The sequence below is a fragment of the Drosophila pseudoobscura genome, chromosome 2 (genome assembly GCF_009870125.1).
Source record: "Drosophila pseudoobscura strain MV-25-SWS-2005 chromosome 2, UCI_Dpse_MV25, whole genome shotgun sequence".
NCBI classification, from domain to species: Eukaryota; Metazoa; Arthropoda; class Insecta; order Diptera; family Drosophilidae; genus Drosophila; species Drosophila pseudoobscura.
In genome coordinates, this window is record NC_046679.1 from 6194263 (window position 1) to 6470891 (window position 276629).

At 46.3% G+C, this 276629-nt stretch overlaps 29 protein-coding genes and 2 long non-coding RNA genes across 89 annotated transcripts in view; 12 read left to right on the forward strand and 19 right to left on the reverse strand.

Moving 5' to 3' along the window:
* Oamb (Octopamine receptor in mushroom bodies) overlaps window positions 1-340 on the reverse strand; it is a 26725-nt gene extending 26385 nt beyond the window's left edge. For both annotated transcript variants that reach the window (XM_033384850.1, XM_033384856.1), the window contains exon 1: window positions 233-340. The gene's annotated coding sequence lies outside the window, so the exon portion shown is untranslated. The remainder of the gene's footprint in view (window positions 1-232) is intronic.
* Window positions 341-22381: 22041 nt separating this feature from the next.
* LOC13036546 (venom peptide isomerase heavy chain) lies at window positions 22382-23417 on the forward strand. The gene is made up of 2 exons (XM_033376534.1): window positions 22382-22501; window positions 22560-23417. Exons 1-2 carry the CDS (start codon window positions 22387-22389, stop codon window positions 23330-23332), a joined length of 888 nt encoding a protein of 295 aa, XP_033232425.1. The 5' UTR covers window positions 22382-22386; the 3' UTR covers window positions 23333-23417.
* Window positions 23418-25158: 1741 nt separating this feature from the next.
* Window positions 25159-27034, forward strand: Cdk2 (Cyclin-dependent kinase 2). 2 transcript variants are annotated; one of them, XR_001451602.2, is made up of 7 exons: window positions 25159-25372; window positions 25744-25939; window positions 26009-26119; window positions 26171-26332; window positions 26388-26585; window positions 26649-26852; window positions 26936-27034. XR_001451602.2 is itself a non-coding variant. In XM_001358048.5 (7 exons), exons 1-6 carry the CDS (start codon window positions 25245-25247, stop codon window positions 26796-26798), a joined length of 945 nt encoding a protein of 314 aa, XP_001358085.1. In that variant the 5' UTR covers window positions 25159-25244; the 3' UTR covers window positions 26799-26843; window positions 26936-27021. The 2 variants fall into 2 exon arrangements, 1 of the variants encoding a protein (XP_001358085.1); XM_001358048.5 differs by having other exon boundaries at window positions 26649-26843; window positions 26936-27021.
* LOC4800890 (uncharacterized) lies at window positions 27032-28987 on the reverse strand. The gene is made up of 2 exons (XM_001358049.4): window positions 28037-28987; window positions 27032-27967 (listed from the first exon to the last, which is right to left on the reverse strand). Exons 1-2 carry the CDS (start codon window positions 28174-28176, stop codon window positions 27055-27057), a joined length of 1053 nt encoding a protein of 350 aa, XP_001358086.4. The 5' UTR covers window positions 28177-28987; the 3' UTR covers window positions 27032-27054.
* A 497-nt stretch (window positions 28988-29484) lies between these two features.
* LOC4800895 (putative thiamine transporter SLC35F3) lies at window positions 29485-44115 on the forward strand. Of its 12 annotated transcripts, none has more exons than XR_004470361.1 (11): window positions 29485-29806; window positions 35228-35819; window positions 35884-36292; window positions 36360-36538; window positions 36599-36727; window positions 36805-36994; window positions 37085-37174; window positions 37442-37571; window positions 37915-37984; window positions 39635-41136; window positions 42422-42537. XR_004470361.1 is itself a non-coding variant. In XM_033383999.1 (11 exons), the coding sequence occupies exons 2-11, from the start codon at window positions 35283-35285 to the stop codon at window positions 42887-42889; spliced, it is 2232 nt and encodes a 743-aa protein (XP_033239890.1). In that variant the 5' UTR covers window positions 29488-29806; window positions 35228-35282; the 3' UTR covers window positions 42890-44115. The 12 variants fall into 12 exon arrangements, 9 of the variants coding, with proteins under 9 accessions (XP_033239890.1, XP_033239915.1, XP_033239908.1 ...); XR_004470357.1 differs by having other exon boundaries at window positions 39635-41684; window positions 42422-42522; XR_004470356.1 differs by lacking the exon at window positions 42422-42537 and adding an exon at window positions 41383-42397.
* On the reverse strand, window positions 31765-32858 carry LOC4800893 (phenoloxidase-activating factor 3-like). Its single transcript, XM_001358050.3, has 2 exons — window positions 32562-32858; window positions 31765-32502 (listed from the first exon to the last, which is right to left on the reverse strand). The coding sequence occupies exons 1-2, from the start codon at window positions 32734-32736 to the stop codon at window positions 31802-31804; spliced, it is 876 nt and encodes a 291-aa protein (XP_001358087.2). The 5' UTR covers window positions 32737-32858; the 3' UTR covers window positions 31765-31801.
* Window positions 32975-34104, reverse strand: LOC4800894 (phenoloxidase-activating factor 1-like). The gene is made up of 3 exons (XM_001358051.4): window positions 33982-34104; window positions 33812-33928; window positions 32975-33759 (listed from the first exon to the last, which is right to left on the reverse strand). The coding sequence occupies exons 1-3, from the start codon at window positions 34031-34033 to the stop codon at window positions 33068-33070; spliced, it is 861 nt and encodes a 286-aa protein (XP_001358088.3). The 5' UTR covers window positions 34034-34104; the 3' UTR covers window positions 32975-33067.
* Window positions 44116-44263: 148 nt separating the features above from the next.
* On the forward strand, window positions 44264-94702 carry Syp (synaptotagmin binding cytoplasmic RNA interacting protein). 28 transcript variants are annotated; one of them, XM_033383941.1, is made up of 15 exons: window positions 44264-44746; window positions 60858-60941; window positions 79756-79874; window positions 79938-80259; window positions 80316-80557; window positions 81834-81969; window positions 85595-85728; window positions 85789-85917; window positions 85979-86119; window positions 86177-86283; window positions 86603-86724; window positions 88374-88678; window positions 90788-91055; window positions 91129-91276; window positions 93117-94127. In XM_033383941.1, the coding sequence occupies exons 1-15, from the start codon at window positions 44734-44736 to the stop codon at window positions 93364-93366; spliced, it is 2520 nt and encodes an 839-aa protein (XP_033239832.1). In that variant the 5' UTR covers window positions 44264-44733; the 3' UTR covers window positions 93367-94127. The 28 variants fall into 28 exon arrangements, 27 of the variants coding, with proteins under 27 accessions (XP_033239832.1, XP_015038880.2, XP_015038881.2 ...); XM_015183394.2 differs by lacking the exons at window positions 44264-44746; window positions 60858-60941 and adding an exon at window positions 67166-69478; XM_015183395.2 differs by lacking the exons at window positions 44264-44746; window positions 60858-60941 and adding an exon at window positions 72125-72409.
* LOC4800897 (uncharacterized) lies at window positions 44785-50267 on the reverse strand. Its single transcript, XM_001358054.4, has 7 exons — window positions 49140-50267; window positions 48787-49082; window positions 48549-48729; window positions 48371-48488; window positions 47138-47667; window positions 46681-46798; window positions 44785-46611 (listed from the first exon to the last, which is right to left on the reverse strand). Exons 1-7 carry the CDS (start codon window positions 50051-50053, stop codon window positions 46345-46347), a joined length of 2424 nt encoding a protein of 807 aa, XP_001358091.1. The 5' UTR covers window positions 50054-50267; the 3' UTR covers window positions 44785-46344.
* Takl1 (Tak1-like 1) lies at window positions 58693-60725 on the reverse strand. Its single transcript, XM_001358055.4, has 6 exons — window positions 60576-60725; window positions 60222-60518; window positions 59983-60162; window positions 59789-59930; window positions 59504-59715; window positions 58693-59437 (listed from the first exon to the last, which is right to left on the reverse strand). The coding sequence occupies exons 1-6, from the start codon at window positions 60615-60617 to the stop codon at window positions 58790-58792; spliced, it is 1521 nt and encodes a 506-aa protein (XP_001358092.3). The 5' UTR covers window positions 60618-60725; the 3' UTR covers window positions 58693-58789.
* On the reverse strand, window positions 63635-77255 carry LOC26533438 (uncharacterized). The gene is made up of 3 exons (XR_004470370.1): window positions 76952-77255; window positions 65441-65634; window positions 63635-65382 (listed from the first exon to the last, which is right to left on the reverse strand). It is a non-coding gene; the product is annotated as an uncharacterized lncRNA (long non-coding RNA).
* Window positions 94703-99988: 5286 nt separating the features above from the next.
* On the reverse strand, window positions 99989-105350 carry Fancd2. Its single transcript, XM_002137105.3, has 14 exons — window positions 105183-105350; window positions 104361-105127; window positions 104164-104305; window positions 104039-104107; window positions 103785-103978; window positions 103653-103725; window positions 103417-103586; window positions 102864-103363; window positions 102611-102806; window positions 102435-102557; window positions 101344-102374; window positions 101048-101284; window positions 100773-100992; window positions 99989-100715 (listed from the first exon to the last, which is right to left on the reverse strand). The coding sequence occupies exons 1-14, from the start codon at window positions 105255-105257 to the stop codon at window positions 100037-100039; spliced, it is 4476 nt and encodes a 1491-aa protein (XP_002137141.2). The 5' UTR covers window positions 105258-105350; the 3' UTR covers window positions 99989-100036.
* A 500-nt stretch (window positions 105351-105850) lies between these two features.
* LOC4800902 (uncharacterized) lies at window positions 105851-107799 on the reverse strand. Its single transcript, XM_003736301.3, has 5 exons — window positions 107572-107799; window positions 106874-107034; window positions 106714-106804; window positions 106533-106651; window positions 105851-106469 (listed from the first exon to the last, which is right to left on the reverse strand). Coding segments are annotated over exons 1-5 (510 nt in total). The 5' UTR covers window positions 107574-107799; the 3' UTR covers window positions 105851-106332.
* A 533-nt stretch (window positions 107800-108332) lies between these two features.
* Window positions 108333-110824, reverse strand: LOC6896958 (putative mediator of RNA polymerase II transcription subunit 26). Of its 4 annotated transcripts, none has more exons than XM_015183443.2 (6): window positions 110742-110803; window positions 110527-110635; window positions 110358-110459; window positions 110088-110296; window positions 109874-110022; window positions 108333-108653 (listed from the first exon to the last, which is right to left on the reverse strand). In XM_015183443.2, the coding sequence occupies exons 1-6, from the start codon at window positions 110786-110788 to the stop codon at window positions 108460-108462; spliced, it is 810 nt and encodes a 269-aa protein (XP_015038929.1). In that variant the 5' UTR covers window positions 110789-110803; the 3' UTR covers window positions 108333-108459. The 4 variants fall into 4 exon arrangements, with proteins under 4 accessions (XP_015038929.1, XP_003736350.1, XP_002137143.3 ...); XM_002137107.3 differs by lacking the exon at window positions 108333-108653 and adding an exon at window positions 108780-109628; XM_033385936.1 differs by lacking the exon at window positions 108333-108653 and adding an exon at window positions 109381-109628 and having other exon boundaries at window positions 110722-110824.
* A 651-nt stretch (window positions 110825-111475) lies between these two features.
* On the forward strand, window positions 111476-114240 carry sav (scaffold protein salvador). Its single transcript, XM_002137108.4, has 3 exons — window positions 111476-112740; window positions 112806-113735; window positions 113814-114240. Exons 1-3 carry the CDS (start codon window positions 111956-111958, stop codon window positions 113866-113868), a joined length of 1770 nt encoding a protein of 589 aa, XP_002137144.3. The 5' UTR covers window positions 111476-111955; the 3' UTR covers window positions 113869-114240.
* On the forward strand, window positions 113876-119039 carry Ctns (lysosomal cystine transporter cystinosin). Of its 4 annotated transcripts, none has more exons than XM_033376567.1 (9): window positions 113876-114303; window positions 116941-117082; window positions 117140-117239; window positions 117300-117476; window positions 117535-117895; window positions 117956-118164; window positions 118226-118305; window positions 118359-118461; window positions 118910-119039. In XM_033376567.1, the coding sequence occupies exons 2-9, from the start codon at window positions 117043-117045 to the stop codon at window positions 119019-119021; spliced, it is 1182 nt and encodes a 393-aa protein (XP_033232458.1). In that variant the 5' UTR covers window positions 113876-114303; window positions 116941-117042; the 3' UTR covers window positions 119022-119039. The 4 variants fall into 4 exon arrangements, with proteins under 4 accessions (XP_033232458.1, XP_033232477.1, XP_033232426.1 ...); XM_033376586.1 differs by lacking the exon at window positions 113876-114303 and adding an exon at window positions 114606-114626; XM_033376535.1 differs by lacking the exon at window positions 113876-114303 and adding an exon at window positions 115531-115666.
* Window positions 119040-119155: 116 nt separating this feature from the next.
* On the forward strand, window positions 119156-124307 carry p53. 4 transcript variants are annotated; one of them, XM_015183406.2, is made up of 9 exons: window positions 119156-119310; window positions 119365-120075; window positions 120829-120942; window positions 121019-121055; window positions 121127-121153; window positions 122900-123209; window positions 123269-123518; window positions 123574-123989; window positions 124050-124307. In XM_015183406.2, exons 1-9 carry the CDS (start codon window positions 119219-119221, stop codon window positions 124070-124072), a joined length of 1980 nt encoding a protein of 659 aa, XP_015038892.2. In that variant the 5' UTR covers window positions 119156-119218; the 3' UTR covers window positions 124073-124307. The 4 variants fall into 4 exon arrangements, with proteins under 4 accessions (XP_015038892.2, XP_002137147.4, XP_033232324.1 ...); XM_002137111.3 differs by lacking the exons at window positions 119156-119310; window positions 119365-120075 and adding an exon at window positions 120410-120744; XM_033376433.1 differs by lacking the exons at window positions 119156-119310; window positions 119365-120075 and adding an exon at window positions 120598-120739.
* On the reverse strand, window positions 121082-122397 carry Gr94a (Gustatory receptor 94a). The gene has a single exon (XM_001358059.4). The coding sequence runs from the start codon at window positions 122376-122378 to the stop codon at window positions 121164-121166; it is 1215 nt and encodes a 404-aa protein (XP_001358096.3). The 5' UTR covers window positions 122379-122397; the 3' UTR covers window positions 121082-121163.
* A 1801-nt stretch (window positions 124308-126108) lies between the features above and the next one.
* On the forward strand, window positions 126109-130135 carry LOC4800908 (short-chain dehydrogenase/reductase family 16C member 6). Of its 2 annotated transcripts, none has more exons than XM_001358060.5 (7): window positions 126109-126755; window positions 128874-129029; window positions 129095-129271; window positions 129338-129410; window positions 129477-129654; window positions 129717-129842; window positions 129930-130135. In XM_001358060.5, exons 1-7 carry the CDS (start codon window positions 126462-126464, stop codon window positions 130015-130017), a joined length of 1092 nt encoding a protein of 363 aa, XP_001358097.2. In that variant the 5' UTR covers window positions 126109-126461; the 3' UTR covers window positions 130018-130135. The 2 variants fall into 2 exon arrangements, with proteins under 2 accessions (XP_001358097.2, XP_015038570.2); XM_015183084.2 differs by lacking the exon at window positions 126109-126755 and adding an exon at window positions 128689-128721.
* LOC4800910 (uncharacterized) lies at window positions 130037-131432 on the reverse strand. Its single transcript, XM_001358062.4, has one exon. It carries the CDS (start codon window positions 130901-130903, stop codon window positions 130181-130183), a length of 723 nt encoding a protein of 240 aa, XP_001358099.3. The 5' UTR covers window positions 130904-131432; the 3' UTR covers window positions 130037-130180.
* Window positions 131433-132281: 849 nt separating this feature from the next.
* Window positions 132282-132837, reverse strand: LOC117183297 (uncharacterized). Its single transcript, XM_033376722.1, has one exon. It carries the CDS (start codon window positions 132687-132689, stop codon window positions 132396-132398), a length of 294 nt encoding a protein of 97 aa, XP_033232613.1. The 5' UTR covers window positions 132690-132837; the 3' UTR covers window positions 132282-132395.
* Window positions 132838-139449: 6612 nt separating this feature from the next.
* Window positions 139450-142342, forward strand: LOC4800909 (epidermal retinol dehydrogenase 2). Of its 2 annotated transcripts, XM_015183031.2 has the most exons (6): window positions 139450-139685; window positions 139754-139909; window positions 139991-140167; window positions 140229-140301; window positions 140354-140745; window positions 142130-142342. In XM_015183031.2, exons 1-5 carry the CDS (start codon window positions 139524-139526, stop codon window positions 140743-140745), a joined length of 960 nt encoding a protein of 319 aa, XP_015038517.2. In that variant the 5' UTR covers window positions 139450-139523; the 3' UTR covers window positions 142130-142342. The 2 variants fall into 2 exon arrangements, with proteins under 2 accessions (XP_015038517.2, XP_001358098.3); XM_001358061.4 differs by lacking the exon at window positions 142130-142342 and having other exon boundaries at window positions 140354-140864.
* Window positions 142343-147816: 5474 nt separating this feature from the next.
* On the forward strand, window positions 147817-153922 carry lmd (lame duck). The gene is made up of 3 exons (XM_001358064.5): window positions 147817-149759; window positions 150991-151152; window positions 152408-153922. Exons 1-3 carry the CDS (start codon window positions 148197-148199, stop codon window positions 153434-153436), a joined length of 2754 nt encoding a protein of 917 aa, XP_001358101.4. The 5' UTR covers window positions 147817-148196; the 3' UTR covers window positions 153437-153922.
* A 6553-nt stretch (window positions 153923-160475) lies between these two features.
* LOC4800913 (uncharacterized) lies at window positions 160476-163319 on the reverse strand. 2 transcript variants are annotated; one of them, XM_001358065.4, is made up of 4 exons: window positions 162739-163319; window positions 162599-162667; window positions 161831-161953; window positions 160476-161773 (listed from the first exon to the last, which is right to left on the reverse strand). In XM_001358065.4, the coding sequence occupies exons 1-4, from the start codon at window positions 162904-162906 to the stop codon at window positions 160640-160642; spliced, it is 1494 nt and encodes a 497-aa protein (XP_001358102.3). In that variant the 5' UTR covers window positions 162907-163319; the 3' UTR covers window positions 160476-160639. The 2 variants fall into 2 exon arrangements, with proteins under 2 accessions (XP_001358102.3, XP_033241626.1); XM_033385735.1 differs by lacking the exons at window positions 162599-162667; window positions 162739-163319 and having other exon boundaries at window positions 161827-161904.
* A 1513-nt stretch (window positions 163320-164832) lies between these two features.
* On the forward strand, window positions 164833-178279 carry LOC13036479 (uncharacterized). Of its 5 annotated transcripts, none has more exons than XM_015183453.2 (5): window positions 164833-165147; window positions 168519-168853; window positions 169924-170013; window positions 175114-175285; window positions 176702-178279. In XM_015183453.2, the coding sequence occupies exons 2-5, from the start codon at window positions 168539-168541 to the stop codon at window positions 178117-178119; spliced, it is 1995 nt and encodes a 664-aa protein (XP_015038939.2). In that variant the 5' UTR covers window positions 164833-165147; window positions 168519-168538; the 3' UTR covers window positions 178120-178279. The 5 variants fall into 5 exon arrangements, with proteins under 5 accessions (XP_015038939.2, XP_015038938.2, XP_033241624.1 ...); XM_015183452.2 differs by lacking the exon at window positions 164833-165147 and adding an exon at window positions 166473-166577; XM_033385733.1 differs by lacking the exon at window positions 164833-165147 and adding an exon at window positions 167890-167985.
* LOC117185598 (uncharacterized) lies at window positions 169452-170639 on the reverse strand. Its single transcript, XR_004471100.1, has 2 exons — window positions 170201-170639; window positions 169452-170141 (listed from the first exon to the last, which is right to left on the reverse strand). It is a non-coding gene; the product is annotated as an uncharacterized lncRNA (long non-coding RNA).
* A 2698-nt stretch (window positions 178280-180977) lies between the features above and the next one.
* Nha2 (Na[+]/H[+] hydrogen antiporter 2) lies at window positions 180978-200200 on the forward strand. 2 transcript variants are annotated; one of them, XM_015183131.2, is made up of 11 exons: window positions 180978-181424; window positions 181804-182115; window positions 189304-189679; window positions 194671-194958; window positions 195032-195214; window positions 195286-195461; window positions 195548-195654; window positions 197548-197736; window positions 198329-198472; window positions 198881-198982; window positions 199729-200200. In XM_015183131.2, exons 1-11 carry the CDS (start codon window positions 181403-181405, stop codon window positions 199972-199974), a joined length of 2145 nt encoding a protein of 714 aa, XP_015038617.2. In that variant the 5' UTR covers window positions 180978-181402; the 3' UTR covers window positions 199975-200200. The 2 variants fall into 2 exon arrangements, with proteins under 2 accessions (XP_015038617.2, XP_001358105.3); XM_001358068.4 differs by lacking the exons at window positions 180978-181424; window positions 181804-182115 and adding an exon at window positions 186963-187136.
* Or94b (Odorant receptor 94b) lies at window positions 190266-191484 on the reverse strand. Its single transcript, XM_001358069.4, has 2 exons — window positions 190387-191484; window positions 190266-190319 (listed from the first exon to the last, which is right to left on the reverse strand). Exons 1-2 carry the CDS (start codon window positions 191482-191484, stop codon window positions 190266-190268), a joined length of 1152 nt encoding a protein of 383 aa, XP_001358106.2.
* On the reverse strand, window positions 192507-193802 carry Or94a (Odorant receptor 94a). Its single transcript, XM_033385901.1, has 2 exons — window positions 193045-193802; window positions 192507-192988 (listed from the first exon to the last, which is right to left on the reverse strand). The coding sequence occupies exons 1-2, from the start codon at window positions 193785-193787 to the stop codon at window positions 192607-192609; spliced, it is 1125 nt and encodes a 374-aa protein (XP_033241792.1). The 5' UTR covers window positions 193788-193802; the 3' UTR covers window positions 192507-192606.
* A 24838-nt stretch (window positions 200201-225038) lies between the features above and the next one.
* Window positions 225039-276256, reverse strand: klg (klingon). Of its 2 annotated transcripts, none has more exons than XM_033384447.1 (11): window positions 275885-276256; window positions 258281-258740; window positions 233561-233713; window positions 230986-231186; window positions 230806-230927; window positions 229254-229404; window positions 228925-229022; window positions 228470-228591; window positions 227676-227856; window positions 226697-226870; window positions 225039-226545 (listed from the first exon to the last, which is right to left on the reverse strand). In XM_033384447.1, the coding sequence occupies exons 2-11, from the start codon at window positions 258453-258455 to the stop codon at window positions 226321-226323; spliced, it is 1602 nt and encodes a 533-aa protein (XP_033240338.1). In that variant the 5' UTR covers window positions 258456-258740; window positions 275885-276256; the 3' UTR covers window positions 225039-226320. The 2 variants fall into 2 exon arrangements, with proteins under 2 accessions (XP_033240338.1, XP_033240340.1); XM_033384449.1 differs by having other exon boundaries at window positions 258281-258746.
* On the reverse strand, window positions 250901-252000 carry LOC117185018 (elongation of very long chain fatty acids protein F). Its single transcript, XM_033384453.1, has 2 exons — window positions 251509-252000; window positions 250901-251443 (listed from the first exon to the last, which is right to left on the reverse strand). Exons 1-2 carry the CDS (start codon window positions 251905-251907, stop codon window positions 250991-250993), a joined length of 852 nt encoding a protein of 283 aa, XP_033240344.1. The 5' UTR covers window positions 251908-252000; the 3' UTR covers window positions 250901-250990.
* Window positions 276257-276629: the final 373 nt, after the last annotated feature.

Here is a 276629-nt window from a genome sequence, read left to right on the forward strand (position 1 = left end):
AGGGAGTCGAGAGTCGACCGGAACTGAAATTGCAATCGGAAAATGGAAACTTCTTCAGTTGCTGCTGCTGCTGCCGCTGCTGCCGCTGCCTGCGATCACGACCATCCATTCATAGCGACGACGAGCACAGCGCACTTCACTTCGGCTACACGCACACGCACAGGCACACACACACCCACACACACATGGAGAGACGCATGGACGCCCACGCTCACGTAGGATTGAAAGGTACCGTTATGCTCAACCGACGCCGTCGGCAAATGTCGGCCTGGAAAAGTGCTGTTCGTGCGCCTGGGCACACAACCGACGCGGCAGAATTTTCACAACTGAATGCCAGAACGCCAGACAGCGCCAACAGTTGGCCCCCACGTTGGCTGCCTGTGTACGTGTGGAATGGAACGTCATGGGAATGGAACAGAGCACACGATAGAACACGATACAGCACGAGTTTCCTATAGGCCAAAGCAGCAACAGCAGCAGCCGCTTGAAGAGTTGCTTGGAGTTGTTTTGCGGGGTTCTAAGACAGAAATCGCATGCGATATTCCCTGGTCCAAGACGAACTGATTAATTATAAGCTTTTGATTCCATTCCATCTGCATTCGCCTGCAGCGACAGAGACAGAGGCTCGAGTCAGAGAATTTCCTTTGATTTGTGTCGTTTTTGGCTTGTTAACCTTTCTTTCAGGCGGACAGAGAGGAGAGACCAGAATAAGAGAAACCACGCATAATAAATTGGCAAATTCGAAGTCAAAAGAGGGACGGCATAAAAAGGACACACAGACCGACAGAGAGACAGAGCGTCTGCCTGCCCCTTTTTGATGGCCCATCGGGCGGATGGATGGCGATGCCCCGTCCTTATTCTGATTATCCCATTCGTTGATTTTTCTTGCAATTTCATTTTATGACAAAGTTGCTCGAGTTCAATTTGGCGAATTTTCCCTCGAATTTCCACCGACTTCAGTCCCACTTCAGCCAATTTTCCATTAGTCGGGAGATGCGTTGATTGCTTTTGCCCAGTTTTTCTGCCTTTTTTTCTTTCTTTTTTTTAAGTTTTTGGCAGCAGCAGCAAAGGGATAAGCCAATACTCGATTGCCAAGTCATTATGAACATCTATGTATATCTATGTATAGAAATTGGTGCTGCTGCTGGTGCGCTGATTAAGAGAATTTGCCATGCAGGAGCCGTTCCAGCCATTACTCACTTGATTTCGGCTCGTTTTAGCCCTCTTTCATCTCTCTGCTGACCCAAGGGTTTGTTTTTGGGGCCAGAATTCTAATAATGATAAATGAAAAGAAAACGCCTCGGGCCACACCCACACCCATACGCCACTCCAGCCCTGCATATGTACCCGCTGCACGGGGCGTTCATCTCTAATTAGGATAAACAGATGTTGCCGAAAATTAATTACACATCACGAGCACATGAAAACGCTCCACAAACTTGCCAGCCCCCCAACCCGCCAGCCACCCAACCCACAGAGATTCCTCTCATTAACTGTCAGTGGCAAACCGTTACGTTACGGCTTCTAATCAGAATGACCAACCAGCACCAGCAGCCTGGTCATGGCCATGATGGGAATGGAAATGATGCTCCTCCTTTTTGGTTACCGTCTGCATTTACATTTATGTAAGTACGAGTACGAGAGGACGAAAGGACGAGAGTATCTGGCGCTGCCAATCCCCGCGGGCGGTAATAAATCTCAGCTGCCTGGCAAAAGATACTTTGGCTTCCATTGTCTTGCAGCAAGTTTCACGTAGATTTGCATACCTAACCAGGTAAATCCACTTGGTCGACAGCAGGGGGTGCGAAGCGAGTGCCGCGAATTGTCTTCTCCTCGCTGTCACTGAGGTCCTGCCAAGGTGCTTTGAAATGTTTAAAAGTGCAATTCTGCATATTTTCCCCTTCGCTGTGAAGTGGCTGCGCGGGGTCCTTGCTCTGCTTTAAATTCCACCTTCCACGGGCATGGCTACCTCGTGAAATGCTGTGGTTTTTGTGCGGTTATTCTGTGATTATTTTGTAAAAATTCTTTATTCTACAGTTGGTGGCAGCTTTTCCTGGAATTCTTGTTCGGGTTTCAATACCGACCCAAATCGGATTTGAAGGCGAATTGCCTTCGTCTGTGTGGCTGGCCGGGCACGGAGTACGATTTGATGATGCCAAATCAATTTGCGGGCACAATCGAACAAAAGAATCTGCCCGATGTGCTTCAATCTTAAAGTTGAGTTCTTATTCGAGTGCCCAGAACTAAGTCCTCCCTACCCGTACCCGTCCCCGGGGCTGGCTCCCTGCTGTCAGTCAAAGGCAAACACCTGTAATAAATATTCGTTTGTCGTCTTTCGTTTTGGGCTCTTGCTCCGCTTGGTTATCCTGGATTTCTTGGCTGCCGCTGTCACAGATACATTTTGTCTGCTTTTCCGTGTGAGCGCACAAGACAACAGCAGCGGCAGCGGCATCAGGAGCAGGAAGACGCAGCCGCCAGGAAGGAAAAGAATGCCTAGCTGGCACAATTTTATACATTTCAGTGAAGCTTTTTTGCTGCTTTCCTGCTTTCCTGCCCCAGTCCCTTGCACCGCTACGGCACAATTTTCATGCGGGTAGTGAGAAGAGGGCCATAAAGAAAAGCACTTTCAGAGATGCCAAGAGGCGGAGAGAAGTGCAGGCGCTTGCCCACGTACTTGATTCCTTGATGGTGGTGCCGCAACCATCCAGTGGGACGGGTTCAGTGGCCACTTTTGTGAATCCACTCGCACTCCAGAAGCAATTCATTCAGCCATTTATGGCTGCACAAGTTGCGTTTCCATGCGGCTATAAATTTACGGTACGCAGCTTCACTGACTTCCCGAGCAGATGCTGTTGCTGCTGATGCTGATGCTGTTGCTGCTGCTGCATGAGGCTCTTAATTTAGCACGGGGCCTCGGCAAGGATGCAGCTGCCTGTTGGGGAACACTCCGCACCAAGTGTTACATTTTGCGCCCAGCTGAGCACCCAGCGTGTGTTATTAATTGCGTAATATGTGTATTAATACACAACTGGAGGTGGATGGCGCCAAGGATTCCCTGGTCCAAGGATGCTCACATTACCGCCACCCATTGAAGCCACATCTAGCTTATGCCCTCCTCATTGCTTATTCAGGCAATCAGAAGATGTTTGCCCTGCTCTCCCATGCCAATGTAATCAAATTAAATCTCAACTGCATCAACATCAAGAGTGCCGGGAACTGTATGACTTACCATTGAATTGCCTCTCTGCTCCCCTCTCTTGCTCCCCCTCCACTCCTTAGCTTATATACGGTCCTGGAAGACCGGGGCATAAATCAGTTTTTATATGTCAGTACTGGCTACCCGGCTCCTGCTCCTGCTCCTGCCGCTGCCGTAATTGCACACGGAGAAAAATCTAATGGCCAACACGAGCGGGTATCCACTTTACCCAGACTGTGAGTGTGTGTGTGTAAGAGCGCGCTTCCAAGTAATTCAATTATAATTACCAGCGCCTTATTAGCACCATTAAAGTGAAGCCACAACCGCGAACCAGCGTATCCTGCACGTGCTCCACGGTCTGGCTTCTTGACATTTCTCAGGGGCGGTTTATTGCACGTTGGCAGACACGCTGGCGGCTGAGAGCCATACAGGAAGGTGGCGAAGAAGTAAAAAATCAATCGAGATATTCCAACCGAATTGTCATTAGAAGATTCCCATCTAACAGTTATCAAAAATCAAATTACGCGTTTTGCATACTGCACAACGTAATCAAAGTCAATGCATAAATTGAATGCGTAAACAGGTAAGCAGCAGCAGCAGCAGCAAATAAAACCAGGTCCCAATGAAGCGTTCCAATATTGCGCATACGCCACGTGCGGCACCGAGCTGCATGCGTGATTCGACGAAACAGAAAGGGCCGCAGCCAGACCCAGACATATGGCAGGGTATGAGTGCTGCACGGACATGGACCCTGCACTACCGATGGCATATCAATGATTTCAATACTAAGTTGAATGCTCCAAACAGACAGCAGCAACATCCCCACGGTACCCCCACGCACAAGCCCGGACCCGGACGAGCAGTCATGTGCAGGTAGCAACACTCACTTAGCACACACACACAGGCACCCAGAGTGGACGGACATCCGCATCATCAGCGGGGGGGAGATGGGCTTCAGATGCAGCAGCTGCCAGATGCTGGAAACAACAGCAGCAGCAACGAAGAGTTGGCCAAGAAAAATGAAGCTAATACACAATGTCTGTGGGCGGAAGGGAATCGCGTCTGCCATTCTTCGACACCCTGTTGCGTCCAAGGGAGCTTGTAAGTCAGTCGGAATCTGGCCAGTCCTGGTCGAGTATACCCGTGATGGCCTGCAGTTTGCTAACACAACACGTCGAGTGCATTAGATGAATATTAAAAGCACTCACCCGCTGCCCGAGCAGTGTTTGGTAGGACGACGGTCCTCGTTCTGAAGGGCCTGCACTGGCCATCATCAGCAGTCTGTTGCGTTGCATAATTTACGGTTATGCAATCAATCGCACAAATAGCGTTGAGTGTGCAACAAATACGAGTAGACCAGACCACGTCCTGACAGTAGAGTGCCGCTGCTGATAAACTCCATCGAATGGGCAATAAATTATGTTTGTTTGCATGTAATCAGATTACATTTACTACTACCTACGGGCATTTGCACACGCATTCGTGGTCTCGGCTCGCTGTGTGGGATTAGACCAAATGTCAGACCGTACCCTAATTTCTGCTGCGTAATTTGGGAACAACAGCCGCAGGCAAACAGAGCGCCAATGTGGCGGCGGGCGCATTAAGTGGCAGTGTCACTGCCAGAGTCAGCAAAAATGGCTGACAGCCTGGCTGCCACGCAGCGGTGACGCCTCGAGTGCACCTGTATGGTGGCATGGAGATTTTCGCCAGCATCTGGTCGTGATTGCCTGTTTATACTCGTACATCTGTGTGAATAAATTTATCGCATGCCACAATACACCAAGCTGATGTCATACTTGAAGTCTGTTTACACTTTTCCAGACTTTTCATGAGTTTTATTTTGTTTTGTGGGCCACCTGTTGGCGCTGCTTCCGTGCCACGGTGGCCACGGTGGCTCCCTTGACTAATCAAGCCATGCGAAAAACTCAATTTATTAAAACGCACAAACAGGACCAAGGACACGCGCAAACCTGATACACAGACTAAAGGCCCTTGCAGACGACAGACCAAAAGCCATTCTCGTGACTGATCCCACTTCCGGTTCTCCTAATGGCGGAAGGATGAAATTAATCCGGTTAAGGTTGAATTAGAAATGTCACCTGTTGGAGAAGAAACGTGACCGTAAGTGAAATCAGTAATGGTTCTTAGCTTTAAGAACGGCTTCATCCCTTCTGTGCTTGTGTGTGTTCGCGTCTTTAATTGCTACACGGAGCAACATGTTGCCTGCCCGTTCATCATCCGTGTCAGGATGGGCAGAGATTTGCAGACATATTGTTTGAATAATTGCTCACCAGCTGCATCTACTCAGGACTCAGCAGGCCAGAAAAAGCCATTGCCTCGAGAATGAGATATCCAGGGATATTTATAGACTGTGAATGGATTAAAGAATATCTTTGGAATCTTCAAAATGGTTTTGAAAAGCAGAAATGTGAGGGGGAAGAGTGAGAGAAGATCCTACCTCTTAGGATTCCTCTGGCTGTTGATTACATTTCCCAGAATACAATATACCCTTGCTATCCACGATTGCCGGGTATGAAAATACAACTCGAGAAGCCGGGCGAATTAAAAGTCGTAACAACAAATGCGAAAACTCACAATGTTTGTTGGGCAAATAAATTCAACACTTTCCGCATATTTTCATAAACTCCTAGCACGAGCACGGGTGTGTGTGTGTGTCTGAGTGAGTGAGTGTTTGAAACCATGGACATTTGCTGGGAATGGGACTTGGACTGGGACTGGGGCGAGTGTGTTTTAATCCAACCACAAGACAAACACCAACTGAAGTGTGGCCCAGGCCCCCAAGGCAGTACACGGACACTTAAAGCAAACTAACAAGTTGAGGGGACGAAACAGGGACACAGGGACACGGGGACACGTGACTGGGGAGAGACAATGGGGGGGATGTGGATAAGGATGTGGAAGTGCCTAGTAAGTCAAGGCTCCTCAAATTCCTTGGCTTATCAACGAGACGCCGGAAGCTGTGGAAACATTCATACATATTTACATGCCTCGCCGGGCTGGCTGTGGCGGGGCATTGTGTGTTGTGTCTGTCTGCCTCTCATCAAATTACATATTCAACAGCAACAGCAGGAGGGATGACTTCCACATGCGGTGGGGCACGGGAACACAAGCAAACAGACAAGTAATACACATTCCATTGGCTGACTGGTAGCTTCCCTCGTCTGCGTAAATGTCAAAATTTGTCAATTTCGCAAAAAAATTGTCCCCAAGTAGTTTTCGTTTTGGTAAAAGTTTATTTTGGCTTAGAGATATTCAATGAAAGCAGGTTGCACCAAGAGGGGCACGGAGCTGCCAATCTACGTGTCTCCGCAGAGATTGTCGATGTAAATTCAATTGCTGCGAAAAATGTCCATTAAAATTCGTAATTAAAACGTTAATAATTTAATGCAATTGGCCGCCATTTCTCCAGTCGCCTTTCTCGCAGGCATTCACGTAGCGGCGACGTTGTGTCAATTCAGGGCAAAAATCGATCATAATTCGATAAACGCCTTGCCAAGGAACGCAAAAAGTTTTCACTTCGATTCAGAGGGTCTTCGACTTGGCAAGGACCTCTGAATAGAGGATGTAGAATGGAGAATGCAGAGTGTGTCCATCTGTGTAATTGAAGTTTCACTTCCGAATTTTCAACTGAAAAGGCTAAATAAAGTGAGTTCCAGGAAAATGAAAGTACTTTTTCAAGTTGAGGACTACCAACCCGTTCGCTGTTAGCTAAGGGAATGTTGGAAAGACTGCTCCATCAGCAATACGAGTATTTTGCAAATTGCCAAACAGGATTCGGGGAAATCTGCCATAATAGGGACATCAGTTGCCAGCTCTCTTTATCTCTTCCGCTCTCTCTCTCTCTCTCTTGGTAACCGAATCACGCTTGAGATTCCCGCTACAATGGCAGACATCTATCAAGCAAATTGAACACGCCCATGTCACATACATTATGGCCAGAGAGACGCCCAGCCCATCATCTCTTTACCCTTTTATCAGAGGACAAAGCAATTGCAAATCCCACCAGCCAGCCAGCCAGCCAGCCAACCAACCAACCAGCCAGCCACCACCATCAACCATGTGCATGGACTGACAGCACGCACTGTACGACGCCTCTAATATCGCTCCATAAATAAAGTCAAACAATAAGTGCGTCAACCTGGCTTCCGTGGGATGGATGCTGTATCAGTCATGGTGACAGCTCCAACGGCGCATGGGGCGAAAAGTGATGATGGGACCGCTGCCTGCTCCTCGGTGACACGCGTTGAAATGTCAGTTAGGCAAATGAGGGTAGACAGCAGCGTCCCGGCTCAGGTTCAGGTTCAGCTTCAGGTTCAGGCTCAGACTCGAAGCGGAGTTTGACAGAAGTCGTGGGTCGACGGAATGACACCGTCAAACTAAGCCACAGACGAGGAGTCATTAGCTGGATCCGATTGGGGCAGAGCAAACAAATGGTCCCACTCTCCCATAATAAATGTCGACCATTTACTGAACAATTGTACTCGGCAGCTGGAGACCATTCCGAATCTGCGCTTAAAGACTCAGATTAATCAGTATTTGTCTGGGTATTATCCAGGGGAAGCAGAAGGCAAGGGAAGGTCCTAGGCTGGCTTAGATTTTGTGGTGGATTTAACGACCCGCTGGCATCCGGCGTCCACCCGGTCACCTTGATCCGACCACAATGCTAAGCGACAAACCGACAAACCGACGAATCGAATGCTAAAAAAAGGATGGATGGAAAACCAATACTCGCATGGACTTCCTCTCTGGTGGTGCTGTGGGGTACACGGGGGTGAAAAATAAATGCAAAATAATAAAAATCGATTTGAAACAGGCTCCAATTGAAATTGAATAGACTCGAGCAGCACAGAGCATCCTTTGGCAGGATGTGGCAGTGCTGCTGAGCACTTTGCACGTTGTCATTTGATAACCCATTGTGGCAGACGAAAATTGAAAAAAAGTTCCGTCCAAAGAGAGGGGTCGTACGGGGGCGGGGGGGAAACGGGAACAAAGTTTCATCTTGACAGAGGACTATGGATGGAATATGTGGAGGACATCTGTCTGGTATGTGTGAAAGTAAAGTCCAATCGGGCTCGTATCCATACCAGCAGATCTGCTTCACACTCTCATACGAAACAGAAACAGAATTTGTCCAAAAAAGGGTTTTAGCCCGAGCAGAGTTTATCCATTCTTTTACCAATCATTTGCCCTAAGAACTTTGAACTTTGGGGCACAAGCACAAGCTCCACAAAAACCGCAACAGCCAAGCAATTAACATGGAATGACACTTTGATCGAAGTGTCTTCTGTGTGGGTGTGTGTGGGACGGTCAATCAACTGCCGGTCAAATGAGTTCGAGCGGACTCGTGCCTCCGAGCCAACGAAGGTCGATGAAACAAAGCAAATCCGAATACATTCATTCTGGGGCCAAGTCAACACCATTTGGTTCCAAATGCAATTTACATCCAGAGCCAGTCAGGCGGATAGATAAGGCGAGCCCAACTTTCTTCTGGCCTACCTCTACCTCTGGCCAAATCCAACTTTGCGCAGTCCGCACATTTGCCCTGGCTCTGGCCATGCACAAGTCGAAACTGATACGTGCCTGTGCATCGTCTGTCCATGGCCCAGAGTCAAATGCTTATCATCTGAACGGACAGAGTGCATCGTTGAGCCCTTCGTTGGGCCACGCTGCGTATGCGTACTCGGGCAGCTGTGGGCAGTGAAGAGCAAACAGAATCCATACTCTCACAATGGAGTCAAAGAGGAGATGAGACCTTAAAGCTGTTTAAGCCAAGCCAAGTGGACACGTGTTAACCATTTTATGGGTCTCGTAAATGGGGAAAGACGGAAACCAGACCATGATCAACACGAATTAAATTGTTCTCCCCTAATCAAACGACTATCTAATACTCCCAGCATCTTCCCAAAAAGTAGGCAAGCAAATGGGGCACAGCATCCCCAAAGTACGAGTACTTGGCGGCTGCCCTGCCGGATGCCAAATCTGGGCGATTAAACTTCAAGTGTAATTCGAGTCGGAGGCTGGTGGCTCGGGTTCTGCTTTGATTCCGCAATCTACACAATATTAAAGATTTAATTTAAATATATCTACGTAGGAGTATATGTACGTAGGAGGATGTTCTAGGAGGAAACCCAGAGCACGGTCTCGCTCTCGGGCCCAGAAATAAACAGAAAAGCAAACCCTTGCCCGAGACTTTGGGCCGAGTTGAGGACTTTTGTTTGTGCATAAAATTAAAGCAAGTCGACTGAGGCCGAGGCTGAGGGGCAACTTTTATGATTGGGTTGGTTATCCAATGGCTGCGCCACAGCGCAGAGCGCCGTGTGCCGTCTGTTTGGGTTAATAAAATATGCAAAAATTCGGCACGAAAATTAAGTTTCCTCTACGTTGTGGAGACCTTTTGCACTCGCCCCGAACCGCACTTTCGCCTGCTGTTCGCCGAGTGGAAAGCGAAAGGCGACATATGCCCACAGAAACAGAATGGAGGCATCACACATACGCACTGTAGCCCGTTGCCATCCTCCTGTGTCCTGTTTCCTGCTTCTTCGTCGTTAACTACTAATCAAATTATTAATATAACTAGAAACTTTTCAGGGCCTGTCACGTTTCTGCCATGTTTCTCTGGTAATGGGCGAACTGTGTTGCCAGCCCACACATTCAAAGCATAGCTATCTGATGTCGTTATAATTATCATGTTATTGAGCAAATTATACATTTAGTGTGTTGGTGGAAAGTGTAGTTAAAAGCAAAGAGCAGTAGAGTTTTAGCCAGGCTTTAGATTTAAGCCTCACACAATTGCGGAGCGAAGCCCCTCGGCGGTTGAAATTTGTAACACAACTCCCGACATCATTAGCTGTAACCACAAATTCGGGGGGCCCACACTTAAGCTGTGCTGGCATTGAATGGGGAAATTCATTTAACACACAAATAACGCAATTCTATTACATAAATTGAATATGGCCACGGGTATTGGAAGCCTTTTAAACTAATGCCATCTCTTCCTGTCCTGCCCGTCTGCCACTCACCGTCTGCTACTCACTGAGGTGATTGCAGACACAAAATGCCGGTGATCGAATGTATGTACACGTACACACAAACAGAATAAGCCCAACCAGAAAGTCAAATGCTTTTTCATTTCGTTTCGATTGTGGCACACACACAAAACAGGCATTAATGTTCCCCAATGTCAATACCAATGCCAATACCGATACCTGATGCCCCCACACACACACACACACAGACTCGCATCCGTGTGGCACAAAGAATGCTATATATATTATTTATGAGAGTGTGTGTTTTAACTAAACAGAAATTCAATTGTTGTTTTGGGGGGCTGCTGTTTGTCGTTTCTCAGCCTGCACGTGGCTTTGCCCCGAGAGTCAACAATATTTTTCCGCATACTCGTATTCACCATTTTTCTGGTTTATTTATAAGTGAGTAAAATAAAAGTCGAACGTGTTTATGGGACAAATGAGATACTTTAGATTCAATTATGCATTCGTCAACAGAGCTCATAATGGAATCCCAAATTGTGCCATCTGTGTGTGGGTGTAATTTTGCGTTTTATTTGCGCTGCTTAAATTCTGGCCAGACATGGCGGAAAGGAGTCTTCTTAAAGCGCCACGGCCAGGTCCGGGCCTCAGATTTGTGTCTGGCGGCCATAAATCTGATTTGTGGTTTATGCTGCTGGGTACTTAATAAGAGAAAGTGATGCCTTGCCTAGCCACAGTGTCTGCCAAAAGGATTTGTAACTCCGAGTGGAGTGTAAAAAGCTGACCTTTGTTTGCACTTGACAGCGGCCGGACTTCAAGTCCAAACCAAGCAAAGTGTTTATTAATGTACAGAAAATATGTATTCATTGTTCATTCCAGATCACGGCTCTGGGACATTGCCTATACGCACTGTGGCCGGCCGAAAATCAATACTAGGGCAATCCGTTCAGCCGGCTTACAAGTGTAATCACTGCATGAAGAGTTGACCCCCCAAGAGGCGTCCAAGAGGATATGCCTGCTAATAGAACACTGCAATGCAATGACCTGGCAACCCCACTTGGCCTGGCCCACTTGACAACTTCGTAATCGAGAGGGACAGGGAGACGGAGACCTTGGGTCTTGTGGCACATGCCGCAACAAAGAACAACTAAGTGAAGCCGAAATCCTTTGAGAAATTAGTTGGCTAGTCCGAGGCGACTTTTCCACTTCACGCCTGGCCCGGGCTTTGGACTGTTTCCAGCTGGGGGACAGAGCAAAGGAGTCGGGGAGAAGCCGCGTGGCAAACAAATCTAAGGAATTCCACTGGCCCCTGCCATTAAAAAGCAATGCACGCACAGATGTCGGGTGGAATGCGTCAGAGATTGTTCCTGGGAATCAATCGGGAGTGACGTCAAGAACAACTTTGCTCTTTGCCTCTTGCGGTTGGACTGAAGTCAAGGTCCAGGCTTTTTGGCAGCCTTTCTGCAAATGTCATTAGCCGGAGAGTGCTGTGTGGTTTGCTGCATTTGGCTTTGGCCGGCAGCCATTTGCTACTGCATTTGGGAGTATCTGAATGAAAGCAGTCAGAGAACAGCAGGGAATCAAGTTAACAAGCAAACGCAATTACAAGCGACTAAATAGACTAAAGTTGCATTCTTAATTCCATTCAATGCCAGTGCCAGATCCAGAGCCAGAAGACACTTGCCACTCGGCCACGACGCGACAGCCTGCCCTAGAGCCGTCGCCCATTGAATGCAGGAAATTAGCGAGAGCCTCGGCCTGGCCCAGACACTGACGAGATTGTGCCCCATGCACAATCAGGCCAATTCCAAGAAGCCTGCTGACTCAATTAGAGACCGACTGGCAAGGGCACAGCTCGCACACAAATCAGATCAGATCAAGACACTGGCAGTGCGATGGCCTAGCCTTTATTAAGCCATTAAATTATTAAAGACTTAAGAGACCCCAAAATGGAAAATTTGGCGAAAAGTCAACACCTGTTGGCCTCATCCCGTTCCCGTTGCCGTTGCCGTGGCTGTTACTGTTGGCTTTAATTTGTGACGCACCTCGTCTGCTCATTCATTTCACCCCGCAGACCCTGTTACCTTGTCGTCGGCATCCCTAATTCAATTATCGGCAAGAGGAGCACGCCCTCACCAGTCGGCCCCCACCAGTCTCAGTCCCAGTCTGTCTCCCATCTGCAGGGTAAACATTTGCTTAAACTTTACAATGAAATTATCTGAGCGTGCCATGGAAGTGCACCCCGGGACTTCCGCTTTGGCCCAGCATCTATTGTGGTAGATGGTAAATTGGCAACGTAATTGGAGTGTGTTGTGGCCAACAGTGGACCATGACGTAATGAAAGGGAAGGAGTGTGACTCACTGGGGAGCGTAGTCAGTAATCAGTCATTCAATGATTAAGGGAACTCGAACTGTACCGCTTCCAACAACTCAACTCAACTGCCGACTAAATCTGGACAAATTTTGTGTCCTGAAAGTAGCGATCCATATTCCCTAACCATATTCCTCTCCTAGAAATTTTAACCTTGATCGTATGAAACTTCTGAGTGGCTAATGAAAGCTCTTTCTATGAGCAAAAGCAGTACACTCTTGTTTGATTAAATTGTAAGCAACTCCTCTAGTGGATTAACTACGAGTTTCAGTTCTCTGCACTCCCTGGCGAAATTCTGTCGCATTTAATTAAAGTCTTGCGCACAATACCCCAAGCTAAAATGTCACGGCAGTCAAGTGGTCCTTTTGGCCCTTTAAAAAATTTAAAAGTGCGCCACGTTCTTAAATATTCAATATGTCTTGTGCTACGGGATGTTGGTTGCTGGATTCTGCCTGCTGGCTCTAGTAGTGTGTGCCGCATTGTCACTGTTTCCCTCTGTGCTCGCACCGTACATAATTTAATTTGCTGGCATAATACGCTGAGCATTAACAAAGTAATTACGGGCATTATGGCAACCGCATCGGCGTAGCAGAGCAGCCTCTACCTCACCCTCAATCTGCAGTCCCGCTGCGATTGCCATGGTTGCCATGGTTGGCAGATGAAATGAGGAACGACCATTGTGGCTGCCATCACTCACCAACCCACACCCACCCACACACACACACACAAGAGCGCACACAGGGGCACACAGATGACAGATTTCCGCGTTTCCTAATTAACGAAACACTTTCAGCTGGATGGCACTACCGAGTGGAAAATTATTCAGCGCAAAAACTCAACATTTTAGATAAGTAGAAAAAAGTCAGAATGACTAAAAGGGCGCCCCATCAATCAGCATGAAAACGGGCGATTTACTGCATCAAGCGAAAGATATGAAGGTACAAAAAAAAACTAGTCCCATAACCACTCTTCCAGGGGAAAAAAAATACATTTTGGAGGGTCCCATTCAATTGAATTCATGAATTAAATAAAGACCAAACCGAGCCGCTGCAAGACAGTCATCTCACAGTCCTTTAAGTCAGTTTCACTGATTTAATTAGCCTCCATCAAGCTGACATTTGTCGGGTTGAATTTTAAATAAATTCCGAGCTGTATTTGTGCTGGCTGTCGCTTATCTCTTAGCCGTTTGTCTTTTGGAAAATCTAAATGTAAATAAATAAAACAAGAAAGGTCGCCACAATATCTCCCAACGCTAAGCGATGTCGGGAATTGCGAAGGGGAAGACAAAAACCCCAGAGAAGGGGGGAAAAAAATGCAGCTTTAAATACGGAGACAGCAAATGAATTTCGTGAAAATGTCAGCCCCGATGGGAGGCGAAAATGAGCGGATCGGATTGTCCATGAAATAAAGTGAATTAAAATGAAGGAGAAATACGTGTACAGTGTACACAGGGCCCCTCCACTGGAGGCATAGCCCCGTTGTCAGTGGCGACTTTTGATTGTTGCCAGCAGAGTTTTTCCTTGCCTCTTCTGTTTGTCTGGCGTTTCTCGTCATTCTGCTGTGCAAACGGGAATAATCAAATGCACGCTGCTGCCACGCAGCGGCTTCAAGTAAAGTGAAAGTTAAATAAATTCCCGACTGCCTTTCGGCAATATTCACGTACGCACACAAGCGAAACAGGAGCCCCATACTTTCATACACTCCATTGAGTTTACCGCGTAATGCGTATACGACGTGTGTGCTGCACCAAGAGTGCATTTTCCTCACGTTATTAATATGCCATTTTCATTTTTGTTCCCTGTAAATTTTAATTCCACTCAATGCAGTGAACTTTAACGTTAAAACTGCCAGCGAGGACTAAATAAATATTTTCGTAAGAGAGAACAAAAAATTAATGCCAAGAAAAATACGCATAATGTCTCTTGTGGCACTCGACAGCGCGTGGGCGTGGTACAGGCGAAGTTGCCCTTTGGCAACTGTGCGAAAATCCAAAGTCAAAGCCAGTGGCAAGACGATGGCACGATGGAAGTGTGGCTTTGGGCACACCGGAATGGAACACAATAACGTTACGACAATAAAGCTGCCTAAATGCTCCCTGGCCTGCATAATGCGCTAAATCTCGTTGTTTACTCGTATCTGTATCTCCAACCGGTCGTGAACTTTTGAAATGGAGATTTATGGGCAAAGTTAAAGTTTCCAAGGGATCCAGGACTGCCTGTAAGGATCGTCGGGCAGGCCCGAAGTCAGTCTCTGAGCCATTAATTGGCAAAGTGTGTGCCACAAGCCGCCTGTCAACGTCCAGGGCCAGGGCCTGGCCCAGGAATCACCTGTTGATTTCACTTGCCGTCTGACCGGGCCTTAATTAAAGCCCTCCAGCCAGGCCCCGTCAAGCCAGGCCAGGTCAGGACCGGCCAACTTTTCTTATCTCTGGCGAAAAGTTCGACTCTGTTCGTCTGTGGCTCTAATGAGCGGACAGCAATAGGTACAGAATAAAACAAATTAATCCACTTTGCTGAAATTTGTCAAAGTCAACTAACCAGCGATGGGATTGAGGGAGAGCGGGAGGGGGAGGAGAGAGATGTAAGATCCAACTGCAGAGACATAGCAAATAAACTTGTTTGATTCAATGTGACGGGCATGTCTAAAGCAGGACAAAAGTTTGCCAATAAAAGATGACTGAAGTCAAAGCGAAACCAAATCGAAAAACTAAGTAGTGATGGAAATAAAATTGAAGATATGTACCTTAATCGAAGAATGGAAAGCTCTGAGAGAGCATGTCTTATATACGATTAATATTTAGAAAAGAAATAACAAAGACAATTGCAATCTGTCAAAGCCATGAAGTTCGATTAAACCTGATGTCGTTGTTCGGTCCATTTTTGTGTTAAATTATGCATGAAACAACACAATAAGGCAAATCAACGAGTGATAAAAAGCACATGATAGGCATAGATGGCAAACAGACCGGTACTCAACACTCTCGCACAGACAGACTTCTCAAATTGTACACGGAAAACCTTTTACTTTAGCCATTTAGTTAGTTAGTAGTGACACTCGTATGAATTATTATTGTTCGGGGAGTGACAAAGGAGGTCACTGCCAATGCAAAGCGGAGAAAAAGTTGACAACAACAAGTTTACAGGACAGGGATTATGACAAGGCTTTAGCGATGTAACAACGCGCTAAGGTCCCGATGCTGACGGCATGCCTATTGTTGGCGCTAATGACACTTTTATAACTTTTTATAGATTTTCCACCCACACATAAACACACACATAATGTGAACTCTAGGGCCATTTATCGTGGCAGCAGCGACAACAATCCTTTTTGTAATACAGCATAATACACATACATATATGTAGGAGTATAAACGCTGTCGACGTTTATTTCGCCTTCCTTTTCAAAACTTATTTACTAGAATGTGCGGAAGATGCTGCCGGATTTGTAGAGTCCCCTCCCCTCCCACCACCCCCCTCAGATACATCTATCTAGATGCTCGTGTGTGGGTGTGTATCTAGTGGTTGTTGCTATAGTATTTTTCTGTTTGGTTTTCTCTGTGTGTGCGAATGGTGAGAAGGCCTGCCCTGGGGGCGCACGGCGCGTATACGCAACGTGACGCATACGAAGCAGCAGCAGCAGGGAATCAGGAGTAGGAGCGAAACAAACAAGCCGCAATATAATTTCGCAACAAATTTCAAATGCTAGGCATGAACAACTTTTAAACTTAACCCCCAATGCACATGTGTGTATGTATGTACCTAAAGCCGTAGTATGTATTCCCTGGGCAACACTGATGCGTGGCAAGTTCAATTTGGAGTTAGATAAATTCAAATGGGGATGGGTAAATGGGTAAAATCAGAAGTAATCATCTTCAGCACCCACGAGTTTCCTCCCTTCGGTTCGCGTTTCGGGATCGCTTAGTTTGATTTTATGGAACTTAAAACGCTTATCAGTCAAAGTTATCACTCTCAGAACAGAGATAACCATATGACATTGTATGCATAATTATAGAAAACACAAGCAGACAATATCTTCTACCTTGGAAGTGTACAATTGACAATTTCGGAGGCAAATAGTCTTGAGCCGTACAGTACACAAGATCTGGAGCCCTGAGGATGAGATCTCCCTTTTCGGAAGACCTTTCAATAGGCGAAATAATATTTCAGAAGATGCAGCGTCATCCCAAGGATATAGTGCAAGTTGGTTCAAAAGGTTGCCCAATATGGAAATTCTTACTAATCAATATACCTCTCCAGATATCAGACTATGAGAAGACATTCCATTGGACAGTATCAGACGGATATCGTGGCCATCATAGCAAGAAAAACCGCCTATCTCTCGGCTGTCACAGAGGCCTGCTTCTTCAAGGGAATCTCACCTCACTCCCTGAACATTACGTATCTGAAAAAAATCAACGAAAAGCTATTTGACATCACCAAACAACTTATTAACTTCTGCGACAGATACAAGTACGAAATAGTTCGAGAAGACTCAGCCAAGTCGGATGTTAAGAGTGTGGCAATAAGTAACCATCCGACGGTCTCCATCAGTATCCATCAGTATTCAGGAAGTGCTCCAGACTCATGTGCAGGAAGGTTTCCAGCCAACTCGTCTCAAATTGGGATATAAATAAACAACAAACCACGGGCCCTCCCAAGGCAATCACATTGTCCAACAGCCGCAAAATTCTCAACGAAAACATGTAAGTATTACACAAAAAAGTCAAATACTGTCAAATGCTTTACGGATTTGCTTAAAACATGCATCACCACTGCTGATGTTCAGTACGCATCCAAATCGCTGGAATCACCACAATCAGCAAGGGCATCTTCAGTACGAGTTGTCCGATAGGCCCTTCGGTGCGCATAATCGAGGAGGACAAGGTCACACGGCGATTGGCAGCAGTCAGGCCTTTGTGCATGGGTAGGCGCTGCACTTTACAAACTCAGCAAGAACTTCGCCGTCGCTTCGGCTGTGGTTTTTCAGAGTTAGGCTGTTTCTGCTGTTTCATCTTCGACGAGAAGCCCAATACTGTTGGGTTGAAACTGAAGATTGTCGGCGAATTTGTTGACACTATGGGACCCAACGAGGTAGGAGAGTTTTACTTTGACGGTGGAGAGTTCTGGCCCGGCTACTATGGCGACCCGGAGGCAACGAGGCTATGGGTTGCTTGGGCTATGTGAATGACGATAGGTACGTGTATACGTGTGAAACTTAAGAAGGATCTTCTGAAGTACCGGAGCAATAAATATTATCCACACGAGCTCGAGTACATAATCTCCCAAATGCCGGTCGTTTTAGAGGTCTTGACTGAGGCAAATGGGGACAAAGACGCTGCCGCTGTCGTCAAGAAGCCGAGTGTCCAATTGAATGAACAGGAAGTCTTGGACTGCGTATCTCGGCGGTGACCTGATCATTAAGGACTTACCGCGAAATGGCAATGGTAAAACCAATCGAATGGCCACCACGTAAACTTCCTTCAGGCCAAGGGTATTTCATAAGGTGGTTATTTTACATTCTGTTATCGCCTTGGAAAAGGCTCACAAATGCTCTCTTATCCCTGGACTAGTCATCGAAGGAAATATATTTAGCTTGTCGGTGAGGCTATGGCAATTGTTCTTCCGTTTCTGTCCACGTGTTCCCCTAAGTTTTGTTTCTGTTTATAGTCCTCCTCCTCCTTTCACATGGATACATATACGTGTACTATAGAAAAGAAATATAGTACACGTGCGGACGTACCAACAATACCAATACACAAAGGTTCATCTACGAGTAGTCGCATGAGCGGCATTTGTAACTGGTTTGCTTTTGTTCGAATTACAAGTTGCATTTTTGCCCGCCATTTGCTCTTATTGTCGACAATGGCAGGACCTGCGACCAGCACATGGGTATGGTTGTTGCTATTGCCGCTGTGTCAATATCCTGGCAGCATTGTTATTATTGCAGATGGAACATGCGCCTGCTCGTTAGCTGAAAAGTCGGTAGTTCCAGGGAGCATTGTCTACCCGGTCGATGTCCTTGTTTTCATCACCAACTTTGACATTTGATCAACACCATTCAAGGCAGAGGAGCCTTCTGAACGGGGGGTTGGGTTGGGGTTCAGATTAAAGCTGTTAGCTAGCAATTGGCCTCATTTATTCCATTCTGTCTGTCAGGGGGGGGCCCGCAACATGCTTTCACTTTAACGAGTGCAATTTCCATTACCAATGTCCTGCCTACGGGAGAAAATTCGGGGAAAATTCTGTCAGTTAGCCACTTTAAATGGACCACAAATCGTTTGCTAACAACGCTCGAATTAATGAATTAATTAATTTGATTTACGCTCAATTAAGTAATGTCGATTTCGCGCTGCACCGAATCGGAATATACTCATAAATAAATGAGCAGCGGCGGCAGTCGCCAATCAAATGAATCTTTTATTCATATTTGTTCGAGTTCATTCAATTGAAATGTACATATACTGAACACACTTTTTTGTCGTTTCGGAGGGATTATTATGCAATAATTATGAGCAAACAAGAATCAGCATTAATTTGTTGTATACAACATACTTTACATTCGATTCAATGAAGATGGATTGTCAGGAAGTTGAGCGGAATTTCCCAGCGTTTGAATAATCGAAGCAGTACAACCACTCAATAACTGGATTAACTAGCTAAGTACATATATACTAAATAGCAGCCACTGGGCTTATAAATGATACGGCTTGGCTGGGATGCACCTCAATGCTTGCTGAAGTGCCGAACAGAAGCCCTAACAAGCAGCAGTGCGGCCAACTGAACGAATCGCAGGTTAGGTTTCGAATCACGAAACTGGACGAACACCCTTGGATCGCCCGGATCGAGTTCACTGACTCCCTGGGAGACCGAGACTATGAGTGTGTGGGTGCACTCATAGGTCCCCGTCATGTCGTCACAGCTGCTCATTGCCTGACTGGTTTCGGTAGAGAGGTCTCGGCAGTTGTCCTCGGCGACTGGGACAACGACATTACCGAGCGGGACTGCAATTCCCATCGAGTTGGCCAGGAACGTGGAAATCTCTAACCATGTTCAGCCCATATGCCTGCCCACAGCCGAAGAACTTTCAAGTGGTACCGACGACACAACTCTCCAAGTGTCGGGCTTCTTGAGACCTAAAAAACGGGCAATACCTAAGAGAATTAAGATGCCGTTCCAGAAAGTCAGCACCGAAGAGTGCCGGAAAAAGGATGGACACAATGTAATAGCTACTTCGAACATTTGCGGGATCACCGACTTTCAGCCCCTTTCAGGGACTCCCCTCATCGAGGCCCATGGAGGGGATCCACGTAGGTTCCATCTAGTTGGATACTAACTAGTTTGCATACTAACGTTCGTTTGCATCGCGATTGGATTCTGCAGAACTCAAAAATCTAGCCACTGTTTAAATATCCCTTATAGCGGCCTTGCTGGGTTTTTCGACAGGTTGATTTATGAATAAAGCTGAAATCGCTTGACGACTCCTGAATTTTGGGATTTCTTTCCACCACTAATAGATTGAAAATTCTTTGAGGTTATTTACACAAAAGTTACCCCATTTCTGACCCGAACCCGAACGCATAAATCACAAGGAGACCCAAAACACAGTTGGGGACCGCACCTTTGGGCTGTCGCCTGCCCCGAAATTGGATTCTTTTAGCCACCCATCGCTTTCGGTGCTTCATGCTGCTTTCTGTTTTTTCGGGCAATGCAGTTTTCGGCACTTGGTTGGCGCCAAAAACCGTAAGTACATATCAGCATGGCATAATTTATATTTCTCACTCCCCTGCCCCACCCCCAACCAGCAAGTCGGGCGAACTCCTTCGTTATCGAGAGCAAGCAACCGAGCAGCAGTCGTAGGAATATGGAAATGTGGAAACAGCTGCAGCCATAAATTCCGGTCTGTGCCAGGTCGGGCAGGGGAAGAAACGAAACGAAGCACTTGAACAAGTGGAGTAATAGATTTGGTTTGCCATTCGAATCACTGCTAATTGTCGACACCCGCTCCGCAGCGGGCAGGGGGACTCCATGAAGTCATCACGAAGGGTCCTGTCAAACAGCGTGATTCAGCGTTTCCAATGATTAATGAGCCATAAAATGCAAAGTTCGGTTGCGTTGCGCGCCAGAACACGAAAAAAAAACAAAATCTCTTGCTCTCACTCTCTCTCTCTCTCTCTACAGAAGCCCAGCAGGCAAAACACATGCTCCGCAGATCAGAATGAACAGGACCAGCCCGCAAATGTTCATGGCATTTTTATTGCAACTCGTAAAACACAAATTGAGACAGCATGAAGTGCGTGCGGCAATTACAGGCAATTAAATTTGTAAATGCATGAAATGTCTTTTTAAACGCTTGTAGCATTTCTGCGGAGTGGATTATCGGACTTCATTTCTCAAGAAAATTATGCCAACGCCTTTGTAGGGCTACGCAGCTCAATAATCAATAGATTACAGCCAGTGGTGCAGCAGTAAAGTAAAACCGTATTATTGTTTGTTGTTTGCACATTGTAAGCTGCATTCACATGTATACATACATATGTGCTCTCGCACTGCAGCTGCCTATGCAGCCGTTCTCTCGCGTCTTTCGGCTTTTCTTTCGCTCTCTCGATCTGTCGCGCTCTCGCTGCAGCGCGCTGATCAATTCGACCAGCCTGCCTGCGAATTTAGTCGGCACCTAGCAGCTCGTGAGCCGAGCTAATCATTCAACAGCCTCGTCGTGCTCTCTTCGTTAACCTAACTCGTGCCTTTCGCTGTCCCTTCGACTCTGTATCGCACTACATACATACCTACATATATATACGCAGCTGACAAAGCCCAGCAGCTCAACAGCCTTCTCATCGTCAATTCAGTTTTTATCCAACCACGAGAGAGCAGAGCGGATCGGAGCAGACCAGTTCAATATGTATTCATCCAGATCAGTGCCTATTTTCTTGGTATTATCTTTTATTACGCTGAGATGTATGTTTTGATTACGCGGTTGAGGCTTCTTTAATATATGTACATGCATATACGTTTTTTTTTACAGATGCAGCATTGGCCACCAAAGTATTTGATTGTGTGAATGCATTAACCAATGATACGGAATCGATTGGAAAGATTATGTATTACAGTCCAAATTTCGACCACCTGTATCACTGCTCTGGCGTTGCTATCACCATTCGCCACATCCTGACGCCGGCGCACTGTGTGATTTGGAAGGCCCAACGGGACTACAGGTTCAGGACTAAAAATAAAATACACCCCATCAGCCAGATTTTCATTCATCCGAAATACACTTTGGACCGCTCTGACAACAATATCGCAATACTACAGCTGGAAGGCGATCTTAACATGGCATCCGGCCTGTCTCTTGCCGAGGACGTAGACCCCGGTTCCCTGATCGCCCGGCGCTTCGATGTGGTGACCCTAGGTCAGGGCAAAAGTGGAACACGGAGCCATCGAACAACTAAAATTACGAGTCAGGCCTACTGCCAGCGCAAATTCGAGGGTCTGGCCATAACGGAGCTTGAGGTGTGCGCACACATCCCGACAGACAGGCCCGTGTTGGCAGGTTCGCCCTTGGTGGGCATCAAAATGGAGAACGGCACTGGGGCATGCAACCTTTTGGGGATTTCCCTGCATGGATTGGCTAAGAACAATCCGCAAATGCCGACCCTATTCGCACTCATTTCAACGCACAGGCAGTGGATTGAAGAGATAACTAGTTATAATTACACCAAGTCGAGCATACAGAGAGAGAGTTAAAAGTATGTATATGAAATTATATGTAAAGCCCTGCGGCTCGATAAACTTTAATCAGCGGTTCAGAGACGGCGAATGATTCAATCAATTCAGTCTTTGTTGGTTCGACGTCCTATTCACAGCTCACACAACGAGATGCCGGGATCTAGGGTATTTGTATTTGTGAACTCTATTGTTCTATCCGTGCTAGGTAAGATGACCAAGGTTCTTGAGGCGACACCAATTAAATTCCTCCTTCCTGAACTCAGCCATTGCGGTAGTGTGTGAAGAGGAAGCATGTGGCAGACTGGATGAGAGACAGCTCTACACGAACAAGGTGTACGCCGAGCAGGATGAGCAGCCATGGCTGGGACGTCTTGTCTATAAGAACAGTAGTGAGGCATTCATATTTCATTGCGTAGCCGTGCTCCTCAATGCCCGGCATGCCCTGAACCCCGCCAGCTGTTTCTATCGAAACAAAAAACCACACACGCCCTATGCGGTTCTGTTCGACACCTCCGACTGTGAGTCCAGCACACACACAAAAATGTTCTCGATTGACAAGTTTATTGTGCATCCCGACTACAATATCAACACACTTGGGGATGACCTGGCTGTTATCAGACTGGATCGCGGTGTGCCCTTCTCTATCTTTGCTCAGCCCATTTGCATGCCACAGCCCTGGGAGGGTCCAACTACTTTTGTTGCAACTAACGTGGACCTGATTGGTTACGATGGGCAGGACGGCAAGAAAATGCATAGCCTCCGCATCAAGACTTATGCGAACATCCGCGATAAGCAGTTTTGTAAGAAAAGCTACGAGCTGATCACGGAGCATCAGATGTGCGGACATGTTGAAGGAGCGGATCTGCAGTATGGGTCGGCTTTGGTAGGCGTTCGTGTGGAGAACGGCGTGCCCAAAAACTACTATCTTATCGGCAATTTGATGGGCAGATTTGAATCGTACCTCGAAGCGCCATACCTGTTTATGTTTATTGCCCCATACAGTGATTGGATTTTGGATAATATTCAGGCAATTTGATTTTATATATATTTTTTTTAATTTATATTGTTATTTGAAAAACTTTTTGAATGTAAAGAGGAATCGATATATAGAGGACATATATTTTGAAACACTCACATAAATTTCAAATAAAACTAACATTTCCATCGAAAATTGTTCGATATATGTACATATGGAGCTATGCATATAGACCATTATAAAACGGGTTCAATTTATTTTGAACCAGCAAATTCCATTTAAAAATAACCATGCCCGACCATGTTTGTGAGCTTGTGCATCTCCCCGTTCCGAACCCCCTTAGAACATCCTTAGATTTTAAGCTGCTCAGCAAAATTTTCAATCAGCTTAATACACGCTTGGGCTGCCATAAATGCATTCACCACAATATGACCATACCCTTTGTTTCCATGCGTCTTTCACCTGAGAAAATTATATCTGCAGGAGGTGCACCCATCCGCTGCCCAGCCCACCTATTAGTTCGACTCCTCCTCACCTCGTCGCTGAAATTATTGTGTTATCGCACGGTGGCAGCATTCAGAGCTCCAAACAACTAATAAGCTTATTAATCGCTGGGGCATACATAAATGCATCAATCCCTAAATGGTCAACGTGCATGGAGCAGAAACACACAAATGGGCCTGTTGCCAACAAAAGGACATCTGAAGATGTTGCAGGAGCCAATCTAGGCCAAGATGTTCCTTGGACAAACATTCCTAAACAATATATTTTTTGCGGCCTCTCCGAAGTGAGGCGTGAGGTGTTCGTCGAGGCTTGTAGCTGCTGTGAGGTGGCCTAGGATTTTTCGGGTCCGCCGAAAATTAGGCACCGTCTAACGAGCGGCAAGACAGAAATTCTCTTTAATAGTTGGCAGAGAGGGCCAGGGATCAGTGGGTCAGAGCCAGGTCAAACTTCCTCATCGAAGAAGATCGGGTTCGTAGTAGAAACCAGTAGTAGTACCAGGGACCGGGGCTCCTCCACCTCCTTCCACAAGAGCACGCGCCGACTGCTGCCATCCAGGCGGGCGACCTCGATGAGACGAACCTGCGCATCGGACCATCGGATGCCGTCCGGCCCAATCAGACCCGAGTCCACGATCCGCTGCACATAGGAGCCATTGAGAAAGGCCCGGAAGATGCACTTGGTCTTCTAGTCAGTCCAGTAGATGCGCCTCTCCGCCACCGACACGTCCAGGGCGTGCGCATCGCCCACATCCTTGAAGGGTATCGTTCGTCGTCGTGGTTCCGTTCCCGTCGCTGTACTCGGTCGAGAGAACAGCAGGAAGGCGGCAGGCACAGGTACAGGCGGTGGAGCAGGCCCCATTCCCCACGGCTCCCGCACGTTCTCCACGGACTTTCCATCGCACCAGACGCCAGAATCCCGAAGACGCCGGTGTCCAGATGCCGTTGAAATACCTTTAAAACAGAAACTAACTAGTTTTGGCCTATATTGGTGCATTAGATAACAAACATTTCCTCCATTCTAGATCATCCATTTCCCAGGGTATGCAAAATGTTGCTCAATCCGCGCCATGTTGGGGAACAATGCTGCTCGATTTCACGGCACATGAGTCTGGCCCATACAAATTGAATGTTGCCAGCAACATAAGACGTAAGAAAACGTAAGTGAGAATGGAATGCAAGGGACATTGTTGAGGGGAAAAAGACATTGTGGCGAGGAAAAATCCCAGAGAAAATCCCAAAAAAGTCCCATGTAATTTTGACACTTTCATGTAATTTTTACACCTTCATGTAATTTTGACACTTTCAAAAATGAGCTGCCACATCTCTTAAAAAAGGTTTCAACATTCCGGTATCGATAGCACTATCGATATATCGATATTTTCTAGCCTCGCTTCTGCCATCCCTGTATGGGCTGCATTCCCTCCAATTTTTTGATTACTAATGATTGAACGATTGATTGATTTAACCCGATGACAACTGTTTTAGACAACTTCCTACGAGCCGAGAAAATCGGCGAAGGCACATACGGCATTGTCTACAAGGCGCGCAGCAATTTAACTGGTCAGGATGTGGCTCTCAAGAAAATCCGTCTGGAAGGGTACGTAAATCAACATCGATGTCCTGGAATTCGCATCTAGAGTCCCAGCATCAAAGCGTTGTGCGGCCAACAAACGGCAGTCGGCATATGGCGTGTAGTGCAGATATACACAACCTGGGATATGATATGCATCCTGGCTGCTGACGCCGCGTCCTTGACGAATGTCAAACACCTCGCAGGCTCTGTAGCAGACCCTGCTGCACAACGCAGCCCGGATTCTGTGTGTGCTGCGCTGTGTTCTTAGAAGCCGTAGCACCACATGATTCGGCTGCGTGGTCAGCCACACCTTCAGTCTCCAAGTCGCATTCATTAATACTGACATTATGTATACACATGTGTTGAGTTTACTGACTTTTCCCTCGTTATTGCAGTGAGGATGAAGGCGTCCCTTCCACAGCCATACGTGAGATATCCCTGCTGAAGAATCTCAAGCACCAGAATGTGGTGCAGCTGTTTGACGTGGTTATTTCTGGTAATAATCTATACATGATATTCGAGTATCTCAACATGGATCTGAAGAAACTGATGGACAAGAAGAAGGATGTCTTTACGCCACAGTTGATCAAAGTAAGTTCATCTAAGTAAGCCTCCATACATATGTATGTATGTATATACAAACGCGTTCACTCTTTTCAGAGCTATATGCACCAGATATTCGACGCCCTCTGCTTTTGTCACACCAATCGTGTACTGCACCGCGATCTCAAGCCGCAGAATCTACTCGTAGACACGGCGGGCAGAATAAAGGTAGGCATCAAGCTGTAATCCCGTTAGTTGCTTGCTAATTCATCGCTGTAGTTGGCAGATTTCGGGCTGGCACGAGCCTTTAATGTACCCATGCGACCGTACACCCACGAGGTGGTCACGCTCTGGTACCGAGCACCGGAAATATTGCTGGGAACTAAGTTCTACTCGACTGGAGTGGACATCTGGAGCCTGGGCTGCATTTTCGCCGAGATGGTAGGTTATGCGGATTGTGTTTATGGTGATTACCTCATTCAAGATTATTTTTCAGATAATGCGACGATCATTGTTTCCCGGGGACAGCGAAATCGATCAACTGTTTCGGATCTTTCGCACTTTGAGCACGCCCGACGAAACCACATGGCCTGGTGTGACACAGCTGCCGGATTTTAAGGCTAAGTTCCCAAAATTTCAGCCCTCCAATGTGCCTGCACCCATCCGCGAGCACGAGGCACATGATCTTATAATGGTGAGCGATCAAATCCCAAACAAATCCATCAGCGTATATCTATAATGTTACTTTGCTGTACAGTCGATGCTGTGCTATAACCCCAACATGCGCATCTCCGCCAAGGACGCCCTTCAGCATGCATATTTTCAAAACGTTGAGCATGTGGATCATGTTGCACTGCCAGTGGATCCCAATGCTGGCAGTGCATCTCGTCTCACGAAGCTCGTCTAATCGTCGCATATCCCCGGATCAACCCTAGCTAATTTCTTGTGATCTGTTAGTATAGTAAGTCAACTGACTACCTCATTACCGCTTAACAAATAATATATAACTAGAGAAATTACATGTGACTGTTATCTTCATTACAGCTGCCATCTCCATATCATCCTTTTAAAACACACACTCACACGCATACAAACAAATCCTTTAAATACATGCTCATGTCCATCAGGTATTCGATAAGTTTATTAAGATATTTTGGTTTATTTCACCAGGCGCGCAGCGAATAGTAGCGGTTCTGGTTCCGAGGAGAAACCTTGGCACCTGAGTCTGAAATTGCAGTGACGCCACCATTGCGCCCTGACTGGCGTTGGCGCTGGCGATTGGGTTGATCGTCACGCATATACGTGCCTAGAGCATTGCGCATGCTCTCGGAGAGCGGTGACTGACTCGCGGCGTCATCGTCTTCTTCGCCAATGCCGTAAGACGTTGCATCGGTCAGTGCTGTACTATCGTTCGAATCAATTTCATCGTCTGTGTCTTCGTTTTGATTGGCCGAGTCGCTGGCGTCGACTGTGCCCACTGCGGACAACGGCAGTGGCCGCAGAAGAGCAATCTTTTTGGTGTTGATTTTACCCAAAACTGTCGGCTCCTGTGGCTCCCCCTCCGATGCGGGATCAAAGTGATTGTAGTAGTTTGCCTGAAAGTCTTGCGGGCTGAAGCGCTGCACTCCGTAATAGCTGCCGGAGTTAGTGTCGTAGAAGAACATAGGCTCGGCTGGAGGCAACGGAGGTGCATAGTAATCGTACGGATCATACTCCTGCGCGTCAAAGGCGGGCCTACGTTTCTGCTGCTTGCGGCGCTTTCGTTTGCGTTTCTTGGAGCTCTGCGACTCTGGAGTCGGACTCTCTGGCTGTGGGTCCAGGTCCTCGTCCAGAGACTGAAGGAACACGGGCGATGTCTCAATGATATTGGCGCTGCCATCGTTAAAGAAGTTGGCCAATGGATTGGTCAAGTTTCGCCAACTTAACGAGGGCTGAACACTTCGAATGAAACTATTCCATACGCGGACTAGTGGACGCTCTGTGGTTGTCGTTGGCGCAGCCTTGCCTTGGATGTCATGGATGCGACGCCTCCGGTACCCACCGCTATTATTCGGCAACAGGACATACTGGTAGTTACTGGAACAAAAGAAGTAGTACATAAGTATATCTCTCCATAGACTAATTACAAGTTTGTATATTTCGCACTCTTTATTGGCTGGCTGCCGTGCCTGTGGCCGCCCTGGCCCTTGCTGCACCTCCAAAGCCGGCATCCTGGCTGATTGAGTCTGAATGGGATAATTCCATGCTACAAAGAGCAACAAAGCTGTCACCAATTGCCAATGCATGGCTGTTAAGTGTAATGTCTGTGGGTGAAGGCTAAGCTCTGGCTGCGTGCGCTGCCCTTTCTGGTCTCTAGCACACTGAGACGAATCCGAGATGCGAACCTAGTGGTCAACAACACTAGCTGGTAGCATGGCCATTGTTTTGTCTTCGAGCGCATCTCATTAGAATTTTGTATTTTAGCGAAACTCTCAATAACCAATTTGATATAAAATGGCATTGTTCCAAGTCCCAGCTAACCCAATTCTGAGGGTGTCGACAAGAACGTCTTTCCCCCGCGGCTCGGTGACAGATGCCAATCTCGCCCATACATATGCTAATGGACTTTTAGAGATTACACAATTAATATGCCATTCAAGGTATCGTCTGTGATTAAGAAACTCGTTTGCTTCGCCTTGCTCTGATCTGGGAATGCGTCAGTTTTCTGATTTCCAAAAATTTTGCCAACCTGGCCGTGCTGAATGGACGGTTGGCGAAATGCTTTCTCCTGATGAATTTGTGTTTATGGGATCATCTCCTTATCGCGAATACTATTCGATGGCCAGTCTTAATATGACTGTTTTTATTGGAGCATTTTCGCGGCCCTCTTACTTTTTTATGGCCTGCTTCTTTTTGCCATCCTAAAGTGGTAATAACTATTGAATGTCTCCATTTGGGCGGGCTTTATTTGCTTCGACATGTGGAACAATTTAGAAATTTAATTTAAATTAAGAACATGTCCAGGTCTCAATTATATATGTAGCTCAAAAAGAAAGGAAAGCTGGCCTAATGGGACGTAACGATCGTATTTCTGAATGAAATTAAAACTAATTTCAAAATTCTCGAACATTTAAAGTCAATGTAAACACATTTCCATATAGTTCTGTCCCTATATTATCTTATGAATTTATTCAAAGTGGACTAATTTAAACAACAGTCGAACTTCCATATAGCGAAACTCAAGAGGAATTCGTAATATAGAGTTCATTTTTGCAGAATATAATGGGAAAATTATTAATAAGATCAAATTAACTTTGATGATTCTACATTATCTACCACTATCGGAAAAAAGTCCCAGAAAATTGGCCCAATCGCGGGCTATTAAAGATTGGACTTTTACATTATTTTTTAGTACGAACTTAACGTAAGGCCTGAATGGAAATGCCCATTTTCCAAGTTTTTCTGTCCAATTTTTAAGTTCTCAAATCAGCGGCTTTGTGCCACAAGCCAAGCAGAGCAAAAACAACTGTAAAAGCAAAGAAAATTCCTAACAAGTGTTTTTCTTTTCATTGTAGGGAGAGAGAGAGATGGTGAAAGAATAAAAGCGAGAGCGAGAGAGAGCTGTCAGCCGTGGAGAGGGCTTTCGACACATGCTGGAAAAGCTTTGGCTCTGGCTTTGGCCAGGAAACGGTTCAGTCTACTTTGAGATTCCTGGCCAGCAACGACACGACAACCGACAGTGGCCGCGTCGCGTGCTCCAAAAAACAAAAAGGAAGGCTGGAAAAACGCCAGCAGCAAGGAGCTGTAGCTGTGGCTGTAACAGTTTCCACCAAAGTCTAGGAAAACAAGTCCGAAGGAGGCGCATTTAAGTGGCAGCTTGCTTTTTTGGGCTAAGCAAGCGATTCGTGCGATTCTATCCATGTGCTGCGAGTATATGTACGTGTCTCCTGGCTGTGTGCGTGCGCGAGTGCCAGTTTCTACGTTTGTGTGTGTGCGAGTGTGTGTGTGTGTATCCATGCTTGTGTGCCTTTTGTGTATCCGGGAAGCGTTCTGTTTTTGAGCTGCTGCTCCAAATTTATACAGAGCATATTTGTGTCCATTTAATTGAATTAAGTAAAGGGCTCCGCCACCGAGCCAAGCGTCGCCATTCCGCACCATCTTTACATAAGAGCAAGCGTGAGATACAGATACTGCGACAGAGAATGTCGAGAATTGCGTAAAGTTTTGTGGCCCTTGGGCTCGTGGGCCCGTGTGTGCCGTGGGAAAATGACATTAAGTGCTTAAGTAAATTATATAAAATCATTAAACGCCCCGCCGAGCATCCATAACACACGGCAAATGTGAAACGACAGCTGCAGCCTGGAAAACACACACAGTTTCCATCGCTACAAGATAAACCGATTCCTTGCCCAAGCAGTTTTCCCTTCCCTTCTTTCTTCTTCTTGTGGCCAAATGAAAAATTCAAAGCCGTCACAACGGGGCTGGCGCTGGGGGCGGGACTAGATTTTCGACATAGGCGGGCTACTGTCAAGGTGGGCGCTACCTCAAGGCCTAGTAGCTAACCCTAAGCCCAACCACAGACACGCACACAGCCAACCACACACCCACCCACGTGTCCACACACACACACTCTCCCAATGGATATTCGTCTTGGCGGGCGTTTTGTTTTCCCCATTTTCAAGTGCGCGTTTTTGGGGGTGCCTGCCAGGTGTCTGACTGAAACAGTTTTTTGGCGTCACTTTCGGTTTCGCCGTGCCCTCGCTCAAGTGCTGTGCTTGACCATAACCACTAAAACTGTCACATTGCGTATACGCCGCGTGTTGTCCTCGAGCGCGCGGTGTATTTGTTTTGTGGCCGTGTGCTTGCGCTCGCTCGTAAGCTCGTTTACTTTTCAACACACAACTGGCACCCACGCCTGCACTGAGAGCTGCTGCTCTCTGTAGTCTCTCTCTCTACGCTCTCTCTCTCCATGGCGCGTTCTCTCGCCGAACCAGCTGTTTGTGTTGTTTTGAATCGCATTCCGGCATTCCGCCATTCCGCCATCCGTAAAACAACAAAGGAAAAGATTCCGTTCATCCGTGTCTGTCTGTCGGTCATCTGGTCACGTTTTCCGGCTCCTGCTCCCCTTCGCCATGCCTTTGCTTGGCAATTTAAATTTTATTGTGATTTTTATTCTTGGCGCAAATAAACAGCACGAAGAGCGTCTTTGCTCTCCCTCCCCGCCTGGTTTATAGAGCAATTTGACGACTAAAAGTATGCATCAAAATGATGGGCCTGCCATTAGCCTGACAAGGCTTTGGGGATGGCCAGAGATGAATGGTTTGGGCGGTGCTGGTGCTGGTGCATGGGAAAATGACATCGAAGCCACCTGTCGAGCAGCTAAATATTTAATACCTGCCTGAAAATTGATGGAACACCCCAGTCCTTTGTAGCCAACAGCTTGTGCTGGCCATATATCACACTGAGCAGAGCATTGCTTAGTCCACCATGTGGTTTCCATTTCTTTGTTTGGCCAATGTCGTCTTGGCATTCGGCCAATTGCAGGGCAGTCTCCACATCCCACCCAACATTACTGCCCCCTTTTTGGGTTTCCGTTTCCGTTTTTGCTTGGGAATTGCAACTTTTGGCTGTCTGTCTGTCTGTCAGAGGCAGCATTGTCACAGTGATTCGGGGTCTGCTCGGAAAAGCGATGAAATTTCCATATTTCTCGCATTAGCCAACAGCCAACTAGCAATGGCCATGGCGTTGGGCGGGGATGGGGTAGAGGGAGGGGGAGGGCTGAGTGACTGCTCATTAAAATGCTATAAGTGTACGAACAATTTGCATGTTGCACGAGCAGCGCCGCCGAGCTTCAAACTGAATAATTAACACCCCCAGTCCCCAGGTATGTAATATACGAGTATACCTGTGGCTTCAGCCTTTATTCGGTGCTCAGGAGCGTACAATTAGCGAATTGGCATTTTGGTAGATAAAATCGAGGTAGTGCCGTATGGCCAGGAAGCTGGAGAGGATGCGATTGTTCTCCCAGCGCCAGTCGATCATCAGACCCACAAGATAGAAGTTCTGGGTGACATCGCCCTTCACCTGCATACCCACCAGGGGAGCTCCGATATAGTAGCCTTCGGGCTTGGCCTGGTAGCCGCAGACGGTGGTGCTGCTGGTGACAATGGAGCTGACCTTCGACTGGCAGAAGCCACGGCTCAGAGTGTTCACCCAGGTCTTGAGCTTGAGATCCTCCTTGACTCGCAGCCCGGCCACTATGAACGTCTGGCCCACCAGTGTCTCATTGACCAGCTGTGGCGGGGGCATGCAAACGGGCATCACGTTCGGATTGAGCTTGGCATCCCGCTGCAGGGTGAGCACGGCCAGGCTGTTCTTCAGCGTGAGCGGATCGTACTCCGGATGAATGGCGATCTCGGCCAGCTTTATCTCCTGAGCCGGCACCACACAGAACCCATCCCTGTCGCAAGACGGCTGGCTGATGGCCGAGCTCTTGTTCCACACTCCCAGGTGGACGGAGAATGCCTCCGCCTCGCCATTGTACTGCACGAAGCAGTGGGCGGGGGCCAGCACATTGCGCTTGGATATCAAGGCGCCCAGGCATCCATCGTTTTGGATCTTGCCCTCGAAACCTAAAGGTCATACACATCTAGGGTCATTCGTTCTAGTCTGTTATGCCAGAGACACTCACCTTTCCCGAAGACGATGCGGGCCACCCACTGGTGCTCCGTGGGTATGGCAAAGGAACCCTGCTTGAGAAACTGGTGCTCGTCGAAGTAGCCGCACTCGGTGTCCTCCAGCTGGGCGGATAGGACGCCCGTCCAAGTAGCCAGCAGCAAAGTGATAAAAGCGGTTCCCCAATGCATTCCAAAGTGCGACTCAGAGTCAACTGATCGATCGATGAGAACTGCAACAGTATCCCGCGACGATTGTCGATGCGATCCACCAGTGGGTTTCTCCAGTAGTTGATCATCTACTTGATTGGGTTTCTAATAAACTATTCGTGCTATCTGTGTTAAGGCAACTACAAACCAGTTGCCGATACGGAACTCTGGGCGGCTCCCAGCACGATGCATCAGTGTTTCCCCTTCATAAACCTATTACTTCCATCAATGCAATGCATATTTATTGAAAACATATAGTAAATACGCCTAAACAGGTTCTGTAAGCCCAACTGTAGTGCGGGGATGGAGGGTACTACTTGGTGGCAGTATTCTCCATTATCCAGGGACGAGCGCGCCGCAGATCCTGGTAGATATGGGTGGTCACCACACCCACGTTCATCACCCTGGCCAGCAGGGCCACAACATAGAAGCTGTGCGGCACATTCCGCTCCACGCTGATGTCCATCAGGGCCGCGCCCTCGTAGAACCTTGTGCGCTTCACGGGAAAGGCGCAGAGCTGGTTCTCCGGCGGCAGGGTCGAGGCGGAGGTCAGTTGCTTGCACTTCTGACGGGAGACCGTCATGGCCAGACCCTTGCCCTTGATGTTGTCGGTGTGTGTGAAGCCCGAGAAGTGCAGGTTGCGATTGATCAGCGACTCTGGCTCCGCGTTGCCCTCCATGCAAATGGGCTGGATGTAGTTTGTCCACTCGATGGGCTCCACAAGACGCAGGATGGCCATGTCATTGTCGCCCGTGTCCTTGTCCGCATCGGGATGCACCTTGATCTCGGCCACGTTGTACAGCTTGGGCCCGGGCACACAGAAGCCCCTGTTGTTGCAGGCGAACTCCTCGTCGGGTGAGTGGCTCTCATTCCACACGCCCAGCATCACGACGGCGCTCACATTGCCCGTCCGATGCTTAAATCGCTTCACGCACGTGGCGGTTGTCAGGACATGCTGCTGATTCACTATGACCACAGAGCATCGTGTGTTTGTATAGCCATTACCTGGGATACAAGTCCATTAGGAACCTCAAGAGCCACAGATCAAGGGACTTACCCTGACTCTGCAGCAGCACCCCTATCCAAGGGTACTCCGAAGGCTCTGTTCTTTCGTCCATGGTGTAGAGCACTCGCTCCTCCAGGCGGCCGCATGGGGTGTCGCCCATTGCCAGCGCTACGGGGACCATCAATACATCAATACAATCTACATGGAATATGTGCACTCACCGCTCAGACAAGCCACAACTAGAAGCAGAACAAGTTTTCCGGCCACAACCATTTCTAAGTAACTATCTAATCCGCTGCTGTCTCTCGTCTGTCCAAGTGCTCGGATCAAACTGAGAAACCGATTTTGAGACGACTTTGGCTGAAGCTTGCTGAGAATAAACTCTCCATGAATTATGCAATCGAAATCGATGCGATCACGAATGCACTTGTATGCTAGGCTTCTGATAGATATTCTCTTTTGGAATATAAAATATTAAGCAAATTCGAGTCTAGAAGTAAAGTGTTTCAATTTTAAGAGCCATCTAAGCTTATTCAATCCAAAAGACAAAGACCAGTCAATTACTCGTACAAGAAAAGAACAGGACACTCATTATATACCGATTAGATTGTTAGAATCCGTCGACCCGCTGTCCCATTGGGCTCCTCGGATATGCATGTGCACAGGCCCGCCCACGACAACGACTTGGGCTGAATAATTAATGTTTCAATTAGAATGCTATTATCGGGGGCAAACAAACACACAGGGCACAGGCTGGCTGGCTGGCTGCTCAGCAGGCACCGAAGGTGAAGGACACAGAAGGACACAGACACACTGTAATGGATCGCGGCAGCGGGGGGTTTGGTTGGATTGGCTGGATTTAACACTCTACTAAATATGCTTACAAATTGCCCGACCAGATCCGGCTGCCAGTTTATTGTCCACTCCCGACAGACGGGCTCAACTTGACCTGCTTGAGCCGGGGCGTTCATAACTCGCATTGTTATGAATCCCACCCCAAAAAAATTCTACACCCCCCCCTACATCCTGGCCTGGACCGGACCGGACTCTAATGAACAAGCCGCCCGTTGGTCAGACGGCCATAAAACTTGGCTTGGCTTGGCTGTGGCTCTGGCTCTGGCCTTGGTTTTGGCCTAGAGGGAACACGATTACGGTCCGTGCTGAAGGAGAACCAAGAACAGAGGGGGGGGATGAGAATGGGAATGCAAATTGCTCGGACCAGACCCTGACGTGGCCTGCGTGGGCTTTGGGTGCGCCTTTTGCTTGTAAAGGGTCGAGAAATGAGCCTCGCTTCCCACTTGCGTGTCCCTCAATCTTTAATCGGTGCCAGCACGTGAGCAACTCTGCCTCAAGAATGGCAGCTAATGGCGGCTGTAATCGAATGGAATCATTGATTGGACTCCCCCTGGAGAAGCCTCCTTTAAACTTAAAGTTAAGCCCGCAAATTGTTCTCAATCTATCTTCAAGCTGGCACGGACCCCTATGAACACTATGAACGAGATCTGGCAATGATGATAGTAGCATGACGCGCGACGGCGAAATTCCAGCCATTTTCAATCCGAAACGGGTCCGCACACCTGCCGTGGTAGTCACCGGAGACTCATCGACAAATGTCCCCTACAGCAACAATAACAATAACAACAACAACAACAGTGGAACTGGGACGGGCACGGGGACGGGGCCGGGGGCCAGCAGCAGCAGCTCGGGAGGCACAGCTGTCGCAGCAGGAGGAGGAGGTGGCACTGGGGCAGGAGCGACAGGCGGATGTGGCTTCAGCAATGTGCTCACATCGAGCAATCCGCAAATAACCCACCAAGACTCGATCTCGTCGAGCCAGCAGGATCCCAATGAGGTAATCATCATACCAGCGGACACCCCCACGGGGCCCCCCGGCAGCCACAATGCACAACACCACTTCGGAGGCGACTCGAGTGACACGCAAACCGGACTCGACTCCCAGCAGCAGCAGCAGCCGAATGGCCATGGAGAGGAGCCGGAGCTGCGCTTCAGAAAGCTGCAGGCCTGCAAGGAGTCCTGCTGCTCGGAGCTGGCCCGCAAGGTATGCCCAAGGCCCCTACCATGCCACTTCACCTTTAACTTTACTGGCACTTTGCTCGTTGCAGATGTACTTCGGGGTGTGCGTGACCATCCTGATGACCGCCTCGTGGGTGGGGGCCACGCACTGCATCAAGTACATGTACAAGTACCGGGCGCCCTACGATGACGTGCTCAACGATGACCAGGACACGTCATCGAGTCGGGCCGAGCTGAGCGCCGAGCTGGAGGAGATAATGGCCATCAGCGACTCGTCGCTGCATCACGTCGAGGACGCCACCGAGATGTTCAATATACCACCGCGCCAACCCGTCTATTTCAGTGCACCGTTTTTTGCCGCCTGGTTTTTTACCAACTTTTCACTGCTCTTCTTCCCGATCTACATCCTGGGCCTCGTTTCCACGCGCAAGTGCGACAAGCTGAGCGAGGTCCTCGGCGATGTGCTGAGAGGATTCCGGGAGCGCGGCTTCACCGTGGGTGAGTGTCTGCCGGGCCGGACCGGGCCCTGAGCTGCCATTTCTGAGTTTTCCCCACCCACCCACAGGTCGCTTCCTGAATCGCTGCCTCTCGTTTTGCATTTTGTGGCTGGTCACCACCTACCTGTATACGCTCTCCCTGAACGTGCTCTATGCCACGGATGCCCTGGCCCTGTTCGCCACCAATGTGGCCTGCGTCTATCTGCTCTCCTGGGTGATCCTGCACGAGCAGTTCGTGGGCGTTCGCGTAAGTATATATCCCCATATCTGTCTCGTCTTTGCATAAAGCCCGATGCGATCCGTCTAGATTGTCGCCATCATTCTGTGCGATACGGGAATCGCACTGCTCGCCTACATGGACGGCATCACCGAGAGTCGGACTCTGAGCGGCGTCGTTCTGGCCACACTGGCCGGCGCCGGCTATGCCGTGTTCCGGGTAAGTCCTTGCCTCCGTGTCCTGACTGATTGTGTCGTGCCGTGTGCTCATGTCGGGCTGTCGCTGTCGCTTTCTAGGTTATGTTCCGCAAGGTGATGGGCGATCCGCCGGTGGGCCAAATCGCCTTCATTTTCACCGCCCTGGGCTTCCTGAACGCCCTCCTGCTCTGGCCAGTGGTGCTGGCGCTCTACCTGACTGGCACGGAAAGCCTCACATCGGAGAGCATACCCTGGAACCTGCTGCTCGCAGCGAGCGTCCTGCTCTTGGGTATGACCCCCGAACCCCGAACCCCGACCCCCCGCTACCCCTTTTGTTGTGTTCGAAACTTTTATCGTTTGTAATTAATTCCGATTGCAGTTTTCCACGTTCTGATGCAGTTCAGCGCCGCCGTAACGTACAACATGTTTGTGACATTGGGTCTGATTACCGCTGTGCCCGTTTCTGGTGGTATGTACACAGGCGGGGGCACCCCCCTTGGGTCTTGGGTTGGTTCCTTCGGCTGGCGGGATTCCGTGACTGCAAATTGTTTTAAATTGTAATATAAAAAGCGGGCACTCATGTGGGGCACACGGCAACATTTGATCTTTGGAGTTCAAGAAACGCCACAAAGTTGGGAAATTGATCGAAAGAGGGGCTGAAAATTCCCCATATTAGAGATGGGAACCTACTCTTCAAGTCCTGATCCAATCCGTTTGTAATTCCACCATCCCATAGCCCTCGATGTCATACTGTACAGTGCCAACTTTGCGGGCATGAAGCTGGCCGGGGTCATACTGATTGGCATCGGGTTCTTCCTGGTGATGTTCCCCGAGAACTGGCCCGACTACATAACGCGACTGCTGCGGTAAGTACAGTACTCACTGCAGTACGCTACAATTACAATTGTTGTGCCAATTAATATGCTAATTTTCTTTGTCAGAGTAAAGAATCGTGCGTGTTTGGTTCAAATATAATTTATAGTTTGTTCTTTTTGTTTTCCATTTTATTTGCTTTGTTGTTGTTTGTTTTATGTTTATTGCCAAAAGAGTCGACTAAAGCCAATATTAAAATAATTAAAAAGAAATATCATCATCGCATTAATTAATTTATGATTTGAATAAAGAATAAAAACAAAAACCAAGTTGATTTACCTGCTGTGTACTCACATAAACTATATATTTAATTTTATATAAACAAACATCTTGCAGAAAGAGCGTTCGAGCCATACTCCGTTACCAATGTTGTTGTGAATTAGCCGAAATTCGCTATGCTCATTCGGTAGGCCAAAAACACAAGCTAAGCCAAAAACCCAAAAACCAAAAACCAAAACCCACCTTTGATTTAACATACAATTAGATATATAATTAATAACTAGACTAGTAGGCATCCTAAGATCTGTTTTGAATAGTACAATATTTAACGAACCTTCCAACCTCAACCGAACTATACTGATAATTGATAAGTAACCAGATACTTGGCAGATTTTTTACTGAATACCACCCAACAACAACAACTACTTCTATGCTATCTATCATATATAATAGGTACAAAACTATGATAATCCCACAGACATAAAAAACAATACCAAGACAACACATTTTGGCTTCCAACTTTGCGCTCACCCTTGTTGAAAGATATGTTAGCTATATAGACATGTGTATCTACATAATTGTAATTCTCTATTTAATGTACACACAAAGAACTACCTACATCAAAACATACAATCTATATATGCCTTGTAACACATACTATACTCGTTATATACCAAATACATACAAGTACCATGTATATCTCTACATACTATACTATATATCGTTATCGTTATAATCCGTTAAACCGACACTTCTTCGGCTGTTGTGCAATTGGTTGACAATCCCGTCTCGTTGTTGTTCTAAACGTTTCTTTGGCGGAGCTGTTACTCTTTATACGTATACTATTTACCACAAACCATACATACTATACTCGTACCTATATATTTATTGTCGTTGATAGTTAAGTTTTCTTTCGGCATATACCAACCAACCAACCAGACCACTCCAAACCAATCTTTTGTTTTACTCATCTATGTGTAAGATGTACATACCTTTCTAACCGATGCCAAGGATCGGTTATTCGGTTATTCGGTATCTCGTAGTAGTTCGTACACCCACCTACACACCTATTCCACACTCATACACACACTCACACACACCTCTCTACGTACTATATAGATTGCCTTTCGCTGGTGTTGCGATTACGAGACCGAGACCCACCCAGAGAATCCTCAAAGAGATGGTTGCTGTATGGCTGATTGTTGTGTGATCTCTTACCTGAATCGCTTTTTGTAATTGAGTTCAGTTTTGACTTGGCCCCCCCATCATACATATATGTATGTATGTATGGATCTGTAAATACATTCCGATTTTCGGTTCGTTTCGTTCTTTTGTTACTGAAATTGTCTGCACCCACTAGTGAGGCCATATAGATGTTAACCAGATGTTATAGTATCGCAGCATGAAGGAATGTACTCGAGACGCCCTCTCGGTCCTACCCTCGTGTAGAGTCTTAAGTTCATAGTTTCCTTATCGTTTCTCCTACAAATAATTCAGATTAAGAATGTGCCTCAGAAGGAGATCCCCCGACCAACCTTAAATTACTAAAAGCGGAATCCTAAATAAAGATAACCATAAAAAATGCATTCGAAATGTTACTGATTGGCATGTTAAAACCGACCTTCGTTTTGTCATCGTTTCGTATCCGGATTGGATGTTGTTTTTCGTTTTTTTCCAAAATTTCAACTTCTCTTGAGTTCTGTTCCTCTTTGTTTTCTGTGTGATCTGTCTACAAGCTGAACGAATTCTACTCTATGCTACTATAACTACACTACCTCTACTACCTACTTCTTATATATATAAAAACCGTGTCGATATTTCAATTGTATTTTTGCAGAAGCATCATAATGCTGGGTCACAACGCGAGGTGAGTTTCGTGATTAGGCTGAGAGGAGAATTGCGTATGTTATTGAGTTTTGTTATTTTTGTTTGGTTTTGGTTTTTGTTTTTGTACAACCTACGCTTAAACAACACGGTGGCCAAATCTAATAGAAAAGTTGCTCGTAATAATAAAAGAATACGGCATTTAGGAATACCATACTCTAAGCAACCCGAAACCTATACCCATACCCGAGATTCTACCTGTCCTGATACTAATATATGTATTTATCCAAATCCAAAACTGTAAGCGAAGTACATACATATGTTTTCAATTCGATTTCGATTTCGTTTCTTGCCTAGAACTTTTGGTATTTCGGGTTTAATTTGGTTTGTGGAGGGTTTTGTGGATGATTGCAACTTTATCGATTCTTCTTATGTACTTTACTCTCTTACTCGCATCCCAGTATGATTTCCATATCCTCTCCATAAGCTACATATTCCGTAATCAGAGTAAAGTATTGGTAATCTAATCCATGATAGCTCATTTGATAATCCAATATATACGTACATTAGAGCCAGTAGAGTCCCCAACTATTGGCTGATTTCGATTTGCTATTCCTTCAGAACTTCTTTTCGATTCGATAAGTACTCATACCAAGGTAAGTCAAGGCAAGGTAGGGTTCTGCCAGCTACAACATGCATATGTATTTTGAAGTAACTTCACTCTCACCTCATCCAAAACGTATGTCATTCGTGAGCCCAGACCAGATCCGATCTGAATCCGAGAGAATGAATGACAGACACACTCGATCTCTCTCTCTCTCTCTCTCACACACCGAAGTACTGTATGTAGATCATGAATCTTCTTTTGATCAGTTTCTTGTATAATTATTTTGGAGATCAACTGAAATTCTGTACCAGCAGCTCTCTCTATAGTAGATAACTATTCTGATTTCTGATTTGTATATAGTAAAAACACCGCTAATCTGTACTATTGCTTCTTTTCTTCTTGTTTTTCTACTTCACCTATGCCACAACCTGCCTATCTCTCTCTCTCTCTCTCTCTGTGTCTTTCTCTCTCTCTCTTCTCTATTTCTCGACTATCTCCTCTCTTCGAACTGTTCTCTCTCTCTCTCCCCCTAACTCTGCAAAACACTGAACACACTGAATACAACGAACCGACCCGGCTAAATTGATCAAAATATACACTGCGAACAAAAAAATACACATGTTGAACATACCCATGAATACACTCGAAACAACACCCATGTAGCGGTAGGCCAGCGCTTTGTAAACGAGATGCTATAGTCCCCGGACCGTCCACGAGATATGCGCAGCGGCACATCACGCGCACGCACCACATAAGCTAAGAGTTGGACAAGTCACTCAATATTGTACAGAACAAAAAGACCGCAACCAGAACATATATATATTTTGTAAAAAGATTTTCCAAAAAAACCAAAAGAAAAGCCAAAGAAAACCCAGTACTCAATTGCACACCACTTGCCAGACCTTGGGGTAAGTACAAACCGTCATACCTTCCTTTTGCTACATATATCGATAAGTGACAGGTACAGTTGCCACCCGTAGAGTTATCGGGAGGGATCGCAATCGCAATCGGATGGATCATCGTGAATGCCTTGTTTTCGTTGTACTGTTATGTTTTTGTCCTGTTTTTTGCTTTGATATCCTCTTCAAATTATGCGTTCTTTTTCTCTCTCTCCTCTCTCTCTCTCTCTCTTTCTCTACGGTCTCATTCCACAGATCGCAGCATATTTATGCATCCCATTATAAACATAAGCGAAAGTATTATGCGGTCAATACAAACCCATATGTTGTTTGAGCCAATCGCATGAATGAAACCAGATCTCGTGGCGGCCGATCGTGGTGGGGGGCCTGGTGGGCATTTTTGCTTTGATCCCACGGCCAAGGCCGCCCCCGCATCGCCCCCGAGCCAACAATGTTTTTATAGCCGTTGTTGTCTGACTGTTGAGAACAATTTTTGTACCAATTACATTTAGTAAAGTAATAGTTTCCAATATAGAGAAACTCAAAACGAACGAACGGTGAGAGCCCTAGATATGTTCCTTTTTTTGTGTTTTTTTTGTATCCACTTCTATACTCTGTAGCCCACACTCGATTGCCCTCACTCTCATGTACAGTCCAGCATCTCTCACTTCTCACTTTTTGACATCTATGAAATTGTAGTACAAATTTGTTACCTCCTTTATTGCTTTGCACTTTGCCTATGTTGTTGGATCTATAATTCGTGTATCTGGAAGAGCACAGCTTTACGTTAAATTCATACAAGTATATGTATATTTTTGTGGCACTCGTAAATCGAACCACCCCGCTTAAACCCACACCAACACACTCAAACCCACACCTACACACACACATACAAAACACAATACACGAGAATTTTGTAAATAACTTTAACAGAACATCAGTAAAAAATCAGTAAAAAGTCTTAGATCTTAGGCTATTTGTGCGAGCATCAAGCAGTGCACTGCAGACAGAAGGCCTCCCATTGGGTCCTTGGTCTGTGCTGCAGTGCAGTATCCGATGCCAAATTGAAATTTAATAGTCTTGCAAATGAACAATAATCTATGTAAATGTGAGTGTATTTAGAGCATTAGAATTGAACATGAAAAGAAATGCATAGAAACTAAATGCCATACAAAAAACAACTTGCCTTCATAGACCTGAACAAACCGATACTAACATGTACACTTCTTTCTATGCCCCCAAAAAACAAAAACAAATCTTCCGAAAAAAAACAAAAAAAAAAATTATTGTGTAGATGGGGTCGCGGCCCTCGGAGCGGTACTTCAACAGGTCAGCATCCCACCACTATCGATTATCGGACGGGATACATAAGGTCCCATCTTCGTTCACCCTCTGGCCGTGTGAGATGACTGATCTATCGCCAACAACCAGCGGGTACCTGCATGGCAGCGTCAACGCACAGCATCACCAGCAACTTTTACAGCAACAGCAACAACAGTCCCATCAGCAGCACCACCGACAGCACCACCAGCAGCACCTGCAGCGCCAGCACTCGCACACATCGCTCACCAAGATCCATCGCCAGAGCAGCAGTCATAGTGTCCATGGCGGTGGTCGGTCGGTGGCTGCCGGCACCACGGGTCGACTATTCTCCTATTTTGGCAACGAGCACGAGCATGAGCGAAAGAAGTCCGAGACGTCGTTCTTCAATCTGGGATTCCGGCGGAAGTCCACGGTGGTCTATTATGCCCCAACCGATTAGGGGGACGCAGACGGGGACTCTTAGCTCAGGCATATCAAACAGTACGAGAAAATACAATCATTCCGTGTTTAAGGAATTAATAGATGTTTGCACCTTTAGGAGATACAATATCCATGTCGATGTCGTATCCGATTATACCATATTATTGTCGTTGTTGTTGATGTAAAAGTTTATTCGGAACACATGCAGTTACAATTTTGCTCAAATATAACACATTTAAATGCTACAGTTACAGCTACAGATACAGATACAGATACATATTCTGCACCCATATGCAGTTCAAATCCGGTCAAAAGAATCCAGGCTATGGCCCACAATCACGCCTCAGCCCATGCCATGCCATGCCACGCCACGCCTTCAGTCTCAAACCCAAACTAAATGAGAATGAAACCAAACCCATGAATCGAGCACCAAAACCAAACCAAAACGAGCTCAAAAGTGCCCCAAATGTTAACTATACTCGTAAATGGTTCTAATTTAATACTCATAATTATTACGAAATTGTGTAAGGAATCGAAGCCAATTGTTTTTAGCAATTATATACATATACATACGTACGTTAACTGTATCGGAGATGAATAGTCATGGATAATGTTTTAAAGTGGATCCACTCAATGGCACACCACACCTTAAGAAGGAAACGACAACGCTAGCCTCGATCGAACAAGAGAGACCCCAAGTAACTTAAGGCAATTAGTTTATAGACTTTCACCAACCAAATTGAGATTCACTTGGCTAAGGAAAACCCATTAAACTGTAAGCTCGTATACCCAAGAGGTTTTTCATTTTAGACTCCGACTGTGTGCATTTTGGATTGGATGTTTTGTTAGCGAGTCAAGAACAAATTGAAGTATTAGTATTTTTTAAACGTTTATGTGTTGTTCGTAATTTGTAATTCGAAGTGTTGTAGAGTCGAAATGAATCAACGAGGAAACTGTTGTATTAACGTGGCCGGCTCTCGTATGACCCCCCCATTCGAGGATCCAGTCTCTACACCTCTTCTGGGGCATACAGACCTGAGCTATATTGTACTTTGTTGTGTAGCCACATCCAATAATTGATTTGTGATAGTTTTTAAAAATGTTTGATAACCAACTGCATACACATACTGTAGCCCCCGACTTTTACCTGCCCGCCCACACACAGAGAGGCAACGGTGTAGCTGGGATGTATTTAGAACACACACAAAACTGAACACGAAATAAATACATAGTTGAAAACAAGGATTACTAGATTACTTCTTTTGTGCGGCTTCTATCGGTTGCCCGGGCAGGCCCTCAGTTGGCTCTGAGTTTGTTGGGAAATTTCAAGCCTAGGGGCAACTGGGAAATGTATCAGTAATAAAACATCAACCATTCAAATTACATCTCCCCTTCCAAAAATTATTTTAAAATTCTAAAAGGATCGAAAAATTGAAATCATAGTCCAAAATAGAAATTTTTCTTGATACTTCGTGGGCGGAAATACCGATTTTGGCCGGATATAGTGCGCGTTTCATTTCAAGAAATCGAGGCAGTGCCGTCGGGTGATCACGGATATAGTATATATAAGATAAAGAAATCGGAAGAGAACTGGCGACGCTCGGCCCATACGGCGAGCGGCGTGAAATTATTTTGGTGTTCCGACTAATTTTGTTTTTTGTTTGTCTTTTGTTTTGTCAAAATCCACTTCGTGTGATTTTGCATTCTTAAAAATTATATTTATTTTTGTTTTGGAAACTCGATTTGTTCAGATTTTAATGCCTGACGTATAATTCACTCCCGCAAGACTTCAACAACAACGAATTCTAAACCAGCCGCAGAAGCGGTGTTATTCGACTAACCTTAGGGAAACAAGAATTCAAGATGAACAAATTTGGTAAGTGAGAGCCCCTCGAGGAGATTTCAAATGCATTCTTTTACTACAAAATCATATATTTAAACATTGTGTATATGGATTCGTTTTGAGTTATAAGACACTTAAGATTCTATACATTAAACTATGGAAAAGTGATACTTTTGTAAAAATTCTCTGCTGTTTGCTCTCAAGGCACTTAACATTAAGGTACATAAAACAAAAACAGACTTTGTTCTTGGACGGACATTCGATATAGTCTCTGGTATTACAATTATTCGAGCATAAACAGTTACAGTTACATTTACTGACTGACAGATACATGTACGTTTTTCTTTAAGGCACAATTTACACTTTTGACAGCTTCGTATTTGTATTTTTCTACAAATTGATAGTGGAATGGAATATTATGGGGACAGCCCTCTGAGGACTGAATGTGACACCCAGAAACAAAACCAAAAGCGGACACATAGCCAGCCGCCTCGGTCGCAGCGGCACATTTGGAAATGGAGGAGTTGCCCAAATGCTGCGACAGTCACTGCCCTGCCCACCGATCGGAGACTGCTGCTGCTGCCACTGCTGCTTCTGCCCTGAGATGACTATGAAAAATGTGTGAAAAAGATTTTTTGTGCCCATGTCCAGCTACCTATGGCTATAAAGTTTTTAATGAAAAAAGCTGGAGATTTCTTTTTTGCCCTGGTAGGAGACCAAGTGGCTGATAAACTGGTTCCTGCGGCGCATAGAAAAAGTTCTCAGGGTACAGATAATAAAATTCAAGCGCATATGATAATCAAGGAGCAAAAAACAAAAAAGCGAACGGAAAAAACGGCGCTGCGGCAGCGGCAGCGGCATATATATTTAATTCAGGCAAAAAAAAAAAAGAAAAAAGCAGCCAGCAGACCATCGGACGCAATGTCGACGATTTAATATAAGAAAAACACGACGGCAGGCGTTGGATATTTTGTGCCATCCGTTGGACCAGGCAGAGGCCAGGCAGAGGAAAAAAGGTGTGCGTGCGGCACAAACAACCCTCAGGCTGGACCTGGACCTCCCCGATGGGTGTAGGTACGGGGCCTAACTGGGTTTGGATGTTAACAGGTTTGCGATCGGCGCTCTGAGCGAGCGAGCACACACGCATACAGCTGGGCGACTTCACGGACATTAGAGAGGGCCACAGAAGGAGCAGCGACAGCGACAGCGACAGCGACAACGAAAGCGAAAACCCGGAGGACGACGCTTCCGTAATCTGAGCGCAGTAGGCGCGGCTGTTTGCGCTTTTCTGCTGCCGTTTCTGCCGTGGATGCTCCTGCTGCCGCTGCTGCTTTTGATAGAAATGACAAATAACCAGATTCATTGTAATAGATTATGTCTACAACTTAATCGCCTTGCAGATAAATGATGACAATGTTCAAAAGGAGCAGAAGAGCAAACGGATTGCAGAGCGGATTGCGGAGAACTGGGCTGGCAGCTCGTTTTGTTTTTGGGTGTCAATTTTTGTGTCTTTGAGATTGCTGTTGCTTTGTAGTTTATGTCTTTTGTGGAGAGATTTGATGTGAGTTTTTCGATTGGACGAAAGTTGGCTGAAAAGGCTAGAGAGTTAGTTATTTGGCGTGCGGGGATCCCTAACTAAATCTATAAAGCATGGTGAGCGTCAGGCCAATCAGTGCGATGACCAGCCCCAGGGCCGACTGCAGGCCCGAGGCGCCGGCCAGTCGACACTTAAACATATCGTAGCGCGTCTCCTTGTCGGCGACAATATTCTGATACTCGGCCTCCACCAGCTGTCCATCGTAGTAGGTGATTAGATCCTCGAACGGATACTCGTAGCCCTGCAGGCACTCGCACTTGTAGCCGCCGGTTTCATAGCCACGACCCATTATGGGAACGCACTGGAAATAAGAGGGAGGAAAGCAATTAGGGTGCTATTATGATTCGTAAATATGACAGGAGCTGCTCACGTAGGATGACTTCTCGTCGCACTTGTGCGTGCCCTTGTAGGCATTGGGCTCATAGTACCAGTCCGGGCACTGATTGATGTCCAGCTGCATCATGTCCATGGACACGGCCACGACACCCCTGCGTAGAGCAAACAAATTAGTCAGTTTAATTGCCAAACATTTGCATCACAATGCCCCGCCGCTCATGGGAGTCACAAGTCAAAAGTTAGGCCATGTCAACACTCGAAAATTAGACAATCAAATCATAGAAACTACAACAAAGCATTTGCATGAGAATAGGACTTTGAATGGGATTCTGAATCTGAATCTGAATCCGAATGGGAATGGGACTGCGCCCTAAAAGGGGTTACGGCCCGCGACAGCGGCACGCAGCGGACCGGCCCAACAAGTATCACTGCCCTACCCTCACCCTACCCAATGAAAACCCGTCCCCTCTGCGGTAGGGTACTTTACTTACTTGAATTCCAGTTTCACTTTGAGGCTATCCCAGCCAAAGAAGGGCACCGCATAGGTCACCAGCCACTTCTTCACATAGCCATTGCAGTCGAACTGAGGCTGGGTCCAGTAGCCGTGCTTGATGCTGGCCGCCCTATACGAGTTGGGGTAGTGCTCGTACTTCTGCTGGTATTCACCTGTCTCGTTGTGCCGCAACTTGATCTTCATATAGAAGGTCTCGAGATCGTCAAAGTTGGTGTTCCAGCGCTGCTTGAGGAACTTGAAGTACTTCTTCTCGGTGTACAGATCGTGCGTTTTGTTGATGCGCGCCAGATCCTCCACCTTGTACTTGCGCGTGTTCAGCTCCGTTTTGTAGGCATAGGGTGCGAAGTAGGTGCGATTGGTGAACTTATTGCGCTCCCAGAGCGTTGAGGCCGACCAGACCTTGCTGTCGCCCATCATAATGGCCAGAGTCTCGCCGATCATTTGATCCTCGGTCAGGGGCTTGTCCGCCACACGCTTGCCCGAGTAGACCTCATTGGGATCCGATATCTGCCGAGAGCAATGGAAAGGAAGGAGGAGGACCATGTACATAAGTAAGGTAAGTGTTTGGGGAGCAGTCGCAGCAGCAGTAGATCTTTGGGAAATCTTTCCCCACCCCGAAGAGGAGTTTTGCATTTGAATGCTAAGAACTTGTGCAAATATAGACACAGCGAGCGACACAGCAAGAGCGAGTGATATACAAGGAAACTCTAGTTCTGTGGCTGCTGCCTCTGCCTCTCGTCCTCTGCGGCTGCTGGGTGCTGGCTGCTGGCCTTTAATGAAGACGACGCCTTGTGTCGAACCCGTTTTTCGTGTCCTTTGCGCTCAAACTAATGAATTTAGCATTTGGTAATGGTTTGACACTGAATATTTAATTCACGCCGTGCGGCTGGCAACTCGAGGCTCCTACTGCAACACAGACACCACACACACAGAATCCGAGGCCGTGGCCGTGGCCGTTGCCGTGGCCGAGGCTGAAACTGTGAAACTGGCATTGCAGGAAAGCAGGAAATTCGAGGAAGTTGAATTACGCGTGGAAAATTATAATTTACACTTGAGAAGTTTTCAAGAGCCGTCGTCGAAGGCTCTTAATAGGTGTCGGGTTATCAATTATTGCTCTTCATTTAGCGTGAAGGCGAAATGATGAGAGCCGATGGGAACACTCTTCCATCGCTCCACATATGTAGATAGAATAGACACGGCTGCTGCTTACCTGCAGGAAGGCGCTAATAAAGTTGGCCAGTCGCACGGCCATCTTGGCTTCGTTCTCGAACTGCTCCTTGGCGCCAAAGCTGACATCGCCTCGCAGTATGAGATCCTGCGGATGGAAGCTGCCAAGACACATATGCATCAGTAAATATCCCATCCCCCGCCCCAAGTTCTGAACTCACTTTTTGCATGTGCGGTAGTTGACTCCGTGGATGAACTTCAATACTTGATCGATGTTTATATGCTCCGAGTGGAGAGACCTGGAACCTGTCGTATAGTTGCGGTACTCGGAGTGCATGTCCAGATACTTCTGCCGCACATGGTACGGAGCCTTCTCCCACTGGATAGGTAGCTTTTGAATCCCTGCAAGAGTTAGAATGTGTTAATGGGGAGTCTACTTCGAGGCATGGAAGCACCTACAGCCAATACTGAGACAGTCATACTCGTTGTAGTACTGCTCTGCCGAGGCCCGCTCTACGATCTCGCCCAGGTAGGGGCGGCGCACGACGTTGGGCAGCCGGAAGCCCGGCTTACAGCGACATTGGTAGCCGCCCCGCCTAAAGCCCCAGCCATGCAAGGGCTCACACTCTGTCGTCTCCTTTTTACATCTCGCTGTGTCTGCAAAGTGATTCGGCCCCTTGTTGCCTTCGCCGAGGGGACACTGATTTATGTCTATACGCTCAAAGTCCATTTCCAGGACGGACACAGCAGTGTATCTGTGGAAAACCATGAGGATTAGGACCAACCTAGGCTCAAGAACAACTTCGACTTACTTGGGATATTCTATGTGCCGGAACTGGGTGTGTCGGGGGTAGATATCTGCTATGGGAACGACGGCTGCCACCAGCCATTTATTCGAGCGACCACAGTCGAAGTAGGGCCTCGTAAACTTAATCGGTCCGGGATTCTCTTCAGCGCCAGGCGGGCCGTGGAAGGTGAACGTTTCGTTTGTGTTATTGGCATAGCGGATCTCCACCTGGTAGGTGATCTTGGTGTCATGCCGCCCCTCGACATTGTCCGGCAGCCAGGCGCGGTACCACTCGTTTATCTTGTACAGGTCATGGCTGTAGTCCTTCGATATAGAGTCGGGATGGTGGGCGCCCAAGTCCTGGACGTCGAATGTGTTCCACGTGGAAATCTTTTGCAAATGAATGGGATCGTTGAAGTCATCCAAACGGAAGGTTCGCGGTCCAAAGCGGGGAAACGTCTTGTTGAAGAAGCCGCGATACGAGGACGAATACGAGCTGTTTGGCGAAAAGTAGACAGCCGAGGCGTTGATCGACGGATTGGACGAGACGTCAGCCACGGTGGAGAGGAAGTAGTACATCATGCCCGGATCGTAGGTGTCGTTGATGGCGGGTCGAATGAATCGCGACTGCAGAATGTAGCTCCAGAAGAAGCTGCGTGTCAGCGCCATGTTCTGCAGATGCAGCAGCGCCGTCCGATTGGGGAACACGGGATTCACATTCACCTCTTTGATGTCCGGGTGGTGGGAGACGGCATCTATGGGCATGAACAGGTCCGAGTGGTGCTGGATGGGACAGTTGTCGGCATTGACTTTGTCAAACTGTATTTTGATCTCATCGAAGGCATCGCGAGCCTGCCACTCGTGCTGGGCGAACACGCCCACGGCGAGTACCAGCATAAAAAGCAGGTAGCTGCGCCCCAAAATCGTCGAGGGAAACATTCTAGTTATGTTTTCTGGCTACGCGTGCGGCCACGCCCTGCTGTCCGTTAGTAGTGCTAACTAAAAGCACTTTTAATTGAAACAAACACAAACAACTTAAACAATAAGTGAGATTCTTGGGGCGTGGGGCGCGATACGCCAAGTAAATTAGTAATGTTTGCACTTGTTGGAACTACGCCCTCAATGTGAGATATCGATGTATCGATATACATGTATTTGTTGGCAATATTTTTGTAGGTAAAATAAATATGCATATTTTTTGGGATATATCATCAACGGAACTATTCATCTGGTTATATATAACCATAAGTTTATTTTTCTGCTGTTTCACATTGTTAAACATGCGACTTTTCAGTCAACTTATCTACCTACAAAAAATATCGGTATTTTTGTGCGATAAGTGAGAAATTATTTCGGCATGTATAGAATTCTATTATACCCTACCTTTGTTTGTTTGTTCACCAGTTCTGGTGCATTGCTTCTGTGATAGGTAGTTATTATATACTGTCCTAAAATAATTCTAAACTACTCTGAAAAATGGCTTTGAAATTAATTTAGAATGCAATTTGTTTCACGATACGAACACACGATACGAACACGATACGAACCCAAAAAAATACAATTATCTAATATATTAATAATTTTGTAAAAATTGGTCTTTGTTTCAAGGGTATTTCTGCATTCTTGATGTGTATAAAGTGCATCACTAAAAAGTGCATCAAACAGTATTGTAAAGTGTTCGCTCATTATTGATGTATCGATTTTCTGAGCGAACCAGTTGTGTAATTGAACCAGTTTTTTTTTGGCGGGACACACAATTTAAGAATTGCAATTCATTGAGATTGTTGTCCGTTGTGTATGTGTTTTGTTTATCTTTTCCACCTTTTCCAATTTAATCTTTGGCAACAAGCACTTGGAGCTTAGCCAATATTTGGAAGGTATCCCACAGTGGAAACTCTTTAGCAGGTAACATTCACTTTGAATTTGAAGAAAGACAATTTTGACATTCGATATACATATCTACATATCGATCTTAGCACATAATCCGAGTCCCAGATCTATAGTAGTACCTTGGTTGTCCTCGAAAAAGAGGTTTCACTGTATTTACATGCACATTCAGATGTATTATCCCCCCATCGGCCATTTCTTTGGTGTCCCTTCCTCGTATCTGCATTATTGAAGAGTCCATTTGTGCTGCATGGGCCATCCCATTGAGATAGGGATTAATTTAATACAGAATCGGGTCAGCACCCAAAAGCAGCTATTTTGGCAACTTTGCGGCTGTGGTTACGGCTGTGCTCTCCATCCCCGAAGGGGTGATGCTGGGGCTTGCCCAGCCATTGCCATTTCCTGGCGCTATCGCCCAGTGTCAATCTGCTGCTGTGGCTGCCGCTCCTCTTCCTCTGTCGCCACCTGCGCTAAATGACACGAATTAGTGGACGAGCCGCATGCCCCCCCCCCCCCCCCCCCAACCCCCCGCCCCGACCCCCGCCGATCTCCATTACACTGCTGCAGTCTGCAGCCACGTCCACATTTACGTTTACGTCCTGGCCATTTCGCTTGGGTTATTTATTACACCTGTCGTTTTATGCTTTACCTTTTGACCATTTTTTCGTCCATTGTCGTTCAGTCGGGGGTCGAGTCTCGTGGTCTGTTGTTTTTGCCAGTTGGATTACAGCCGGGGTGTGGGGGGAGTGGGATCCTCCCTCTGGCCGACAAAACTAAAATTTGGCACAAACATAATTTCCAGTTTGTCGACTGACATTTCCGTACGTGTGTGTGTGTGTTTGTGTGTGTGTGTGTTGGGTATAGATGGTGTGGCTGTCTGGTTATCCTCTGGTACCGGCAGCCGTAATGCAGATAAATCTACGCGCCTCCCGCACTGTTTTATTTTGCACGTGGGAATCACCGGAGTTACTGCCGCTGCCACAGCCACTGCCACTGCCACTGCAACTTGCAGCACATTGTGCAGTTACATATTTCGGTCGTTGTGTGCTTTGTTTTAGTTTGGTTTTTGGGCATTCGCCTTTTGTTTCTTGTTTCGCCGGCTACTGTAATTGATTGTTGCATAAATTCCGTTCTTGTTGTTGGCCCCCAAAACGGCCATGGCAATTGCCGGCTCTGTGCCAGAGAGTGTTTTACGGGGGATTACAGTTACTGGATGGATGTTGCCCCAGAAAATAGGCTGGCGTACGGCAAGGGATTTGGCAGCGTTGCATGGCAGATAACGCGAGGGCATTAAAAGTTTTGCAAATTCGCGATTGGATGGGTCGGCAAATGAAATTTGTGTGGATGGATGGAAAGACACCCTCTGTAGGAGTTCCTATATCCGACAAGTATCTAGTAAATACGGAAAATTCCATAAAATATTGTGCTGTATACTGGCACTCAAAGGAATTATTAATAGCCGTTCTGACTTATTTCTGATAATTTTTATCAGGCCCCGAGAACCAAAATGGATGCCTTGCTATATGCTATATATTCGGGCAAATCGCCTTCTAAAAAAACGCGAAAGTTCAAAAAACCAAAGAGCACACACAGAGCAGACCACAGGCCGAAAATCAGCCACAACGAAAAGCGCAACGAGATAAAAGAGTCTTAGAATGAATGGCAGACAGTCGAAGAGAGTCGAAGGGAGGGAGGCAACAATTTAAGCAAAATCAAACAGAAATTGCTGGGCAAATATAATAAAACAAAAGCGTGTGCGTAGACAATGCCGGACAATGACAAGGCTGGACAGCAGAGCAGGACAGGACATAGACATGGACTCGGACCCGGACAGGGCCACAGGCACAGGCACAGACATGGACACAGACACAGACACAGACACAGACATGAACATGGACGTGGACACATGTACATATGCAAATCAGCTCTACGAGTATGTGGCCATGTCTGATCGTTGGATTGCATTTTGGCATGGCTCCCAAAAAGAAAAGATGAGCAAAAATAAAGTAAAGTGAAATAAAACGAAGTGAAATAAGGAAAAGTAAAGTCCAAATGTGGATGCCTGTACGTGCGGCTATGGTGGAATCCGGTGGGGAGAGCAGTGCAGAACAGAGCAGTGCAAAGCAGTGCAGAGAGGAGAGGAGCAGCGGGATGAAAGCACAGCAACAAAGCAAATAACAGCAACAGCAACACACAAAAGCGGCCGAACACACAGCGCAAAACATTTTTTTGTCAAGGGTGAATGACCCAGAATCAAAATCCACAAAGTCGTCGACGTCGTCGTCGTCGTTGCCTGCCTCTGCCCCTGCCAGCCACCTCCTCATCTTCATCCTCATGCAGCAGCAGCAGCAGCAGAAGCAGTCGTTGGAATCAAGGTACATGTTTATTTGGATAGAAGGTGAGGCCATACGAGAGAGCGGCCTGCACTGGTTCCCCTATCCGGATGCTGCCTTACCCTTGTGTTGAATATACCTTGCATTGAATCTTCGTGCGTTTCGGCTCGTTTCAGTTTTCGCTATCCTCCCCTCACACTTTCTGCATCATTTTGTGCGGTTCTCGGGCCTTGCTCCTCCTCGGGCTGTTATGATTGCCACAGCCAGACGATAACCCAAACCAAGCGGCGCAGCACCACCAGCAACCAGAAAAAAAGAAGAGTATTTGAACATTTTTGCAGCATTGCACACGCGACTCTCGCACGCTCAGCCAGACAGTCTGGTCTGAGAGATACCCAATGCGGTCCACTCACAGACACAAATGCACTGCAGATACAGTTGCACAGACATTGCTATTGCTCTCTCTCTGGATTTTCAATGGGCCACGAGTGTTATCGGGCAAACCGAGAGCCGTTAATTGCATGGCATTGTGCTTTGCCAGAGATACAGATACTCTTGCTGCTGCCATGCTCTTGCGTCTGGCCATCAAATCAATCTTCATTTGCCCACAAAACGAAACTTTATTTTCTGCAGCAGCAAAAACCTCTGACAGGCCAACAACTTCCTCGCACACACACACACACACACACAAGGCAGCAATTAAAGTTGACCCAAGGACCAGCTTGGGCCCCTCTCTTCGCGTCCTGTCACCTAATTTCCGTTTTAGAAAACATGTCCCCTCTGCCCCAGCCAAGTGGCACTTGAGCTTCAGCCCCTGCCCCCGCCCCAGTCCCTGCCTCTGTCCTGCCATCCTTGTGTAGTCAGACACAACTAGTTCTTCAAGTCAGACGAGGACGTGGACGTGGACGTGGACGACGACAGCAGCAGCAAATAATTTTGTAATTCAATTGTTGTCGTTCTTCGCATATGGCGTGTCCTCCTCCGGCAGGTTCCTTCGGCTAGCACATTGCCCTGTGGCAAGTGGCCGGCCGGCCGCCTGCCTAGCCAGGCTCGACTGACTTGTGCTCCCTGTGCCTCGAGGACCTACGACAATAGCCAAGCCCGACCGGAAACGGAATGGCCGACAAGCGACGACCTCGGTCCGTTCATGTAGTTAGCAGAAGTTCAGCAAATTGCAGTCCTATTCCTTCTTTTCCTTTTCCTTTTCCCTCTCCTGCTCCTGCTCCTGCTCTTGCTCCTTCCTGTCGTGTTCTTCTGTCGACGCTACCTCGTCTAACGGCCAATGTGGCCCCAACTTTTGCATTATGTGCCGTTTCGAAAATGTTTTTAATTAGGGCTCTTGCTCATCCTTCAAAGCCCAATGGCATCGACTCTCGAGAATTACCAACTTTGGGTGTCAGTTGGCCAACTGCCTTTCCTGGCTGTCACATCGGAAGCTAATTAAATAATTCTCCTGGCAATAAATAACTTGTTTTGTTTTCATGAAATTTACATACCAAATAAATTGAATTAAATTATATTAAATTAAGCAATTTATGGTCCATCAATTGCAGACAGTAATCCTCCTGGAAATCCTGCAACTCCTGCATTCGTGGCAAAAGTTTTTCCCAGGGTCCCATCTTCGTCCTATGTGGCATGTAATTTATGCGTATTAATTTCATCTCTGGCCTATCCTGCTTCCTGTCTGTCAGTCGGCCTGCACAATGGACTCCTTGCGGCCTTAATGTTCGTTATGCGTTTTGAATTGGAAGTTGTGTTCGATGGCCCCTCCGTTGTCCATGCGGTTCAGTCCAGTCCGGTCCAGTCCAGTCCGGTCATTGCAATGCAGCATTCTCTCCTTTTTCCTTTTTTTTTTATTATTTTGAGCGGCACAAAAGATATAGATGGATTAAAAAGGATTCATTCGCTGCCTCTCTTTCGCTCTTGTGTGCTGTGTAGCTCTCTCTTTTTGCACAATAGGAATGCAGGCCAAGCAGCGATTGCATTGCAGGAACCGCTCAATCCCTTCGCCATTATTCGCATTATAATGCCATTTTGATATGTAAATACTCGTAAACAACAGCAAAATGGAAGACCCGCGAGCAGGGCCTTCCCATCGGCGCGGCGTTCTAATTGCCGGCAAGGACCTGCCTGGATGCCCGCTCGACTGCCTGGCATCCTGCTAGGCTGGACATGCAATTGCATTGCAGTCGCTGTCGCTGTCGCTGGCATTGTTCCAGTCTCCGGCCTCCAGCCCCAGAGATTCGCTTGTGCTTCTCCTGGTCTTAAGGGTTGAGTTTCAAGTTCTGCACTCGTCGGGGTTATCGGACGATTACAAAAGATTTCCTACTCTCTGGTCAGCATCGGCATCGTCGTGAGGTACAGAAATCCAAAAAAGCAAAACTTGCAGCGGAAGTTGAGCGTACATTTCATCAGCTGCCTGGACCCTGGCCCCTGGCCCCTGGACCCTGGACCCTGGACTCCTGCTGCAGTCCGCTGTGGCAGGGTCAGAGGCACGGGCAGAGGGGCAGAAATTAACTTTTATCTAGGAGATACTTTGGCAGCAGCTGCCGTGCAACCAGGGGGGATATTAATCACTTGTGTACTGGTCCTCTTTCGCTCCAAAGTTTGTCCTGCCAGTCCCCCTTCTACGAGTATGCTGCGTGCGAAATCGAAGTCGTATATCAGCGATATCCTGGCGTAGTCCTAGGGATAGTATAGTTCCCTAGCTCGCGATGCGTTCGTTTGACCTTCTGCGCTGTCATTGACCCCGCTTCGGAGAGGGCAACTGCATCGTGGTCATGGCATGGGTAACGTGAGAGGGTGTGAGGCTAGTTGTGGTCGAGAGGGGTGCGGTCCGGGCGAGTCCTGCCCCCGGGGCACTTACGTGGCAGTAGCATGTGCTGTTCCCATTCTGCCTTTGTTTTAACTCGAAAATTATTACAGCATATACACTTGAAAACTTAGAATGCATTCACTCTGGCACATTCACATTCGCAGTCGCACTCGCACTCGCACTGGCGTGCACTCCACTCACTCGGCCGTACTGACCTATTCCTCTGAAAACGCTGGTTGGCCTGGCTCTGTCTGGCAAATGGCTCAAGTAGCAAAAACACACACACACACACACACACACAAAGCGATCCTTGAGGCCAAGCCAAGCGTAAAAAATTTAAAGTTCTTATTTATATATTTTTTTGTTTAAGGATTAAATGTGGGATGTGTGCCAATTTAAAGGTGTAATAATAATGAATGAATAATGAATAGGCCATAGTTTGTCTATAAAAATGGCTTTTAGAAAGCTTGTTTGGTATTGTAGATATATTAACTCAATAGTAGGATAAACACATTTTTCGTTCTAATCGATCTTGCCACGTCCTTTTATCCATTAATATGTTCATACAGGTTTTTAGATTCACTTTTACCACAAATATGAAAATAGTTTATCTAAATATATTTTTATATTCAAATTAAATATATTTCCTACAAGTTTAATATATTATATTTATTTTGAAGCATTTTATAGGTCTTATTTAGATAAAATAACAGAAACGGCGTATTTTTTTTAAATTTTCTTATATATATAGATATATATTTTTTAAAGTTTCCTTATTTTGGATTGAAGTAATGTATCAAAATATAACAAAAGTAAGGATCTTTGTGTACAAAAATTTAATTTTTTAATGGTAAATGGAAAAAATTGAAATTGTACCAAGTTTGCACTTAAAAAACGAATATTACGAATAAATAGGAGTGGGCTTCTTTTTAGTATTCTTTTTCTGAGTGTATTATTCGATTTGCATTCTCAAACGGATAGTTATAAGAACGTATATTGGACAGTAGAATATTCTATAGAAATTTTTTAATATATTTTTTTTTTAATTTTTTATGCATTTACTGCACCTTCAAGAGACCCGTGTGACACCAGCAGAAGGCGGCTCTCCTCCCGGCCAACCGACCGAGGTGTGCTGCCGCATGACGAATGCCAACATGCTGGAAAGATAGCGTAAGAGCAACCTGTAAAACGAGTTGAGTAGAGGGGACAGAGGCTGAGTTGCAGGGTCCTAATAATCATCTATAGATTTGTAGATTATTATTCTTTTGTCCGTCACAGTCCAAGTCTCAACTTACGGCAGGGCGGGAGTGCAGATTGGATCTGCGGCGGAGCCGAGAGTGCAGCGCCTGCAAATATGATCTCCCCCCGATCGCGATTAGTGACACTTGATTGCATTTCAACCGCAGGAACTCCAGCAACTCCAGCAGCACCAGCAGCAGGCTATGCCCGCAATCTTGGCTTTTACAAAATGTTTTAACACCTCGTTGGCCTTACAATGGGATGGCGATTGGTGCGAGTATTGGCCGGATTTGGATCCCATCCCTGTTTTGCCAGCAGTTGCACCTAAACCAAAGCTAAAGCTGAAAATCGATATTTGGGCAGAAGGTTAAAGATGGAGAGGAGCACAAAGGAGGCGTTAAATGAGAGGGAGAGAGACAGAAGGAGGAGGGAAGAGCGCAGAGCAAAAGGCAACTGCCTGCCAACACCTTGGCAGATGGACGGACGACTGTGGCCGGGGTATTGAATGTAATTAAAAGGAGTTGGATTACACGTGTTGGCTCCAAGGAGGAGGGGAGGAGGAGTAGGAGTAGGGGGAGTAGGAGTAGGGGGCCCCGACACAAAAGGAGTTGCTTGATGGCATGCAAGAATAACAGCAGCGGAAAAAAACATAAAAACAAAACGAGAGAGAGGCGATTGGGGTTAGGCAGAGGCAGACGAGGCAGAGAAAGAGAGAGAGGGAAGGAGAGAGGGGAGGGGAGGACAAAGTTCTTCTTTTCATTTAACACACAAGTGAAGCTCGTTCCGTCCCGTTTCGTCTCTCAACTGAGACTCCGACGACTCCTCTCCAAAATGCACTTTAAATGGCAGTTTCCGGTCACACACACACACACGCTCATACAGTCGCATACAAGCACACGCATAGAAACGTATGAGGAAAGCAACACAATGCAAAAAACGCTAAGGAGTCGCGCTGTGCCAGGAGCAGCAATGCACCGCTTGGTACATACTGTACTCCTCCCCACGTCGACCCTGGCACTCCTCAAAGCAAGGAACATCGCCTCGCTGTCATGTCCGCCGCCGTCATCGTCCTCATCGCCGTCATCCTTCTTGTTGTTCACATCCTTCACAGCTCTCCCCACCGTGCCGTGCCCTGCCCTGCCCTGCTCTGCCCTGCCTTTCCGCCCCTTTCCTTTCGATTCCTTGCCTTTGCTTTGCTTCGTGCTTAATGCAGTCTAAGCTTTTCATAGGCCTACCCCTGCAGCCTGCATTTGCATTTGCATCTGCATCTGCATCTGCATTGGTGCGAGCGTGAGACGGAGTCGTTGAAGGGATCAAAAAGGACTCTCTCTCCGCAGGCAGCCCAGCTTTATTAATCATTTTCCACACATTAGCATAGCGTATGACTTATCAGTAAAGGGATTAGAATTTGCGAAACTTCTTCAAGACCTTCCTGCCCCTGTCGGCCAGCCGCTTGGCCTCGTTGGCGATCTTCTCCTTGGCCCGTCTAGCCTCCCGCTCGGCATTCTCGAGTGCTCGTTTCGTCTCCCGCTCGGCATTCTCGAGTGCTCGTTTCGTCTCCCGCTCGGCATTCTCGAGTGCCCGTCTTGTCTCCCGCTCGGCATCCTGGGCAGCTCTAGCGGTTTCCCTGCCAACGTCCTGGGCAGCTCTAGCGGTTTCCCTGCCAACGTCCTGGGCAGCTCTCACCGTCTCCCTGCCAGTGTCCTGAGCAGCTCTCGCCGTCTCCCGCCCAACATCCTGAGCAGCTCTCACCGTCTCCCTGCCAGTGTCCTGAGCAGCTCTAGCCGTTTCCCGCCCAACATCCTGAGCAGCTCTCGCCGTCTCCCTGCCAACGTCCTGGGCAGCTCTAGCCGTCTCCCTGCCAGTGTCCTGGGCAGCTCGATGGGTCTCCCGCCCGACATCTCGAGCCGCCCTGATGATCTCCCGTTCCGCCTGCTTGGCCACTCGCACTGCCTCCCGCTCGGCAATGGGAAGGCTCTTCCTGACCGTCGAATATTGCTTACGCCAGAAGGATATATGGACGACACGTCGCCAGCCCGAGCCGTGCTTCTAAAAGAGTTACAAGACAAGATTAGCCTCGGGTTCTACAGCTATGATCCCTTGGAAGGGGGTTACCTCTCTGCCGACGGATACCACGGCCAATGTGTCCTGATCGAGGATGTACACAAAGTCCTTATCGTCGGAAGAAACCCCCAGTTCGTTTAAGAATTTCACAGCTTGTTGCATGGAGGGTCTCTCCTCGGACTTGAAGCACCAGCATCGTCTGATCAACTCCCTGATGGTCTGAGGACAATCGGATCTTACCGCATCCATATCGGGATGCTCGCCTGGGGATTGGACAGAGCAGAGCGTACATCCAAATGAGGCATGATAGCTGGAGATCGGATGGAACTGACGTACCACAACCAGTCGCCAGCATAACAGCTATAAAATTGGGGTTCTCCATGTGACTGAAGGGCGGTCGGCGGGACATTAGCTCCCAGAGCATGACGGCCCAGCTGTAGACATCGCATTTATCCGTGTATCTCTTGCCCAATATCACCTGCGGACGGAATAGATTAAAGAAGGGGACAAGTCCGCGGGGGCATACGCACCTCTGGGGCCATGTAGGCCGCGGTACCACGGGCGTTCGACATGTAGCTCTGCATGTCGGTCACAGTACCAAAGTCGCAGATCTTCAGGCGACCGGGTATGCCCGTCAGCAGCATGTTGTGTGGCTTGATATCACGATGCAGCATCGGCCTTGGGGTCATGGCATGCAGATAGGCCACAGCCTGGGCGGAGGACAAAAAGATTCAACCCTTTGCCGAACCCCAGCCACATACATACATACCTCGGCGCACTGAAGAGCCCAGCGGAGGGCCTCCTGCACGGAGTATTCCCTGCGCACCGTTCCATAGAGAAAGTCGTGAAGGGAGCCGCCCTCAACGTACTCCATCAGCAAGTAGGTCTCGTTTTGATAGGTGGCCATCCCGAACAGCTTGACAATGTTCTCATGGGCCACTCGCGACAGCTGTGTGATTTCCCTTTCTATGTTTTTGCTGATCGCCTCATAGAACCTTTTCACGGCGATCTTTTGGTCCCGGCACCAGCCCCTGTACACCGCACCAAAGCCCCCCCTTCCGAGCCTCTGTCCAAGGAAGGGTTTGATTAGTGGAAGTGCCTCTCCTCTAGGCGATATACGAACCTGGCTGATTTGCAGCTCGGAGAAATCCACTTTCGCAGCCATCTCTACACAAAATGAGTCAAGAACTGAGGGGCTAATATTTGTTTATGGTTCGACTTATATTTCCTTTGTGATAAGTCTTATCTGGGTGTTTGGTGTGACCCAAGAGCGAAGCGGTGAAAATCACAAAACTCCCATCATCGATTACTGCACGATTATACGTTCAATATCAAGGTATTTTAGGAACTATTACTCCTTGCAACCCAATTAATTTTCTGTGTTTTTTTCTGTATATTTTTTCAGCTGCCAAAAACAGTGGCCGAAGCTCGTATCGTGCCTACAACCATGACGTGTGCAGCTCTCTGTCCAGACAACGGGAATATACCGGTGAGTGAGAGGATTTTAATTAATTTTCACTAGGCCACCCCTAACACCCCCCTGAGAGTCCTTAAAGATACTTAGAATTATACTGTTATAAAGAAAAGAAATTCTTTTCATTGACATCTTTCATTGATATGAAAATAGATGGTCTAAATCAAAAAATATATTTTAAAATTTAAATTAAATACACATATTTGCTACAAATTTAATTTATATACTTATATTTACTTTAAACAATTAAAATAGTTTAAATATGGTCCCAATTTATGCTTAAACCAAAGGCAATTCTATTTTATTTCACAGAATATTAATTTAAATATGGGCTTGTTTCTCCGAGTGTATCATAACCTTTAACCCCTGCAGAATTTTCTAAAAATTGTAAAAAGTCACTCCCATAAAATGTAATCAAAATTAGTTGGTAATGGAAGAGAAAGGCAAGGCCAGAAACACCACAAGATTCTCCATTCACTGTTGCTAGCTTTGTTTTAGCCTGAGCCCGAGCTTGTAGGCACTTCAAGGCCCCTCTAGAAGGGGAAGATTGGAAGAGGCTTAGAGCAGCTTAGGGCTGTGTTTATTGGCCATCCGCTGGCCATCTGGATCTCGAATTACACCACGATGACGATGCCCTGGTTCTATGGTTACATAAAGCGACTGACAGCAGTGGCTCTTCATTAAGTTATGCCAACGTACCCGTACCCGTACCCCTACCCATACCCGTCCCCGAGCCGCCTCGGGTTCTTTGCACTCCTTTCGGTTTTATGGCCTACGACTGTTGGCGTAGGTCGGTTCGGTCCAGCCAGTCCTGGCTTATGTAAACCACATTCCAACTTCACTTTGGCCGGTTGCCGTCCTGACTGTGGCCCCAGTGCGTTTACATAATGCAAATGCAAATGCAAGTACATGGCACTTGAGCATGCTCTTCGGTCCACGTTTGCCGGCTGCATGTGGCCCCTGCCCCTACCCTGCACCGCCTGGTGCCTGGTGCCTTGCCATGTCAGCACCAGGCTTCATATTTTTATTTCGACTGTAGAATTAATGGGTTAAGTAAATAGCCATGTAATATGTGGCAGTGGCCGGTCGCGGGCCTGGCTTATGGCAAAAAAGTGCTTCAATGGCAACGCTTGGATGCCCCCAGACCCCTGAATCGAATCAGAAGATACTTTGCCAGATGAAAGGTCTTAAAAGGGATAAAATAATGTGTATTTAGGCTGGGCAGAAGCTTAAAAGGACAACTCAAATCATTGCTCTCTTAGGGCTTACTTAAAGTCCCTTAAAATGCTGGCAGTTCATATTTTTCCTGTTGAATTTCCGCTTGCTCGTGGGGGCCTCATAGGTGCACTTTGCCTCGAAATGTAGGTGAAATATTTCGCATTCATTTGGCGGCAAAAAGAAACAAAAACCTTAAAAAATAAATGGCAAAACTAAAAATGTGGCTGCCGTCGTTGTTTGTGCGCAGATTGCATTTCAATGGGTCTGCCTCCATCCCCAGTCGCAGTCACAGTTCCAGTCCCAGTCCCAGTCCTGGGCTGCATCTTTCCCAGGCTGTGGCAAGCTGCAGTTTGCCACTTCTGGCGAAGCTAACGGCTGTTGCCGTTCTGCCTCCAGTCGACCAAGGGTCCGCATAGCCGTTTGTGCTTTTGTTTTAGGAAGAGAACCACTCGCCGCATGTGGATGCGGAAAGTAGGCCAAGTTAAAATTGATTTAATGCGTTGATTGCGTGGATGTCGGGCAGCGGTACAGCAGCCGCAGCCGCAGCCACAGCTGCAATTGCAGTCGCAGTTGCAGTTGCAACTGCTCAGATTTATGCGTTTACCTCTACCCTTTTCGCGCACACGTCAGCTGTGGCTTGTTTTACTTTCAATGGATCTTAATCTACATCACGATCCGGTTGCCTGAGATCGCTTTGACCCACAAACAGAGGGAGACGGAGAGCTCTGCGTCAGCCAGGGCGTATGCGCGATATATTTCCCCCCTGGCAATTGTCGAACATTGACCCAGGACCTCCTTTGCCCAGTCCTTCGGTGTTCGTTAAAAATAATTGCCAACCCTGGTGTCACACTCGGCTACACAGTGGCGGCCCCCCCCCAACAGCCCCAGCCAACGCTTTAGTTTGTTGATTTTCCCCCCTCGCCCGTCAAGTGGTCGCGCGTTTTCCCTTTTTTTTGTTTTTGTTTTTTGACAGCTAATTGGAAAACTGTTTGGAAACTGTTTCGCCGTCTGTTTGCTTCTCGGCTAAACTTAGAATAGCAGCAGTTTGTGCGTTGCCCTGGCAATCGAATCGCACCGTGCCCTGACAGGATGCGGAACAAGGGCGCTTTATATTTTAACACCTTCATCCAATTTCCAGCTTTTTGTTCTACTTCCTCGCCATCGATCGTCCCCTCGTGTGTCCCTGCCCCGGGCTTAATTTATGGACTTTGGCCATTTGCTGGCGCATCATTTTTTGCATCCTTTTTTCATTCCAAAAGTGACGACAAAACATTCCACAATATGACAAAAATAAAAAAATGCAAAAAAAAAAACTAAAAGAAAGAGAAATCCTTTTTGCAAAAGAATCAAATTCAGGAGAAGAAAAAAAAAAGAACGCCATCGACAATTTAGATAAATTTTCCCACCAGCCATGGCCATAAGACAAAGACCACGACCCAAGAAGATCAGAGCAGGGGTGCTGCTGCTCCTCTGCCTGGCCAAGACTCTCTCTGTCTCTGTCTCGAGGGGTGCACATAGGGTGTCCAGGCCACGGGTGCGGTCATCATGCTCATCCTCATACCCATACCCATACCCATACCCATACCCACTTTATATCATCCACAATATAATCACGCTGTGCTCGATATCAAATGATAAACTCCAAGCCAAGCCAAGATGATGACCGTAGTGCTGGTGGTGGTGCAGCTTGCCTGGATCGTCCTCTCCCTGTATGTGTGTGTGTGTGTGTGTGTGTGTGCTCAATGGCTCAGCGCATCCTTCAGGTACAACTTACTCATATATCACAAAAGGATACTGGCTCCTTCTTCTGTGTACTTTTCTGCTTAGCTTTTTGTGTGCCTGTGCGCCTGTGTGTGCCTTGTGTTGTCTTGTCTGCGTGGTCAGCGCTCCTCTGGCTGTTGCTCGAAGGTGACACCGCCGTACAGACAATGCCCAAAAAGGAAGGAGCAGGAGATGGTCAAGCGACCGCCTTTCTTTTGGTAAAAACCAAAAAAAAACAAAAAAAAAAGAAGGAACCACCGACGAAAAAAAATTAGACGATACGAACCAGTCCGAAAAAAATTAAATAAAGAAGAAGTACGCAAATCAAAATCAACTCATAAAAAACAACGTTTTATACTCGCATGTGGGTATGCATTAAAAATGCAAATGTCGCATTGAGTTTCCTTCTTCCAGCCCTGCTGGGCATCGTCCTTGCTAGCCATCCACTTCCTGTGGCCGACAGTCTCTGTCTCCGACTCCGTTCTATAAGATTTTGGGTAAACAAGGAGCTTCTCTACAACTATTTTCAGCCTGACCAGCACTTAAATGGGTTAGTGGAGGACAGAGTCGATTAAGGGCTCTTGGGCTGGTCTTAAGAGGGCCAGAGACGGCCCATAATCGTACTTAACCCCCTAAATGATTTCTAAACTTTCTCGAGTTATCGGCGGTCTCGTCTCCACAGAGCTCCCGTTGCCGAGCAACCACCAGCGACAAAAAGCGAGAGGGGTAAGAAGAGGCACTGAAATATCAGCGGAGCTCAATAAGTTTCGGACCCCTGGACATTGTCCATCCTCCGCTCGAGAGTCGGGGAGAGGTTCAGGTACTTGGAAGGGGTTGAGGACGAGTACGAGTACGAGTACGAGTACGAGTACTCGTACCTCTACCTACATTCATTTCAATGCAGACAAGTCCTTGCGTCGTCGTCGTCGTCGTCAGAGGTGATCTTCCTTTGTGTGGCAGCCAAGTGCTGCTGTCTGCGTCGCTGCTGTTGCTGTGGCTGCCCCTCCCGCTGACGTTGTTGTTGGTGCCTCTCTGGTATCTCGAAGGAAATGAAAAGCATGCAGAAAAAGTTTTATTATGCGAGGAAAAAAATGGGATTCTTTTTTTTATATATAAAAATATTTGGAACGGACTGCGGCTGGCAGCAGCAGCAGCGGCAGCGGCGGCGGTGGCGGCGGCAACTTGGCAGGGGGTTGCAAGGGGAACAGCACACAGATATGGGGGTAAGGCTAGGGGAGGGCCGTCCAGGCCAATGCCGAGACTGCGGTGCCCCTTGCCTGTGAGGCTCTGCCTCGGCACAAGAAGTGTTGGATGTCATCTTATTATTTTGAGACCACGACAGCGACGCTGGCAGAGAGCGATCGCCTTGATGATGACCATGCGCCCGTGATTCCCCTTTGGCATTGCCCCTGCCCCTGCACCGGCACCGCTGCCGCATCGGGGCCACGTCCCCCGTCAGATGTAAGCCTCGGCAAAACTGTGGGAATAAAAACAGGATTCAACACAAAAATTGCGTTATCGCCACAGATACGGACTGCCGCTGCTGCTCCTGATGTTGGTCCATCGCGTTTTTGATGATGCCTCCGATTCCTTGATGATGCTCCTGCTGCTGAATGGTCATCGTCTTCATCAGCGGTTTCCTCGCTCATCGTCCTCGATTCGTTCTCTCTCTCTCTCTGTTTTAGCCTCTTTCCCAGCATTCACTTCGTTTTGGCTTTCGTTTTCTGCCCTACAAATGAAGGAAAGGAAAGCTGTTGGATCTTGTTCAAGCTTCTCTTGACCTTAGAAGGACTTTAGTAGATTTGGAACCCATAAGGAATGCTATATGTCCAAAGATATTGAAGGATCATTATAAACCGATCTTCTTTCGGGTCTATATATCACCCTTGAAGAGTTTCTAGAAGTCTCTAGATTTCATACCCCTCTAAGGCTCCCCATATCTTGGGGATCCCCTTCTCTTGACCTTAGAAGGACTTTAGTAGATTTGGAACCCATAAGGAATGCTATATGTCCAAAGATATTGAAGGATCGTTTTCTGTGTTCGAGGATCACTACAAACCGATCTTCTTTCTGGTCTAGATATCACCCTTGAAGAGTTTCTAGAAGTCTATAGATTTCATACCCCTCTAAGGCTCCCCATATCTTGGGTGCATCTCCCAAGCCCAATCAATATATCATCTATGAAGGTCTATTCCCCCATAGGTACAATATTATCTCCCTTTGACGGTTATCGCACCTGCTAGTTGGCCCACATATTGAGTTGGCAAAATGGGGATCTACAAAAGACCGATGGCAACAGAACAGAACCGAACAGAACAGATCTTATCGGGGGCATCTAGATACGCTTTACTTGTCGCTCGCTCGGCATTGTCCGTGACTCCGAGTTAATTAAACTTGGACGCACGGACGGGCACGGGCACGGGCAGAGAGAGAGAGAGAAGAGAGGCAATCAGAGTCGAGTGAAGCGAGTGGATCATAAAAACGGATTGCCATTGCCCGGCGGTATGCTATGGGAGCAGAAGAATTGCAGTTAATTGAAATGTTCCTCAAACATGCCACACACACACACAGACACACACTGCCGCACAGACGGAGAGCAATAGAGAGGGCTAGAGAGCGAGAGGGCGAGAAAACGCATCGGCGGTCGCGACTTTGTTGGCATCTCTTTGGGCATCGCCCGGCTCTGCTCTGGAGGGGTCAATCGGAATGACAAAAAAATGTGTAAAAAACCAAGAGAGAGGCACAAAGAGAGAGAGAGAGAGAGCGAGCGAGAGCTACAAGCCGGCAAAGAAAGGCATCGCAGAGGCAGAGGAAATCGCAAAGGCAACGGCAAAGCTGTGGCTGTGGCTGTGCCTGTGGCTGGGTGGTTGCTGGGGCGAAGAACTACAAAAAGCACAGACACATGCAAGCTCGCACGAGGGAGCGACGTTCTGCCAGTGTGCGTGTGTGTGTGTGAGAGAGAAGTTGCAATACAAATGCAATTGCCTACCGCTGCGAATGCGAAAAACAAAACAAAAAGGAAGCCGCTTCGCTCTTGCTCCCTCTCTCTCTCTCTCGCTCTCTGGATATCCGTGCTCTCTCTGGAGAGCAAACGTCTGCATTGGTGTGCGTGTAGCTGCAAGCTTTTTTGTGGCTGTAGCCGCCTGAGACGACGACGGAGACGGAGACGGAGACTGAGAACTGAGACTGCGACCGAGGCCGATGCCGATGCCGAGGCTGAGTGACTACCCAGCCGGGTATCTGTATCTGTATCGCATCGCCACTCCACTCGCAAGTATCGCGGACGCGCAAACGACCATGCGAAAATATTGCAATTACAAATCTGGAACTTTTTACACCAACGGTTAAATCAACCGGCAATCAGCAGAAACAGAAAACAGAAAACAAAATTCAACGTTAAAATTCAGTTTAAAATTTTTTTGGAAAATTTTCACATCTTTTTGGCAACGCAAAAAATAACGTATAAAAACACGGAGTCCGCGCATACAACGTCTTCACACACTTTTTGGATTAACATCAGCAATAGAGCCGGCAACCAGCAACTTTATCAACCCCTCCCTACCATCGAAACGTCATCCAGAGATCAAAATCTAACAACAATAGAATCGAATTGAAATTACAGTCGACAAATCCAAAAAAAAAAAAAATAAAGAAAAAGAAAATAGAAACCTTGTTATAAGTGGTTTAAAGATTTAAGCAAACATTTGCCAGTTTTTGTTTAAGTTTTTTCTTTATCTGCTGCCTTGAATAATAAAACGGTAATAGCGGTAAATTTTCAATAATCTATTATTCTAATATGGTTAAGTGCACCAGTGAGAGGATCACAAGCAAACAACGCTTCTAATTATAATAAATACATACATATATAATACTAATACGCAGTCATAGGCTAAAACTTGATTGATAATAATACCTACCTAATACGTAATCAACTGATATCCGACGGATAAAGTATCTATGGGCGAGCGTGTCAAACTGTAAAAGCACGCGAAAATGCAGCGACATGTCTGGAAATGCATTAAAATTAAATACAAAATCTATAAATTTCTAACAAGTGAAGCAAACACAACCTGAACAAAACGAGAAACGAGTAACGAGAAACGAGAATATTGAATGAAGACAACGAAAACGAAAACCAAAAACGACTAAAACGAAAGAAAAGTGCTTATTATATTGAATACTATTCCGTGCCAAGTGGAAATTATGATCATCAAGTGAAGCTCAAACAGCAAAATACTCGTACAAGAAAACAATCGAAGTTATATAATTATCTATTCAGTGAGAGAGCAAACACACACACAGAGAAGTGGAGACTGCGTTTACACACACACACACACACACAAAACACACACTTACATTCGAGAAACTGCATTTGCAATTCAACTTTCGGATTGGATTGTACCAGGGATTGGATCAGTGCCAGTCTTCAGTCAACCACCCCAAAACGCAGTCAGCAGCAGAAACGGCCGCAAATTGCAAAAACAAAATTCAATTTCCAATCAAAATTAACACAATTTAACGCAAAATTGTAATTTAATGTCAATGTGCCTCCTCCTCCTACTCCTCCGCCATATCATATAAAGCTTTAAGCAAAGCTCCCGAGCACGCTTTACGTAACGCGCGATTCGCGATCGAATGCAGTCGGGGAAAGTGCAGCTCGAAAGCTTTTGAAACGGCTCGCCACGGCTCTGGACCAACTGCAGGCCCCCAAGGCTCCCCGCCCAACCAAGGGGTACACGCCCCACACGAAACGAGGGAGAGCAACGCACTGCTGAAATCTCTGAGCTGAAGAGAGGAGAGAAGAACTGCAGCCGATCGCAGAACGGGAAACGATCGCGAGTGCAGAGAGCTCGTAACTTGTTCTCCGGCCGCCGAAGCTTCGTCGTGCACTTCCTGCGCCCGAGCTGCAACGGAGGCGATCTTCGATCTGTGGACTGAGAGCCGCCGCAGCAGCAGCCCTCAGCAACAAGAGAGTCGCGTCGGCGAATGCAACGCTGATTGCAATTACTGCAGGCAGTCAGGCAGGCAGGCGAGAAGGAACGACTGCATTCTTTGGCGAAAAGTGAAAGAGAGAGAGAGAGGGAACGGCGAACGACGAGTGCGGTGACTGATCATTGTCGTCATCAGCCTCATAATCATCATCAGTCTTGCCGTCGTACTGGCGCTCTACTGTACTGCAGAGCAGCAGCACCTCAACGCTGCACACTGCATCACTCTCACTCTCCCGGCGATCACAGATCGCGCAACGTGTCGGAAAAGCGCGAAAGTTGTGTTGTGAAAATATCGTCGAAACGAAACACGTTCTAGATATTGTAATTATAAGTGCACCGAAGTGAGCAAAAACCAGTGAAGTTCTTTGAGTAGTGCAAAAAAGAAACAACAACAAACAGAAACAGAAGCACACATTAACTACATACATATAGAAATTCCCATAAATATAGCTTAGCACATTTTCGGATTAAATATCTACCACACACCTACAGCGCCAATTGGATACTCTACACATTTGGATACAGCCAGCCAGCAGAGACACCTCCACTCGACTCTCGACGCAACACCAACAATTCCTTTGAGTAAGTGTTACCATCGAAAGATACCATACGACAGCCCCGACACACCTTTTCAGTAAATAGACAGATATAGATCTTTGCTCCACGTTTATTGCCCAAAGAAAAAGCGATTCTATAATGACTTTCATTTAGTTGTCGTAAAGATATCAGATTTGCTCTTTTTTGTTTGAATCAAGGTGGGGTAGGGTCTTTTTTCCATCTATTATTCGCTCTAATATTCTATTACGAAACACAGCCTGGCTGGAAGGTCATTTTCGTACATATTTGATATATGCAGTATATCCCAGGGAACTGTGGAGTCTTTGGATTGGTTCGATTGGTTCTATGTTTTCAATCTGTCTTCAAACCATATGTTCTATATGGCTAGATCATAGAGATATGTATGCATATCCCTTTTAGAAGGAAAATATTTTAAAATATTCATAAGTAAATCGTGGCTATGCTGATCTTCTGACCAGGTTAATCCATGCTTTCGAATCCTGTGTACCGGTTCGCATATTCCCGGAATAGTCACAAATTCCTTCGATACTTCTAAGGTTACTTCAGCTGTTTTACTGTTAGTCAGCGCCACGGCACCACACAGCACAGCACCCACTGTGTCTGCTTTCGGCTCTGCATGAGTATCTTCCCAGGGTTTCCATTTCCATGCCATACCCCAGCCGGCTCTTCTGGGTAACCTGAGAGTACCTCTAAACTTTTTCCGCAAAGTAAATAAAATCTGCATTTTTTCGGCACACAAAATTTCGATTGAAAGGCCAATGCCACTCAGCAGAGTGCTGAACAGAATTGCTCTTATTTAATTTTGTTTTTAGTATATTTTTACACTACTTTTAAAAATAGAGTGCCAGCGGGAAAGAGAGAAAGCCGTCGTAGTACATATTTTTGAGATGTTCACGTGCAAGCCCTGGTTGGTGCTTGACGTGTGACGTGGGCACGGGGGGAGAGGGGAGGTGCAGTGGAGGCCCACAAGTTCATGACCAAAAAGCCGGATAACGATGGCCATAACGACGACAGCAACATTGGGCGAGCCCACTAGTCGGCCCCGGTCCGAGAGATACGCCGCGTGGGCGCTGCTTTCGGCCCTGCGCCACTGTCCTTAACCCCCCACCCCCCACCCCACTGCCCTACCCCAAACCCTGTGCCTGTCCCACTGTCCAGTCCTGTTCCATACCCCCCCTCCTACGGTCGGTCACTTCTCTGCAGTTTTTGTCCGTGTGTCCGTGTATCTGTATCGGCATGTATGTGAGCCCCGTGTAGCTGTGTTTGCGGCCCTGCTGCAACTGTATGCGTTTATTTTAGTTACCGATTCGACGGTTTGGTTTGCCTTGTATAAAAATTTACAGACAGCATCTACATTTTACACAGCCCTTGGGCATTCATGCCCATGCCCATGCCGTTGCTGTTTTTCGCTCATTTTAACCCCTTTGAAGGAATGTTCGGCCAAAGTTTGTGTTGTATTTTTTTTTTGCCCGCTTTTGTGTGCCTCTCTGGTTCTGTGTTCCCAGTGTCTGTGTGTGTGTGCGTCTGCCTGGGCGTGTATGAGTGTGGATGGCATTGTGGAACGTCGACAGAGTGTCTTCCAGACACTTTATGGCCCAAAACTGTGTATTCTTTAGCCTATTTATTAGCAATTTTCACTTTTGTTTAACTTGGTCTCAGGTCTCCGCTTTTGCTTTTTTTTCGTGGCAAAAGATTAAAGATTGCAACGAGTTCCACATGGCAAAAAAAACCATAAAGAACACAATAGTACTTAGCATCCACACGCGACAAAGCTTGCTCGTGGTTTTTTTTTCCTCGCATTTTATGCCCACACACACCAGAGAGACGGACGGCGATCTTCCGCAGGGAGAGAGCAAGCTTGCCTTTGTGTGTGAGAGAGAACAGCATGTTTTTTCGCCATTCGCTTTGTTGTGCAAATTCTACTGCCACTCGCGCTGCTTATCATGCTCAGGCGTCTCTCAGGCGTTCGCTCTCTTCCGCTCTCGCGCTCTCTTGGTAGCTTTGCCCGAAGCTTGCGCTCTCTCTCTCAATTCCTGCCTTTTTTTTTGCGAAACTTTTTGCCCGTCTGGCTGGTCGGTCGTCTGTGTGTGCGTGTGACAGAGTGTCAGTGTGCACTGTGGGCTCTCTCGTTCTGCCTCTGTGTGTGCATTTTTGTCGCCGCCGCCACCGTCGACTCTGCTGCAGCTTTCGTTACGACTTGCGGCTGCTGCTGCTGCGACTGCGACTGCGACTCCCAGAGTTGTTTGTGGGCTTTGTTGTGTTTTGAGTGGTTTTGGCAGCGCTGAGCAGAAACAGGAGGTAGACACACTCAACACATTTGACTTGAGCTTTGTTGTGCGAGGGAAGTGAGTGACGACGGAACGGAAGACCAGCAGCAGCAGCGCACAGAGCAGCAGCGAGCGTCAGACGAAGAACCGGTGACGTAGCCGTCCGCCGCCATTATTACAACGCGGCTGCCACACGCAGGAATTATTATTATTATTGGCCACATTCGAATCGAAATCTAAAATCAAACACGGAATCGGTTCAGAGTGCAGTGCCTGCAGCAGCAATCGAAATCGCAATCGGAATTCAAGTGCTTGCCAAAATATCCAAAATAATAGAAATTCCCATATCCCCCCACACCCCCCCTCGAGCGCTCCCGCGAGTGTTTTTTTATTAATATGTTGGCGGTAAACGCGCGCGGCATGCGAAACGAAACGTAACGGTAACGGCAACGGCAACGGCAACACGGCCAATTGTGATCTCATAAAAGTACACAGATACATTTGTATCTAGCTCGTAAATAGGAATATTTTATGTAGAAAATGCAAGAAATCTAGCAACAAATTGTGCAACGCAAATATTATAACAATATCCCCCCCCTGTCCGCCCCAATACACAACGAAGGGAATTAATATTGTGAATATTTAAGTGCAAACACCATACAAAAAGGTAATTTCGGTCTGTGTATCTTTGGGATACACTTGGCAAAAAAAAGAAACTGCAGTTTTGCGATTAGTGCGAATATACTTACATACCTATAAATATACACACACAGTGAAGACTTGCGACAGCAGCGCAATCCCCATCAAGTGCCAGTATCTGTGTGTGAGTGTGTGTGTGTGTGTGTCTGTGTGTGTTTGTGAGTGTTTAGTACGTTCCGATGTGTGGCGACGGCATTTTATATATTTTTTGCTTCCTCTTTGCGCTGCTGATTCTCTTGCATGCAGCCAGGCCCCAACATACAATATATGCATGCCGCCTCCCTCTCTCTCTCTCTCTCTCTGTGTGTGTGAGTGCAAAAATTAGAAATTGCGCCCAGAGTATATATTTAAATATGTATTGTATATAGAATTCCAAAGGCAAGAAACAGCTGACGCATGGCATGAAATGAAACGAATTTGAATTTCTGTGCGTTCAGGTGTTTTCTGATATTTTTGCTGATATTTTATAAAAACAGACGACAACAACGCCCACGGTGTCTCGGCAGGCGGCGTTGTACAACACTGCCGCACATATACGGCGGGCCCCCCCCCCCCCTTCCCCACCAGCCAATACAATGAAGTTAGAGCCCCCCGCCCCCCTCGGACACACAGATGCAGCAATGAGGTTTTTGCGCTTGTGTGTGTGTGTGGCAATGCATTTAACATCGTCACAATCGCATTAAACGCCGCTGCCAGCGTCGACGACGTCGTCGTCGTCTACCTCTTAGCAGCCCGCCGCCTGCCGCCCCCTCCTCTGTGGCTACCAGGCCCCACCACTGCTGCCGCCCGCCCTGCCGCCTCCTTTGGTCCTCATGCTGCCTTTGCCTGTCCACCATTTTGATTTTTGCCTTTTGCATCGTGCGCTCGTTCTCCCTTCAGCCGCGCTCTTGCTCCAACGCCGACGCTGCTGACTGACGCCGACGCCGCTGCTTAAATCATTAAAAAGTGAACTTAAAATAAAGAAAAGTCCAGACAAAGTCGGAACCGAACCGTCCCCTCTCTATCGCTCTCTCCCTCTCTCTCTCTCTCTCTCTCTTTCGGCTGCTCTGTGCCTGCGAGTGTATTGGTGTCTGCGAGTATCTGTGTGCGAGAGTGGCAAACCGGTTTGTTCTGCCTCTGGATCTGTGCGAATTTCGTTGTTCGTGCGCTTATTCTGTTGTTGTTTGTTTGTTGCCTTGCTTTGGCATTTCCACTCCACTCCACTTCACTTCACTCGCTTCTCCTTTTTGCCATGGCTTTTGCTCTGCTGGCTCTCCTTTTTGGTCTGATTTGTTTTCGCCACTGCATTCTGTGCAGGGAAAGCGCGCTTGCTTCTCTTCCTGGGCTCCATGTCGGCCACGTGTCAGCCAAATGGCGTCCACACAAACACACGCACACACACACACGCACACACACACACACGAGCACACAATTCGAAAACCGGCCGGCGAAGCATTGCACGAAAGCTTTGCTGCAGCGCCAAAAGCTTTCGAGTGCAATGCGCTCTCTTCTGCGGGACAGTGAGAGGCAGAAGCAGAGTCGAAAGGCAAGAGAGGAGCAAGGAAAACTGAGAGAGAGCCCCACTCTCACACACAGCGACAGAGACACACACACGTTGCTGCAATTATTTGCAGTTCTTGTCTTGCTTCCGTTTCTTCTTCTGTTGTCTGTCTTCTCCTGCCCCGCCCCGCCACGGCCCGCCCCACCCCGCCTGCTGGTGCATGTGCGCATAATTTGGCGCTTCGCCATGTTTTCTCCGCCGCCTGTCTTTGTATATTCTTGTTGTCGCGCTATGCTGCTGCTGCTGCTGCCCCCAAAAGCCGCATGGAGTCGTCGACTCTCATTTCGTTTGGGTGTTGCATGATGCATGACTCTTGCTCGGCAAGAACACGCTCCCTGCCAGCGAAGGCTGGAGGGGCGGGGAGGGGGGGACAGGCAAGCAGGTTGGGTCTTTGGGGCCTGGGGCGAGGGGGGGCCGACTTGACAGTTGCCGGCAAACACGTTTTGGCTTTTGCATTCGACTTGCGAGAGCTGTGTTAAGTAATTTCAACTCTGGGGTTTTTTTCGCGACTCGAAAGGTGAAAGAATCTTGGAGAATTTTCCATTTTCCCCCACAGTCATATATCTTTCTTATGCCCGGCATCTTCTGGTCTTTTCATCCCACCTTCTTTTGCATAAATACCCTTAAGTATTCCTCTCGTTCTTTTCGTTCCTTTCCTTGCTTTTCCTGCTTCCCATCTTGGCAATTAGTTTCTGGCGCTGCACACAATTTATGCAACATTCAACCGCCAGGACATTCCGCCCTCTCACTGGGATGACACTCGCATCGCAGCGGGGGGGCAGTCTGGGAGCAGCCTATTTTTGAATATAATAAAATGTGCTAAAATACAACTAAAAGATACGTCGTCTGTGGGAGTGTGTGCGCCCACCCTGGGGCCCTGGCTGCCAATTGAGAGGCGCCTGCAGCCGGCACTTTTCTAATTCGGTTGCTCTATGGGGAACATGCCACTTTGGGGCACGGCTCGGCTCGGGCTGGCACGTTGCACACACAAAAGCGCAGTTCACTTGCCACAGGATCGTGTGCGGCACCCTACTGGTGTTGCCTGGTCTCTGCCTTTTTGGCCAACTCTCAAATGCCACCTCTTTTTTTTTTGTTGTATGTTTTTGTTTGGCTCCTAGGGGCATCTTTGACAGCCATAAAAAAGCACGCCATTTTCTTCTTTTGGAAAAGTTTTGTGTAATTTTCATTTTGCGCTTGTCGCGTGTGTGTTTTCCCCCCACCCCTCCCCAGCCCTTCCCACCAGATACTTGGCACACAGACAGACAAAATTCGAGTACTTCTGGTGCCTCCAGACAATGTTTGCACATCCGACTGTCCAGCCGTCCGTCCGTCCGGACTTGCCGCAATGCAGCAGTGCAATCGGGTAGGGCTCCGGCTTGCGCCCCCCTTGTGGACCAACACGTGACCGACCTCCTCCGTCGAGCGGGGCATCCCCTTTTGCGGCCACAAAATGCGAGCATCAAATATTGAAAACATTTTCTTTACCCCGCAATGCCAGCCCGATTTCATGGCGGCGCCTGGTGGGCCCCTGGTGGCCCCTGGTGACGTGGCCCGCCCGATTGGTTTCTTGGCAACAAAACCCCACCGAACTGCAGCGCCTGCCACGTTGTTTATTCAACCCAACTCGACTTGCAACTTATGGCAGCGATGGCTTTGATTTTGGCACAGACAGCGGCTACTGTGTCCTCGGATTACCTCTGTAGTAACATTTATTATCCCCAATAATTCAAAAGATCCTTTGCAACACTTTAAAGTCCCCCCCACCCCCAAATCTTTTTAGTTGCGGCTCCACTTTAATTTCTGCCATAAATTATATTCTACAACCTCCCTCTGCCCACCCCTTGGAAGCCCTGCAGCCGCCTCCTGGTCGCCTCCTTCTAATTTGCTTAGTTTTCCTGCACTTTTGCCTTGTCGCAATGCCATAAATTCTACCCCCCTACCGCCCTCCTTCCTCCGTCTAGGGCTATAAATTACAAGAGGCATTTGCCACACTTCCGTCCGAGGTCTGCTTTGGTCTGGTCTACCAGTTACTCTTCGTGATATTTGTGTGCCTTAAAGCGGCTTAGTTGTTGGTGGAGTTGTGCCGGCTCATCTGGCCAAAGGGGTGGCTCCAAAATCAATAACTACACAAGTGTTCCGGCTCTCTGGGGCTGGTCTGGTTGTCCCTGGTGAAAGTTTGGTGTGTGTGTTTGCCCTTGTGCAGCTTCTTGAAACTCACCTTTTCAAAAAGCCTGAAACTTTAACACTTCAAACTGCATTGCGATGGCTAACAACCCCCAGACTTTGGGCCGGCCCCAACTCCGCCAGACAGCCAGCCCGTGAGCCCATGTCGTCTGGCTTCGCGGCGGTCTTTCGAGGGGAATTGTAATTCTAGCCCAGACCCAGACAACCACTGGCGACGCTTTGTCTGTCAGACAAATGTGGCATAAAACGATTTATTTGGCTTTATCAGCAACATTTTTGATTTTCCTTTGTCTCTGGCATTAAATTGCTAGCTCGTTTTTTTTCCGATCGCTGATTTACTAACCTTCCACCAGGCATTATCTCTTGGCACAAGAACAAACCACCCCTGCGACCACCAGCGGAGGGTGGCAACCGGCACAAGTGCATGGCAGGGCCCAGGACCGTGCCAGGATACGTGTATGCGCCGGCATCAACATGAAATTTATTGAGGTAGTTACCAGGCCAGGCGAGCGGTGCAAACAAAACGAAAAAACGAAGAAAAAAAACATGCAAATTCTGCCATTTTTTGCAGCGAACAGAGTTGCCACCGTAGAGCAAACAAGGCAGGCGACAACCCTGTTGCCACAACAAACATGCACAAAAAATGATGACAGAGGCAGAGTCAACAAGCAAACAAACAAACAAGAAAAAAAAGAGTGTTGCAAATTGAAAGCGGTTTTAGGCCAGCAGCAGTGGCAGCATGCTGGTACGGGCCAGGTCAGGGGGTGGGGGGTGGGGGCCACTCACCTGAATAGGAATGAATAGAAGGCAATCTTTAGTATTCTTTTTTGGAATGTGTAATGATATGGGACGAGGAGGCCCTGTAGCCAGGGAAACCCTGCGAATCGATATGTTCTTGGGCTTCCCCCAAGAGTGGGGGCAATGCTGCTCATATCGATATGTACCCACTAATGGAATTTCACATATTCGGTCTTCTCCACAGTGCCCGTGTTTATTATTCATTTCCTTGGCAGTGGCTCGATGAAAATGCTTTTCCAGCAACGCTTTTCCGCCCTTGGCGGCCCCCCGCCAGCGCCTGCGGTTGTCGTCAACACTCGGGAGCACCAGAGGAAGGGGGGGCTATGAACAGCGATAGCTGTTTGTTATTGCTTTAGCTGGTTGACTGGTTCCGGTTATTGTTATACATACCATTGCACTTTGATGCACTCCAACGGCACTGCAGTTGTCATAAATATCTTGCGATTTGCATTTGCCAGCACTGGAAAGCTTTCCTTTGCACTTGTAAACTTAATATTCCTCAATAGAAACTTCTAACCTCCAAGCAATTGTAAACACTAGCACACTCCAGTGTGATACAGCCTTAAAATTGTCTTCTTCCAATCATTAACGGTACTCTCGAAACCGCTTCACTGCTTGCTCAGGGTAGGTTATCCACCCTATTAGTATTTCTTGGGATTATCGCCTAGCATTGAATCGAGTTGGCAGACCCCCTGTCTCTGAATTAACTGTCAAACGTCAACGGGAATGATTTGTCATTGCTACGTTCGAGTTCACAAAATTGTATTCCTGTTTCTGTTCAGTTGTGAAAATTTTATCCGTTTCGGAAAAAAACAAATATTTTTCATTGCATTGTGCCCTCAAGGAATGCCAAATTAACGAAATTCATTTACCAAATTTATCGAAACCGAGTGCAAGCGAAATTTCAAGTAGCCACCAAAAGAAAAGAACAAAAAACGAGAAGAAGGAAATTTCAAATTGTTGGTTAAGATGAGGGCAGCCACAGTCACCGCCGCCGCCAGCGACTCCCAGGCCGGGAGGCCATCAGCTGGCACTCCAGAAAAACGTGTTGTGGGAGTTTCGTCCCGAATTTTTCGCAGTCGCTCAAGCAGTGAGTAACTCAAGCACACACGCACACAATTACGGTATCAATCGAACAAAAGTATTTCAATGTCAGCGGAGAGAAAGACGGCATAGAGGGAATAGAAAAATTTGCGGGCAGAGCGAGAGAGGGAGAGCGAGAGGCCCGTCCGCAAAAGCAGCAACAAACAAAAAAAGTCGGGCACAAAAATGCGCGATTTACTTTGCTCATAATTTCTGATCGGCCGCGCACTCTCTCGCACGTTGGCTAGCGCTCGTCTGCCCTCTCTCTCGCTCTATTACTTAGTTGCGCTCTCGCACTTTGCTTTTTTTTTTGTGCACAAAGTTACGCAATTATCGCTCTCGGCTATAGATTCGCATTTCTTTTGGTTTCGTTTCGTGTGTGTTTGCTGCCGCCGCCGCTGCTGCAGCTTTTGCTTCGTTTTTTGTTTGAGAAAAATCAAACACACACACACACACATGTGAGTGTTCTACTGATAATATTTTCGCCTGCTTCGATGTGTTTTTGGCGCTTGACAACTACCGAAAATATGCATTTTCATTATGAGACCCGAGAGTCCGAGTCCGCTGCGCACCATAAATATTCATTTATGATAAATTGCCCAATGCAGCTGCAGTCCCCAAAGCAGTTTTCCCCGCATGTTCCACTCGTTTCTAAGTAGCGAAAAACATGGTAAAAGTGGAGGCAAGCAAATACCGCATACATGCATGAATATGTGTGTATTTCTGCAATCGACGAATGTATACTCTTACGGTACTGTGCCGCAGATGGGAATTAATACCGATTTGCGATCGAATATGCCCCCCGAAAGGGTATCACACCTGACAGGTTTGTGCCTCAGAGGTGTTTGCAGATAAGCCAAGTGAAACATGTCTAAATTTAATTGAACCAAAGACCAGAAGCACTGCTGCCAAGACTTTAACCAGTTTAGACACACTAACACAGATTTATGCCGCCCGCAGCCCGCAGACCGCGCGAATGTTGCCATGGCGACTGGTGCTCCTACGTCACGGCTATCGCTATCGCGAGTCCAAATCTATCGCATATACGCACTCGCTCTCTCTCTTTCTCTCTCTGTGTGTTTTTCGATATTGTTTACATTTGTTCTGTCTCTTCCTCACGCACTTTTTTGTGCTGTGCGTGTCCCACTGCCAGATCGCGTCATTTTTTTGTTTGGAGTCAACGAACTTTTTGGCAAACGTGCTCACGCACTTTTCTCACACTCTCTCCGAGTCTCTCTCGCTGTCTCTATTTCGGACGGGTGCGTGAGGCGATGCGTAAAGCTGCGAAATTTCTGTTTCGCGAATTCTCGCGACCCATTTCCAAAACAGAAACAACAACACTCTGTAGCTATTTCACTTTTTTACGGCCTGACGTCGCGTTCGTTGAACTCTTCAAGGTAAATGCGCTGTGCGCTGACTTGGGGAGCACTCGGAGCACTCTGCACTCGAAGAAAAAGGAGAGTTACATTAAATGGTGAAATAAGAAAGTATATAGGAAGTATTTCTTCAGTCTGCACTTAGAGAAAAAAGAGAGTTACATTAAATGGTGAAATAAAAGAGTACATAGGAAGTATTTCTTCACTCTACACTTAGAGAAAAACCCGAGTTACATTAAATAGTATTTTATTATGTATTTTACTTTAAATTATTTTTTTTTAATAATTTTTACTAATTTCGGAACCCACTTCTATGTATTTTTGTTATTGCAGAAATGGCGGAGGGTAATGGCGAGCTGTTAGATGACATTAATCAGAAAGCCGATGACCGTGGCGATGGCGAACGTACAGAGGACTATCCGAAGCTCTTGGAGTACGGTTTGGACAAGAAGGTGAGTTGGCTAACCCACCAGGAGGACCTCCAGCCTTTTAATTTGATCACTTGCGTCACGTAGGTCGCTGGCAAATTGGATGAAATTTACAAAACCGGCAAACTCGCTCACGCCGAGCTGGATGAGCGCGCCCTGGACGCGCTCAAGGAGTTTCCCGTCGAAGGTGCCTTGAATGTGCTGGGTCAGTTCCTCGAATCGAACCTGGAGCATGTGTCGAATAAGTCCGCCTACCTGTGTGGCGTGATGAAGACATACCGCCAAAAGAGTCGGGCTAGCCAACAGGGCGTGCCCGCGCCCGCCACTGCCGTACAGGTGAAAGGTCCCGATGAGGACAAGATCAAGAAGATTCTCGAGCGCACCGGCTACACATTAGACGTGACGACAGGTGGGTTGTCTGCCACGACCATAGCATACAAGCATCTAACCGTAATGTATTTGAAGGTCAACGAAAATATGGCGGACCGCCACCGGACTGGGAGGGCAACGTGCCCGGCAATGGATGCGAGGTGTTCTGCGGCAAGATACCCAAGGACATGTACGAGGATGAGCTCATACCGCTATTCGAGAACTGCGGCACAATCTGGGACCTACGCCTTATGATGGACCCGATGACAGGCACAAATCGTGGTTATGCATTTGTCACATTCACAAACCGCGATGCGGCCGTCAATGCAGTGCGCCAGGTATTTATGCCAACCATTGAATCGCCCACCAACCACCACCCACCAGCCCACCAGAACCCCGGCCCACCCAAACAGCAACCAAAACCCTCAAAAACCCCCCGTCCACGACCCTGAATCAGTGCTTTAATGTTTTTTATACGTATTAACTATTATCCTCCTATATATATATATATACTTTATACTATATACTACATCTATAACGTATTGTATCCACATATTTACTCTCGGAACAAGTAGGAAACAGCTATGCGGCCAAAACAAAACCAAAATTCGACCTAAAGAAAGAGCAACATTTGCGGAAACCCAAACTTTAAAAGAGAAAAACGATTCGGCGCTTTTAGATTCAACGAGCAAAAATTTGATGCAATTTTATTTAGTTTTTTTTTTCTTACCTACCGTATGCTAACTTTACAGTTACTTTCTGCTGTACCGTACTGTACCTCTCTGCCTTGATATTTCCAAACAAATTCGAACCATAGGCAACGCTATCTGTCTCACTATCTGCTGTCTCTCTCTCTCTCCGCTCTCTCTCTCTATCTCTCTGTCTCTCTTTTTCTGTAACTTGTAATGCATGTCCCGTCTTCTAGTACATACATATATGAGTTGTAATATTTAGTTAATCCGAAAGAATCTCTCTCTACCAGCGCATTCGAAATCGTACAAATTTCAGATTTGAAAAGAGTTCTCTCTCTCTCTCTCTCTCTCTATCTAAAGAATCTGGCCTCCTCCCTCTACACACCCCCCCACACGACACACACACACACACACCCAATCCAAGCCCCCCGTCTATTTCTGTATTATTTGATATACTATTTTCTTTTTAGTTGAATTCTCTTTAATCTTAAGTCGAGCTATGTAGCTATCAACTTTTTCGTAGAGATCTAAGCAGCGTGCGTGTTCTCGACCATACTGTCTGGTTTTATTTAAACGAGCATGTCCCAACAAAAATTTGCAGAACGTGATATGTACCTCTTTAACCACTTAATCACTAACCAAAAAAAAACGTTTTCCTTTAACATTTTCTAAAAAAAAACCTCAACTGCGGCCCCGCTTCGAAACGAAATTGGTAATGCAATAAATTACTTTTCAAAGTCTTCTTTTTTTAGTTAACCTTTCCCTACAAAAAAAAAAAAACCACCTCCCCCTTAATTGATTTATTTCGAAATTGTTTAATTAGTTTTTATGATTTATGATTTTGTTGTCGTATTATTATTTATTATTAACAGTGAATTGGTATTAAAAAGAAACTCGTTTTACCTTCCCTTCCACCATTTAGCTCGATAATCACGAAATAAAACCCGGCAAGTGTCTGAAAATAAATATAAGCGTACCGAATCTGCGCCTTTTCGTAGGCAATATACCCAAGTCAAAGGGCAAAGATGAAATTTTAGAGGAATTTGGTAAACTTACAGGTAAATTGTCAAACAAAATTAACAAAACAACAACAAAAAAAAAATGTATTTTAAATTACCATCAACTGGAGGTGGAGAGTGGAGAGCTCCATGCTCCAAAAATCGGCTTTAAATCGAAAACAAAAATCCAATTGGCTAAAATGGGAAAATTGGCTAATTGCGGGAGGACTTACCGTTAGGACTTTAGGCTAGGAAAGGGTCGTAGGATTTTTAGTATACATTATTTAATATATTTATTTTTTGTTTCACAACTCATTCTAACTATTCACCTACCGCCTCACCCACACTGCAAACAACCATCCAGCCACCCAACCATCTACCGCCCATCCGCCCATCTACACATTGAAAGGCGTCTGAACCCCACCACCCCCCACCCAAGCTGCCTGAGACACTCTTTTCAAATGCGCGCGCCGCTCACCAAAAAAACAAAAACAAACCACAATCATCAACGGATGCATTCCTAAGTTTTATCTTTTAGGTTGCCTCATAGCACACCCACCCACACCCACACACCCACACACACACATAGAAACAATGACACGCCCATTTCTGTCATTGCCATACCGTTATATAAGCTTGAATTGTCGTACAAGAATATTTCTTTTCAACTTATTTACATAATATCTCCAGTCATTAACTTTGAACCAAAAAAAAAAACCAAAGAAAACCAAACCAAACCGAAAAAAAAGAAAGAAATTTTTAAAAATTATTTACCAAATTAATATGCATTCCAACAAACTTTCGTTTTCCATTATGTTCTATAACTACTATTCCACATTGTAAGAAAGCAGGCTACCCTCCTACCCACTAGATACTATCAAATATTACGTATACGCAGCGTTGAGTGTTCAAGCCAGAAAGTCGCTCGATTCGAAACGCCCAATTGGCCAAAGCAAAAAGGTAAGATCTGGTCGGTAAGGAGTGACTTTCTGGCTGTAAATACAACAATATAGAACATGCCTGCAGAATTTGCCCATATGTTTTTTTTTTGTTTTTTTTTTCCTTTTCGAACTTGTATAATTCTGCATAGTAAGTACTAGACTAGTAGCTGAAAACAGACCAGCCGAATAGCTAAAGAAATGAACAATTTTTTGAGTAAATTCCGTTTTTATTTGGCACGCATACAAAGTATAAAAGAAAACCTACTAAAGACTAGATTCTAGAGTTCCACACTTACCTTTGTACCATCACCCCATACCAAACACACACACACACACACACACCAGTCACATTATTCACCCAACCCGAAAAACCAAAAAACCAAAAACCAATCCAAAATCAAATCGCAGTACCAATGGAATACAAATTTTTCATAGCAAATCAAAATTTTCTTTTGTTTTGTGTGAACTTTTAAACAATTGCAGCTAAATGATTTTGAAATTCGGAAAGGCAAAAAGATTGGTGTTACGATATCATTTAACAATCACCGGCTATTTGTCGGCAATATACCTAAGAATAGAGATCGCGACGAATTAATTGAGGAATTTTCTAAACATGCACGTAAGTGATCCAAAAACCAAAAAACCAGCAACCAAAACCAACCACAAACAAAGCAAAAGACCCAAAAAAAAATACAAAATACAAAAAAAAATATAATACCTAGACCCTATAGCCCCCGCCCAGACCCTAGACCATAGACCAGTCCAGCACATTCCCCCCCACCCCCACAATTGGCTCCCGGAATTGGCCGAAAACAAATAAATATATATATATAAATATAATCTAATCAATGTTTTTAGGGGCGATACTTGCAGAATGTGAAAAGAGCATGGAAGCCTGTTTATGCCAAGTATCAATTGGATTTTTGTTTTGCAATTTTCGCTTTTAAAACGCTTAAAACAACTCAAATTTGATAACAAAATTTATGATACACTCAAAAATAAATCCCAAAACACGAACAGCATCCTAACCAGAGACCAGAATCCAAGGCTGGGCCTCGATGGAAGCCCCGCCTTGGGGTCGATTGATTTTAATCTATTACTCTCTCTCTCTCTCTCTGTCATTCTCTATACTCTCTCACTCATTCTCTCTAACTTTAAGCGCTGTTAGTAAATACAACAAAAAATTAATTGTTTTTTTTTATAATTTATAGCCTCATTTTTCCAATTATTAAATGTGCCCAATTTGTTGACGTTGAAAACCTGTAGCTAAACAATTCGCCAAAAAAGAAAACAAACAAAAAACCAAAAAAGAAAGAAACATTTTGAATATTTTTGAAAAAGGGACAAACCTAGTTTTTGTTTTAGTGCAGACTTATATACGATTATATCATATACTACTATAATATAGATAACAAAACGGCGCACACCAAAAACCGAAACCGAAACCGATCCCGCCCCAAAACCAAAACCAAAACCAATATAAGAAAAAGCAATTCGTTTACCTAAATCGATATGTTCTGGCCTATTCACGTTGAATATATATATATATATACTACTTAATGACTGGAGACAACAAGCCTTTAAAAAAGAAAACTCATTTTACTCTATGTTTCTCTAAGTGTAACTATCTATCTCTCACATAAGCGCCACTACCCGAGCAAAATTGAACAACCCAACGAATCAAATCAAATCGATATTGAAACTACTCGAAAACCAAATTCAAAAACTCTGCCCATATTTTGTTGTTTCGTTCGTCTATCGATCTCTTTTTGTATCTCAGTGTACACAGTTCTCTCTCTCTCTCTCTATATAACTCTATCTCTCTCTCTCTCTCTCTCTATATCTTACTCTGTCTAACTCTGGCTATGTTTGTGTATAGTTTATACCCATTATTGTTTCCATTACTAAGAAAAGAAATGAAACCAACCCCCAGCTCAATGTGTGCTCTACTCGTACTCGTATTCGTACTTCGTGTTGTGTTTTTTTTTTCTGTTATACATCGATCGTATTCGTTTTCGTTTAGTTTTTGTTGCCACATGTACTATATATATACAAAAATCAAAAACAACAACCAAATAGCAATACCAGAGGTTTTTTTAAGTGTTTTTTCTAAGTGTGTGTTTCGTTTTACAAAATACTCTACATAACCTTCTATCCGTTACGTTATGTTACTCAATGTTATACCACCCCCCCATACCCCCCTCTCTCTCTCTCAGTAAAACTTTGTCTCCGATCCTTGCATTACCCGTTACACACGAAAATGTTACTAGCTTAGCCGCATTCTCTCTTAATTATTCAAAAATATTTCAAAAAGTTTAAGCAAAAGCAAATGAAGCAATTGTTGGCATTGGTTTTCAAAATCAAAAAAAAAACACACACACACACTATATATATATCGGAAAGATTCATTATTTTACATAACAATGATAGCCAGATGGATGGATAATGCTTGTCATGTAAAATTTTGTGCATTTCTCTTCAAATATTCCATATATGTATTTCTTATAATTACATGTGTGTGTCTCAGTGTCTTATCACATCTATACTCTCTCTATCACACACACGCCAAAATACAAATACTTTTTTGTTGTATTTCTTACGTTGTTTTTTCTATTTTTACAATATGCAACCAACTAATCATAAAATTGCATTCGAATTGATAACGCCATTTAAATAGCAACGTACTTAAATGACATTTTTCTTTATATTTATAAATAAATCTGAACCCGAATCTGAACCTATAGCTGGCCTTTACGAGGTAATCATATACAGTTCACCAGACGATAAGAAAAAAAATCGCGGCTTCTGCTTTCTCGAATACGAGTCACACAAGGCGGCATCTTTGGCCAAACGAAGACTTGGCACTGGTAGAATTAAGGTGAGTCCACCCCATACCCTGTCATAACTATCCCTAACACATGGTTTTTCCCTTTCATAGGTATGGGGATGTGATATAATAGTCGACTGGGCCGATCCACAGGAGGAGCCAGATGAGCAAACTATGTCTAAGGTTAAAGTTCTTTATGTGCGAAATCTAACCCAGGACGTCACAGAGGAAAAACTAAAGGTTTGTATTCCCCAAGAGAGAAAGGAACACACACGGATTAATTTTATATTTCTATGTCTAGGAACAATTTGAGCAATATGGCAAAGTAGAACGCGTTAAGAAAATTAAAGACTATGCCTTTATACACTTTGAGGATCGTGATAGCGCCGTCGAAGCTATGCGTGGCCTTAATGGCAAGGAGATCGGCGCCTCGAATATCGAGGTAGGTGCCAAACCCCTACGAAAGTTACAAATAAACTCTAATCCTTCGACTGTTTAGGTCTCACTCGCCAAACCGCCTTCAGACAAAAAGAAAAAGGAGGAAATTCTGCGCGCCCGTGAACGTCGCATGATGCAAATGATGCAGGCACGTCCCGGCCTTGTGGGGTATGTACTTCCAGCCCAAATATTTGCACGATCCTTGGCTAGCACAACAACAATCTACCAACAAAATAAACCCTGGCGCAAAATTCCAAATCACAAAACAAAAATGCAAAAGTCCTGCATTTCATTCGTTTCGTTAAGAACCCAAATTGATCTTAATTTCTGTTTGCTTTTCAAGTCACCTGCCACTAGCTTAACCAGAGCTTGAATTAATTTAATTTTTCTACTTTATATTTTCTTTCTTTGCCGTCACACAAACCACAAACATTGCCAATTTATACTCAATCCCGTCTTTCGATCATGTGGGATAAACCTTGTAAAGATTTGAAACATTGTCTCCATACAGAAATCTGTCGCCGACACATCCCAGCATGATGTCCTTGACGCCCATGCGCCTGCCAGGTGCGCGCATGCCGCTCCGTACGCCGATACCTCGCGAATACGGTAAGTTTGGCAAATTGGCCAAGTGAATCCATCAGATACATTCTAGATGTCTGTATGTACATGCATATACATATATATGTGCTGCCATCGAACCATCGCTGCCATCTGCCAGACGATGATGATGGTAGATGAGAAAGCGAAGGCCGCAAGCGCCTTCCTTTGGGACAAAAAAAAAGAAGAAAAAAAATACTGTATAACTTTTGTTAATTTTTGTTTAGTTTTCGTAGTCAGTTAGCCAAGTTGTTAGGCACACACAAACACATATACTAACACTCTCACACATGTAAACACATACACACACACACATATTTGGCGTATATAGATCTGCTGCCCCCCCCCAAAAAAAAAAAAAAAACCCGGTACTTATTTGATAGGTTTGTGTTCTAGTTCTAGTTGAAAGAGTCTAACCAAAGCCGTAAGCAAAACACTAATCCGGTCTGCAGTTGTTTAAGTCTTAAGTTATACGATATTGTATCATGTCCACCATTGAGATCGCAACGTTTTGTTCTTATTTTGTTGAAACTTCTTGATTATTGTTTCTGTTTCTGTCTCGCCTCATCATTTTAGTTAGTTCTTTAAGGTTTACCAAATGTGCGCTCAAAAACCCACTAACAAATGTACGCTCGTCCAACCCCCCCAGCCCCGCCCCCTAACCACCACACATACACATACACACACCACACACACACACACAGATACCTAGAGCCCTTAAAGTCACGCTTAGCACTGCCCCCCCCGACGTACTCTCCAGCTAGATTGAGTCTACAAACCCACCACTAACTCGTATAACGATCCAGATCAAGATCGAGATCGAAACATTGGCAAACCAATTGAGACATAACCTCACTTTAATCTGAACATAACCTCACTTATCACTTCTCAATTGTTTATATTTTCTGTTTCCGTTGTTTCATTGTACTAATCGTAAATGTTGTTGGTTTTTCCCTATTCTATATTCGCATTTGCAAGTTATGTGTCGATATCGCTCCGTCTCTCTCTTGTTTTTTTTTTTGTTTATTTATTTGCATGTTCGTTTTTGAGTTCCATTTTCGATGTTGTCGATTCTTTATAGTTTTTGTTTTCTCCCTCCGTCCTCCTGCTCCTCTGAACCTCTCTCTCTCTCTCTCTCTCGCTCGCTCTCTGTGTCGCAGCCAAAGTGCAAAGCAAACAACTACAACTACAACATTACCTACTCTCATAACGGAAACCCATCAAAACCCATAGAACATTAGCCATTAAACCTTAAACGTTGTTCATAGTTGTTTATGATAATTAAATGTTGCAATTGTGTTCTCTGTGTAGCGAATGTTAAGCACCCTGTATACTGTTTGATGTTATATCACCGGTAAGTAATCCTCAAGTCTCATCTACTTAAGCCCCCCTCGACCACACACATACGCTCCAGCCACAGATCCCACATCCCGAACCACACACCTCCTTTGAACAGCTCCTTTGCGTTACAGTACGCGCCCAATTCGTGCAACATTGGCAAAGGTGAAACAATTGGCAGCCTAGGACTAGGTCTCTCAGCTATAACCCACAACTACCCTGCCCCCCGAACTAAGGGCCGCATCATCACTAACCTACCTTATCCCACCTTATCCTACCCCACCCAAACCCACCCACATGGCCTGCACAACATTATTTAGAGGTCGATTACGACTATTTTGGGTACCCGGAATACCGTCCTGGCCTGGCCACCAACGAAATGTATATCGACGATATCTACCGCACCTACGAAGGTGATTTCCATTACTATAACTTTCCAAATGCCACCAACGATGGCAGCAGCAGCGTCGGCGGCGGCGGCGGAGGCGGAGGCACCACCAGTCTCGGCGGCGGCGGCGGAGTCGGAGTCGGAGGCGGATCCGGAATGGCTGGGGCCACCTCAAGTGCCGCACAGCATTCGTCGAGAGCCCAAGCAAATGGCTCGTCGAACTCGTCGGCCGTTATGGTGCGTTATAAATAGATCTTTTTTGTTTTTTGGCTACTCCCGAATCGGACAACAATCAGAGAAAAACAACAACAACACGCACACAGAAACACACGAGAATTGTAGAACATATTTGTTAATATATATATTGTATATTTGGTTTTATTCTGATTAGATCCTTCAGTTCTAAAGAGTTGCCGCCCCAAACGTAGTGTTTTGAAATGTATTTATATTTTGTTGGTTTTATAAACGCTTTTTTTTTGTTTTGGCTTAACGGATGCTTTAATTTCCCAAAATTATATTTTCTTCATTTCGTTTTACAAAAGTCAAAATTTGCACGTTACATGCTGCTGCACCCAAAAAACAAAAGCCACGCCCACACTCACACAGAAACAGACCCACACACAGACACACACACACACAAGTGCACGCCCATTGCTGGAAGGAGTACACACACATATACATCCATACATATTCGCTGCCTGTTTCGAGAGAATCGAGAGAACCGCTTCGCCACGCCGCCCATTGAAAACATGCAAACAATTAACAATTTGTGCTTTATTATTGTGCTTTAATCTTTATGCTTTGCTTGTATAACTCGCCCCTAATTGCACCCACCCATCGACCCGGCCAGGCCCAAGTACCCATTAATTATAATTTGATGAGCTGAACACAGCGTGCTCCCCATATAATTTGAATTTTAATTTTAATTCGTGTTTAAGTGAAGCGCTTTTTAGTTTTAAAATATGATTGCCCTAAATATACATATATTGTTATTATTATGCCAGTGCTTTAATAAACCATTAACCGCATACGCTTATTGTAAAACCTAGCTTATAATTTTTAAACAAATTTACAAATTTTTTTTAAAATATTTTATTCGTTGAATATTGTGTCAATCGCAAGAGGAAAATACTTTTGTTGCCTGGACATGCGAGTAGACGTGTCATATCCGTTGTTATAAGTATATTATAATATCCGATTGAAGCAAGACAAAGACTAGCTAAAAGATACAGATACAGATACAGATACTGAGAGAAGCAAATACATTTTAGTTAATTATTGAACATCAGCAGACGTATCTCTCTATATCAATATACACATATATCTTATATGCATACATTACATCGTGTATGTACAATCAAACAAAAAACAGTTTACACCAAGAATCTAACGCGTTTATTTCGATTTTTTCTTTTCTTTTCTTTCTTTTTATGTGTTCTTGTTATATATATATATATATATATATACTTATCTATATACAAACAATTCATTTGTTTTTCGGTACAATATGACAAAACAAAAAAAAACAAAAAATCTTGAAAAATTATATATATGTTCGTCAAAAACAAAAAACAAAAAAAAATTACCAAAACCAAAAACCAAAAAAAAAAAAATGTCCACACTAAAATTACGAATTCTATATCTCTGCCATTTACCTAAATCAAAAACCAACCAACGACCAAATCAAAAATCAAAAACCAAAAACCAAACCAAAAAAAAAACCACCATCGATTACCTTTCTTTTTCGAAAACCAAAAACCAAAACCGTTTTTCTGACCCCCCCCTCAAAATCCTCCCAACCTCCACCACAAAACCAAATTCGAAATTCTCTCATCGATTCGACTGCCGAAAATTTCCAAACCAAAATCCAAAATTCCAATACCCCAAAAACTCCAAAAATGTATTTTCATCTTGCTTACTTTCATTTGATTTGAAATGACCAAAATTTGACAATTCTCTTGGCGATCCATATATATACAAACACAATTTCAATTATTTATATAATGCAAAAAAAAAATATCAAAACGATTCGAACCAAAACTCAAAAACCAAAACGAAAATGAACGTAACGAAAACTCGAAATCCAAAATCAAATCAACAACCGACCAACAACGAATGATGGATTATGATGGATAATGGAACCGAATCTGGAATCGCTATATGAATCCACCCACACACACACACACACACACACACACGCATACAAACACTCAACCCACACACACACACACACTTAAACCCTCACAAATGCCACGCTCATGCATGATATGATGACGATGACGACGATGATGATGATGCCATGTGTGGATTGTGTTGATGATGATGATGATGATGGCCATATAATAGGGGGCTGGTCGTGGGCATGGAACCACAGTGCAGCGTGGCAAAGCCGTTGGCCGGCGTGGCAGCATCAGTCGTCAGGGGGCCCAAACAGTGCCACAGGCGGCGGGACAGGCAGCGGCGGCGGCGGCGGTGGGACAGGCGGCGGCGGTAGCTCAGCGGGGGGCCACCGGTCAGGGGGCGCCGGCAGCAACCGGGGGGGTCCGTGGGGTGGCACAAACGCGTCACAACGCTCGTGGCACCCAGCACGTCAAGCCGCTACAAAATTTACCAGGTGAGCTCAACAAACAAACAAACCAAAAACCAAAACCAAAAAATAAGTACAACAACAATCAAAAATACTACAGAGATAAAAAAACACAACCACAATCAACCAACCAACAAAAAACCAATCGAAACTATCAAAACGAATGAACTCAAAGCTAAATCTCCCAACAACCTACGTCAAAAGAAAACTGCAAAGACAATCCAACTACAGCAACAACCCAGCAAGAAGTAAATTTCAAATGTCAAATTCATATAAATTAATAAGTAAAGCCAAGTAAAATGTAAAGAAACCCCACACCCACACACCCACCTGCCCACAACCCACACCACACACACACACACACACACACACACATACACTCTCTCTCGCTGATCCATAAGGCGCACAAGAACCAAAACGAAACGAAACCCATCGAGAGATACGACCCATCCAGAAAACCGAACTCCTCCCCGACAACCAGCAAAAGAAGGCCCCCCCCCCCCCCTCAATGTCGTGTGTCTCTACCCCCAACCCAGAAACCCCCAACAACCCCAACAACCCCTCCCCTACTTTTACCTCGATGTTGTGTTGTGTTCTCTTTTTTCTCTATATTTCTATAATCACGAATTATACAGTTTTCTTTCGTTGTTTCTTGTGTTTCACTGTAGTTGTGCTTTTGCTGCTTACGAATTTTCTTGGTGTGCTTTCCATATATACATACATATATATTTCCATATAATTATGGGGTTTTTCATTTCTTTTGTGTCGGCGCTGAAATGTATGCTACGATTTTTTGATGCATGCCCTCTCGTGACTGCCGTCTCTTTTTTCTTTACTTTCTTCGAACTGTAAGCAGCAATAAACACACACACACTTACACACACATACAAACGCAACACCTATGTACCATAATAACAAATTATATGATTGTTTTTATTGCATATTGATACGGATATGTGGCTAACAATGAGCAGTGTCTGCTGTGTAAACGTTTATGAATCGATTAGTATATCTCACACACACACACACATACAGAAACACACACACACACACAGACAGACACCAATATCCATTCGCACAAGATTGTTGTCACTTTACTAACTATAAAAAAAAAAGGTCCAGCAAGTACATGGAAGAGTGTCCCCGTTTTTGTCTCTAATCGCCCGCCCCTCCCATCCTTCATAGCAGACATAGAAGAGAGTAAGAGCCCCATAGCCCCTAAGAGAAATCATCCAAAATTTTGACGTACGTGTATATAATTTTTGTTGTTTTTTTTTGTGTCCCGCGTTAATCTGTTGGTAAAAAAAAAAAATATGTTGATTGCCAGGCCATAAATAATATACTTATACACACGAAACGCGCGTCAAGATTGACTTACAGATCGATTGCGATTGCACAAATCTTATATAAATAAATATATAATTTCTACTCTAGCCCATTAAATTAACCATATACATATATACATATATATTATTTGTATGTGCATTTCTGTATATCGAGAGTCGAGAGTCTTGTTAATTAATTTACCCATCATGCTTTGCTAACCCGAGCCACACAAAGCCAAAGGAAGTGAATAAAAATCAAATAATAATAGTATTAGTAACCTACATAAGCCCATAAATACAATACATATCCTATGTGTAATATAATCGACCCCCCTATAATCCAAGCCCAAAACATATTCCCCCACAGGATGGGAATCAACTGGAAATAGTTTTGTTTGATTTGTACCATACCTTTACATACAGATACTAATCGATTCGTGTATTATGTTCACACACACACACACACACAGACTCCAAACCTTCTTATAATTTGTTATCAATGGAGCAACGAACCCCCCAACCCACCGGATTCCTGGCACGCTTTTGTATCTGCATCGGCAGCAAAAGCGTGACTCTCCCCCACACACACACACACACACATTCACCTGCTTCGTACACTTTGTGGCTGTATTTGTAGATACAGATCGTTTGATTTATATTTAGAATGCTTCACACAACCACACACCTACATGCGCTTTGTTTCTGACACCCACAAACACACATCGTAAAGAAAAAAAAAAAAAAAAACTAAATCTGTTTCTAGCTGGAGCCACTCGCAAGACGTACATGGAGGGCAACTAAGCGTAGCGCCTCGGCCAGCTCCTCGGCCAGCGGCGAGACTCGCCCGCTTGTCAAGAAGCCCAAGAAACGAGATAGCTCAAACAGTAGGAAAAGCAAGCATTCACACAAGCATTCCAAAAAGCGTAGCTCCAAACACAAGAAATCTCGGTCCGAAAAGAAATCAAGAATCTGGTCACCCTAAATACAAGTATTCAAGTCTCATTGCCAAGTAATGCAGCCAACCCGAACACACAAAACAAACAACCCCAAGAACACACTCTTCTCAACACTTGACACTAGGCATTTGTAAACAAAATCTACGTATTCTTTGTAATCATTCAATTGAAAACGATACTACCAGATGAGCAAACGTCGGTTGTGGGGCATCGTTTTCAATAATCAAGAAACCCCGGGACCAAACACACCAGTCAAACAGCTTCAGTTCAGTTCAGATCAGCTCAGCTCAAGACTCAACCCAAAAAACGGAGCGGCGACATTGCAAAATTCCAAATTTCCCCAACAATGGACAAGTGAAGAAGAATCTTAGCTTCAATCAAGCACACAGACAACCCAGACACAGCGCTCTATACAGGAATCGATCGAACGAAAACGAACGGTCGATTCCTTGTCACTAACGTTTTGTAATTAATGTTTAATGTTTTTCCGGCTATAATATCGTGTGCTATGTTTTACACACTGAAAAAACAAATTCGGAATAATTGTAATTCACACAAGCACACACACACACACCAATGCAAACACACCAACACACACACACATGATAACACCCCTAATATCCCACATCTAATTCATTTTGTGTAAGACCAGACCCACGTTATACGTATACGTTCTGTAAATGTATCATATACCATACCCCAAAAAGGTCCCTAACGTTATGTCGAATTAACACCAATTCATGATTTTTGATGTGTAAAGAAACAACCCCCCCTATAATGCAAATGGGAAATATTAAATGAGCAATGATAAAAAAAAACCACCTGTTTGTCTTTAACATTTTATTGAACCACCACAAAGCCCCTTTGCAAAAAACAGACTGAAAAAAATGCAACAAAATTGTGCGAAAAAAAAAGAAAAAAAAATGAAATACAACATCAAGAAAACCTCATTTAAACCATAGCCCAGCTAAAACTTGAACTTTATCAACAACAAAATCAAAAAAAGAAAAAAATAATAGAAACCACCTTGAACCATTTTTGTATTAACAATATTTTTAACTCTCTTTCTCTTTTTTTTCTTTCGAAAAACACCTTCAACCACACCCACACACACACAAAACACACACAACCAACAACCAACAACAAAATGCTGTCCTCGAACCTATGAACCTACCCACTGCAGTAGTCGGTAAACGTAAGTTCGATGGAGGTCACCAAAATCCGGCAGATGTTAAGCGACGTTACCCGAGCGGTTTAATAGGAAATGGCGGCAGTTGGGGCAGTTTACCGCTACCACAGCAACCTTTAGGCACAAATGGTGAACAGTGGTACATGGATACGTTTTCGGCATGGAGTTAGAACAATACAACAACAACAGCAACAACAACAACAACAGCAACCCTATATATGATATCAGTTATAAAGCAGCCACACAACATGGAAGTTACAGCCCCAGCAACATCCAATAATAATAATAACAATAATAATAATTTCACTCGTCGATGTCCTGGAGAAGATCTAGATCCAAGTAAAAGCAATAAATTCCCTTTAAAAGAATTGTATAAACCATAAGAACCTACAGCTAGCGAAAATTCTGAGAGATCCTTAACTTGCTTTAGATATAAACGCATTCATTTCGGAACCAAACCGATTTCCGTTCTGTTCATTTGATTCATTCGAAATAGCTTTAACAACAAACAAACAACAAGTATCAGAGTCGGAATCGGTATCGGTATCGGAAGCAGCAACAAATCAGTCAAGTAGAGTATATATGTATCTGTATGTATGTATGTATGCCAACACTTATATAGCCTTGTGCAGCAGCAGAATTTTAAAAGAAAAATTTCTTCATTTAACCGATTTCCTCCCCCCCCAAGAACCATTTTAAAAATCAGTACAGATCAAACCCGTATAAACTCGTAGATAAACAAAATCGAAATCGAAGTCGAATCGTTTTAAAAGTTCACAGAAAAAGTATAACGAAAACAAATTAAGTCTCATAGCGTTTTTAACTTGAAATCGAAACAATAATTGAGCGCATATAGCAAAAAACAAAACAAAGCAAAACAAAAACCGAAAAACGATATATAAATTTAAAAATATATATATTTATCTATAACTATATAGAGAGAGCAGTCTAAGCCCAGTACGGATTGATTTTAAATCTTAAGCAGCATGTAGCACCTTTTTATACATTGAAATTGAATTGAATTGCGTAAAAAAAAACAAACCAAACAAAACAAAAAACAAATTCGAAATCGATTCGACTATATACAGAAAGAGAAGAGAGGAGGAGAGGAGCCTTAAGCAAAATGAACACACAAGCAAATAGTGCACAAGCGAATTCCCTTTACTGTATATAACCACACAGCAATAAGGAGCCAGCAAGACATATGGGAAACCAGTACATATATACGAGAGAGATCAGATCCAGATTCAGGTTCAGATGAATATTGATGTGTACTAAATTAAAATACAAAAAAAAATGTTTAATATTGTAGGGACTTCGAGAGACAACAACAAGAATTCAAAGTGAAAAGCAAAGCTTAATGAAGAAACATTGACTGACAAAAAAACAAAAACAAAACAAAAATTAAGAAAACAAAAAAATTATAAATTAGATTGATTGAATTGATATGAGAATGATAAGAAAATACATACAAAAAAAAAGAAAATGTAAATGCACCCAGCATTATTATATAATGACTGGCAGTGGCAACTGGCAAAGACTTTCTGCATTAATTGGAAAACAAAAACACAAAAACTATTTTTTAACGAACCCTAAGTCTTAGGCAACTTCAAATCAATTAACTGGCAGAAGAAAAAGTATATATGTAGGGTTAAAAAATTGCACATAAACACACACACACACAAAAATGTGCAGATGATTCCGGCAAAAGCAAATCCCGGAGAATATATCTGCCAATTGAAGCAACGAATTAGAAAGACAAAAACCGCAACACACACACACACACACATCACAAGCAGTAAAATTAAAAGTAAAAGTAAAATTAAAACTAATAATAATAACGATGAATATTATGAATTTTAATAACAAAATAACGAATACTTAATATTTACACATATAAACATACAAATTGTGCTTAACTTTCAAAGAAAAAAACATAAATAAGAGAAAATTATGAAAGAAAGAAATCAATTAGCCGACGCTCGATTGCGTTTTAGCAGCAAACCTAAACAATTCATAAAATTCTAGAAATTCTCCTTAAAAGCCTCTCAACTAATTAACAATTCTGACTCAAAACTCTCTCCCAATTTTATTGACGAACTCATCTAAGCAGAACTGCTACGCACATATGATATTATATGATATGATATGATATGATACGAATGAAAGTAACGCCCCACACCTACATACATATATAGCGAACCTAACTGTAACTCCATGCCATGCCTACAAACAGCACACACACACACACACACACGCGTGTCAAAAAAAAACAAAAAACTTTTATATAGGAAAATCAATTATCAAGCAAAAACTTGCCTTTCATTTATTTAGATTACTTTGCGAAATTCACAACCAAAAATCCCTTTATTTTTTGTTAAAATTTATCTGTCGTTTATGTCTGCGTTTCCGCTATTGCTAGATCTCAAGTAAAGCAACAAGTTAATTAAAATATATATATATATATTATATAAAAAAGAAAACAAAACAAAACAAAACAAAAAGAATATATAAATTAGTTTTAAACTAACAAAAGAATACTTCCAATTTTGAACTCAAGTATAAAGCGAATACAAAACTGTTGGCCGTTGATGAAGGACAAGGGCGCGTGTGTTTTAAAACGTATCTATGAACATTGTTCAGCATAAGCCTAAAAAACACCAGTTTTTTAAATTACCAGTACACACAAACAAACAACAAACACACACACACAGACACCAAGCAGTTGCCTACAGTTAAAAAAAAAATATATAAAAATAAAAATAAAAACGATGAGAACTTGCGCAAAATTTGCAAACCAGCAAAGAACTTTAAATACAATACATAATATTAGCCACAAACAATAAGAGGAACATATACAACAAATTCTAAATGACCATAGTTAAGATTACATTTAGTAACACTCACACACACACACAACACCAATACATATACACACACACACACACATAATGTTTAAAGTAAACTGTCTTTGTAGGAGAAGGAAGAGAAGTGTGCGCCATTTTCTATCTACAATAACAAGCAAAACAAAAAAAAATCACTTAAATATTTAACCATCTTTTTAAAATAATTTTTGATAAGTTTCCTTAGGAGTTCTTCTTAAAGGATCTACCTTTTCCCGATCGAGAGCAGAGTGTTGCCCTCGAAAAAGAAAGGGGAGAAATCATTTAAAACTTTTATTACGTTTTTTTTCTCTCTCTTTAAACACACACAAACACAACAAATGAGTTACTTTTTTAAGGATGTTATTAACGAAAAAAAAAAAGAAAAATTCTTCAACGCCGCGTATTTTTATAATGCAAAATTTTCGATTTTTCGCCTGTGAAATTTTCCACATATTTGGTGACTTTGAACCTTTGAACCCACTTCAAATTGCAAATATATACATATAACTAATTTTAACGATTTGTTTAATTCGATAACTGTACTGATTTTATATTGTTTTAAATTTGTAATTTAATTTGTAAGTTTTTATTGTTAATGTGTTTTTCTATTGTAAACTAAAAACTAAACTAAAACTGTAAACCAATTGGCAAATTGTTACACACTCCGTTAAAGTTTTCCGATTTCGTTGAACTTGATGAAAATTATGATTAATGAAATTATCACCAAAATTATGTGCCGTTATTTGGAAACCATTTCTTTGGAAGCCTGAAATTTTTCCCCATATCCTTCCTGAAACCCATCCCCGCCTCCTCGCTCCCCGCTCCCCGCTCCCTCCACCCAAAAAATCCCCTAATTGTGTTAAATATTGTAATTTGTAATTTTTGTTTTAATTTTTTTCGGGAAAGCAAAAACGTTTGGCAAAATTAGTTTTTAATTTGAATATTTAGTTTTGTTTGTGCGCTTAAGTTTTCAATAGAATGTTATATATATATATTAAACTATATGAATATTAATTTTTAGCAAAATATTTTTACGACCTAACGCATAAAGCCCTAATGTTAAATACTTAACGTACTAATTTGTTTAGCTTTTTAATTGGTTTTACATTTTTGTGTATTTGTGAAGAGGACGCGCAAGCAAAATTAATCTTTGACCCAATAACAACAGCAAACAGCAACAGCCATAACTGTAACCGTGTGTAAATTGAAACTTTCAACAAGTAATACAAGTAATTACAACCACAAACAAAAACAAACAAAAAATACAAATTTAAAAGAGGAAATCCAAATACAAAAAAAAAAAAGAGAAAGCAAGGTGGACAACAAAATTGCAAAACTGCGCATGGAAACTGAGCGAAAAAAATGAAAAACTTTACATGAATTGTGATGATGCAAAGGCAAGATTTAATCATAATTACTAAATCTATATATACATGCATATATATATATATTAAATATATATACAGTAAATATATATATATCTTTCTCTATAAATATATATATATATATGAGTATATAATGTATATGTAGGCGTAGGAGTGTATAATCTAACTTAACTTTTAAACAGACTGCGTACGTATTAAAAATTTTTAAAATTAATTTGTGTAAAATGTTTTAAGTTTTGAAAAATTGGCAAATAAAGAAAACAATAAAAATTAATAAATCAAAACACGACGATCGCATTGTAAATTGAAATATACACAAAGACTCGACCTATTCCAAATTGACCTATTCCACACCTTTTCAGCAATCAAAATCAATCCGATCATGTATATTTCAAGAATTGGCCTAACAGCAAGCGCAACTGTTTATAAGGAAAGAGCCAGCTAGACAGGGGGCAAGTGACAGGATGCCAGGATCTGCCACAATCAGGTCAGGGCAGTTTCCAAAGTTTTTTTTTCGTTTTTCGTATACTCGTAAGGACACGATTTGTATGAGGACAATATCTGTTTCGGACATACTCGTACACACAATTTAGGTTTAGCTTTTGCCACATTTTTACCACATTTTGTATCGACTTTTTTTAAACAATTTTTTTGTTGTACTCTACATTTATAGTTTGTGTGTGTTTTCTATGCTTTTAAATTACATATATATCGAATCTATCGCATCATTTTATAACTGATTGATTTAACGACTAATTGATAAACATCACAGCAGATTTGCATACGATTGAGTACATGCCACACGTACATATGAGAGGGATTCATAAACCGTGAACGTAACGTCGCCAATTATTACGATATAAAATCAAGAGATGAAGAATTAAATAATAATAAAAACAAAACTCAATAAGCAATCAGAATTCATTGTAGGAGCAGGCAGAAAGAGAAAAAGAAAGCGAGGTAGGAGAAACAGAACAGAAGCAAAACTTTTACGTCTTAATAAACAATTATTGTTAACGAAGAAATTAAAAGTGAGAGAAGCATATTGTACTAAAATATTTGATATACATACATTTGTTATTATTTGTAATATGAAAATTAAATAAAATTGCATCCAGATAATAAAAAATGAAATAAATAAAGAATGCAAAGATCGTCTAATGCTCAATATCCACCCTCCCCCCCCCCCCCCCCCCATGAAAAACTTCCACATTTTGATCACAAAAATAAATTACGCTTTATTTTTGAAAGTTAAACCTTAACAATATTTAGAAACATTTACTGCGCGACGAGGACTTGCTGCGAGTTCCACTGGTGCTCGGTCTGGTGCCGGAACTAATGTTGCTGATGCCAATGTCCGCTCCAATTACTGTCTCGTCCACACTGGTGTCGTCTGCGGGCAGCTCTTCGTCGCTGTTCTCCTCGCTGACGAAGGAGCCCACTGGCGTGATGATAGAGTCCCCATGCAGGTCTCTGTTGATCATATTGCCCATGTGGAAGGCGGAGTGACAGTTGTTGGCTGCCAGGAGAGCCTTGACTCGAAACACCAGCGTCTCTATGGTTTCGCGAAGACTGGGAATGTAGCTTATGATGGCGGTATTTTTGATGGACTTCGAATGACAGCATAGCTGGTGCAGGAACCTGGTCACCTTCTGCAGCTCGTGGAGAAACTTTGTCAGCCTCTCTGGATCCTCACGCACTATCGTCTCCAGCACGGACACGCCACGTTGCAGCAGAAGCTTCAGAAATAGCTGCGAATGTTTGAGGAATAGCCCGAAATTACGGGGCTGCTCCACCAGCTGCACTATATTGAGCAATCCATTCAGCAAGTCCACCGTTGACTCCCACAGCCTCAGGCGATCTCCTTCCTTGTTCCCGCTCAGTTCAGCATTCAGCGAGTGTATTAGCACCTCACACAATCCACGAAACAGCAAAGGAAAGTTGGCTCTGAAAGATATCCTCTATCAACTACCGTTCGGATATTAGCCTATAGGCATCGCTTACTTCTTAAAGTTGGGAAAGGAAATCAGTGCCTTGTCCTTTGTGTTTAGTATCTTGCACTCCTTGATAAGCTCATCCAGAAGTTCGTTCTGCCTCGTAAAGGTAGAGTCCTTGAGGAAACCCTTGACCAGCTCATCAAGATATATATTACACTGCGCTCCTTTGTCCAGGTTGCTTGAGAAGTGGAACCACTTACGGCGCAGCAGCTTGTCGCAGAGTACGTCTGAAAATCATCAAATCAAAATCATATTTTTCCTGAATACGACACTACTACGTACGTGTATCTTCGGCCAGCCGGGACCTCGACTGACTGGCATCGTCCCCAGTGGCTCCCAGTTTCCGCAGGCTGCACAGCAGTCGGTGCAGTTGAACAGCCGTACTCAGGTTTAGTACCGATTTCTCGTACTTCAAAAAGTAGTCGAAATTCAAAGTGGCCAGCTGGGGAATAGTTTGCTTTTTATATTTCCGGACCTCCTGGCTCGGAAGATCTGATGTGTGAAATATGTACAGGGATTCTGGCAGAAACGAAAATGAGATGAGTATTCATAAGATAATGATATAATAGCCAACTAACCGTGCAGCTCTTTGGCGTGCGTCTCATCGCTCCATCCGCTCCAGGAGAAGTACAAGGCAAAGTATTGAATGCATAGGCCAAAGCAGGTCTTGATATAGTTGAATCGTTCCTTGAACAGATCCAAATTGCTATACACATTGTTGACTTTAGCCAACTCCTCATCTATGGCTTTGGCTAGGACGTTTAGGTGATTGTTTAAATCAACCATCGATTTACATATATCATGTATAAAGCTCTCTGGACTGACACGATGCGGATGGAGAAAAACTGAATCAAGTGAGTCCTGCTGGTCATAAACTGTGGCCTTTAGTTTCTGGACCACATCTTCAAGCAGGAAACGTAGCTCCAGCAGCCCTAAGGCGTTTCCTTTTTCCTTATCCTCGAGTGGATAGTTCAAGGATAGCTCCTGCTTCTCCAACAACACCAAAATGCGGACATCCATGGGTCTGTACTTCTCCCGTGGTCCGTACAGCTGCTCAAAGTCTATTTTGGTTTTGTTGGTCTTGCAGGGAGCCACCTTGATGGTAAAGTCCGCCAGTGTGGTTTGATTACAGGTGTCGTCCTCCTCCATTGGGGTCTCGTGGACCTTGGCTCCGGGGGGTTTGCCGCCCTGCCGTTTCTGCAGAGTAACTTTCTGCTTTGAAAAGTCGAGGAACTGATATGGAGGAGCTACAAAGTCAGCAGGCGCATGGGTCAAGAGCGCCTTGACCCTCTGCTCTATGCGTATTAATTCGCCCAGACGGAGCAGCACTCGTTCGCGTGTGCCACGATGTAACTGAGTGGCGAACGCACTGATTGTGACTCTTATCCAGTTGATAGTATGGAAATAAATGCTGAGTATATGTTTCTGCTGCTCCCCGTCATAGTTGTCGAAGATGGCCATGTAGTTGTCGTCCTCGAAAAACGAGGGCAGTACAATTGCGCAACCAAGCAAGGCATTGATCATCTCCAGGCTGCCACGGTAGCTATTCTGGTGTAGCATTCGCACAAGGTAAAACAGCGGCGTCATCACATATATCGACTCAGTGGCACTGTAAATTCGTTAAATTAGCAAAGTGCAAACAAAGGATACACTCGGTTTCGGTACTCACTCGTTTTTGGGCGACAAGACAAGCTCGGATATGTTTATGCCAATGCTGAGAACCTCCGATTCCGTATTTACATTCGATTCGTCCAGTTCGTTGATATTCTTTTGATATTCCAACTGGATACCCCTTTGAAATGTTTGGAGTTAGTTGGGAGTACGGTTTCCATCGAAGGTACTCACTTGATCGGCTTTGGAGTGTTCTCGGTAGCGAAGCTCTGCTGAAAGCGAAAGGTCATCAGCTCACAGAGCCACATGGTAAAACCTCTATCGTTCCAGTATGAAGATATGGGACATCTCTGAGAAATAACCGTGGCCAACTCTTCGTAGAACAGCGCCAGGGACTCAGCACTGTTCATGATGGATGATTCGGTGAGAGCTGTGTGGTGGAGAAAACAGTTTCGTGTGTGTTTGAGAAGCTTCACTATTTACTCACTTATCAAATTGGCTGCCACTTTGGGGCGACCGTCGGGCAGACCGTCTATGGAATCCACAACGGGGGAGAAGTTCCCATCCTCGTCCTCGTCGTCCAAACTCTTCTTCTCAGTGCATGAAATGGCATTTATAAGCTGCACGCTGCCAATGATGCCCTGCTTCTTCACATATTCGGTTCGATTTATCAGCTGCTTTTTCACCACCATTTCGACTTGCTCCTGCAGCGGCCCAGACTCGGGTAGTTTTGGCTCGGGAAAAGCCAAGTTGCAAAGGATTTCCATAGCCAGGCGAGTCTGCGGCAGTGTTAGGTCACTCAACCGATCTAGCATTGGCAGGAAGAGAGGCGCACAGTTCTGCACATCCTTGAAGCTCTTGCGCAGCAGCTCGCGCAGCAAATGCAATGCCATTGTGGTTAGATGCTGGGACGACTTGTCACAGGCCAGCTCCAGCAGCTTCCTCAGAATATTCTTCTGAATTGAGGTGAAAATCTTAAAGAGTACGCTGCAGTAAATGAAACATTAGCTCAAGAAACCGAGTGAACAATATATCTATACCTGTACGAGGATTTTGCAAACTCTGAGACAGCTACGTTCTTCTCGCACATAAAGTCGTGCAGTATGTGCATCAGTGTGCTAATATGTTGCTCCAAAATGTGCGGATAGTGCAGCTTAACGCCCTCTAGAATGTTTACTGAGATTTGGTTCAGCTTTATGCGACGGCGAAGCTGTCAAAAAAGATGGGTTGCCGGTTTAAAATGAACATAGAGAGGGGTATAATCCACTCTACTTACAATATTCTCAATGTACAAGGAGTTATCTTCATTCACATGAATCAGCAGCAAAAGAATTATTAGGTCCAGGGCACTGCAAAGACGTACAGCTGTAGAATCAAGTATTCATTCTTCTGTTTTCCCTAAACTAACGTGAATCCGTCTGCGGGCAAACTCGCTATTAGTCTCTGCCACACTTGATAGAATCGCTTGGAGCGTATTAGGCCTAGTTCCAGAAAGCCAAAAAGGTCCAGTTGCGACTTCTTGTCGTTGGCTGCCGCCGGTGCGCTACTATCATTAAGAGCTCTGTGACGCCAGTTAAATATTTCGCGCAGTGTGGAAACCAGCTGTTAAATATAAATTTCGATTCAGTTCGGTACTAGAAGGATTGGATGAATAGATCTTACCTCCCGCACACTATCATCTGTGTCCAGTTTGAGACTGTTCAGCAAAAGCCGTATAAGGTGCGGTAATGTCTACAGAAACAGGGAGTTAGAAATAAAAGCAGAATATAGTTTTGGATCTTGTGTACCGTGTCTGGACAGGCGCCACTTGTTGTGAACTCTAGAATGCGCAGGCGCAGCTTGTCTTGGGTCTTGGCTGAGAGCGAAAGGTTGCTCAATGTGTGTACTGTGATCATATGGAAGAGCTCTTCGCTGCAGGAATAGTTGATACTGCCAAAAGAAGAGAGTGAGTTTGCCGTACACGATTGTGTTTGTGTCAGCTTACAAGAGCAGCTCGACAAATGCATCGTGCATGCTGGCATCGAGCACAAACTCGGCATTGCTGATGATATCCAATTTAGACGAGTCGGTGGCTCTGTTGAAGATACCCTCGATTCGCTGATAGATCTGCTCCTTGTGGGCAAGAGACAGATAGCGCATCTGGGCCAGCATCAGAGGCAGCAATGGCATTGCAATAGCACCCTGGCCCGTGATAACTTGGTCCGATGTGGCCACCTCTTCCATTCGGTTCAGGAGCACCTCCAGGCAGGGATCCCGCATAAAATCGATCATCAGAAAGTTCATGAACATGCTGTTCTGCGACTGATATATCTGCTCCTCTCCAGCTGCATCCACAGTACAGCCAGTCAGAAGTTTCTGCGACAACTTGGACTTGGGCGCCATGGCAGTGTTGAGACCCGACTTGAAGGTCTCAACCTTGTCGGCATAGGACGGGGCACTCATGAATATTTCTCGCAACTTTGAAACTATCGAGACATGGTCACAGGACAGCACAAGAGTGTCCCCCTGATCCAATTGCACCCCGGCTCGTATCAGGACGAGCTCGAAAAAGTTGTTTGGCTGCCGCGACAGACTCAACGGGTTCCGGCTGGAGGACTGTGTGCGTCCCAGAGTTGCGGCCAGGATGGCACTGTGCTGTGATAGAAAGCGTTGCGTATGCTCCTGAGAGGCCGGTATGTTCTCCTCGCTGCCACTGCCAAAAGACGTCACAGAAACATCCGTTCTGTCGCCGGTTTCGTTGTCCGCCGGGCGCTGCAAAAAACACATTTGTATTCACGAACGATGCAACAGTTTCAATTGATCTTACTGGTATCTTGATTGACCTATTTTCATCGATTGTATTCAGTGGCTTCTGGCCACGTTTCTTGTATTTCCGATACATAATTAACAACAAATCTCATAAATTGTGCAAAATAAACAACAAGAAAATATAAATCGTAAAAGGCGCAATTCCCGCGGTGTTAAACAGTACTGCCCATCAGGGATGCCAACATTTTTCATTTAGCAATTTAAAGCTAGATTTATTCTAAAATATTAAATGCTAGAAATCATGCTAACCTCTGAAAAAGAGTAAAAGTAAATTAATGATACTTTTTACTTTTACACACGGTATTTTAAGATCAAAATATGTTGTGTGCACGCTGAAACAAATAATGTAGAAGAATTTCCACTTTTTCGCTTCCGCCATTTGACTCTGTAAAAGGCTAGATCTGCTGAAAAGAAGCTGATCTGGAAACACTGCTACGCGCATACAATTGAAGACGCTTACCAACACTGAACAGACGTTGGCGCACTGGTGTAAATTCAAATATTTATTCAAAACATTCACTACATGATATATAAAACTAATTATTGTTTTTAGATGTATATATTTTGGTATTCATATGTGATAAGTAAGTATAAAATGTTGTAACCATGTGTTCGCTTAATCGTAGGAGCCGGAAGCATGTTCCAAAAATTGCTAATCGTTTCTAGAAGCACATTAGTGCCCGCCTAATGGAAAAATCCAACGTAATATTATAATTACTTGTTCATAAAGTTATTTATAATTTTAAAGCCTTCCATTTGAATTTTTAAACTGGGGTGCTGTCTTTTGATAGTTTTGAATATAATTCCTAGATGCATTCTCAACGTTTTTAAGTGCAAAAAAAATCTATTGTGTCATATAGATTTATAAAAAGGAAGTACAACATGAGTTTAAGTGATTATGTCAGAAATTGACTTATGCCGAGATTATCGTATACCGTATATCTCTTTCGTACCTAATTTATAGAAAATCACTAATTTGGCGTTGCTTTCAGTATTGCTATTCAATTTAATCTCTCCTTGATGCCCTTTCTATCACACCAATGCAGTCCATATCGGATAATATGCGATTCTCCTCAATACTGTTCCTCGAGGAAACCCAAACCAATCGGTTTCCTACGTATTCTATAAAGTCCATGTTAAACATTAAATTATTGCTTTTTCGTGCGCCTCCGCTTGTAGCCCGTCATTTGCTTTAGCAACTGCGAGTTCTCATCATCCAGATCCATATTGGGCTCCCATAGACGCAGTCGTCTGGGTATGTAAATCAGTCCCAAGAGTGTAATAGCTGGCCAAAAAGAATATCATTAATAAACCTGAACGAAGTTGAATTATATTAATTAATGCATACAATTCAGTACGCATGGGAAGATCACGTAAAAGTTGAGGGTGCTCGAGCGAAAGTAGAGGGCCTCAGTGGCATAGAAGACCATGGTAAGGGCCAAAGAGCAGCCGCCCATGCTTACAACACTATTATACAAAAATAGAAAATTATTACTTCCCCCTCCCGCAACTCCACTTGTGATACTTACGGTCTGTAGTGGATGTAGAGGGTGCAGTGCACTAGTGCGATTGCCTTCAGCAGGCAGTACATGCCAATGATACGGGATATGGTGTAGTCCCCTGGAAATTGAGCCACACAGATCAAACATTGCGATGTGATGTGGCGTGTGGAATGTGGCATGTACTCACCCTCGATGAACTGCGTGTCGCTATGATCGCCCAGGAAGCTCCTTCGCTCGATATAACTACGAAATGCGGTTCCCAGGTCCATGAACGCCACAAAGGCTATCCATCCTCGGAAGGCATAGAGCAGGCGCTCGCGTGGTCGGCCGGACGACTGCATGGCAGCCCTAAAAATCATGAATACCCTTTTTAATACAAAACCAAACTGTAATGCTATTGCATTAGCCGGCTTATCTGCCACTAAAAATCACTTGCGGCAAACGGGTCGGCACGAGCTACGGAAGTCCTCAACCATCCACCGCATCCGACCAGCAACCGCCCCCAACCCCGCCCACCTAATGGGGCAAGCTCTTGTGGCTGGCAAAATCGATATCACACCCAGCGCGTGGCACGTTTATCATTTATGCAACGGCAAATATTTATACAAAGCGTAATTCCTCGATGCACGCGAGCACGTGGACGCCGAATTCTGGCCGAAACGGAGGAGGCACCGGTTCCTAGCCCAATCAGGTTATTTATTTTCAATCAACAAAGAGGCCGCCGGCACCGGCAGGGTCTCCCGAGCAACGCAACGCGATTACGGCCGTGGGACCGGCATTCATAATTATAGGCCATCAGCCCCGAGAGTTCTTTTGCATTTCTGACCAAGAGTCTATATGGGTTCGCTATCTGTGCTGTTTATTTCTGTGACTATTTTTGCTTACATTTTGCACGGGTCTCCAAATTACCACACTCGAAACACTGGGCTCCGTCACTCACGACGAATGCGTAATACTGAAATACACTAGTCTTTAATTTCTGTTTTGATAAGTCCTATAAATGTTGCCGCATTTGTTCGTTTATTGTTTTCATTCAGACTTTTTCATCCACCTTTTTCGTCGACCGTCGGCTGCAACGCCTCACCGTCTATTGAAAGTTTTCGTTCTCTCAGCGCAAGAGTCGGAAAGTTCCATTCGTTGCGTTGCACAGTGGGCAAAATGTATAAATGTATAGGTTTTTTTTTGTTTTTTAATATTTAATACATTTTTTTAAGCATTTTTTTTTTAATTAAAAAAATATATAAATATTTTGCCACAGAAACCCAAAAAAAAATTTAAGAAAATTGAAGATTAATACATTTTTTGTCGCTTTTAATTGAGGATAAAAAGAGTGGGAAAATTTCATACAAAAAGCGATTGAAAATCGATCAATAGTATCGATAGCCTAAGGAGTGGTAATCGAATCCAACAAAATAATGTAAAGCTTTTTGTTTTTCAAATTGTACTTTAGTTGCGCCAGATCGGCCGTTCCGCCCACTGTCCGTTCCGGAAAGCTTCCGCTGCTGTAAACTTTGTATGGCTCTTTTCGTGGTTGATACTTGTCGCACATACATTGGCGTTTCTTGTAATACCATCGATAAGTAAATCTTCAACCGATATTCATATCTTACAATGAATCTGAGCTTTTACCAATCGGCGGGCGTTACTTGATGGGTATATTCAAACACAATTTATTTAGCAAAAGTACAAAAGGTTTTAACAATTTGGAGGGGTGGGTACGTATTGACTGAAGTGATTGTCAAGTTCTATGGCTCTCTAGGGATAATGACTAGTTTAATCCTTGCCAATGTTACCCTCAGTCTGTCGGTACTCGGCCCAGTCCACAAAGCCATCATTGTCCAGGTCCATGGACTTGAGAACATAGTCGATGGTATCCTCCAGGGCCTTGTCCGTGTACACGCTGCCGGTTTTGTGCTCATCGGGAGTCTCGGTTCCCTCCACCGGCGGTTTCTTGCTACTATCTTCGACTGCAATGATAGAATGTTATGTTAAACATATGTTAGACTTAAACGTGTTAGGGCAAGCGCTCACCGAAAACCCCTAACAAATGTTTCTAGATAAGCTACTGGAGGCAAGGGTTTAGATGCGGTGGGTGGGTTTGTGATTTGTATTTGACTTTATTTGCTAGATCTGGTTTTACTTACAAAGAATTGCATGCGTCTCTATATAATAGGTCTCAAATTCAAAAAAAGAGTTTTCGTTTTAGTTATAGTTTTACTTCGATTTTTTTGCGTGTTTTTCTCTCTTTTTGTACAAAACAAACGTTCACACAATCAGTCTGTTTTTTGTTGCTGCTCTCAAGATGCGCTTAAAAATTAGTTCATATCGAAATTAACTAAGATTATGACGAGGGAAAACAAAATAAAACAAAAGCAGCTAAAATTGCACAAACCACTTTAGAGATTCGTGTGGAAAACTATTCAAAAATAGGGAATTTGTGAAAATTTCTTGGAAGGATTTAATGAGTTACAATTTGTTCAATGAAGTTTTCCGATTGGAATGGAATGCTTGCAGCATGGTTTAAGTAGAAATTCTTTGAAGAACGATCTCAAAATTCTGCGCTAAAAACCGTTGACAACGTCGACGTAATTTCATGATGTTTTGGGCGAGAAAACAGGAGTATGTGTTGCACGTCACAGGACTTAAGACGATGACATAGTCAAGCTTGATTGGTGTATGGAAACTAGCTATCTACTAATGAACCGGCTGCTGCTGCTGTTGTTGCTGCTGCTGTTGCTGTTGCTGCTGTTGTTGCTGCTGCTGCTGTTTCTCGGAGGCCTTCTGCTGAGCCTTGATGAACTCCGGATAGTCTATGTAACCGTCACGCGATGTATCGTCCATTTGCAGGATGGGATCAATGAGGGCCACCAGCTCCTCATCGGAGAAGACTTTCTCCTCGACGTGCGGCTTCTCGCCGTTGGGCTGCTCCTTGCTGCCTTGCTCTGGAGTTCAATGAGTTGTTATGTCGTATGCAAGATGGATTAGGATGATGTTTGAGCATGACCACAACCAAAAACCAGAACACACCGGAAACAGCCGAATTAAGTTATTTTTTGTACGTGACGCATATGCAAAAAGAGGTAAAACAAAACACATGAGTCAAACAGAGCAAGAAATACAACCGCAGACGCAATCAAAACACAAAACCAGGATCCTCAATCGAAGAAGAAGAATCGTGCGATCTTACCGTGCCAGTGGATCAGGGACTTGATCAGCTCACAGCCATCCAGCTTGTTGTTGTTGTCCGAGTCGTGCATCTTGAAGTAGTGGAACTGAAGCTCCGCCTCAGACATTTTGCTCGTATCGATGGGAACCTGCATATGCTCCTGGATGTGACTAGAATGTACAGAATAAAAGATATGAAAGCCGAGATAAGATAGTCGTGGCCCTAGCCGACTTACGCGCGCTCCTGCTGAATGTTGCCCGTGTTCAACACCTGCTGGGGCTGGCCGTGATGATGGCCACCCGCCTGCTGCTGGTGATGCACTTGTTGCTGCTGCTGGTGCTGTTGTTGGTGCTGTATGGGCTGCTGCATTTGTGGCTGCTGGTGGATGGGTTGTTGCTGCACAGGAACTTGCTGATACTGCACAGGCTGCACGGGCTCGTATTGCTATGGGAAGGGGATGACAGACGGTTAGTGTCCTTGGGCCCCTGACTTGACTCCTACTCACATACTGCTGCGGCGGCACTCCAGGAGCGCCGTGACCTTGCTGCTGGTACTGCTGCGGCGGCGGCGGCTGGTGATGTTGCGGCACCTGCTGAGGCACTTGTTGCTACATAGAGTCAGAGAATTGGTCAATTAAATAACTAGCAGCTGCTTGCACAATATCAGCAACTCACATAATGCTGGGGATTCACGCCGGGCGCCACACGCTGGGCGCTCGCCAAGCCTAACACGGCCAGCAGCAGGGCTGCTCTGAAATCTGGGAAATGCATCAGGATGGAAGCGCTAGATTCCAGCAAGGATTGGGATTAGATTCAGTCGGATTCCGTGGTTGCTAATCACCACGTCGCAAAGTCAAAACACACACGTACACAAATCACCGCTTCTTCACCTTTTACCATTCGCATCGGGCGACAGCTGTTTAACACCTATAGCCATTCACAACGGTGCATATAAAAATAGTTTAATGCAGCTGTAAATTACCTTTTCCCGATGTTTTATTGTGTTTTTATTATTGTATGTTTTTTTAACATCTGTTCAAATGTCAATCTGCGACTAGAGTTTTTTTAACAAAGTAAAGTAATAAACAAAGTAATTACTAGGTGGTCACACTACCAACCTATTTTATCGCACACAAATACCGATATATTGTTTGAAGCAACCCTGTGATTTGATTAAACATCGCCATATCGAATATATCAAATTAAAGATATCAATATATCGGGAAAAATTCAAAAATGTTTTTTCAGTTTGAAGTTAATAGTTTGTTCAGCGACTTTAGAAAGACGCGTTGTTTTACATTTACAAGCATAAGCCTGCCTTTGTTTGTACAGAAGCTGCAGAGCTGGCTGGAGTGTTAAATATTTGTATTGAATATAAAATAAATATTCATTGCAGTATGATTGCATGCAAAGTGTTGCTGGGCTGGCTGGGTCCTAACGAAGACTCTAGGATGTAATCCAGAAAATATATGGTAAGTGGCAACAAAAACCAGCAACAATGACACAGCATTCCATACACACTTATGTACGTTTCATTCCAACCTTTCATTCGTGACCTTATTTGCTTAAACCTTATTTTACACACAATCCAATAAAAAGTATTACTTAAAATTGGCTAGTCATGTAGAATAATTATCCATTAATCGGATAGAACTATGTGTTTAGGGCTAAGGGTCCTAGCTAGCTGTAAATATTAAACCGAATATCAAAATCTAGGCATATGGTTACCGATCATGGACAGAGAACGATTAACCCATTGTAGACCAGTGGGTATTTAAATACACTCCACGAAAATTTGGAATAGTGAAGAATTTTAGCGGAGTTCAGGCGGCAGATGTCGTGAGGGCTTTTGTAAGTAAAGAGAAAGGAATGGATGGATCTATACAAACAGTGCTATTTTCCGCGATTTAAGTCAATTTGCTCATCTCTTTAAATATATGGGGGTTAAGTGGGTTAAATTAGTTTTTTTATCAGAACACAACAACCAAAAATTGCTGTCTGCGTCGATGCACATGCACCAGCAGGCGCCGCCACAGCCAGAGGAGGAACAAAGGAAGGGACAATAATAGGCACAGGCACAACTCTCGCAGGATCGCCGCGCTGCATGAACTATTTAACAATTTTGCTGTGCAATCGAAAACCGACGATGCTCTCGCGCCGGAGCAAGGAGAAATCCCAGGCACACAAAGAGGGCGTGGTGGGCAAGTATGTGAAGAAGGACACGCCGCCGGTGATACCGGTGATCAATGTGTGGACCAGCGATCAGCGGTCTAAGAAGAAGACGCTCCAGCGCTGCGCCAGCACCTCGCCCAGCTGTGAGTTTAAGCCGCGCAGCTCCAGCACCAGCCGCAACACGTACTCCTGCAACGATGCGCAGCCGGACTACTACCATGCGCGGCGCGCCCAGAGCCAGCTGCCGCTCAATCCGCACACGCACGCCAATCATCCGCCGCTGCCGCCACTCCAGTACCGGGCCAGCAGCAACCAGCTGCAGCTGAGCCAAGGCAACAGCAGCAACTACGTGAACATCGAGCAGATCGAGCGCATGCGGCGCCAGCAGTCGTCGCCGTTGCTCCAGACCCCGACCAGCGGCTTCCAGCGCAGCTACTCCACCACCCCGAAGCACTCGCATCCGCACATGGCGGCCGCTAGCTTTGACGCCGATCAGGGCCTTCTGAGTGCCTCCTATGCCAACATGTTACAGCTACCGCGCCGTCCCCACTCTCCTGCCCACTACGCCCTCCAGCAGCAGCAGCAGCAGCAGCAACAACAGCAGTCACAGCTACAGCTTCATCAGCAACATGCCTCAACGCCTTACGGATCCACGCTTCGATTTGATCCTGCTGCCATGTCCATCAGGGATCGCCAGCCCCGCTATCAACCGACAAGGTAATCCCTGCCTTGCCCATACGTTATGAAAGTCATTCTTACTTCTGGCTTTTCCTTTCGCACAGATCTCCACTGCAACAGCAGCAGCAGCTCCAGCATCAGCAGCTGGCTGCACACTTGGCCGGGAGCTACTCGAGCGACTCGTATCCGATATATGAGAACCCGTACCGCGTATCCTCAATGCGTGTGACCCAGTCGCAGCGATCGGAGTCCCCCATCTACAGCAACACGACAGCTTCGTCGGCCACCCTGGCGGTGGTGCCACCACATCACCATCTGACCGTGCCCTCGAGCGGTGGATCGCTAAGTGGCAGTGGTCGCGGCGGCAGCTCTGGCAGCATTCGGGGAGCCTCTACCTCAGTGCAATCTCTGTACGCCCCACCACCCACGCCGCCGGCAGCTGGTGTGACACCCACTGGGGGTGCTGCGGCGGGAAGTGTAAACGGATCTTTGCAGAAGGTGCCGTCACAGCAGTCGCTGACAGAGCCCGAAGAGCTGCCCTTGCCGCCTGGCTGGGCCACGCAGTACACGCTGCACGGTCGAAAGTACTACATCGATCACAATGCCCACACAACGCACTGGAATCATCCGCTGGAGCGCGAGGGTCTGCCCGTGGGTTGGCGTCGCGTGGTGTCCAAGCTGCATGGCACATATTACGAGAACCAGTACACGGGCCAGTGCCAGCGGCAGCATCCCTGCCTCACATCCTACTACGTATACACCACATCGGCAGAGCCGCCCAAGGCGATCATGCCAGAGGCATCGATGTACGCACCACCTGCCCACACACACAACGCCCTGGTGCCGGCCAATCCATATCTGCTCGAGGAGATACCCAAGTGGCTGGCCGTCTACTCGGAGGCGGACTCCTCCAAAGACCATCTGCTGCAGTTCAACATGTTCAGCCTGCCCGAGCTGGAGGGCTTCGACAGCATGCTGGTGCGCCTCTTCAAGCAAGAGCTGGGCACCATTGTGGGCTACTATGAGCGTTATCGGTGAGTGGCCCGATTCGACGTCGCCGTCGCTGTTTCTTCACTCCACCATTTTAAAACTCTCTTTCATTTCGTTTTCAGTCGCGCTTTAATACTCGAGAAGAATCGACGCGCCGGCCAGAACCAGAGCCAGTAGTGAGAGTCCCCCCAGCCCAAAGACAACTGACGCAACACACACACACACCGGATACTCGCCACTCCGCTAGAGACCTAGTTATCCTACACGATCGACCCTATTAACTTATTTAATCCCCCTTTAAAGCGACCTATGAAATCAGTGCCTTCAACAAGACTTTTACGATGTGAATCGGTGGAGAGATAAAGAGATCCAGCTCCAGAACCAGATGCAGATTCAGATCCAGAGAACCTCTAGTTTTAACGTAGAAATGTTTTACGTTCGATTATACCCATTGTGTACTGTGAATTGAGCTTTGCTTTGCTTTGTACTCGTACTCCGTGTACTGTACTGTATATTGTGCAAATTAAACAATATTTTTGTATGCTCAAATAACCAGAAGAATGTAATCAGAGCCAGAATGTCGCCAAAGGAATGCCATCAATGGGAGTTTCGGTGAGTATCTGATAACTGAACGAACCTGGGGGAACGGACTCGGATCGGATATACCCTTTGTTGTGCCAAGTTTTTGCTTTGGCTTGCAAAACATTCCATTTTCCACATGTGCCCTGCCAAGTTTGCAAAATTTATGCATTTAGCACAAAGATTTGTTTTTGTTTTTCTTTGGTTTTTTGTTTTGGCATAAAATCTTTTATAGAAAGTGAATCTTTTTATCAGCAGTGGTCAGGTTTTTTGTGAATTTTGGAGCATTATCGGCGAGCATCAATCGGGCATCATGCACACGCAATGCATGTTGATTTTATACCACACATTTCCAGGTATTCTTTTTGCACTTTTCGCTCATCAATGTGCTGTTTGTTGTTTTTATACTACAAATTCCATGGAATTCTCTTCAGCACTAATCGCTTGTGTGTCTCAAGTCGATCATCAATGTGCCGCGTCATGTGGCACCGATGGCAGCGGTTGTGGGAATCTTTCGTTTATTTATGCTTTCTTGTTGTTGTTTTAATCAGACTTGATTAGTGAGTGCCGTAGACCGTTATCAACCAGCAACAGACGCCTATAAACATTTTACTGCTGGTAGTACTGCAGTTTCCGCCAAACATCTCTCTCTCTCTCGCTAGCTGATAACAGAGGTTTTTTTTGGGTACCATTTGGTATTTATATCATTATCTTGTAAATCGTATTTTATGGTACACAAAAACATGTGCCTGTTGTTTAGAGATTCCCTGTTTCCCTTTCCCTTTCCGTACCTTTCTACCAAAAAATGTATGATCTTGTGGCAGCTCCTGAATATTTATAGAAATTTTGAGTACCCTTTCGATTGATGGAGAGGTTCGTCAAGTGCAAAAAAAAAAAACCCAGAAAACGAGAAACGAGGGCTGGTGTTTTTCGGATACCCTTGCAGATCCATTGTTTTCCTAATTTGGTCAAAAACCCAAAGATAACTCTGGGAAAATTGGGTTTATAAATAGCATGGGGATGTATGTAAGGGTTATGTGGGTTTATGAACATCAAACAACCATTTATAATACCCTGCAAGGGTACCAGCCAAGCGGCTGGTTGTCGCCTCACTGTTCTGGCTGTTTCGCTCTCGCTCCAATTGTTGTTGTTGTTGTTGTGGTTGCTGTTTGAGGCCTGGGCCTGGGGAGTCAGTCGCGCTGCCGCCGTCAACTGCGCAGCGACTGCATGGGCTCCATTTATACGTATTGGCCTGGCCGGGGACCCGCTCAGTCGCTTGACAGTCGCACATCGTTCGGTATCGCATCGGTTCGGCGTTCATTCGCATCATCATCATCATCCAGCGCCCAGCCTAATTGTCAGTTAAACACATTGTTTAACTTCTGTTTTAACGTCGGTAAGTGGCAAGTGTCCGGACGCTGATCACTGAGCAAACATATGTCTGTTCTGAGTGGTTCTGGGCGATCATTGGGTTGCATTTTTTCGACTCGGATCTCGACCATTTGATTCCCCATAGTCCATATGACATGTGAGAGCGAGCTCCGCTCTGCTTTCCAAGACCAGACGACACCAGTGAAAGTTCTAATCCGGCTGTAAAAGAGACTTATAAACATTCGCTAAACATTCGCGCTTCTCTCCCCCTCATGTGTTGAATTATTTATTACTTATGGCTTTTGTTTATTGGTATTTACACAATTGGTCTCTTTGTGGTGGTGGAGTGTGTGGTGTGGAGTGTGGAGTAATCTTCTTATCAGTGTAATAACTCTAGTGCTGACTTTCTGTGCGAATAGATTACGTTTAAATTCGAGATGTGGCAGCTACAAATCAAAGATCAGCTTCCTGGGAAATGCAATTATAAGTATTTCAACAGAATGAGATATTCTCAGGAGCTGTCAAGAATCATAATCATGCGCATAATATGTGTCTAGTCAAGACTCTGCTCTCCCTCTTCTATTCTCACCCGTCTGTGTCATTGCATTGCTCAAGCCGTGGACTATCTGTATGGGTTTTAGGACTGGCGTAATTTTAGTGGTTGGCAATAATTCGAATAAACCTATTGACACTATCGCCAACAGCATTCATTGAGATAAGCCCATTCTGAGGCGGCCCGACTTATAAACGCCTTGTCATGGGACGCACTATAAACACCGCACCCCCCACCATATACTTAGTACTTGGTCTGGACTCATTTGTGTGTATTTATGGCCGTGTATTTCCTCCTCCTCGATCGAGTGCCGTGCAAAAAAAGTTTGCTCTAATTGCCAAGCTGTAACATTGAAAGCGGGATGGGGCTGGGGGTATGGCAATGTTGAAGGTTGCCCGCCCCGCAAACAGTTTTTATCTCGTATGAAATTGTTAACACGAAAGTTGTATTAAGAGAGAGACACAAAGAGAGAGACACGCACCGCACCAGAGTATAGAAAGAGATGCAATCGATCAGATAGAAATAGAGAGTTAATTGAAACAAAATGTACTACCATTTTATTAAACATCCAATTATTACGATATTTCTCGATCACTGAACTTGTAATCAGCAATAAATCATGGAAATTTGCATTTCAAATTGAATGCAGAACGGTTTCTCACCCTTTGAATGAACGGGTGATTCCCCCCCACTGATTGCAGCAAATTAAATTCAATTCAATTAAATCAATCCATTCCTCCCTTTAGTGCGTCACCGATGAAAATGCCAACAAGTGTGAGAACTCATTGGAATAATCAGTGGATCTAAGATTTCGAGAGTACTTCAACTTCAGAAGAACCAGAATTAGAATGAATACCTTTTTACTGGCCCTGCTCTTCTGGGCAACAGGTAATTAATTGTAATGGAAACAAGAACTTTAAACAAGAATTCGTGTTCTACCGGCAGTTGCCCTGGGAAATGGACAAACCAGTCGTGGCCTAACAGTCGACTCCCATGACATCACCGTTCTGTTGAACACCAACGAGAGCTTCATCGTCTTTGCCAAGTAGGTTTTTATTGAAACTGAATCGTTTCTTATCAAATTTAACTCAAACTCTCCATTCAGGGAAGATCTAACAGAGCCCGTGAGTGTGAGGCTACTAAAAGAGCATGACGATCATTTGAGCTTGGATCCTGAGTCATTCACATATCCAGCGGGAGCTACGGGCAACCAGACGGTGGTGATAACAGGCCTAAGGGCTGGCTATGTGGCTGTCACAGCCGTCGACGGTTCCAATGAACTGTAAGTAACTTGCATTCTGTTATATATGTATTAAATATTCTATATTTCTTACCTTCAGCATCGAAGATGTCTATCTGCGTGTCACTGTGGCCGTGTCGAAGGGCCTCATCTACACCTCGATTGTGTTCGGTTGGGTGTACTTTGTGGCCTGGTCGGTTTCCTTTTATCCCCAAATTTGGATCAACTTCCGTCGCAAGTCTGTGGAGGGCCTGAACTTTGACTTTGTCATCCTTAACATTGTGGGCTTCACATTGTACAGCATGTTCAATTGCGGCCTGTACTTCTTTGACACCATGCAGGACGAATATGAGAGCCGACATCCGCGTGGCCTCAATCCGGTCATGCTGAACGATGTCGTCTTCTCGCTGCATGCCATGTTTGCCACCATCATAACGATCGTTCAATGCTGCATCTATGAGGTAACAATGCGGTGGAGATCTATAAGTATTCCAATTATTATAAATTTCAAAAATTTATAGCGTGCCGGTCAAAGAGTCTCGTGGACAGCCTATTCCTTATTGAGTGTCTTTGGTGTGGTCGTGGTCGTATCGGCCTCTCTGGCCGCAGCCTCTGTCATCCACTGGCTGGACTTTCTGTACTACTGCAGTTATGTGAAGCTGGCCATTACCATCATTAAATATGTACCGCAGGCTCTGATGAACTATCGCAGGAAGAGCACAGCGGGATGGTAAGTGAATGATTTAAAGAGGATTTCCTGGTTCATATTCAATAATGATCGCATCTTGTAGGAGTATTGGAAATATCCTACTGGACTTCACGGGCGGCACGCTGAGTATGCTGCAAATGATTCTGAATGGCTTTAACTACGGTAAGGGTTGCAAATGATGATTATTTTCTCACTTTAAAGCATTGTATTTCCAGACGATTGGGCCTCCATATTTGGGGATCCTACCAAGTTTGGCCTAGGCCTCTTCTCGGTCCTCTTCGATGTGTTCTTCATGCTGCAGCACTATGTGTTCTATAGGTAAATGGAGTGGGAGTAATGGTTCACAAAACATACATACATATATTTGTTAATTCTGCGATGTACTATACCCATCCTAATCGATTGTACACTGATCATTATTGTGCTGTTTGTTCCCTTACTTTACAGGCACTCGAGAGAGTCCTCAAACTCTGACCTCACCACCGTAACAGAAGCCCCAAATCAAACACCAATCGAGCCTAGACACGAGACTTCCGAGAAATATTAGTAGAGCTTTAATCTGTCTGTGTGCTGTAGTAGTACTAGTAGTAGTAGTAGTAGATTTGTGTGCCTATTTATATTATTTAATTTGTATATTTTCGAATTTGTAAATACATATGTATATGCTTTAGCTCCTCATATACTCATACCACGATTGTAAATACTTTTTACTATTGGAATCCAAACATATTTGTATTCTAATAGCTCGTAATGATTGTATTTATAGAACAAATCCCTCGTACGGGAGAGTGACAAGACGTGTCTCGGTATATGCACTAAGACCAGTGGGTTTTATAATGCGTAAACTGTGCCAACGTCCAAAAAGATTCCATTATTAAACAAAAATTAAAATTTAACGTTTTTTTTTTTACTGCACGAGCTCAATGGTAGTTGGGAATAATGGAGAAGTATCGATAGTGACATGAACGACTGTATATCCGCCTTAATTACACTTCAAATGTAAATTGAATGTAATGTAAAACCATCGAATTGGAAAAAACATCGATATCTGCAATGTACATATATCCAAACATCGATGACATCGATGTTAACATGCCGCTTTAGTTTGGTTTATAACTTAAAAATGTCGCTGAAACGAACATCGTCGGTCACCATGACTCTGGAACAGTAAGATAAACGTATTTGTGCAATGCCCTCGTATATAGTTGAATGTTTTGCCAGAAATGCTTGCGGTGTTGCCCGCACAAGCAGCCAAACGCTTATAAAGTTTGTGCAGGACAACGATGGCTTTTTCACAAACGGATCCCAATTGATAAGCTCCAGCACCGTTTCTCAAGCCACTTACACCTGGACGCCTGTATTGGAAGTGGCAGCCGTTGCACAGCAGTATGAGGAATCTGTGATCACTGGCGGGGGACAAAATATGAACAACAACGTAGTATTTTATAACCAAAGCGGACATATGGTTAACACAATGGCTGATGTTTATGCATCAAGCAACATAAACTACGGCGGCCTGGCGCACGTGCCACAGACCATTCAAACTTATAGTGTCGCAGCAGCCAACGATATACAGGAGGAATATTTTCACAATGGCGGATATAATATCAATAATAGTGGTGTAACCTATAACCAAAGTGGACAAAACGCTAGCCGCACAAGCGATGTCTTCGGATCAGGAATCATCGCTGTGCCGAACGTGCCCGTCCTTCCGGGCGCATATTTTAGCAATGGCGGACAACAAGTTTACAATGGCGGAAACTTGGCCGCAAATTGTGTCAACCAAAATAATAATGTGATCCAGCAGAACGCCTGCAGTTTGACTATTCCTGCTACTGTGGAAGGAGCAGGAGCACCCATTGCCGTATCGGTGAATGGCAAGTCCTTAACATACGTTGGACAAAATCGTGCCGCAGTGGCTGTTTATAAGCGGTGAGTATTTTTCACACACACACAAACACCAATTTAGTTTTGTTTAAAAAAACGCGCACATTTCGATGAACCGATAACGGTACTTATCGACTGTGAGTGCGTTGCGCAGGCATAATTTTCATACCCTAGGGAAAATAATATTAAACAGAAAAGTTTGTCATCCCAGGCTCTTATTAATGTAGAAACTAGTCAGTCTCTGTTTTAAATCCATATTTTGAAAAATGTTGCTCAAAATAGGGGCAATAGGAACAATTGTTCTCTTACGTTTTATTACGTTTGATTTTTTTGACCTTTTTCGCTAAAACCTTTTTTTAGGCAAAACCCAATAAAAGCAAGTATTTCAAACAAGCCAGTCAAGTAGAAAATAGGTTCATTAATATGATAAAATCGTGTGGGCAGGTCTGAGAGTTCTATATATCTAGTAATATTCGACGGAATATCAAAATCGAGGAATATGTATAAAAGAACTTGAATTCGTCAGTATAATGACGGTTTGGTATATTTTGGTATATTTTTGAGGGTCACACTGTCCGCGACCACACTGTTTATGTTTAGTTTATTGCGATTTAAAAAATAATCAACAATTTGTTAGCTTCCTGCAAGCTGACTTCTGGTTAAAGGAGTGCCAGGAAGGCACATATCACAGCCAATGTCTTGGCACAAAGTAAGGTATTCAATGATAATGCTAAATCAATTCCTTGCTTCATATTGAGGCGGCCAAGACAAATGCTAATTTATCAAACCTTTCCACAGCGAGGATGCGGTGAATGGCTTACATGCTGCCAACGCTGATAGCTCCGTGGGATCAGCTGCTTCGACTGTGGAGGATGGGGCCATTAATGAAGAGTCCGACGAGCCCACCGACTTGTGAGTATATCGGCCACAGGTGGTTTGTGCGGTCCCCTAATATTTCATGTTTGTATGTATCCTCCTGCTATCATAGAACCACCGAACCGATGGCCTTCCTTCAGGGACTAAACGTAAGTGGAAATACAAACATTTCAGATTTATGGTGCACTAACGAACATTCTTTTATTTGTGATTTGTGCAGTCGGGAAATCTGATGCAGTTTAGCCAGGTGAGTGCTGCTAGTACATTTTGAAGCGATGCGACAAATCGGCCTGGATGAGTATCAGCAAAAAGCTAGAGACGGCGGAAAACACATTACTGATCAGCTGCATGTCCAGCTCGTACAGGCCCATTGGCTTTATCTTGAACTTGGTGAGGGTCACTAGGAGGGTGAAACTATGGACAGCCTGGCGATACCGGCAGTCGGCATGCTGCAGGTTCATCTCCTGCAGTATTATGGCTGTTCTCCTGGTGGCCACGAGTAGATTGTTGCACAAGTGTGCCAGCATTGTGATCTCGGTGAGCGATATGAACAGAAAGACTAGACTTATGAGCGCTCCCAGGCCGTCGTACGGCTTGCTGCCAAGAAATGTGTCCGCTAGGGCATAGTACAGACTGTAAAATCCCACTGTCATGCCCAGCAGATTGCAGATCAACGACAGGATAATCGAAAGAGACATGAGGGACAAGTATTTGTCGCTATTTACATAAATCACTATATAACGGTCCGCCAGTCGGTCCAGCTCATCCGCCAATGAGCAGAACCTCTGCATGCGATAGAACGAAGTGTTCAGCTTCAGCTGATCCTCCCTCTGCATGATATTCACCTGCTGGCGATGCGACTCCAGTCTCACATTGATCGCTTTCAGGATCTCCTTCACCACAATCATGGCTCCAAAGTAGCAGTTGTTGAGCAGGTTTGAAATGATCAGCGGGAGCAGACGGTACACGGTCCAAATCAAACTCAATTCTGGCTCCAGGCGCCGCTGTTGCAGTATGAAGGTTGTCTCCAGTATCAGAGGAAAACCGACCGACTTGACCAGAGCCATGGCAATCGATCGAAGGAGCGATGCGTTGTCCAAATGGAACATTTTGAGGGTCTGAAATAATGGCACTTGGCTCATTGTTTTCGCCACAGTGTCGTTCATGATCATTTGTGTGACATAGTTGATAATTGCCACTGTAATGTTCATGTAACTATAAAGGCTCACAGCATCCCGCAGGTTGATCTGTCCTTGAATGTAGTCCTGGTATATCTGATACCCATAGATGCCAGCAAAGGCGGTGGTCCACAGTATGGCATACGCCAGATATACTTTTGAGAGCTTGAAACTTTGCCGTCTACGGCTATCGTATCGATTGGCCAGCAGTCCAAAGACGGTCATGAGCAGAATCAGTGTAATTGTTAGTACTTTCACCATACGCCTATGCGTAACATCAATCGAAGATGTCATTCTGTTCAAACTTCTAAAGACAGACTAGTCTGGTGTCTGCTATACACTGAACAACAGCCTAATGGCTGCTTAATTGTTTTTTCCACTATCGTACTGATGCCATCTTCAGGACTCCTCTGTCCGACACTATCTGGAGGCATCGCAAGGCACTTGCTTAATGTTCGGTGGTTGGAAATCAACTGAACTGGCTCCGTTCAGGAACAAAAGAGTGGCGACATTCCCCGTGTGACTCAGTAGCAGACGCGATTGTGCTTGCAGCAATTTCATAAGACCGGCATGACGTCACAGTCACAAACGAATCAGAAAAGAAAATACTGCATGTGTTTGGCCAGTGCCGTGCGAAAAAAGTTGCATACACTTGTGAAAGACTACAAAAAAATCAGTTCACGAGCTGTCCTTCGTCGAGTCGACACCTGTTGTGCAAGCAGCAACATGAAGCTCTATCAGCTTTACAAACGCCAAGTGTGATCTGCCCAACTGTTTTTTGGTTTGTTCTCCTACTAATTGCCTGTTCTTTCTAGCAATCCGTGCTGCGCGAGATGATACTGCAGGATCTACAATGCCAAAGCAATAGTTTGCCCAAACTGGAAAGCCACAATGTTGGTGGCTACAATTTCAGCATGGATTTGAAGGAGCCTCCCAAGTCTCACTGGGTGTACTCGGATCTATTGAACAAGCTCTACATACGCATGGAGAAGACATTCAATGTAGACGTGCAGTTCAAGTCAATAATGCCCATACAGCCGCTAAATCTGCGAGTCTTTCTTTGCTTTAATAAAGACGTCAGCGGTGCTGTGCTGCGCTGTCAGAATCACTTGAGCACAGAGCCAGGTGAGAGCTCAGCTTTCTCAGGAGCATCCAGTCCTCTAATAATCTACTTTTCATTGCAGTTACCCATCACAATTTCAAGATGCGCGAGAGTTTGCTGCGTTGCGAGAATCCACGCACCACGTACTGTGGATCGGCTCAGGGTAAGGGCATTTCTGAAAGGTATTCGGTGCTGGTGCCGTTGAATTTGAGCCGTTCTGGGAGTCGCAACGGCGGCTTAATACGCCAGACGCTCGCCTTTAAGTTTGTCTGCCAGAACTCGTGCTTGGGCAGGAAGGAAACAAGCTTGATCTTTTGTCTGGAGAACTCGAGGTGTGTAAGCTGTTAAATTCAGTAGTCCCAACGTTTATACTATTTTTTTTTGCAGCGGCGATATTTTGGCACAGAATTTTATAGGAGTCAAAATCTGCACGTGCCCTAAAAGGGATTGTACTCAAGAAGTACGCCATTTTCGAGGGGAAAATGAGAAGAAACGCAAATCGTTGGCCACATCAGATAATGAGGATGATAACGACGTGATGCCTGCGAAAATACGTCGCCGTACCGTGTCGTGCAAACAAGAAACCGAGAGCAATGACGGCCACGATGCGGACTACCTGCCCAACGATTGGGAGGTTTCGCGCACCTTTGACGGTCAATATCGCCTTGCCATAACGTGCCCCAAAAAGGAATGGCTGCTGCAGAACATCGAGGGCATGATCAAGGAGTCGGCTGCTGAAGTGCTACGCAGTCCGACCAAACCCAATCTGCGTCATTATGCCAACAATTTGTTGAACCTGAAAAGTAAGATTCGCCCGGACATGCTCCCATGGTATTTTGTTTCATATTTTTATCCAATTACAGAACGTGCCTTAGATCTGCTATGACCTGGAGCCTAGCTAATGAAAGTCTGACAATGGTCCAAGCGGATAACCTACTGAGTATTTAATTATTATTAAAACCCACATGCTAGGAAGATGTGGATCTGCTTAGAGTTCAGGGAAAGAGTACAAGTGTTACAGAAGAAAATATAGTTTATAGTTTTATACAGACATGCAACATGTACAAACTGTTGGGCAACCCAAAAGCCAATTAATGTGAATTAAAAATGACTTGAGTTTATTTCATGTCAGAAATTTCTTATAAAAACCAAGTCTTACATGAGATCTTAGTGCTAGCTGCCAAGGCCATCGATTGTAGAGTTAGTTATGAAGATCAGACATGTTTTGTTGTATTTAGATAGTGGCAGGACTTACGTTAGGAAAGTGGACTGGCAGATTGGACAGCTTCTTAAGTTATAAGCGAGTGTTAATCGTTCTGGAAATCCGAATTTACATCAGATCAGTGCGCCTCGTACTGTACAGTACATCATCGTCGCGCATGCTATGGCCAGGGCTCTGGCACATGTGTGGCTTGTGTGTGCGGTCATTGCTCTGCAGAGTTCTATCCCAGCCCAGGCCTCAGCTAGGCTGCAAATTGTTCTGCTGCATTTATGCACATTTTATTTATACGCACATACTCGTATCTGTGCATCTTTGGTTTTAGTTCTATGCTTATATAAAAAAGACACGTTAAATAGCGCATGCGTTGCATTTTGCCCACGCCACGCCAAAGTTGCACATGTGCGCGAGGATGCAAAAAAACAACAGATGTTGACACTATGCCGCTGCAGCTGCAGGCGACTTTAGCTTTTGCCACATGCGGCAACGGGAACGGGAACGGCAACTGAATGTTTACGCCACAGCCAGCCCACCAAATGCTGGTGCTGCTACTGCCGCTACTGTTCATTGACCTAGGGCAGGGCACATGATACTATGTTCGAATGGTAACGGGCTCCTTATCCATGACCATAAGGCGGGCATAGCGGATGTATCGGCTTCCATTTGGGGGCCTTTCCTTTTTCACTTACAATAAACCTCGGCGGGCACCTTACCAGTTTGGCTTCATGAAAATGGGTCGAATCGTATAACCGCTCAAAGTCTCTCTCGCTTCTCGTTGGGCGACAGAGAGAGAGAGAGACACTCTCCTCTTGAAGCTGTTTTTCTTTGGCGATGCACTCACCTTAGTTAACCAATTAAATATTTGAGTTTGGTTTCGATTGGCTGGCTGGCGGCAAAATGTTGACAGTTGGAAAGTTTGGATACAGTGGGTCAATTTAGGTCAATTTTCAAAGTCTTGATGGGGTGTTTACAGGAAAAGCTTGTTGTCTGAAGGAAAGTAGATGGTAGGAGTACTATATAGATCTGGGGGCAGATAAGGAAATGAATGTCAGCAGTTACCTCTTATGGAAGATCTACATAGATCAAGATTAATTCATGCACCCTGAGAAAAAAGCCCTGATATTGTGTTTCTTTTTGAAATGCCATTTTTCTCTTAGTGTAGTCATGTTTAGAGTAAGTTGTTCTCTGTAGATTATATTTCTCCCAGGGATCACACCTGATAACTACCAAGATAAACAACAGATATGTACATATCTAATTTTAACTAAATGGAATTAAGATTTCTATGAAACTTTGGTGATTCAGTGGATGATTCAAAACAAATCCAAGTCGGATATTTATAAGAAGTGGTGGTGTCTTATCAAAATCCTATTTTGACTTCCTGGCTTGCAGTGGGCATGTGTATATTTTTTATACTTCATAGAATCTTGTTCATCGCCACCTGTTGCTTATCCGCAATCCCAGATAAAGGGCCAGATAAACCAAAAGAGAGGTCTTCTATCAAAGACTGGCAACCCCACTGTGGGAAGTGGAATGACGACGAAAACAAAACAGAAAGTCAGGTGAAACCCAGACTGCAACTCCACTCCACGGTAAATGCTCGATTCCACTCAAACGAAATGCTCTCGGTAGCTGCCCACTCGAATGTGCAGTCGTAGTAGATCGAAAACCAGATATCAAGCAAACGACGCTGCTCTCGAGCCAAAAGCGATCTTCACTCGTGGGAGAAAGAGTCGAAAGCTTGACAACGGGCCAGCGTCGAGCGTCGAACGGCGGTACATGGCGTACATTTGGCGCTCGCATTCGGTTGTTGGCTTTGGCGTTGGCGTTGTCGCTGTCGTTGTCGTGTTGGTGCTCAGTGTGTTCTCCCATCTTCTCTCCGCTGGCACGTTACGTTGGAGCTGTGTGGAGTGACAAGAAAATAAAAATATAGCCAAGCAAAATAGAGATCCCCTCACAAGCTGTGCCATATTTGTTTTGACCGCGAAAATATCCCAGTGCGGGCTGTCTCCAGCTGGTTTCTTGGCTGTAAAAAGGTGTAATTGAATAATTAATAATGGTGGAAACGGCTACCACTACGACTGTGACGCGGACAACCATTACGGCACCGGCTGGACCCGCCGCTACGGTGCCCTCATCTTCGGCCACGCCCACGGCTCCTACGGCTACCCAGGCAGCCTCACAGGCGCGCCGCAACGATGAGACCACCCGGGCCCTCTTCAATCTGAAAATCATCATCTTCCTGCTGCTGCTGCCTCTGATCCTGCTCGCCGTGGGACTGAAGCATCTCCTGGACTATCTGTTCGCTCTGGGCCTCAAGGAGAAGGATGTGAGCGGCAAGGTGGCGCTGGTAAGATGCAATTTGAGTGCGGCTGCAGCTAAGTTATGGACACAATAAACGGCTGGCAAATGGCCCATTAATAATACTCTTCGCTGGTCGGATATCTCTCTGTCAGATATCAATCGTATGTCGTATGCATAGATATGACCCCCCTCCAGCCAGACAGCCAGCCAGCCAGCCATAGATGAAACGTCACGCACTTTCCTTTTTCAGTGGCTCTTTGCACCCACCTTGCAGCACTTTCCCCCCTTTTGGATGGGCCTCCGAGTTATCTGAGATGGGTGCGGCACGATCGGTTGGCTGGAGCTCTCGGCTCTTGGCACCATGTTATTTGAGTCAATGTTTATGCGTCTTTGGTGCCCGCCGTGTCGGTTGGCCAATTGTTTATGTTTATGGATTGTTTATTTCTTATAAAAGGTTCTCTATGGTCAGCGCTTCTGACATCACATTCACTGTGTAAACCCATGTAATTCTAAGAATATCTCTAATTGAATTTCGAAACACTTTGCGGCATCATATCTCGGTCTATTAATCACACATTACACATGGGCTGGCGGCTGGTTTCGAATCATAATGAAAAGTCAATTGCGGGGTCGCCCTCGCGCAAGGTCAAGTGTGCGGGTAACCGAACACTGGGTACATATGCTGGAGAACCTGATCGAATTTGTAAGTAAATTTAGTAGACATTAGCATTCCATTCTTGTCTGCCAGCTTTTGTGGCGTGTGTGGGCGTGTGCTGGCTGGCCATAAACGTAGAGTATTTATGAATCATTGCAGCTTGGCTTTTGCTTTAGACTCAGACTTTCGATCGTTCTCTCAGATACAGATATGGTCACAGCGGCGTGCTCACGGGGGGCTGGCGGTACAAGCATCTTAACAGTGAGAAACAGCCCAATTAGAAGATTGACATTCAAAGATAACTTTTGATGTACTTCATTGTTTTTTTGAGACGGCTTTTAGAGCTGAGAGAACCCCCTCTGTGCACGCCTCTGTGAAACCGCAAACTGGTTTGTGTCGCTATTTATACCAAGACCAAAAAGAAAGAGTGGAAAAAATGCAAACCTCAGGAACTTCACTTTTGTTTTCAGTTCAACAAACAATTGATGACGTTTACCCGATCGCATGTAAACAACCACCGCGCCCCAGCGAGAGATACTCGCTCCACCGAGCGGCGTATCTCTCAGATGCGTGCTGAGATAAAACCCATACAGATACATAGATATATTGTAGCTACGAGTGCTATTTCTATTGTTGCTGTAGTTAATTTGCATATGATATTGAAATTCTTTAGGAATAGTATAACCACAAAACAATTGCGCATCGGAGCTGCGTTGCCAGGTGCTGCCTATTTTTGTTTTTCGATGATTTTTACATACCCTGTAGTCGTAGGGGAGTAGTATACTTGTATATCTGTCGGCATGTTCCGCAATCTTTCTTTAGATACGGAACAGTGCTTTGGGGATCTTATCTCCCAGCCCAACAAAAATCTGATAATCGTTACAGCCAGCTTCACGAGTATACTCGTATCTAGATACAAGTATCCTTACTGTGAGAAGTAATATTCGGCTTTAAATTTGAAAAAATAGTGAAATTAAATTTATTTAACTTTGATTTCAATATAAATAAAATCTAAGTCGCTTCTTTTTTCTCTCCGTGTACCGCCCAACTTTTTGTTCTATTCGTTGTAATATACTCCCAAGCTCCTATCGGGTAACTCTTAGTCCGTATTCTCCAATATATTGTTTTAGTTTGTTTGTGTGCTTTTTTTCCCATATGTTCTCGAACGTGCCAAAACTTTGAGTTGTGGCACGGCGCATTGCATTGGACGTTGGGTCGCACCCCCAACCGAGCCACTGAGGTCACAGTTCGCTTTAATTACGGTCAAAAGTCACTCAATTGTGTGCCCGAAAAGAGGTTCGGCTCCGGCTTCGGCTTGGGCGCATGGAGCGTATGAGTAATGCCGTTCATAGTACTCGTAAGTGGCTCCCATAATTGGCATTAAACGGGGGGCTTTTTGTTCAATGCGAAGCCACATTAGCTCAAGTTGATTGTTTGCAAATTAAGCTAATTAATCTGTACGGTACGAGCACTCGTACAATTAGAGTAAAATGCGTTTTAATCTGCCAGGTGACTGGTGGGGGCAGCGGCCTGGGTCGCGAGATCTGCATGGAGCTGGCCCGCCGCGGCTGCAAGGTGGCCGTCGTAGATGTCAACTCCAAGGGCTGCTACGAGACAGTGGAGCTGCTCAGCAAGATTCCCCGATGCGTGGCCAAGGCCTACAAGGTGGGTTTACATTGACTTAAAGCTGGCTTTTCCGATAGAATACTGATAGCACATTGTCCTTACAGAATGATGTCTCCTCGCCGCGTGAGCTGCAGCTGATGGCCGCCAAAGTGGAAAAGGAGCTGGGCCCCGTGGATATTCTGGTCAATAATGCCTCCCTGATGCCCATGACCTCGACACCCTCGCTGAAGAGCGACGAAATAGATACCATTCTGCAGCTGAACTTGGGCTCCTATATTATGGTGTGTATACTGTAGTTTATGGTCCTTTGGGGCTTATCTTCAACTGATGGAATGTATGCCTTGCAGACCACAAAGGAGTTTCTGCCCAAGATGATAACACGCAAGTCCGGCCACCTGGTGGCAGTGAATGCCTTGGCGGGTGAGTTCTCCTTTCATGTGAGAAGCCATGACCTCCCTTAACCTCTATTCCATATTGTCTTTGTAGGTCTGGTTCCCTTGCCGGGCGCTGGCATCTATACGGCCACCAAATATGGTATTGAGGGTTTCATGGCCGCCCTGCGCGCCGAGCTGCGTCTCTCCGACTGCGACTATGTCCGTACCACAGTGGCCAATGCCTATCTGATGCGCACCAGCGGAGATCTGCCGCTGCTCAGCGATGCCGGGTAAGAGCTTGTGCCTCCTGCCTCTCGTTCAACCCACGACTCCAACATACTTTCCTTTACAGCATAGCGACCAGTTATCCAGGCCTGCCCACACCCTATGTGGCCGAGAAGATTGTGAAGGGCGTGCTGCTGAACGAGCGCATGGTATACGTGCCAAAAATCTTTGCACTCAGTGTGTGGCTGCTCAGGTGATAATTGAATTAGCCGGGCACCAAGTGCCAACGCTTAACGATTTCACTATCATTTTCATTTTCATTTTCCCTTTCATTGTGTAGACTGTTGCCCACCAAGTGGCAGGATTACATGCTGCTGCGCTTCTACCACTTCGATGTGCGCAGATCCCACCTGTTCTACTGGAAGTGAGATTCCGCTCCGGCATTTTCATGGAACAACTCTCATTGTTCACCATTTGCAGCTCTTAATTTAATGAATAGCTATTTACACTAACTTTAAACTAAAAGTAAATCTATTTTCAAACTGATGTGGCAAGGCCATGTTCTGTCTGCGCTGCTGATAAGGCCTCCAATCATTGCGCCGTGTTCGGCAATGGCTTTGATGGATATCGCTTCCGCAGTCTTAGTGCCTGGCTGTAGCACTTTTGCTGGGATCTCTGCACGCAGGAGCGCTGCTCGTAGTTCCACGTGTAGTTCAGGGGACAGCGATGGATGATCTTGTAGCCGTTGGAGCAGTAGTAGAAGTAGGCGCAATTGCTCGGATGCGGTATGAAGCCGTAGACACCGGTGAGGCAGCTGATGATGGATCTGGCCGGTTGCCTCTGGACGCAGGACACCAGCTGGGCGGGCGTGCAGGTCTTGGCCAGGCCCGCTCCCTCGTAGCAGACCATATAAGGATAACAGGGCCCGGCATTCTGCAGTAAGCGGAGGGTTATGGCCAGAGGCTGTGGGGATTTCGTTGTGTTGACTATCAGGTCCGTCAAAGTTTCTCGATTCGCTGGCGATTCGGTGGTGCTGGCTGCCAAATCCGATCCCTTTGCCTGGCATCGCTTCACCAGGGCGCGATCCACACACCGCTCCGTGATGTCGTCGTAGTAGTGCTCGCCCAGGCACTCGGCCTCGAAGGAACCCGCTCCGGCGCAGTAAATGTACTTGGAGCAATTGCTGTGGCTGGCCACGTAGACACCCAGCTTGGGGGCACTGGCACACTCCTCATAGTCCAGGGCCAAAGTTCGATAGCCCACGAAGGTCACCAGAGCCATGTGGAACCAGGAGATACTGCTTTTCGTTGACATTTTGTGCGACTGTTGTGGCTGGATGGCTTCTGAAGACTGGCTTCTGTTCGGGGGTATCTGAAGATAGTGTGGTCGGAATATTTTTGCATGTGACTTACTGATAGCAAAATATACTGCGGCAGAGAGTACTTGTAGCCTCGTGTATTACGTGATAATTTGCTTAGATAATGCTGATGAGTTCTGGGAGTTACAGAGGGCCCTCGTTTACGGGCTCCATAGCATACTTTCCTGCAGAGCGGGCACACACAGATTTAATGACCAAACCGCAATACTTCACATTACTCTTCAGAGCGGCAGGCACACAGCTCAATAAAATTGAAAACGCACTCAATACACAATTAAGTGTCGCCACTTCCGCCCAGGGCCAAACAGTGAGGCCAGCCACACGCACACAGACCATCCTCATTCATTCACATCATCATCTCCATCATCCCCATCATCCCCATCATCATCGGCATCATCATCATCATCATGTGGATGCAGCAGCCCATCCATCCATGGCCGTTGGCAGTTAAGCGATTTAATATTCGATGAGATATTCATAACTTGCAATTAGGTTTGGTGTCGCGCTCGATTTTCCACGGATGTCCTCGGATTTCTGTTCTCCCTTTCTCTGCCCTGCTCTGCTTTTTCCGCAAACGATTGCGCGCTGGCTGATTAATGAAGAATTACCAGGGCAAATGGCTGGGATCTGTGGGCATTATCCAATTCCCAACTACCCGACTGTCATTAACATAATATTCGATGCTGTCAACGGCCACGGCAGCGCCAATCGTGCGCAAATTAAAATATTATTAATTGTTAATTAAACGCAGTCGAATGCCAGTCGGGATGGCCGTGTTGTGGCATATTTTTCGATTCATCTTTAGCCAGATACGAGGTAACAGGTTATTCCGAAACACCCCAGAGACAGACGATGCCGCAACAGAAGCAACGCCAAGGGACCCCATATGGTGCAGCAGTGCATCTCAAGTGCATTAAGTGCACGTTGAAATTTTCAAATGCAAACTCCAACTCGAACTCCAACTCCAAAGGAAAGGCAACATGTGCGTCAAGAACAACAAATACTCGTACAGACAGACAGACAGCTCGCACTGGATCTTTTATGAGAGAAAACGTTTCAGAAAGTAAATTCTAATTACAATTATGGAAGAGAAGACCCCCAGCACCTGCAGCCACCACTGACTCCTCGACTCCTCGACAATCCATGCGCATGCGCAGCGGCATCGGCAGCGGCTTCCACTCTAACCCGATCCGATCCATAAAAATAGCTCACTAATTATTTGTATGCTAGGGTTACAATCCACATAAAAAACAAACAAACTGTCGAGCATTTTTATGAGATCTCTCTCTCTCTCTCTTGTGTCGCCCCTCTTTGTCTTTGTGCCCCCGCAAAGATTTTATTCGTTTTGTTTTTCAGAATTCGATGTTGATGAGTTTGTATTTTCAATAACAGTTCAATTTGCAGTGGAGTTGGTTGCGTTCTGCCTGCCTAGATGGTGGCATCTGGATCGCCGTATCCGCCATGCCATCGGGCCGTATTCGACCGATCCAGATCCTCCATGGACTGCATGTACTGTCGCAGCTGTGCAAGGACGCGGTCTGTGCGCTCCTCCAGATGATCCAGGGCCATGTTCAGAGCATCCAGGTTCATGATGACACTGTCCATAATGCGCTCTGTGTTTCGTCTGAGGACCACCAAAGCGTCGACGCTTGCATTCAGCTGGCGGCTCCTGTACCGCTGTGACTCCTCCGTCGGCTGCTCGTCTTCTTCGCTGCGGTCCATTGGGGCTGGGCTGGGCTGGGCTTTCAGGCAGGCTAACTCTCGAGTGTGCAAATTGGAACTGTTATTGCCTATATGTAACTACAATATTGTTTTACTTAATACATAATTTTTATGTTATTTTTACAGGTGGTACGCTGAAGTGTAAAGCAAAATCACTTTCGTTCAAAAATATTGGAAAATATATACATACATATATTTCCAAATGTTGATAATAGCTGGCTCTCAGTTCTGCTTACATATAAAAACTATGTAAATTTACACAAAAAATATGCTCTATTGAGGGGTGTATGGGTTTACGAGGGTGCTTTTGAAAAGGATACAGGAATAGGAAACAGATAGCTACTTGGAAAGCCTCTCTATACGTTTAAGCTTAACCCTGCCCCGAGTTGAGGGATTGCTTAATGAATTACTAGACCTATCGTCTTCTATCCTCCCACTAAATTTAGGCCACACAATAGATAACTCTGCACAGAGGGTATCTACTAGTTGGAGTACTCGATTATAGAACCCTTTGTTTTGTGTTTTGTTTGAAATGAGCAACCATTACAGGCGACGCTTAAATCGTTGACTTAATTAAATCCATTTACAAAATGGCACTGGCCATTATTTATACACATCAATTATAAATCGTGCGCTGCGCTTGCAATATTCATATTCACTTGTCAAAATGTCAACTCAAAATAGAATATTTATGCATTTTTATGTGGCATAACGCTCCACGAACTGTACTCCCGAACTGAAGCGTCCTATCGTCGATGGATGGGGGGAAAAATGACAATCCAAAACTATAAATACACGGCGTGCAACCGAAGAGGAAATCAATTTTTTTGGCCCCATACTGCGGCGGAGTGCCGCCTGAGGGATGCCGTGCACTGCAAGGCCCTTTCTTGCCACAACACTAGTTGCCACAAATTAACTTTGAATTAAAGGCAAATGGCTTTGCTTGTGGTTTGGCTTATGGTTCGGCTTCTTCCATGGCATTAACAGGATCGGGTTCCTGTTGGCCAGTTCTCGGGCCAGCTCCGGTTGACCAGCAACTTGGCTGCTGTTGGCCCGGCTGCTGTTCCACTCGTGTTCAACGTAATTAATTTTCATTGAAAGTGACTGCAGCATCGACTGTCCTCTCGACTGTCCATCGGCTGGAAAATGTCTGAAGTGTACTTCCTGCCACACACACAAGCCATTAACCGACCTGTTTCCGTCCATTCCGGCTCCTGACGTTTTCTTTGTGGCTTACTAAAATCTGTTATTATTGTCATTAAGGAGGCTTTTGTTGTCTGACGTTGGCACTGGATGGCTCTTACTCGCATGCATGCATTTTTCTCTCTTCTCTTCCTCAAGGCTTTTGCTGTTTGGGATTCTGTGAGATTTTGCGTAGGCCATGTTCTTGAGACTGTCATCGGTTCGGTATTGAATTTTCCGCACAATTTAAGGCAAAAACTTGTTGCTACTCGTGTGCATGGCTTTCCTGCTGTTGCAGCACTTTGTCAATGCATTTTAAGGGCTGCCTCGTCATTAGTTGAAAGCGCTTAGTTTGCATCGTTTGTTGCCCATTGGATACCCTTTTAATGAATTGAAAAGCTGTTTGTCACACACAGAAAAATAAGCATGTCCTGTCCATCCACTACCTCAGTGCACTGGAACTTATACAAAAGATTTGTCAGAGTGTCTGGGGGCTCCTCCGCCTCTTGTTGGACTGTTTCTCGGTAGGTTTTCGTCATCAGCTTGTCATGGCTTTTACATTGTTTTGGCCAAATGAAGGCGTATCGTTTATGTGTGCTGCCACGTAAGCGGAGTCCCTGCTCGTTCTGGCCATTGTCCTTGGCAGCCAGAGGAGGAGAGGGAGGCGGTCTGCCCTGGCTGTTCTACATACTCTTAAATAAAGTTCATAAACTTTGTCACGGCTTCGAGATCGTCTCGCCCCTTGGGCCGGGGACACGACTCCTCTGTGCCTGTACATGCAACATAGTGCGCATCGTTGGGCTGTTATTGTTTTTGCCAACTTTTCACTTTGGTTATGAAATGTCCAAGGGGATTGCAAACGCCTGGCCGTACGTATCCTTGCAAACGGACCGGCCAGTCAGTTGCAGTCGTTTGCCAGGGCCCCATCATCATCTTTATGCGGCTCCTCATCCACCGCTGACCCGTGACCCGACTCTGTCCGGGCCATGGACGATGTGGAGTTTTTCGGCCAGGCTTTTCATTTCGCTTGAGTGTGAGTGCCCCCTGTGTGTATGTGCTGTTATGCTTATATCCTGCGGCTTAAGTATTTGTTGTTTTACAACGGTTCAGTCTGTTTGCCAAGTAAATAAAAGCTGTTAACTAGTTTTCACACACCAAGACACAAAAGGAGAAGACAGCGACGGCGACAGCGATAGAGCGAGAAAGAGAGGGAGCTACGGGTCACGGAGAATAGGATAGAGAAAGAGGCACGTGCTCGACAATTTTTTGCCTCAGTTGCTGCTGCTGCTCCTCTGCTCTAAACTGCTTTTGTGCTTTTGTGCGTAGCGCAGCACTCCTCGTGTATGAGCAATTATTTAATGCCATCCTTCTGTCCGTCCGTCTTGGTCCACTTGTCCGTGCTTGGGCTGTCCGTCTGTTCCTCTTGTTAACGTTGTCTTTGGGGCTGGCGCTGGAGCTGGGGCTTTGTCTCTGCCTCCACCTCTTTTGTGTCGCTCATTTATTTGTGTTTATCCTTTCGCTTTTAATTGTGGCTCTGTCCCGCTCGCTCTGTACGGCCTGTGACCGGGCATCTCTGTCGCACTCCGGCGTACAATTACAAGTGTTTGTTGGGTAAATAAAAGCGTTACCTCTCCGGGTCTTGAGTCCCATCGTTGACGCATCGTTTGCATGCTCACTTAATGCCGTCCACGGCATTGTCCCTGCCTCTGCTCTCTGTCTGTGGCATGTAAAATTAATTACACGAATTAAGCTTCCACTAAGGACTGATAGCCGCACACAGGTGTTGGCTGTTGTCTGTTGTCTGCTGGCTGCTGGCTGGGGCTCCTCAATGTAACGTATTTTCCTTAGATAATTCCCATACAACTTGCTGCACCTCCGAGAAAGAGGCGGGGTCATCAATTCATTCACCTATCGCGCACAGACACATGTGTTGCCCATTAGGAGACGGCCACGCCCACGCAGCCAAGGATGGGGCACGGCACGGCCAACGAACCATGCGACGCCAAAAATTTCCATTTGGTTGCTTGAACCGTGCATAAATATGTCAATAAGGATTTACCCCGTAACCCCAAGGCGCAATGAAATCTTAAAGAACTATAAAAAACCATGAGGGAAAACTGTAAGACTGGGGGGAAAACCCACAGCTAAAATAAACAAGGGGAAAAGGGAACAGGAGCAGGAACAGGAGCAACAGGATCGGGAGCTGGCAACCTGCCACGCATTTCCAACTGTTAAATTATGACATACAACTGTCAGAGTCGGTTCAAGTGGATCTGCTGCTGCCGGTGCTCCCTGGCAGGCGTGAGAAACTGTTATCCTTGCACCTAAACAAACACATTCGAAATGGAGATGCAGTAGCTGCACACAACAGATCCTTCAGACAGCTACTACACTCGTACTCGTCCTCGTTGCTGCCGTCCTCTGGTGTCCAATGGCAAAATGTTGTCGATCCTTGAAATCCTTACGCATTACACGACCAGCTAATTTATTTACTTTACTTTATCTGTGTATCCCGAACACATGTTGCAGGATAGTAATAATCAGAATGGTATGTTGCCGCATCCCGTGGCTGGCTGGCTGGCTCATTAGGTCCTGTCCTGCTGCTGCGGCAGTAGCACTTCAAAATTGGTGTTGACAGTTGCCCTGAGAAATTGCCTCGCCTTTCATCCCTTCCATCTCCTTCTCCAACATTCCCAAAGTCCTTGCTGTCCGTCCGGGACATGCTAATGTGAAATATTACAGAAATAATGGAAAAAATGGAGAAGCCATCAAGATGAACGAACGCGCTTGAGCACTCTAACTCCGCTCAACACTTTTCACTTGATGTCAGGAGCCGGGAGCCGGGAACCGGGGGCCCCTTTGCCGTGGGAAACTTCGGTGTTCAGGTTTAACCAGCACTAATCCTTTACCTTAAGTACTTTGCTGCATTTTTGCTGGCAGAGAACACTCCACTCATCGCCCTGCGACCCGCGCCCTGCGCCCCGCCGCCAGTGTTCTTCTAGGGCCCTTTGAGGCTGAAGTGCTGTTGTCGAGCTGCAGCGCTGAGTGGCTCGGAGTTTTGACAATTAAGGGGGTCACAGTGGAGTGGTGCTGTGCCAGCACGGGATGGATGTATCTTCATAGCTTTCGGCTGCCGATAAGGCAGCCCAGCCTTGTGCTGGCAGCCCGTCCTCCATTTGCATACGCAGACGTTGCGCACATAAATCATCAAAATCGAATCGCCACAAAAAGCAGAAACAGAAACAGAAAGCAGCGCCTGCCAAGCGGCACCACGTGCACAAAGTGTGACCCGATTTTGGCCACATTCAAACCTGTCAGGGAATTCGCTTAAATAAATATAAAATTGCATCACGTGCAGCGCCAATCGAAAATCCAAAAAAAACACAAGAGAAATAATGAAAATTCTTCATGGGAGCTCACACAGACAGCAGCCCTTCTGCCTGAGGAACAAATTGCAGTCGGATCCGTAATTGCGCCGAAAAACGTATAAAGAACTCCACATGGAGGCTGCGTAATTATGCCCTTGAAGAGGGTATTGCGGTTCCACCCAGATGTTGTGCCGCTATAAAGTTGCACAGTTTTGGAGCTCTATGACTAAATCTTTTCATAAATAAATATATACAATTATGAAGCAAATCGGAACATAAATCATACCTAGTACATATATATGTGAGGGTATCTAAATTGTCGTTATTCAAAGTTCTCATTCTACTTTGAATTCAATTTGCATTGAACTGAGGCAAAGACGGAACGACTTATAGCCAGGCAGCGATCGACACATGCCCTCGAGTGCGTCAAATCCAATAAATTCATAGAAAAATTGTCGCAAGTGGAAGGGTTATTCGAACAACGGAAACTGAGGGGGTGAGGCAACACCTTTGTGGGGCTGAAACTCTTTAAAATGCTATTTTACCCAAGCGGAAGATTAGCCTCGACGATTGAATGCCCTCGAGTGTTTTTATACCCCTTTATGTTTTGGGCAAAGACTCTATTCACGGACAAACTTGATCCCCAAATCATGCTACCTTTATTGTGGTTTTTCCTTGGACAGAAAAACAGAATATGAAATATACATATTTCACGTTGTACGTTTTTGTCGTTCGCTTTGCTATTTTTAACTAAAAACCACAGCCGGCAACTGCTCCACTTTGCTCCACTCCACTCCACTCCACTCCACTCTGGTGTGCTGTGTGCTGTGCTGTGTGTGCACTCTGGCCGCACTCCGGGTTGTGCTCTATCGTGGCACTACTTTATTCCGGCACTTGCCATCTCTTTTTTACCCAATATCAAATTATCCTTTGGCTCTGGCGCTCTATGTCTCTATGCTCCATTTTGGTGTGGCATGTATGTTTTTGTTGTACATCTCTCTGTTTATTGAGCTCTAGCTATACGAGAGAAAAATCTACATAAATACGTCCATATGTGCATATATGTGCTGCATGGGTTGTGTGTAAATTGTAGTCTTTTTGTTGGTTTTTTATTTATTACTAATGGGCTGGGTATTGGTATGTTGTTGTTGTACTCGTATTGCCTCTGCTGCTGCTGCTGCTGCCACTTCTATTGCTGTTGTTTTACCCGGTACTTATAGAGTATTACTAGGGGTATATTGTGTTTAAGTATATTTCCGGCAGCACCTTATCCTTAGTATATTCATAGAATTTTATAAACTATACCTTAAACGACGCCTAACTAATGCCAGAGTTTTAAAAGTTTAAATTTTGAAAAAATTCCTTAAAAAATTCTTAAATTTTAAACTTGAATGCTTACTACTACCCAGACCGTAGGCTGAAGTTTCAAAGTGTACAGGTCTAATTTTTAGGTACATTTATCAGCTTTTCAGAATTGCATGGTTCATTACCACCAGATGTAAGGTACTTAAGTTATAAGAAAAAGAAGCACTGCCCCCTACATTAGCAAAAAATACAAAATTTTTAAGATTATTTATCAAAAACTTGTAAATTATTCGTTGCTTAAAAATGCTGTTTTATAGTGTAACCGATCATGGTATTTGATTTATGAAAACCCGTATTTCGATGAGTTTAAAAGCCAAAGCTACCAGAAATGTGATGGCAAAATTTCAAGTTTCTCTTAAATATTTCTGCAATTGTTTTTTATCTGCACTTCGAGACCTTTACCATAATTTTTGAGAGGGCTGTTTGTATAGTTTTCGGCTGTTGGAATTGACAACGGGGTAACTTTCAGTCGACTCTTGTACCTACTGGTTGCTGCTGGGTGCATATTGAACATTACGTACCGCGGACGCGGCTGAGGCTGCGGCTGATGCCGCGTCTCATCTGTGCAGGAGGTGAATTTTCTATTTATTGGCTGACAATGTGAGATTTGTAGTGTGTGTGTTTTTTAAAAGGGGTTGCCTGACATTCTAAATGGCTTGTCATTCGAGGAGTTGGCCGCACTTTCGGGCCATATCGGAGCCGCACAAATTGCCAAACTTTTGAAACTCGACCAATTATCCGGGTCAATGGGGAATGGAATGGAATGGCTTGAGTGCAGCCAGTCGATTGGCTCGACTGAACGAGTTTCGCAGCACAGTCGACCGACGCGTCGTCGTCTGATATTCGCGGTGCCGACCGATCAAATTGTTTTCGCCACTCTCCCAGCCCGGTTGTGGTCGCTCTCCAAGTCAGCGGGAAAATGTCTATAACGAAGACTCTGTTGAAGCTGAGAGCTCATGTCGCTGTGGCAATCCTTGCCGTGCTCTCCCCACTCCTCGTTCTAGTGGCTCTGATGTGGAAACTTTTGGGCCAACTCTTCTGCTGCTCCTCTCCCAAGAGCGTCGTGGGCGAGGTGGCTGTGGTGAGTTTTTCGCCGAAACAACATCAAGCCTAAAGCCTTCAATCAAAGGTGGTTGTATCTGAAAATAGGTAACTGGAGGTGGTCATGGCCTGGGACGAGCCATAGCCCTGGAACTGGCCGGCAAGGGCTGCCACATAGCCGTTGTGGACATCAATCTGCCAGGAGCCGAGAACACTGTCAAGCAGATCCAGGAAAAGGCAAAGGTTCGCGCCAAGGCCTACAAGGTACGGAAACGGGTTTCCTAGAACTATTACAACTATATACACAGAGTAATTACATCAATTAATGGATTCATTTCACCCAAGGTCGACGTCACCAATTACCTGGAACTTGTTGAGCTAAACAACCAAGTGGCTGGCGACCTAGGCCCAGTGACGGTGCTTATCAACAATGCAGGAATCTTGTTGCACCGCAAATCTTTGGATCCGGAGCCGAGCGATGTGCAGCAAATGATAGATGTGAACCTGGCTGCGCACTTTTGGGTGAGATCCCTCTATAAATGGCGGCTTTCATTAGTTATATTTCCCTGTCCTTCCCTCTCAGACCCGGATGGTATTCCTGCCCACCATGAAGGCAATGCGCAGGGGTTACCTGGTGACCATCAGCTCCCTAGCAGGTGAGAAACCCCCTCGATGATCGTTCCTGTTCACAACTGTCTGCCCTTTCAGGCCTGTTTGCCGTGCCCTACAACACCACCTACTCGGCCACCAAGGCCGGCACGACGGCCCACATGCGGGCTCTGCGCATGGAGCTGAGTCTGGAGCGGCAGAAGGACATCCATGTGTGCACGGTGATGCCCACCTTCCTGGAGGCCAACGAGGAGCTGGCGACTCTCACAAATCAGGTGAAAATCTCCAGCGTGTATCCCCTGATCAGTGCCAAGGCAGCTGCCCGCCGGATTGTGCACGGCATGCTCCGAGGCGAGCGGGAGATATTGCTGCCAGGGCTGGCCTCCTTTCTGTACCGTCTGCTCACCCTGCTACCCGTCGGCTGGCAGGATAAGGCGATAATCATCATATCTGGCAGTAAACTTGAACAGTTTTGCACGATAAGGAAATAGGTAAAGTTGGCTATTGATTTGGTGATGTAAAAAGTGTACAGGTGGCTGGCGATGGAGTTGTGATTTAAAACCGATTAAAGGCACGTAACTTGCAGGTGGCCAACAGGCGAGACTACAGATTGTTGGTTCATGTGTTTTTCATTTAATTTCAGTCAGCAGCCGGCCAACCGGCCAGCAATGCTTTAATTTTTCCTGCTACGTCCGTGGCTGTGCCCGGACCGTGCCAAGTCCGTGTCCGTGTCCGTGTCCGTGTGCGCCTGTGTGTCCCTGGTCCGGGGTCTGGGCTCTGCCTCGATGTCTGCATTTGTCAGTTGGGCGGCTGGGCAGGATTGTGCGGCGACATGCAATCAACTTGTCAGCAGGCGTAGCAGTCTTTTTCTTCTCTCTCTTTGTGTGCGACTCTTTTTCTCCATTTTAAACTCTTTTCTCTCGTCTCGGTTGAATCTCATTATGCAACTTTTATGAGGTCATTGAGGCGGCGTGATTTATATATTTTGCAAAATTAAAAAAGCTTAACAAAGGTTTTTAAAATTTCATGATCCGTGTCGAGTCAAACAGAATGTCTGTTGCACTCTTCTGTCTGTTTGCCTGTTGGCCTGTTGGCCTGTCCTCCTTCTGTGTCAGTCGCCTTGCATTTTCATTTTGTTTGAATATTCAGGGTTTTAGGATCGCGTTCCACAAACCTCCAACATTTTTATAACTTATTGTTGTGTAATAGGGTCAAATGGTTGGTGGAAGGGGGAGGGTGGGGGGTAGCCCATTAAAAAGAGTGGAATGAAGAAAGAACTACTTGTATTATTTTGGTTAAAGTGATTTTTTACCCCACGCTTTTCTTTTCCATTGTGCCTGACAGTCGTTGCGACGACTGCCTTTGCCTTTGCCACTGCCTCTGCCTCTGCCTTTGCTTTTTCTTTATCTTTATGCTGGCAGAATTAATGCAACACATTAAGAAAAATATTGCCAGCGTGCCAGTGTGGGGGAGTGGAAGTGGAACTGGGAGCTGGAGCTGGAAGTGGAACTGGAGCCGTAGCAGACTTTCCCATTTTTCTTATTTTGGAGCACAGACATATACATATACATATACACGATATACACACTGCATTTCTTGCATATTTTTCCCGTTCTTCTCTTTTACGCGCCGTGCCGCGCTTTTCTTATGCTCCTTGGCCTCTCCCCCCCCTCGGCTCTGGCGGGGTATCTGTCCAGGACGCTTTTATTTTATTTATGCTATCACTGCAACCTGAAATGCTTTGGCCACACACACACACACACATACAAAAGAAGAGAGACATACACACACACACAGCTAGAAACAGGACAGGAATGGAGACGAACTGCTTTTATGCGAAATTTCTTTCCTGCTGCATCTGCTTTTTCTTTTCAGTTTCAGCCAAGCCAAGCCAAGCCAAGCCAAGGACATCAGGCCGGGGCCAGGACATCAGGCCGGGCCATGCCATGCAATGCCAGGCTCGTATTCGTCACAGCATATGCATGAAAATTTTAGTAAAATTAAGAATAATATAAAAAGAAATTCCAGCAGAGAAAGGAAACGCTTTTTTGCAAATGAAAAAATAATGCTGCGACATGCAAAAACCAACATCAAGAAATGAGTAAAAGTTGAGTATCCTTCTTGCCTCCGCTCAGAGGGAGAAGAAAGTGAAGAAATCTGTGAGATGAGAGCAGATATGTGGGAGAATCGGATTGATTGTGTGGGAAAAAGCCTTAGCCGGGGAACACTTCCTTGCCATGGCATACATAATTCCCCATTAAAAAGCCGTTAATGATGCATGCCCCTCCGCCCAGCAGACCTCCAACGGCCCCAGACGTGTCGCATTGAACGCCTCAATGGCAGACTGATTGAAAACCCAAATGTGCTGCCCCAGCTGATGGAGTCGGGATACGCCCCTTGTATATCTTTGAGGAGCTCACTTCTTTTTCTTTTTTTTTAATTTCAGTGGGTTGTCTGCGGACAAACGAGGCATTTCCGTGCCTGATTATCGCTTCTGGCGCACATCATCCACTGGGAGAAGGGTGCGCCCCGACCCCAACCCCGATCCAATACCGACCCCCGACCCGTTCGATTCCCGACTTAATTATGAGCTGCCATGTGAAATGCGTGGGAAGGTTGCATCACAGCCAGCACCAGCCCCCCCCTTGGGATCAATTGGATTAAGGGAGCTGCGGCCTCACCTGTTGTACATCCACTCGCATTTGCATTAACCAAGAAATGACAGACAGTCAGACCTGACTTGGGTGGTAATCGAGATGCCGTGCCGTCAATCAAGCTTAGTGGAACTGCATTGTGGAATCCCAATCAAAAGGGAAATCAACTGCCAATCTGCCAAATAAATGTAATGAAGAGTTATATCTGTATCTGTATCTGCATCTGTCAGTGGTTGTGGGTGTGCTTTGGCAGGATGTTCACAAAATTTTCATTTACATTTTCTATTTCCATTGCGGCCTGTCGACTGTTGACTGTTTGCTGGTGAAAGCTAATTAAAAACAGACCAGGCCACGGCCATGGATAAGGTGCAGGTTACCAATTTTGATGGTCCATTGATTTGCTATGCAAACACACCGACTCGCGGTACAGACAGGCATTAAATGTCATGGTCCTGCAATGCCGTTCGAGGGGCAGGACCCAGACCTGGACGGTGGCATAAATCACATGTTTAACTAATTAAACGAAACAGTAAATAACGATCTGGGGGCTGGTCACTGGCTCTAGGGCTATGTCGGTTTAATGAGTAGACAAAATGCCACCGTTAAACGCCCTCGGGGCACGCAAATGCGGCCGATCATAAAAGTACTGGCTTTGAAACACCCCCCCTCCCTCCATCATATCCTGCAGATGGGTCTCCGAGTCTGGTGTCCCCTGGTGCAATAATCATAAAAATTGCATATTAAAATTCATTCGGGGGGCGTGAACTGTGTCGGATTCCCTTTATACGAGTACCACGCCACAGACTCTACTCCTCAGATCGCCTCCTTTTCTTTTCTCTCCCTTCGTTTTTGTATTTTTATTGTGCGATGCCTTTAAAATGTGTTTATAAATACAGTCAATTTGCTGTCAACTTTTGAACCTGCCACATGTGTTCGGCTTCGGCTTTCGAGCTGTAAAATGTCAAGAGGTCAACGGCAACAGCTCATTATAATGCCACCGCCGCCTAGACCGGAGTGAATGACACTCTGCGGAGAGACCAAAATCCGAAAGAAGAAATCGTTTTGAATATTCGAATTATGCTAAAACATACATATTTCGCTGCACCAGATCGGAGACGATAGCAGCGGCGACTCCGACATGCATGTCAACGCAATCATTTGACATTTTGACAGGAAACGGAGGGGGCACGGGGGTGCGGCAAATGAGGGGAGAGCGGTGGAGTGGAGAATGGTGTGCGGAGGCTAGTTCAAGTTGAATGTCGCGCCTGCGCGTCTCATATTACAAATTAAACATTGACAATGTCATGTCGGTGTTGTTCCCTACCCATTCCTCTTGGCTAAACAAAATCAAATTACGCTCTGACAAATTTACTTGTTGAACGAGATATATCCATGGGGAGACAGCATGAGATTGCTGCTCAGAACACCTCCGCAAATTGAGGAGAAAATGCCAGACCTGGCCCTTGGGCAAATGCAAAGATACGATACTTTGAAATGTTGCCAAGTGGGGAGCAAGCGTATTTGTTGTGTGGGGGGAGGAGAAAGTGTTTTTGCAGCCTACTTGTTTGGCTTTCAGGCAATTGGATTTGTGTGTACCTCCTCTTGAAAAAATAATACCAATTTCAGATAGAGGCAAGTGCAGAAGGGTCTAGAAACGAGATTACACGTGATACAGGGGTTTACTGCTTCAACAAAAGGACTAACAGGTGTATGCTAATGAATTCCGTATCACAGCATAACAATTTTGATAGCTAACAATGCAGTTCCTCTGGCACTGAGTCCCCCTTCAATCAGATGCAATTTTCTGCCCAGATTGAGCTGCTGGTAATCAAGAGACTTTGTTTATGCATGATTCTATTTTGACAAATGAGTACTGCGAGTGGTAAAACTCATCCAAACAGAGCCCATCCGAAATGGTTTCTTATTTATTTATTTGAACACATTTTCCAATCACATGCAAAGCAGCGGCCCCAGATGATGTCTATGATTGGAAATAAACAAAAGGCCATAACCATTTCGTTTCTGCTTTCATACAATTACCCCAGATCTGACACTAACCACCCCAACCCCCAACCCACAACAAGACCCTGTCGATGGGGAATGTGAAGTAAATAAACGCGACCATTTCCACAGCCCTGTCAAGTGGAAAATCATTGACAAATTTATGAATCCAGAGACACATGTAAATATACATGCATATATGTATGTACACTCGTATGATCGTATATTTTTCCAGAGTTCCAGAGCCAGCGGCAAACATAATGGTACAAATTTCATTAACAAATCGACACCGCACAACAGTCTCATTACTTGGCAACAAATAAATTGTATTTAGTACACTTTTCGCCGTTTTTTTCCCGCATTTTATTTACGATTTTTCATTAAACTCATTCAATCCCCTTCTCTGCGGGACTTATGATGTTGACCAAACATTCGGCATTCGGAGTATATCCATTAATGTTGTGTGTTTGTTGCATTCAGCATTCTGCAGCCGGAAAAAATATGAAAATTTCATTGGAAATGTTTGCGTAAAAGCACTCGTGTGGCCGGCCATGGCCAGGCCATTGCAAGGGTCATTCATTCAGTTGGAGAGTCGAAAGCTTATACAGCTAATTAATCTGATGAGTTTTTAAAATAACGTCCATACAAATTCACTCAAACGAGATTGCATTCACGCAAAGAAGAAGAGAGCGGACTGATTCACACCGCAATTTAATTGAAATTGAAACTTTCCTCCAGACAAAATCAGGCTCGTAAATTGGGGGACGGCACGGAACGGTGCTGCCCACGCCCAAGACAAATTACCTTAAATCTTGTGAAAATTAATATTCAACAGAGGGACCGGCAGCAGCAGCAGCAGCATTTGACAGCGGAAATGGTTGAGTGTTTTCCCAAGAAAAGTCGCCGCGCGTCATCGGCTTCACAGAGAACTATAGACACCAAATCGCACTGGCATCGGGCGCTGTCCAGGAGCGGACCACAGGTCTAGTAGCAGGCTAGAGGCGGTGTATGGCCAAAATCGACTAATTTTAACAATGATGTAAGTTGTCGCAATCGGGCGACTAACAAAGGCAGCGGCCACACGGTTTTTTGGCCAAGAGCCCAGTTCTTTTTCTTCTTTTTTTTTGCTGCAAAATGACAAACGCGCAAGTGGTAAAAATTGTGTGTTAAACGTTTCTGAATTGACTTGACGCGACCGGGCAGAGAGGACCCAGACCCAGACCCAGACCGAGACCGAGACCTCAGACCAGGGGCAGGCAGCTGCTGCCATCCCGACGAACGTGCGCCAAGTCGCGATGCTTGCCAAAAAACATAAAAAATATGAAGATTACGAGAAGATGGCATCATTTAATGATGAAGTGCCTGGCTGGTCACTGGGGGATGGAAAAACTGGAACTTTTAGTGGAAGGAAACTCATATTGATACGGATGGATTGGAAGTGATTCACACTCCGGATATGTCACTATTACAACAATTACAATTACTCGATTGACAGCTGCAATTCCCGGGCCTAGGACAACAAGGGCTGGGATGGGAGTGTGGGGGCAAGCAAATAGTTTCGCAATTGCATTTTTGTGGCGCAAATTAAAAACATATTGTCAGTGGCATTAGCGGGCAGGCGGCACACCACTCTCTTGAGAGCTAAAAATAACAAAAATGCGAGAGAACTGCCTCTCCAGAGCAGGAGTACGTGTGTGTGCTATTTGTCTCCTCAGGAACTCCTCCTCCAGCCTCTGTAGAGCCAGGCAAATGACTTGCCTTAATAAATTTAGCTCATGCTCTCGCGTACTTACTGTACTTTCCGCCCGCCTGCCAAGCCAAAGTAAAGGGGGAAAAATAAAAACAAAAACCAAAAAAAAAAAAAAATGGGGAATTATGTGGCAATAAAAAATAGTGCTAAAACATTCGACAGCCTAGCAGCAGCAACAACAACAACAAGTAGCACAAGAGCATTATTGCAACGATGACGATGCAGAGGAAAGCAAGAGCACACTTGCACGCCATGTGTGCAGTGGCAAGATCGGAAGGCAGCAGCAGCAGCAGCGGCAGCGGCACACAGGCAATTGCCATCGCCGTCGCCCGCTGGAAATGCGCGCGGAGAGGCAGCAGAGATATCAGGCAGTGCCACGGTCAAGTGCTCGGTGGAAAATTCGGCAGCAGGAAGATCAAGATGAATCATATGTGTATTTTATATGCATAGCTCTATCTTCTGAGTGTTTTATATTACGTTGAATAATAATTAATTACTTGCGCTGAAGATTCTCTTCAGAAGAGCACGTCAAGTAGATAACTGCTTTGTCATACGCAAGCAGTCAAAGCCGTGATTGCAGGAACAGGAAATTTAACTGCTTGTGTGGAGTACAACAGTTGAAGCACTACTGCAAGCAGTATTTCAAGAAGCTTAATGTAAAATCGGTAAGGGCATCCTCTTATTTTGTATCCAATTTTCCCGTGACCAATAGTTTCCCTTTCTGGATCATCGCATTTCCCACCGGGCACTCTGCTCACGACTCACGCATAATTTTCTATACACAAACATAAGCCTAAAATAACAGTATTAACAAGAACAACAGCAACAGTACTAAAACACGACAGGAAAACCGGGACATAGACAGAGAGGGACGCACTCAATGTGAGGGTGGATGGGGGGACAAAGGCAGGGGTAAGTCGCAGCAGCAGCTACAGCTACAGAAGTGCGATCAGAAGAGTGAGGGGAAGCGGGAGCACATGTGCGTGCCAAAGAAGAAAAACCAAGAAGAGTGCCACACCGATCATGGCAGAGGCCGCCGAGCCGAGGCAGAGTGTCGCAGCAGAGGCAGGATCCAACGCTGCTCCCGTACCCGTACCCCTACCCCTACCCGTCCCGCTCCCGTATCGTAACCATTCCGCTCCCATTCCCGTTCCGGGCATTTAAAAACCGTGCGGCACCAGCGCTGCGGGTTATTGTCAGATAGAACGCGGTGGCGTGAACATCACACAAGTACCAAGAACTAATGAGAGCCAAAGAACAGCGATTATCGAAATAGAAAAAATCTCGTCTTGCCGTGCGAGTGTGTGTGAGTGTGTCGTGGTGTAAGTGTATCTGTGTGCATGTGTTCTTTTGGGATTTCCCGCGTTCTGTGACCATAAAAAATATTGGCACTTTTCCCAACTTGGACAATACTCGTACGCTGCCAAATCGTAGAGCAGAGCTAGACAACTGCCGGAAATGCGAAAGTGAAAGCGGTCGCCTTTCATGACACAAAATATAAAAAAAAAAGCAGAAAATCGTCACCCATACTCGTAATATGTCTTCCACGCTCAAGTCCCAGCAACTGCCACTGAGCATTCCCAGCCACAACGGCGGCGGAGGCGGCATCGGTGGCATGTACGTCAAGACAGCACCATCGATGCCAGGCAAGGCCTTCGAGGAGAACACTTGCTACGGCGCCTTCATGTCACCCCCGCTGAGTGCCACAATTGGAGGCGGCTCGAATCGGGGCCAGGACACCTTTCGGGCCCCGCTAAAGGTGGAGCCAGCCGGCAGCGATGGCTACAATAACTTTACCACCGGGGAGCTTCAGTTTCCGGACTTTTCGCACCTCTGCTTTGCCGCCGAGACACCCAATTCGGTGTTCAGCGACTGCAACAACTATGTGGGGCAGGACCAGGACTTCGACCAGGACCACGATGATATTGTGTGCGCCTCGGCGGACCACACGGGCGGTATGCCGTACCAGCAGGGCCAGTACACACAGCTCAATCGCGAGGATATCTTCCGCTTCGAGCCGGAGGACATTGCTCGGTTAACGGGGGAGCCTGACTTTTCCGGACTGATGCAGCCTCCGCCGTCGACGCCCTACACTCCCTACACGCCCTGCAGCGCCCAGTCCAGCCAGGTGACTGCCTCGTCTCTGGCTGCCACGCAGGCCGACTCCATTAATCTGGATATTGATTATTTTAATTATGATGAAATTAATTGCCAATCGAAAAACCAATCACCGTGCTCATCACCGCACCTGGATGCCTGGTTGAATTTCAATCTCGGCGAGATGTCAGTCACCGCCACGGCAGATACATCCGCCACGGCCACATCCACGGCAGCCACATCATCGCCCAAACTGTGCAACATGTACGACGGCCTGCTGCAGCCCATCAAGCAGGAGCCCTCGCCCACAAGGCTGCCATCGATGAGCTCCACATTCGGGACTCCCAAATGCATTCCCATGTGCGCCAGCAATTACGAGGATTACTCGAATCTCTATTCCGGCCCGGGGTCGCAGTTTGCGGCCGAAAATTATCAAAATAATATGTCGCACGCCATCGAAAAGCCGAACCGTGAACACAAAATCATCTGGACCATTGACGAGCTCGACGAGCTGATGCTGGGCGGCGACCAGGGCACCAAATCCGATATGGCTAATTATTTTGCGGATGAGTTGATCAAAACTGAGGCTTTGGAGCCGGCCATGGGTATGGGTATGGGTATGGGCAGCGCGGACAGCGAGGACGATGATAATGAGAATGAGGTGGAACACGACGACCTCGACAACGAGGTTTTTGTCCAGCCCAGCGAGATCAAGCCGGAGAGCTGCTGCGATGCGGAGGTGGAGCTGGAGGTGGAGGCGGAGGCGGAGGCAGAGGCCGAGCCACTGCCACTCATCTGTCGCTGGACTGGGTGCAATGTGGAGTTCCCTCATCAACAGGCCTTCGTGGAGCACATCGAGAAGTGTCATGTCGATGTGCGCAAGGGAGAGGACTTCTCCTGCTTCTGGCTCGACTGTCCCAGGCGCTACAAGCCGTTCAATGCCCGCTACAAATTGCTCATTCACATGCGTGTCCACAGCGGCGAAAAGCCCAATAAATGTCCGGTACGTATTGCTGCTACATCGCAATCTCAATCCCAGCCTCAATCCCAGTCCCAATCCAGTGAAAACCTTTCCAATCTCGTGTAGAATACCATTTTTCAAAATCACAAGACAAGAGGCGTTTATGTTTTTTTTTTTCCAGCACAGCTGCTGGCTATATTTGTTTATGTTGAGAGACTACGTTTCTAAACAAGATTTTTCCACTCAAGGATCGTCTGCTCTAGACCCAATCCCAATCCCAACCCCAACCCCAACACGATTGCTGTGTTAGTTTGCTTTTCTGATGCCTGGTATTCGGGTAGTCAAAGGGTATATTGTACTTAAGAGTACAGTAGATGTAAAGAAATACTAGTGAGGGATTTTGCAAGCATTTTTGTCCTTCTATCTTTTGTGAGAGCTTTTCCAAGGTACTTCCCAAATACTTGTAGAGGGTATCTTATAGTCGACTAAATGGGTTGTTTTGCCTTTTATCATGCACGTGTTGACATTTGATGCGGCATTGGAGCTGCCATCGCTCTCAGATGATGAATTGTGCGGCGCAAAGCAATCACAGAAATTGACAGAGTCAGAGCGTAAGGCCGGGGGCCCCAGGCCCGAGTCGCAGGAGTCGAAAGGAGTCCACTTGAAATAGAGTTGTGCTGGTAATGATATTAGGGGGCACACACGCACACATGCACACACACGCACACGCACACACACGCAAACAAACCCACTCCGTGACTCTATCTTCTACGTCCCATCGCTCTATCCGGCATGCTCTTTCATTTTGATTTTTGAGTAATTGATGGATTCTTGGTTGTTTTTGGGCTAAAAAATACCCCCACTCAGCGACCCATGTCCGTCATCAGCTTGGAGCTTGGAGCAGCCTTTGCCATTACACTTGTGTTCCTGTTTCTGCTCCTGTTCCTGCTTCTGTTGCAAAAGCGTAATTTGGCCTTTGAATGGGCGTGTGTGTGTATGTGTGTGTGTGTGGGGGGGGGGGTGTATGACAGGTGTGCGAGAGGACACTGTGGAAGTGGCTACCTGCGACACCTGGGGGCCAGGACCAGCAACATCGAGGTCACAATTTCATACGTCCTTCGGACACTCAACTCCACTCCACTCCACTCGACTCAACTCAACTCAATCTCCCTCTCTCTGTCGCACCTGCTTTCCCCCCACTTGTGCTGCGGCAGTAATTGCAATTTTCGATGACACTTTTCATTTTTTTGTTGTTGTATTTTTTCCATTACAGTTTCCCGGCTGCAATAAAGCATTCTCGCGTTTGGAAAATTTGAAAATTCATCAACGCTCGCACACGGGGGAACGGCCTTATGGCTGTCAGTATAAAGGTTGCCTCAAAGCGTTCAGCAATAGTTCGGATCGGGCGAAACATCAAAGGACCCACTACGACACGGTGAGTACACGCCCAGCCCCACCAGCCCCCCCTCCCTGTTCCAGCGTGTATGTGTGAGTGCGTGGGGCAAGCAATTTGCAATGCGTGTCAAAAGGAAATTGAAGAGCTCGCTGCCGGAGGGGCAGCAAGATGCAGTCGGGGTCCCAAGCGCAGCTTTAAGATTTAATGGATGCCAAGGCGCTTAGCGGCGCAGCCCAGACAGCTGAGACAGAGTCACTTAAACAACAACAACAACAAAAAAACGAACAAAAAAGATACAAGGGAAGGCTATAAACGGGGGTCGCTGTCCCAGATACCCTGGCAGATCCGGGGGTCTGTGATACAGTCGTACAATTTAGTCACAAAACTGCATCTGGGTGGGATAATCTTTTGAAATGCACTGACAGACCTTTCTGATATACTGATTTGCATAGAAACAGGTGCAGATTGATGCATACCCTCAGCAAGGGTACAAAAAGTGTGGCACAGTTGCTCCTGGTGCTGCTGCTGCTGCTATTGTGGCTGCCACTGTTGCTGCTGCTGCCAGCATGACATGTGCACATTTCGCATTTTGCTGCCTGAGTGATTTATAGTTTTGCCTCGGTGTGCGTGTGTGTGTAGTCAAGGCCCGGTGGCAAAAGTAACAGCCTCGGCAAGGGCCACGGCAACAGCTAGAACGGTAGCAGCAGCACGGCAGCAGCAGCGGCAGGAGCAATAGCAGCAGCCGCGTTAGCGCGTAGGACAACCGGAAAAAAGGTCAAAACCAGCATGAAGGACCGGGCCAGGCCAGGCCAGGACCCGGCCAGGCAGCTGGAGGAAAATCGAATAAACTAAACGAGTTACTAGCCCCGCACTAGGTGCAGTGTCAGGGCGGGGGCGGTGGCGGGGGCAGCCAATCAGGATCAGAAAAGGATGGATACAATGTGTGGACGGGTCGGTGGGGTGGGTGTTTTTTCCGATGCTCCTGGTGCCCGCGGACAGGACACAGGACACAGCAGCATTGCCAGAACAAACAAAATGCATCATGACATTTCAAAACGATTTGACTTGGCAAATATGCCAAGCCATATGCAGGCAGGTCCTCCTACCTCTATTGTGTGTGTGTGTGTGTGTGTGTGCATGGGGGGGGTGGGGACAAATCAATTGCATACTTTTAGGTAGCAGCAACAGCTACATATTGTGCCGGAGCCGCTGTTGCGGTGGTCTCCATTGAAGCTGGCAAATATTAATGCAACGCTCTCTCTCTCTCGTCTCCATTCGCGCTCTATTGAAACAGAAACCGTATGCCTGCCAGCTGCCGGGATGCACCAAGCGCTACACGGATCCCTCCAGCCTGCGCAAACATGTCAAGAATCACGCGCTGCGCAATGCCAATGGACAGCTGGTGCGCCGCAAATCTGCCGGCGGCGGGGCTGGCCCATCGAATGGCAATGGCGCCTGCAGCAAGAAGGCGGCCAAAACACGCCGTCACTCAGAGTCGGCCCTGGCCCAGGCCCAGGCCCTGGGCGGTGGGGCACCCTTAGGTGCGACGACAGGTGCGGCGGTGGCGGTGGCGACAGGTGAGCAGCATCGACAGCACCGCAGCAATAGTTGCAGCGATTCGATGCTTCACATCGAGAACGGGCCGACGGCTGCGGACAGGACAAACCGCAATGTCTGCGGCAATGTTGCAGCTAATAACAATTCAATGAACTTTAATGAGTTGTCAAATTGCATTGTCATCATTGAGCACAATCAGAATGAGGCAACATCGGCAGGAGCAGGAGGCCATAACGTGGCAACCACAGTACAGACAACAGCATCATCATCGGCATCGGCAGCGGCAGCGACAGCGACAGCGGCAACAACATATGCTCTTTACGATGCCGGCAGCAGCAACATGGCGCCCGCAACGGAAACGGATGCGCTGAGCGTTTGTAGCAGCAATAGCAGCAATAACAACAATTACAATGGCGGCTACAGCGACAGCCATGAAAATATTAATCAATTAAGCGAGCTCGAACAATTGCTGACAGCAGCGAATGGGCACAGTCCGGGTCCGCGTCCGGGTCGGGGCAATGCCGAGCCGGCAGTTTCCTCAGCCGCTAATGGGATTAGCACAGAGGGCGGCAGCGGCAGCATCGACAGCAAATGCCATTTGAGCGAGTTTGTGTCGTTCGAGTACGTGACAAAGTATATGGCCGACACGTACGACCCCACTTCCAGTGGGCTGCGGTCCAAGAGCCCGGCAGTTCATTTGCATTTAGAATCGGAGCAGGAGTTTGATAACAATTTCGATATGCTGGACTTTCAGGAGTTCATCTGAGTTCAAACATAGGTTAAGGTTTAGTTCTAGTTAGAGCCCACCGAAAGTCAGCAAATCTGTATCCAAAGATCTCAGTGCCTGAGCCCTTAAGAGACCCCCAAGACCTTTGTACATAGCATCTATCTATTAGGCATTAGAAACGTTCCTAGATGTCCCGTCGGTTCCAGTGATTAGCAGTGTCTTCCTCCAGTCTCTTCCTCAGCCCTCCATGAGAGAGCTGGAATCATCAATTTAGTTCTAGTACGTACTCTACGAGTGCAGCCCTACGTTAAGTACCCTTCGAGAAGTGCCCTGTTAAAGATGCACTTTATCGCATTAATTAAATTAATTTCCATGGTTTTTTTCCTTACGCATCTTGTTTGAATATGTAATTATATTAAAATATGCATATTAATTACTTTGCGCACTATGTGAATCAACATTTATGTGAAGTACAGCAAAAAAATACACAGAAATAACAGACAATATAAAGAATATACGAGTAAAGTTAATGTTTCGGATTAAAACGGATTTAATGCAAAAACCATACAATGGAAAGGTGTTGAACTGAATGCTGAAATGGTGAGTACACATAAAACTTAATCAGGAATCTCTCAGTACCACCCTTCTATGGCACTACATTTGGTTGGACCCATAAATTTTTATTGGTGGATAAGAAACCTTAAAAAATTATCACAGGGAGAACCCTGCAGGCTCTTTTTTCTGCTCTGAGCCCATAATAAATCTGATATATATGCCATTTATTGCAGCTGGAAGATATGTACGTGCAATTCCACCAATCATTCCCTTTAGCATATGCACTCCTGGGTAGCCATTTGACCCTTAGGATCCCCCTCGATCCCCTTCCGATATATGCATATTACACCTGGCCCGCGAAGCAGAAAAACACGGAAAGGGAGCCACGAACAACATGCTGGGATTTCCGTTTCATGTTTGCCCGCCTGACTTCACTTAATTGCTGTGCATTCAAAAAATAATTTACACCAAACGGAGACTCCTCCCCCCCTCCCTCATGAACTCACTGGAGTATGTTTGTATGTATATATTTATGTAGTTAATTTATTATACGAATTTAACACATTTTCAGATTCGCATTCATTTGTCCATACACATAAATTCGAGTGCGAGTACATATTCGCATTCGCATTCGTATTCGTATTCATTTACATTTCATATAAAATTCATAAAAATCGGCTTAAGCGTTCAATTAATTTGCGCTCACTCGCGCATTGATTTCGCATTGAATCGGTTTGGTTTTTATGGTCCAGGGTCCTGGTTGGATGTGAGTTTTCCCTAATTTGATTTAATATTACCAGCAGAACAGTCTTTCCTTTCCCTAATGGATAGCTGCATCAGATATTACCAGTGTACGCCTCATAAATGTGAAAAGTAATGCCGTAAGCCATGATGCCACAGCGAGGCGGCACTACTGTTGCATTGCCAATGCAATTTCACCGACTTAATAAGGCTCAAATGTCCTCTTTCGTTAACTGGCTGGAAAGTGCCCGCGGGCATGGTGCACACAGCGGGCTGTTAATGTGTAAACAACTGCCAACATATCAATGAGCAAAGCGGCGCCGGGGTCCTGGGAGTAGTGGGCACTGTACAGGCCAAGCCAGAGAGGCAGTGAGGCAGCGAGGCAGTCAGGCAAAAATAAAGTGGCCAGAAGCCATGGCCCCGTTAAATGAGCAGTTAACATTGGCCGTTATGAACTTTAATATTAATAACCATTTATGCTTATGACAGACAATGAAAGCCGGCCCACACAACACCCAACCACCCAAACAGCCAACCAGCCTGCACCCACTTACCCCTTTCCGTTTCCGGTGTTCTGTTTTTGCTGTACAACCACCGCCCTAAAAATGCTTAGGGAATGGGGGCGGGTGTCGCTCATACAGATGCATTTAAAAATGCTGCAAGTGTGCCAGTTAATATGCAGACCGACACGGGTCTTCATTACATGCCCCAAACACACACACACACAAATGCACACTCACACATTGAGACAGACAGGGACAACATCAACAAAATAAACAACGAAAATGCAAAGCAATTAAAAGCAGCGCCGCAGAACATAGCGGCGGCATATATCGCACATAAAACATGAGCGCACATGCACATGATTTTGACTTTTGTCGCAGCTGACTTTTTACTATCACTATGTAGTCCTCTATCTCTGTTTTTCCCTTGGTCCTGCCTTCTCTGTGTCCCGACTAGAAGACACCCGCTGTGAGGGGAGTACCACTGGGACTACAGAAGGTACAAGTTTTACTCCATTCAAAGAGCACTGTAAAAAGAAGTAGAGTAGGCAGAAGAGCCTCTGCTGATAGATAACTAATAAAGAACCAATGTATCACCAGCAGAATGTATCATGGACAATGTGTCAGGTCTCATCGAGAGAACGAGTAACGGATCGTACTATTTGTACGCTGCTTTTCGATTGAATAAAATTATGCTTCACCAGCTCTACCGTAAGAAATCCATCACTGATCCCTGATCAAGTTGAGCTATTCCCCAAATATTACCCCTACGAATAAATGCGAATGTTACGTACACCCTCTCAATGCGGTATACCCCTAGTATAAAGCATTATCTGGCCACTGGACTGCCTGCTGAGGGCTACAAGTGGTCATCGGCTGGCTTTAGAGGGTCCTGTTTTCTGTTATGGCTCCCTCCTTTTCGGATGTTAGGTTGGGCCGCAAATGAATTTTTCGCTTCCGAGGTTAAAGTGCAGAAATTGTGCACAGAGTGTGTGTGATGGCAGCTAAATATTTACTAGCTCACACACACGCACGCACACGAACACCCACGCAAACCAAACAACACACAGATACACACAACAACTGGAGGCTGTGAAGTTTTATGAAAATGGCTGCCGCTACCTGTACGAGTGTAGGAGTCTGTGTGTGTGTGTGTTTGTAGGAGTAATTGTTATACGACAGTCGCGCTCACAATTTATTTTTGTTAATCAGCAGAGCCGCACATCCCAGTCGACGGTCACGCCCTCAAATACTCGAATTCTCGTGCACACATATGCGTGGCAAGTGGCAACAATTCGACAATTATGTGGCATTTCCATTGCCGTTTTTGCTGTTCGTTTTTATTTTAATTAAAAACTCCCACCAGCCACCGCTCGCATGGAGCGTAGGATGCAAAAAGCGAACAGGTTTCAGGCTTCCCAGCCAAAGCACCCAACTCCACGTGTTAGAATTTTTGATATTTATGTGCCTCCTGCAACACAACGGAGGCACCACCAAGCAGGCGGCAAGAGGCAGGAGGCAGCAGCTCGCCATTGCCCGGCGGCAAGTTCCACTCCGATAAGCATCTGCTGTTGCTGCCACAGGCTGCTGCTACCGCTGCTGCTGCTGCTGTGGCTCCGATTTTCAGTGCGTTTCGGCGGTTTGTTCCGCAATTATGCAAATCCAAAGATCGCCACAGAGCGATATACCAAAATTCCATGCATTTACAATTTTCTAATCAATGGAATTTTAATTTTAATTTCCAACGGAACCCAACGCCGGGAGGACTGCGGCCAGTCCTTGTTTGCAATGTGTCTTCCCAACTTTTTGTAATTGTGGTCGCAAAAATGGTTTAATTTGCTGTTTTCGGATGGTTTCTGTGGCCGTGGGATGAATGTGATATAATGCTATAGATATATGTACATTCTACATTCATATTTCAATTCATAAAAGGAGTCAAAGGGCTGTGTGTCTGTGACTGTCACTTTCCTTTTCCAGAGAGCCATCGCCAGCTGAGTTTTCGATTAAAAGCGCAATGTTTCAATTAATTCAATCTCAGTGTGAAATGTGTCACTCACATGTCCTCCGAGTGGAAAGGAAAGCGCTTTGTTGCCTATTTATGGGGCAGTCCCCCATGAATGGCAGCGCTCTGAATTCATTTCATACTCGTATTCGTATTCATTTTAATTTAATCAGGCTGGTCGGCGGCGCCGTGTCGCTCGACCATAATTAAGTTTCTTTGCGGAGCTTGGACCAAGGAAATCAGTAAGCACGCCCTCGTCGATAGCTCGACTAAAAGTTACCCAATAAATGGGATAATAAAACTAATTGGAGGGGAACATTCAATCTTTGATGCCAAAAAACAGATCTCCATATACTTTTGTGCAGATATTATTTTCTAAACTTTTTTCCGGTATTTTTTGTTGTCTTTTATTATTATCTCCTATAAGAAAGATGATTCAGGATCAAATGTTTTCCTCAAAGTCTCTCTCTTACTTATTGAATTACTTACAAAAAACATTTTGTCTTAAGAATGAAACGTACCGCCAGTATGGAAAACCCATATGTCATCGAAAGACCATATTTTGTATAATAATTTTCCACAAGTCTTCTGTTACATACAACACACCAGCACAGGATACCTTCGCTCTTTGTGTTGGTCGGATACGAAGGAAGCAAAGATATAATGGAGAGAAATAAAATAAATCAGACATGTGTACCATATTTTACTGTGGTGCTGGCCCCCATCGATAATGCAATATAACGTCCTGGCAGCAGCACGTTTTTTAACATTTAATTGAATAAATAATTTCCATATCACCCTGCACAATACCACAATACAAGCATCGTTCAATTGACAATTTCAAATATTCGAAAGCGAACGGCAACGAGCATTTAAATATGAAAACATTTTCCACGCAGCATCTGCATATTGCATTTTGCCATTGTGTAATTAATTAAACATTTCCGGTGGCTCGTCAAAGTTTTCACTTAGCCTCCACCCCCCCTCCCACACACACACACACACACAGATGAATGTCTATATATCAGGGAGGGTGCTCGACCGAAAGTTTACCCTGAGAGTAATTAGACGACAAACTCCTCCCCGTACTCATAGTTGTTCGGGGCTGGGGTAGGGAGAACTCTGTCTGAGTGCTTAAAATGCTCCTTTGGCGTTAAATTTATGACAACCGCACATGTTGTTTGCCGCCTAAACAGTAACAATAACGGGCCATGAGGCAACAGCCAACAGGCAACAGCGTGCAACATAGAGCAAAGTCCGTGGTGGTGCGAGTGGGGTGGCCAAATGCTCGTTAGAAACTTTCTAAGGTTGTGGCGGTACACGGAACAGCTGCGCCGCCAAAATGGAAGGATTCTCCGAATTGTTGCATGCTTCCTCTGCCCCGATTTCTAGGGGCGGGGGTGGTCGGTCACAATGTTGCAAAAGCTGTCTGCCACGGCCACGGCTGATAAGCCCTGGCCCCTGGGTAGCGTACGCATACGCCGTCATGCACCGTGTGGTATGGCGTGGTGTGGTGGTGCTGCTGCTGCTGCTGCACTGACGTGACCCCTAACATTGCAGCAAGTGCTCAAGTGGGTGTGGCAGCGAAATTTTGCTCCAAAGTAAATTTATTGTTTTGCCCATTACCACTTAGTGTTGCCCTTGTTGTTCCTGTGTATGTGTATTGCTGCAAAACTCGCCCCAAAGTGCCGTTTATTCTGATGCAAGCGAAGAACTTAAACTTTCTGCTGCTTCTGCTGCTGCTGCTGCTGCTGCATCTACTGTTGTGGTTGTGCGGCTCTGCTACCAAGGATGCAAATCTCCAATCTCTGAAGAGCTTTAACAATCTTCAAGTCCTGTAAATCCAAGGTAAAATTGCAGTCGATAATGAGTGCTTCGCATTAATTAAAAACCAAATGAATGAGACTCATCCTGGCAAAATCTGAACGAGATGCAGCAGCAGCAGCAGCTTACCTTCAGATTTCTTTTGTCTCACAAGTCGAAATTAATTGCACTGCCACCGCAGCAATTGTGGCATCCGTGAAGGAGGAGCACTTGTTCCGGTTCCATTAGTGCTACCAATATCATTGGCGACCCTCGAAATTGCTGTAATTTCGAATAGATAATGAAATGCAATTAGAAAGTGTACGACACACACAAAGATAAACACGTACACGGAGTGCCGGAGAGAGAGCAGGCGCCATGGAGAAGAGAAGGCAGAGAAATAGAGAAAGACTGGCAACAATAACAGCAATTTAAACAGATTTCTCCCCGTACAACAAACCCCTCCAGCTCCCCCCACCAGCTGACTGGCTGACTGCCGCATAATGTGGCATAGAAGTTTGTAATTAAAGTTTGCCGAGGCCAGGTGACGGCCAGTGACGACGACGCCACGGGATATGGCCGAGCGCCCACACAATGCAACAGCAGCAAATCAATTTCCGCATCCTATCCGGATGCCGGGTCCGGCTTCAGCCTCAGCTCCGGCTCTGGCTCAGGACCATGGCTTGGTTCGGCTGCGGGCCTGTCAGGGGCGATCAGCATGGCAGAAAATAAAATTCAATTAACGCGCTTAAATTAAACTGCCACTTCCGGTTTTGATGACATTTTCATAGCAATCCAAGGAGGCAGCAGGGGGCTGCGACTGGCTTCTGTTCTGGTCGAGCATGGTGCGGTTGTCCGGAGCTGCGGAAGGAAGGACTAGGATGGATGCCTGCTGCTGGCGTTGTTTACTCCAAGCTGACATCTTGCCTTCTTTTAACGCCTTGCCTTGGCTGGGCTTGCCTGGGCTTGCACTGATGTTAAATGGTAAATGGCCGACATAATGGCTGTCCAACTGCGGCTGTCATTATGGCTGACGCTGACCAGGCCGAGGCCAGTCTCTGTCCGCCTTAATGATAAGTAAAGCTTATTACGCGCTTCACTCTTGATTGACCAGCATCTGCGGGTGGGTCGGGGTTCTTGCCTGCAATAATAACTTGCACGGAGCGCTGCTTTTACGGGCATATCTATCAAATGGATTCCCATTGTGGCTGGTACGTCAAAGTTGGACCGAACCCTTGCTAACTTCATTATCGAGCCGCGCCAAATGACACAAAATCATTGAAGCGTTCAGAAGTGATTAAACTAGAGATCTTCTTCGCCAAGTTCTTTGGTTGGCATCGAGTGGAGGCAGCCTTCTTGAATGCATCCAGCATTGGGGCAACTTCTTTGCATCCTCGGAGCGCCCCCCGGCCCTCCCATAGATTTTTCTCTTTCAGAGATGCCCACGCTCTGGGACGGCAATGGTCTGGTCTGCTCGGGCGATAAGCAACTTTGGCAAAGCAACTGGCGTTTAATTTAATTAGTACACAAAAACAAAAAAAAAATACGACTGGAACGGTCTGGACTGCCTAAAGAAAACGTCCCCTCCCTCTGATAAGTGCATGGCCGTTGATTAAGTTGCCTGGCGGCACTGAATGCTCAAAGCAGACGAAAAGCGGATTTGTAGCAGCAGCAGTTCCCTCGTTGATGCTGATGCTTCTGCTGCTGCTGCTTCTGCTGATCCTTGTCCTGGTTTAGCGTCAGTTCATCATCAAATCGCAAGGTGCACTCGCACGGACAGCAGTAAAGCAGAGAGGCAGAGGTTGGCTTTGTTTGAACAACCTCCTCCGGCGAATTCTCCGTCCCGCATTTACTCAGAGTGACAGAAGGTGGTGGGGTCTCTGCTGCTGGTAGTTGGAGCGTGCTCGAAGATTCATTGACATTGGGTGGCATACACTCGTGTAGGGGCTGTTGCGCAGGGGCGATGGGTCGACTTTTTCCAATGAAAAGGAGACTGTCGGACGGCTGCGGACGAGTTGGCAAGTAGCAGAAGGAGACGGAGCTGGAGCTGTGGCTACTGCCGGACTCCTCCTCCTCCTCCCCTTCGCCTTCAACTTGAACATTACTCTCTCCATTGGGCTGCCCTTTCAGCTTAACTGTTGCATGCCGTAAATCATTTGTTGAGAGTGAAAGATGCCCCAAAATTTCATCATGTGACGGATGCATTGTTGTCGTCCTTGGTGTCCCTGTCGGCTCCGCTGGCTCTGCTGATTGTATCGTTCCATTGGAGGCATTGAAGTTGTCCGTGGAATTAGTGCGCAGCAGTGTGGCAGCATTGGACTCGAAGAGATTCTCCAGCGGGTCGCTGCGACCCGCCAGCAGCTTGGTTAGAAATTTATTCGTTGGCAGCAGCGGCCTTCGTTTTCGCCAAATGCTTTGGTCAGCATCTGTTTTCGCCGGCTGCGGCACGGCTGCGACTGGGACTTTGGTGATGCCTGCGAAGAGCTTTTCTCGCAATTTATCTTCCGAGCGACACATCTCAAAGGCATTTGCTATGGTGAAGTAAATCTGTTCGGCCAACAGGGCCCGTCGCGGCGTGTAAAAGTCCCGGCAGACGGGACAGCGCTCGGCCCGAATACGGCAATCGACGCAGAGCACATGTCCGTTCTGACATTGCATGGCCGGCGGAGTTATGGTCAGATTGCAGATGGGGCACTCGATGAGGCGCAGTATACTCTCCAGGGCAACGGAAAGCCGTCTTAGGCTGGTCGGCATGGGTGCACAGCATATGCTCTGGTGAGTTTTTGATAATAGAACTTTGGTTTTGAGTGTTCAATCGGACTTACTTACATTCTTATCACAGTCCTTTTCGCAACCACTGTTCCAGCACAGGATTGTGACGCAGTCCTTTTGGCTCTTAACTATTTTGGCCACATCTGCGACTCGCAGGCCAAGGACATCTACTCCATTGACCTGAAATGTGTTCAAGTATTTAATTCTTGTTGGGTAATTGATTAGTTTCCTCTTTTTAATTTATTATTATTATTTATATTTAGTGGCAACCTAATTTTTTCCTTAATCAAAATCATTAAAAACAAATAATTCATTAATCAATAATTTGTAGGCACAAGCACATCCGCATTTACATTTTCAAGTTCAAATAAACTGCTTGCTTGACAGTGAACTGCTTTGGACTGCTTGCTCACTGCTGAACCACTTGCCTGCGCTCTGTTAACTCAACCTGTTAGTCACTGTTAAGCCAAGCGCTGTTATTGCAGCCGCTGCAAGTCGTTCAAGAGTTTTGTTTGTTTTCATTATTGATTTAGCGCTAATTAATCTTTTCTGATTTACCTGCGTTAAATATTACGTATAGTCGTTGGTACGGACCGCCCGAACGCAAAAGCTGGTTCTGAATTCACCAACTGTTTCAGGGTTTTGGTGAGTGTTTTCTATTTTCTACACTCATCTGAAAAAACTACTATAAACACTTAAATGCCAATCAATTAAGCAAGCCAACAATCAGTGCCAATAATGACAGAGTCTAGTATTTACATACAATATATGCAAATTTAGATGCCATAAGAGATTTATAAAGTAGTGTCACCGATTAAATCTTACCTCTAGAACACAGTCGCCCGTCTTGAGGCCGCACAGTGCTGCAGGTGTGCCCGTGGCCACCTCGCAGACCTGTTTTATGTGAACACAATATCGGATTAAAGATCGTAACAGGATCTGCACTTATCGTTGCCACTTATTACCCATGGATAGGGATCCCACTTGCTGCGTGTCAAATGAAACCCGTAGTTCTCAATGCTGGGGGCAGCACGTGGTATCCTCAAGAGTCGAACGGCCGCTGCTTCGTTGTCTGTGGCTTTACCTTCGGTAGAAGCTGCATTTGGCTGTGTGCCACGGTCCGTATGTTTCATTGTTTCTAATCCTCAGAGATCTGGCGTTGCATTCAGCCCAAAATCCACACGGAACCACAAAAAAGTGGCTAGCGCGAGACGTGTTCAACCTGCGCTCTCACCTGGTAAACTGTTTTCAGAGTCTGTATTTTACTTTTTCGTGCAAGTCTCGCGCGTCTATGTGGGCCGCCTGAAAAGTTGCCGAGCGCTTTGGGCCGACGCAATCGGCTATGACAACAAATTTTGGCTTCAGCTTTTGGCCGCGCTCACAGCATCTCTCACCGACTGGCCCTCGCCCGCTCCGCGGCTTCTATCTGGTGTCTGTGTGTTGTAAGTTGTCGGCGCCGAATTGTGGCTGCGACCAGGGCCGCCAGCAGCCAGCAGGTTGTGCGCATGGAAATTAGTCTTAAGAGTTCGAGTGCAAGTATGTGTGCTTGCCGCTTGCCTCTTGGCGCTGGTCGCTGGTCGCTTGCTGGGGCTAAGTAAATATTTGAACTTTTGTCTTGGGAAGAAAGACATATGCAGCTTTTGTGTGCGCTACCAAGATAAAGGTATGATTTGACTGGGAAATGACTAAGGAAAGATGTCTAATTTATGATAGGGGGATAAGAGAAGCACATAATATAATAATCTCCTGTGACGGAGATGCACTTCTACCTCTATTAAATATTGAAATTACTTGAAAATTCTTAAAAATCTAAACGGAAAACAGCTGTTTGCGGCTGTTTATGGAACGACAATGTATGATAATATCCACCAATTTTGGAATACAGCACATTTCAAGCACTCACTACCGCATTCTCTACTCTGTTGAGGCTCTGTTTATTTGCTTAATTTTTGTGTGGCCTAACAACGCCCAAAATGTACGAGCAAGTTTATTTTCGACATTGTAATTCAATTTGAAAATAAATATGATTATTTTTTAGCTTAATTGCGTGTCGCATGTGCCAGTGCCAGTGCCAGGCCAGTGTCGAATGGTAATGTATTGTCATTGACTGGCGCACAAATCAGAAGGAGAAATGAAAACAGCAACCGGCTGGGGGGCGTGGGTTAGTGCTTTGGAGGTGTCAGGGCAGGATAAACATAAATAAGGGGCCCTAAAGTAAATACCTGTGCCCAAAAGCCAACCTCGTTCATTAACCCTAACAATGATAACCGATGGAAATTGGCAGCTGACAAATGGATTTGGCATTGCCACCAAACAACCGACCACCGCTCCAGCATTGCCCCAATTGACTTTCGCTTTTTTGTTGCTTTTCATTCATTGTTTTGCTGCCATTTGATGGGGCCATTTCTGTTTGGCGCTTAACGGACATGAACGTGCATAGGTTGCCGTCCAAATAACATTGAAATTGGTAGGTAATTTCATTAAATTTTGGGCCCAGCTAAATGACCCTGGCCTGGGTGGTGGTGTGGTGTTGGGGTGATGTGCTTGTGCGGCTTGGCTTTTGATTTCGTTTTCGGTTTTCAATTTGCGAGTTCAATTAGATTTGATTTGAATTTATTTGTGCTATTCAGAATTGCCTGGCATTTGAGTGGTGGCCACAGAAGCGGACGGCAGCCGACAGCCATCAGCATTGTCAAAATTAACCAAATACTTACAAAGCCAATAACATCCAATTTCATTGTTCATGCTTCTCAATGAGCCGACCAGAGACGCGTCCGAACTCCTACGCGTACTTTGTAGTTTATGGCACGGCAGCAAAGTCAAGCATTGACTTTTATTAATCGGGCCAGCAATTAGCCAAGAAGCTGGCCCGGACTCAGAGGCAAATGGCCCAATTCAAGTGCAGTCACGCCATGAGCCAGCTCCATTTGGATGGAGGTGGGCTAGTGCTCAAGGCACAGGTATATTTATGGCTTACAAGTTTGAAAAACCGTTCGAAAGCTTGCGTTCAGCCTCCGGAGCTTTGCCCGCAGAGGGCGCTGTGCGTCGCTCAGGTGTGCTCTGCGCTGCGCAGACGTCGGATCGTCAGTCTTTCAGTTTCTTCACAACGCTCAAGCAGTGCGCACGCGCCGACCCCGCAAGTTCCGCAAGCAGACGCGAAGTGCGTGGCGCCGGCGCCCAGACCAAGACATCATCGAATTGAGACATCAGCCCCGCGTGTGTGTGTTTGACTGCGAGGGTGACGAAGCGAAAAGCCGCAAAGTTCACAAGGAAAATTGTGAAAATTGATTTTCACAGAAAGGCGCTGAAGCAGAGCCAAGCCAAAAGCATTGTGTGCTCATCTACTACAAAAAAAAAAAAAAAACAAAAAAGCGGTGCGTGTGTGTTCCATCAAACATAATAATTGTATTAACGATTGTTCGGTCAAGCCATACGAAACTTTTGCTGTAAAAATTATACCTCTCTAATGGGCCACATGACCTTATGCTTTCGGACAGCGCTGAGGCCATTGTCGGTGGTCTGCTCTGGGTCTGGGTCTGGTCGCATTGGTAACGTTGTCTTAGGTCAAGGCGGCAGCTACCTCACAAACCGCCTCATAATTGCTCCTCGCCCCACGCTCTCCATTCCATTCCTTCAACGCGGAAGTGTAACGCACAATTATAATCGCATTTCGCATAATTAAAGACATCAAACAAGTTTGTTTAGCCGGAGCTATTCTATTTTGATTCTCATTTCCTGCTGTACGTACGAAAAAATAACAGACAAACGAAACGAGTCTAAATTGTGATCAGAAAAGTGCTCATAAATCATAGACGGGCCTCTCCGTGCCTCTACGCATGCGCCATGCAATGTTTGTGCGAATTTCACACTCTGTGCGAAATCCAAACAAAGTGGAGACAAACAAATTCAGGAAACCGAAGCTACGGATACTCTTACAGATTCATATAACCTTTCGAACTATTGTCCGTAGAGATTATTAACTACTTATATGGCTTATGGCTATGGAGATTGGTTCCTTAAGAGATTATTGAGCAAACAAACAGGTTCATCCCACAAGGACTTGGGTTTAAACTAATTTAAATAAAAGCATGGACATAGCACATCACGATCGGAACGACTACCTTTTCTGCATTTCAAACATCTGTTCACGATCGTAATACCCTCTACAAGGGTACACATCATACAGAAAAAACCCAGGCATATTCAATTGGAAATTTACACGGCAACGCAAGACTCAGTCTTGCTAATTGTGGGCTGAGTCAGACAGAGACAGAGATTGAGTCACAGCTAAAGAGAGAGAGAGAGAGAGAGAGAGAGTCAGATGCAGCGAAACGTCAATGGCGCATGCGCAACAGTTTTGCCCGCTTTGGGGTTTCTGGGTCTCTGTCTCTCTGCCGCCTCGTCTCCGCTCTGCCGCTGCCGCTGCCACTGCCTCTGTTTCTGTCGTATGTTTTCGCTTGCGGTTTCTTTCGTGTAATTGTGACGCAATTTTCGTGTGAGTTTGTTTTAGTCTCGCTCCGTCAGCCCCGTCCCCCGATCCCCCGATCCCCCCTCCCATGACACGACTTGATATAGTACTGAAAACGAAAGCGGCAAAAAATCAGCTAAATCTGCGCTACAGATGCAGCTACGAGCATAGCTGTTTCTGCCGTGTGCAATGTGCATTACCTTCAAGTGGCTGGCGGCTGGTGGCTGGGGGCTGGCTATCCGACGACTGACTTCCAGTTAGTTGCAATTCGCACGCGCCTAAGCACAGTTCGCTTCCGACAAAGAAATACAGCAAAAATATAGAGGAAACTTTACGGTATAAATGTGGCAATTAATTAATAAAGTTGGGCTTCAATTGGAGCGTTACCAGTTTAAGGTGGGGGGAGTGTACGCGGGTGGGTCTTCCTTTAGTTGGGGTTTCGTAATTGTTTGCTAACTGCTGCGCTTCATTGACTTTTGGCCAAAACAATGGCCGAAACGTGGCTTTCTGTGGTTGTTCTCCTGCTCTCTGTGTATTTTCGGTTCTCGGTTCGCGGTTCCCGCGCATTGATGCAACTCCGCATCGCAACGGACCTGCTGCGGTTGCCCACTCAGCCGGGGCCGGAGTCCACAACTGTTGGTGGTTTGGAATGGTCTTTTTGGGCGCAACTTTAATTAATTTGTGCGGCTTTGAAAAATAATTAAATCAGTTTCTTAATTGCCCTTAACTTTCGGGGGAAGCTGGAAAGTTGAGAACAAAACGAAAAAAATAATTAAAATAAAAACAAAAATCCATGCATAATACATAATTGAATAATGGCCAGACACAAGTATCAATCGCTTTTAATTGCTGCAACAGCTTATTTTCGATTTATTGTTTAATAATTTATTGAACGTTTCTTTTTTTGTGCGCTCACTTCACGCCGTCGACGTCATAGCCGATTTCATGGCCAATGTCAGTAAGAAGTGAAGTGAAGTGCGCTCAACAAGTTTGTTGTATCTGTATCCGCGTGCGTAGATAGAGAGAGCAAAAACAAAAAAAAAACCAGATACATCACAGCCGGAGATACTTAGATACTTGAACGCAGCGCTGAAAGAGTTTCGAGTGTACGAATAATCAATTTGAGACTGATGAGAATCTTCTCAACAGATAGCCCAACGACGACGACGACCCGGAGACTGACGCACTGAGGAGACTGGCAACGACAGTGTCGAATGACTAGACGAAAGAATCTGGTTTGCGAAGGCGCTACCAGGTGCAAATAGAACTCGTACTGTCTGTAGATTGCTTCTGGGTCTCGTTATCGCCTTCGACTGACGACGACAACGACAATGACGGGGCTTGTATGTTTTCGATGAGATACGGATACAACAGCTGCGTCTGCTGCCTCATTATCGACTTCTACATACATGCACATGAAATGTGGTTCCCATTTTCCCTGCATTTCTCCCATTTTGCCAGACATTGAGCTTCGGTTGCTGGTTGCGGGTTGCGGGTTGCCGGTCTGCCCCAGGGTTTTAATTGATTTTCTGTAGTTTGTTCAAGTTTTCAAGAAACCCCTTTTTTCTAATGTTTGGCCTGCGGGAACTGCGAAACTTTTGATTTATGTGAGCAAATTTCGAGCACTTCGGGCCGCCCACGGTGGCGTATGCGTAATTACGGCCTTTTGGGTGGCAAAAGTTTGTCGGGCCAGCTCTGGTAGCAGTTTTGCTAATTAATTGCGCTTCGGCGCAGCTGCCGAAAGGTGAAAGAATTGCCCACAGAAAGGTGCAAATGATACAAGTGGTTGCCCCATCAGACACACACTAGCACACACACACCCACGCATGTGTAATATATACAAGTGTGTGCGCGCCTGTGTACGTGATGGGAATGTCAAAAGCAGGATGAGGCCTCGAACCGATGACACGCCCACTCAGCAAGGGAAATAAAACAGTTTGGCACCATTTTTCACAGGCAAAACTAAGCACGAGACGTTGTGGCATACCCTCCCCTCTCTCTTTCTCTCTCTACGAGTATGTGTGTGTCTGTGCAGGTAATTAGATGTGTGACTGTGTGTGTGAGTGTGAGTTGTCTGTCAAACGCCTCAAGTGTTGAAAATTGGCCAAATTTATGTCGGCCCAAACAGTGTTATGTCTGGCCTCTCGGCAGTGCGGTGCGGTGCGGTGCGATGCGGTGCGTGTGTGCCGAGACATAAATTGCATGAAATGCCACAGACGTGTGCGACCTTGAGAGATTCTGGATTTAATTCAAGCCAACTTCTCCGTTTATTCGCAGTTGAAACTTGAACGACAAGGATGCTCCAATTGTGCACCATCTACGCCTGCGCCAACGGAACGCTGGGCCTGAACTTGAGTCGTGCCCCCTGGGACCCGTATCCATGGGTCAGCGGGGTGCAGGAGAAATCAAATGCGGCGCGCGGCGGTGTCCGCCTTGGCGATACTCTGCTGGAGCTGAATGGAGTGGACATACTCGGCCTGCGGATCAGTGAGCTGGCCAATCGCCTGGCAGAGCACTGGCAGAGTGGGGCCGAGTGTGTGACCATGATGGTGTGGCGCCAGCAGGCGGCCCTCACATCGTCCGAGGATGCCGAGGAGGCATCCCATGCTGTGGTGAGTCGAAACCGCGCTGCCACTTGCCGCACAATTGGCATGGCCTCCCGAAACCCATGCAGATGCCTCAAGTGCTGTCAGCCTGTACTTGTAGCTGATTTGCCGATGGTTAAATGGGGCATTGTCATACACGAATGTGCCGCAAAGTGGCTAGGTACTGTACTGTACTGCTAATGCTTGTTGCCGCTGCTGTTGTTCACGTGCCACTGAGCGTTACGTAATGCTGATTGGCTTAATGACTGCTGGCTCTGTCTTAGCAATTAGTCGCTACAGCCTGGTCTACTTAGCCATTACCCCAGAGTGCTTGCCTCAGAAGAGCACCAATCATTCGATTCTGCTTTTAAAAATGCATCTACCGTACATGTATCCTTGACTTACTTTGGGTTATCCAATCGAATGCTATTCATTTATGCTGAATGCTGAATGGGCCACATGTAAAATATATTACAAGGCCCCAGCCCGGAGGTGTCCTGCCATTGCCTTGGGGCTTTGCCATGGGCGTGTCCGTCTGTCTGTCTGTATGTCTGTGTTTGCTGTTTGTCTGTTGCCGACCGAGAAGCTGTTTATTTTATTAAATTCAATTGAATTGAAATAATGCAATTTTGTTCTTGACACATCATGTGTACTTTATTACAATTCAATTGACCCAAATGTCCTCAAAGGGGTGGACCCTGTCGGACAGTCGAAAATTGCTGCCACACAGACACATTTCTGGCATACCTGGTGCACGTGGAACGTCCATTTCAATCAAGGCTGAAGGCTATGCATCTGCATCAAATCGAGTCTCCGTGTGTCTGTGTGTCCGTTAAACAGATTAAACTCGACCATGGATGGATGTATGTATCTCTCGGATGTAACATGCATCCTGTCGGTGGCAGTATAATCATTTTATTGAATCACAATAATGCAGTGCTTTGCTCGTTTTGATAATTGCATGCAAATCCGTCCAAATGGATGCATTCAATACCATTAAAGGCATTCCTCGGACTCATTTGATTGCAATTCTCTCAACCTTGAAGCCAAAACACTAAAATTAACCAAAGTTTTCCCCTCGCTTTGTGTCTTTGCAGCAGCATGGAATTAATCAACAATCGCTGCAAAAGTTTGCAACATGCCTTCAACATATTTCCCAATTACTGGAGTGTCCTGTGTGCCTTGAGGTAAGTGGGTGAGGTGCGGGTGCGGGTGAGTGGCATTGCCACGAAAAGGCCAATCCAGACCGTCGTTGCATGTGCGTTGCATATCGATGAGGTCGCCCCTGTGGCCCGTGCATCGACAACAGCTCGGGCTTTAGTTTTAGTTCGTCATTATCTAAACTCAACTCGACGGAACTCTCTCAAAACTTACGTAGTTGCCAGTTGCCGCTTGTTTGCCTTTGAGAGGCTCTCCGCTGCTGTTACTGCTAGTCCTGATCCTAGTCCCAATCCCAGTGCCAATCCCAGTGGCAGTCGCAGTGGCAGTGGCAGTGCCGGTCTCCCAGTCTCCCAGTCCCCTTCCGGTACTGCGTTGATTTTGCTGCGCAAGTTTGTTGCTAATCACTTGACTGTATATAAAGTTTGCAACGTTGGGCTGCTGCCAGTGATTGCTGCCCTCTTGACTCTTGGCCCCTAACCACTCTCACCACTCTCTCTCTCTCTCTCTCGCTCCCTCTGTCAAGCAGGTATGTATATATACCGTGCCGGCATTGTTTACTCAATTACTCAAACGACGCACCACACCAGAGCCGAGCCTCAGCCACCTCCACCCCCACCTCCAGCTTCATTCATGTCGTCATGTTGGCAGTTAATGGCCGTCGGTTATGTTCTGGCCAAGTGTTTTTATATGAGCTATGAGCACACTGGCTGAGTGTACTACGATATTAATCAGATATTTGCCAGCTTAACTTATGCTTTTCCTTGTTGGAAAGTCCTTCTTCCAGTTTAAAAGGTTCGGTAAGGGTATTCTTGCCATCGATTCTAGCTCGTATTTACCTCTTGTTTTTGTATATTTTTTTCTTCGTCCCACATTGAAGTAGATTTTTGATAAATGTTTGCTCTGGCATGTGATTTGATTAGTTTGGCAAAATACATATGTACAAGCGAGTATATGCACGACAAAGTGATTGATTATGTCGTTTAAAAATCAAATATTGACGATTAGGCAGATGTGTGCGCACACATATACATATATATATATATATAGGTATATGTATATGTATGTATATAGGTATAGCGTAGAAAGTCAGTGTGCCTAATCGTGTCATTCGCCCGCGGGTCCACCCTCCTTCTGGGTGCTCCTGATTCTGTCCTGATTCTGCTGCGCCCCAGAGCTCGTTGTGCATTTAAATTGAAGCTGCTGGCGAGTGTCCGGCTTTAAATTTATTTATGCCCAGCTTGTCAGCAAAAACATAAATTTAATTAATTAGACAAGATAAAGAGTGTCCAGACCTGCAGCCCCCGCTCCGCTTGCCTCTAGCCTCTAGCCTCTTGCCTCCTGCCACTGGCCCGTGCAGGCGGCCATTTAAAATGTAAAGTTATTTTCAAATGAAATTCTCGCTTGCAGCACATCTCCGTGTGGCAGTGTCACTGTCCGTGTGCTTGTGTGTCTGTGTGTGTGTGTGTGGCTATAAATTAAGCATGTGCAGGAGACCCGGACCGGACTGAAAGGACATATCGCTCCCAGCCTCCTCGTACCCTCCCTGCCCCCCAGAAATAGCCACGCTGCAACGCCTTCAAAGTGGGGCAGCCAGCTAGAGAGCCGCCACAGAGCTGTCTGGGACTCGAACTCCACTTGCAGCTGCACTGAATAATTTGTTTATTAACCCAAAATCAGTTTATTCTGGGATACACCTCCCCATCGCCTCTATCTCCTATCTTCTATCTCTATCATCTCTGGGATATCCCCATGCTCCCTCTCCGGCCTGCGGCTTAGTTGCTGGAGAGTCCTTTAGATTTGGCAATTATTACTGAAGCACGAAGCTGGCATTATACGAGTTTTGTATTATGGGCTACTCTAGTGCGAGTATATCCACTATATAGTGCCACACTCGTATTCCTTATGCATGCATGTGCATGTGCATGCGTGTCTGAGCGTGTTTGGGTTCTATTTATGTATGCAAAAACACACACAAGTCCATTAAGTTATTAAGGGATTTTGTTTTGCTTGATTTTCAATACTAGTGCATTCTGTTCTCGATTCCCTTCAAAAGATAATCGCTGGCATTAGTCCTTCCCTTGCCGTTGGCATGCTCCTGGCGGTCGGATAAGGCAGGTCGGATTTGGCATTGGGTTTCCCTTGTTTGACATTAAATCGGGCATGAAACTGTTTTTGTTTCATTTAAATATGCATAAATTTGCAGTTCATTTAATTTTCATAAATTTCAAAAGCAAACACAGCCCAGTCCTGGAAATTCAAGGAATTGGCTTTCAACATCAAAAGATGATTAACTTACACTCGGCTTTCAACCAAAGCCTCCCAGGCTTTTCTTGAATTAAGTAAACGAGTAAATTGGGAAAAATGCATTGCCTTTTGAGATTTTATTAAGTTTCATCTCCCACTTGTGTGAAAGAAACACACAATCGTTGGATTGTTGTTCGAGTAACTTCTTGACATGGGATCTCTATGTACTTTTCACTAGAAACGCCTTTTGCACGCAGGTGCCATCAGGCACCTCAAAGCTTAAAGCTGCTTTGGGATTTGAAAGGGTTTAAAGTCGAATTTAATTGGTCTTGGTATTTTTATACCCGATACTCAAAATGAGTATTGGAGGTATATTAGATTTGTGGTGAAAATAGATGTGTGTCCATTTCCAAAAGGAATCGTTTCCGACCCCATAAAGTATATATATTCTTGATCAGCATCAATAGCCGAGTCGATCGAGCCCTGTCTGTCTGTCCGTCCCTATCAGCGCCTAGTGCTCCAAGACTACAAGAGCTAGAGCAAGGACATTTTATATTCGGACTTCTGTGATATGTCACTGTTACAAGTATATTTCAAAACTTTGCCCCGCCTACTTTCGCCCCCACAAAGGTCGAAAATCTGGTGCAGATACGAGAAAAAAGAAAACGCAGGATTGTAGAGGATGACTATATCTTCTAGAGTGCAAAATCGGACACAGATAGTGTAATTCTATAGCCAGAATCAAGAAAACAATTTCATTCTTTCTCGCTCTGTCTCTCTCTAACACACAGGTTTCATGGTCGGTTTTGCCAATTGCAAAATCTGAGTTCTAGGATCTCAGAACCTATAAGAGCCAGAGCAACCAAATTTGGTATCCACACCCCTGTGATATCGGACCCTGACCGTTTCCTGTCAAAATTTCGCCACACCCCCTTCCGCCCCCACAAAGGACGAAGATCTGGGGCATCCCCAAATCTCAGAGACTATTAAGGCTAGAGTAACCAAATTTGGTATCCGCACTTCTGTTAGATCTCACTATAAAACGTATATCTCAGAATTTCGCCCAACCCCCTTCCCCTTGTCGCGTCATTTAATATTCGCGGCGTCTGCCGGAGGAGAGCCATACTGACTAAGAATCGGGTATAAATGTAGAGTTGCGGTCTCCACAGCAACTCACAACGTTCCCCCTCGTTCTACATACTATCTACATACATACCAAGTTCACTCTACATGAGGTATACATGCATTCTACACACTAAAAGTGCTGCATACCTTCAGGCTGACCTATAAAAAGGTAGCAAAAGTTGAGCATAAATTTGATTAAAAATACCAACAACTATCCAAAATGAACAATCACTCAGTCAGTGCAAACAATTTTTATATGCTCTCGTTTCCGCATTCAAACCAATGGCCGGACGGCGATACAGCGAATGCTTCAATTCCGATTCCGATTCCATTTCCACTTCCATTTCCAGCAATATTTGCTTTGCTTAGATCATTTAATTGATTTCCATCACTAATTGGAGTCTTTGTTTATGTATGGAAGGGTATTAAAATAGAAAGCTTTTGCTTATAGCCATTTAAGCCAATTTCAAACAATCAAAAACGAACAGAATTAAAAACTATTCCGCACACGTACAGCTCTTGAAAATGCTTGTAGTTGTGTAGTCTTATTTTGTATTTGTATTTGTTTCCGGTTTTATTTAATAAAATACTGGCAGGGTATGTGGTTTTTGTAGCAAGAATATCAGCCTAGTGTTCCCATATTAAGGGAAGTGTCCAAAGGCCCTTGTTTATTTTTGAGAGTTTTCCCAGATCCATCTTAAATTTTAGAGCTCAGCAAAAAGGCAAGGAGACATCGAATAGTCCATTCGACAGAGATGTAACCTTCCGGCTTCTGTCTCTGTTTTTAGTTTAAATTGCAAACGAATCGCTTTACATTTGTAATACTTGCAAAGCAGTTTGGCCAAATCGGTGAGAGCAAAAAAGTATGGAAAGCTTCAGACCAGAAATTGTTTCTTTATTCAGCCAAATTTATGTTTGGCTGCATATTTACAACAGTTTTTGCCCCCCGAACACAGACGCACACGTGTCTTCCCCCCTTTTATGGCGGGGCAGAGACAAAAAGCATCATACAAATTTCAATACATATTCTTCAGTCTGTCAGTCGATCCGATTTTCCGCTTTCCGTTTTTCTTCCATTTTTTGTTATATATGTTTGTACGTATATTTTTGTTCTCTGTTGTTTTGCAGTGTTTTTCAGTTTTGTGAGGCGATGCCAGGGCCAGCTTGAAATGCGCAAAAGTATTTTTGTGCGCATCAAAAACTCGTTCATACAGTTGTATTATTTTAAATCCGCTTGCAATATTTTCAATTTGATTTTCAATTTAAATGGAAAGCTTTCTGCGCACAGCATACCCAAAATAATACATTTTGCATGCCAATGCGAGAAAGGAAAAACAGGAGCCGGAGCCTCAATAAGGAGAAGGAGAACCATGTTTCGGTGAATTCCGATTGATGCCCTGCCCCGACAGAGCAATAATCAAATTTAGTTTCATTTTTGAGCATTATGTTACATATGACGTTGACTAGAATTGCTTTTTCCTCAAAATCCCATTCGCATTACAATCAAGAAGCAATCAGAGAGTGCTTCCTTTGAGTGTGCTCACTATCCATGATAGTTATAATTAAATGAAATAAACCACATCCCCCCCAACACACACACATACTCCCCCTCCATTGTATAATTATGTATATATTTTCACAAAGATTTTCCTTTCTTTTTTTTTTCTTTTTTGATTTATTCTCACTTTGCGGCTGCACTTCCTTTGACTTCGGTTTTCACCCCTTCCTGCCTCGGGCCAACAACCAACAAAAATCAGGTCATCAAACCACCTGGATGGCAGTGCTGCAACGGACACGTGCTCTGCAATAATTGCCGCAGCCGGTCCGTGAAGTGTCCGGTGTGTCGTGTGCCACTGGGGCCCAGGGGCCGCTGCCTGCTGTCGGATAAATTATTCACCCTGCTGGCGGAGAACTTTCCCTGCGATGGCGGTGAGTGCAACCAACATTTACTTACTTGTATTTATAACTTTTATCTATTTAATCGTGGCAAAACGATACCCAAATTAGCGTCGTCATTAGGCGACATCTGTCTGGGTCGGGGGTCTGGGATCCTCCGCCCACCATATCAAAAGATATATCATCCAGCTGTCATTTACTTTGTGCCAAAAACTTTTGAGTAGCGCCAAGTGTCAATGTTTCACTTAAATCTCGGCCGAAGGAGACAGAGTGGGAGAGAGAGAGAGAGAGTCTTGAAAGCAAATGAAAGGAAAATGTGAGCCAAGTCAAGAGTGCTTGAAATTGAGCGCAATGGCTCATCTTTTCGCTGTTGTTCTTCTTCTTTTTATAGCATAATTATGTAACATAAATTGCTAAAGTTTTTCACGCTTTATGCCGTTGCCGTTGCCGTTGCCGTTGCCATACTGTTGGCATTGCGTTACATATTCCTGTTGTTTCCGCTGTTCTTTCGCTTAAAGTTTGGACGCCGCCCTCGTTGCCATTTTCAATCTGTGTCCGCGTCCGCCTCCGCGTCCGCGTCCGCCCAACTCAACTTCAAGTGAAGTTTACAGCGTAGGTAACAAGCGGCAACAAGAACAAACATGAACGAATTTTCCGCCGTTGTCTGCATTTGCTTTTACTTGTTGGTCTTCAGTTTTTTTGTTGTTGTCTTTTTTTTACCAACTTCCTGTGCGTTTTTGTAAGGGCTGTACACGGTACTAGAAGAGTGCGTGGGTTTATTATATCCGAAATACAGGAAGTAATACCAAGTAAATAATTATTTAAATTTTGCAGATACAGAAGATATGGATACGAGATATGGATTTGGCTTACAAAAGTCGCTTCTGCCCCCAAGAGGGCCAGAAGGATGGCTACCTGATTAGCGGGTATCTTACAGTCGAAATCATATCTATAGCAGTCCCTAGCAGACTTCTTTTCTTGTTTCCTTTTGTTTAGCTTAGTCTCTGCTTAGTACGTTTTTATTGCTTCTACATTAAGTGTGCATTCTTTATGTTTTTGCTGAGATTTCCCCCACTCCCCACTCGCCTCCCCCCTCCTCTTGCTCCGTTCATATTTATATAAAGATGGAGAAATTTATTTACTTTTTTTTCTATTTTCATTTGCCACTTAAACTTCTTGAGAGTTTCCTGGCCAGGGGGCAGGAGCTGGCGGTTCTGTAGAGTTCGTGGAAAGACCTAACGAGCGCAAAAGGACAATTCCGATTGCAGGAAAACTTGAAAATTTCAAGCCATCAACAATTGTGCGTATGGAGGGATGCAGGGAGGAGCTTACGGGGACTGACTTTGGGGCGGCCATAGATATTTATTCGTGGCAACATTTATTGCATTTCCATTTTGGGACCTATTTTTTGTTGTCCAATTCGTTGAACTTTTTCCGTTTTTGTTGCAGGAAAACCAAAAGCCAACAAGGTGACTGCGGACCAGGACCACGACCAGGACCCAGACCCGGACCCGGAGGGCCAGCGAAAACCGAGCAGCGTCAACAAGTGCACAAATGAATATCATAATCAACCAAAAATGGCGCTGGCCAAGTCGAACTCCGGCAAGAAGTGCGGCAAACAAATCTCCAGGCAACTGCAGCTGGACGCAGTGGCAGTTGTGGTTCTGAATGGGACAGACAGCGGAGCAGGTGGATGTGATGGGGGAGGCGACTCCCCGTTGCAGCAGCACCGGCAAATGCCAAAGGGAAATGAGGCAAATGCTCGAATTCGAAATAATGTCGCCGACAACAACCGCAACAGCAGCCGCGACGAGAGCAGCAGCCAGGGCCAGGATGAGGACAAGAAGGTCCTGCAACGTTGCACACTGATAAAAGTGCAGCACCAGGAGACTCGTTTCAACGAGGCGGAGCAGAAGAAGCAGCTCCTCGAGCTCGAGAGCAACAATATGCTCGTTAAACCAAAGTTAAAGTTGAGCAAGAAAAGTTGGCGGCTTACAGGCAAAGATCAAGACGGATTGCGCAGTGATGAAGTTGCAAACATAAATACTGGGCAGCTCGAGGAGCAGCAGCAGGAGCAGGAGCAGGTGATGCAGTCAGCTGGCGGCGGCAAAGGCCAGCTGCTATTTCAAAATTATCATTGCCCCACTGGGAAATCATGTATCTCTAGCTGCAGCAGCAGCGCGGCGCTGAAACTTTCCCAGCCAGCGGGACAGGCCAAATTGTCAACCATCAAAGATGGGGCCAGCAGCGCAGAGGCGGCGGCCACTCCTGCGGCAGCCGAAATTGCAGCGGCCACCTTATCAGTGGGGAGCCATAAACAGGCGCCAGCATCTGAAGTAAATCAGGCAACGTCATCCCTAGTTTCGGGGCCGACGGGTGCGTCATCAATAAAGTCCTGCGAGTGGCAGCTCCTGAGGCATCTCAGCAGCGAGCACCGCCTGGCCGTGCTGCAGTCCTACGGCACGTTCGGGGAGCGGCTGCACGTCCAGCTGCCGTCCCAGCAGGCGGTGGCATGCCTCAGTCTGAGCGAGGATGTCAGCCCGGGCCACGAGAATGTCAGAGTGCACACATTTTTCCTGGCTGTCATACCGATCGGCACAGGGCAGGGGCATGCCGTCTTCCTCTGGCACCTGGACCGGCCACAGGAGGAGCCACAGCCCCACTTTGAGACTGTCATCGAGACACAGTGCGGGCGTGTCAAGTGGTTCGGACCTGCCCAGTCACTCAGACGCAGTTGGCCGGAGATTGCTGCATCTGCCCATTTCCTCACCTGCCCCAGCCTGGAGGAGAACGCCTGCGCAGCCTTTGATATCACAGTGAAAGCAAAATCCTTCCGGAGTCGCCAGACTTCTTGCCAGAATCCTTAACCATTTAACCCACTTAGTGATTAGTTTAGCTTAGTGTTTAGTGATTAGTGAAGACTGCAAATGAATTTTCCCCTTTAGAATCTGTGTACTTTACTACCAAATTTCATGGCACTCTCAGAGTAGTTCAGAAATAAAATAAAAACCCAAATGCAAATACAAATGGAGCGTGGAATCAAAGTCTCTTGACGAGCCTTGACGGCTGTGTGCTTTGTAAATTATATTTGCATTTTTTTTGGTGCCAATGTTCGTGTTCGTGTATTTATTCGAAAAAATGCCAAACGCAATTTGGAAATGTGTTTAATGTGCAATATTTTTAATTAATAAAAACATTTAGAATTTTGCTGGCCAGGCAATTTACGAGTCAAGCAGTTATCGAGGTTTTTTATACCCTATATTAGATGGAAGATACACGTATGGATATCGGAAACGGTAAGGCTCGGTAAGCGCCACAGATACCCAACATCGATGCACAGTTTCGCATTTTAATAACATTCTTGTTTTTTGGTCAAGAGTATTCCTGTTTCGTGGTTCATTAGGGGGGGAATTTTTCTTGATGAAAAATAACTCCGATATTTGCATTGCAAACCAGCAGAAACAGCCGCAGCAGGAGGCAGCCACGACTAGCGCTTGTCTGTTTGCTGCCTCCTGATAATTGACTTGCATGCAAATTAATGTTTTTTGCCCGATGTACTTGCTGCTCCTGCTCTTCCCTGTGTGGGTGTGTGTGTGTGTGTCCTTGTGCGTGTGGGCGTAAATTGCCGCCTCTTCTGTCCGACAAACAGTAAACACGGGGCACAGACCATCGAGCTATTTTCAACAGTGCCATGCAATACATAAATCTCTGCACCATCGATGTTTACTATATTTAAGGAAAAAACTTCAATTTTCATACAACGAAAATCACAGAGTACTATAGTGCTGTATAGTCCGTGTTTTTGGGTGGCTGCCTGAATGTGCAGGGGCAAATAAAGGAACGTTTTGCTTTATTACAGGTTTTTTTTTTTGGTTTTTTTGCCTCGACCAGCTTTGGTTTGCCTTTTGTAGCCTTTCCACGCTGTCGCCTGTTTGTTTTTGATGAGCCATCATCATCGTCATCAGCTACATCATCCATGCCATTGCCATCTTATACACTGCACTGCACTGCACTCTACTGTACTGTACAGTACTGCCCTGCACTGAGGCCTGGGTTGTGTGTATCGAGCAACAAACAAAAAAAGTGTACATAGTTAAAATAAATTAAAAATTTCTGCACACGACACTTTTTTTCGCACAACCTGACGCATTATGTGTGCCTCTGATGATGAGGAGATGATCTGGTTGCAACACGAGAAATGGTGTTGGCGGGTGGGTGGACAATGAAAGTTCTGTTCGGTGTCCTTAGCGGTCCATCAGGTAAATTAAAAAGGCTCCGGCATCGCAATTACGAAAAAACCCGTGGCAAAAATGATGAGCCGGTAAAAATGCAAATTTCAGAAAACAATTATAAAAACAAATGCATCGTGCCCCAGACCGACCCAAGGATATCAGAGAAGGGGAGGGGGGGTGTAGAGTATGGTTGTGAGCAATTGGTCACTGAAATGAACAAAATACATGATTGAGGGCTGCTAAGCCTTTAGGAGGTTTTTGAATCGTTTCATTTAATTGCATTTTAGGGATTAAAGATTCTTGAAATCAATCTTCGATCAAATTTGTTTGAGAGTTCATTAAATTATGAATTATTGTGATTATTGTACTGTATATTAGAGGGATCAATGTGAGTAGCTAGTGCCAAAAGCTCTGCCATATTTAATGGGATAAGTCGGGTGCGGTTCGGATCGAATGCCATTACTGAAATCAAAGTACATACATACATATGTATGTACATATATCACAAAAACAGTCTAACAACCTCTCTGGTTGACAACCGTATACCCGAGTTGCGTAATATTTCAGTAGCCGCTCGCTCACTTCTTTATCAATTCCGGATATTTTATTATCGTACTTTCATTTCAACTATTTATCGGCTAATTTGAGAGCTACAAATATGAGAAGTACAATCGTATTTCGTAAGAAAGATAAGAGTTTCTGGCTCATCCGTTCTGTGACAACAAAAGCTTTCAGGCGACTGCACAGCGACTTAGAGCAAAGTATATTTAGATGAGGTAAGGAAATGGAGAAATATATGACCTCATCATGTTTTCTGGGGTCAAACTTCAAGCGTTCAAGCAGAGAGGGAGATGATTATATGATAAGAATATGCGCACTGCATTAGAGCGGGAGTGCCTTACCTTGTCTTAATACACCTGGACTCAGTGTTTCCAGCTCTGGTATACTCAGTATCTCCCCGCTCTACTACCACAAGCTTCTCACTCTGTCTTGTTCTCACTCAGCTTCCCATTTTTCAACTGTCCATCACAATCCGCTTCCCCCTCTGTCACAGACCTGCACCCTTCGCAGCAACTCCATAAACGTCGTGGCCAGCTCAAGGTGTATTATTAACAGGTGACCCGCGCTCACAAAACGCTGCCAAGACAATGGCAAGGAAATCATGCTTCTCACCTTGTATTAAAATGTCCCCTCTACCATCACGACACTCTCGTTTTTCACTGTTTAACCCTATCTATTCGATTCCTTACAGAGTCTCTTTCATTGCCTCTCTTTCTACCAACTCGCTCCCTCTGGCGAATCGCTCTTCTCTTTCCCATACATAATCTCTCTTTGCTAATTTTTCTCCATTCACGCGGTCGCGGTCGGGGACGGGGCGCCGTGGCTTCGTTCGGCGTTTGTTTTGCGACGCTTATTTGTTTGCCAATTAGTTTTAATCGAAGAGAGCGCCCAGCCGCCGTTCCAAGTGCACAATCGCCGCCTCAATTGCTTTTCTAATTAATGCGTTGCGCAAATATTTGCCAGAGCACGTGTAATACAATTAATGAAATCCGATGTACCCACTGCCGCGGACCCTCTCCACAGGCCGCCGCGGCTACTCCGGTCGTGCCCGACTGTCGCGCGTCTTATTGTTCTTTCTTGCAGTGCAGCGTTCGGTCTGGTCGCGTAGCGAAGCGTCCGTCGGTCAAGTGGTCGTTGATTGCGTAGCTATCGCTCTATCTCTTTGCCCTGTCGTTCTTCTTCTCGCGCGGCTGTCAATAAAGCTCTAGAGCATACGTCATCATTGAGTATCGGAGCGGCGGCGACCTCTCTTTGTTTTGTGCTTTTTTTTGCTTTTGACTTTTGCTCAGTTTTGTTTTGCTTCGCTCTTCTTTCGCTGTGAAACCCAACGCGTGCTAAATAGGGAGAAACGCCGAACATGAACGTGAGCAGTGAATTTGGTAAGTACGAGTATTAGCTATTTGACGTGATGTTTGTTACGAATCTTCTTTCTTGAACATTAAAGAACATTATGTGAAATTTGCCAAGAAGTCATACAACCGATAGATAGAAGGATAAGTATTTGTTAATCCATCGAAAGAATAGCTCCGCAAGGGTATCTAAGGGTCGACTGCCACTCATTTTTTTTTATTATATTTAGCATGTGGATTTTTTCCACCGCGCTGTTAATTTACGAGTTTATGGTTAATCAATTAAATACGAATTGTATTTTTTTTGTTGGTTTTTTTTTCCAAAAGTGCCAATAAATAAATCGTGTGCAAATAAATCGGATTTCGGAAATTGATTATGCCAACTAATGACTAAATCTCGTACCGACAGATGTATTCGATGTGGTGGCCGGCGACAATGGCCCCCAGCTACAGGCCTTCCGCAGCAGCAACCCGTTCGAGGACTCCTATGAGGCCCCAGCGATGCCGAAAGATGATCGCCCGCAGGATGCTGCCAACCAGTTGCCTTTGCAGCTGCTGCGGCGAGCCAGCGAAACAGTGACCGCCTGCATTCTTACCGATTTGGAGCCCGAAAAGGAGCATCTGCTGGGGCCCAACAAGGAGCGTCCCCAGCCACCGCCACGCAGCCATGGCCAGTCATCGTTCAAGGGGCAGCAAATCTCAGTGCCCGTCCTCCCAGAAGGTGAGTGATACATCTAATTGTGCTTTGAGTGCGGTGGTCCTGGTCCTTGTGCTGTACGGGATTGTTGTCATGGAGAGCACAGAGAATTTGGTGCTGGAGCAAAGCAAAAATATTTGCACCGGAAATTCTTTTCCTTTTCCCCACGCAAACACACAGTCAGCCAGAGGACCAAAGAGAGAGAGAGAGAGAGGGAGAGACAAGAGTAAGACATTCAAATGCACATAGTTTCCGCACAACGTCAACGCTTTTGTTGGCCAACCAAGCGAAGTGGGTCTGAAGTGAGCGCAGAGACAGACAAAAGCACATTGCACACATAAAGATACATACGCATGCACATGCGAGTATGGAGATACAGATACAAATACAGATATATGTATAGTAGGTATATATATCAGCATATCAGTATATTCATAGTTTGCTTATTCAAAGTTTTTGTTTCACTCCCGTTCTCCGCTCGAGTTTGTGCAAATAGCGCCAGCTAGGAGGTGGAGGAGGAGGAGTGGAGGGATGCATGCCACACGCTGTGTCTAAAGTCGAATCACAGTCCTGACTCTGAGCTGTGCCATGAGCTGATTGAGGCATTTCGATTTTAAGTGAACTCCAGATACTGCCAAAGCGCGTTCGTTTTGCTAGGATGCTGCTTGGAAGAGCCAGAGAGATACCGGAGAGCCACGCTTGGCAGCCGTATACGTAATATTTCCGTATATTGACGCCAGAATGTCTGGAATTGGCATGGCTGCCTGTCCCGTCTCATTCGCATGCACTTTCTTGGGCTGTCAGATAGTATGCCACTGCCACTGCCACAGCCACAGCCAGAGCTCTTGGCTAACAGAATCATGCATCCAAGGACCAGTGTGCCCAGTGGGTGCACGGCCATGTGAACTATCCTCCCATCTCCGGCTAGTTTCTGTTTATTCTCGGTTGACCCTTCTCTTTGCCTGTTTTGGCAGGTGGTCGCGGCTTGTTTTTCCCCGAATCCAACAGCTATTATTGTTGAAATGCTCTTGCAGTTGCGATTGTTTTGCATCTGTCCGGGAAAAACTTTCGCCGTTGGGGCCATTGCAAACGGGCAGGGCTTTTTGGACTGTTGCGGCAGGGTTAACACTGCCAAACTACGGAATATTTCCAACGAATAATGAGCTGTTTTAGTTGCGCACAAATGCCCACAATCAGAAAACTAACACTGGGCCCGGACCCACGGACCCACGGACTCACGGACTGGGCCAGGATGCCCACAGGCCTTCGGAAAAGTATGTTTCCATGAATATGCATTAGTCGGTGCGGAGCTCATTTCCTGTGCATTCAGTTCGAGTTTCACCACTGATTCTCGCTCGAAAAAGTCATATTTAAATAGATTCTCTCGGCACCGCCCGCCGCAGGCCAAACGGGGGGGGGGGATAGCATAGCTAATGCCAGCTCGTTTATATTAAATAAATTCCATTTAAATGCTGCGTTTCCAGGCAATCTCTCAAGCTCAATCTTAAATGGATGTGTGTCCCCAGATCTCCGCCTGCCTTCTGCCTCCTGCCGCCTGCCTCCTTCGCCTCTGCTTTTGGTCGTCTGTCACTTGGGCGACGTTTCTGTTAACTAAAGCCAACATGATATACGCTTTGCACACAAACATTCTCGACTATTGATAAATGCAAGGCGTGTGCACGTCTCTACAGGGAGGCACTGTGCTCAGGTCGGTTTATTACGTATACGCAGTGTATGACATTTATAAATGCCAACGTTGCTGTTGCTGTTGTTGCTGGCTGCTACGCTCTGACTGAGCATAATGACTGCCAAATGAATGGGAAAATTTCAACTTACATACCCCATACACGCCCCATGACTGTTGTGGCACAAACCTCTCCTTTCGACGCCATGTGCATTGACGTTGATGCGTTGATGCCCCACAGCATTTGGGCTTTGACATGCCACGGAGTCGCATAGCTGTATGCTGTCTGTTGCACTTGCACTTGCCACGCGAACGTCGACTGGGTCTCGAGTGGCACGGCTAATTTCTAAACTACGCTTAATCGAGCGCTTTCCCTGTCGTCGTATCATCTTTGACAGTGTTTTTTTTTGTCCTTTCTGTGAGTGATGCCGAGGACTTGTTTATTTAGTTTTGCATTTTCAATCTGTCCTTTTATTTGCTAAGCTGTGAATGTGAATGGTCTTTGAGTGCATATGACGGGTTGACCTGTTTTTTTTTCTTTCTCTCTCGCTGTCTCTCTGTGTCTCTGTCTCTCGAAGCTTGAAGAGTTTTCTATGCCTTGAGCCAAGAAGCTGGCAGTTTCCACTGATTTGCTTTTGACGTTGCAATATCGTACTCGTACTCGCACTCGCACTCTCGCACTCGCATGAGCACTAAATTAGATGCGAATCGCTGAAGCGTGAGTTCATCTCTTGGCGGGAATGCAATCTGCTGTCGCTGCCGCTGCTGCTTCTGCTGCTCGATGGAAGCACATACAATATTTTCTGCGAAAAGAAATTATTTTTTGAATGTGTTTTGCACGCACTGGTTAACAGGCAAGTGCATAAAAGGATGCAACAGGAATCCTTCTCTGCGCACAAACACATTCAGGACAGCAGACAGGGGTGGGGGGCGATGATGGGTGGCATAGTTAAAGGGTGGCACGCTTAAGTAAACATAAATAAAATAAAATAAATGTATGTTAGGTACGGGTAGAAACGTGAATTGATATATGTATGTATGCTCCAGACACGGACACACTCAGACAGAGTCCTGGAACTTGAAACTCTTTAGCAAACGCACACACAAGGCTACACAGGATACCCAGCAGAAGTCATCAGCATCGTCGTCGTAGTCGTCGTCGTTGTCCTCCTGTACTATTTACCGTTTAAACATATTGAAAAAAGGGATCTGTAAATAATGAATAGTTGAATAACTCATATAAATCACTGGAAACACTTATGAGTGCATCCAGGAGTGCACCCTCCAGCGAATGAATCAGTAAAATATTAAACAAATTTATGGCACTCTATGCAGTTTCTTGCTGCATGCCCCATGCCCCATGCCCCGTACAAGCAATCTAAATGAAAAGTGACACAACGGAAAGGCAAGAAAGAATGAACTTTCAGCAACTTCAAAAAGAACAATAAATTTTCCATTAGATCTTTAAGAAGTTTCCACCGATGTCTCGGTGGAGATTTTCCGAAGCTTGTTTGGGTTTTTCCTTCAGCCCTGGCCTGCAGCCTGTGGCCGTGCGAAAGTGTTTTGCCTTGATTCCAATTAACACCTCAGATGTGTACGCAACGCATTGTCTCCTCGCCTTTTGTATGGGGATGGGGATGTGGATGGGGATGGGGCCATATGACAACCGAATGACAAAAACTTTTACCATCGCCCGGAAATGCACTCGTCGCCATCTTTGCATCCATGACTCGGGCTTTCTCCGGGGCAGCGTGAGAGCGGAGTGTCTGTTTTTTTGTGCGTCAGTCGTAGTCGTCGTATAATTTGTGTGAAAAGTTTCGCAGCAATTGAAAAGCGAAATTCTGTGCGAGGCACATCCATGGGGCGACTGGCTTTAAAAAACTTTTGCATTATTTTCGTGCCTGGTCACTTGAAAGTTGCAGAAAATATGACAAGATAAAATGCCAAAAAGTGCCACGGAAGGGACAAGTGCGCAAAGCCCCCCCCAACAATGGGCGTGGGCGTGGACGTGGACGTGGAGAGTCTCAAGAACTATCCGCCCCCTGGTCAATGGGGGAGAGATGGAGCTTCTGGCAAAGGTAATAATCAATGGGGCCTGGCCTGGCCCGGCCGGCCTGGGCCCCGTCCGTGGTCTTCGAGTGCAAAGAAAGCCTTAATGACCCGCCCAACTTGCAGTTCAAGTTGGCTCAACATTTTCTGTCTTTTTGCTGTTGTCTGTCCTGCCGAGTGCAGGGCATGAATATGAAATATCACAGGAGAAGTGCTACCACTCTCCACTTTCTACCGGTGCTCTCTCCAGCCACTTGATTGCAGCCGAAAGTCCTGTCTTACAATACCTGTGCTGCCCCCCTCCACTCACTGTCCCTCCTTGCTCTTTGCCTGCTATCTCTGCTGACACCTTTGCACACAATTTATGCACAATTTTTTCCCCATGCCCGACACAAAAACTACTACGATTCGGTGTGCGGAAAACTTTTAAATGAGGCACATAATTCACAAAAAAATGGTGGGCAAAAGTGCTATCATTTCTTTAGCTTCCAAAACCAAACCAAACCCATTTTCCATTTCCCATCAAGACAGTTTGTTATGGCGAAGATATTTTAAATTAATTAGCAAAACTTAAATATTTGCCATAGCCAAAACGCGAACTTCTCATTGAACTTGCAATAGGCTCGGAGGAACTGAGGCACTGAACGCCTAAACACAACTGAACTGAAATGGCAAATATTTACCGAGCGTACATAAGTTTCTGTGTTGATTATGGGGCTAATTAATTGATAAGCAAATGCTCGTAATCATAATTATGCTCGGGGCCGGGGGCTGTTTGCCAGTGCACTTCTCCGGCTTGTTAATCGATGTTCTAGCGCTGTTTGATCGCACACCACAGGCAACTCTTTTTTCAATGCCATGCTGCTGTTAATTCCATTGAATTTGTCTGTTAATAATCCAATATTTTCCCAGCTCTCACTCGCGTCTCTCGTCTCACGCTCTCTCCCGCTCTGTTGTCTTCCAATTTATTTGCTAATTTTAAAATATTAAACAAATATTTTATATGTCTCACTCGCCCGCGCGAGAGTATCTCTCGGCGACTGCGGAGACTGTATGTTTTTTTTATTAGCATAAGATAAAAAGTGCGAGTATATACGGCGCCCCACACCGTAGATGCGAGAGATGCTCTTATAGAAGTCAGTTGTCAGCCGGCATCGAATGCGATTAGTTATCACTCGGCAAAAAAACAAAAAAAGATTCAATCAGTTAACATTCGCTGCCCTGAATAGAATGTGCTCGACGTAATATTCCATCGAAATTTCGCAAGTGTTGTGCTTATTAAAAACTCATTTATTCATAGAAAATTGTTCGGGTGAGTGTTTACAAACGCGCGTCGCATCACGGGGGAAAACCACCACTTAGTCGACCACAAATTTATTTAGTTTCATGCATTATTTTTTGGAAAATCTATTAAAAATAATGTTTTATATTTAATGCACAATGGAAAACACAGATTATTAAAAAAGTTTATTTTGGAAACTTTGTATTTAATATTTAATAATCAGTTGCTGCTTATTATAATACATTGTTTGTGTAATTATAAATTAATTTACAAACTAAAAGAGAAGGTGTAGAGCCGCACAGGGCCGTGTCTTTGTTTTGGTTCGCTTTTGTCGGGAGCTTTTCCCTGTCTCCCTCTCTCTCTCTCTGAGTTTCTATTAGTTTTCTATTGCTGAGCAGTGCTGGAATACCGTCTGTTGATCAGCTGTGATTGTAGTCGAAGGCGAGTGTGTCTGGGATATATTTGAATAGATTATGGGAGCCCCTCTCTCTCATCTGTAGATGATTCAATGTCAAAGCAGTGTTCTGTATAGTCTACACTTCCTGTATCTCTCTCGCTGAATGATCAGAGGGTGATAGTGCCGAAAATCAGCCGCACTTTCGCTTTTGTATCTGTGGACAGAGCCACCTGTGCGTATGAGTGATTTTTGCAGTGCCACTGCTGGAATTTATGGCTGCTGAATGGATCTGCTATCTGTTGCTTATATATTCCCTTTGTTTTCTTCTGTGAAAGCACAGAAGCAGATGGAAACTCGAGTGAAATCAATGCCGATTGAATATTTTCAGTGAAGTAAATTTGATTTCCTGCTCCAACTTCCTGCTGTTTGATTCAATCCAATTACTCACAAAGCAATACTCTAAGTCCAACTTGATTTAGAGACCCTTCCCCTTGAGATTATGACACCATCCCCCCCATTAGCGTTTCTTCTGCGTATCAATAGGTCGCATGATAGCCTGAATCTCGGGCGACACGTGATCCAGGGCATACAGAAGCAGATACGCAAACAGGCCGATTGTCACAATGTGACGAATCTGGAGCCTCGAATTGGCGCTAAATATTTGCGGACAATTAACACGTACGGGCAAGCGACCCGGCCGGAGTTCGGTTGACAATTGACAAGCAGATTGTCTTCTAAAATCAAATACAAACACCAGTCGCTTCTGAGGAAATACAAAAAAAGTAAAAGAATCTCAAATCAAATCAACTGCTGATTGCACAGCCTAACACACACACACAAACAGTCGCCACACACACAGTGACAGTCTTGCATAATAATTGTGAGAACTGGATTGAAAATTGTCGTTATTAGAGCAACGCTTCATATGCAAATAGGGAGCACAGAGCTAGAGCCACAGCCAGAGGAGTCTGCCGTCCAATTAGCCCGGCTAGAAGCGCGTCAATTGCCCGGAATGGTTCGACAGGCTGTCGACGGGCGGACCCGAACCGGCATTAAGTGCGCTAATTATAAATGGGAATATTTATGTATTTCTTAGGCTCCTTGCAGACCTCCGTCGCCTCCCAGCCAGTCCTGCCCTGCCCTGCCCCATTGCACTGGCAGTGGCAAAGTGTGAAGTTGTCGCGGCAACAATAACGCCAATTATGGCGGAGGCGACTCGCAGAGGCTGTGCCCCAGAGCCAGAACCAGAACCAGAGCCAAAGCCAGAGCCGACTCGACACACCTGTCGACTGGCAGAGGCTTTGTCGTGGCCTGGCGAAAACAATTTCCTTGCCGGCAGCAGGAGCACGGTTATCATCCTTGACTCGCTGGCAGCCTCGCCGCACTCAGACCCCACTTCTTTGGGGCTCTCTCCTTGCAATCAACGCTTGTCAATCTTTGTTGCAATCTTCATTTTGCCATCGTCGACACCACCTTGAGTAGTACGAGCATTACAGGTAGTACGTATGAGAGCCGCACTCGGCTGCACTTTGCAATTTAAACCGACTGCCGGCTGCCGGGATGCCAGAACCGTTGACACTGCCGTTGACGCGGGCTCCTCCCGGGCCATCCGCCCCGCCGGGTTTTACTTATGCATGAGCTGCAGAAATGAATGCAAAATGGGTTAAATGCAGCTTGTTAGCGCTTGTGCCTTCGATGGGTTTGTTCGGTTTCGGTTTGGCTCGAAGGGAATTCTGCACTCTCTCTCTCTCTGACGTTGACATATCTATTAAAACATTTAAATCTGTTTGCCACTTACAGCTAAGCGCAGCAGACAGCAACAAAAGCAGCAGAAGGCTGACAACATGACACAGGAGCAGGGCAGAAACGGCAACACTGCGCCACAGGACACACTGAGTGGCAACTCTGGCCCGCCGTTGCATACGAAATTAGACATACAAAAATTCCCGGAAGACTACAACAAAGCGCGGACGGATGGAAATGGAACGGGGGCAGGAGGCGATGCCTCCGCCCCACAAAACGCTGCAACAATAATTTTAACGCCGACATCATTAAATTCAACAAATACAACACAACAAAATGTTGCCGGCAACAATGGGGGAGCCCTGCCCGTGCCCGTACCCGTGCCCATTCCCGGCGGAGGAGTCCAGAGCGAGGAGTACAAAGGACCCAAGTGGTAAGTGAAATGCTCATGTGGCCGAGCCGAGGCAGACAGACCCCGGGAGCCCTGCACTCTGCCATTGTGCGGATCCGTGCTTAGCCCTTTGAATGCACTTCCGGCGGGACAGCCAGCCGCGCCGCCATTCACACTTGCATTGCACGCGTTTTTCGCATATCCGGTCTTTGCTTTGCTTTGCATTGGGTTTTCTATTTCTTTTATGCGCTAACAATGGTGCTCGTGGCTGTTGCTGCCACACTAGGCACCCGCGCGTGCTTCCGCCCGGCTCTGCGACTTCGTCTGGTGCCTGCGACTGGGTCCCAAATTCCCCGGGTCGACGTCTAGTCGCAGTCAGGCCTGATTTCTTTTTGTTTCTTTTTGTTTTTTGTGCTGTCTCCTTTCGCCTTTTTGGCAGTGACACTTACTTTAATAGCTGGCGAAATGCCTTGCTGGCTGGCGGCATTTATTCTCGATGTTGTTCTCGGTGCGGGGTGCAGACAACGTGTCGTATGAGTTACTGCGGTGCTGCTGCTGCTGGGTTATAGTGTTGTGTTTAACACACTTTGTGTGGCCTGGCCGCCCTCCCTGGGGGGGAGCTCTCCGCTTACTTGGATACTTTCAAGAGCAGGGCAAAGAAACTGTAGGCATTGTTGATTGTCTGCAGAGGAAACACAAGTTAGCATGGAGTGGCGCCACAGAGAGAGAGGGAGAGAGAGTGCTGCAACCTTGACAAATATGGGCAGGCCAATTTCGAAGAAGACTCCGGCTCGCACCTTGACGGGTCGCTTCAGGAACTCCATGTAGCAGTTGAGCAGCTTACGGGTGGGCACCGAGTACTCCAGCCAATTGGTGCGGAACACGCTGTCGGTGAGGGCGCTGGCATGGAAGGTCAGCTCGTTGCCGTAGTAGCAGGGCAGGAATATCTGGACAATCATTACGGCCACAAACTGCAGGGTCGTGAGGAAGAGACCCGGCCGCTCCCTGAAGCCCATGTGGACCAGCCGATAGGCACTGAAGCAGATGATGAAGGCGCTAAACACCACCTGCGAGAGGACGTAGGGGGAGACCAGTACCTCGCACTGTCGCGTCAGGCGGCGCACTCGTGTGTGCAGCCGGAAAATGGCACGCAGCCTGGGCGCGGACTCCCTCTCCGGGGTCCGATGCAGGGCCTGCAGGCGGAGGTTCATCACCCGATAGAGCAGGGCGATCTGGAACATAAAGTAGCAGCCCATGGTGTCGAGCAGGATGTTGGACAAACAGCACAGCGTCATGGCAATCACGTTGTAGCCCCAGGCGTAGTAGTAGCGCTCCGGGGTGCGCCACTCGAACGGCACGTAGTAGCCGAAGGGCAGCTCGTACTCCTCCTGAAAGAACACGCTGGAAAAGCCCATCGCAGCCACGAACAGGCTGCCCCGGATGTAGAAGTAGAAGATGCGCTGGAAGTGCATCTGCTGGCGGTGCCAGAACTCCCTTTCCTCGTGGTTGCCTAGCTCGTAGGCGGGATCGCCATCCAGTTCGTGAATGAACCCTGCCACCTGCTCTCGCCTATACCAGATGTTGATGAGCTTGGAGATAAGCGCCAGTTCCGTCACCGACATGTACAGCACCTGGCCAGCCTGCTCGAAGTCCGCGGAGGTGAGTGCCTCCAGCCACATCAGGCCAATGTAGGTGAAAGTCAGCGGCAGATGCAGGGCAAACGGATAAATGCGCTTGACCCATGTCCGGAGGTCATGACTATTCTCATCCTGCCATTTCAGGAGCCCCGTCCAGCGCTGGACCGTAATCAGAAACCGAACAGCAGCAATACGATCCGTGGACTGCATTTTCAGCGACTCAAGAATAATTGTACAATGGAAAAACCAATGACATTGTCTCCCTTTATAGACCTATGGCCTTCGGTTGACGAAAATTCAGAACTAGGGTTGTATTCTCGATTCGTTTCCCTCTGGAACACACTTTTCCGATTCCAGTTCCCGTTCAAGTCCTTAAAATGAGCCCCAAGAAATGGCTGGCTTCCATTAAATGATTTATTTTCACTTATTTAACGTTGAATCGAGTGGAACTGGTTCGTTTTGTGAACCCTGCTGCAACGATGCTCCAGCCCTGAGTCGTTTCGTTAATTAGCCAAAATATTTATACAATTTTAAAGGCAAAGGCAATTACAATAATTAGCCCGCTGACATAATGTTTCCCATTGACATTCGTCTGTCTCCTACCAAAATACATCAGTCACGCAATGGCTGCCAGGAGTGGGGGCAGGAGCACAGACTTGGGGATACATCTGCTGCTTCTTGTTGATTTTTCGTTCTCAGTTCCTCCAAGGCTGTCCATATGGCTGTATCTAATAGTTTGAAGTGCAGCATGCAGTCACAAATATCTTTAGAATATTCTGTTTAAATGCGAAGATGAAATATAAGGACTAAAGTCATGCCCTTTAGGAGGAGCAAGCAAAATTCCAAGGAAATATCTCTATAAATCTCTGCTCAAATTTGAGTTTGTTTAACTACTCTGAAGGCTTGGAACTATTTCCAATAACATATTTTATTATCTGCATTAACTTTCCCCAAAAGTTAATGTAATAAAAAGAGAATTTCGTGTCGATAGAGTGGATATTTCTGAAGATATTGCCAACCAAACATGAAGTTTTCTACCAATTTTAAATGATTATTCTTTGATCTACGTTATGGCTCTATTTAAGTTAAATTCTCAAGAAAACTCAAGAACTATTTAATACCCCCTTTAAGAATACACAAAGTAATGCTTGGTTTTCTATAAATCTCTGTTTATTGCAATTCAAAATACATATTCTGATTGTTGTAAATATTCCTAATCAAGTGACCCACTTCTCATTTAGAGACATTCAGCAGGAGGGCCAGGAAACTGTAGGCATTGTTGATGGTCTGCAAAAGAGGTGTTTAATGAGTGGGCACTCCCAAAAGGCACTTCTATTCGATAAGAACCTTTACGAAAATTGGCAAACCAACGGCAAAGAAGTTGCCAGCTCTGATGGCGACTGGCTTCTTCAGGTGCTCCATGTACCCGTTGAGCAGCTTGCGGAGGGGGGGCCTGCAGTGGAGCCAGTTGGTGTGGTAGACCTCGTTGGTCAGCTGGTGGGCATAGACGGTGATCTCGTTGCCGTAGTAGCAGGGCAGATAGATCTGCAGGATCATTACGCTGACAAACTGCAGCATTGCTATGAATTGGCCAGGATTGGCCCGGATGCCCACATGCTGGAGTCGATAGCCGCTGAAGCAGATGATCAGGGCACTCAGAATAATCTGGGAGAGTATATACGGCGATACTATAGCCTGGCAGGTGTGAGTCAACCTGTAGAGGGGAAGAGTAGTGATACCAATAGGATATACGTGTAAGGATCTACAGACCTGCGCACGCTCTGATGCATCTCGAAGATCTGACGCAGCTCCTGGCCAAAGTAGGTCTCATCCGCTGTACTCTTCAATGCCCTCAATCGCATGCCCAGCAGTCGGTGGAGCAGGGAGATGTGGAACAGGAAATAGCAGCCCAGGGTGTCCAGTGTAATGTTTGAGATGCAGGTCAGAGTCATGCCCGCCATATCGTAGCCATAGGCGAACCAATAGCCCCGCTCGTTGCGCCACTCGAAGGGCACGTAGTAGGCGAACGGCAGCTCGTACTCCTTCAGAAAGAGCACCCCAGTACAGCCGCTGTAGACCACGCCCAGGCTGATGAGTATGTAGATGTAGAAGAACCACTTGAAGTAGCGCTGCTCCCGCTGCCAGAAGCTCTGCTCCTCCTGGGAGCGCAGGCGGAGCTCTGGGGCCTGCTGGAACTCGTGCATCAGCTGCCAGGCGGCCGAGCGGTGATGCCAAATGCTGAGAATCTTAACGACCAGCGCCATCTCCGTGATGGACATGTACAGCACTTGGCCCGCCTGCTCGAGGTTGCTCGAGACGAAGGCCTCCAGCCACATGAGTCCGATGAAGGTGAATGTTATGGGAAGATGCAGCAGAAAGCGATAGTTTCGCCGCACGAAACCCCACACCGTCCAGTGGTCCCCCTCGGACAGAGACCAGGGCCAGAGGCCGAACAGTCGCATGACCTGAAGAATCAGGTGCATGGACTCAATGCGTTCCTTGTGGCTGTCCATTTGGGTAGCGTTTGTCGGCCGTCGCTAAGGTCCGGGGGGTTTTATAGCTCCAAAGGAGCTTGGCAATTAGCAGCAATTACATTTACATAATTCACCTGATTAACAGAGACACACGAAACTCCCGAACGGCTGTCCCTGGCTTTCTTCAGTACATTCTGAGCATTCAGACGGAGTAGGTTTCACCCTTTCGAGGGCCTAATTGTTGGTAATGGACTGTCGCTCCTCAGCAGCAGCTCAGCTTTTGATAGAGAAAGCGAGCTCATCTCAAGGTATGTCGGAAACATGAAGCATGGCAGGAGGATTCCAATTCAAAAGCTTAATCCAAAACTATGCCATCATCTCCAATAGCTATTGACTATACAATTACAGCCTGACCACTCCCACTCCCAGGACCTACAGGAGTCATAATCGGTGTCTGGTCTTTGGGGCAAGATACTGTGTGTTCTACTGGACTATTGTAATATTCTGTGCACGGCTGTGATGACATTTTGTGGGAGTTTGCCTGTTAGCCTGGCCAACAAAATGGCACTCAGATGGAGGGTCTTCATCGTTTTAATATCCGTCATTTTGTGTGGCACAAAAACGGGTGGAGTCTCCACGAAAATCTAGAGATTCAATGAAAGGCAGATACTTTATCCCCTAAACTCCTTCCTCCAACAAACTATCTTGCTGGCAAATAGTTAAACAAACCCCCAAAATACCGTCCTCTCCTTCAAAAACGTTAAAATTCCACAAAGTATCTCAAGTGTGTGGAAAAAAGATTGCCCTTTTTGCATTGAATTTCCGAGGACGATGGGGAGGTAATAATTATAAATATAACCAAATATATTTGTGTGCGCTTTATTTGTTCATTGATTTAACCACTTCGATGCCTGTTTTGCAGGTGGCGTCACTTGGTGCTGCATTGGTCCTTGATTTCCGAGCATGTCGCCCTGCTGGTCATCTTTCTCGGTCTTTGGGCCATGGCCTGGATACTGCTGAGGGAATTCTCAGCGCCCCAGACAGTCATCATGCGCATAGCCTTCCTGTTTGTGGGCGCCCAGCTATCCGGAATCCTGGTGACCTTTGTCCACTTGCCCGACATGCTGGGCATGCTCTTCTTTGGCGTGCTCTACGCCAATTTGGGGCTGGCGAATTTCGAAGGCTATCAGGGATTCGAGCTGTTTCTGAGGTAAGAGCTGGTCGCCCTGAGGGCGGCTAAGACGAGCAGTTACCAATGGAAAAGTGTCTAAACTTCTCAACAGGGAAATGGCCCTGATCAATATCATGCTCCTGGCCGGCCTCGGACTGGACGGGGAGGCGTTTAAGCGGCTGTGGCTTATGATTCTCCGCCTGACGCTGCTGCCTACGATTGCCGAGGTGGCGGCCATCGCCGTACTGGCCTACCTTACCCTTTCGATGCCCTGGCTCTGGGGCATTACCTTGGGGTGAGTGTGTGGGCTGTGGACTGCTTGGTTGGCTGGCTATCAATGTTTCCGTTTCGTAATCCCCCACACAGTTTGGTCATCACCGCCATCTCCCCGAATGTGGTGGTCACCGTTATGCTTAAGCTGAAGGAGGATCGTCTGGGCCTGAACAGCGGCATACACACCCTCATCTATGCGATGACCACATGCAACGATGTGGTGTCCATCTTCATGTTCGGCGTGATAATCAGCGTCATCTTCTCCACAAGTGCGTGCCACCTGCCACCCGCTACCCGCCACCCGCCACCCACGGCTCCACTGTGAAATAAATACTCTCTTTGCTCTTGCTTACAGCCTCGCTCACACAGCAAGTGCTGCAGGGTCCCATTGGCATTGGAATTGGACTCGTTTTCGGCTATCTGTACGGCATGATGCTCCAGTTCTTGCCATCTCGCAATGCGGTAAGCGGCCCAGCCCCGAACCGACGATGTCCGTGCCAGACAAAGGCGCAGACGTGGAGCTAGCTGGAGCTGCACTTAAAATGCACATTCAGTGAACACTTAGACACTCAATCAGCGCATTTAATGATGCAAAACGCGCACAAGCACCGCTGGGTTGGGGGCTGGCAGGCGTTGGGTGCCATATGCACACAAGAGGCGGGGGGGCGGAGGCGGAGAGGGGTTGGTGTGAATGTGTGGGTGCATTTTGCATAAAAAGACACTTACATGCAAAGCGGCAACGACGACGGAGCTGGCGACGACGACGACGACGACGACGACGACGGTGCTGGCGACATTTGCGACGACAGTTACTGCCAGCATCTATGTGAAGTTATGCTGGGGACATTGTGGCAGCCACAGCCGCAGCCACAAAACTCATTGCCGCAACTTACACCGCTAATGGCGCGCATAATCAAACGCCATGGGTGGTGCCACCGAATGCACTGGGGCTGCCACACAACCATATAACCATACAAACACACACACACACACACACACAGGCAAACATACATAGACCTCTCATAACTTTTGTTTTCTGTAAAGCGCGGCGCGGGGCCGTCGTTGGCTTCGTCGTCGTCAAGTGGCATCCGCAGCCACGCGGCGCTGCAGTTTGTACAAAAATTTCACGCTGTGCGACGTTGAAGTCGCTGCATCCTTACATCCTTGCAAACACACACACACACACACACAGCCACAGACTAACAGTAAGGCGGTGCTAGTGTCTCTGTGTGTGGCTGTCATCAGGCCTCCTCGCGTTATTTTTTTTGGTCTCCAGCATCTTCTCGCGTGTCATTGGTGCTTGGCGCTGCTTTTATTTTATTATGATTACGCAGTCTCTTGTAATTTCGCAGTCACCTTTCCAGCACTGCGCTTTCCGCATTCAACATTTTCCTCTTCCTTTTCTTCCGCGTTGGCAGTATTTTTTCTGCAATACGATATTCGGGGCAAAAGTTTGCAATTTCAGGAGGTCGAGAAGAAAACTCAACTTATTATAGTACCTACTCGGCAGGGGGAGGGGGGGAGGAGGAAAATTAAAAGTTCAGAGAGTACTTTTCATGGCAAGTGCAGGAGAGTGTCCGAGCGAGTCGCCTAACGAAGCGCAATTGAATGCAATTTCATTCGATTTGAGGAAAATGCAGCTTAAACCTTTTCTAAATCTGTGGACAAAGGACAAGTGGAGTGAAGGAAAATTGAATTGCAGCGATTTGCGGTGTGCCAAAGTGAGTGCTCTGAAAGGGCCAGCCAGCCATCCAGCCATCCAGCCAGCCATCCAGACAGCCATCCAGCCAGCAAGGACGAAAATTAAAAGATCTCAATCAGCCTCAACACCTGTCCAGCAAAACCAACAAGCTTCCCCCCTGGCCGGACTAAACGACTAAAACGAGTAAAATATACCTAGAAAATATAAGACAGAAGACAACAAAAAGATAACTTTATTCGAGGCGAGGTTTATCGGATCGAAATCGTTGTTCGGGCCATTTAGCTACAGATTTTTTTCGAGTTCTGACTAAAAATTTCGTATGCAAGCAAAAGCCAAAGGAACATCAAAACAGAACGGGCAAAAATGGGAAAACAAGGCATTTTTTGTCGATCCTGTCGACTGGTGCACACGTTGCGTATACGCAACCTGACCACACGGCGCACTGCCCGTCAAAGCAGAAAGAGCACAAACAATGGGAGGAAAAGCGAAGGGCGGGAGGAGAAGAAAAACAGTTTCCATCAGAGTTTTGTAAAGTGATTTGGTTTTGTTTTTTTCGTTCTTTTTACGTATGCGTATGCGTATGCGTATGCCTAACTCAACCATTTTCCCATCCACTCTTTTCACATGTCTGTCTTTTGATTCATCCCTTGCAGACGTACGCAAATGGGCTCCGCTTCGTTCTGACCATCTTGGGCGGCACCATCGCCGTGATGGGCAGCCGCGTCATTGGCTATACGTCGGCCGGTGCCCTGGGATGTGTGATGACTGCCTTTATTGCGAGGATTGGCTGGAGGCGGGAGGAGAGCAAGCTGACACCGCACCAACTGCAGGCCCATCAGATTGTAAGTTGAACGATGGGGGACCGGGGGACGGGGGCTCCTTCCACAAAAAGCTAGTGTGCTCTCGAGAGTGTTTTGGTCCTGCCTTTGCGTAACTGAGTGCTTTGGGGGGTGCGGAGGGGGCCTGGGCCTCACCTGTGTTGTAGTTTTTTTTTTCGAACGTTTGGTTCTTGAAAAATGTAGCATGCAATAGTGCCATTTTTTATATCGGAGAAACAGCCACACAGCGTGCCAGCTCTCTGAAAAACCTCTGTTTGTGTGGGCGACTTTTGCTAGGTAATTTGTGACATCATGTGCCTTGTGCCCTGTTGGGGCCCGACTGTTAGTTCTCGATTTGTGTTTAGCTCTTGGCTAATACCTTTAGCCCTGCTCTAGATGCTGCCTCCTATATTGTTGACTTTCAGGCGAAAGTTTTTCCAAGAATCTTCCATCCTTTCTGTGTGCACTGGCTGGCCAATGGATTTTAATTGCCTCTTTACGTGGAAGGAAACGACATAAGCAGTCCTAATTGCATGCCATATGGGAATATATTGATCTAATCAGAATTTATGGACTTCATCTCTCGCTCTCTCTCACTCTCTGTCTTTTCTTGCAGGCCAGTGTCCCCAAGCGCCTGGATCTACTGTGGAAGTTCCTCAAGCCCGTCTCGTTCGCACTCATCGGCAAGGAAATTAATTTCAACGTGCTGCAGGGCCATGTAATCGGTTATGGGGCATTGCTGGTGCTGGTCGGAAGTTTGGTAATTAAAACGGACGCCGGTTGCCGGTCGCCGGTGGCACGGTGGCTCTATGGGGGAATGCAACAATGTGCTCCGTTCTCCGTTCACTGTTCGCCTTGCCACTTATTTAATTTCTTTCGGTCCTCACTCAGTTTGTGCAGGGAATACTCTGCTGCTGCTGCTGCTGCTGTGCGACAGTCCCCGCGGCTTCGGGTCATCCCACCGCCAAAAAACAAAGAGGGGCTGTCCAGTCGGCGAGGGTTGAACCGAAATGAAAATGTTCTGGGCCACGAAATGCAAATGTTACCTGCACACAACAGAAGAACAGGGAGAAAACAGAGAACGGAGAACCGTGAACGAAGCGAAAAAAAATATAGAGAAACGACTAACCAGCGATGACCCTTTTCTTGTTCTTGTTCTCGTTTGCAGTTTCGCTTGGGTTTTGCATATTTATCCACATATGGCGGAAATCTGTCGAGAAAGGAACGTGCCTACATTACAATTTCCGGTTTTCCCAAAGCAACTGTCCAAGTAAGTTTCCCGTTCCGCGTGTCATGTTGCTGCGGTTGGTCCCCAGCTCGAGTTCTGCCTCTGTCCCATTCCCCGAGAACTTTTTTTTACTTCGTTTGCTGGACATTTCACTCGGTCCATGCCCCTGCTGGCCATGGCAACACCACTAACACCAGCAACACCCGAAGGGGTTGCTTGTCCCTGTCCCTGTTCTCATCGAAATGCCTAAGTAATACACGAATTCGCAGGTCGAGGACGAGGACTCCGACTCGGACTCTGACTCTGCTGCAGTTGGCATGGAAGCCTTTTGTTTGCAGTTTAACCACAAACGGACATTTTGTTTATGTCGCCTGGCCAATGCGTGTGTGTTTCTGCATCTGTTTCTGTGGTTGACTGAAATTTAAATGTTCCGCTGGCTTACTAAGCCGCCGCCTGCTGCCTGCTGCCTGCAGCCTGCTGTCTTACTTCGAGTTTTGACCAAAGCCAAAGCCAACATGTGGCACTGTCGCTGGCTGGCTGGCTGGCTGCTGAACTTTTCCCTAATATGCGGTCCGTCGGCGGTCACATATTTCACTGTCCACCTTCTTCTTGCCTTTTTTCGTACTGATTTAATTAAAGTTGTACAGCAAAACCGTATTTTAATCTGCTTGGCGCTGCGCTGTGCTCATATCACTCATACGCAGCGGTTGCCTGTTCTTAATTTGAGCCATCTAATCAGTGAGCCCTTCCTCTCTCTCTCTCTCTCTCCTCCTTCTGCGGGTCCTTAGGCGGCGCTGGGTCCCGTGGCCCTGGATCTGGCACGTGCTGCCAGCGTGGCCAACGAAGCGCAGCTGGCCCTGGCGGGCAATGTGCTCATCATCTCGGTGCTGGCGATTATATTCACGGCGCCGCTGGGCGCCATCCTCATGCTGCGGCTAGCTCCGCACTGGCTCAAACATGGCGATGCCGTAGAGGAGGCGGCCACCACTCCCACCTTGCCCGAGGCCCCCGCAAACGCATACAAACGGACATAAACGGAGCTGCTGCAGGACGCAACGATCTTGCCCCGTGGATGCCATCAGGCTTAACCGGAACTCCGCCAGCTACAAGTTTTAATCCAACTCTACCCCCCTACCCCCCTACCCCTAGCTGTAGTACTTATACTAATGTGTGTGCCTGTACTTAGTTGCACTCGGTAATGCGCGTACAAAGTGCCAGTGCAAATGAAAATGAAAATAAAACTAAATGCGAAAAGTTCTAGACATATTTTCTCTAAGCTTCCGCAATCACTTCGGCTCCAAGACGGACCCTCCACCGAGGTGAGTTTTTCAATTCGTTTTCAATCTAAGCAATACTCGGGGAACCTTTTTTTTATTGGCCTAATTTGCCAGTTATTTGCTTACTGCTGGTGCTCCCAAAAAACTTGCCCTGAATTACCAAAGTTTAGCCCTAATCCTGGAGGACTAACACGGCATCGCATCCCAAAGCGAAGTTTGAAAAGTGAACGGGCGACAGGCGACGGGGGGACAGACTTTATTGTTTTTCTCGGGGTGCCTTTTGGGCCAAAAGAAAAGCTTTTTCGGCACCTAATTATGACTGGGATCTATGTTAATCCCGAACTGGAGTCCCTGCTAATTGATTTTCTAATTAATTTTCAGGGATTTAAATGCTTTGAATTGTCCTCCGTCGTGTCAAATCAATCCCCGAATTAATGATTGACAATTGAAACATCTGCCAAGCTGCCAAGCGGCTGTGAGGCTCAAAGACTTTCATCTGAGTTGGTCAAGTAAATAAATGAACCCAAAATGATTTCGTTATTTTCAAAGAACTGTTCTGTTCGCTTTCTGTTCAGTTCAGTTCCCCCCCTATACTGCGCCTCTTTACGCCTGCTGCCTTTGTGGCAGGCACATTTGGCCCAGAGCACTCGCAGTGGCAGCGGCAGCGGCAAACAGCAAGAAAACAAAGCCGAGAGGAGAAAACATGAAATAATGGCCAAGAGAAGAATGCCATTTAATTGAAAAGTGATTGTGGGGCCAACCAGGCTGGTCCCGGTCCCGGTCCTCGATCCACATCCACAGCCTCTGCCGTAGGGCAATGGCAATAGTTCCCATCTTCTTTGCCTTTTGTCGCCGGGCAGATGCACCATTTGCAATGCAAACGGCTTAGAATGAACTTGGCTCAGTCCTGGCGGGATCCTGGTCCTGGTCCCGCTCTCAGTCCCGGTCTTATGTCCGCTTTTGATGATTTTGTTTTTGCTGTGGCCCCGTTGCCCCATTGCTTTGGCCGCTCGCATGACGTACGACGCTAGTGCCGGTCGTCGTTGGGTCTTCATCTGTGGCCTGGTTGAGTGAATGCTGAAAGGAATCAAATTAAAAGACGGCAAAAAACGGAGAATCGAGAGAAAAAAACTTATAATTTTTTATTCGTGCAGCTGCGCATATTTTTAACTGGTATTCTCTCTCTCTCCCTCTGTCCCTCTGTCCGTCTGTCTCTCTCTCTCTCTGTCTCTCCGTTTGTGCCCGCTCCTGGCATTGGTCGCCTTTGTGAGTGTGGCACGGAAAAAGAGTTGAGAAAATTGAAGGTAAATTAGTGTTATTAAAATTGCTGCACAAAAATAATTGTGCAACTAAATGAACATTTTTTAATGAAAATTCTTTGGTTTCCATTGCCCCAGCCCCCTGCCCCAGCCCCTGCCCCGCACCTGGCCCCATTCTTTGTTATTTTCAGCATTGTTTTCCCCAGTTGATGTCCGTGCAATTAGCATAATGAAACTAGGTTCCACCACTGACAGTGGAACCTGGTACGCCAAGATTTACAGGGCAAACACTCAAAGGAATTAAGTAGTTCTTTTGAAACGGAGCCCTCGGTGGGAGCCATAATGAAGTGCGTAAGAGCCAAGATTTGCATTACCACAATTGAGTTATGTCTGCGGATCCAATCGACTTCGAAATGGCCCCATCGCATGCCCCAGGGCGCATCAATTATGCTGCCCCGGCATAATCCCTCAACACTGGATGCCGTCGTCTCCTTATCGGCGGCCATTCAAGTGCCACCGGCCATAGATCAACCTTATCAGCGCAGCCAAAGTATTTTCCTGTGCGAAATAAATTCCAACAGTTTATTATTCTAATTCGCATGCCGAATTCCGGCAGAAAAAGAACGCCAGGCACGTCACCACCGTCCCCCCCACCAGGCACAATCACCTGCCTGCCACACTCAGGACACCCAAGGAGCCGATACTGCCACAAAAGGAGTTGCGCGAATGGCAAACGGAAATCAAATCAAAAAGTTCACAAAAATACCAAAGCAACAGAAATTAAGTTATAAAATTTTAAGGACTATGCGCTGTTTAATTTCCAAATGCCATGCCACGGCCACCCCACTCACAGGTGGCCCTCAACCCTCAACCCTGGCTATGGCTCGAGGGTATGTGGTGTGGGCGTGGTTGGGTATTGTGGTTTTTGTTATGCGCCGATTACCATAAAAACAAGCTAAAGAAAGTTGCGTCGTCGGAAACGGAAATCAAGAAAACAAAAAGAATGAACTCAAATGAAGTCCTGGGCCTGGCGCCTGCCGCATGCCGCATGCCGCTTGCCGACTGTTCTCCTTCGGTTAATAAAGTTAGTTGCGTTCGCCTTGACGGTGAAACTTTTGAGCTATAAGCGCACAAATTATGGCTTATAACAAAGCCATCCAGTCCATCCAGAAACAATAGCCAGGAATACCAACAAAGGAAAACAATTAACATGACGAAGACACATAAAATTTCCACTTCCACAGCCAGAATGTTGTAGATGGTTGCTGCCGATCGCGAGAGGGTGCGTCGAGTTAGCAGCTGAAAATTCCACGTTTGAAATGTGCGTCAATCACGTGATGGGACGCACTCTCCCCTCGCACTCTCATAGATGCCGCCCAATCTGCCTCCCACCCCCATCGTCTCGTCTGTTGTCTAGGACTGGGCCTTGTTTTGTTAATTTTAATACTTGTACTTTTTATCGTCTGAGCATTCCTGGCCGAATTAAGCCATTTGTTGGCTGTATCTGTGGCTCTTAGGCTTTCGATACGCAGGTCACAGGTCACAGCACATCACAGTTATTTTCGTGTAAATGGCATATTTTTTATGGCTTGTCGCCTGGCGTCTTGTTTCTCGTGTTGTAATTAGACAAAATTGTTGACTCCGCCCATGAGGCCCCCCCCCAACCGAAACCCAACCCTGCCCTGCCCTGCCCAGCCCTGCCCATTTCACAATTGCTCACTCAGTCTTTAATACCCACTCATGGCCTGCTGGCCTCGTGGCGGACTCCTGGTGGTGGCAGTGGCAGTGCCACAACCGCTCGAAGGTGTGTTTGACACTTGGCGTGTCAGGCAAGCGAAAATATTGTTACCCTTCCCTTGGACAGCCTTTGGGGCATAGGGGGCTTTGGGGGTGATCTTCGGGTGGGGGGATGTGGCAGCAGTTCTCGGAGTTTTATGCAGAAGACTACTCAAACATAATTGCAAATAATATAGAGGAGGAATTGCAGGGGAAATTGTACAATTGCAGAGCTCTTCTGATGAATTCAGGAAACGGGCCTCTGGCGGCGAACGATTGATAACCTCTGACCGCAGCAGCAGTGATGCGAATGAGAGACCGAAAAGGCCTGATAAAGCGACACTCACATTATATGTGTATATATATTATTTCTGGCATTTTTTCGCCCGATTTTTGGTCTGCTTTAAATTGGTTTATCGCAAAATTGAATTGCATTTGAGGTGAGCGCCGGGCAGGTGGACAGAGAGGCACACGCACAGCCACCGGCACCGGCACCGGCACACGCATATTTTGGTAAATTTGACACAGGAATTGAATTATCTGCATGCCGTGGACCGCAAAATTGTATAAATAAATATTAGTCAATTTGGTATTTCATACATGCGCACGCATAATTTGCAAAATTGTGTGCCACTCGAACGGGCCGAGTCGGGGTCAGAGGGACAACCCATTTGTATGGAATTCAAACGGACATAAAAATATTACCACTATGCGAATGTGGGAAATGCACTTTAAGCGGCTTTAATTTCCAAGAATCCAATTAGAAAGGAGCCCCCGCTGCTCCACGGGGCTCCATTCATAGATCCATAGATCAGATGCTCTTTCAGCAAAGCCTTCACTTGCAAGCCGCTCGCTCCCATATGAATGGGCCAATAACAAAGGCCTAATCCAGGAAGAGCCGCCGCACAGCCTTCTGGCATGCTTAGGCCATTGTCAATGGCCCATAATAGAGGAGACGCTCATCGATGAGGCGGCAGCAATGCCAACTTGCAAAACTATTTGAATAATTGATATTAATCGTTGCCAAGAGCTGTCAAAATTAATTTGTGATGTGTTTTCGGAGCGGTATTATTGATGATGATTGTGGGCCGGGCCGGGCCGGGCCAGCGGCTCTAATGAATGCAGAGGGCTAATGGAAGTGGCGTTCCACGCTGAGTGGTTGCGTCTAGTTTTCCATCTTCCATCGGGCATCTTTCATCTGGCATCTGCCATCTGCCATCTTCCATCCAAGGGTTTAATTACACTCCGACTCGGGGAAATTGACTTCCTCGGACGTGGCAAACTTTATTGTCTTCTTCTCGAAGGAAATCGCTTAATATGTATTAACATTTATTGCTTCGGCAAGAGCTGCTGCTGCTGCTGCTGGGCGTGCGGGAAAACGAGAAAAAACGTTGCCCGACCGGAAATTGCCAAATACTGATACTTCCGCCGGAAATAAGTTCAATTCTTGTTGTTCTCTCGCCAGCTCGACGAGGCGCTAGGCAGGGGCAGGGACAGGGACAGGAACAGGAGGCTGTTGCCTGCTGCCACCAAGTAAATTAAGTTAAAGTTCCCTATCGGTCCATCGAACATGAAGGACAACAAAGCCTGACGGGCGCCTCTCCCTCTCCCTCAGAGGCTGCCTCTGCTATCACCAGAAACACATTTCACACCCGTCTCGTTTAGGCGGCTTAATTGCTGCCCCGAACTTTACAGCACTTTGCACAATAAACAGATCATAATCTGTCGGCTAAAACTATCAATTTCCAAGGAGCCAAGCAAGGGCGAATGTCCCGTCCCCATGGGGGATAGAGAGTGAGCCACAAATCCCCTACTTCTCTGCTTGAAAGGCAGTCAAAAAAAAGGAAAGAAACTAAAAACAAATGAAAATGCTTTACAGCATAAAAACAACGTCGGGACCCGGGAGAAAGTCGTGGAGGGGGGACTCTGGGATGCTGTGAAAGACAGCAGACGACGGCAACGATGTGTTAACATTGGGAGAAAGATGTCGGGCGACAATGAAGACTGCCGAACATCTTTCGATAGGTTCTGTGAGGGTGTGGGTGGGGGTGGGGCAGGGTGTGTCCTCCCAGCATCGGTCCTTATAGATTTACGCACACTTAAGCAGCGTTTACTCAGACTTCTCCAGCTTCAAATAGTCGTATAAATTGTTCGGCAGGCACAACTCTAGTCCTGGCTTTGTTTCTAGTTTCAGTTTGTCTTTCTTTTAGTCCAACTTTGGACAGAGAGACACAGAGAGAGAGAGAGAGAGATGGAGAGATGGAGACATGTGGTGTGAGGCACTTCCGGGGCGTGAATGAAGTGCCATGTTCTCACGCTTACGCACTTCCCTTACGAGTGCCTGCCGGCCCGGCCCACATGTCGTATGAGTTTTATGTCCCTCTGTTTATATGACTGTCGTCTCTGAACGCGCTCAATCGTTTCTCAGACACATTTATTTGCCTTGCCTTGCCTTGCCTTGCCTTGCTACTGTTTGTCGCTGTTGTTCCTCTTCTGTTAGTTTGACAAATAAAATTAGTGCTATAAACATTTGTGAGCCAATGTGTCTCTGTTTTCAACCCAGCAGTTCCACCACTGGGGGAGCCATTCAACCTGCCATATGGCTATCAAGTGGATATTTTGCCAGGTACTAGTAGAGAATCATTCTCCTAAAGGAGAATACTATGGGCTATAGCTGTTGGCCCCTTTTTGGCCACACCACTGCCTCCATTCGCAGCTCTTTGCCACTTTACAAGTTCTTTTTGTGTCGCCACTGTTTCGGAGGGACTTTATTGCCACTGCAAATGCGCTGATATCCAGCTCGAGCTCCAGCTTCAGCTCTAGCTTCAGCTCTGAACTTGTATCCCATTTCCGGCAGACGACTCGGATGTTTGTTTTAGCGGCGGCATTCCAGTGTACTGCATCTCTATTGGAGTACCCAGACCCACCGCACAGTCTCTGCCACTCGATATACAGTCATTCGAGCTGAAAGAAATATGTATTCAATTTATTTTATATGGGGCGGCATATCGAAACAAATGCATTTTGCGCACAAACAGCCGTCGGGCAGCATAAAGTATAACAAAAGATGCTCAAAGGTAAACACATTGATAAACAGACAATAAGCTGGGGACGGAAAAGGAGAGAGAATGAAACAGCGGATACCCTCGGAAGATACACAATTCTGAAGAGATTAGATTAGAGTCTTTAAATCATCATCTAAGGAGACAAATTGTATTTCTGCTGCTGTGATTGGTTTTGTTAGTTCTTCGTTGATCTGTTATTGTTAGGATTTAAGTTTAATATTATTTGTATATGTAGCAGGGTGGATAGAATTGATTCCATACATATATTCGTTATAATTCACTATGTACATATATTTTCCTTCCTTATATTTCTTTCCTGCGTAAATTTTACTGCCTTTAAACCTAAGTTAAATCGTGTGGATCGTGTGGAGGCCGTGTGGATCGTGGCAGCGCTAACTGTGCGCTGTAACCGAGAGCGGCTACAGGCTGTTAAAGGTGAGTGATAACAAGCTGTTAACACCCCTGTTACTGTGCTCGATCTGCTGCCCTGAGCGGTAACAGGCTGTTAAAGGTGAGCGGTAACGGCTGTTAACCTGGGCGCTAACAGTGCGCTGTAAACGAGAGCGGCTACAGGCTGTTAAAGGTGAGTGGTATCAGGCAGTTAACACCACTGTTGCTCTGTTCGTGCTGCTGCCCTGAGCGGTAACAGGCTGTTAACCTGGGCTGTTAGCGCCACTGTTAATCTGTTCCAGCGATTTCCCTGAACAGGGGGAATCGATTCCTTATCTATTTTGATGGTTTCCAATACACCCCGTATACCCTGTGTAAATTCTCGTGTGGGCTCCTGTCAAGGCCCTATTCTGGAGCCCTGCTAGGCGGCTTTTAATGGGCTTTTTTGGGCTGCTTGTGGTTCCTGTTGCCGCAGGGCATGGCATTTTTCCATGGCATTTTGGGGCAACTGCTGATAGAGGCCATTAAAAGTGTTGTCGGCCCACGTTTACCCAGATAGGTATATGTCCATATATTATGTGAGTGAATTTGTGTATTTAATAAACATAATTATATAATTTCAATTTAAGCAGAAGCCTGTGGAAGCAGCCAGGCACATAATTATAATTCGCCATTGGACAGCCACTAAATTTCAGAACTCTCGCATAGAAAACACACACAGACACACAGAGAGAAACAAATTGCTGCCAATAAATTGTATTATTATCGCAATTGAATTGAATTTGCGATAAAAACACACACAAAATATAATTCGCATGTTGCACATGACCACAGGAGCGGCCGGGCATCGATAGGGATGGGATATGGTGTGTTGGTCGTGGCTCTGGTCCGGCAAATCTCAGACGGCGCGGGGATCTGCCACATGTTTCTGTGTGTTGTAATCCCTGCCAAAGCGATTATAGTTTTTGTTTCAATTTTGAATGGAGGAGACAGCAGCAGCAGCATCAGCACCCAACATTCCGCAGTACTTACAAAACGATGCATTTTAATTGGATGCCGATGCCGATGCCAAAGCCGCTGCCGCCACATGCCACACACACACATTTGTGAGGCGAGGCGAGGCGATTAGCGTCCAATGGAGTCCGCAGTTACTTTATTTCCCATTGAAATGCAAATTTTTTCTGGTCAGCGGCCGGGCGGCGGGAGGGCCGATAACAATGGTTTAGGCGCCCAGGCATTCGGCCGCTAATTTCCCCGGCAATGCGGAGGTGGTCGCCGCAGCCGCTGATAACTGCTAACCTGGTCCTGATTTGTTTCCCATAATTGTTATTTATTTTACTTTTTGCCCAATGGCAGGCAAATTTGTTTTATAATTTGTCGCTGCTGGCGGGCCATGAATTCCGTGAATTCGAGATAAACTTGTGCGAGTGTGTGGTCGGTCGCCGGCAAATTGGTCTAGTTTATGGGATTTCGAGAGTGAGATATGTCGGCCAATTTAAAAGCTAATTACTTGAAGCTCGACGAGTAGCATTCCTGTGTAAATATTTGACCGCTCATTAGAGAGGGCGCACTGTCTCTCCCTCCCTCTCTGGCTCACCCGCATTCGTGCAAAAAGTGAGCGGCCCATGCCCATCCAGTGCTCAGCATCACTTGAGTTCAATTAAAACCGCACTCGTAGTTGTTTGCTCAACAAACACACACACACACACAAGCTCCTCCATTTTGCAAAACAGTCCGGACAACGGAGCACTCCCCCGCCTCTACAGCACCCACTCGTACGCACCTTTTGGCCATTATGCGAAATGAACTTTGTGCGAGTCAAAGGCTTCGAGGTTCAGTGCAGCGTGGCCATTGCCGGGCAGCATTGTTTAACAATTAACCGCAAATTGAATGCAATTAAATAAATAACGGTGTTGAACCTTTGTGCAAACGTTTGTAGGCCGTGAAGAGTCCGTGTAGTCGTCGCCGTAGCCGTGCCCCATGCCCATCGCTGGGCCAGAGGCAAGCGGTAAGCAAACACACACTCACACACACACATAGGTAGGGAGGTACAGGCTACGCGTATGTGCGTTGTACAAATGAAATGAAATATTACGTATACGTCACGTCGGTCCATTGGCCAGCAAACAAACACACACCAGTACACAATGGCTGAGCGGCTGAAGTAGCAGTTGCCTGCTGTGCTGTGCCACTGCTATTTGTTGAAGTTATTGTTGTAGTCGATCCGCTGCCCCCCTGCTCCATGCCGTTGCAAGTGGCAACCAGTGTAAAACAATTTATTGGAACTACAGCCAGTGAGAGGAACAAGAGAAGTGTTGCTGGAGCTGGGCCAATTAATTGCAGCAGCCACTCCACGACCCAGCCCCCTCCCACCCCCCACCCCCACACACACACACACAAGTCCCAGCTCAAGCACTCTTAGAGCACATAAATGAGTAGTTAAAAGATTGCCACACTCACACACCCCCACTCTCACAAACTCTCTCAGCATTGATTGATGGATTTGCTTTGTTCCCATTTTGAGGCCGAGAGCCAATTGGCAAAAGTTACTCAAAAAACCGTTCAGACTGGTACGGCGGCTAGGCATTTGCCCCATTTGACACTTTTATTGAGCTGTTTTGTTTTGTCGTCTGGCGGTGGTTGGGGGGAGAGGGGAAAAAAATTCAATTTACTCTTACGGCCGGATCGACTGGTACATGTACTACGAGTACACGCAATCTAAAACTTGTATAACAACGATACAGAACACAGAGACACCGAACCATTGCTTGCGTTTCAATTTCGCCCCAGGAACCATTGATTGTCTATTTGCCAGGACCGCAGTCGCAGCCGCAGCCAGCCGCAAAAAAAAAACTACCGTTTGCCTGACGCCACAGCAAACAGGACACACCGCGAGGCGGCGCGCGACGAGGCGAGTACACGGGCATGAAACACGAAACGCAAATGTTAGATGTCAGTAAGACATGCAAAGAATGTCACACATTGCGGCGTGTCTGACAGGGCTGACGATGGTGATGACGATGATGGCCACGGTATGGATAATGCAGCAGCGGCCCCTAACCCCCGCACTGATTGCTCCGCTTTTTCATTTGAATCTCGGAAGCCCCATGCCACCAGGTGGGGGTGCTGTTATGACTATTTATTGGCCTGGTGTTTGACAAAATTGTATAGCCCGGCTCTGGAGCTGGAGCTGGATATTGTTGTCTGCTGATGGAAATTGAAAATCGGCAGAGTGGCAAAGAGCGATGGCAACCAGGAACACAATTGAATTGCTGGCCAGCCATTAGGCCACATCGCACCTTCGAAAGAGCGTCAGCTGGCGACACATATGAGGACCCACTATTTCGGGGGCTCACGAGAATTTGAATAAAGTTGTGCCCGCACTCGAACCTGCCTGGGACAGATTCCTTTGAACTGTCAGCATTGGGCATTTCAAGTCTTTTGTTCGGTTCCAGGTATGCCTTTTCTTTTTCTCTTTTTCGGTTCTTTTTTTTTTGTTTGTTTCACTCATTCGAAACTTTTGAGTTTCGGCAAACAAGAAGTCAAATTGAAAAGTTTTTATTTTGTCAAAAAACAACAAAAAAAAACCAGACAAAAAGGCAAAATTAGAAGCCGCGACGGGCAAAAGTGAAACAAAGTTGGGGGCAAACGCAAGCCAATTGCCATTTTCCGAGCTGTGTAGAACAAATAGCGGCTGAAACTTGGCTTGGGGGGAGGTAGGGGGGTTAGGGGGGTATAGGGGGACACAGGCACATAACGCATAAAGTTAAAGCTGACAACTCTCGTGCTCTCTTTTGAGTTTCAATTTAAATTTTATTCGCGAACAAAGTTTTTTATTCCCCCTGCCAGAGGCCAAATTGGTACAAAATTTGCATGGATTGGAGACTCGAGAACGAGTGCATTATCGCATTAATTGGGAAATATATACATACTTCGAGGTATGTCCTTCAGAAACCACAGCCAATGGCCGGGCAGGGCGGATCAACATTATTTGCAGCTTTGGCGAAAGGAAATAAAAAATGAGAGCCCGACAGACGCAGATAAACTGCAGAAAGGGAGGTAATTATTATTCTTAATTATCCATGGATGGGTTGGCGTTGGCCATGGCCAGGGCCAAGGAAGCAGCTTAGCCAGTGCCTTGCCTTGCCTCCCCTTGCCCTGCCCTGCACTGCCCTGCCTTGTACCGTCATTGTCAGCCCGTTTGGACCAAGGCAATTATGCAAACGGAGGAGCCACACAACAGATAGACGGAGCAGAATCTTTGCTTCTCTGAGCCGAGCCCTGGCTCCATGCCGGTTTTGTGTTCCGGCTTAGCGGCCGCTCGTTAATTGTAATTGAAGTTTGTAATTAAAAAGTTTATTCGAAGCGTGGAGTCATTAAAACGAAATGATTTCCAGCTAATACTCGTACTACAACTACTGCTGGTGCCTTCCAGGTGGCCCTGGCCCGGCAATCGGACATTAATTTTGATTTAAATGGTGTGTAAACGCTTTAAACTTTTGAGATTTGTGCGGCTGTCCTCTGGCCGCAATTGAGTTATTGGCCTCATTAGCGCCCGGCTTTTTGCTTACCGAAAGCGGAACTTGTGCGACTAATTATAGCCCTCAGACTTCAAGCCTTACTCGAGCGGGACAGGACAGTAGAGGACAGTCACCTTGTCAAGCAATCAAAGTGGGTAAACACTCCACTCACACACTTACTGATGGGTGGGGGTTGGGGGTGGGTGGCACACATACACAAAAACGAGGAGCAAACGACCTCAACCTAATCATGAATAATGTGCCACATATTCACACAATAAAATCAGGAGAAAAGGCAACACAAATATCATGACAAGCAGGACCCCTGCCTAGCGATCCTATCATCCAAAATGTGGCACAAGCCACGCGCGTGAGAGGGTGGCAGATGGGGCCATGGGGTGTCTGTGTGTGTGTGTGTGTGTGTGAGGGGGCGTATTAAATATGCGTGTCATGTCCATTTATTTGGTTTTGTTGTCACCTTCGGCCATGTTGACTTTTCAATCTCGCCAACGATTGGGGTTTCACAGCAGCAGCAGCAGCAGCAGCAGCAATCTGTTTAATGCTGAAAAACATATTCGGGAGGGACATCTTCAGTCACCGGCTGATGAGACTTGATTGAATGGGCCCAGACTATGGCCAGACACAGACGCACTCCAGGGATAGGCGCATCATCAGCCGCCGGCTTTTCCATCCCGAAACTCGTATAAGAAAATATTTTGTACTCTCAGTCGGCGGCTTAATCAGCATTTGTCAAATGAAAAACCTTTCACCAGAAAGAAGTGTCGAGCAGCAGCAGCCCCCAACATGACACTGACATTGCCAAGGCAGGCAAATGGAGTCGAGTCTACGCCTTTTGGCTTTCTTTCTGTCTCTGTATCTGTCTCGTGTCTGTGTGTGTGTGTGTGTGTGTCTGCGGATGGCTGCCTTGGCTCCTTAACAATGACACCAAAAATGCCTGGCATTATGCGGGCTGGTGGCTGCATTGAGTCTAACGTCAACTGTTTCAGTTGACAAATTTGTGCAAAAACGTAAAAATGTTCCAGCTCCCTCCCAGACACGGACGGAGTCATGCCACAAACGACTTTGTGTGTGTGTGCACGGGAGTTGGGATGCGGGGTGGAAGCGGAAATGTGAAAGCGAATACCTGAGGGGCCACGGGCACCCACCTGAGTTGGCAAACACACAAAGGCTCGAGTGCGGGTCGAGTGCTTTTCCCGAATGCGAAGCTGGCAAATTTCCATAAATCATATTAACCCACATTTGACATTACCCTTTGCTCTTTTACTCCCTTTTCCTCTTCTAACCCTTTCTTTGTTTTCCCAAAAGTTTTCATTTTGCACATTTGGCATAGTTTTTCCTCTCCTTCCTGCCTGCAGCCTGCACTTAGGATTTTCCCTTGAAGACGAGCCTGAAGGCTGCTCAGAGAAGGCTCTTAATGAATATCGAACATTTCAAACACGGCGTTCCCCAAAAGACTTGTAAATAATTCAGTCTAAGTGTATAATCGTGTATTCGGGCCCAGGTGGGAGCAGGGAATCATTCAATTTTTGTGTAGCATTGGAGCCAAATGCATTTTTTATTCTAATTACAGCAGAAAACAAAATGCCAAAAGCCCCACCAAGGAACACATTCGCCTTTCCACCTTAGACGGCGACGAAGACGGCCCTCATTGTGGGGCAATAAATCATTTTTATTGTTTGCACTTAAAATACCATTGTGTTGCAATAAAATCGCAGGAGGAAAGCCCGAGCTACGTTTGCTACGTTTTTGGGCGTAGGGCGTAGCCCGAAAATGGAGTAGAACTCGGAGCCTGCCTGACCTCGTACTGAAGGACAGGCAGCCTAATTGATTCGGGGCAATCGGTGGGGATGGGTATGGGGATGAGAATGGGCATGGCCATGGGCATGGGATGTGTCTCTAAGCTGAGGCTGTGGTCATTACTTTTAATTTTCATTCGGAGATACTTTTGTGGTCCTCGGGGCACACTGGCACTTGCCTGCCTTCTGAGTAATTATGCAATCACTTTTTGGCGTGGCCGGATTGCATGTACGTTTATTCCGGGTCTACAACTAAACCGCTCTAGCATGTCCCCGTCCGGGACGGGACTTTTCAGCCATCAACCATCCAACATCCCACATCCCACATCCCACATCCTACAATCCTCTTTCCGGAATTCTGGCATTACAAATCGCTGGCATAAGCGAGGTAATGCTTTGCTATTTGTACAAAATGCTAATTTGATTAATTTCCATTTCATTTTTATGAGTCCGCGCTTGTTTTGCGTCACATTAAATCCATTTTTCAACAGACTCGCGTGCCGACTGTACCTGCCGCCCGGCAAGCACCCAAGTAACAGCCGACTCACATCTCCCACAGTCGCACAGCCCCACGTAGGGGTCTAAGGCCAGCTCCCAATTAGGATAATCGGTGCCGGGAAATGTTAATTTAAATGTGAATGATTGTAGCTGCCTTCACTCGTGCTTCGGCTTCGGCTTCAGCTTTGGCTTTGACTTTGTCGCTGACTGACTCCAGCTTTGGCTCTGACTCTGACTCTGGGCTGACTGTTGCTCTGACGTGTCGCCGGGGCAGCACTTGCGTGCGAGAGTCGTGACAGGAGTACATGTGTTTGGGGCGTGGGATCAGTGCCTGCATATCGAAGGCCCGGCGGCAGACTGCGCTTGTGTAAGCATTATTCCGAATAGGATTCTCACGTGACAAGCCGCCTTGCCTGAGAGGGCAATTATTGAGCAAAGTTTGTGTTATTTTGAAGTAATATATTTCTATATGCGCTTCTGTCGACCCTTAGGCATTTGCATCGATGAACAGGTGCCATGGTCCAGATTGAGTATCTTCGAGTAGAGTCTTCTGCTCCTCGGTCAGTGCCATCACTATCGATACAGTACAAATATGTATATAAATGTGCAATAAGCTAGTACTAGTACTAGTCTCTTGAGGGTCTAGAGTATAAATGGATTGATGTTCAAGAAGTATCACATTCTGCATGCATAGGTTTTGGTTTTTGACTTCTGTGTTTTGAAGACATGACTTCACACTGGAATAATTGTCTATTAGGGTATTCCATGTGCGAATATACATATTTTGTACTTATACTCTTAAAATATAATCGCATAAAGATAAAAACACATAGATATATAAACCATATCATATGTATATTGCAATGTAAATTGTTATTGTGCAATATTATATATGTCATCCATTAAAGACCTATAAATTGGGTTATCAAATGGGTCTACACAGCTTGTAGTAATCATTTGCCCATTCGGAGACAGAACCTGCAAGTACGTATTTTTATTTTCTTTGCATTCGCATCAGAAAACAAGTAATGAACAAATGATTTCAAGTATGACAGAGCTGGGTCTGGCTGGCTCCGAAAACCCTGTGAACCCTGTTGAAAGTTAATTGAAAACCGATGATCCCTGATAATAAATCTTTTATTCCTTCTGCAAGCATATTTCATGATATATTTGCCAGGATATGCGGCCCGAGGCCTTAACCTTCACTTTGCCGTGTCCGAAGTACGACGTTCGTTCTTCGCAGGTGCATACATTACCGACTCCGTCTTCCCTACTGCACCATGCTTGACCTCATCGGCTTTAACCGAGTAAGTATTCCTTTGTTCTTCTTTTATTTTGTATTCCCTCCAACTCTATTGGCCGAGACCCTCTCTGGCCCTCCTCGTGCCCCGCCAGGTAAAGTTATTAGGTTATTATTTATTCATTTACTTTATTTAACTCTTCCTTTCATTTAAGCAGGTCGCCTCCTCCAGTGGCCAGCAATACCTCTTGCGTGCCCGCGGACACCGATGTGCCCACCATCGTTTATGAGGGCCTTCACCCTTCTGTTCTTCCGGTTCATATGAGCGAGTGTGCTCTCGCTGATGGCTGTCCACTGCAGGCCATGTCCATGGCCATGAAGCCACTGTTGTTTCTCTGAGTCGACAATGTGGCGTCCCGTCCCGCCGAACAACGGCGAAATTGTTGGTTCACGTCCTCGGGAAAGCAACCCCCCATTAATGCGCCACCGCTTCAAGCGCTGGGCTTCAGCTTCGAAACACGTAAGTGATTCAGTATATAATTGTGGATTTATTTTAAAATAAATATTCCTTCACCGAGGACTTACATATGTATGTACCATATGCTTTGCCGCAAAGCGATTCGTATCCGATTTCCCCCGGCCAGACGGAGTCCTATCGAAGAATTATGCCAGACAGAATCGACTGGCTGGACTCTCGCGGTCACGGAGAGACATGCCATGCTCCGATCGGCCGCCGTATAGCAGAGATATAGCGTGAAGAAGAAACCATTATTTTAATTACTCGCAAATCCCAATCTTTGGAAGGGCATATCTCAGACAAATAGGGCCAGATCGGTCAAGGACCTAGTCTCCCAGGACCGCGAGGATCCAGACTGTTGATCGGCATCAAAATCTCGACTTCGAAAATGAGGCCGATTTTTGGCAAATTTAATGATGTAACCATCATGAGTTTTTGCGAAAATGGTGAAAAAATTGACGTCCCTTTTTTCGGCGGCAGTTGATTGGCAGGACTCTCCCGATCACGAAAAGACATGCCGCTCTCCGATCGACTGCCGTATCGCAGAGATATAGCATACAGAAGAAACCAGTATTTTAAAGATACGCAAATCCAAATCTTCGGTAGGCTATATCTCAGTCTAATAAGGCCAGATCGGTGTAGGACCCACTCTCCCAGGATCGTGGGGATCCAGAGAGTCGAACGGCATCAAAATCTCGACTTCGAAAATGAGGCCGATTTTTGGCAAATTTAATGATGTAACCATCATGATTTTTTGCAAAAATCGTGAAAAAATTGATGTCCCTTTTTTCGGCGGCAGTTCATTGGCAGGACTCTCCCGATCACGGAGAGATATGCCGCGCCCGGATCGGTCCATAAATAGTCGAGATACAGCCAAAGGTAATGAGTGAAAATCGGCCATTTTGGTTGAAAGTTGAGGATTGTTGTTGCACCACAACCAAAATCGTTGGAGAAAGTTAATTTTTCTAATTTTAGATGTAGAACAATGATAAACAACAACAGACTACAACAAGCCAGTTTTGCTTGACTGTTTTCTCCGCTATTTGTGGCCCGATCAGTGTGATGGCTTCCGGGATCGACCCGACTAAATGGAGCCCTTATCAAGGATCCAAAATATTTTTCCCAATCAGACATATCAGTATTTATTTATTTGTTTTATTATTCGACAACGGAATCAAAATAATCCTTAAATAACCTACAACTCGCTGTTGTCCACTAAGAATTTATAGATAAAGAGCTGAGCAGCAATAGTCCTTCCATCCTAGAGGGAGGAGAGATGCACGAGGCGAAACCTGCGGACTTTCTGGATGCCAGGAGGGGCTATAGCCTCAAAACGCGTAAGTAAATCAGTATATAATTTTGGACATATTTTAAAATATATCTTCCTTCACAGAGGACTTATGTAGCCCACGCTTTACCTCAAACCGAGTCGCATCCGATTTCCCCCGCCAAACGGAGTCCTATCCAAGCATTAGCGAGGCGCATTCGGGACAGACCGAGTCCTAACCCAGCCAGACTGAGCCATATCCCAGCAGGACAGAAGCGCACCCCTGGCAATATCGGAACCTAACAGCCCATCGTCATCCTTCGACCTGGTCACCGACAACAAGGGTTTTGTCTATGGCAGCCAAAGGAGGCGCTACGCGGACTCTAAATAGATCTCGTTGTTGTTAGATTTAAGGATATACATATAAGGATGTAGATAGTAGATACAAATGCTTTCCACGTGTTCATTCATTTACCCTATGCTAAGTTTTGATGAATAAAACGATTGAAAAATAATCCTTTCTGTGTCCTGTATGGGGGTAGCTATCCTGCTTATAAGATGGCGGGGCAGGTTCAGATCGTTTCAATATTTTTGATTGGGGAAAATGTCCTTGATCCTTGATAAGGACTCCAATAAATCAAGGACATTTGTTCGATCACAGGAAGACGTCGGACTCCTAGATCGGCCCACAAATAGCCGATAAAACTGCATATCTGCGTTTAGGGTTGTTGGGGAGTCCTTACCCAAGGATTAAGGACATTTTTCTTATCACAGCGGGCCATAGCACGTCCCAATAGGGCGACAAATAATGGAGAAAAAGAGATATGTACATATACATATATGTCCGAGAAAATATCATTGATCCTGGGTCCTTGATAAGGACTGCATCGAGTCAGGGACAGTTTTACGAACACAGGAAGCCGTCGCGCGTCCCTATCGATCTTCAAATAACGGAGAAATCAACAAAAGTTGTTGCTGTCAATTTTTGTACAACAAATTGTTGTTGTTGTACAACAACAACTCTCAAATTGCGACCGCTCAAATGGACAAAATCGAGAATTTTAAAACTGGGATACCAGGCGAACAGAAATCAGCAGCAAGCAACTTTTGCGATTGCAAAAAAAATCGTTGCATACTTTTGGGGGCCTAAAAATGAAACGAAAAAATAAAATTTCAAAAAATAAACCAGCGACCTTCTGCTGATTTCTGTTCGCCTGGTATCCCAGATCTGAAAATCGAAAAATCTCGGTTTTGAGCGCCACCAAATTGGAAATTGTTGTAATTTGTTGTTTGTGGAATAAATCCACCATTTGTTATGCGATTGGAACGCGCGACGGCTTCCTGTTCTTATAATAGCTTCCTTGTTCTAATACAGTCCTTATCCAGGACCCAGGATCAAGGATATTTTCTCCGGACATATATATCATGTTTTCTCCATTATTTGTGGCCCTATCGGGACGCGCTATGGCCCGCCGTGATAAGAAAAATGTCCTTAATCCTTGGGTAAGGACTCCCCAACAACCCTAAACGCAGATATGCAGTTTTATCGGCTATTTGTGGGCCGATCTAGGAGTCCGACGTCTTCCTGTGATCGAACAAATGTCCTTGATTTATTGGAGTCCTTATCAAGGATCAAGGACATTTTCCCCAATCAAAAATATTGAAACGATCTGAACCTGCCCCGCCATCTTATAAGCAGGATAGCTACCCCCATACAGGACACAGAAAGGATTATTTTTCAATCGTTTTATTCATCAAAACTTAGCATAGGGTAAATGAATGAACACGTGGAAAGCATTTGTATCTACTATCTACATCCTTATATGTATATCCTTAAATCTAACAACAACGAGATCTATTTAGAGTCCGCGTAGCGCCTCCTTTGGCTGCCATAGACAAAACCCTTGTTGTCGGTGACCAGGTCGAAGGATGACGATGGGCTGTTAGGTTCCGATATTGCCAGGGGTGCGCTTCTGTCCTGCTGGGATATGGCTCAGTCTGGCTGGGTTAGGACTCGGTCTGTCCCGAATGCGCCTCGCTAATGCTTGGATAGGACTCCGTTTGGCGGGGGAAATCGGATGCGACTCGGTTTGAGGTAAAGCGTGGGCTACATAAGTCCTCTGTGAAGGAAGATATATTTTAAAATATGTCCAAAATTATATACTGATTTACTTACGCGTTTTGAGGCCATAGCTCCTCCTGGCATCCAGAAAGTCCGCAGGTTTCGCCTCGTGCCTCTCTTTCCACCCTCTAAGATGGAAGGACTCTTGCTGCTCAGATCTTTATCTATAAATTCTTAGTGGACAAGAGCGATTGCCCTGACATGATTAGTAGGATTGCCTTGGGTACGCCTGCAAGGAGCATAAGGACCCATGCACCCTTTGTGGTTGATCTCCACCGGACCAACTCTCTCATATATGATTTTGTAATCTTTTGTTTTTGTTATTATTTAAGATAGAAATAAGTTAGTTAAGGATTATTTTGATTCCGTTGTCGAATAATAAAACAAATAAATAAATACTGATATGTTTGATTGGGAAAAATATTTTGGATCCTTGATAAGGGCTCCATTTAGTCGGGTCGATCCCGGAAGCCATCACACTAATCGGGCCACAAATAGCGGAGAAAACAATCAAGCAAAACTGGCTTGTTGTAGTCTGTTGTTTTTTTTCATTGTTCTACATCTAAAATTAGAAAAAACTAACTTTCTCCAACGATTTTTGTTGCTGTGCAACAACAATCCTCAACTTGCAACCAAAATGGCCGATTTTCACACATTATCTTTGGCTGTATCTCGACTATTTATGGACCGATCCGGGCGTGGCATATCTCTCCGTGATCGGAAGAGTCCTGCCAATCGATTGCCGCCGGAAAAAAGGACATCAATTTTTTCACGATTTTCGCAAAAAATCATGATGGTTACATCATTAAATTTGCCAAAAATCGGCCTCATTTCCGAAGTCGAGATTTTGATGGCAGTCGATAGGCAGAACCCCCACGGTCCTGGGAGAGTGGATCCCGCACTGATGTGGCCCTATTTGTGTGAGATATAGCCTTCGGAAGATCTGGATTGGCATATCTTTGAGATACTGGTTTTTCTGCACGCTGTATCTCAGCGATACGGCAGCCGATCGGGGCATGGCATGTCTTTTCGTGATCGGGAGAGTCCTGCCAGTCGACTGCTATCCGAAATCTGTACCGATCTGGCCCTATTTGTGTGAGATATAGCCTTCGGAAGATTTGAATATGCATATCTTTGAGATACTGGTCTTTTCTGAAAGCTGTATCTCAGCGATACGGCTGCCGATCGGAGTGCGGCATGTCTTTTCGTGATCGGGAGAGTCCTGCCAGTCGACTGCAATCCGAAAAAAGGACATCAATTTTTTCACGATTTTTGCAAAAAATCATGATGGTTACATCATTAAATTTGCCAAAAATCGACCTCATTTTCGAAGTCGAGATTTTGATGCCGATCAACAGTCTGGATCCTCGCGGTCCTGGGAGAGTTGGTCCTTCACCGATCTGGCCCTATTTGTCTGAGATGTAGCCTTCCAAAGATTGATACTTGTATTTCAGTAAAATACTGGTTTTTTTCTGCACGCTATATCTCTGCGATACGTCGGCCGATCGGAGCATGGCATGTCTCTCCGTGATCGGGAGAGTCCTGCCAGTCGAATGCCGTCGAAAAAAGGGACATCAATTTTTTCACGATTTTCGCAAAAAATCATGATGTAACCATCAATCGCCAAAAATCGACCTCATTTTCGAAGTCGAGATTTTGATGCCGATCAACAGTCTGGATCCTCGCGGTCATGGGAGACTAGGTCCTTCGCCGATCTGGCCCTATTTGTCTGAGATGTAGCCTTCCAAAGATTGGGATTTTCGAGTAATTAGAATACTGAAGCCGGCAGCCAATCTGGGCGTTGGATGTCTCTCCGGGAGAATTCTCAAGTAGAATTTCATAACTTACAATTACAGGTGACACGGGTCACTGACTAGAGTATCGGTTAAGGGAAGATATCGTATCGGGGTATCGTTAAGGGTACTACGGGATGGGCTAGGGTGAGGGTTAGGGTTAGGGTACTCATGTTCTAAAGGACTGCTTAACAACTGCTCATAATTAAAGAGCTTCCTGCCGCCAGATTGGGAGATGGGGATGCCTTGCCCTCCCTGTTCTTTGAACCGGACCCCCTTTCGGCTGGCAATCTTATCGCTTGGCTAACGAACTAACGCCATTAGCCAACGCGGGCTGTTGCGACAACGACAGCGACAACGAACAATGCGGTAATAAAAAAGGCCAACAACCGACCATTAACCAGGCAGTAGAACAGCGGTGGTGGGGGTACGCCGGCGTGGGTGAGTAGCGGTGGGAGGTGAAGCCTAATGAAATTCCATAGAACCATGTTCTCGCCTGATAAGCAGCCATTGGTCAATTGGCCCAGCTCTCGGCAGCAGCAGGCTGGACGGCATGCAACATACGACGAAATGTGCACCACACAGGCGATGCCGCGGAAGCGAGCGTGACGCAGCGCGAGGGAAAGCCGAACTCTGCCCACATGAAATATGAACTAGAGAGAACCCCAAAGGGGGCCTTCCGACTATAAGATACCCGGTAATCGTTCTACTGCCTTCTACAGAAAATGTATAGCTCTCCGCCGGTCATTTGCTTGATCAACAGCCGAGGCCTTCCTTCTCTCGTACAAGTACAGGGTACAAAAGCTGCAACAGTATAAAGTCAATGTCATTTGCAATGCAGCGCCGTAAATTATTTTACATGGCCGAGTTAATGCCGTGCAGTAGCGCGAGAGACGGCGACGGCGACAGAGAGAAGCTTTAACAAAGCCCGAGGCAGACGAACTAAGCTTTACTTTAATGGCGGGGGGAGGGGGGAGCAGCGGTTCGTCCAGAAGCTCCTGTAGCGGCGGCAGATTGCAGTACGACTTCCACACTGCTGCAGCCAGCCTCAACTTTCTGGCATTTATCTTTATGAAAAGAAATCGCTCAACGCCCGGCACACGGCACACGGCAGACGGCACACGGCATTCACCACTCGACGCTCAGCCCTGGGGGGGCGTCATTGTTTCTATCCCAGAGACGGGATGGATGGCAGCCAGCCACCGCAAAGCAGTGTTTCCGTGGCATATTCCTGCGCTGAATTTCATGCAACGATTGCCAGAACAAAACAGAGCAGAGCAGAGCGGAAGCAGAGGAGAGGAGAGCGAAGCTGAACCGAGCAGAGCAGAGCAGAGCAGAGCAGAGCGGGACAGAGCAGGACAGAGCAGAGCGAAGCACAGCAGGGCAGAGCGAAGCAGAGCGGGCAGAGCAGAGCCAAGCAGTGCACAGCAGAGCGGGACAGAGCAGAGCAGAGCGAAGCAAAGCAGTGCACAGCAGAGCGGGACAGAGCAGAGCAGAGTGGAGCAGAGCTTCTTCTTCGTTCGGGCTTTGTGTATGCAAACAAAGTACGAGATAAACTTTTGTTCTGCCTGAACTTTGTCGCGCTTTGGTGTCGCCGCTGTTGCTGTTTTCGCATTATAATTTCAGCCTGCCCGCGCCCCGGCCCCCTCCCTCCCTCCACAGCACAGTGCTTTATGAAAATGAGTTAAACATAATACGAATCTCTCTCTGGGGCAAGTTTTGAAAATTGTTTTTAAATTTCGCCATCGTCAACGCCGTCTCCATCTCCACGAGTTCGGTTTCCGTTTCGGTGACACGCGCAACAAAAATTGACAATGGCTGGAACAATATGTCATTAGAATATAAATTGAAATTGACGGCATAACTTGTTTGCTTTTGGATGGTTTTTCTTTTTGGGGCTAACGGTGGTCCCCGGCACGCAGTCGTCAGTCGACAGCCACTGGAACTGTCATTGGTTTTGCATGTTGCAAGTTGATTAAAAAACTACATGCTCCACTCACGTGCCACACGCAGGCCAAGGCGAAAATTATACGGCTCGGATGCCACAACAGAACAGGATTCGTCGTTGGGGGCGGAGGGTGTCGGCCTTAGACATACTTTTCCAATTTACCCCTCGCACCGCACCGCACAGCAGCAGCAGCAGCAGCAGCAGCCCTGGTGGGGCAGGGCAGGCTGTGCGAAATGAGCCACTCAAAGCAATCAGGCAGACACATGCCCCCCCGCCACCCCCAGCTCCGCCCAGCACTCGAAGAAGGAGGCCCATCCTGGAATCCTCACCAGCCATCAGCGCCATGAATTATGCAAATCTCTTGTGGCCAACTCAACAGAGAAATGGAAGTGGCAGCCACAGCCAGAGAAAAAAAAAAATCAAACAAAATCGATTGATGTACAAATTTTTCTTAGCATCCGCAAATAATTTTCTCCAAAGGAGATCCTGTCTGCCCGTACGCCCGCCTGCTTTTTGATTTGTGCGGCAATGACAGGCGTGGAGGCCCCACAGCTACGGCTGTTGCTATTTTTTGTTGTTGTTGTTTCGTCCTGGCGTGGCGGCGGCGTGGCCTACTCCTAAATTATGTAGATTTGTTTTAGCATAATGCTCGTGTGCGAGTGTGTGCCATGGCGCTGTGTATCCGTGTATCTCCGAGTGGTTCGAGAGCGATTTTTCCAGCTCTCGGCTGCAACCGTTTTAAACCGCCATTAAGCTGCCCTCCATAAATATCAGACGTCCATCCCCGCCCACCCCCCTAAGAGCAGGGCGACTCAGGAATTATGTAAATTTGTTTGGTCACAGCGCCACCCTGGTCCCCGTCTCCCGTCTCTGGGCCCCATTTCATTGAGTTATTGTGCGTTGGCCAGGCAACGCATCCTGGCTGGCTCCTCTCTTGCGGTGCCCTTTGCCTTTGTCCGCACAACATATGAAATTCCTTGCCTTTTGTCTCTGTCTTTGTTAATTTAATTCGCCTCGCATTCTCCACACAAAAATGGTATCGGACGGGGACAACTTTTCCATTGACAATGGCCAGAAACTTACATTTTAGCAATAGCTTTTGCGAGAAATCAAATCAGTTGAAAATTAATTTAATTCGCACTCGAACGGCAAAGTTTCGCCACGCCCCCCCACTGCCCCCCGTCCACCCCACCTTCTTGGCTCCATGTAGCTTTATGATTTGCCTGGCGAGCACGAACGGAACGAAACGGAAAAAAATCACTGAAAATACTGGAGCTGCAAAATTTTAATTATAAAAGTTTGAATCTTGCTCGCCTTGACGCCTGCTTGCCTGACTGACTCGTCCTGTCTGCGAAGGATTGGCAGGGGGGTGGCGGCAGGGGGGCAGCTCTGCACTTGGCCGATTCCACCAATATTAATTATGATTTCATTTTCGTTAGTTAACAGTTTCTTTTGGCAGCAGTTTTTTTATTGCTTCTGCCTCAACTGATGCCGGATCCATTTGAAATGAATACCAATTGCAGTCGGTTCCATGTGCAACAGAGGCGCCGGAAAAGTTTCCTTGTGGCGCAACTTAATTAATTTTACATTGCTTCGAGTACAAGTTCGAGTTCGAGCACGGGGCTGGCCTGGCCTGGCCTGGCTGTCGGAAAAGTGCTCAGATGATAAACGAGCTAATTAATATGCGCCAAAAACTTGTCCCTGGCCACAAGCTTCCCTCTCCGTAATGCAAATAGCTGGAAATAGTCGCTTGTGGCTTTCCAATTATGCGATATGATTTGCACAAAATTCCCAGCCATGGACGGGGCAGGACAGGGCACAGGACCACCACAGGAGTGCTCCTTGGGGGGCAGGCCAGTTCAACGACACAAATTTCATTAAAATTCATGTGAAATATATTGAGACTTGCATGCATAATGGTCACTAAGTTTGTGCCTGCCACTCCCACACGACGCATTGCTTTCTTGCAACATGCAAATACCATCAGGAGCGGCAGTGGCAACTTGTAACTGGCAACGGCATCCGGGGGCATCCGCTTCGTTCCGTTTCGTTCCGTTCTAAATGCAACTTGCATTGGTAGAAAATTTTTGCCTAGCTTCCGTCTCCGCCTCCGCCGCCGCCGCCGCCCCCAACGATGATGCCACTCGACGCTGTATAAAAACGCAGCTCAAGGAGTTTTGTGCGCCCCATGAAATTTCATGCATAAACTTTTACGAAATGCAAAAGTTTTAATAATTTAAGCCGGGCACGTATGCCGCCTGTCCCAATGTCCTGCGAGTCCTGTGAGTTCTCTGTGTCCCTGGTCCACTGGTCAGCTTAGAAGTGCTCGAGGTAATGTCCTTAGTTCGAACGATGAAAAAATATTGGAAAAACGTCCCTGAGTAGGTCCTAAGCAGGTCCTGGGCAGGTCCTGGGCAGGTCCTGGGCAGGTCCTTGGGCCTGGACGCGAGTGCCATTGACGATTATATATTAAAAACGTTCTCTCTGGTAAATTGTTGAGAAAGTTTCCCGGTCCGGCAATTGCAACATTTAAATTTCATCCCCCCCTCCCCACACTACTTGGGCCCCCATCGAATGTGGAGTGGAAATGAAACCAATTTGGAGCCGAGTTTAGTTTTACATCTAATGCTTTATTTTAATTTGTTGAATATTTGAGGGGTTTCTTATGCGCTTTAATCATACAATTAGCATCGTAGTTGTAGTTGTAGTTGTAGTACTAAGTAGTTAGTAATTAATGAACTCTCCGCTAAGGAACAGGCTCCCCAAAAGGTGCCCTGTTCTGCTCTCTCTAAATCTGTATCTATGTGAGTGTGGGACTCGTACATTGTATCTGTGGTAATGGTAATGGTTAATCCTTTCTTCTGGCTATGTTTAGGTACACACACACATACACATTTATGTAGATAAATTGTAACGCTTTCGGTTTTTTTGGGGGGTTGGGGGTGGGGGGTGTTCAGGCTAGAATGTACAGGTGCATAAGCTGATAAAATGCTTGCTCAATAAGTATTCCTCATGTATTTACAGGGCCTGCTCTGCTGTCACGAGTCACGAGTCACAAATATTCCAAAAATTCACATTCAAATACGAATATTCTATGGTAAATTCTATTGTATTTACGGGGGAGCAAAGTATTAGCCTAGTTTTTAGTTTTGGTGGTACAACATTGTATTTTTCTTTTTTGGGGGTTTTTCGTTTGCTTAAGTTCTAGTTTACATCGAAAAAACACTCTATTTGATGCCAATCTTCTGTGGGTTTTACTGGCTTACTGGTGCACTTACGGGCTAAAATACAGGCAAAAATGAACAACAAACACAGGACATGTGGGGGGGGGGGGGGGGGGGGGGGGGGCCCTTGTGTTCGAGTGAGTATTCCGATATTTATTATTTATGCTTTAAATAATATCACTATATAATGTTTTGCTTAATTTACATACACGTTTCTTTATGCGGAGTAAAATGTATTTCATTCACATTCAGATATCTAATGCTCTTAATATTTACATGACCTATTTTCGATTGGCTTACGTGGCTATGATGGCTAACATGGCTATCATGGGTCTATGGGGCTTTTTGCCTGCTTGACTCGCCTTTTCCTTTGCTCCATTTTCCATTTTCCTTTGCCATATAATGTACGAGTATGTGTGCTAATTAAATCGTGGACAAAACTCTTTTCAAAATAGTATTTACATGTGGGTTTTTATTTTGGTTTCCTTTTCTTTGGGTTCTTGCTCTTTGGTTAGCTTGCTGTAGTTGTTGTTGTTGTGGGGGGTAGGGGAATACCATTAGCGGGTTAGTCAATCCAAAAAGATGTACAAATTCCAACCAAAATCAAGTCATTCTCCGGCCTCTGCCCCGTTTTGTGGCATGCGTTGCTGTTTTGCTTTGCGGTCGCTTAGCCCAGGCCCAGGCCCAGTCGACGCCTGTCGTACTGACAATTACTCAAGGCCAGGGCCAGCAGCAGGGCCATGTGCAGGAGCAGGCACTGGGGCAGTGGGCCTTGTAGGCTGCTGATGGCTCCGCTGTTGCTGCGCGACTTGGAGCTGGCCACCACCTCGGCGTCCTCGGGGGCAATGTCCAGGCTGTTGCTGGCCACGATAAATTGAAATATATCGCTGACCTGCAATGGATGGGGGGGTCAAAGTGCAAGAAAAGCGTCGTCAGGGGTTCAGTACACAAAATCAAGATTAAGTAGCCGCCCCGTGGCGTCCAATTTAGACAGAGTGTCGAACTGTGTCCGGGGTGTGGGCGTGTGGGAGTGTGGGACTCACCTCGTTCCAGCCGTAGCGGTTCTTGGCCTGCACAATCGCCTCGTAGTAAGCGCCAGGATACAGATTCTTAATGGTGTAGGACATGATGTGTGTCAGGGGCTCCGAGGCCGGCCGGTGTTCGGGTGTGAGTATAAAGTCGTGCCACCTGCCCGGCTGCTGGAAGGTATCGTTCATCTATACGGGATGGAAAACGAGAGAAGGAGACAAGGAGAGAAGCAAATTAAGTGTCTGACTCTACCATTCGACAGTTTTCCTTTGATTCCTTAATTAATTTCATGTCCTGCCGCAGAAACCCGACTACAGGTCTTCCCCCCCTGCCCCCCCCTGCTTGGCGAACCAATGACCCATCGCTCGTTGCAGTTATGACAGGGACATCATCAATTAAGCATCGACCTGCCACGCCCCCCACTCCAATATCCAGCCATAATTGCACTTCAGGGCTGCCGAGCAGGAGTACGAGGACGGGGCGGGGCCGGTGTCTGACATTCATCGCCAAGAGCGCGTAAGTGAAAAATCTCATTAAATTTGTTGCGCCTCATGAAGCCACCTCCCCCTGCAGCCCCACCGCCCCTGCGCCATTGCTACCGTTGTAGCCACAAGTTGCAATTAAGCGACATTTTTCGTTGATATTAAAAATCACTTTTGTCTGTGCGCCGCCATCCAAAGGCAGATGCTGAATGTGCCTCCGACTCTGCCTCCATCTCTGCCTTTGACTCTGCCCCTGCCCCCGCCCCCCGCGGCTCCCTTTTGCTTTATTCCCCTCATAATTGCCGCCGTTTTCTTCTATTTCCATGGGTTCCCGAGACATTTCATCGCACAGAATATTATTTTAATCACGTGCTTCATTAGTGCACCGCACCCATGTGGCAGGGCATCGGGTTACCTGCCACATCTGCGCCATTGTCTAGATGTGAGACGGGCGTGGATTTTTTTTGTGCATATTTCACGGTTAATTAATTGATATTGTATCCGCACTTACCAGCACACGACGGTAGAGCAGACGCACCTCCTCCAGCGGCGGGTAGCTATCGATTTTCCATGTCAGATTGTAGCTGTCCGGCGAGCGGCCCCACTTGGGCGAGTAGAACTCGGCGGGTCCGGGGCGGCCCGACAGCTCCATGTACTTGCGGGAGCGTCCCAAAGAGTTGTCGGCCACGCAGCTGAAAGGGGTGGGAGAAGAATTCGAGTTAAAAGGAGTACCAGTAGTAGGTTTCAAAAATAAAACTAATTTCCTTTTAATTCTGCATTACCCATACGCCCTGTAGGGCATCGATCTGTGTGGCTGTGCGGCAAGTCGACTCAACTAATCCCAACACGTCGACACGTCGTGTGCACAAAAGCCACTCACTGTGGGTGGGCCCAGGTACAGGGTGGGAAGGGGGGCAGCCCCCCACTAAAACTTTGTGCATGAAATGTTGTGTCAACATGGCGAAACTTCCGCTTCTTTAATATGTTTCAGACAGATTGACATTGATGTGGAAAACTTGTTTGTCCGCAAAATGGACGCCCGGACCCGGGGAGCGACAGAGGGGGGGGCACAATTCCCCCTTGGCTGGACGTGGGTCTGTGAAGCATATAGCAAATAAAGCAACGGACTGATTCCAGTCAACGGAGGGAACTTTGAACCGCTCAGTGGCTCTCGGTGGCTGCCAGAAAGTGAAATAAGTTGTAGCAAAAGTTACCAAATTGACTAAATCAACGCTCTGGCTTTCTGTCTGTGGGTGTGTGGGTGTGGGCACGCCCCTCTACTCCGTGTCCTTGAGTGGCACTCACCTGTAGTTGCCAAAGTCCTCCTGCTGGATGTGGCGTATGGTGAGTGTGTGTCGATTGCCTCTGGTGTTCATGATTCGTCTATCGGTCGTTTGTATCGGAAATGAGTTCTGGTACCAGGACACCTGCAGCAGTACGAAGGACAACTAATAAATTCAGCTCCAAATTTGACCCACAAGAAACGAAAAATGGCATTAATTTGCCACAGCAACAAAAAGAAAGAAAGCCCAGCACAAAACATGACAGAAACAGAACGGGATACGAGAAAGGATAACGAAAAAAAAACCCCCAGAAAAAAAAGGTGACCTGAAAACAAAGTTCTTGCATAAAACGGGCGAGGGTTGGGGAGCAGGGACTGGGGGGGTAATCGTAATAATCTAAAAATCCACGAAAATAACAAAAACTATCTGCTGGATACAATGGGAACGGAATGGAATGCATTCAAAGAGCCAACAAACCGTTGCGACTGGATCAGCGTAGACAATGCAAACGAGTTTCGCCTCGAAGCCCTCGCCCGAGTGTATCCAGGACTTTTCCACTTGTATATCCGGTGGATCTGTGCGGCACAGACAAAGGCATCCGTCGGAGAGGCAGAGAGAGACGGAGAGAAAAGAATTTAGCACATGAAAGCGGCAATCTGATTACAGTCAAAAATCAATTTATATACAGTCGCTAAGACTCGCTGCTTTGTGTGGCATGCATCTCGGTGTGGAGATACTTTTGCTGCCACTGATTTACGAGACATAAGGGACCTTCTGCCATGATTGATGCGTGGCAGGATACTTACAGAGCACATCCAGACGCATGTCGACGGTGACTGGATCGCCCACGCCGTTGTCGGCGGTGCACTGGTAGACGCCCGCCTGCTGGCGCTCCAGCTTCTCCAGCGTCAGGATGGGGCCGTCGCCGATGCGGGCCGTCGACTTGTTAGCGCCGCTCTGGAAGAGGAGGCGGAGAACGGGAGAGAGTGGAAACGATTTAGTCACAAAAAGTAAGAAAAGAGAAGAAGGACGCTCCCCCAATGTACAGGGCGGTGGCAGGGGCAGAGGCAGAGGGCAGAGGTGGAAGGGCGGTGCTGTGAAGCCAAAAGTCAAGTTGCGCTCAAATATTGGATGTGGAGCATGCAAAACTGGATGTAAACACAGCCATCGAGGAGGGGGGGACTGTGTCCCAAAAGCAGAGCGTCTTTTCTTTGGCAACCGACTTGCTGTGCCCCCAAGGGTGGCACGTGTCAACCTGAACACACGCTCGGGCTCTGACAGCAGCAGCGGAAGCGCCAGAACTCGAGGATAGATTGAAACGGAACGGAATGGAATGGAAAATGAAATGACATACAACTTGGCAGTGTCTTTGGGGGGCGGAGTCCCCTGCCTGCATGCAGACAAACAAATCGAACGGAAATGTCAAATGCGCCAAAGTGCAGTAATGCAAACGGAACTCTTACCGAAATGAAGATACGACTCCGGCACAGCCCCCCCTACCCTTGTGGAGTGCCTGCTCCGACACTTGCTTTATTGAAAGTTTGACCTGCCCTCCGTCTCGGTTTCCGCAAAGGTTCGATCTGTTGAAGTGACACTGACAGGGACACTGGGTCACTTTCTGTTTGCCAGTGGCCTGGGTCCTGGCTCTGGCTCTGTCCCTGGCTCTGGCTCTAGCTCTGTCTCTGTCTCTGGCCCTGGCTCTGTCCCTGGTCCTGGCTCTGGCTATGACTCTGTCTCTGGCTCTGTCCCTGGCTCTGCCTCTGTCTCTGGCTCTATGAATCGCATTAATTACAATTTGACTGCAGGTTCGAGTCGAGTATTCGGTCGGGTCCCTGCTTGTTTGCATACTGTGTGGCATTGACAGTGATTTAGTGTGTATCCCTCATGTTGGCACCCAAATGATTCCGTATGAATGCCAGAATCAGACCCTGTTGCCCTGTGTTGATGGACTCCTCGAAAATTAGCAGCGAAAACTAATTGCCAGCTCGCATTGGCATTTGCAAGTCATACAGGTCCCCCCCTCGTCCCCTCCTTCAACCATTTTGACCTACTTTGAATGGCTGGCAAATATGTGATCCCTTTGTGGGCTCATGCGTAAAATTATGTGTTTGTTGAATTCATAATTGCCTCCCATTACGGCCGCATGCCACATGCTGCCTAACAATTTATCATTTCACTTTGTGCCGCCCTGGGAATGGAATGTTTCAAAGATGTGGCATCATACTTTCAACCTAGAAAAAGGCATTTTCTCAGTCCAAGAAATCGCTGCTTAAATACAGTCTGGGAGTCCGATTAAAGCCAAATGAAATGCACTTCAAAATACCATTGGAAGTGAAAGGAGAAAGTCGTACAACCCACCTTTTTGGTCCAGTAGATGGTGGGCACCGGATTGCCAGAGCCCTTGCACTCCAGGGTGATGGGTCCGCCCTTGCGGGCCTGCAGCTGTCCGGATGTGGGTATGGCCCGAACGCTGGGCGGCACTGGGGGGAGGAATGGGGGTTATTAATAGATACGCAAGGGGTGGGGCTGTGTACTCACCCAATATCTCCACAGTATGCACTTGATCACGATTTATTTTGTCACTGATTTGACAAACATAATCCCCGGCATCTTGCGGCTCCAAATCGGATATCTCTAAATTATAGCCATCTATCAGTCTTACGCGCTCATCCCGGGTGACCATTATGTTGGAGGCAGTGAGCACATTTGTTCCACGTCGCCACAACAGCACAAAGTTGCCTGTGAAGAGAGTGGGAGAGAGAGAGAGGGAGAAAGTGAGGCAAGATGTGTCTGCTTTCCAGGGCCTGGAAATAGTTTTCTCTACACAAAAAAACACACACAGAGCGAGATACATGTGTATCTTTCTATTCATCTCCAGGACCCTCCAGGACCCTCCCTGTGTCCCCGCGGCTGGGGCTTCTGTTTTCATCTATTTTTTAGTATGTTTGCTCATATAAATGACATAATTTTGCAGATGTTACGGGCATTATTCTTTGCATATTTTATTCTTTTCTTAGCCCACAAAAAAATAAAAGAAAATAAAAGAAAAGAAAATGAAAAACGGCACAATGCGATTAAGTGGCGTATAATATGTTTATTTATTTGATGGCTGTTCTCTTGAACAAATTTATGAACTTGTATTTATTATGGAAATGTTAAAAAAAAACACACACACAACGAATACGTGGAAAAGCGCCGCATGGTCATATTACGTATACGTGCCGTTAAACCAAAATCAGAGCTGTGTAAACACACGACACAAGGACGACGACGATGGCCAGAGGGGGCGGTGGGGGTGGCATTCGAATATAAAATTTTAATGAAATGTTTTCATTTCTGCAACCTTTTGGCCCGGGGGGGCGGTCGGTCGGCAGCTGACAAGCCGGCCATTAAATAATCACAGCTTAAAGCGCGTTGCATTATGGATGCCGCACGCGTAATGAGAGTGTGCTCAGTGGGCCGTGTGTCGTGTGCCGATTTCCTTCCGGTTATTAACAGAACAAAAGGAAAACAGAGCCCACTGCCACGCCAAATGCAAATACCATAAGCCCCCGTAGGCGCCAGGACCCCCGCCCCCCCGCCAAAAGTTAAAGTAAACCACTCGTATCCTGCCCCCAAAAAGAAACCAACCCAAGCAATCATCGTTTTATTGGGTTCGATTATTATTGAATCGGCTGGAGTCTTACACAGCAATTGCCAGGGCATTTTGTGGCATGATGATTGTCTGTGTGTGTGTGTGTTTGTGGTGGGTCCTGCATTTTATTAGACTCTAATGGCGGTCGGACTGGCAGCAATAAAAATTTCATTTTATAGCTCGTCAATGTATGAATTTGTATTGGCCAACACAGGGCTGGCCCCAGCACAGATACGGGGGGCATTACTTATCCCTTTCAACCCCTTTCAACCCCTTTCAACCCCTTTCAATCCCTTTTTCAATGGGAGGTGGAGGCAATTTGGTAATTCAATACCTTCGACCAATGAAAAGCCAATTGAAAACCTTAAGCGACACCATGGCGTATACGTATTCGTCAGTGTTCGTAGACCATTTGATACTTAATTTCTTTTATTGGATTAAGGGCTTTTCCACCTACTGCTTGACCTCGCTGAAAGCCAGAAATAAAACCAGAGCAGAGTGCAATCGGGTGGGGGGGCCAGCAAATGCCGCCATTGATGAGGCTTCGGCGGGCTTTAAGCCCCCCCAAAAATGGATGTGTTTTTGCCAGGGATTGAAAATCAGCGACAGGCCACGCAAAAAGTCACGAAACATCAGGCGTTAATGGGAAATCATTGCAGTTTAATGTCGTTCCAATTAATTGAAAAATACTTTTGACTCGAAAAAACAAGCCACACTGCGCGCAAAGCAGCAGTCGATTGTGGCCAGGAATTGCTGTTTGTGGGGCTTTCTTTGTACGTTTTTTTTCGCCGTGTACGGCGCTGCTATCTGTGACCTTTGACTGCTGTCAATCTGCCACTGTCGTCACACTGCCATCGATGTGCAATTTATTTTCATTTGGCTGCAGCGAACGGTTAATTGCATTTTATTTATTGGCATGTCAACGGCAGTTGCCTCTGCAACTGGGTCGACACAGCACCACCCTCGGGGCGGCCCACCATTAGGGGCTGTGTTTAGACGGAGCAAATATTGTGGCCTTTAATTGATTGAAGTCTCACCCCGCTCGACAGGTGAGCTGTTTGCTAGTAATTCCAAGGACTCCAGGAAGAGCCCAGGCTGGCCTTGCACTGGACTGCTGCTCCTCCTTCGAATCGTAGGGGGAACTACCCCTCCATTCAGTCACAATTTTCGCCTGAATGGTCCATTGGATCCCCCCATCCCTGGCCTTAATCAGGCTAATTTATTTGCTGCCAATACGCACATGTGTGAGGTTGCATATTTTTGCGACAATCTGCTGACAGCTGTTTCTGGCCCCTCTCCCCCCTCCCCCTTGGCTGTTGTAAATTAAATTTATGTGAAATGACATTCTGCCTAAACATATTTGCATGTATTTTGCATAATTTTTGGCTGCCTGCCTGCTGCTGATATTATTATTTTTGTCGGCTTCGGATCAAATTTTGCTGGCGGGATTAATTATACTAAGCCAACGGCAGGACTCACCCAGATTCTCCACCTGGCAGGGCAGGACGAGTGTGTCGCCCACAACGGCGCGGTAGGTGTGGCCGCGTGAGAGGAAGCGCGGCAGCGAGGCGGTCAGCGATGAGGGGGCGGCCGCCGATTGTTGCACGTTGCTCATCGAGCGGCTGTTGCTGCCTGTAAGAGAGAGAAAGAGAGAGAGAGAAACATGAGCTTGAGTTATGTTTATGGTATCCTAGGACCCCCCCGATATCGATGGCTTTCAATTAGCATAAAAATGTTGTCCTTAACGCCTATACGGGTGGCGGCCCAGGGCTCCCAGGCGGCCCATAAACCGTTAGGGGGGAGGGGGCGTCCGTGGTGCCAACGCACTGTCGGTGGTGTCCTTGGGGCATCGTTGGCCATTGTTGGCTTTTGGCGACAAATGAGCGCAGCGAAGCATGGCAAATGCCTGCCCGGGGCATGCCCCCCGAAAACGCTGGTGTCTCGAGCAAGAGCAGCGTAACAAATTTGGTCTGCAGCTTGTTGTGCAACGCCCCCAAGGAGCTGCTGCCCCAAAAGCTGGTAAACGGCAGCATCAGCAAACAGGCCAAAGGTCGTCCTGCTGGCTGCACTTTTCCGTTTGTGCTTTCGTTTTATCTTTTATGGCAACCAGACGCAGCGCCCCCCCCCCCCCCCCCCGCACTACGTGCCACGCCACCAGCAGGTGGGCTGTGTCCACCCTCTCTACCCCCCTCCTGGCAGCAACATTCTTAAGAGACACTTTTACAGGTCCTTAGCGTCCAACAGACATAAAAGGACATTTTCGCAGATCATCATTTTATGGTGCAAGCGCCCAGGACTACAACAAAGGAAGCAGCGCCAAATTGGTGCGACTTTAATGCTGGTCCACTCTGTCCCTCCCTCCCTCCCTCTCCCCCCCTCTCCCTCTCTGAGAGTTTTGGGGCCAGAGTGCAGGCTTGTGTAAAATTGTGGAAATTTCGCAGCTAAATGAACTTTAAGTTTTAGAGCTGGGGCTCCCAATCCCTGCCTCAGAGTCCAGTCCTGCGCACACACACAGTGGGGGCCGTAAAAAGTGTCCTGCCGAGTGCCTGGCAGGCCACTTTAAATCTCTTTTATGCCCCGGACTGGCTGTCGAAATACGAGCCGGGCTGCCCGGCTGGTTGGCTGCCTCCCGGCGTTAATATCTCACCATGCATAAATATTTCGTAGGTTTTTTTTTGGGGACTCTGGCGCGATATGCACTCCGGCCAGGGTCCGGCCCGGGTCCGGCCTGGGTCCGGTTCCGAAATTAGAGTTTTGCACATGAATTTTATGCAAAAATTGTGTGCCCCAAGTGGCACATGTCGAGGCGCTGGCACATATTTCTCGAATGGCCAAAAACTGCAGTTGGCCTTAAATTGCTGGCTTGAAATGCATTAAACATGCAAACCACTTCGTCCTCGAAGGAAGAGGTGTTCGTGTGTGCGTAAGCCTTGGGTTTGTGGGCGCATTAAACAATTTCAAACTGGTTTCAAAGTATGCACAAAATTGCATTAAAACTGCGTGCGGGCTTCGATGGAACGACGAACTTTATTCGTTGTCTCTCGACCAACGAGCAATAATGTTGCATACTTAAAGGCGCGAGAGCTCAACGCGAAGTGTTCTTAAATGCATACCACACTCGTGCACACTCGTACACACACACACATACACACTCTCACGTTGAGAGCTAGTCGTGTGGCATGGCAAAAACTTTCGCCACTTCCGCGCCGAACACTTTCTCTCTGTCGGCGATGAAAAATGAGCGCGAATGGTTTCGGTGTCCTCGCACTGCACTGTCGCGAAACTGTGTCACATGAGCCGCCAGCACACACACACACACACACGCACACAGCCGTAGAGGAGCACTTACATCAAAAATGCATATAGCATACAGCTCTGCGGTTGTGTGAGTAACTGCCAGTGAGTGAGTGCATCGTCTGCTTACCGCAACCGGCTGCCCCGCTGCCCCGCTGCCCCGCTGCCACACAATAAACTCAATTTGAACAGCAAGGCATTTGAGGGTCGAACGTTGCGATACCCTGGCGCGATTGATGAATGAGCGACCTGCTCACACGCACATCTTCGTTATCCTGCTGATACGCAGGGTACACGGGACTCTAGCGCGTTTTAATGCTGATTGATTTCCATCTGCAGCTGCCTCGATTGTGGCACACATGCCCCTGCACCTGCTCGAATGGCAAGTGGTGCGAAAAGCGCAGTTTGTTGCTTAAATAATTTATCTGCTGCACAAACACACGCCGCCAGTGCCACTCCATGAGGCGGTGGGGCATGTTCTTGCTGGCAGCGACAATGCGTTGCGGGGACCGTCAACATTGTTGCACAAATACTGGCTCTCAAGTATCTCCGGCAAGCGCCGGCCTCAGTTCTGTGGGGGGAGGCCTCGATTCGATTTCGATGCACTAGATTTGAGGCATTCGGAATCAGTTTCGGTGGCACTTGTCGCCTGAGCGACTCAAATATGCTAGAATGTGCTCCATTTGGGGCGGCTCTGAATTTGTTGCACTCGCCCGCACATTTCTCATTTCCGTTGCGTGGTGGCAGCAAGCTCGCTTTTGGGGTTGCAGCCACCGCAGTTTGTTTCATTAAAACTTCTGCCACGTGTCGCAAGTGCGGGGTCCTCTGGCCCAGAAGGACCATTGGACCCCTAGAGATGCTTTGTTTAGTGTTTACTGGGGGGTGGGAAGGGGGAGAGGGGGGGTGCACCACACGTGCGCTATCTGCATTTCAATGCATTTTAAAATATGCAAAAAAAAACCCCAAAGAAAGTTTAGTTTTCTGCGGGATTGTTCATTACATTTTGTGCTCTCGCTTTGCCTTTCGTGCTTCGTGTTTCGGCGGTGGCTTCTTGTTAGCCGAGATTCCCATTTCCATATGGCGGGGCGGCCGCGGGCCTCATTGCCACACCTGCAACGGCATCCGCATGCTCGCCAGCATATTGCATTTTGTGCTCTTTTGCTTTTGCCTTTGCTTTTGCTTTGTTGCATATTTAATGCATGCAAATTATTTACGGGTGTCGAGTGTTAGCCAGAGGCTCCACCCCACCCCCCTACCCCACCCAGTGTTGGCTTTAAGCTCTGGCTTTCTCTCTCTCTGTGGCCAATTCATTTTGATTGCCTGCAATTTGAGCGCACCCGAAGACGCACATTAGATGCAGCTGGCGGGATGTAACCCGCTTGACTCCCGCGGTGGCAAGTGCATTTATCAGAGTCCTCTCCAGCGGCAGGTGGAACGTGTGAAGGACGTGCCGCTTTGTGCTGCATCGGCATGGCAATTCCCAAGCAATTTCCATGGTGGGGCAAAAAAAAAAAGAAAACGCGAGTGCGAGTGCGAGTGAAATGTCATTCAAGCAGCGAATGGCATTTACCTAGCTGTCCCCGGACCCCCCACCCTGCTCTGCCAGCCCTCCATTTGACACCCGAAATATGCAAATGCCAGCATCATCTAGCTGTACGTCATGGTGGTCCTTTGGCAGGTAGTCCTCCTAGTCCTTCTGCTCCTCCACAGTCTGCTCCTCGTCCTCCTGGTCCTCCTCCTCCTGCACCTCCTCGTCCACCTTCTCCTCTTGCTCCTCCTCCATCTGCTCCTGTTCCTCCTCCTGTTCCTCCTCCTGTACCTCCTCCTCCTCCACCTCCACCTCTTGTTGCCTCGCGCTGGGCGTAAACCTGTCAATCCCTTGCGCTTGTCGATAGTCAATCTATTCATCTTTCTAACTGGTTTCACATGTGAAAGCTGCCACACATTCCCCAACGACACTGACTCGGAGCCACCGCAAATCCGCTCATCCGCTCCAACGCCCCACTGCCCTCCCCCTCCGTCCCACCGCCCATTTGCATTGCTGGGCGTGGCCTCTTGCTGTCAGAATCCGGCTTGACTTTTATGCACATATCATTTGCATAACATTATTGGGAGCAGTGTGTGTCCCCCCCTCCCCCCTTTTGTGCCCCACCCAGCGCATTAAATTTTGAAATGCCAAATAAATCCGCAAGCGAAATGCTATTTTTTCGAGCTATTTTTCGTTTACGTTTGCACTTAGCAGGCGCTGCACTTTGCCCCCCAACCCCCCATCCTTCACCACCCTCCAACCTGCAGCCTGCATCCTTACTGCCTGTCTGTTTGGTTGCTCTTGGTTGCTGACAGTTTCTCAATTTGCATTCGCAGTTCGAGCCGTGAGAGCCACGTTTGATTTACGCTTGTTGACGGTGCACTCGGCGTATGCGTAATAAGCGTGTGAGCTTGTGCCCCGTGCCCCCCCCTATTTGATGCCGGGGTGTGACTCGTAAATTGTTTTATTGCCTTGTCCTGGCTTGCCAGCTCCTTGGTTATTTATATTTCAGGCACGACGAAAACCCTTTAAATTAAATCATAAAAAACAATACTCCCCAAATCGCTGAGGCGGCAAAACCCTTTCGCACCCTTGCGGGCCATCGAGGGTAAACAGTGGCTAAAAGAGCCCACCCCCCCCCCACCCCGCCATAAAAATATTAAAACGGCAAACGTGACGAGCCCCCTTGATCGGGAGTTTATGTTTTGGTAAATGCCCGAAAAAGCCAGGCCAGAAATGGCGAAAGCCCGGAAGTAGTGGCTTAGGCTACAGCCCTTAAAGGCCTTAAATCAAACTCTGGAGAGGCCGCCTATTGACAGGAATTTCTGCTAATAATTTACAGAAAAATCCCCGCCTTTTCCCCTTGGCCCAGTGCTAATTTGAATTTAAAGACCATTCCAGTGTCAATTGCTTGGAAAAAAGCCTCCTGCAACGCCTCAAAATTGTTTCACAAAACATTAAGCAATTGCAACGCCAGCAGAAAAATCTAGAAAAAATAGAAAAACACATAGTGCGGGGCCACATAGTTAGAGGCCCTGTGCAGGGCATAAGATATCACATTAAGAATTTAAATTAATTAAATTAAAATGCGTAGAGCTGCGGCTGCTTGCTGCGGCTTTTGGGGGCAACCATCGTCCCTGGTCTCGGTGCCGGGCCCGGTCCTGGCTTGTTAAAGCTGCCACAAGATTTGCATAAAGTATAATGGCCATCTTCCTGGCCCAAAGCCTGGCCAAAGAGAGAGAGCGAGGGAGAACCCAACCGAGCGTGGCCATTCAATTTTCATTTTCTTTTTTTTCCTCTCTCTCTCTCTCTCTGTCTCTCCTGCCACTTCCTCGCGTCCTTTGTCGTCTTTGAACTTTTCTCGACTGTCGTGGAGCATTTGTACTTTTTGTACAAGACATTTCCGCGCCGCATGTCCAGTTCCTGTCCGGGCCCTTGGCTCTTGGCTGTTGGCTGTTGGCCACGTTTTATGGGGCCCTTTGCTGGTCGGAAGCTGCTTCCTGGACGCCAAGAGAAGAGAATTTCAATTTGATTTTCGCTACTGCGATCGTTTTGTTTTATTTCCTGGCGATATCTACGAATTTCATGTATCAGATTTGGGCTTCCGGCCCTGTTTAACCGACTGACAAATTAAATGGCAACATTATGGCACTGGCTTTAAGGCGGGTCCACGGCACTCCATTTGGCCCCTCCCGCCTAATTATGGTCCAGGCTGGCCTTCGGGGGTGTCTGTTTTTGGTCTGGAGATCGAAAATGCACTCGAAACTTACACCGAAAAAGGCCTAAAGTGACGGCCATATTGGCCATCTCATATTTGTGTTAACGGCTGGGCCTTCTGAGGCCAAAATGCAAATGTCCCCCGTCGCAAATCCTATTATTTTATTATGAGGGTCAGCCGAGTGTACGAAAAGCAAACAAAGGCCCGTCTCCGCCCCTTGCACCGCCCACTGAGGCACGCCCACACATTTTGATAGATTCAAATAAATAAATAGCAAATAAACTTTGCAAAAAGGCTTTAAAGAGCACTCGTTTCGAGTCGTTTTGGCCGCATTTGCACTATTAGCCCGATTACGGGCGTTTGGATAATTACGTGCATTTAATCAAAAAAACCGGGAATGTGGTAGGTACATGTCCCTAGAGGGGGGGAGAGGGCGGTGACAGGGCAGGGACTGGGACAGGGATAGGTGGAGTGACAGGGAGAGGGGCACGGACTGGGGCAGGGTTAGGGCCAGAGATAGGGGCAGTGACAGGGAGAGGGACAGTGACAGGGAGAGGGACTGGGCCTGGGACTGGGGCAGGGTTAGAGCCATGGTTAGGGCCATGGTTAGGGCCACTGACAGGGAGAGGGACACTGACTGAGACTCGACCGTAGTGCAGCGGTTCTGGCCAATTTTCAGCTAACTAATGTTTGCCTGTTACTTTTGCCTGGCGCTTATTTCTGCCCATTTATTTGGCCATGTTTTCGCTGTCTCTCCGTCTATCCGTCCGTCCGTCTCTCTCTTTTTTTTTAGTTTGAAAATAAATTAAACAGGATAATTTGTGGTTCGTTTGTTGGGAAAATGTTAATGAGTTTGGTTGGCAGTCGCTCCCAGGATTAGGGGGGGGGGGACAAACAGAGGCTGGCTGCAATGTCCGGCCGGAGGAGAGGGCCGTAAATTGTCCGGACCAGGCTTGTTTAAGTGGCAGCAAATGTGTGGAGGCATGTGGAAGTGCATCCACACGCAGCCAGGACAAATTGGGCAACAATTTTTCAACATCCTGCAAGGACAACGAAGCAGGGTTGCTTGTGGTTTCATTTTCTGGGCATAAATCAAGCAGAAATTCTCGGGTCCGGGTCTTAGGTCTGCTTCAATTTGAAAGATAAACACTTGACAGACTCTGGGCGGCAGGGAGGAGTGGGCGGGGGTGGCCAGGGGTGGGCAGGGGTGCTCTGTCTGTGTTATTTCATATTTAAGCCAAATTTAATGGCCCTGTCCCCAGAGCACAGGCCGAGCACACCGGCCAGGACCCCCCCCCCCCCCCCCCCCCCCCCCCCCCCCCGCCCCACTGGAAAATCAAATTCTCTGCTTATGTATGCATGAATATATTTCCTTTTTGGGCAGTACTTTTTTGTCCTTGTCTCCTTGAGCATATTTGCAAATCAATTATGCAAGGACCAGGCAGGACATTGGATCTGTGATATGTGTCAATGTATCGTCTGGGGAGTCCTTAATCCCCCGCCCCAAAGTGACAGTGCGAGCAGGGTCCTTCGACAATCCTCTTTCTAATTATTTTAATTTCGAAACCCACACAAAAAAAAAAGGAGACCCAAAATCAATGGAAACGAGGTCGTCGTGGGGGAGGCCAAGAAAATGTTGTCTGCCCCGGAAACGGAAACAAGCTGTGCACACGAGTGGAGGCCGCTGCAAGTCGTTGCAGCAAAATCCGAGCGGAAAATAAAAAGAAACGGCCCGGGTATAATCCGGCAGCCGAAGGAAGGAAGGAGCCTCCACGTCGCCGTGTGTGCGGAGGCATTCGATTCTAGGATAGAAAATGAAATTGAAAACTGTGCCAGACCGCAGGATCCTGCAGACTCGAGACTCGAGTGACATGGAATAAATTCTTATTGATTTTCGCTTTAGTGCCTTTAATATGGCCTCTGGAATGGGGCTGGGGCTGGGGCTGGGGCTGGCAATTATAATTGAATCAGAACTGCCAATCTTCCTTTCTCTTTGGATGTATCTGTGGCTGCATTCGTGATTAGTTTCTCATGCATTTGGCCAGGAATTAGTTTGAAAATATTTTCAAACCAGACTCCATCCTGCCTGCCGTCGGGGGCGTTGCATTTTTTATGGATTGCCTGTCAAACACACCGAATCCAGCCAGACACGTACATATATATATATATATATTATGTATGTGTGTGTGTGTGTGTTTCTGTTGGAATTTATTGCATTTTTAATAGGCAGCTTGTTTGAGGCGTTTCCCTCTGTTTAAATAATATTATTTTCACTCCGTTTTCAAACAATAAAAGCCTCTTTTTGCTCTTTTTACGGCCAGGACTTACCTGCAAATAAATAAAACCACAAAAGGCATCACAGAATGAATGTTGACTTTTGTAAGTAATTAATAACATGTTCAATGATATTTTCCAGCCAACAAACAATATACAAATGCTCTTATATTACAAATATTTAAAGCAAGAATATCGAATTTCTTGGCATTTCTTTGTAGGAATTTTCATGCAATTATTTCGATTTTTCTTGAACAAGACTAGAATATATTTTACAACAAATTTGTGGCGCTTGGATAATGTTTAGAACAAAAGATACCCAATTGAAACGCAAAATAAACCACAGCCCATTTTTTTCCACTGCAGAAAGCACAGCCGATATTTTTTCTCTCTCTCACTGACCCGAGCACCTTTTCTACCTGCGCTTTCGGGTGCTCTGCTTCGTGCCTTCGGTAGAGCACGATTGAACACGTCTGTCTCGCAACAACAACAACCAGCAGATTAGGCGAAGCATTTCGGTGGGAGAGAGAGGGAGCGACAAAGCACCGCTCTCTTTGCCAAGCTTATCGCGGCAGCGCTAGCAAAGTCTGGCTTTGGCAGCCAGCGATCGCTCAAAAGGGAGACGAAAGCAGAATCGAGGGTTTGTTTTTGTACAGTTTTTGTGCATTGTGCATTTGAGAAGTAATTAATACATTCTTTATCCATAAAATATATACAAATTACTTGCAATTAAATTTAGTTCATGGCCATTTCTCTGCCTGAATTTTCATCAACTTTTATTTAGAACTTTTGAATGCCCAGAACACAGCCACCTGTCCCGTTGGCCCCCCTCGTTGTACCACCTGGTTTGCTGCCTCTTTTGGTGGCTTATCTGATAAAATATGAGCGGCAAACATGCACATCTAATTTGGAGAAAGGAAAAATTATAATTAATTGTGGCTGTGGCTGTGGCTGTTTGCCGGCTTCTCTGTTGATTTCTCTATGCGATTGTTAGTTTTTCTCCATTTTCCCAACTGCGCACCGACTGCGGGCTACGTCGTGTGTGTGTGTGTGTGTGTGTGTGTGCGTCATTTATCAAAGCTCAAAATGCTCTCTGCTCTTGTTTTGCCCGTCAAAGGGTTGAGGCACGCCCCGCACCATGTGCGTGTGCAGCATATGAAAAATCCTGCGGCTAATAAGTGACACGCGTCGATTAATAAAACTGTACAAGGCTCCGGGCTCCGGGCTACGGGCCTGCCGGTCGGAGGGTGTGGATGGAATGCCGCTGCGTGTGCTGTACATTAAAAGGCCATGTCACAGTCGACGATTATGCAAAACAGTCGACCGATTATGGATAAGCATAAGAGGCGCTCGGGGAAGGACTCTGGGCTCCGTTTCAAACCAAAGAAAATCCCCAAGAATGGCATAAAATACAATCTATCTTTTCCATTTAACAATTTATTCGAATGCAACTTTAAAGAAACCACAACCACAGCCATAGATTCCCTTTAAGACATGTCTGACATGAGATTTACATTTTGTTTTTTGATTTTTCCTTGCTGTCCGCCCCAGCATGTGGCAAGTAAATCAAATTTTAAAATATGCCAAGGGCAAAAAATATGAAATCAAAATCCATTCAATTTCCATTTGACGGATGGAATCCGTCTCCCCTCCCCCTCTCCCCTCACTCCTCGTGTGGGTATGGAAATGAACATGCAACAGCAGCATTTCTGGGGAGCGCAACAAAAACAGTTGCATATTAACAAGCTGCCATCGAGACGCTGCCAAGGCAAAAACAAGTGTCTACTTTCCGTCCAGCGTGTCCTGGATATCTCACATTCCCGTCTATCCGTCTATCCGTCTATCCTTCATCTCGTTCTCCGTCCATCCTGTATTTACAGACCGTCCGTATGCACAGATGAATGATGCTGCCAATGAGTGTCTCTCTCTGTCTCTCTCAGTCTCTGTCTCTGTCTGTCTCTGTCTGTCTGTCTGGGGATGTGTTGTGACAGCATTTTGCTATTAACTTGCTATTTCTCGGCAGATATTTGTTTTTCTTTTCACTTCCACCCAGTGACATCTTTCCGCATCAGCTCCTTACAGAAGGGGACTCGAAATTAGCTCCAGAATGGAGCTATGTATATGATAAGCCGACGGCTAAGCTAAATGACCCGCCCCAGGGGTGGGGACTAGTAGATCTCCACCCGATAAGTGATTTATGTATTATGTGTCTATCGTTATGGACACAAAATCGTATTAGGGATGTCCTACCACCCGTGAACCGCTTTCCTCATTACATACTCAGCCATCTCCGAGCAGTCGTCCCTTGCCGAGTGCTCCTTTTGAAGTTTACACCTGCGGCATCTTTGGTCCATAGCCCCACCGTCTGCCCCTCTTGGCTGTTGAAAACAAAAGCCGCTTTGTTTGTCAACCTTCGGTAGGCCTGACTGGTGGTAGGCCAGACCCAGAGTCAGAGCCAGGACACATCCTGGACTCTGTTTGGGTTCCCTGGGTTTTTTCTTTTGCTTCTGCTGCTCCTAACGAGAAACTTCAATATTGTCCCTTCTGCCCAGAAACAAACAGGGAGCGAGCGAGAGCAAAAAGCGAGCTAGAAAGAAAGCAAGGCAAATATTAACCCGGGGCTATTCATTAAACAGTCCTTTGCTCATATGTTTTGCTTTCGCTTGATACTCTGTCCTTTCATTAAACAAGCCTCTCCTGCCGCTCCTGTCCTCTCCAGCCACTTGAATCGCTCATTGTTTGCACTTGATGATGCCGGGTGACAGCTTCACCCGGGGCCTCCGTTCCGTCCAACGAGTTGCCAGCATTTATGGGCATATTCCTTTGCCAAGCATCAATGGCGGCACCCGCACCTGCTGCTGCTCCGCTGCTGCTTGCGAGCGTGTGGGCGACCCGATTCCACTCATTTCAATTTTCGGCACTTGTCGGCTGTCGCTTTTAATATATATCTCGGTTCGCTCTCCCGCTCTACCGCTCTCGGTCTTTCTGCTGAAAGCTTCTCGAATTGTCTTCGCTGACAACAGCTGACGATGCCGTCGTCTGGTGACAAAATTTGTACATTAAAAAGCTTAACGATGCCCCCCCCCCTCCACCGTCCGCTTGTCATTTATGGGTTCTTTTCTTCCCCGGCTTTGTCTGCCGTCTGACCGTCTGAGTGGCATTAAACGCACCTGATGTGCAAAAACTGCTTAATTGAAAACATAAGCTTCTATAATTTCGTTCCCCTGGGCCCAAAGAACTTAATTTAAAATTCAAATTTATGCTTTTGCATATTCAAAGGCAACCATCACGTACCGCTCCCAAACTCCAGCTCCAGCTCCGGCTCCAGCTCCAGCTCCGGACTTCAATTCAATTTCGAACATCCAGTGCGTGGGATGTCCGGCCCGTTGTCTGCAATTAAAAGCGCTTAAATCAATAAGCCCTCTCACAGTTGACGTTTCGTTTCTCATTTGGCCCAGGACGTGTCGGCTCTTAGTATGCAAAGCACAGGCACAATGGCAAATGCCAGCTATGGGGCCAGGGACTGCTCCTTAGCACATCCACAAGACATTAGTGTGACTTATCGCCCCGGAATTTGTTGTAGCCACCGAGAATCTGTCCCAGCGGCCTTGTTGGGCCCTCTCGTTGTCGTTGTGATTGGCACTGGCTGTTGTCATCTTGAGACTTTACTCTGTCTCTGTCTCTGTGTCCCCTGCTCTGTGTCCTGCCTCCTGCCCATCATCATGGATTGCGATTCCGCTGTTTCCGTTTCCTGGGAGACTTGTCACTCTTCTGCGAACGAACTCTGGTCTCCAATCGCTGGCTTATCAATGTCGCTGTTTCAAATCTGCCAGCGCGACAAATTCGCGTGTTATCTCAATCTTGCCAGCAGCAGCAGCAGCCTTCCGCTCTCACCTGCGCGCACCCCCACCCCCTGGAATGGTCTGGTGGGTGGTGGCTGGTGGCTGGTGGGTGGATTCTTCATTATTTCTTTTCGTCGGTTTGCGGTGGAGACAGGGCTAAGAAATGGGTAGCAGAACTCACTCGAAACTTCATCTTCCCGGAGTCATTCATTCCCTGCCACCGGGTGGGTGGGGTGGCAAGGGGTCCATTGTTGCTGCTCTGCTCTGCTCGTAATTTATCCACCGCTCTTGTCTCTGGCTCGGGCTCGGGCTCGATGTCACCCGTTCTGGGTGCTCTGGGGTGTTCGGTGGCATTCCTGGGGACCCAGCCGGAATCTCAGCGCAGTGCTTAGCATCTCAATTCGGTTTTTGGTCGGTTGACTGTTGTTGCCATCTCGGGCCGATAATAAAAGTACCACCGCCCCTTGACAGAATCCCTGCCAAGTCCCAGGGGTGTGACAACTTCCAGCTTTGATTTTTTTCTTGTTTTGCCGGGGATATACGAGCGCCCCCCCAATCCCAGCCACTGTCACAGTCTTATCGGCAGCAGAAGTATGCAATGCCGCATTACGTCAATACGTAAATGAATTTCAGCTAAATTCAGATTTTAATAAGGAGAGCTTAAGCAGAAAGAACCAAATGACGAAGTAATAGATACCCTAAAGAGAGGGGAATAAAACGCAAGAGTTTCCGGGCTTCCGAAATAAACAGTTTTTCAACAAACACAATGCGCAAGAAGAGAGCAAAAAGAAACATTCTTTTCTGTTTTCGTCTCCCTTTTGAGCGATCGCTGACTGCCAAAGCCAGACTTTGCTTGCGCTGCCGCGATAAGCTTGGCAAAAAGAGCGGTGCTTTGTCGCTCTCTCTCTCTCCCACCGAAATGCGTCGCCTAATCTGGTGGTGGTTGTTGTTGTTGCGAGACAGACACGTTCAATCGTGCTCTACCGAAAGCACGAAGCAGAGCACCCGAAAGCGCAGGTAGAAAATGTGCTCGGGTCAGTGAGAGAGAAGAAGCCGATCTTGGCTGTGCTTTCTGCAGTGGAAAAAATGTGCCGTGGGATATTTGCGTTTCGTAAATTGCCCTTCAATCTGGTATCTTTTGTTCTAATCATCATCCAAGCCAAACAAATCTGTTCTCTCTTGTCTCTCTTGTTGCTTAAAATTACAGAATCTCTGCGGTGGTTGGGGCATAACAAGCGACGAGTAATACACTCCACAGTTAATCATACAGCTACATGATACGAGTATGTGTGTGTTCTGCGAGTGTAGGTGTGTTGTGTGGGAGGAAGGCATACATGCCATACATATGTGGGCACGCCCACCACTTTGTACTTGATTTTCGTACAAAACTGTCTGTTTAAAGGACACAAAAGTGAAATTGTCTCCTTGGGGGGTGACTCCACCAGCAGCCGCCCACGTGCAGAAGCCGAAAAAGAAATGTGGTGGGGGGGGGGCGGGGTGGCCGTGAGGGGAAATGTATTTAATATGCAAATCCTGTGTGTCCTTTGAGATGATTATGGCGCACATTATGTCCCAAACAGCACACGTACACCCACACGGGGCCCCATACAATTATTGATTTGAAAAGCCGCTTTTCCCGGGCCCCCCCTTCGCCCGGCCGCCCTTCCCTTTGGTGGAAAACTGTTTGCTCTGACAAATTGACGACTAATTTAAGCGAAATTAAAGAAGCTTTCGAGGCGGGGCAGAAAAAATCGAGCTGAAAATTAATATAAATAGGAAATGAACTTTTTGCTTTGTTGGATTTGTTTTGTGTGCCGCACCGCGTGGAACTTTTCCAATTTGTGCACGAAAACGGAAGATAAACATAGACGTAGACACGGACAAGGACATGGACACGGACACGGTCGCCCACTCGGACCCCGATATAGATGTAGACGTAGGCAAACAGCAAATGCACCTGCACGGACATCCACACCTGCCTCCCCCGCCCCTACCCCCCCCCCCCCTCCACCGCGGGCGGGGAGCCGGCCACAGCCGGAAAAACTAATCGAACCGAAATACTCGAAATGTTTGCCTGATTTCTCGAGAGTACGCGCTGCCTGAAATTGCAATCATTGAACAGAATTATCCTTTCGTTTCTTTCGCTTCTTTCGCCTCTTTCGCCTCTTTCGCCTTTTTCAACCTTGTTTTTGCCGCCTCCGTCCGGGCCTCCATGACGCTGCCCGGCTTTAACAAACTTGAACGAACTTGTTACACAAAAAAAAAGGGAAGGAAAGAAGAACTATCCTCCGATGGTCTGTCGATAAATTAGCTCTCTTTGGGGATCCGGGCCCCCCAGTCGATAATTGCGTGGAGTGCAGTGCACGGCCCGGATAGCCGTGGTCGGAGGGGGCGGTCGGAGGGGGCGGTCGGAGGGGGCGTGGGAGGGGGCGGTCGGAGGGGAGTTTATCTTGGCTTTGATTGCATTTAACTCGATTTAGTACATCTCGGACTCCGTCCTGTCCTGGACTCCGTCCGGCTACACACATATTTTTGGGCCCTGGCGAGTCCCTAATTAAAATACAGGCATCCCTTTTTTTCTCGCCTCTTGATAATCTCCATCTTCATCTAAATTATGCTTTCTCCCCGCCCCTCCCCGCCTTGGGCCTTTTTTGGCACATGCTCGCGAAAAACAGCTGATTTCAGGCTGGCGTTGCCAATTTTCGCTGCCATTATTGAGGGTTTTTTCTCCGTCAACCACTTCCGGGGTTCCCGCATCTTGTCTCCAGTTTTCTCCGGTTCTTCGCGTACCGTCATTAGGTCCTCCCTGGCCTTGGCAAAAGTCGTAAAGTAAATTTTTTAATTAGAGTCACGAGTAAAACAAACCAATTAGTATGGCTGTCAGAGCAATCCTTTTCCGGCCCCCAAACCCCACCCCACCCCACCCTTTCCTGTTGTATTTTTAATTTCTTGGCCATGTTTTGGCCACCGTTGGAGCTGTGTGAATTATTGAAAAAGTAAATTATGTGAAAAGGGCAAATTCCGTGCCATTTCCCTTTGGGTTTTTCTTTACGATTCTGACACTCTTTCGGGCGCATCAAGTCCGGGAACACCCTGTACAGCCACCCTGTACTGCCACCCTGTCTGCTAACCAAAAATGTAGTTTTAATTAAATAGCACAATTGGCAGTGCCAGGCACCTTTCCTCCTTTTCCTCCTTTCGAAGGCAAACTTCTTGGTGGCTGGTTTTTCCTTTTTTGGTTTTACTTTTACTTTGTTTTGTTTTAGTTTTTTGGCTGGCTACGTGAGCGGCATGACCAATGCGGCGAGGGGGTGGGCTCCAGTGGGGGGCCTGAAAAGTTTTGAACCCAAAAAAAAAGAAGGCTAGGCAAACGCTCCGCTGGGCGTTCGTTCTGGCTGTGGGTGTGGTCTCTGCTGTTGCAGTTTATGTTTACTGCATTTTGGGGCCACAACTGGGGCTCCCCCTCCCCCCTCCTGTCCAGTGTTTTGTTCTCCCCAACAGGATATCTGTTTGTCCCAGGACAATCGACGCTCGTCTTGAGGTGGAGACCAGGCCAAAACCTGGCTAAATAAAATTCTTGGCATATATAAAGCATATTATTAAAGCATTTATCTTGGCCCGCTCTTGGCGGCCATTTGGCAGCGAGAGAGAGAGGACTTCCAGCTCATTTAACCCGCTTCATTATCGGCCACCCCTCCCCACCCCACCCCCTACTTATGCCGAGATATTGCTCAAGTGCTGAGCAAAGTCCTTGTTGGTTATTTACTCGGCAGGAGCAGCACTCGAATGCATTCGCATGGAGGCGAAGGAATTGAAATGTATTGATTTATGGCAGCAAGTGGCGGAGAGAGACCCCCCCCACACCCCTCCCTCCTGCGAAGGTGGTGGAAACTTGGTCCTGGCTGTGGTCCCTGCTCAAAGTTCAATAAAGTATACGCGCTGGTTGACAAGTCATAAGTTCTCGGTCAGTGCTGCACTGCACTCGGTGTCTCTCCCCCTCTGGAGAGTCCTGCCGGAAACTGCACTGCACTCTGTGTCTCCCCCCTTGGAGAGTCCTGCCAGAAACTTGGCCAAAGTCAAATACGACAAAAGTTTCCAAACTCCTGCGACTGGCTAGGATATTAGCCAGTGCATTACCCTACAGTCCTTCGATATTAATTGAGTTGATTGATTGGTTTTTTTGGGGTGGCGCTTCCTTGACCCCCCCTCCCCCTGTGACCTGTTGCAGGTCCTGCCAGTTAATTACTTTGATTTATACACATGCGTGCAGCGGGTACTTTCAAATTAACCAAATCGCCCAACCAGATAAGCCCCCCTCCCACCCCTCTAGCCCTTGGATTTATTACAAATTTCCACTCATTTGGCAGGACACACACAAGCAAGGATTTATTGTTTTGTTACACCGATAAAAGCAGACAAAAAGTGCTCAAGTGCGACATGCGCCCCCCTTCCATCGATAGGCATCGGCAATAAATTCAAATAAAAACCAAATGCCGGCTAATCTCCATTAGGCAAATGTGATCCAGCCAGGGAGGGTCCTTTGGCCAGGTGGAAAAGGTCATTGAGCAGCGAACTGAACTGAGAGAGGGGGAGGGGGGGGGATAAACTTAATGGAATTTGAATTTCTTCATTACGCATACGACGCGTGGGCCGCAACAGGTGAAAGGAGCCTCAAAACGGGCTTCAAGAGGGGGGGGGGGGGGGGTGGAGGGCCACACATGAAAGAGATTCTTCCTGGCCAGATTTTGGTGTTCATTTTCATGGGATTATAAAGAGCTTCAAGCGATTAGGGCCACGGACCGAACATCAATTCGGGCACCCAAGGTATTGATTGGCAGCAGGACGTGGGATGTGTCGTAAAAGTGCTCCTTATTACTTACATTCGATACATGGGGGCTGTTTACTCGTTTACGGCCCGCACTTAAATGCTGCAACTGCGAGTCATAAATGGGGCACGAAGAGATCCCCTGCATTTGCCTGATTGATGGCTCCAGGGTTCGTTCAACCCGGACTACAGCCTCCGTGGCTGGGCCACATCCGTCCTGTTTCCGTGCCAGAGACGAGTCTGTTTACGCTCGGCTACAGCGACACAAGTTTTGTTATTAGAAAAGTTTTAATGTCTTTGGGCAAACGCACGACCAAGCAGAGGCCCCGACATGCATTTCCCCTGTGAGCCCCTGTCTGTGCCACTCAATAAGCTCCATTTGGCGCCTGCCACAAACCAAAATAAAGCCTGTGTGACCTTCGGTTTGTGGGCTTTTAATTTGCCATCGGAAGGGTCCTGCGCTCCGCTGAGCAGGTCCCCAAAAAAAAGAAAGAAATTTACATAACTGAAAAAATATTGTGCGGGCCTAAACGAGGCACAAACGTGGCCCTGCGGCCCGCTTACAAGCATTTTTAAAGAGCGAAAACCAGATGTAAAACTTGGGCCTTCGAGGCAAATGTGTTTAACAAGGCAGAGGGGGGGTAAAAGGGGGATAGGGGGGTGAGGCAGGTCTATGTTTGCCTTGGCCAAAAAGTTAAAAGGCAGCCCCGGGCCTCGTGCGACTTTGTTTCGACTTCATTGATATTTCATTTGACCCTTTTGAGGCCAGAACTTGCCTCATAAGTGCCCCCCACCCCACACCGCCCCCCCGAGGCTATTGATTACCAAAGCAAAACAATTTACGATGCAAAGAGGTAGCAATTCGAATGTTTATTTATAACGCGGCAATAATTTGCATAAGCGACTGACACACGCGGCATTTAAACATCTACTTGTCGAGGGGGAAGGGGGAAGGGGGGTGGGGGGCCTCTGGCCTCCGTTTCGGGTGCTTCCTTATATAGGCCTTGTAGTAAAAGTCCAAGAACATGGAGAACATAAAGATGTTCTGAATGAAACCGATGAATGCGATGAACACGGGAAAGTGGCAAGGATTCCGTACGATCACCAGCAGGAAGTGGCACGTGAGGTAGCCGAATTGTAGGAGCTGCAGCTGGGTGATGCGACGCTTCCACCAGAGCAGGTGCCGCAGGGCGCCCACCGAGGAGGCATAGTAGTAGGCGTACATGACGCTGTGCACCAGCAGATTGATGATGCCCAGCATCGTGCAGTGCGAGCCGCCGAGGAAGGTCATGTACACGGATACGCCGAACACCATGCCGCCGTGATGGTACACATGCAGGAAGCTCACCTGCTCGTTCTTCTTGCGCAGGACAATGAACACCTGCGGAAGGGACAGAGAGGCGGTTACTCCGAAATACTCGCCCCAATGGAGGACCGTCTACCGACCGTGTCGAGCAGATCCAGATACTTGAGCATATAGTAGCCGTAGGAGGCATACAGGACATTCATCATCCGCGGCGTGGTGTCCGTGTGGTCGACGGGCTGGCAGGTCCAGCTGAAGCCCGGCCGCAGGTAGGTGTTCGAGAGGCCAAACAGAAAGACGCCCGTGTTGGCCACCACCTGGACGACATTGTACACCTGCATGACGGTCTTCAGTTCGTACGGGCGACGGTGCGCCATCCACTTGGGCCCGTAGTGGAGCACAAAGGCCAGATAGAGGGCCACGAAGGCCAGGACAATCCACAGATTGCCGACCAAAGGCAGGTGGGCCACCCGTGGATCGCCATGCTCGGCATACAGATCCCGTAAAAGGCAATACAAGTAAGCCACCACGTTGTGCCGCATCCTGACGTTAGTTTTGTCCTTAGCCTTGTCGCTTGAAACACACGCAGCGCCAGGTCTCAGCCCCACGAAGGTCTTCAGTCTTCTGAAATAGACCAGAGTACGGCCCCCAAACCGAATCCAAAGCGTCGAGGCTATGGTAATGACCGGCAAATGAGAAACACCACGCATTCCCCATTGAACCCGAGACACCAGAAGAAGGCCTCTGCCCAGAAGAAAGGGAAAACGATTACTATATGAAACACATTGTTTCTTCTTCGATTTGCCGTGGCCAGACACAAAGTTTTTGCGCCGACAAGATTTTCCCATTATTCGACAATGGGAGTAAAAGTTCCCCGATAGCAGAGTGGTAAAAAATGATGTTACTCAACACTAATCGCTGGCCCCGCAGCCATCCGGGTATGGTATATGCATCTAACCCAGTTTCTGAGAGTATGGCTATAAATTTTGCAGCATAACTGCCAATAGAAGCGCAACTGTTTTGAAATTAAGCCAAGAAGAAAGAGGAGAGAGGGAGGAGGGCGGAGAGAGGGAGGGAGCAGCATCTGCTGTGACCCACTGCCGTGGCAAGTCCTTACAATGGCTGTAAATAGCCGCGGGCAATGGACAAATGGCTCTTAAAAGCAACAACAGGGATACCCTTTGGAGGAGCTCTACCACCCAGTGGGAGTGGGAGGACCCTGTTTTACGAGCTGGGGGTGGGGGGGGGGGAGGCGGGCAGCAGGTGCAATTTGTTTGGCAGCCATTTTGTGGTCGAAAGTTTAAAGAGTGAGACCAAGAGCCCGGGGGCTCGGCAGGGTTTTAAGTAAATGCAGCACTTGCACGCCTCGGGAATCAATCAATTGAGTGGCAGGCAAGCAGCAGCCACCACAAGGAGAGGGAGGACTCCCCTCAATGTGGGGGAGGGCTGTGGAAGGCCCTTACTTGAGCCCTTAAGCCGCAATTGATGCGTTCGTACGTGTACGCATGTCCTTGAGGCCTGCATGTCGTGACCTTGTTGGGGCCAGCCAGGCCAGCCACCGACAAAACAATCATTTGCATGCCGCCACCCCAAAGGACAATGAAAGGGACGACGGCTCATTTGCACAAATAAGCCATAACCGCATGGCGGCCATTTTCGGAAAAGAACTCCGAGCGGCAGAGAGCCGGAGAGAGCGGAAGAGAGCCTGGTGAGCGTGCTGGCTCTTGGGTGGGGGCCTCGACGGGTAAGTGCTGTTGCAATAACGGTAATGGCCACAGTAACGACAGCAGCAAACAACAGAAATAATAATGATCATCATTTTGCCGCGCACCGGAAGTATGCAAATATACGACATGGAACGAACCACAGACGACGGGGGACAAGGCTCTCCTGTTCGTCAAGGATGCGGATGCGGACCCGACAAAGCCATGGCCTTAACAGGTCGCGGCCAAAATTAAAAGTTTGCCGCGAATGAAGCGTTAATGAAGGGCGGCGGTACACGAGTAAGTAAACAGTTTTGCGGGGGGGGCGACAGCATAAATATGAAAATGAACCTCTGCTTCTGTCGTGTCCTGTCCTCCCCCTACCCCTCCCCCCCCCCCCCCCCACTTTCTGTGTCGTTTGGCTATGGCATTAAATGAAAATAATAATCTCTTTCGGGCAGGAAATGAAGGGAAATTCAGCAGGAAACTTTTGTGACGTGCCGCAAACAGTCCGTGTGCAAACACACACTCGCCGAATCTCTCTCTCTCTCTCCCTCTGTAGTGTGTGTGTTTGTGTGTGTGTGTATTTGTATTTAAATTGAAAGCTCCAACACAAACAGAAGCTGCCCAGCACTCATGCAGGTGTTAAACTACGCACCCGCTCTCCGCTCTCCGCTCCCCGCTCTCCGCTCTCTCTTTGTGTTTCACTGTGAGTGGGTGTGGCTGTGGCTGTGGCTGTGGGGCGTGGGTGGGTTACCAATGCAAATTACAGTCATTTGGTCCGCTATTTGTTCCAACCACTCCAACCGCCTTCCCTCTCGATCGTATATTATTTCAAAATGTTGAAAAATTTATATTTTTTAATGAAAAAAAACGATGAAAGCCAGCCGAAGCTTTAAATACTCTGAAAATCGAGTTTAAGAGAAACCAGAGCTCGAAATAAGAGAGTATAATACTAAACAAACATAATTTGTATTATTTTATGCACACTTAGTCGAGCACTGGCTGCCAATGAAAATATAAAAAGATAAGACTTTGCCCTCAAGCTTTAATTTCGTCTACCTTTGAAAGCTTTGTAGAGAGATGGGTACTTTTTGCCCTCCAGCTTTTTCCGTCTGCCTGGGCAAGCTTTACAAACAGATCGGTGCTTTTTCACCCGCCGCCTAGCGCACGAAATGTGCCTCTTGTTGTTGTTGCGAGAGACAGACGTGTTCTATCGTGCTTCCTTTTTGCCCTCCAGCTTTTTTCCGTCTGACTTGGCAGATCGCTGCTTGTTCTGCCGCTCTCTCTCTCACCCGCCGCCTAGCGCACGAAATGCGCATCTTGTTGTTGTTGCTATTGCGAGAGACAGACGTGTTCCATCGTGCTTCCTTTTTGCCGTCCTGCTTTTTTCCGTCTGCCTGGGCAAGCTTCACAAACAGATCGGTGCTTGTTCTGCCGCTCTCTCTCTCACCCACCGCCTAGCGCACGAAATGCGTCTCTTTGTTGTTGTTGCTATTGCGAGAGACAGACGTGTTCAATCGTGCTTCCTTTTTGCCCTCCAGCTTTTTCCGTCTGCCTGGGCTAGCTTTACAAACAGATCGCTGCTTGTTCTCCCGCTCTCTCTCACCCGCCGCCTAGCGCACGAAATGTGCCTCTTATTGTTGTTGCTATTGCGACACAGACATGTTCCATCTTGCTTCCTTTTTGCCCTCCAGCTTTTTTCCGTCTGCCTGGGCTAGCTTTACAAACAGATCGGTGCTTGTTCTCCCGCTCTCTCTCACCCACCGCCTAGCGCACGAAATCTGCCTCTTGTTGTGGTTGCTATTGCGAGACAGACATGTTCCATCGTGCTCCCTTTTTGCCGTCCTGCTTTTTTCCGTCTGACTTGCTAGATCGCTGCTTGTTCTCCCGCTCTCTCTCTCACCCGCCGCCTAGCGCACGAAATGCGCCTCTTGTTGTTGTTGCTATAGCGAGACAGACTTGTTCCATCGTGCCCAACCGAAGTCACGAAGCAGAGCACCCGAAAGCGCAGGTAGAAAAAAGGCGTTCGGTTCAGTGAGAGATCAGCGCGCTCGGCTGTGCTTGGATTCTGTTTCTGTGTTTTTTGTTGTTGCTTAATTGCCAGCTCTTGTCCGAAACGCTCTTAAAGCCTTCGATTTAAGAGTTGCGCCTAGCACAAGAAAGAGTCTTTTCGTGCTTTTGTGTTATTTCCACATTCCACAAGCCTGTGGTCAAAATCATGATACTCTTCCTTCATGGGCCATAAAAATCCACACAATTTTTTCCCGTTGACTGTCAATGGCTTGTGGCCCTGGCACGCACGATATCTATGGCTGGCCAAAGGAACTTAATGGCTTTCACAGGTGTTTCCCTGCCACTATCCCCCCCCCCCCCCCCCCCCCCCCCCCCCCCTACTTTTCGGGGACCGACAATCTGTGCACTTGGAGCACTCCGTAGCCCCCGTAATTATCACTCCGGCAAGTGGATGGGGCGATAATGACTTGATTCCAGTTTGGCAGAAGGTATAAATGGGTATTAATTATTATGATTACGACTGTGGGAGTGGGGGGGGGGGGGGGGTGGGTGCCCAAGGACATGCCATATTCGTTGGCGTTCATTCAGGCGGAATTTGGCAAAAGGCCCCGAAAAACTTCAAGGGTATTATATAAATGTTGGCCCTGGCCAAGACTTCTAAGCATATTTTGAATGCCAAGCAAATCCTTAGCCCCCCACGCACCCCCCCCGGCATCCCCTCTGCCTCTGAAAGTCACTTCCAAACTTCAAGTCAATGTCGCAAAATGTTAACGGCGCGTTAATAATGCGATTAGTGGATGCTACGGACCCATTCCGAACCAGCGAACCACCCACGGGAGCCTACTCCACCCCACCCCCATTTGAATGCCGGGGAAACATTGGAAAATTGGCTTTAATTGGTGAAATGTTTGCCACAAAACATGCCATACAGAGAGAGAGATAGAGAGAGAGAGAGAGAGACGAATGTGGCAGCCGCTAATTAATAAATTTCTTGGGGATTTCTAGCTTTTTGTTGGGGGTTCCGTCTGGCTCCTCCTCGTATAATTATCACATGACAATTGCCTGGGGTATAGAATGTGCCCCAACGCCACCTCCCCTCCCCCCTCCCCCCTCCCCCCTCAATTACATTTTGGTGTTGCTGTCGGCGACAATCCCCTGGTAATAGGATATTTTCAATTTCCATTTCGCTCGTTCCCTATTTTTTTTGTATTTGTTTTAAGTTATGGCCCCACACTCAGCCCCCCTCCCCCCCTCTCTCTCTAGAGGAATCATTCAATCATTTTTTTTCGGTTTGTCAACTACCAGCCGGAGAAGAGCTATCCGGGTGAGTTCTGGTCACGTAATTGAGCCGTACAGGAGAAGTACGGCCGTAGCCGCAAAGAGGCTTTGCTTTTCCCGAGCAATATAGAAAATGAATTGTATGCAGGGAAATATGAGGAACAAAATCGGCACAAACCGCAACACAGCGGCCCCCAAACAGCTGAGCCACACAGATTTTCCGCCCCCCAGAAGGGGTGGAAGGGGGGGAGGGGGGCCACAGTCGGCTTGTGGCAAGGCACGACGACGACTGATGGAAATTTATTGCCGGCTACATACCCAAAGGGATTCACAAATATCAGACCAGTACATCCCCAAAGCGGGGGGGTTGCCACGCCCCCTCCTCTAAACCCATGAACACACCAAATGCGGTTTTAGCCGTTGAGAGAGGCGAAAAAACAGAAAAAAATCTGTTGGAAAAATATATGACAGCCAGAACATGTTGCTGCCACACCCGACTGCTGCTGCTGCTGTTGCAAGCACGCACTGTGCATATTTTGTTATGAAAATTTAAGTGAAATCACTAAAATGGCAAACAAAACGGCAAGATATGCAAAAATCCAGTCGGGTGGGGTTGGGGGTGGGGTTTTTGGGGGTTGGCTAAACCCTCGAGGCGGAAAAACAGCTGTTGTTTGTGTTGGCTGCTGGAAAACTTATGAAAAATTGTTGTCAGTTTATAAAATGGTGATGCGGCAAGTACATCACGTGCTGCAAACAGACAACTGAAGCTCCAGCTGCTCCACCCACAGCGGCAGCCACAGCGCCACCCAATGCCCCACCCACTGGTCCTGCTCCTCCCCCTGCTCCTGCTGCAGCTCCTGGGAAATGGGTCAAAAGAAAGTTTTTGGGGGGCAGCTGACTTGCAGTTTATGGCTCGTGTTACTCAATAAACATTTGTCAGGACCCGCTCTCCCCCCCCACCCCCACTTCGCTGCGTTCCGTTGTCAATTGTTACGTTTTATTGCCCTGCAAGGATACCCAGATACAAGATACACACACACACACACGCATCCGGTGGATACCGGCAAAACGAAGAAATTTATGATCAGTGACAAAAGCACATTCTCACCTTTGATATACCTTTACTGGTTTTGCCTTTGCTTTTGCCTTTGCTTTTTGCACCTTTTTCCACTCTGGTGGCGCCACAGAGATCCTGTGGGGGGCGGGGGGTCTCCCTTTGGTTTGTTCTGTTTTATTGAGCACGCCCTTTCGCTGCAAAGCCCCCCCTCCCCCCCCTCTAGCCGTGTGCGCCACGCATCGATGGCTCTTTTATGCGCTTCGCAGTTTTTTCGTTTTGCGATAATGGAGACAAATGTTGTGCTCTTAAATTTATCGATTGGTTGCCCCCCCCCCCCTCCAGGCCTCCACCTGAAAGATAAGCCAACTATTTGTGCGGGTCTCCAAAAAACTTTTCAATTGAGAGAGTCCTGGGTCCTGGGCTGCCCGCCTAATGCCTTCAGGACCCATAACGAGTTATTAATTGTGGGCGGTGGCGGTGGAGGGGGTGAAGGGGGGGCGGGATTAGTGACCACGCCCCATCTAGGGTTTTTTTTCCGCCATTTCCCTGGCGGCTTTAAACATTAAACACCGCAACGTGCTCGAGGACCACGGCGCCTGGATTTATGCAGCGTTACACTGGCATTAAAATAGCAAAAAGGGGATTACGCGGGGCCCCACAGCCCCACAGCCACGGAGTACTCCCTGCTCATATTTTATTATATATATATTGTATTCTTTGGCCTCGCTCTCTTTTACATAAATGCAACTTGCGTTGAGTGCCGTTGAATGGAGAAATGGAAAATGGCAGAGCCCCTCTGGCTCTGGCCAAATTAGATGTGACTATACGTGCAACATGGTGGCACTGCCACGAATCACTTACCTCGATTTGAAATGGCTGCCTCGGCTGCCCCGCCGTGGCTGTGCAGCAGCCATCCGAGGCTAATTACAATCAGAATGGGGCAATTCATTTTGAGCGCTGTGTGGCGCCTCCCGCAAGCGGCAGAGTCGTCTTCCTTACCGGCGCCCCAACGTATGCCACGCGAAATTATTTTCATTGTTTTGCCACCGATTTTTGTTCGCTTTTTTGTGTTGAAATTTCCTCGAGTTTCCCTTGGGTTTTTTTTTCCGCTTTAAGTTTTCATTTCAATTCAGCTTGAACATATTTTTGCATAGTCGGCAGTTTATTTTTTTGTCGCTCCTTTGTTGTATCCTTGACAAATTTCTAATTAATTTTTATTGCGCCAGAGAAAGCCCAACAAATAGCTAATTATCATTGCATGTCCTCGAAAGGCCACAGTAGTCCTGTCGGAGTCCGACTGTATCTGTATCTGTATCTGTTTCTGTATCTGCAATAAATAAATAAATATTTGTTTCAGTTGCAGACTCAAAAAGGCATTTCGTATGTTGCAAGTTTGAATGGGAGTTTGGGCACTTCCAGCAATAATTTGCACCACAAACCACTCCTTGTCCCTCATATTCATATAGATCTACCAATATACACTGGCAGAAAATATAGACACTCATTTTTAAGTGCAAAAAAAGCGAAATTAGGCAGAGTTTACTTTGATTTAAACATAAATTAAATGTTAAATAAATATAATTTATTTTCGATATTAAATATATTACTTTATCTATTTTTATATATTTATATAAAATTACTAGAGGCTGAACGACAACGAGAAGCTTATATTTTAAATAATGCATTTTTTTATTTAAGAAATATATGTATTTTGTTTGATATTTAACTTAATTTTTGATATATTTAATACAAATTTAATTTAAAAAGTAAATTTTTGTTTTTGATTGAAAAGTTTTAACTTTAAAAACAAAATATTTTTAATTTGATAATTCAATAATGAAAATAATTAAATAAAATTTTAATTTCAAATATGAAATAATATAAATAATAATAAATTAAATTAAATAATATTTAAAATATTATCACAGATACAATAATGTTGTTCGCTGTTACTTTTTTTTAATATAATTAGGATTGTGTTTTTGATTATAAAATAATATCATTGATACCATTAGAGCAACTTATACAACAGTCACAGGATAAAATTTCGATGATTATTTAGGGGGATATTTTCACAGGATCATTTAATTGCACATAGTTTGTATCAGTTTATTTTATAAAAAAAAAAAATGATAATAATATGAAAATATTTCATTTAAATTATTTTTATTTAAAAACCAAATATATTAGTTTAATATTTAGAATAATACAAATTTAAAAAGTAAAAGTGTTTAATTGCAATAAAATATAAATTCAATATATATAAATGTAATATTTCGAATAGTAAAAATTAAAGGTATTTAATATTAATGGAAATTATATTTATTTTAAATATGAAATAACGTTTATCAAATAATTTTTTCCATATTTAATGTAAATGAAAAACACTTTTTTTTTATACAATTTCCACTCGCCGGGAAAATCACTTTGTATACATTTTTCCACCCAAATGGTAGCCTATTTGGCTCTGTGTATGGTATCAGTACTAGTCCGTATGGGTGGTATCCTGTAGTCCTTGACGTTTTGGGGGTAGCTTCCCGCCGCCAAGCGCCCAACTTTCAAGTGCAGCTCTCGGGAAGGGTTTTGTTTTTTTTTTTTTTGGTTGTGGCTCAAAGCGGGCTTTAAAGAGTTCACATGCGCCCCATGAACCCACACAGGGATCCATCTATGCACACACACACACACGGGGGGAGGGGGTTGGGGGGCGCACCGAAATGCGTCTGCAGAGCGAAAACTTCACTGACACGCAAAATTACCCCACAAAGTGCAATTAGCACACAAGTTAAATTATAAAAGTTCCGTTTTTTAACCTTTTGCCTGGGTCCTGCCTGAGTCCTGCCCGAGTCCTGCCACACACACACACATGCCGCTGCTTGGGAGAATAAACTCCTATGGGCCATGGGTAAACAACACTTCAAGAGCAAAGTCCAAAGCCAAATAACAAATTGTTCCTGGGGCCAAGGAACCTCAGTCTTTCCCCCATACCCCCCCCCCCTTCCCTTCCCCCTCCCTCCACCACTTGTGCCATTTTTAATGACAAAGTTTTGCATAATTTTACGAGTTTGCCAGCTTTATCCTGGGCCATGCGAGTGGCCTGAAAAAAATTCAAATTATTTCATTATCACTTCCGTGCAGGACCTTCCCCAAAAAACTACATCGAGTACATCGTCTCGGCCACAGCCATAAAAACCAACAGCGAAAAGTGGACAAGGACTGGCGACTGGACTCTGGACTCTTCAGGAACAAAAAAAAAATTAAGTTATAAATTTAGATTAACCCGTGCTGCAGGACCCACTTTCACTGGCCGACTGGGACGCTTGAAAAAGTCCATTAAAAGTCGCACGAAATGCCAGCAGATCGAAGGATAGACACAGGGCTAGAGAGGGGGGTGGAGAGAGGGGGGATAGAGAGGGGGGTGGGCGGCATAATTATCTATCGTTTTCATTATTACCTTGGGCTCAGGCTCAAACTGGGGCTCATATCCTGGAGGAGCAATAAAATATTTTGTATCTATCGTAGGAGTCGCCACAAATCTGCACTGGCACCAGCACTCGTTTAATTACTCAAAAAGTCGGTGCCCCGTGCCCCGTGCCCCAAAAAGGAAAAGGCTTTTATCATGTAGGCGGTAAATAGCCGTAAATAAACAGCCGGCGGGCACATAAAACGGCAACAAAAGATGCAGGGACGTCGGTTGTCATCGGAGCCTGGAGACGGTGGCCAAGGTTATCATCAGTTTTATGGGCTTTGGGCCTACAGGGGAGGGGAGGGGGAGGCACCGACCGACACACACGGGTACAAATTTCTCGTGTCTCGTTTCTCGTTTCGCCTCTCTCGTTTCTCCTCGGCATCTGATCTCCTCGTTCGGGTCACAGACGGCCCTGGCTAAACGTTTCATCGGCAACGATGGACCCTTGCCGCTGTTTGCGGTCGCCATAAAACTTTAATATTCTAATAAAGCGGTTTTAATTATTTAAACAAAAAACAAAACAAAAAAAGATACAACATTTCACGTTCCGACACTCGGATGTTTTTAATTTTTATGCCGTCGCATCGCATCGTAACTTGAGTCTCGACTTTTGCCAGTTCACACGCCTCGACTTTTCCAACCAAATTGCACTTTTGCGGTACAATTTCCACAGCTACTCGTTCGGCAAGTTTTCCTTGGAGCAAAGTCGTAATTAGTTTTTGCTGGTTTCGCTGTGAAACTGATTTTCATTTGGCTGAGGGGAGAGCGCTGCGCTGCACTGTGAGCCCGGTTGAAACTAAATCCCAGCGAAAAAAGGAAAAGCTTCGTCTTCTGTCAGGCTCTCGAGCACCGCGTCGCTGCGGTCGACTAACGGAACTTTAAAATGGGTTAATTGCATTGTAAACTAAACGAACAAATGCCAAACAAGTGGCACAGCACAGCACAGCACAGCGCGGCTCAAGGGGGCAAACAGCAAGACAACAAGAGCTGCCCTGCCCTCCTGCAGCGGTTTCGATTTGAGCTTTGGCTTTGCTTTAGAGAAAAAATCTGCTATTGCATGGCACTGTAGAGAGCAGACATTTTTTGTTATTGATAATCCACAAGAGAGCGCTCGCTGGTATGAGTCTGACTCTCTCTGTCGGATCTTACAAGAGCGCATTGATGAGAAAGAGATGAACGAAGAAAAGACAGTGCGTTGCGGGAGGTGGACTTTGAGCTTCTGTTGGCAGCCTAGAAGAGAGCGCTCGCTGGTATGAGTCTGACTCTCTCTGTCGGATCTTACAACTGAGAGCGCATTGATGAGAAAGAGATGAACGAAGAAAAGACAGTGCGTTGCGGGAGGTGGACTTTGAGCTTTTGTTGGCAGCCTAGAAGAGAGCGCTCGCTGGTATGAGTCTGACTCTCTGTCGGATCTTACAACTGAGAGCGCATTGATGAGAAAGAGATGAACGAAGAAAAGACAGTGCGTAGCGGGAGGTGGACTTTGAGCTTATGTTGACAGCCTGGAAGAGAGCGCTCGCTGGTATGAGTCCGACTCTCTGTCGGATCTTACAACTGAGAGCGCATTGATGAGAAAGAGACGAACGAAGAAAAGACAGTGCGTTGCGGGAGGTGGACTTTGAGCTTTTGTTGGCAGCCTAGAAGAGAGCGCTCTTACGTGCTGAGTGCGCTTTAGCGACATCTTTGATGAGAGAGCAAAGAACGAAGTTTGCTGTTGTACCAAAAAGAGAGCGCGCTGCCGAAGCTGGACTTTGAGCGCTCTCTTGTATGTGTTCTCCGATGACTGATATTTGCTTTCTCAAGCCTTTAAGCTCTGCTCTGCTCTAAGAGAGCCAAGAGCATAGTTTGCCAATGCTCCAGATTGTTTCCTTTGTTTCTTAGTTCTTAGTTTTCTACTCAGTTGTAGTTCTTGAATGCCACTTTGCCAACTATCAAGTGTGCCTCATTAAAATTAACAAAAACGGAAAGACACGGTTAGCGGCAAAGGCATAGGATCATCCACGAAAAACTTGTAGACGTGGAACCCGCCGCCCCCCCCCCCCTTTCTGTCGGCCACTGGCGGTGAATTATTTGCAACGACAAAGTCCTGTCGGTGGGGCACCACATTGTCATCGAAATGATTAACAAGCCAACTTCCAGCTCAAAGGCCGCAAAAAAGGAAAAAAAGTGGATGCATGTGGATGTGTGCGGCAAGTCCTTCAGTCACACACAAAGGCTGGCTGGCTGCGTGCAAAGTTCAAGCTGGAGCACTTGCCACGGCCACAGGCCTGGGCCTGGTCCTGGTACCGGGAATTGACACGGCAACAATGTGGCAAGATGGCTGACACACGCACAGAGCTTCCACCTTCTATGCAGTTGAACAAGTTTTAATGAAAAACGAAGAAGCACGAAGATGTGGCAAGTGATGTGTGGGGGTGGGGGGGTGGTGGGGATCTACATACAGCTCGATAAAAGATTATTAAAATTTTCCAAACGAATGGCAAAAGTTGCGCTGCAGCAGTTTGTCAAAGGTTCAAAAGGTTATCTCCAGCATCACACACTCCTTGACTCCCGTGTGCGTGTGTGTGTGCCTCTCTGTGTGTGTGTGTGCGAGAGCGCGGGTCTACAAAGTTGACAGACATTTTCCAGCAGAAAAGTCAAGCACCCATCTAGCACTCGAGTGGAATGCAAAATCCCGTTGCCCCGAGGCCGAAGCTTTAACTTTTTGGGCTTATCTTTGTGCCAAAGTCCGGGCAGCTTTAACGGTGTGTGGGGGAGGGCGGCGGGGGGGGTGGTGAAAATTGAATTCTGTTCAACTTTCGGGGCCACTGGACAATGCCCGGGCCCATGAATACCTACGAGTCTCCGGTGCTCGTACATGAAATATGAAAGTAATCTCTGCATATATTAAGGCGTTAGACGTCTGCTTTAATATGCAGCCCCCAACCGGGGTCCGGGCCCAGGACCTATCTCTGGTGCAGCGCCAGGGACCTCTGCCGCCTGATACTTAGGCATTTTTGCTGAAGCAAACATAATTCGTCTATTATGCAGGGTGGCAGGCAGTCTGCCACAGGACATGGACTCCCCCCCCACCCCACACTCTCGCACATGCATATCCATCTCAGGGTCTGGCTCTGGCTCTGGCTCTGGAGTTCATGGAGCTCTGGAGCTGCCTGCCTCGGTGCCGTATTCACTTGGCAATTACTGCTTTATTTATTATGCCGAAATGGATTATCCCTTTTAGTGCCCTGGGATGCAATTTCTGCTTGTGCTGCTATTTTGTGCCGTCAACATTTTTTCCCCTCCCCTTCCCTCCTCCTCGCTCTTCTCTGCCTTTTGTTGTATCCTCGAACATGGATGGCGAGGCACGTCGGCGGACGGACTCTGCGGCAAGGCCTATGCACTCCTGCATGGCTTCTAATCCAGTGACAGGCAGGAAAACCTGCTACATTTTCCCCATTTAAATAGAATTTTCCGAGCAGCCGCCAGAAGCTCTGCATAAATATGTTCGATGCGATGCACACAATTAAATTAAACAAAATAAGCATTGGAAATTGAATTTGAAATTGAATGGGGGTCCTTCCTGGGCCTTCCCGGGCAGTTTAAATGCAAATATTCAAGCGCATTGTCCTGTCCAACATTTTGGGGCAGCCGCACGGCGACATTTGTTGCGAATTTTTTTTTTTTTGTGTTGCACACAAAATCCATAAATCAAATCAATAAAATGACAGCATGAAAAATTGCCAAACATAAAAAAGTAACCGCAGGGCAGGCTTTCCAGCCATTACTCCGGGAGCTGGAAAAATCGGCATTTTTGGCGAAAGTTAGAGCTGGAAATAAAAACCGTAACCGCATTTGAATGGCAATCGGCAGTTAGAGCCACAGTTTAGCCCACAAAACAAAAGCAACACAATAATAATAATAATAGAATAATAGAACAATACACGTACAATGGGGGATATGCAGGGAAACGTTAACCTTTCGACACCTACAAATAAATAAATGGCCAAGTAAATAATGGAAACAGCATCCGAGTAAACAAACCCAAAAACACAGCAAAAAAAAAAGAACCCAAAAACATGAAAGGAAGTCTGGTTTTGGGATCCAAACGAAGCGGTGGATACACTTTCCGAGGAGGTTTACTGTTTCCACCCAAAAAAAATCACATCACACGTTTTTTGCGTCCGTCTTCTTTTACTTTCTGTTTTGCCGACGGTCTTTTTGATCGAAGGCTGCCGAAGCCAGCCTTTTGCTTTTGCTGTGTGGCTATCTCTCTCTCACCGAATGCGTCTTGTTTTTGTTACTGTGAGACCTGATCAATCGTGCTCAAGCCAAGCACACGAAACGAAGCTGGAAAGGGTGTTCGGGTGTTTGTTCGCGATCTCAGGCGCGGCTTGGCAAGCTCTGCTGCTGCTGGCGTCACCTTTTGTGCTGCTCAAAGCTCTGCTAATAAGAATAATACCCTTTTACAAGCGTAGACAGAAAAACAAACACACAACGAAAATGACGCAACATAGAAATGGTTGAGCTAAGGCGGATCGGGAGGCTGGTCACGACAACGGTTCATATGTGTAACAAATAAAATTGTTGACTGTGCCATAAAGCGGGGCGGGGCGGACAGAAAAAGAAACAGAAACACAAATAGCAACAGCAGCAGCAGAAGCAGCAACCAGCAGTAAGCAAAAGCAGCAGCCAGCAGAAGCAGTAGCCAGCAGTAAGCAAAAGCAGCAGCCAGCAGAAGCAGCTGCCAGCAGAAGCATCAGCAGCAGCAGCGCAGCAGCAGATAGCAAAAGCAGCAGCCAGCAGAAAGCACAAGCAAAAGCAAAAGCAACAGCAACAGACGCCGTAATGTAAAACACAACGAGATTGAATGAAAATCCTCGCATGACATAACGAATAATACGCAACATGTGAGAAAACAGACCGAAAAATGCACAAAATGGTAAGGAATCTAAGCCAAAGAAAAGAAAAGGATTCCACAACGTATTAGTTGTATTTCCCTGTCCCCACTGTGTGTCGTTCCTGTTTCCATGTGTCAGCTGTCATTGCGTCAGCTGTGGTGGATCCTGCCGTAACCCAAGCACCAGAAAGCCATGTCCCGTTCCCGAGAATGGCAATAATAATACGTTATTGGGAATATATTGATTGCCTGTATTAAGGGGGTACACCCCCCTCTCTCTATCTCTCTCTCACTCCTTTTGATGGTTGGCCGACGCGTGCTAGGATTTTGGCTTTGCTCCTGGCATGACGGCATATGACGGGGGGGGAGGGGTGGTGTGGAGCTCGCGAGCGCCAGCAGCAGGTGTTCTTTGTTTTACGCCCAAATGACTTTCGGGTTTATGGGATTCCAACAGGGGGAAGGGGTGAGGTGGGGGTGCTGTGGCAAACACACACTCGAGAGGCACATGATGCGGCAGGTTTCTGACTTTATTCCGGATATTTGCCGAGCCGATGACATGCAACGATTCTGTCAACACAAAAGGCAAGTCAAGACCTCCTCAGTCCTGCGTCCCAGCTGTGATTAATAAACAAATTGAAATACCTTTTTGGCCAAGTCGCTACTCAATAAATCACTGGCTTATCCACCACCCAGCAGTAGGCCTGCAGTCAGTCTTCTTTCAGCCTAAATCAATTATAGTCGAAGCACACAAAAACATGGCCTCTAACAACACGCACACAGGCGCAGGCACACACGGACACGCACACGGACACGGCGAGGGCCCAGAGATAATTTATTGATTACCATTAACAAACAGCATGTCAAGTAAGTGTCATTAGAATGTCAACGCATGTTGACGACGAAGACGACCTCCTGATGGACCCGCCCGCACCCGCCCGCACCCTCTGTCCCTGACTCCAGGTCTAGCCCTCTGTCTGCCCCCCGCCCCCTCCCCCAGTGACATGCTCATTAATTTCAGCGACTGCCCCTGGCCGTCGGGGGAACAAGTTCATTTCGTCTGCAATTTCCCGCAGAAAGGCGTTAAATACGGACTACAGACAGGTGGCCAAACAGGTTGGAAGGAGGTTACTGACCGCGGGCTCCATCACAGTTGACAACGTAAATTGACCCGCGGAAGAAGCGCCAGTCGCGCGGATGGCGGGGGTGCTGGGGGGGCGGGTTGACAGGTTGTCTGGTGTGGAAAAAAAAGCACACAAAATACTGACAGTTTGACAAATTGTTTATGTAAATGGAAGTGCAAGTGGCTGAAAAAGATGGCAAAAGGAAATTCGTTTTTGGGCCAAAAAGCTTAGGCATATTGGCTTAGTGACACGTTTTCCGTGTCTCCTTCGTCTCCAGCTCCTCCTCCTGTGTTACGGATCCATTTCACGCGCCGTCTTCCGTCCGGCAGAGAGTAAACATCTAATTTACTGTTTGTGCTCTTTAATTGTTTGCCGTGCCCGTGCCCAAGCCCGTGCCCCGGGGGGCAGCACCAGATACGCTGACAGGGGGCTCTGTGAATGGCCCCTCCCATAAATGACAACGACCTTCATGGGAGAACGGACCGACGGAGGACTAGGACTCCGCCCAGGCAATTAAAAATTTGCTGTCTTGAAATTTCAACTGTAACCGGCGTCAGCGTCTGGCCTGCAGCAACCTTCCATAGTTCTCGGCATTCCGTGAATGCTAAACCCTCCTCATTCGCCTCCTCCTGCTCCTGCTCCTGCTCCTCCCCTCCCTCCGGCCTGCGCACGAGGGGTTTCCTGGGCGGCAATTTTCCTTCGTCGCCAGCTGCCGTTGCTTTACCAGTTTTCTTTTCTTTTCTTTTCTTTTAGCTAGTTTATGCATACCCTGGCAGATCTTAGACGGCTGGGGTACAACCGTATCGCCGAGGGGCACTGCTGCATAACGCGCGACACGTTTGGGCGCCGAGCCAGGGCACAGTGGAGCAAAAGACCCACAATTTAACTTATTAAAATTGATAAAAATAATGTAAAACATAGAATTTTGTTATTAAATTTTTAATTAATTTATAAGTTTTAAAAACAATAAAAATTCATTAATGCTCTAAATGTAATTTTATTATAATATTTCAAAATAATGAAAGAAATTAAGTCATAAATTTGTTTGAATGTTAAAAAGAAAGCATTACATTTAATTGAACTGCAATATTTTAAACATAATACATATTATTTTTTTTATTAAATTAAAAAAATATATAGAAAATTGAATGCTTTAAAATTTATTCAATTACAATTTTTGCAATATAAAAAAAATAATACATTTTACGTAATTTTATTATTACTTAAAAAAAAATGAACAAAATAATGCATATATGGTATTTAATCATAATTTTAATTTTTGAAGTTAATAAATAAAATTAATGCATTTAACTGATTTATATTACAACTTTTTAAGTCTAAAAGATGCGTTAAATGCGTTAAATTTAATTTAATTATAATTTTTTACATGGCATAAAAAAACTAATGCATAAAATGTAATTTTATTGTAATTTTTAAAAATAATAAGACAAATGTAAAGCTTTAAATTTAATCTCATTCTAGTTTTGTAAATAGAAAAAAGTAATCAAATTTAATTTTTAAGCATACAAAAATTAATGTATAATATTTAAAATTTTTTAAATATAAAAAAATGAATACATGAAATTTAATTGCCTTATTAATTTTGATAAAAATAATATAAAATAATATTTTATTTTTAAAATTTATTGTAACACAATTTTTTTAAAATTTTCATTCAATATTTATTTAATTAACAAAATATAAAATATCGTATACATAAATGCCACTGAAAATTCTTCAATGTTTCTGGTGTTTCCCCTTAATAAAGGGTATTTTCTGGTGCGTCTCCTGAAGATTCTTTTGATTTTCTTAGGTTTTTTCTTCTAGTTTTCATTTGCTTTATGAATATGCGTGTTAGTCTAAGAAACTGTGTGTGTGTGTGTGTGTGTGTGTGTGTGTGTGTGTGTGTGTGTGTGAGTGTTGGTGCCACAAAAGCTGTTGCTTGCTTTTCCGCTTAGGCCCAGGCCCAGGCGCAGAGCCCAGAACCCAGGCCCATGGCCGAAGGGCTCTCTGAATGCCTTTTCTGCCACTGCGGAAAGTTTTTCTTTTGAAATTCGTTTTCCCCAACGCCCCCTCCCGTCCCCCTCCCTGCCGCGGTCCCCGGCCTTTTGTGTGCGCGGGGCGCAAAGGCGACTTAGTGATACGTTCCTTCCAAGCCGTTGGCCCTGCTTTGGCCGGTTATTAACTCTAATTACCACATTAAACGCCAAAGTGTCTTAATATTCAATTATAAGTTTTCTTTTCTTTTGCCAAACCATTCCATGCCGTTCCATGCCGTTCCACACCGTTCCATTCCTCTATTCCACATTTCGATGCGTGTCCTGGCCGTTTTGCGGTGGTGCTGGCCTATGGGAAAAGTTTTTTGGGGGGGGAGGGGCCTCTCTTTGTGACCTGCTGGTGGCTTTAATGATCTCTGAGTGCGTACAAATTATTTTCACTAACTGTGTTTTGGTGTTTAGATTGCTTTTGATTTTGTTTTGGGGGGAAAGTTGGGCCATCGAATCGATGAAAGCCGCATCGCCTTGCCACAAATTGTGCTAATGGCATGTCGCAGGGGGGGAGGGGGTGGGCACACATGGCAGACAGCAACTCAATAAACTAATGAGTGCTTATAAAGTCAAGCCCGTTGACAGAATTTTAATTAAAGAAAAACGTAAAGCGCTAATTTTGCATATTAATAACGTGGAGCCTTGAAACGGTAGCTAAAGGATCTGCCACAGGAGGAGGCAGGCACCCACACACCCACACACTGGCAATAAATAGTCCTGGCTGGCTGTAGTCGAGTCCTGGAGCTGCGCGGTGGCTTCCTGCCATTTAAGTAGTTGAAATTAATTTCAATTCCACTCGCACATGTCCCGACGACACACACACACATCCCCCCCTCCCCCTCCCCCACCCCTTCCTGGTGTCTCTTTGAGGCACGTACCCGCTGAATGGGGCAACAGACATAAAAGTCGCCTCGCTACTAAATTATAATATCAATTATTTCGCAACACAAAACACATAAGCACCGAGCACAGGAGCTGGCAGTCAAGTAGCCTGTTTGGGGCAGGTTAACACAGGGGGAGGGGGGGGGGGGGGGGGGATTCTGCAGTAATTACCGGTTGGTATGCAAATGCCAGAGCGAGTGCCTGCTTCCTCCACAGCGAGGGCTTTTCAATGATGGTCCATTAATTAGCTAAAAACCCAGGACTAGGACTAGGACCAGGACGAGGGCTGGGGCCAGGGGTTTGAGCAACAATCAAGCCCATAAATAGTTAAATTTAACTCCAAAAAGCACCGAATTTTATACAATTTCAAAGCGCATGTCAAAGTCATGTTTTTGGGCCGCGGGCCCAGAGCCAAAGACAGCTCCAAAGACAGCTCCAAAGTGCGCTCCAACGCCTCCCCAGAAAAAGGCAGGAGTAACCCTCAAACCAGGACGAAAGACCACCAGGAAGACCTTGCCACTGCCACATTGAAGTGGAACAATGGGCTGGCTGGCAGGCTGGAGGGATGGCTGGCTGGCCTTGCCCTTCAACCCCTTCTTCCGTTGTTGTTTTCGGTGCTTTCTTCGCTTTTTTCTTTTTCCTTTGACCGCCTTGCCCCCAAGAAATTGTTTCTGCGTGATTGAGGTTTTCTGGCAGACCTTTTTCTTCTGGTAGGGTGAAAGGTCAGCCATTGCAGGCATTCATAAAAATTTCGGGGGGTCTATTTTTAATATTTTGATTAATTTGTGGGCCTCCACACAATGGACAAAAGACCCTTCTGCCAGCGAAGATAATATTATCTTTTTGCCTCGATTGCCCCACCTGTCCTGCGTGGCAACCTGCCACTTGTGGGGGCAAGCGTTTGCCAGGAAAAACAATAATCTAAATGCTAAACCACTATTTTCAGGCACAAGAAAAACCCCCACGAAATTAAAGAAAAACTCTAGAAAAAACTCTGGGCACATTTTGAAATGCAAACAGCGGAAAATGGCTCAAACATTCGGGCCAAAAAAGAACCCTTTCTTGGCCGTCAAAGTGAGTGAAATGTGCGGCGCCCTCTCGCAATGATTTGTCAAATTAAAAGCAAAGTTTGTGCGAGACAAGCAAAAGGGTGGCTCGTCCTTCAAGCCCCCCTTGCTCCCTTGCCCCCCTGCCCCCTTGCCAAGTAATTAGTAAAGCAGAAAACTTGGGCCATGGCAATGAAAAATGACTGGAAATTGGGCGTGAAAATGGCCCGTAGACCGATTCAACATTTTAAAGTTGAGCCATTTTTCAAGAGAGCTCAGGGGAGGTCTTCTTTCCGATCCCCCAGAGAGGTATTAGCCTGCCAAGAGGTAGGGTCCTGGCTGCTCCTGGCTGTTCCTGGTTGTTCCTGGCTCCTCTTGGCACCTCCTTCCTGCTCCTGGTTCTTCCTGACTGCCTTTGACTACTCCTGGCGGCTCCTGGTTCCTCCTGGCTTCTCCTGGCTCCTCCTGACTCCTCCTCGCTCCTCCTGCCAGCTTCTGACTCTTCCTGGTTCCTCCAAGCTGCCTCTGACTACTCCTGGCGGCTCCTGGTTCCTCCTGGCTTCTCCTGGCTCCTCCTGACTCCTCCTAGCTCCTCCTGCTTGCTTCTGACTCCTCCTGGCTTCCTCTAGCTCCTCCTATCGCTCTCAGCTGCCTCTGGCTCCCCTACCACCCCCCATCTCCCCCCTGTCCCTCCTCCCCCGCCATCCAGATCAAGTTCTCATTCCCCTTTTGGCTCACAGCGCACTCGTAAGCCATTACTAATGCAGATAATTAGTGTTTTAATGTGTGCCAGGCACACACACACAGTTTTGCCCGGAGTAAAAACTAAAAGGAAATTAATGAAAGTTATTGGAAGCCAAAGAGAGAGTGAGAGACAGAGAGAGAGCTGTGCAACTTTTTAATGGCTCCCCCCGAATCGAGGCAAAGCCGAGATTTTTCGGGGGGGGCAAACATTCAACATTCCAGCTGCCAGCTGCTGCTTTCAATAAACAAATTTGTGCGCAAATATTTTGTGCAGAGTCGTGCAACATTCACAAAGATTGCAATGGAGATGGGGCATGGCGGGGGGGCGGAAGGATATGTGTGCTGAAAACGGCATATATTACAGGGCAACACAGACACACAAAAGTCAACATGAAATTTAATTAAAAACTTGGCCAACAACTACAACATAATGCAGGGATCCCTGCCCCCCCTGCCCTTGGAGTCGCCCTCTTAAATTCCGCCTAGAAGTGGGCACCGATTTTTGGGAGTTCCTTAAATTCGTCCTGGAAGTGGTCTATTTTTTGTGTATTTCTTTCCAGGGAAATTTAAATAAATATAAAACCAGATAGCTGGCATCGTTCACGGAAAAGCCAATTACGAATTCAAATGAAATTCATGAAATTCCAGCCACTTTGTGCCGTGAACTTAAACCACGTCTTTGTAATATATATCACTAAGAGAGCCGGAGCCGGAGTCGGGCCGTAGTCGAGCCTTAGAGGGGCCTTAGAGGGGCATAAAAGGAAAACCGTAGGCGGTGGCATAGTTTTCCAGGGAGAGGCCACCCCTCTCTAGGCTTGATTTGAAATACAAATTGAGCAAATTGGCAGGAAAAACTGTGCAAAGTGAGTGCCGGCAACGGCAAGTGGCTCTAGAACCGCAGGGAAATTGAGGTAGTCTCCCCGGATCCCGGCTGAGAGGCTTACAGGGGGGGGTTTGGGGAATATGATTCCTTCTGTACAATAATTAAAATGTGGCAAACCTGGTCACGGGCTGCCTGCCTGCTATCGCGACCGCATTGAATTTCCAATCAGCCACCCCCCTCCCCTCCCCCCCTTGCTTTTGGGGGCAGCAACGGCTGCCTCGTTAGCCGCAGCTTGGATACATTTTATCTTTAGCAATTTGGCGAGCCCTTAAAGCCGCTGCCGAACGTCTAATCGCATTCAATTAACACACAACAAGAAAAGCCTCTCCCCCTGCCCCCCCTCTCCCCCTCTCCCCCTCTCTATCTCCCTCTAGACAAAGCGGAATACCCGAAAGCCGAAAGCAAAGTGCATGAAGGAAAAGCAAATCCAATAAACTTGTTATTGCTTCGTTTTCGTTTCGGCCTGGTCGAAAGGCGTTTATAAATTACTTAAAGCGCTTAAGGGGGGAGCGGGGGAGCGGGGGTGCGGGGGCAACAACTTGTGGCGTGACCACCAATTGAATATCAATCAACTTTTGTGCGTGTATGTGCCCCCAAATCCCACCAGAGAGGGAGGACAAAGGGGGGCAGAGACAAAAAGTCCTTGCCAAAGGATGCTGGATGCTTTGGTCTTTGGTTTTAGTGGGCCCCACCCCGATAATGGAATTAAAACGGGCTCCACGCCGCCGCCACCGCCGCCGCCTTTCCCCTTTGATACGCTGCTGCGGCTTGGGGCAAGAGTGCCTTGGAGTGGCAGTGGCACATTTGAGTATAAGGCCTACGTCTAACCGAATTAGGCAACACAAATCAATTGCATTAAATGGCAGCTAGCGCGTGTCTGGCTGTCAGTTTGGCTGCCACCGGCCCTTGCCACAAAACATTTTAGCATACAAAATTGCGATACATGCCCCAAACAATTGCCACGCAGCCGAAAAGTGCTACCCAAAACAGCTGCAAACGACTTATTTATGCCTCACACGACTGCCAACCGGAATGGGCCTGGGAATTGGGCTCATTGTGGGGCTTACCACACGGCACATCCTTGCCTCTTAGTCCTTTCCTTAATTTATAAATCTTCTTCAAGTTTTCCGTACGTTAAAGTTTTTCCCAGCAAAGAAAAACCCAAGAAAAAGGGTATACAAAAAGTACATAAATCTGATGTTTTTCCTAGGAAAAACTTGAGGATTTTCCCCCTGTCGAAAAGTACTGGAATTTTAATGGAAAAAGTATATATTTTCGAGCCCCAAATTGGTGTATTTTTTAACCCAAAAATTTGTGCATTTTGTTCCCCAAAATTTATGTATTTTTTCACCAAAAATTGTGTATTTTTTATCCCAAAATATAGATATTTCCTACCCCTAAACGTACATATTATCTTCCCCAATATTGGTGTATTTTTTAACCAAATAATATTTATATTCTCTAACCCAAAATATTTGTATTTCTTAACTTCAAAATATATACATTTTTTAACTGAAAAAAATATTTTTTTTTTCTACCCAAAATTTGTGTTTTGTTTTCACCAAATATATGGATTTTATTCACCAAAATTTATGTATTTTTTACACCAAAAATTTGTGTATTTTATTCCACAAAATTTGTGTATTTATTTCACCTAAAATATCTATATTTTCTATCCCCAAATGTACATATTTTATGTTTAAATAGATATATTTTGCCCTAAAATTGGTGTATTTTTTTCACCAAAAACATGTGTTTTTTCTTGATCAAAAATATCTATATTTTCTAAATCCAAATATATATATTTTCTACCCCGAAATATCTGCATTTTTTTCACCACAAATAGTGTTTTTTCATCAAAAATATATATCATTTGTCATCAAAAATGGTATACTTTTTAACCCAAAAATATATATATTTTCTACCCTCAAAAGTACATATTTTCTTCCCTAAAATTGGTGTATTTTTTCACCAAAAACATATGTTTTTTCTTGATCAAAAATATATATATTTTCTGCCTCCAAATATATATATTTTCTAAGCCGAAATATGTGTATTTGTTTCACCAAAATATATATAATTTTTGTCATCAAAAATGGTATACTTTTTACCCCCAAAATGGGTGTATTTTTCACCAAAAATAATTTTATTTTCTATCCCCAAAATTGGTGTATTTTTTCACAAGAAAATAAATAGTTTCTTTACCCCAAAACAAATGTATTTTGTAACTCCAAAATATATATATTTTTTAATCAAAAATGGTATACTTTTTAACCCAAAAATATATATATATTCTCTATCCCAAAATGGGTGTATTTTTTCATCAAAAATTGTATATTTTGTCACCAAAAATATATATATTTTCTACCCCAAAATTGGTGTATTTTTTTTCACCAAATATATGGATTTTATTCCCCAAAATTAATGTCGTTTTTCACCAAAAATTGTGAATTTTTTTTACACAAAAATATATTTTTTTTCTACCCTAAAAATTGTGTATTCTTAAACTCCAAAATATATATTTTTTCTACCCCAAAAATGTATATATTTTCTACCCCAAAAACATGTGCATTTTCTTGATCAAAATTCTGTTAAAAAATTTCCAAAAACTTCTTTGAAATTTGCTGAAAATCTGTGGGGGATCTTGGGGATTTTCCGCCACCAAAACTTTTGCTCCTTCGGCCAACGGCAACGCCTTCGTTTTCGCATTCGCCTTCGCATGTGTTTATTTCATTTCTCATTTTCAGCAAAATTCCGCCTGCACCGCCCCCTCCCCCCACCCCCCCAAAAGACGCCACATGCCACATTCTACTTCATTTCATGTTGGCATTTGCACAATTTTTTTTTTATATATATATTTTCCTTTTTTTCCAGTCCTGGCTGATGGAAATTTTGTAACCCCCCACCCAACCCGCGAACCGCAAAACAATGAAAATTGGTTTTGTTGCTTTGCTTAGGAGGAGCTGAAGGCCCTCGAAGGCTCTTCGGCTAAGACTCCTTCTGCGGATGCGACTGTGGCTGTGGCTGTGGCTGTGGCAGTGGCTGCGGCTGTGTGGTAGAAGCCCTTGGCGGTGGCTTTTTATTGCCTGCCTGAATGCCTGCCTTGTTATTGTTGCTGTATTTATTTGGCAGCTGCAAAAGAAGCCACCAGCCAGCCAGCCAGCCAGCAGCGTGTCTTTCTTGGCGGCTTTCCCTGCGGATGGGTGTTGAGTATTATCGCATAAAATCCAAAATGTAAACACTGGCAGGCACCTCCCGCCTTATTGCCGCACCGTGTCTTTCGGTGGCACGTACACGCTTAAATTCTAAGCGACAGTCAGACAGAATTAGGCGGCTGTCTGGCTCTTGGCCAATTTGAATATTTGCAAAACTGCTACCAAAATGTAAGAATATTACCTTATCCTTCGAGGTGGCCTGGCGGGGGGGGGGCGGGTCTCGGCGGATCCTTAAGGTTTCTAGCACTCCACACACAAATTCTTGGTAATATTTTGGTCACTGTATCATACAGTTATTTTGCACTTGTTTCATTCAGTTATACGAAGAGCACTAGCACGAACAGCACTGCGAAAATTTCTGCACTCTGGCTGCAAGAAAATCCCTATGCTCTGGCACACAGCTGTTCTGTTCTCACAGTCCTCACAGGCGGGGAGGAAGCGTGTCGCGCGCGAATCGTGTCACTGTTTCGAAGCAACTGAAACCGTTTTTACCGTTATTGGCAGCGCTCTGGACTCGTGGCTTCGTGGGCGGCTTCGGGTGTGCTCGTTGTTGGCTCGGGCTCTGGCCCGAAGAGCCCAAGCGCGAGAGAGCGAGAGCGCGTGCGAGTGGGTGGTTGCTCGTTCGGTCGGCTGCTCTCCCTGGTGCTGTTCGCCGCAGAACGAACTGTGCCACGGCGAATAATCAAGTCCATGCTTGTCGGTAGAGATATGAAACCATGAGGGGGGGGGGGGGGGGGGAATGTGGCTGCGATAGCAGCTCTACATTTATACATTATGGCCCACCAGAAGGCCCACCAGAAGGCCCATCAGAAGGCGCATTTCTTTTCTTTCTATAAACAAAGTCAGTATTATGTAAGTTCTCAGGCTGATCCTTCTGAGAGATCTCTCTGCACTTCGCCTCTCTCTCGGCAACTCTCTCTCTCTCT

Excerpts from the sequence above, each read along its gene's own strand:
- LOC4800910 (XM_001358062.4), bottom strand. The coding sequence starts at position 130,903 with ATGTCAACGAAAAGCAGTATCTCCTGGTTCCACATGGCTCTGGTGACC.
- Fancd2 (XM_002137105.3), bottom strand. The coding sequence starts at position 105,257 with ATGTATCGGAAATACAAGAAACGTGGCCAGAAGCCACTGAATACAATC. Across the intron at positions 103,587-103,652 it reads CCTTGTACATTGAGAATATT|CTTCGCCGTCGCATAAAGCT; the intron begins GTAAGTAGAGTG and ends CTTTTTTGACAG. Across the intron at positions 102,807-102,863 it reads AGTGGCAGCCAATTTGATAA|CTCTCACCGAATCATCCATC; the intron begins GTGAGTAAATAG and ends TCCACCACACAG.
- Gr94a (XM_001358059.4), bottom strand. The coding sequence starts at position 122,378 with ATGACATCTTCGATTGATGTTACGCATAGGCGTATGGTGAAAGTACTA.
- Or94a (XM_033385901.1), bottom strand. The coding sequence starts at position 193,787 with ATGGACAGCCACAAGGAACGCATTGAGTCCATGCACCTGATTCTTCAG. Across the intron at positions 192,989-193,044 it reads ATGCATCAGAGCGTGCGCAG|GTTGACTCACACCTGCCAGG; the intron begins GTCTGTAGATCC and ends TCCCCTCTACAG.
- Takl1 (XM_001358055.4), bottom strand. The coding sequence starts at position 60,617 with ATGGCTGCGAAAGTGGATTTCTCCGAGCTGCAAATCAGCCAG. Across the intron at positions 60,163-60,221 it reads GGGCTCTTCAGTGCGCCGAG|GCTGTGGCCTATCTGCATGC; the intron begins GTATGTATGTAT and ends TCCTCCGCCCAG. Across the intron at positions 59,716-59,788 it reads TATGCTGGCGACTGGTTGTG|GCGAGCATCCCGATATGGAT; the intron begins GTACGTCAGTTC and ends TCCAATCCCCAG.
- LOC4800890 (XM_001358049.4), bottom strand. The coding sequence starts at position 28,176 with ATGCATTGGCAATTGGTGACAGCTTTGTTGCTCTTTGTAGCATGGAAT. Across the intron at positions 27,968-28,036 it reads CGGCAGCCAGCCAATAAAGA|TAACTACCAGTATGTCCTGT; the intron begins GTGCGAAATATA and ends CTTTTGTTCCAG.
- Cdk2 (XM_001358048.5), top strand. The coding sequence starts at position 25,245 with ATGACAACTGTTTTAGACAACTTCCTACGAGCCGAGAAAATCGGCGAA. Across the intron at positions 26,120-26,170 it reads ACACGGCGGGCAGAATAAAG|TTGGCAGATTTCGGGCTGGC; the intron begins GTAGGCATCAAG and ends TCATCGCTGTAG. Across the intron at positions 26,333-26,387 it reads GCTGCATTTTCGCCGAGATG|ATAATGCGACGATCATTGTT; the intron begins GTAGGTTATGCG and ends ATTATTTTTCAG.
- lmd (XM_001358064.5), top strand. The coding sequence starts at position 148,197 with ATGTCTTCCACGCTCAAGTCCCAGCAACTGCCACTGAGCATTCCCAGC. Across the intron at positions 149,760-150,990 it reads AAAAGCCCAATAAATGTCCG|TTTCCCGGCTGCAATAAAGC; the intron begins GTACGTATTGCT and ends TTTCCATTACAG. Across the intron at positions 151,153-152,407 it reads AAAGGACCCACTACGACACG|AAACCGTATGCCTGCCAGCT; the intron begins GTGAGTACACGC and ends CTATTGAAACAG.
- LOC4800894 (XM_001358051.4), bottom strand. The coding sequence starts at position 34,033 with ATGGTTGTGGCCGGAAAACTTGTTCTGCTTCTAGTTGTGGCTTGTCTG. Across the intron at positions 33,929-33,981 it reads AGTTGTGGCTTGTCTGAGCG|CGCTGGCAATGGGCGACACC; the intron begins GTGAGTGCACAT and ends TGGTCCCCGTAG. Across the intron at positions 33,760-33,811 it reads GGTGCTGCTGCAGAGTCAGG|GTAATGGCTATACAAACACA; the intron begins GTAAGTCCCTTG and ends CTTGTATCCCAG.
- Nha2 (XM_015183131.2), top strand. The coding sequence starts at position 181,403 with ATGAACGTGAGCAGTGAATTTG. Across the intron at positions 195,655-197,547 it reads TCTTGCCATCTCGCAATGCG|ACGTACGCAAATGGGCTCCG; the intron begins GTAAGCGGCCCA and ends CATCCCTTGCAG. Across the intron at positions 198,983-199,728 it reads TTCCCAAAGCAACTGTCCAA|GCGGCGCTGGGTCCCGTGGC; the intron begins GTAAGTTTCCCG and ends GCGGGTCCTTAG.
- LOC6896958 (XM_002137107.3), bottom strand. The coding sequence starts at position 110,788 with ATGGCTATAGGTGTTAAACAGCTGTCGCCCGATGCGAATGGTAAAAG. Across the intron at positions 110,636-110,741 it reads CCCGATGCGAATGGTAAAAG|CGCTTCCATCCTGATGCATT; the intron begins GTGAAGAAGCGG and ends GCTGGAATCTAG. Across the intron at positions 110,460-110,526 it reads GCGTGAATCCCCAGCATTAT|CAACAAGTGCCTCAGCAGGT; the intron begins GTGAGTTGCTGA and ends GACTCTATGTAG.
- sav (XM_002137108.4), top strand. The coding sequence starts at position 111,956 with ATGAACTATTTAACAATTTTGCTGTGCAATCGAAAACCGACGATGCTC. Across the intron at positions 112,741-112,805 it reads CCCCGCTATCAACCGACAAG|ATCTCCACTGCAACAGCAGC; the intron begins GTAATCCCTGCC and ends CCTTTCGCACAG. Across the intron at positions 113,736-113,813 it reads GGCTACTATGAGCGTTATCG|TCGCGCTTTAATACTCGAGA; the intron begins GTGAGTGGCCCG and ends TTTCGTTTTCAG.
- LOC4800909 (XM_015183031.2), top strand. The coding sequence starts at position 139,524 with ATGTCTATAACGAAGACTCTGTTGAAGCTGAGAGCTCATGTCGCTGTG. Across the intron at positions 139,910-139,990 it reads TTCGCGCCAAGGCCTACAAG|GTCGACGTCACCAATTACCT; the intron begins GTACGGAAACGG and ends ATTTCACCCAAG. Across the intron at positions 140,168-140,228 it reads ACCTGGCTGCGCACTTTTGG|ACCCGGATGGTATTCCTGCC; the intron begins GTGAGATCCCTC and ends CTTCCCTCTCAG.
- LOC4800895 (XM_033383999.1), top strand. The coding sequence starts at position 35,283 with ATGACGCGCGACGGCGAAATTCCAGCCATTTTCAATCCGAAACGGGTC. Across the intron at positions 36,539-36,598 it reads AGCAGTTCGTGGGCGTTCGC|ATTGTCGCCATCATTCTGTG; the intron begins GTAAGTATATAT and ends CGATCCGTCTAG. Across the intron at positions 36,728-36,804 it reads CCGGCTATGCCGTGTTCCGG|GTTATGTTCCGCAAGGTGAT; the intron begins GTAAGTCCTTGC and ends GTCGCTTTCTAG.
- LOC4800908 (XM_001358060.5), top strand. The coding sequence starts at position 126,462 with ATGGTGGAAACGGCTACCACTACGACTGTGACGCGGACAACCATTACG. Across the intron at positions 126,756-128,873 it reads TGAGCGGCAAGGTGGCGCTG|GTGACTGGTGGGGGCAGCGG; the intron begins GTAAGATGCAAT and ends TTAATCTGCCAG. Across the intron at positions 129,411-129,476 it reads GGCAGTGAATGCCTTGGCGG|GTCTGGTTCCCTTGCCGGGC; the intron begins GTGAGTTCTCCT and ends TTGTCTTTGTAG.
- LOC117183297 (XM_033376722.1), bottom strand. The coding sequence starts at position 132,689 with ATGGACCGCAGCGAAGAAGACGAGCAGCCGACGGAGGAGTCACAGCGG.
- Syp (XM_015183397.2), top strand. The coding sequence starts at position 77,933 with ATGAGGGCAGCCACAGTCACCGCCGCCGCCAGCGACTCCCAGGCCGGG. Across the intron at positions 79,875-79,937 it reads AGTACGGTTTGGACAAGAAG|GTCGCTGGCAAATTGGATGA; the intron begins GTGAGTTGGCTA and ends TGCGTCACGTAG. Across the intron at positions 91,277-93,116 it reads CAGCAACAACCCAGCAAGAA|CTGGAGCCACTCGCAAGACG; the intron begins GTAAATTTCAAA and ends ATCTGTTTCTAG.
- LOC4800902 (XM_003736301.3), bottom strand. Across the intron at positions 106,652-106,713 it reads CTCTACATCCACTACAGACC|TGTTGTAAGCATGGGCGGCT; the intron begins GTAAGTATCACA and ends TTTGTATAATAG. Across the intron at positions 106,470-106,532 it reads CTTCCCATGCGTACTGAATT|CTATTACACTCTTGGGACTG; the intron begins GTATGCATTAAT and ends CTTTTTGGCCAG.
- LOC4800913 (XM_001358065.4), bottom strand. The coding sequence starts at position 162,906 with ATGAAACATACGGACCGTGGCACACAGCCAAATGCAGCTTCTACCGAA. Across the intron at positions 162,668-162,738 it reads AGTGGGATCCCTATCCATGG|GTCTGCGAGGTGGCCACGGG; the intron begins GTAATAAGTGGC and ends CACATAAAACAG. Across the intron at positions 161,954-162,598 it reads CGGGCGACTGTGTTCTAGAG|GTCAATGGAGTAGATGTCCT; the intron begins GTAAGATTTAAT and ends AACACATTTCAG.
- LOC13036479 (XM_015183453.2), top strand. The coding sequence starts at position 168,539 with ATGCTCCAATTGTGCACCATCTACGCCTGCGCCAACGGAACGCTGGGC. Across the intron at positions 170,014-175,113 it reads AGTGTCCTGTGTGCCTTGAG|GTCATCAAACCACCTGGATG; the intron begins GTAAGTGGGTGA and ends AACAAAAATCAG. Across the intron at positions 175,286-176,701 it reads GAACTTTCCCTGCGATGGCG|GAAAACCAAAAGCCAACAAG; the intron begins GTGAGTGCAACC and ends TTTTTGTTGCAG.
- LOC4800893 (XM_001358050.3), bottom strand. The coding sequence starts at position 32,736 with ATGCATTGGGGAACCGCTTTTATCACTTTGCTGCTGGCTACTTGGACG. Across the intron at positions 32,503-32,561 it reads CCGCATCGTCTTCGGGAAAG|GTTTCGAGGGCAAGATCCAA; the intron begins GTGAGTGTCTCT and ends TATGACCTTTAG.
- Ctns (XM_033376567.1), top strand. The coding sequence starts at position 117,043 with ATGAATACCTTTTTACTGGCCCTGCTCTTCTGGGCAACAG. Across the intron at positions 117,240-117,299 it reads AGCTTCATCGTCTTTGCCAA|GGAAGATCTAACAGAGCCCG; the intron begins GTAGGTTTTTAT and ends CTCTCCATTCAG. Across the intron at positions 118,306-118,358 it reads TCTGAATGGCTTTAACTACG|ACGATTGGGCCTCCATATTT; the intron begins GTAAGGGTTGCA and ends TTGTATTTCCAG.
- Or94b (XM_001358069.4), bottom strand. The coding sequence starts at position 191,484 with ATGCAGTCCACGGATCGTATTGCTGCTGTTCGGTTTCTGATTACGGTC. Across the intron at positions 190,320-190,386 it reads GCCTGCCCATATTTGTCAAG|ACAATCAACAATGCCTACAG; the intron begins GTTGCAGCACTC and ends TTTCCTCTGCAG.
- klg (XM_033384447.1), bottom strand. The coding sequence starts at position 258,455 with ATGAAAATAATTTCGCGTGGCATACGTTGGGGCGCCGGTAAGGAAGAC. Across the intron at positions 231,187-233,560 it reads CTGCCAGGTGGAGAATCTGG|GCAACTTTGTGCTGTTGTGG; the intron begins GTGAGTCCTGCC and ends CTCTCTTCACAG. Across the intron at positions 229,405-230,805 it reads CCATCTACTGGACCAAAAAG|AGCGGCGCTAACAAGTCGAC; the intron begins GTGGGTTGTACG and ends CTCCTCTTCCAG.
- p53 (XM_015183406.2), top strand. The coding sequence starts at position 119,219 with ATGACATCGATGTTAACATGCCGCTTTAGTTTGGTTTATAACTTAAAA. Across the intron at positions 120,943-121,018 it reads TCCGACGAGCCCACCGACTT|AACCACCGAACCGATGGCCT; the intron begins GTGAGTATATCG and ends CTGCTATCATAG. Across the intron at positions 121,056-121,126 it reads CCTTCCTTCAGGGACTAAAC|TCGGGAAATCTGATGCAGTT; the intron begins GTAAGTGGAAAT and ends TGATTTGTGCAG.
- LOC13036546 (XM_033376534.1), top strand. The coding sequence starts at position 22,387 with ATGATTCAATCAATTCAGTCTTTGTTGGTTCGACGTCCTATTCACAGC. Across the intron at positions 22,502-22,559 it reads TATTGTTCTATCCGTGCTAG|CCATTGCGGTAGTGTGTGAA; the intron begins GTAAGATGACCA and ends TCCTGAACTCAG.
- LOC4800897 (XM_001358054.4), bottom strand. The coding sequence starts at position 50,053 with ATGTTTCCCTCGACGATTTTGGGGCGCAGCTACCTGCTTTTTATGCTG. Across the intron at positions 49,083-49,139 it reads CGGCACATAGAATATCCCAA|ATACACTGCTGTGTCCGTCC; the intron begins GTAAGTCGAAGT and ends GGTTTTCCACAG. Across the intron at positions 48,489-48,548 it reads AACTACCGCACATGCAAAAA|CTTCCATCCGCAGGATCTCA; the intron begins GTGAGTTCAGAA and ends GTGTCTTGGCAG.
- LOC117185018 (XM_033384453.1), bottom strand. The coding sequence starts at position 251,907 with ATGCGGCACAACGTGGTGGCTTACTTGTATTGCCTTTTACGGGATCTG. Across the intron at positions 251,444-251,508 it reads ATCTGGATCTGCTCGACACG|GTGTTCATTGTCCTGCGCAA; the intron begins GTCGGTAGACGG and ends TCCCTTCCGCAG.